The sequence below is a fragment of the Theobroma cacao genome, chromosome 1 (genome assembly GCF_053813885.1).
Source record: "Theobroma cacao isolate CCN51 chromosome 1, ASM5381388v1, whole genome shotgun sequence".
Classification (NCBI taxonomy): domain Eukaryota; kingdom Viridiplantae; phylum Streptophyta; class Magnoliopsida; order Malvales; family Malvaceae; genus Theobroma; species Theobroma cacao.
In genome coordinates this window covers 40,685,577-40,940,249 of record NC_142639.1, presented here as the reverse complement: position 1 = coordinate 40,940,249, position 254,673 = coordinate 40,685,577, and the positions used below count along the sequence as shown (strand labels likewise).

Sequence of the window (254,673 nt, the reverse complement as noted above, 5' to 3'; positions counted from 1 at the left end):
CACGTGGTCATTCACATCCATTGTTTAAGCTTTCCGAGAAGAAAATCTCCAGCCTAAGCTAGCTCTCTCATTGTTTTCAGTCCCTTCCGGTACCGTGGCCGATCTTATGTTTTGATTTTATGAATTTGGAGGCTTGAAGCAAGATCCAAACAATGACCCCAATCAAAGAACATGATTTATTTTCGGACACCCAATATATAAAATGGCTAGTTGAATTGGTGTCCAATTTTGAAAGATTTATATTTGAATTAATTTTTTATTCAATTTAGAGATTGGGTTTATTTATATGACTGTATCCTTTTACTACCAAGGAGACTTCATCTCAGTAATAAAAAAAATATTCTAAAATCTTTAAATTTCAAGTTCAAATCTCACTATACATCTATGTAACCTAATTTTATATTGGTTTCGTTTGGTTTTATTTGTTTATTAACTTTTTCTATTTCATTTATTATCCATCATAATTTATTTGCCTGTAGTTATTTGTGGGATATCAATCTAATTATTTGGTAAAGCTATAGTTATTCAGTTTTAGTGTAGTCTGCATCCCTGATAGCGAAACGAAAATGAACAGGCACCGCAGATTTGCCAATGTACATATCAACCAGCTAGGGCTTTAGCTGCCATACTTGACTGGCCTCAGCTCATAAGCTCGGACTAAAGTGCTTTGGCCTTCTGCAAAATTTCCAATGCTTGTACCATTTAGAAATTACTTGAAACTCTCTCCAACAAGTATAAGGATATCCCCTCTACCTTTGAAACGAGAACGTCTCTTCCAAATTCCACCGAGGGATCTGTGCTGCTTAGCTGCAATGTGGAAAATCCTGCAACAAAGACATATTTCCAGTATTAAAGGCACCCTTATTGCTTAGCTAGAGAACTGTAGCAAACATTTTTTTTTTTATAATCCAATCCACCATCATAACATCTTGCATACAAGAATCGAAACCTAACCTTTGTTGTTACTGCAGATGGCAAACGCAGTGCTCAGTTTGAGCACACTCTTTTGGTAACTCTGCATTCCCAGTGCTTTTTCTTTCATGATATCTATGCTATATATAGTCGTGTTTTGAAGTTTTGTCTGTTAGAGGAACTTTTTGCAAATGACCTTTTTGCTCCTGAGTTAGCGATTTGCCAGTGCACCCTTTCTTGGTTGTCTTGTAGAAGTGATCTGTTACATGACAGAGAATCATGACACGCCTAACACATGAATATTGCTAAATGAATATTACCATGCAGGTAACAGAAACTGGAGTCGAAGTTCTTACAGCTCGGCTACCTTCATTTTCCAGTGTGTTTCCTTGGCTAAATAAGTAATCAGTGTCATCTTTATACTGATGGTAAGAGATTGTGAAGTACCCCTTCCGTTGGATGAGAGCCGTGTATTTGCTAAGTAATGGGAGAGAAAATGATACAATTTTTTCATTTAGCTTGTAGTGTTCATTTAAAGAATAATCATAAATTGTTTTCTTTTTGTTCTAGAATAATTATAATGTGTTTGCACCATGATCAAGCAGCAATATCAAATTATTACCTTTTGTGAATTATAATAAATCATGCATTTTTCTTTTTTTACGTGCAAGTCAGGCCTTGGCTGATTTAGTACGCTCTGATTCGGCCCATTAGTAATTGCGCTTGACCACTGAAGCCCGTTTAAATTTGGGCCTACCTGCATTGATTTTGGGTGGACTTTTGGACACTAATTTTTTAAAAATTTGGGTAAGGCTTCGAAAACCAAGGAGTTAGACTCGGTGAGTTTTCAGGTTGGGTTTAAGCTCACATTCTCAAATTCTATTGGGCTCAACCGAAATTAGTAGTTTATTACAATTATGTTGTAAATTTTACTATATTATATAAGAAAATAATATTTTATTAAATTATATCAAATTCCAATCGTGACACTGTAAGCCTTTCTTGGTAATGTAGCTAATATGGCAAAAACTGACCTGCGCGAGAAATGACGAGGGAAATAAAAATGGAAGTTGATTTGGATATATTGTGAAAATATATATAAAAGTTAAAGTTGTAGAAAGAATTAAAATAAAAATTCTTCAAATTTTTTTACTTAATTGTAAATTCCTTATTCTATTTTAATTTCATTTGAAAAGATTTTTCTTTTATGTTGTATTGAAAAGGTTTTGCTTTTATGTATTTATTTTTCTTTTGCTAAATTAAACTTTATAGGATAAATATTGAAATTTAAAATTTATATTTATGAAATTTGAAACTTATAGTTACAAATTAAAGCACTTTAATATTGTGGAGGGGATTGAAATTTTGTAAAAATATTGTAAGGAGGGCATTGAAACATTTATAAATATCTTAAAGTGTTTAGAAGCATCCAAAAATTAGAAATATGCCATCCATGGAAGCATAGCTCATGTAAGAATTAAATGTTCTTTCCTCAATGTGTATCTTGGTGCAAAGAAGTTTCTCCTTTTGTGTTTTGCCAGAAGATGTTCACATGATATGTCATGTCAGCACTACGTGACATGTTACAATATTATAATTGATGATAATATAATATTTTAATATATCATAATTAATAATGACATGATATGTCAATGTAATCTAATGATATAATTATATAATATTTTTTATCTTTCACATTAACGTATCATTAATGTCATATATATAATGATAAGTGATATTATAATTAATAAAAATTAATCAACTATTAATTATAAGAACTTATTTTATATAAAATAAAAATACAAAGACTTAACAAACGTATTAAAAAATAAAAATTTATTTAAAATTTTTAATTAATTTAACAACTTTTTCAAACATTATGCCAAAACAAAATCATTTCTTTTCTCCATTTCACCCTTCCCCTCCATCTTCCAACTATTCTCTTCTGCACAGTAAAGATTAAATGAAATTGAGATACTTAAAAGTCATATGAACAACAAAATTGATGCAGCATAATATACTAAAAAGCACCTAAACATTTAACCATTGGTAAGCTACGCAAAATATTTACTCAAAATACCATAAAAGGGCATAATAAATCGGTTAACCTTTTAGTTTTAAATCTCATTGTTAGCTTGATTTTCTTTAATTTTTTTTATATTAACAATTTTTCTTCTCAATAATTAAATAAATAAATTGACATCATAGTGTCAACTATTTTCTTTCTATGCTAATAAATAAAAAACAATTAGAAAAAAATAAAACATTTATAATATTTATACAAAATTAATTCCACATTTATACATCTGATTAGACATCTGACTATCAGGTTAGTTTTTATACGTGCTTCTTGGTAGTAAAAGAATGAGATTCTTGAGTTATACGTCTCGTAGTGCTTCTTGTTGTAGAAAGAAATAAAGAAACAAAGAAAAACAATGGGAATTTTGAGTTATGTATTAATTAAACATCAATATTTTCCATTAACTCCATAATTATGTGGTTGAAAAATTGAAACGTTCTTTCTTAAATCTTTATGATTATTATTTTGTTTTAACAAAACATCATTGCCAGTTGCCATCGCCGCATCGCATCAATATTAATTATTGCCAGAAAATTGAGCATCATGTCTTCTTCCAGAGGACCTGGCATGCAGAAACTTCCAGCCACATGGTTAGCACATGTAAATAATTTAGCTGAATCTGACCGCAATTAATTGAATGACCTAAAATTTTATCATTGATACCAAAGTCATAGAGTACGTAGTCATGGTGGTTATGTTTCATTATGATCAATATTAGACTTGGTAATTCATATTTTCGTATCTTAAATATGTCGAAACGATTAGATACGAAATATATTAAGATTAAATATGAATGTGATATAAATATTAATCATGTCTTAAATCTGAAATATGTACACGTATATATTTAATAATCATGTAACACGACACGATACGTTTAGACACATTTGTTAAACATGTTAATATATGACATGACACGTTTAATAACACGATTAAATAAAAATATTTACAATTAAACATAATTTTATTATTTAAATTTAAAATCAATAATTATAAAAACAATTATAATAAAACAAAATGACAATAACATCAAATATAACAAAACAAAATTTAAAATTAAAATTTGGACATGACATAATTATATTATTATTATAAAATTTAAAAATATTTTCAAAATAATTATTTGAAATTGTTTAAATAAGGTTAAAACAATCTTTGACAATTAAGTTTTAACAAGTTGATAAGCATGTCATGTATACACGTTTAAATACTATAATACGATTAAACACGTTATATGTTTGAACACGATTAAACACGTTTATACGTTTGAATACGATAACACGATTAATTAAATATATTTAAATATATTTTAGATGTGTTAATCGTGTTTGACACGTTAACACATGAAAATTTTTATATTTTAAACATGTCAGACACAATTAAATATAAAATACGTTAAAATTAAATCAAAATTTATTTAATCTAGTATCTTTTCGTGTCATATTAATATATTACATCTAAAATTATTATGTCTAATCAATATATGTAGGAAAAGATGGATTCCGTCTTTCTTACTCAACTGTTAGGAACACCATCATTGACATCTAGAGGCATTTACTTTCCAAGCTCATAACTATCCAATACACGTCCATTGTCACGGTAGATTGAGATCCACTAGGTACCGGCTTCCAAGAAGAAAATCGCTGTGTCATTGTTTGAGTCCCTTCCGGCGCCGTCACCGATCTCGTGGTTGATCTTATGAATTTGGAGACTTGAAGCAAGATCCAAACAATGACCCATTATATACACCCATCGTATACAAAGAGAATATCTTGAAATTTTTAAGTTTCAAGTTTAAGTTTCCCTATACGTGTGTATTTCAGTCTAATTTTATATTCGTTTCTTTTGGTTTATTTACTTAGTAATTTTTCCCCATTTCTTATATCGTTTATCATAATTTCTTTGCCTATAGTCATTTTTGAGTTCGGTAACGCTATAATTATTCGGTTTTAGTGTTGGGCTGCATATCAGTGATAGCGAAAAGAAAATGAACAGGCGCCACAGATTTGCCAATGCACATATCAACCAGCTAGAGCTAGGCCTTTAGCTGCCATTCTTGACTGGCGTTAGCTCATAAACTCGGACTAAATTACGTAGGCCATCTGCCAAATTTCCAATTCTTGTACGATTTAAAAATGACTTGAAACTCTCTCCAACAAGTCTAACTATATGCCCTCTACCTTGGAAACGAGAACGTCTCTTCCAATTTCCACCAAGGGATCTGTGCTGCTTAGCTGCAATGTTGTGAAATCCTGCAACAAAAACATCATCTTTCCAGTATTAAAGGCGCCCTCATTGCTTAGCTAGAGAACTGTTGCAAACATTTTTTTATTTTTTTTCTGGGTCCAGCTTCAGTTGATCAGCAGCTCAACAGAAATTACATAAATTTTTTTTGACCTAACAAACAAAACTTTGATAAAGGAGGTCAAGCTTTGCAACCGAAGCAAAGTCATATCGTACACCTACGTGTTGCTAAAGCTCCTGCCCCTAGGAGCCAGCTAAAAGGTCAATCTGGAACTTGCAGGTACTGTGGTACACTCATCCGTACATATAACAACAAGAACTGATAAAGAAAATTTATGAGTTTCTTTTCTCTTCTCAAGACAGGACAACAGCAACAAGGCGGCTTTAAGATTATTAAACTCCAGGAGATCGTTGGATTGCTCCAAGAACCGGTAAGATGTAGTTTTCAAACCCTTGCCAATGCGCTTTAAATTATAGACAATGAATATTATATATCATATGAGAACAAGCCAAGGAGCTAGTGAAAGAGAGCTTTCGGTCCAGATTTGGCGTGGCAGTTGCAAATATTTTGGAAAAACCTAATGAACAAGATAAGAATGCAAACGCCACGATTGACTAAGCAATTGGTGAGTTTAAAATTCAAATGGGAACTTTAAAACCTAACTATTTTAACGGTATACGTCCTACAAGGACGAAAAAGTAAACCATTTGCCATTGAATATTTCCTTTTTTCTGATCACCTAGATTTCAAAGCTTGTATATATATATCTTCTGTACACATCCAAAGGTCCACTAGTGACTAGCCTGTATTTAAAAACGATAACAAGGTACCGTTCGATAAGCATTTCACACACAAGTTGCTATATTCAACATGTTTACTAATACTAAAAAAATTGTTCAACAATCAGTTGATTTTTTTAAAAAGAATTAATGGTAATTTCCGAGGTCGGTAACTCCGTTGAAGATTCTCCTAATGCTATTATAACCTTTAAGATATAACCAAACCTCCCTCTGACTAGAAATGATGAAAAAGGATATTAAAAAAAATAGAACCTTCTGTTAAACTGACAAAACCTTTTAGTCAAGACAATATTAATAACCGTAATGAATTTGAGCTACTCCACTTACGAATTTGATGCATACAATATTCTTAAATTATCAACAATTCTCTCCTATCTCATAAATTTTATCTTACTCGAAATTTGGATTGGATAAAGTTTCAAATTTGAATTTTTTAAAATAAAATGTATCAAACTTCGTGTAATGTTAAATGATATTATTGAATTTAACGTACGTATGTCAAAGAATAAATAAAATTTTTTCATATATATATATATATATATATATAATCATGGCATGATGTCTTTATGCCCATACGAATTTATTTTTTTGACATTAAGATAAGACCAAGAAGAACTTCAATGTCACTACATTATTTTTCATTTTCTGACACAAATTATTCAGTTACATGTTTCATGGATTAAACAACATTTTCAACAAATCAATACATCAACTCAAGATATTTGTGAGAAGTAATTTGGTCAAGCCAATCAAAAAGAGTGAGATTGAGGGGGAAAAAGTACTAAAAAATGGTAGTAAAAGAAGAATTACATAAAAAGAAAAAAGAGAAACGTCTGGCAATTGGGTTAATGTTCAAAATTAAAACAACGATTTTTAAGCCCAAAAATTTGAAAGACAGGAGTCACAAAGATTTTTGTCCCAAGAAACTTTTGTCTTTGAATTTGAGAGGACTCGTGATTAGTGACAGATGGCGATAGGCAAAGTACCAAACTCCACGAATTTGAGATTATTTTAAGCCTTTTACCCTATTTTGTTACAGCCTTGATTCACTGATTTAGAACGACGCAAGCGTTGCTTGTCGGGATTTGACCACGTGGAAAAGGGACCCACCATTTTGGAATTGTCTGTGCAAATTAGCATCAGATGGACCCACGTGTTACGACTACAAGTAGTCGTTGAATTCGTATTACGGTAAAGTACGACCTTCCTGTACGGAATCTTCAACCTTCCACCCGATATTTTTGTTTTCATCGAGCAACGGAGGAGGGCTGGTATGTTTAGAAGGTATACCAAAGGAAATGTGGACCTCATCTCTGAATCCAACACTTGTCAAGCATCCAATGGCAGAATATGCTTATATATATATATCATACTTTAGTTGTATATGACAAATTTTTTCAATTTGAAAGGTGAGAATGTTAATAAAGTTATAAAAATAAATATTTGTTGATATTGAAATCGGGATCATTAAAACAAAATTAATTTTAATTTTTTACATAATTTTCATTTATAAATTAACTAATAAATATATTTATCATTGTACACCCTTTTGTAAATTTCAATTCTTGTTTTATTAATTATCATGTCTTTGTATATAATATATACATGCAGAAAAAATGAATTAATTGTGACAAAATATTTTGATGGTGTGATAGAATAAAATAAATTGCACTTTATAATATTTTAACCTTATTAGTTTTATAGAATAAATATAATTATAATTCATATCACCGACCAAAATTGAATACATATCGAAGATTCAAAATATATATACCAAACTTGCATTAAGATATATTGGTCACACAAAAAAGAAATAAATTTTCGGTTGGATCAGTCAACCTCACCAAAAATGTAATTAGTAGCCTCAAATTCTTTCTACCAACTCCTTTTGAGGCCTTCCGCGTGCTTCCAATTTGCAATTTAATGCTACGATGCCATGACTTTCAAGGCACTCCACAATTAGCATCTCGTAGTCGCTGTGAGCTATGATGAACTTTTCATATTTTGACTAGGGATATTTGTATATATATGAAAAGGAAAATACAAAAACATTTTTATTGTTCTTCTTATAAGGATACTTAAAATCTAATTTAAAAATTAAAAAAAGTTTATAATCAAAAGTGCTAAAACTATTCAAATTTCAAAGTCTATCATTAATATAATTTTGTCGAGTCTTAAATCAATTTTCAAAACATAAGAAAATGTAGTTTTATAACGAATTAGTATTCTCGACATAATATAATTAATTTATAATAATTTTTTTCGTAATGAATAAAAATTTATTACTATACATTATGCAAATATAAGCACATGTCAATTGATTGAATAATTATTCAATCTAAACTCGTGATAAACAACCTAAGAAAAAATTTAATTCGAATTTGAAGCTTCTCTTCTCTTACGTCAAAGACTTTACCCCCTAAGTTGGGCTGCGTCACGAGGCCACGTGGACGAGGGACGATTGGGTTGCAAGAAAGTTAAATGGTGATCTGCTGCACCAAAGCTCACTGAGACCTGGTGTTTTGTCTCTTCTGTCCATTATCAAAAGTGTTCTGATCCAAGTTACGTACGTGCCCAAAACTGACGGTTTCGTCGAAACATCCTCATCATTTTTTTAGTAGTCCAGACCCAGGAAAGTGATGGCTGATAAAATTAACAAGTATTTTTATTACTAATCTAACCGCCCAATCAGATAACGGGAAAGACCAGTCCCTCGTCAACGTGGGAATCAGAAATATCAATCAAACGGTGATGACTCACTCTAGAACATTATTTATTGTTTTTTCTTTTATATTAGCCATATAATAATCTGAAGCTCAGTGAAAATCTAGCCGCAGCCACCTATGATCAGACGACCCTTCGTTGATCTGACCTACGACTTTCTCTTGCTGTCTGGCTTTCCTATTTAAATCACAATTCCGCTTCTTACTAGTTTCAAGTTTCAACACTCAATTTGCGCGTGCCGCTGCCGCCCATCAAGACAAACTCTATTTCCTCTTATTGTTGACTCCCTCAAATTTTCCCTTCTCTTTCTAGTTGCTGAGTTTTTCGTGGTTAACTTTATATTTGTAGACAGGCCCTTCATCTCCTGTGCGGCCTGCTATTGTTCTACGGCTGCCAAAGATCTTTAGTTTGGTTCTTCTGAACAGAGAAAGAAGAAGGAAAAAAGAGAAGGCTATTTAATCTAGGAAATTTTAAATCAGGTTTCGCATGAAATACTCAGTTGCAGACAGGAATAAGGATGTCAAATATACCAACATCTCTCTCTGAAGTATGCCTGACTCTCTTTCGCCTTACTATGTCCATGGCCGATCCATGGCCCTTTTCCTAAACTCCATCTCATTCTAACGAAACCTTTTCAGTCTGATTCTCGTACGCTCCAAAAAAATAAAAACAAGCACAAAGCCTTCCTCTTTCACTTCATAATCTGACACCAACAAATGAGAAAGATAAGAGGTTTCAAGATCGGGAAACGGCTTGTCCGGATTTCCAGATGGTTCATTCGCAAAGCTCGGAACCCACGTGGATACCACCACCTGACGCAAGCAGGATCGTTCTGCAAGTCAAAGACTTTCTCCAAGCTCATCGGTTGGGGTCGCCGCTTAACTAACGGAGCCAAATCTATATGCTCGGTGAAACCAGGGTCGGGATACCTTCCCATTGGTCAAGACCCTGTCGATGAAAAACCGAAGGAAGTTCCGAAAGGACACTTGGCCGTTTACGTCGGTCAAAAGGACGGCGACTTGCACAGAGTTTTTGTGCCCGTTATTTACTTTAACCACCCTTTGTTCGGCGAGCTCTTGAGAGAAGCCGAAGAGGAGTATGGGTTTACGCAGCCAGGTGGAATCACGATTCCTTGCCGGTTCTCGGAGTTCGAGAGGGTCCAGACACGGATCACCGCGGGAACCGGTGGAAGGAAATTGATATGGAAGCGCCACCATTGAGAGGCCGCTGCTGCTGGTGGTGCTGGTAAAAATTTGTTGATGATGGCGATAATTATTCTGGTCAATGAATGCGATAATGATGTTTTCCGAATTTTTGACTAGATAGAATTTATTTACCTTTACTTTTTACTTTTTTTTTACTTTTTCGGGGGTCTTTTTGAAAGACTTGGTGTAGTGAAATTTCGGGTGTACATTTATAGACAACAATTTTCTTTAAATATGCTGTTACAGTACTGATAACTTATTTTATATTTAAATTACAGTAAATAATTACTAGATATGTTGAAAATGGTACTGGTAACCGTGATTGATTTTGATCGTGATAATAAACAGAGGATTCCAAATTTGCTAGTCGACTTTTTCTTCTCTCATTTTCGGCAAACTCTGGCCCACGGTTGATTTGAGCGATAAATTGGTTGATTAAACAAGTTGCAGGATTCTTTTTTGGTTTCTGATGGCGATGATCATCTTCCGGATAACCATGATGTCGAATTTTTGTTTTTCTTTCGGTGAAGATGTTGAAATGTTGATAACTTGATATGGGTACTTTTAATTGATTCAGCTTTTTGTATTTCTGACCTTTTCAAGGAATTTTTTTTGTTTACCAGGCAATTTTAGTGATATACATTTATCTTTCTAATGAATTTAATTATGATTCTTGATGAACAAAGTGTTTTTGGTTTTAACCTTATCATGTGATATATGACATAGTTTAATGATGTGATTATGTGATAGAATCAGAATTTAAAAGCGTTGATAATGTAGTTTAGTGATGTGATTATGTGATAGAATTAGAATTTAAAAGCGTTGATTCTTGATTGATGCCAAAATCACAAAACAAAAAAAATTCATTTTTTAATTCATTTTTTTTAGGATAATTTATTTTTGAAAATGTCTTATTTTTTCTTCAAATCTAAAAAAATTGAAAATATAAAATTTTTTAGATTTGAAAAAAAAAATGAAATTTTAAAAAATTACTCCAATTTAATAAAAGATGATAAAAAGAGGAATAAAAATTAATGTTCTTTTTATGATTTCAACACCGAGTGACTTCATTTTGGATTTTGATTCTATCACGTAACTACATTAACTAATCAAGTCATTCATCAAATGAGTAAAAAAAGATAATATGTATATAATTTAAAGGAAGTTATATTTATATTAATTTAAAAAACTTATGGAACTAAAAAAAATTTAAAGACTAGTTTAATAAATGATAAGAACGTTAATTGATTAAAGCAATATAGTACAATGGAATTGAAAATTTATGTCATTTTAAAAAATAAAAAAACTTTGTTACAAAAGAAATGGTGTAGTACAACAGGACAAGTGGACAAAGTACACAATGGTTGGTATAAAAATATTAAAGGATGCAATATTCTAATGTTGTCGGGGTGTCTTCTGTATTTGTTTTGTAATTAATGACCAAATCTTCCCAACATAATTATACTACCGAAGAGAGAATCTCAGTCTAGTTGAGAGAAGATTTCTCATATCGGGAGGACAAGACCGTATTAAGTGTAGAAATTAGGTAATGTATAAGGTGCCTGAGTTTTGCAAGATTAGAAATTTCAGATTTTCTTTCATCAATTTAAATTTGAAAGATTAATTTCAGATATTGACTAAAAACTGACAATAAAAAGAACCTTTAAATTTACTCCTATATATAATTTAAAAAAAAAAGAAAAGAAAAATAGGGCCGGCACAGTGTTTGTCACCATAAATGTCCCTGTCACAGCATCTTGAAGGTGGGAGTGGCGAATCTTATAGTGGAAATCACATGAAGGAGTAATGCAGGGGAATTCCACCGCAACTTCGATGTGTATAAAAATGGATCTTTCGCTGGTCTAAAATGGCCTGTGTTAGTTGCCACATAAAGCTCCCCACGGCCCCGGCCCCCCCCCCCCCCCCCCCCCCCCCCGGCCCTGGACCATGTGGTCCATTATTAAGCACTAGTCGATCCACACCATGTGCATACGTGATTCAATTCTCATTTCGGGTGTCACGTTGCAGACAGGGGATCTACCTTTTATTTTGGTCTAAGAGTTGCAAAGTATTTGTTCTGGCGATGCCATAAAACCTTGACATGATAATTTCCAATCTAACAGTCAATTGAAACTATTGAAGCGTGGAGAAAGCCATTGATTAAGGATAATGTGGAATCGAGGATATAGGATGAGGGATTACTTTTTGATGTTTGAGTCTTGTTTAAGCCAAAACAGCTATTGGGTATCTGTCCATCACTGGCAACAACAGGAACTTGAAAATTTCAAAATCATGTGTGAACGTTGATCGGATAGACTACCAGGTCCAAGGAGAAGATTGGATGGAAATTTTCCTAGATTTGATGTTTGCGTATCAAAGTCGGGTTGCGTTGGCCCAGTTGAGGAAACTTCAGTTCCAAATTTCTTTTAATCTATTATTCTACATCAAATTTGTTAAATATATCTTAATGAAATATATGACAATTTTAATCTTTCTGGTGGAGTTTGAAAACTCTATAAGCAAAGTATTGTATAACTTTTTTTTGTTTAAATACATAATATTTTTTTCTATAATATATATTTATTTTTCATGATTTTTAGTATTAAATATTTACATACCAAAATATATCAAAATCAAAATTTTTGTTTTCAAATTATTATTCTAATACTATTCTTATTAAAAAACGATTAATTGCAGAGTTCTAATTAAATCCGGTGTATTAGTGTTAATAAAATCAAAATTTTAAGTTTAATTTTTATAAAAGTAAGAAAGATAAAAAAAAGTCAGAAATATTAGATGATTTATCTCATGCTCAGTTGGGATTTGTCTATTTCGTGAAAGATGGATGTCTTCTTCGGGGAATAAAAGCCAAAAAAGGATGTATATCTTAATAACCTGTGCTCATAAAATTAAGACGCCCTGTCGCATTGAAGTTTCCAACCAAAACTGAACAAGTTGGCCATACGAGAAAAGGAAGTAACGTAGGCACTTGGCCAATAAACCTGAACCTTTGCACTGTTCCAGCTCTTGTTCATTTTCTTGCGGGCCAGTACGCTTAGAAAAAGAAAGTGAAAATCCGACTGTGATTGATCACTAAATTATTTGTACTAGTTGGCTTTATGAATGATTAGCTTACTATAAAGTAGAGATTGAACTATGAAAGAAGTGGGTCTCGGTTTTGGGTGGCTTGATTGGTAGAGAACTGCATCAAATTCTTATCAAGAAAAAGTTAAAGAAAGCAGAAAAGGGAAACCGTCCCTAACTTCTCATTTATCATACCAATTACAAATATTCTAACAAAGAATCATTTGTGAGAAGGTATTAATTAATTATTTAACTATAATGCTTAACGTATTTATTCAAAGGTAAATGAAATGATAATATTTTATATATTATCCAAAGATAGATCTTGGCTTAAGTGTGTAGATCTATATTCTAATAATTAAGATGAGTAAAAAGATTAAAAAATTGGGTGGAGCTTAGAATTTTTTACCCGTAACCCTTGTTGGAGAGTATATGTATAAGGAAAGAATACAAATTTTCCGTTTTACTTGATGATCTTTTCATAATTTTAGGTCATATATTTAATCTTGTATTACCAACTAAAAATTTTAATTTTTAAACTCTAATAATAGAAATAAAAAATTTAATTGTAAAAGTGAAGTTAATATAAGAAATGACGTAAAATTATGGAACGGACTTAACTGAGACCAAATATTTTTGTTCCTAACAAAATACCTAGAGTGTGGTTAAGATACAATAATATTTTTCCACTAAAATTGCATTATTTCGGTGAGGCTGAGTGCTCGCTTGTGATTACTTGTTTGCCTTCAATAATTTCTATAGTTAGTGTCTTGCTTGCGGTGAAGGTATTTACTGCCATGTTCTAGGTAAGTAGTACTAATAAATAAGAATCCTCATGGAGTTGTAAATTAAAGCAAAAGGAAGGCAGAATCTAGACGTTGCTTCTTCTTTTGGTAGGAAAACGAAGGGAAAACCAGACGCTACTTGCAATCATATATGCTAAAACTTTAGATTCATAAAGAACGTTACCTGCCATCAGATATCATCGAGACGTGATGCTTTTGGTTAAACCGTGAGGATTTTACTTTTTGAAGAATATTCCTTCATACATTGCTCACCACTAACACGTTTATTCTCAATCATGGTCACATGACACAAATCTCCAACAAAGCTGGACCTAATCAATTGGAGTATATGATCCAGATGAATCCGGCCTGACTGAGGCCAGGAGCTGAGGCACAGGCTTTTACTAGTAAATGATAGCCCAACTTGACTAAGCCCAACTCTCACTCTTTTGAAACATAGTGAGCCTCTGTGTCCTAAATAAGCAACAAGAAGGCCTTATAATTGAGTGGGGTCGTTCGGGTGCAGCCTTGCATTGCGAAGACCATATGCAAGACTGGGCTGTTGTTGATCAGGCGGAACACATAAACTTAACGCATTAGGTTGCTCGTCTTTCGCCAGCACCAGATAGTGACACAACGTCAGATTGGTTTCTCAAATGTTAACCTCTAAGTCCATCCGTAATACTAGAAATTTGTCCGATTTCTTGGGCAGTCTATTGCAAAATATTCATCGAGTATTCTAACATTCACTTCTCTGGTTCTGTTTTGCTTTAGTTTAGGTCATTCAGGATTTCTTTCTCTCCTTTATTAAAAGTGAAACGGACCATAGGATCTGACCTGATTTTCTGCTGTGAGAGCAATCTGCTCCCTTGCCTACTGGCATCAAATCATAAACTGGCCTAGTTTTTACTTTTGATGGGTTGGAAGGATGCAAAAGCCGTGTTGAAAAGATCTAGCATTATTAAACGAACCAACAACCTTGGCGGGAGTTCAAATGATGCAATGGAATGGTGAGGTCTTGCCCAGAAATAAAAGTAACGGGATATGCTCGACTTTATTCAACAATTAACTGAAGATAAAGTAGAAATTTTGAGTGGACCCATGAAGACCGAATGGGCCCTTTGTTTGATAGGAAAGGTGGAACATGAGATCTCAAAGAATGACCAAAAAAGCAATCGCTAACTCACTTCTCCACCACCAAAACAGAGCACAAAACAAAAACAAAAGCAAGCAAAGCCAAATTGAAGGAAAAAACAAGGGAAAAAAATGCTGGGGAGCCTTCAACCATACTCCACTCACAAAACTATCCAAGCACCGGGTCTCTCTACACTCTGCTTTCTTTTCTTCTCTCTCAGTTACTTTGGTCATCTTGTGAAAGCTCATATCTTCATCTATGCTGGATGCTCTCAGGAAAAGTACGCACCAAACTCCCCATTCGAAGGTAACCTCAACTCTTTTCTAGCATCAGTTGTTAGCTCGTCCTCTCAAGTGTCTTATAATACGTATGCTATTGGAAATGAAAGTTCAACGCCGCCCGAAAGCACTCTATACGGCTTGTACCAGTGCAGGGGTGATTTGCAGACAGCTGACTGCTCGAGATGCATGGAAAGTGTTGTTAACCAGATAGGCTTGGTTTGTCCGTACTCTTATGGGGCTTCTTTACAACTAGAAGGCTGCTATTTAAGATATGAGCATGCTAATTTCTTGGGGACGCCTGATACGGGTCTCAGGTTCAAGAAATGCAGTAAAAGTGTTAATAACGATGTTGAGTTCTTTAGGCGTAGAGACGATGTTCTAGCTGACTTGCAGGCGGCTATTGGTTTCAAAGTCAGTTCATCAGGTTTGGTTGAAGGGTTTGCTCAGTGTTTGGGGGACTTGAGCTCGAGTGATTGCTCTTCTTGCCTTGGGGATGCTGTGGGGAAATTGAAGAGTGTATGTGGATCAGCTGCAGCAGCTGATGTCTTCTTAGGGCAGTGTTATGCTCGTTACTGGGCATCTGGCTACTATGGTGAATTCTCTCCAGGTGCAATTCATATCCTTACTCACAATACTCAATAATTTTTACTATCAGAACAACTGGAACAAATGTCATTAAGTTGTGATATCTTGCACCAACTTTTGTGTTGCCATTTCTGTATGTAATAAGGTCATTGTAAGCTTAATTGTTCCAAATTGTTAGTCCAAAAAGAAACATGGTTAAACGATATAGACTCACTTTAGTTCTCTCCAGAGAGGGAGAGGGAGGCCACTCAAATTTTTTTCAGAAACAAAGGCCATAAGGGTCAACAAGTAATCTTTTTATAAAGTAAAGCATTAAGGGGCATCAGCACTTTAGTTGCTTTCTTTTTAGGCTGCTGCATTGTTTCTGTCATGCCTCCATTCCAGATCTCATCTTTTCTCTTTTTCTATTACTAGTATCTATCTAAGTAGTAATTTTTTTATTCTGCTGTACTAATCACGCAGTTAGTTAAATTCCCATTGATGGATGGAAAAAGGTATTATTCCATTAATCTGTGCACCACAAGGTCAATTCCACATTCCGAGAAGCCATCAACTCCCACTTTCATTCGAATAAGAACCATATGAGTTGCCTTGAAAGTTGCATTATTGGCTGACAAAAAAAGCAGTGGAATATTGGGATAATCATTCTGATAAATAGTGGAAAGATTCTACTAAAATTTTCCTGTCTTCTTTCATAAAACATAATAATTTCTCTAGCTAAAGTACTTCGACATGTTGAAAATTTTAAAAAATTTGAAGGATCAGAGGAGAAATAAACAGTTTTATTAACTAGTGGCAGCCTTGCTTATCGCATTGCCATGTCAATTTATGCAAAGTTATATATGCAATTATATGACTAATTCTCATAACTTTTGCTTTTCTGTTTTGTGTAGATTCCTCCCACGAAGATGATATTGGAAAAACAGTTGCCATAATCGTCGGTGTATTAGCAGGTCTAGCCGTTCTCATTGTTCTTCTCTCATTTTGCAGAAAAGCAATGGGTAAAACCCTTTTCCTAGTTTATATACTTCCTTCCCCCACATTCCCTCTCCATCATCATAATTGTAGAAATATTAACAGTGGCCTTTTTCTTTTTCCAGAATCAAAATGACAGATTATAAGCAACCCTGCTCGAAAGTTCACATTGGGAAAGAGATGTGGTTTTCTTTTTTCATGATTTGAGAACCTAATTAGTGTTGGTTTTTTTATATTACGGTGGCAACTTTGTCACCTGCTTTTTGTCAATTTTAAAACGTTATGTTCTTTTCTACAAAAGGAGGCAATGTTATCTTCTGGTATAAAATAGAGACCTAATCTCCATCAACTTTCAATAGTGCTGCTGTCATAAAATCCATCACCTTTACTTACCATTATAAACTCTATTATAGTAAGCAAAGTTGATCATATAATAATCCTTCAAGAACCCTTCTTTTTCCAAAGAATATTGTGGTTATTATTGACTCAAAGAATAGTATTTCCGAAATGGCTTTCATATCAACGTTTTCGATTCGATAGATAGAGTAAGGATGAGGTTCTACCCATAAAAGTAGACATATATACTATCATGTCAGCATGCTTAGTGCCTAGCGTACTGCATTTTTATATTTAACTACATGCTTTTTATTTTTAAAGGATGTTTTTTCGCCATTACTGTATTTCCTGAAGAACCTTGAGAGGCCCTAGAAGTATATTAAACGAAGCCTTCTTTTGTGGTGTGGGTGGAAAAATATTTGCTTGGACCTGATTAAGAACCCGGAGTCGATGAGGCAGCAGACGGCGTAGCCAACAGACAGGGTCCTCGAATAAGTGCCCAAATTTGAAGTTTGATACTAGGACTAGGATTGAATAAGTGCCCAAATTTCCATAGACTTCTTATTCTTAAGTCCAACTAGAAAAAGATCAGGTCCTAGAAGAAATGCCTTCTCTGTTTTTCCAAAGAGGAAGAGAGTAAGGGGTTTGGTGTGAAGCGATGTGAACTACCATGTTCTTTCCTTCAGCTGAAAACGAATTATGTTGTCTTTTTCGAGGATATAGAATGAGAAATTAAATGACCAAAGAGACAGATGCGAAGGAAAGCTTAACCAGTCAGATGTTTGCTACAAAGTGTTGGATATTGACATTGTGAAAAGTACATCTTATGCTTTTTAGATTTGGTGAAGTGCTTGACAAGAAAAATATTTTGATTATTGGTGATGTTGATACCTTAACTAACTACTTAAGGCATGACTTTGACCCTTTAAATAAGTGTGAATTGGCTGTCTATTTATCAAAAAAAACCTCATGATCCAAAACAAGAGAGAAGATCAAGAACATATCCGTACAGTACGAACAGAAAAGAATGATATTCATCTTTATTACTCTTACTAAAATTACACAAACAACTTTGTGTGTACATAGAAGCATTGGTGGTACCACAGGGAGATATTAAATTACTTGAATTAATTCGAAATCATACATATACAAATGCAAGAAATTAAAGGCCAGAGGTGAAAGGCACACCAGTGGCAGGCAGCCAAGAATTTCCGGCAAGGAAATTGCTGACGGTGAACTTCGATGCCTCGCTTGCGCTAGTGAGAACATGGTAGCCGCGCCACTTGACTCTGTTAGATGTGGATGAACCAGTGCCAGTGTTCATATACTCTGCGTAATACAATGTATTGAGTGCAAAATTACCATCCCACTCCATCCAACCAGCCGGGTTAATCAAGCTATCAAGGAACGTTTTCATGAAAACCGTCCTCGAATATTGTTTCCATGGCCTCCCTAGGTATGTTTTAACCGAGCTTTGTACCGGCTTCAAGTCGGAAGCGGCTGTAACTCTAGAGTTGTGGATTATAATTCCGGTGTTTTGGTTAGGGTCAGTCCTGCTCTGGGCAGTGACGGTGTTGGTCTTGTTAGGGGGTCTGCGAGCATATATGTTACAGTTTTGCAAGACAACCGCAGCATTGCCGAATATGACATCAACGGTTCCGTAGATGTCACATTCTCTGTAAAATTGCCTCTCGGAATGGACGTAGAGAGTGTCTTGGTAGCCTTCAAAGCTGCATCTATAGAACACCGAGAGATCAGAGCCCGAACGAAGAGAAACCGCCTGATGATTCTGTGGACCTGCGGTGTTTCTGATTGTAATGTCACGAGCAATGAACCCATCTCCAACAGCAGCTGAAAAAAATTCCACATTACAAAAGGATTAAACAATCTCTTAATCAATCCATTCTTTCAGTTTCTATCTAGAACTTGACCAAAGGGCATCAGGAAGAATAAGAAGGTCAAGGAACTTAATGATCCAATCACATCAACCAAACTGATCATTCAAACTGTCCTTGACTAAGCGGCTAAATATGTAGCTTCCATGAATCCCTCTAGTCAAACCCAGGATTGGGTGCCTGTATACCCAAATCCAAGCTTTTCCCACCTCTAAAATTCAAATGATCTCATGGCAAAGATAGAACTGGTTTCCTTTTAAAAGTATTAGCAAAGGCAAATAATTGAGAGTACGTGACGTTATTAAGGACAATAAAAACCATACAACTTTTTCTAGCCTGCCGGGCAACGGTTTGGATTCGACGGGGCCATTTGGCAACCCAGCTGGGAGCCAGGGAGAGAGAGGACCATCCCAACTTCTGTAGACGTGACAGGCTTTTGAGTTTCTTGACTCTGTCTCTTTCTAAATGACGTTGTAGCAAGTAAAAATTTCACGTCATGTCTCCTTCACGGTCTTTTTTCTGACCACTAAAAGAAGGACACGACATAACATCTGTTTTAACCCAGAAAGTCAACTAGCCTAGGTCCTTGGATACTGTTTCCTTTCTTAATTCTTTTCTCCTGTTTTATTTATTGTGGTGTCCAAGGTCTAAATACTAATTAAGAAGCATCATTTAATGAATGGTAAAGGGCAGTAGCAGCTAGCAAGTTTGTTTCTTGCAATTAATTAGAGAATTACAATTGAAATTTTGTGGCTAGGATTACATCTAAAGTTTCTTCTTATTAAAAAAGAAAAATAAAAACCTCTTGTAGTCAAGGTACAACCTGGCACACTTTATATCAAAAAACCAAAATATTGAATTTGAGAATAAATGACAATTTATGGCGATGTGATTTGATTTTTTTTAGTCAATTGTTCTTCACCTTCTACGTCCAATTTATCAAGTGATATAAAAAGAATTATATACCTTCTTGCATAATCTTAAGTATAAGGTAGCTGGTAGTTTGTGTTACGCTTTGTATATTTTTGAAATGTCTTAAAATGAATATTTTTTTAAACACTTAATATGCTTAATTTTTTATATTATGAATTTATTTTTCATATTTTTTTTTCGTATTAAAAACTATTAATATCTAAATTAAAAAATTTAAATTTTGATATAAAATATATTATAATAAAAAAATTTATTTTACTTGTTATGAAAAATAATAATAAAAAATAACATTTAAAGATAGAGGAAGTTATAAATTCAAGCAAGGTGAATAGTGTCACGGCACAGGAGTTCAAGTCTAAAGTTTGGCGCGTGACAATTTGGTCCTGCCCTGTTGCTCCTGATCAGTGATCTCCTTGTAGCTATGAAGACTTTTAATTTGTGTTAATTTTGGAGTTATAAAATGGGTTAGTAGTTAGTACCATTCTATGTACTTAGCATGACCCGCTCCCTAGGCTGCTTTCTGCCAAAGTAAAACTCCTCCGCCACCTGTAAGAAATGATCTCTCTAACCTCAAGCAAAATTATGCAAAACCAAATTTCTTACCCCCCAAAATGATCTCTCTAATCTAAAGCAAAATTATGCAAAACCAAATTTCTTACTCACCAACAGTAGCTGAATTGAAAGTCGTCGACCCTTGTCCAACGCTTTTGCTCCCGGTGATAATGGTCTTCCCTATACCATCGCCCACCAGCATGATATTTTTCAGCTTGCTGCGTATCTCAACATTTTCCTTGTACGTACCTGCCTTCACGTATATCACGTACCTTCCACTCCCGGACCGCTTTGAAGCAGCGGATATCGCGTCTTTTATTGTCTTATAATTCCCTGAACCATCTTGTGCTACCACGATGTTCGCCCTAGAAGCCGGCGATGAAGACTGCAATAGCTTCCGGTCACCGGGCTTCACCCATGTTGGGAACCCATCTTTGTAGCTAGGCTCCTTGTAAGGTGCCTTGTTGAGAGCCAGAGTGTTACTGATTAAATTGGACACGTTATTTGACATCATGGGTAGAATATAATCCGGGACCCCGAGTTCGATGAACCCCGTCCGGCATGTTTCGAGGTTGGTTAAAGCCGTGCTGAGCCATGTTTGAGCATCATCCTTGTTGAGCTTGGTGCTCGAATCAACAGTTTTGTTGAGGCGGAGGATGGTTAGCTCATAGAGATTAAGGCAGTCGGCCCATGCAGCCTTTTCTCTCTTGTTTCGGCATTTTGGGCCCAACAAGTAAGTGTGACTTTGCGCACGTTCGGCACGCTCTAGAGCGAGTTGCATGGAGATTTTGAGAAAATCAGGCTCATCTTTGATTGGGGTGTTTTTTGGATCATTGCTCAAAAAATACTCGCATGGCTGTGGGTTGGGAGTCTTGCTGCACCATGACCTCACAGCATTCGTCCCATAGCCCAAAACAGCCGGAACAAGAAAAAAGGACGCTAGGAAAATTGCTATGAAAATTTGAGAAGGTGCCATTGATGGCTTACCAAAGCTTTTAGACACCAAAACGGATGATTATCAAAGCAAGTTTAAGGGTTTATTTGGGGTTTGCATTTGTGTAGTATTAGTGTTAGCTTCAGCCTCTTTATATAGATGCTAAACAAAGAGGTGTGGTTGATGTTTGGGTACTAAAGGACGAAAAATTTTCTGTTCCTAATTGTAATTACAAATGGTTTAATTGATTACTGTTTGCAAGTAATTTTTTTATATGGTGGTTTCAGTTTTGGGAAAAGAATTTGATAATTACCTTTTTTTCTAAACGTACGACGACTTGACGAAGAAAAATAAATAAAAAAATAATAACGCGTCATTGACTTGTTCATTTACATGCAATAGATTTTAGATTAACAAACTGCTAAACGAGGTGGTCGGATTAAGCTTATTTAACATAGGTCTAATCCCATGTATACCAGGAAAAGCCCTTCCCCTGTAGCGAGCTGCCATTTTGTGATGTTTGGATCATTCATAGCAATTCTTTACGTAATTGGCTGGCCCAAAAACTGTTGGTCCTTTAATGTCAATGGATTCAGAAAACAAGAGGTAAACAAGTTTCTTTTCTCCTCAATGTGGTCAAAGTATATATTTGACAGCATGTTCCTGATGTTTTGCGTGAACAATTTGAAGATCATTTTCTACTTAATAGGACACACTAATTTCCAAAAGTAGAAGTGATCAAATACTTATAACAAGAAATTTCTCAAATGTCTAAAATCCACAAATTCCTAAATAATTTGTGGGAGTTTGCTCTAAACAGAACTTTCCCTAATTTGAAAACGGCATTGTCCCTTCAGATATGTGGTTGGCGCTTGTTTTGACTGCAAAAACACCCACCACGTGTTAAAATTTAGTTACTAAAATGAAAAGACTTAGGGCATGATAGAATGCTAGCATTCTGGGAATTATGTTTTCAAAGGAAAAAAAATTTAATTACCGTATCACATTAAAAATCTAATACGATGCTTGACTGCCAAATGGAGAAATAAAACAAGGAAGAATTATTTTATGGGAAAGAATCCTCTCTACAACTAAATCTATAACACCTCCCTCTTTTAATGATAAATATGTATGTCGGTGAAGTCTATACACGGGTTAAGTTGAACTTTAAGAGGATGATGTGTGTGTGTATATATATATATATATTAATAAGTTTATGTGTTAATAAGATTAAAGATATGCCTATATCCATAGAGAATGATTATGTGATGTATGAGCACGTGAAAGCTCAAAATGATGTTGTGTATATGATTGGTAAATGAATGATATGATGCCTTGTTTGGCACCTAGATGAATGTGATGTCTAAATAAATTATGTTATTTTTGATTGATATACTATGAGACATAGTGCATAATTGAGAATTTGAGCTATATGATGACTATGTGTGTTGATCATTGGGTGAATTCTGATGAATTCAGATTAGGAGGTAAGTTGGAAGGAAATGAGAGTTTGAAATTTGAGCTAAGAAAGCTCTAAGTGCTGAAGAAATGCATTTTGGACAAGAAGTATTGATACATGGGCTCCATGATTCGGTACATTGAAGGAAGGAAGAATACACGAAGGGCACTTTGAAAAATATGTATCGATACATCACTTGATGTATTGATGGATTTGAAGAACATAAAAATAAATGTGATTTCTATCGATACATCGTTCAAATATATTGATAGATTTGATTGGAAAAGCATTTTATATTATATCTATAATTTTGGTTTAACGATTAAACATAGATATTTGTATATTATTTTTTACTTTACCCATTACTTCAATTCATTTGTTATGAAAATGTAAAATTTAGTGGATTTTGTTATATTCTCATGTTAGATTCCTATCAGATAACTTAAGAGTTTATAATTAAATATGCATATATCAAAATTTTGGGTTAGCAAATAGCAATTAAACAAATATTTCCAAAAAGTTTCTTCAAATCTAAACAAGTTTGAACAATTCATCAATCTTGTTGAAAGATAATGCAGAATCTAATTACTTAACAATTTTTAAATTTAATGTCGTGCTCCAAGCAACGAATTAATTAAGGTATATATATATATTTGTACTGGAAGCTGTGTTGTTATATAGTTATGTGCTAGATTTTGGAAAGCCGGCAGGCCAATAAAGAACTTAGTTTCGTGTCCATTCGATACAGTTTTAGTGTGATTCGTGAGGTTTCTATTCTGAAAATCGTTGAATTTCTTAATCTGGCTGTTTCATGTCTGTGGAATTTTCTTTTCCCCTTAAGGATTTCAAAAACCAGGTTCCTAGTGTTCCTGGTCAACCGGGAGTAGTTAACTGGGGAATCCTGAAGGAAGCCAAGTCATATGCCAAATGCGACTAATTAATATATAGTGCTGCACCTGCCATGATAAGAGTCCACGCCAAAATTGTCCTTTGTAAGTAATTTTCATAAGAAAAAGAATTCAATTATAGGTTAGGTTTCGCATCACGCAGAGAACTCTGATGGAATCAAATTCCCTTGTTGAAAGTTCTTAATCTTTTTCCACCGTAAATAATGCCAAATGTGGAAAACCCCACTTCATCAGGTATTGGAATACAATCAAATAGAAACCTCCAAGGGTGATTAAAATATAATGTTAAGATTGTTTATTTACTTAAAACAAAGATAATTAAATTCACATAGTATATGTATTATCAATGGGGATGCATGCTTGGCATTGAGAAGTATCGAAACTCATTACACTACTAGGACATGATTATATTATAATTCTCACCAATAATTTCATTGACTTATCCATATGGAAGGATCGATTTCAATGTCATAATTGCCCCAAGTCAATATCTGCATATACCTAAACATTTTTTTTCTTTTTATTCTTTAATTTTACTATTCATACACCTAGATTCAAATGTCATGCCATGACTAATCAATATGCCATGCCGAAAGTGATCTTGAATTTCAATGGTGGCTTTGTTTGAAACGGTATTAATGAATTTAGTCATTGATAAATCCAAAGGATTTCTGTATATATCCAAAGGGATTCTTTTCCCACCCATAAAGCTTCATAAAGTTGACGATTACCTTCAGTCTTCTTATAACTTTGCTATCAATGGGATTATAAGGTCACCACTTTCACTAAAAAAAAAATTTTTTTTCGAAAGATTTCAATAAAGTTTTGATGAATTTTTGTTGAATTTCATGAAAACTATTTCTAGTTATTTTTTTAGAATTTTTTAATCAAAATTTTGATAGTGTTTGTAGAAAATTCAGATGAGTAGTTGTTGTAAACTCAATTTTATTTATGCGTGTATATATCAAGGGCAATTAATTAACTCGGTTTGGCTAATTTTTTACTCAATATTACTTGTTTGAGTGAGATGTATGGATAATTTAATTATATATATACATATACCTATATATATGTGACAAGTGTTATAAAGACACTGTTCAGAGTTAATTACAATACTATTTTCATTAAATGTAACAATTAATATTTGTGTGATAATTTCAATTTATTAAAATAAAATATTTATTTAATATGATAATTTTAAAAGAATATATTAAGATCACTTTCGAGTAAAATTCATTATTATATACGTTGATATCTTTTTTTCTTTTTCTTTTTTATTAAGGTATGACAATGAATTATAGCGACAAGTATTACTTTATGGCAAAAAGTGTATACTCTTTTGATAGTTCCGTACTCGAGATTGACGTTTAACTACGAAGAGGGAACACTGAAATCTTTACTATAGATTGAGTTGACGTGTTACAAAACATGTCAAAATCAAAAATATTAATCCTATCCAATCACGAAAAGACAAATTAATCCCGCTTGAAACATCATTAACGCCATCCTTAGCCTCGTTAATTATGAGGAATTGATTTTGACTAGCAAGTTGCCTGCACAGTTGCACTCAATCTAAAGGAAAGAGGGTTTGGTTTTGATCATGCAAAAGACGGTAGCGTCCAAGGGACAAAACCATGGACGGTAATCATCACCCAACATTTGATTGTATGACTTTGACACTAAAAAAAGGATCGTCTGATCCTACCATGAAGTTTTTTCCTTCACGGTTCGGGAGTCTTAAATATAATTTTGTAAAGAATTTAGTTAAAATTATAATATTGTTTCCTAATTAAACTATAATTCTAATTATTATTACTTACTTAGATTGTATTATGTAATCAAAGTCATAATATGAATATGATTAATCTTGTATATATAAATATACCTCATTCACCTCTAGAATATACACAATTTTTCATAATAACGAGTTGCTTGCTTGCTTACAACAAAGTGTAACTCTGTTTCTTGGCATCGCTGAAGAATCATCCGAATCAATTTCAAGCCACCAACGTAGATCTCAAACACCGCAAGTGCTGCTCCACCACTTTATCTAATCACTGCATATTCTGCCACGTGCCTATTAAGTTACGTATCTATGGCCATGTTAGATTTTGTGATGACCCTTTTTTTTCTTATTTATCAATGTTTTTTTCTTCCTGTTGCACTTCTTCTTATTTGCTTTCTGACCTATTTGTTAAGTTATCTTCCAATGCTACTACAAATTCCGGTGAGCTTCCTCATATTTCTGTCCTTGTTGTTCGTGTCATTGATTCTGCCCCTAATGTTCATGTTGTTGTTGTCACTGACCGATCTGTTGAGTTATTTCCCAAGCTTCCTCATATACCTACCTCTGATGAGTTATTTCCCACAAACACGGATGAGGAGTTCTTTCCCACAAACACTGATGAGGTTTCTCCCAATTTTACTTCGAATACTTCCAATGAGCTTACTCATGTTCCTGCCCTTGTTATTCTTGTTCTTGTAATTAGATTATAATATCTAATTAGAGTTAGAGTTGAAGATATTTTTTTTAAAAGAGTTAGAGTTAAAGTTTGAACGTATATAATTTTTTTTTATCAAGATATTGTATCTAATTAGAATACAATATCTAATTAATTAGAGTTAGATGATGAATAGAATTAGTCTTATATATACACTTCATTTACTTTTGTACTCTATTTTTTTTTCAATGCAAGATTATATATTAAACGAAATATTTTTTTTCCCTTGGGTGATTGCTGTGGTTATATTGAATCTGTTTTGAGGAGTTCTCATTTTTCTGATGAGACTCTATTCACGAATTTATATACTCTGTTATTCAGAAAAAGAAAAAAAAATATTCTGAAGGGCACTTTAATGGAAGCTACCGCCGAATCAAGCCTTTCAAAGTACATCATCCAAGAATTTCAATCTAGCAAATTATGCTAAACAAATGATTTTTAATCATATGCTTTCATGATCTCCATTATTTGCATTTAATTATTTAAAGGATAACTTGTAAAGTAACACAAGGTTTGATTGAAGAAGTGTTTCGTTACATCTATGTATGGTTACATCTAGATTGAAAATTCGTGCTGTTTAGGTAGGGCGTTAACAATTATATGAATAATTATGAAGATTAAATTATTAATTAAATGAATTAAGAATTTAAACACGTATTACATGACACGTTTAAATAAATCAAATTAATTTTTATTTGACATGACATAATTGTTATAAGACAGACTCATTTAAACATAATTAATTTATTTGAATGAGTATTATAAACGGGTTCAACATATCATATTATATGAATTAATATGATAACATGATTCATTAAATGAATTAAATATATCATATATGGGTTAAACAAGCTTAACTCATTTAAAATACGAAACCTACGTAATTTCATATCATGGACTGAATTCAAAATTACCAAATCTAATTTGATCTTTATTAATTTTCTTCATAGAGAGCCATCAATTATAAAATTTTTTGATAAAGACATGAATCATATATACATACACTCGCACAACTGCCTTCTTATAATTGGTGTTTTTATACACAAATATTAAATCAAAGTACGCATATACTTCAAGAATATAAGATGAACAGTCGAGCTGATTAAAATGAACAAACTCGAGCAAAGCAAATAACTATGTGTAGGTTGTTTTATGGAAATTATGTTATTTTCTTTAGTCCACGACCATCTAGTTCACTAGCTAATGTATGTGTACTAATTTTAAAAATTGTTCGATAAATGCAAACAAAGCATGAATAACATGTGAAAATTATGTACTCACTAAGTTAATTTGAGATCCCATCTTTTAAGGAAAACGTCTTAAATCAGAAAATATTGGTTCGTTAGGCTATCAAAAGACCCAGATGTTTGGTACGTGTCGGGCTTCGTTGTTATATATACTAGATTATGACCTGTGCGTTGCACACGGGTCTCTTTTTATCTTTTTTTTTTTCTCTTTCTACTTCTCTTTTCTTTCATTTTTCTCTTTTTTCTTATACCCTTCACTTGGGTAAAGGAGGAAACCCTTTGGAATTTCCTTTTAAGTATGTTATAGATTTCTTAAAACAAACTTTTTGGGTTATTCCCACTTCAGTTTTGGGCCTTTTCAGTTTTGAAAGACTACTTAGACAGTAATAAGACAAAAAGGGTGTAAACATTGAACAAGACCCAAATCCCATTTTCCATCATGTTGTGTCTTAGAGACTGTGGCTATGACTTCAATTAGTACGTAAATTATTGTCCCGTTGTCTTTTTATTCTGTCATTTTATCAACCGTCGGTGGGCAAACAAAGGCACAAACGTTGAGCGTTACTTTCACCGATGTATATAGCAGCCTACACGTACACGTACCCCTGTTTTTGCCTGGCCAAATGCCGAATATCCCACACTTAAATCCTTTTTCCTAACACGTTGTTGCCAAAATTTACACTCTGCTGGGTATCGTTTTTCGTGTTTTTTGTTCTATGATTCTCCTTCTCCTTTAGTTGTAACTAATTTTTTTTTTCCGGTCAAATAAGAGTTTTATTAATATTATATAAAACATTATTAAGCCATATTTAATCTAATTAATCGGAAAGCTCTTTTTTACTTTTTTTTTTCTAGCTCTCATTGCAACAGTCAATATTGCAATGAAAAAACTATGAACCTAACTCATCAATTGATATTTATTAACTTTTTAATATATTACTATTACAATACCAATATCAAAATTTCAAATTTCTATGATATTTATGCATAATTTCTAATATTCATTTAAAAAAATTTTCCGAAAAAAGTCACTACAATATTAATCCTGTCAGAAGAGAAGTCCTTAATATCTTTTTCCACAGTTCCACACAAATGTTACTGTGGAGACAGAGCCATGAAATTTATACCAACTACCAATTAAGTCATGACTGCATGATGTTTTCCATAAGCTGCTTAAAGCCCGAATGACACCTGGGCTACAATGGTCCATGTGTTTTCTTCCTCACCGAGCTACATATATTCAAAAACGAAGTCCAGGCACCAAGTCCATGCAAGCCATTTCCCTTATTCATGTCAACAAAATGTCCGCTAGTGTCACCACCTTTCTCCTTCTCCTAGCCATGGCTACCACCTCTTGCTCTTAGGAACTTGCAGAGGTGGTTCAAATGGCCAAAACCATGGTTGTGCAATCGAGGAACTGGGCTAAGGCTTCCGAGACCCTGCATGGATTGGACCGTAGTGCCTTAAATTATCATGGCATGGGTCTACGTGACTGCGTTAAGCTGTATGATGATAGCGAGTCCAGGCTCTCGCTCTTGCTCTCTCGTCAAAGCTATACGTACCCTTGATGATGCTCGAACATGGCTGAGTGGCGTGCCGGCGAACCACAGGACTTGTCTGGAGGGGTTGGGCGAGAGGGGTGTTGTTATTCAAGATCATGCAGAAGCTCACCAAAACCTGACAACTTTGCTTAGTGAAGCTTTGGCATTGTATGGGAAGCATGTTGTCATAAAGCAAGGTAAGCTACTCCCCTAGGTGTCACTAGCTTTAGTGAGCTGAGATTGATTCAATTGTAATAAAATAAAATTTAGGAAGTTCAATTTTTATTATATATAAAAAGTCAGAACATGCAAACTTTTTGAACAGTAGTTCGTAGTTCATTTTTTCCATTATGGTGGGCTTGGCTGAAGATAGTCCGAAGAACTTTACTAGGCAATTAACCTCCCGAAAAGAAATTACCACACTCTGCTTTTTTGGGGTACTGGACAGAGCTACTGCCTAGACCAAAATTCAACCAAGGCGGGCGACTTTTAGCATCTTGAAATCCAGCAACTTCAAGGGCTGATTTTGTCGTCGCAACGGATGGCTCCGGTACTCACAAAACAATCAATGAGGCAGTGGCTGCAGTTGCTAGGATGGGTAATAGGCGCCCCCAAAGAGTAATAATCTATGTGAAATTAGGGTTGTACAGTGAGAAAGTAGACATAGACAGGAATGTGAAGAATGTAAGGTTGGTTGGTGATGGCATGGATAAAACAATTGTAACAGGCAGCCGAAATGTCCCCGATGGTGCTACCATTTTAGGCTCTGCAACATTTGGTGAGAATGAAGACCTTACTTCTTAGATGATTCCATAAAAAATTTGGATCAAATCTTTGTATCCATTTGAATAATTTGAGAGGATACATGGTCTTAATTTCATCTTGTTCAGGCGTATCAGGTGATGGGTTTTGGGCCAGGGACATGACTTTTGAGAACACAGCCGCTCCGAATAAACTTCAAGCAGTGGCATTAAGGGTAAGCTCAGACCACTCTGTGTTCTATCGCTGCAGCTTCAAGGGTTACCAGAACACCCTCTTTGTTCAGTCCCTAAGGCAGTTTTATCGCGATTGCCACATTTATCGCACAATTGATTTCATATTTAGTGATGCCCCGGTAGTCTTAAAAAACTGTGATATATTCGTAAAGAGATCGATGAATCAACAAGCTAACATGATCACTGCGCAAGGGAGAGAAGATTCTAATGAAAACACAGGGATTTCAATTCAAGGATTGCGCGTAAGGCCAGCAGCTGATTTCGATTCTGTCAAGCATTTGTTCAAGAGTTATTTAGGTAGGCCATGGAAAAGATATTCCAGGACAGTGTTTTTGAAGACAGACCTTGATGGTTTAATCGATCCAAAGGAATGGACGGAATGGAGTGGCAGTTTTGCTCTTTCAACACTATACTATGCTGAGTACATGAATACAGGTAGCGGTGCTTCGATTGCACACAGAGTGAACTGGCCTGGCTTTCATGTGCTCGACAGTGCCCAAGAGGCTGTCCCTTTTACAGTGAGCAGGCTCATACAAGGAGAGGCCTGGATTCCAGAGACTGGTGTGCCATTCTGGCCTCAAATCTAATGGGTTTATCATGCTCTTATGCTATGTGACTATGGCTAATATGTAAAACGACATAAAATGTAAAAAAGCTCTTTTAATGTGATCATTTCTCCATTTAAGTTTCTTACTTTTTATTGTATTTAAATAAGATTTTATATTTGTCATACATAATTAAGCTTTTATCTAAATCAAAAATTAATTATTGTTAAATTAATATCTACTGACATTTAATGTCACGTAACATATTTAGTAAGTTAACATTATCATGTAATAATTGATATAATTAAAACAGTTATGTTAATTGTTTATTTATCTGTTATGTAAATAAAAAATATCAATTAATATTAGATTTGATAACAATTATTTTTTTTATAAAAAATTAATATTCATTTAATTATGATAAAAGATTAAAGATTTTATTGAAAATATATCATAATTCAAGAACTTTTATACTATTTAAACCATATAAAAGCCAGTGCCCTAAAAACTCTAGCAAATTTCTCAACTCAAAACTTTTCTAGTTTCTTCTTAAAAATTCAAAGACGTTTTTGACTTTGCCTTCCGAGCAAATGACGGAGACAACAACCATGAAATCAGGTATACCATAACAAAAAAAAAAAAATAAAAAAATAACACAAATATACCTTTAGTTTATTTAATTTACATAAAAGTCCCCGCCCTTTAAAAGGTCAAAATAAAAAAATAAAGGAAAAACATTGAAAATCTACATCAGCAACACTACCTATGTGTTTTACCGCGCCCACCCCAGCCCTAGTCTGCTAAGCCCGTGCTCTCCCTCTCTTTTCTCTCAGAAAACGAGAACTCTGGTAAGGAAAGGAAAAAAAGCTCGACCGCCTTCGATTGATATTCAGTAAGGTCGGCGCTGTTATTATCTTTGATCTAAAACTCTTGTTTTTATTGTCTTGCTAAGATCTAAAATGCTTTTTTAATTTTACTCGTATATATATATATATTTTAAATTATTTTACTGGTTCTATTCTCATTTTCGGTGAATTTGACTTTACTGTTCAATTTTACATATAAAAGAAGAGAAATAGTAAATTTGAGGTTCGATGGCCGGCGGCTCAGATGTGGCGGAGGCGCTTTCCTGTGCTCAGTGCGGCAAGCCTGCTCATCTTCAGTATGTAGTTATTTTCTTGTTCTAGCTTATAGTCGGTTACTTAGTTCTTGTTTATTCTCGCATTAGAATCAAAGAAGTTTCTGAGTTAGCGTATCATGCAACCGTTAGAGATGTAAAATCGGTGTTCCACGGAAAAGGTTAGGGTAAAGAACTCATTGCGACCGAGGATTTTGATGAAACTTAGGAAATGAATATGGAAAACCTTTGAAAGAAAGACTATTAGAATTGTGAGATTAGACATTTTGAATTAGACTTTGTTTGGTCAATAATGATAACTTGAGAGTTGAGTTGAATCCCTTGTTTCTGATATAACTTGTTATCTGCAGGTGTCCAAAGTGCGTGGAGTTAAAGCTTCCTCGTGAAGGTGCTGCTTTCTGGTCTGTAATCATTTTCTTCTACGGCTTTGAAATTCTGTTATCTTGAATATGCTGGGAAATATTGTGTATAATATGATGTAGTGAGTTAATTGCCTGATTTCACCTCCATATTACTCTTCCATATATTGTATGTCAAGGCTTTATAAAATGCAAGGGATGTGGTTAATTCTATCCTTGACCTAAACCTGGTTGATGATTTTTATATTTTTGGATTAATACGTGGGGCTCAGACGTCTGGTCGTTGATTGAAATTGATTTTTCTTTGTTCTTTTCTTAGGAAAAATTTTGAAATGTCTGATTCAGCTTTTCATTTTGTATTAATGATGTTTTTCTTGACAGTACTCAGGATTGTTTCAAGGCTTCTTGGAGCTCACACAAATCAGTTCATTTGAAGGCAAAGCTGTCCGCACTTGGGCCAAGTGCTGCTGGTGAACAAGACCCGCATTTAGCTAGTGAGGGTTGGCTATATTGCTTGAGAAAAGGGCAGAGTCGAAGTCCAAAACTTCCTCATTTTGATTGGACAGGGTAGTTCTCTAGGATTTTAGTTCCTCATTTATGCTACATATCTTTCTTCCTTTTGCATCAATTTCCTACTTCCTGTGTTATTTTCAAGCTTTCGTGTTTTCTTTCCTGGATAGTTAATTCCCTTGTTATTCCTGATTCTTATTTTTATTGTTGTTATGGTGTTATCTTCTTTGTGCAGAACACTCAGACCATATCCCATATCTATCAAGCGTATTGTACCTGCTCATATTGATAAACCTGACTGGGCTGTTGTTGTGAGTCTTTCTGAATTATTTGTTTGCATATTGAATATTTATTTGCATATTGAATTTTATATATATATAAAGAGAGAGAGAGAGAGTTCAATGAATAATTAACCTCTATTTTTTTCTCCTTTCCTGCTGGGTTACTGGTTTTTGCATCCTTAAGGTATAACTGTTCTTTCCACATGTAGGGAATCCCAAAAGTTGAGCCCAATAGTGATTTGCAGCATGTTGTTGAGGTAAGTTTATAATTGTAAAATCTCTTCTTGAGCCTTAGTGAACTAAGCTACACATTTTTATATGCTCCTTATAGTTTTTTCTTTATTATTATTATTTTTCTTTTTGACTTTGGTGCATCTGTTTTGAAGATCAAAACTCCAGATCAAATTGAGAGAATGCGAGAAACTTGTCGAGTAAGTTCTCTCTCCCTCTTTCTCTTTTTTTCTATTCTGCAACTATTATGAGGGAGTTTATCATGCTATGTTATTGTCTTCTATTTTTACTCCAAAGGTTGCATTGCTCTGCTTCATGTGAAAATAAAGGCTTCCATTTCAACGAAGCTTATCATCTTAAAATGAGCTTCAAAATAGTTTGGTTTAGAGAACCCTACTGTCAACTGGAAGGATTTACCTTAACCACACTGTTGCTGCCCATATATGTTAAACTTTTCGATGGATAGTAGAATTGATGGTCAAATTGTGAAGTTCAAATTCAAGGAATAATAAGTTTCTGTACAATGGTTTTGGAATTCTGCATCTATTACAATAAAAGTTCTTTTAGTAAGATAATTTCATACTGGGCCTAAATATGGCCTCATAGATGATGACATTGGCACCATAAATGTCATGTAGTAACTACATAGAGATAAGTAGATCCAGTTTTCTCTTCTGTGATCAAACCTTAACAGTATAGTTGCTAGAAGGGAAGGAGGAAACAATGAGAAATACTTTCCAATTGCAAATAAGTGCAATTGTCCTTGGAAATCCTTTCCAATTGCAATTAAATCCAATTTCTTTTTAGTATTACTTTTTTCATTGTGTAATTTTAAAGTCTTAGTGTATATATTTTTATCCTTAGATTGCAAGAGAGGTTTTGGATGCTGCAGCTCGGATGATCCATCCTGGTGTAACAACGGATGAAATTGATCGAGTGGTTCATGAGGCGACTATTGACGCAGGTCCATTGGTTTTGAATGAGCTTTTATTCTGCACAATATATTAATAATCATTTATCTCTTCTTTGGTTTAACTTTATACATGTGTCCTCTCCTGCAGGAGGATATCCATCCCCTCTCAATTATTATTTCTTCCCAAAGTCTTGCTGCACGTGGGTACTTCTTCTGTACATATTCTTTGAATTTGCTGGGATTTATAATGTTGATTAAGCAAATGTATTTCATTTTCTTTTCCAGGTCAGTTAATGAAGTAATATGCCATGGAATTCCCGATGCAAGGTAATAGTCGTGCTTTAATTCTTCAGGACCTCAATTATTCATCCATAACGCCATTTTGACTTTCAATTTTTTAACATTCATTCATAATCCTTTTCAATTAATAGGATGGACCTAAACTCAAAATTGGTGACTAAATATGTTTTAATTGCCTCAGGAAATTGGAGGATGGTGATATTGTAAATGTTGATGTCACTGTTTACTACAAAGGAGTTCATGGTAAGAATCTACTGCAGATTTATATATAAATTCAAATCTTGCTAAAATTAATGAAACCTCCATATTTGACAAAGTGACTCATTATGCAGGTGATTTAAATGAAACATATTTTGTGGGAAATGTCGATGAAGCATCTCGTCAGCTGGTACAGTGTACATATGAGTGCTTGGATAAAGCAATATCTATTGGTACGTGTTTGATTCATATTCTATTTGCACATTGCAATTCTTCAGTATCACTTTTTCTCTGATTTTTTCTTGTTCCGCTAAGGTTTCAAAAAGTCATTGTGTTGATGGGTTTAACATATTGTAAATTGTATGGTGGCCTAGAGATCATCTTAAAGAAAGAAAGACTTTTGATGGCTGCTAGAATTAGTTCAATTACAACTTTCTGCAATCACTAAGCATGCCATGCCATGTCTATGATGTCATTGCTCTTCTAATGTGATTTGAATGGTCATGCATTAAATTTGGTGACCTTTATCATAAATGCCGGATTAGTTAAACTTAGTGTTCATAATTTGTTACTTTTAAATTTTTTTTTAAAAGATAAAATGATCAAGAAATAATGTGGTTTGAATTTCATTTTCATGGATGAGTCTTCAAACATATGTGCATCATGCGCTCTATGTTCTATGTAGAAGGCAGGTGCTAACTGCTTGATTTAGAAATCATTAATTAGATTTGAATATGGTCTGTTGATTTTTTAAGTGGATAGTTCAAGACTTAAGTTTAGGCTTGATTTCTATTAATCATTCTTTCTTCTTTTACTTTGGGCTCTAATTCAGTTAAACCTGGAGTGAGATTTCGTGAAATTGGGGAAGTGATTAATCGCCATGCTTTAATGTCGGGGTTATCAGTGGTAATGTGTAATTTGGACTATGCAGTAATACATTTTGGTTCATAGATTACACAATTACAGTTTTTGTTTATTTCTTGCTCTGTTATCTTCTGTTACTACAGGTTAAATCATATTGCGGTCATGGTATTGGAGAGCTATTCCACTGTGCCCCAAATATTCCCCATTATGGAAGTATCCTTTTAAGATCAAGTTTCTCAATCCAATTGCTTTTTATGTTAGCTATCCCTTAATGCTTCATGGAAAGTCCACAATAAAGTATAAGGAATCAATTGCTGTTGTAAACAGGGAGAACATTAAATTGATTCAACCATTCTTAATTGCGAGTAATTTCTGTTTCTGTATATGCTGCTTGCCTTAACCTAAGCAGGAAATAAAGCAGTTGGGGTGATGAAAGCTGGACAGACTTTTACAATTGAACCAATGATTAATGCAGGTAACTCTTGAAGTTGGATGATATAGGGGATAGTAGTTTAAAACCCTTTTGATTTACCGGCTATGTCTTGCTGGATTTTTCTCAATAGGGGTTTGGCGTGATCGAATGTGGCCTGATGGATGGACCGTCGTTACTGTAGATGGCAAACGCAGTGCTCAGTTTGAGCACACTCTTTTGGTAACTCTGCATTACCAGTGCTTTTTCTTTCATGATATCTCTACAGATAGTCGTGTTTTGAAGTTTTGTCTCTTAGAGAAACGTCTGGAATATGACCTTTTCGCTCCTGAGTTAACCATTTGCCAGTGCAACCTTTTTTGGTTGTCTTGCAATGATCTGTTATATTTGAGCCCATTCATGAGTATCAGTAATAAAAGATCTCGTGATATATAGTGCATGGTTGTGATCAAATTTGTGTTATATGATGGAGAATCCTGACACACCTAACACATGAATGTTTCTTGCTTGATGAATATTATCATGCAGGTTACAGAAACTGGAGTCGAAGTTCTCACAGCTCGGCTCCCTTCATCTCCCAATGTGTTTCCCTGGCTAAGTAAGTAATCACTGTCATCTTTACCTAGTAGATAATGAAATCGAAGGTAAGTTATTGAGGCGTTATACTGATGGTAAGAGATTATGAAGTACCCTTTCCGTTGGATGAGAGCAGTGTATTTGTTAAGTAATGGGTGAGAAAATGATGCAATATTTTCATTTAGCATATGGTGTGATCATGTGTAATATGGATCTTCTTCCCTTGGGTTTTTTCATTTGAAGAATAATCATAAATTGTTTCTTTTTGTTCTAGAATACTCATAATTTGTTTGTACCATGATCAAGAAGCAGTGTCATATTGTTTACGTTTGTGGACCATAATAAATTATGGGCATGATACTAAAAAAAATTTAAATAACTTTTTATTTTTTATTACGTTTAAATATATTTTTATATTTTTATTTTAAATTAAATAAATTTTTATAATTAATGATTCATTAATTATCATTAATTGTAATGGTTTTTTATATTTTCATGTGAAGGATGTAAAATACAATATAATTATATTATTATATCACAACAATATATCACGTAATATCTATTCATATTTATTATGATATGTTACATATTTATATCTATTATAATATGTTAAGTTACTACCAAGTCAAACATAAGTGTTATAAAAAAGATTAGTTTTCAAAATCTGGTAAAATTTCGAAATTTCTATTAATGTCTTTTCATAATGTTGGTTATTCCATTCAATACTTTAAATTAAAAAGTTTTTATTTTTTAAAAAAGAAAAAATTAAAAATTTCAAATTTTTAATTATAAATTATAAACAATCAATATTTAAAATTTAAAGTTTAAAAGATATTAATATTTAAATTATAAAATCATTAATATTTAAAATTAATGAAAACAAAAATAAAAATAAAAAAATACAAATAAAAAAATAAAAAATATTTTAATTTTGATAATAAATTATTAAATTATTAAAATTTTATAGTTTTAATGACTAGAGATATTAAAAGTTGAAAAAAGAGCCATTTAGTGGGACCTTTTTACACGACTCGATTGTCACGTGTTTTTATCGTTCAAAGACTGATGTAATTTAGAAAAAAAGTTCAAATAGTGGACACTGAAGCCCACTCAAATTTGGTCCTGAAAAGACGTTATCTGTATATTCTGAACCCATTAACAATTGGGCCTTTATTAGGCCAGGCCCATTTGTTTACACAATTTATTAACAATAAGCCATATTTTATATTAAGACCACTCGTCCACTCACGTTATAAGAGGCATGTCCATTTTTAAACGGGCTGAGCTTGCTAGCCTAAATGGGCCACTCGGGCCATGAAGAGCTGTAACACGCATGGCAGCGGATTGAACAGTTTCGGGCCATAAACCAAATCGTCAGTAGACGTGGAGGTCATCAGCAAAGCAGGCATATACATACTTTTCAACAAAACCCCAAATGCCTGTCATGACCTAACTGCAATACACGATGCATCTCTCTCTGCACTTCACCTGAAGAAGCTAATTGCTAAAAGGAAATAAAAATTGAAAAATGTACTACAGGAGGCTCGTATACAGTTGAAGCAGTCAAAACTCAAAACCCAGTTGACTCAACCAATGAAGAGTAGGATTCATTCTCATCTGGAGCTGCAGATTTCTTAACATCCTTGTTTGGTACTTTGTCAGTAGTTTTTAGCGGTCCAACATCCAGACCAGCGATAGCATACAATTCCAACTTCATAAGCTTTGCTGTTTCCATGTCACCATCCCAGCAAGTTTCAGAAATAATTTCAAGTGCCTTATCTGTTTTTTCCTCGGACACTAGACTTCCATTTTGGAGCAGGACAAGGTAAACTTGTTCAGCAGAAGCTTTGCGAATCTGGCAGATGAAAGATATACTATAAGCACTTCAAACAAAAAGATATAAGCATAATTCCTACTCATGTAGGGTGGTGTTGCATCGAGTAAGCTGCACACCACTTCATTCTATAAGTAAAAGAGTTTCTATAATTCAACAAATGCAATCACCACAACAAACCTTAGGGTACCGATGACTAAGGAAAGTGAGAAGACGGGGAAAGGCCCGGGAGTTGATGGGATCTGAAAGTGAAGAAATATATCCAAGTATTGCAATGCCTGCATATAACTTAGAGAAGTCCTTTGACCCTCTCATTTCAACCACCAGAGAATCCAAAACACCAGCACAGAAAATCAAAGTTTGAGCCTGCAAATTAATATTCAGAGTTGTATAATTTAGAATGCATTCTAAAGAAAGATTGATAGTTTTGAAACCTAACGAATCAATCAGTAAACCACAATTATTCCTCAATTTTCTCCACATAAAGAAAGTGATAAAGATGAAACTTCAAAAATCCACCAAAAATCTCCCACAATAAAGTGACTGTAATACAGGTTATTACAACCACCTGAGAAAGAAGACCTTCTGATGGCCATTTGCATCTAGAGGATGTGAGATACACTATTTTGATATATATATATATAAACATGGAACACAATTCACATGTTTTGGTAAATGAGCAATAAAACATTGTTGGTAATAACTGAATGGAACAATGAGAAACTAATAGCATCAACTATAGATGCTGTGGAGCAAGAGGGAGAGAGTGAAACTAACCTCCATATCCAAGAAGATCTTTTTGCTGAAAAGGATCTCGATTGTCTGCAATATAAATCACCAACCAAAATTAAAATAAAAATAAGAAAAAAAATCCCATAATTAACTCATTGCAAGACAAATTAAAGATTTCAACATAAAGGGGAATGCCTTTGTTATATCCTTTTTTCTCGGCGGAGATGTTATCAAGAGGTTCAGTTACCTTCAAAGTGGGTACAATGACCCTGTCACATCGCTTATACTCTTGGAGAATCCAAAGGATGTCCTCGGATAATTTACACCCTTTGGATTCATTATTAATGTCTTCATCCACCTGAAGATACTCCAAAAATGCAGACAGTGATGCCTTCCTCAAAGAATCTTGCAAGCCACCAATCGAAATAACTAAACCAGACAGCACTGGTCTGCTATAACAACTGAACTGAAGTAATTGCACAAAACGAGGATACGAAAAGGTAGGTACCTACAAGCAAAGCACATAATGGCATTAACGTAAGATCCAAAAGTACTTAAGAAGCAGACTGGACAAGTAACACATAATTACTTACTCCCCACTTTAATTCTGTTTCATTGGGAACAATTTCTTCTATCTTTTCCCTATAAGGGATAAAAGGGATAAATATTTCCTCGTGGTACAGAATCCTTTGGAGAACCTTAGCAGCCACTTCTCTTAATTTATCCATCTTTTCTACAGCTTGCTTAGCAATTCCTCCCACCAAATTGGTAGCAAGATTTATGTCAAAAAATGAACACATTTGGTCCTCTTCATCAAAATTGCTATTAGGTAGCTTTGAGACAGATCCAAGCACATCTGATTCCCTGGTGGAACTTGTAGAACATCCCTTAAAGAGGATATATGTACACCTTTCAAGGCCTTCCATAGCAGCCTCACGAACCCAAGAACCCACATCACCTCTGTTATCGACAGAATAGTCATCAAGAGCTTTAAACAAACTAACCATCACCTCATTCTTGATCAGATGAAACAGAGACATGTCTTCCTCTCCAGAATGGATATCAGAATTTTTTCTTGCCTGAGTTAATGTCTCACAAACTGATATAAGTCCTTTGACAGCATTAACCCGTGCTTCAGCATCTCTATCCTCAGGGTTATCCTGCACATAGAAAACATACACATACATCCAGTCAAACATCGACAGTTCTTTAGATGAGTAAATTAATCTCAGTGAGAAGTAGTAGCAAGTGCACCTCAATTGCACAAGACCTGCAAAGCTTCAAAAGCACATCTCTCCACTGATTAGCCAACAATTCATAGGGTAAAACCCCTAATGCCATTGCAGATCCTCTTCTTACAGCCACATTTGAATCACCCAGGAGTTGCAGGTACTTTGATGTTACACCAATGGAACCTTTACTATCCGTAGCAACAAGGTATGCTTGAAGAAAGTGTTTTAGGGCTTTCACAGATGTATTCTGTACATTAGATATTACTTTTGATTCTCAAATCAGAATATCAAAATCAATTAGGGGAAAAATCTGTTTTAAGAAAAAAAAATCCACAAAAGAAGTACCTGTATCTGAGAGTTACAGTGTCTCAAATTCTCGTTAAGTGTATCAAGTAAACTTCGTTTTATTTTCTCTGTCAAAGATAGGCGAGAGATTGAGATGCATTCAATGAACCGGGATACAGCTGCACGCATTATTTCTCCACCCTTCCCGCGATAAAGGCGTGCTTTCTCAATAGCAGGGACAACACTAGAAACTTGCTTCTGTTTATCTGAATATATAAACACAAGCAACTGTGGCTTAATTTATGGATTTATACGCTTGAACAAAACAGCAACTAGAATGAGAAACTGAGACAAAATACGACATAGTTAACATGACAAACGAAAGCAGCAGACAATATCTTATTTTAAGCAAATTGATTTTCTCAATCTTTATGGAATTGTGCTTCCATCAAGAAACATAAGAAGGCTCTGACTCGTGGCATCTGCCTTTAAATTTACCCCCCTTCTACCAAACACCTATAGAATACTATTCACTCAACTCAACCACCAAAGCCTACCCTACAGCAGCAACTGCCAGTGATACTTAGTAATCAAGCATTTTGAAATATAAATCTTGCTTTTAAGTTTCTAAATATTTTCAAACAACTAAGCTTTGACGGTTTCTATTTTGTTTCCAAAATGGTTCTGAAACATTGAATTGTTCAAGCAAAAATCAACATGCACTCAGAGAAATCTCAATTCAGGACACTATTCCATTCTAAAGGTAACCAGGAATGGATAAGAATAACATGATCTATGGAAGCATCCCAAAGTATAAATCTAATCAAACCTGAACACTTCTTTGGTCTATCTTATGGTAAATTTAATTGAATTTTCCACTAATTAATTATATACTTAAGGGGGCAGAAAAGTGGCGTACCGCAGGGAAGATCATAACCACACTGATGTATAGCCAAAACAAGTTCTCCAGCTGCTAAGGTTGCACCATGGCGCGTGCATAAATCAGATGACAGAGTAAAAGGAATTAACTTTTCCAGAACAAAGTTTGCAAAGTATGCAGCATCATATCTAACAAGCGCAGAAAGTGCCTCTGAAGCAAGCTCTCTCAAGCCCTTATCCTGAAGAAATTAATTAAAATTCATGAATAAGTTGTATATTCCTAAAATAAATTAAATACAATTCATGAATACATAATGACTAAAAGTTTCATTTGAAGAAAGAAACACCAAAACGTATTAGCAATAACAACCAAGAGGAAATAAAACAAGTTGTATATTCCTAAAAGAAATTAAATACAATTCATGAATATGTATGACTAAAAGTTTCATTTGAAGAAAGAAACACCAAAAAGTATCAGCAATAACAACCAAGAGGAAAAAATAACGATAATGTTGATCATGATTCCAATTATATATAAGAAAAAAGTCTTCAAAACCTTGGTTCTTGTTAGAAACACTACCAAGCATGGATCATGTGAATTATCATAGGTAAAATAAACTAAGACTTATAATGAAAAGTTCCTAGATCAATGAATGAACTCCTAACCTATATAAAATTATAAGTTGTGCTATCTTCTCAAACCCCAGTTAATTCCCCCTGTGATCTGTCAGTTAATTAATGCATGAACAAGATCCATCAAAGTGGCTCTCCTGTTATCCAACTTGTTGAATGACTTTGAACTAAATTCACCAAGATAAAAACCAGGAAGCAACATCACTTCAACAATTCATTGTTCACAAGTCCTCAAAGGCTATAGTTTTCTCAAAGGCTCATCACCAGTTGAAACATCTAAAATGTGGAAGAGAAGGCACAGCTTGCATCATAACTTAACATAAGAATGACAACACTCCTCTATCTAACCCAAATAAAGTCCACTGAGATTTTCAAAGAAATGGCAGCATATGCCCCATCCAACAGAACAGCATCCAGAAGAGTTAGAAACTCAATATAAATGTTCATTTTCAAAAAGATGAAGTTTGAAGAAGGCATCTCGTTACTTAAAGTTCAGACCATACCCAGTGACAGATCTTGTTATGCAGAAGCTCATCCACAAATGGATGAAGATACCCTTCATACTGAGCAATACTGACAGCAACATGAACATAAGAGTTCACTCGTGATGAAAGTGAAAAGTAATCTGCAGTATTCACTATGTCAATGCCATGTGGGTAATTCCCTTGCCTTCCAACATTCTCCTGAAAAGCAGCTGCAGCAGCTCTTCTACAGTTAACCTAATCAATACATCAAAATTTTTAGCATGGCGAAATAAGACTAATAAAATATTACATGCATGAGCAGAATAGATAATGTGGCACAGAACAAATACACGAAGGTCAGCACCTCACGATCGTAGCATGCCACAGTTAATAGGTGTGGGGCGAGCTGTTCCAATACATTTCTCATATCTGTATGATAATATGCACGACCAAATGCCCAACAAACATAGGCAGCAGCATCACGTACATGAGATCCAATGCTATGCGGACCTCTTCGAACATCATAATGTAATGCCTGTCAAGAAGACTTCTAATAATCAGCAAATACATTTGAGCCTTGATGCTAAACACATTTAAAGCAAAGAATTACTGCTTAAATTTAAGTCAACCAAGCTCACGCATGCAATTGTTATCAGGGAAGAAATTTTACAACCATATCAACTTTCATGGATACAGGGAAGAACTTCTAGTGTTCATTTACTTTACGAAGGTTAAAAACCACACAACCTTTACAACAACGGGTACAACTTTGGGGAGACTGGTAGGTAAGAGCAACCCTCTCCGTGCCAGTTCAGCCAATGCTAAGCAACCTCCATGCCATGAACCATCTCCCTGGAAAATCATTACATATTAGCATGACTCCTATAGTCTACAAGCTAAAGATGGTTCAAGAATAGTTTTAGAAGGAATGGAAATATTCATATTATGGAATATGATATTGCTTGTTATGCCATTAGGGGAGAATAGGATAAGTGAGAGAGAGCAACAATATCAGCATACCTCAACAGGTGAAAACAGGTCCAATACAGATGACAAGACCTCTTCTGAGAGCACAGACGTCAAACGTGAAGTTACGCGGCCTATGCCTTTTGCAGCAGACCAACGTACTACGGTATCCTACATACCAAATCGCTAATAATCAACCAGCAGTCTAAAAGAGAGAAAAAAAAATGAATGCATCGCTCATCTTAAAAAATCCATAAGTTCATGTCAAACTTTTATCTATTGCTTGGTCATACGCTTGCCCTGCAATGCTATCACGATGCTTCGACAACTGGGCCACTTTCAATTGCATGGTCATCAGGGAACTATTTTGAGAACATATATAGATATGAAATTTCATATTTACAACATTTCAATTGAGCCTACATTTTTTTTTTACCATAAACTCTTCAAAGGGCAATGGGAATTCCATTTACAATCATATTGAAGTTTCAGATGAAGGGTACCTCCAAGTACTGGTTAACATTATGGAAAGACCATGGGTACCCAGATATGATATATTGATAAAAGATAAAGTCAACAAGGTAAATAGAAGTCTAGAGATGACAACATGTCAACAACATCATCCAAAGCTTTCCTAGGAGCTAGTTTACATAAGAAAGCAATGAGCTTACACAACAGAATCTCACCCTTAAGACATACCGTGTCTCTCAATCCGGAAAGTAACACCTCAATAATCTCTTCTATGATCTCTGGAACATCCATATCTTCATCCTGTAGACAGTTGGAATTTTCTTCTGATTCGGAGTTGTGTAGAACCACACCTTGATTCAATTGATCATTCTTATTGGATGCATTCAGAGAAATATTCTCTCCAAGTGAGCTGGTTCTTCCCTACATAAAAGGCAAACAGAAAGGTGAGAGACACGGTGACAAAAAAACCCTTCACCAAAATCACATAGCTAAAGATTATAAAAATTAAATTAGAAAGTACAAGTTAACTAGCACAAGCAATGATGCAAAAGCAGACACAAATTACTTTTATGGTACACGTAACTCCGTCAAGATTTGTCAATTTTTACATGGAAACTTGGCATGCTCTATAGGATCTTTAACCAACAGATACTTCAACTTTTCAAAAAATTGGCATAACTTCATTCTTTAGACAAGTCTAACAGTTTCCATATCTCTGGAGAGAATCCCAAGTATATGTAGTTCACAACCCGAAAGTAAATCATTAAGCAATACTGACCACATAGCACCAGGATGGTGAACGATAAGGGAGGCAAGTAAGTCCAATTCTCTGAGTTAACTTCACCAAATACTTGCGAAGCAAAGGACTCCTAGCTGCAGTACCTGACTTGATCAGCACAGAGACATCATTCCAAACGGTAGGAACAACATCCAGCAACACTTTCCTGCTGCCAGCCTGACTATAATAAATAGTACAAATGAGATTGATATTGGGATTGATATACCAAGATTAAGAACGCAATAAAAAAGTAGCAGTAATTTGATAAATGCGATAAATATTAATTTTCTTAGCATAAATGAAGACCTAGAGAATACTTTCAAGTGCTTAAAAGTTCTGTATCATGACAGAACTAAAAAGATACCACTACAGCAGCCTTTTACACTTGATTTAGCTACAAGATTTTTCATATAAAAAACCTGTTAGTTATTTAACTTATATCTTTAAGTCAGTATAGGCTATAGACACAAAAGTATCAAAAACGAACCTTAAAAATGGCAGCAAGGGCTTCCACAGAACCTATCAATCGAAAATGACTTAGTACATCATCCATTGTAGAAGATAAAACTTCATGAGTCCATTCAATAAAGCTGAAAAACAAAGGTAACATGAAGTAACTGATTAGCTTACTCGAGGACCTCAATTAACCTAAATTTCAGCATAATAACCAAAGACAAAGTCTGATGCATGACAAGGAAAAATACCTGGTAAAAGCCTTAGGCATATCCGGTCGTGTTAGAAGCTTTGAGAGGACTAATCCAGCCATAGTCCGCATTGGACCAGCATTTGAAAGATAATCTTTAGAAAAGCCTAATATTCTCAACACCAAAGGAGCCAACTCATCCTCGCCAACACCACCACCACCACTACCCGCAATGCTAGTATCAACAGATGATATATCAAACGGAACCAAAACAAGAATCGAAAGCCACAAAAGCATCACGCATTTTGCCTCCATTTCTCCCGTACTTTCTTGCCGTAACGAGGTAACAGAAGATGTGTTGTGGCATTTCTCAAGCAGAGAAACAGCGAGTTCTAGATCCGAAACTTGATGCGGAAAGAATTTGATAACGGCTTTGTAACCGGAAACGGTTACGAGAGAATAAACAATGATGGATATAGGCTTGATTATTTGGAGAATCTCATCAGAATCGATGCCTAGTTCGATTGTTTTAGATCGGATGATGAACATTAAAGGAGAAACCATGCTTTCCAAGTAAGGTTCTAGCAATTGGCCTTGTTCTTGATACTTATCCATCTGGGAAAACAAATGATACGACTAATTAATGATTAAAAGTTACACATTAAGTATAAAAGGAAATAAAAGAGGGCGAGAGAGTACGATGGATCGGATCTTGTGGACGGAAGAAGGGTCGGAGACGCGGCCGTTGGAAACGATGTCGTCTAAGAGAGATTTCACCAGTTTCCACTCTTGGAGAAAGTATCTTTGCAGAACTCTTTCCTTTGAGTCGTGCTCATCGTCTTCTTCGTCGTTCGATGCAATTTCCGTTTCCTCTTTCTTCCGAGTCTGTTCTTCTCTCGCCGCCATTTTGCCCTATTTCTGTTCTAGAAAGAGCTCGATGAAGAAAGAAAGGACTTCCTAAATCCAAATTCCGCCTTGACTCCAGAGACTTGAGAGTGTCAGTGTTCAGTTACTGAAAACACTGATGACTGATCTCATACGATTTCATTACTCCACCATTTTTTATGCTCTCACATTCAAATTTCAGATCTGGCGAAAAGGGAAAATCCGTCCGAGTAGTATTATTTTCCTTTTACCGCGCTCAGAAAAAGAAAAAGTAGGACTTCCGTTGCCGGGACTTGAACCCGGGTCTTTCGGGTGAGAGCCGAATATCCTGACCAACTAGACTACAACGGAATTGTTGGAAGCGTAATCCTATAATAAATTATTTTTATACATTAAAAATAAATACTCATAATTTTAAAATATTTATTTAAAAAAATTTGACTTTAAACTTTATATGTTTATCAAATAATACTCTATAACTAAATAATAATGTATAAATAATATAAAGGGAGGATATATCAAATATAAACTCTTTTTTATTATTCGAATTTATCTAGTGGTATTGTTCATTTTATCATGTAAAAACAATTATACTTAATTTAATCAATCTAATGAACTCACACCTATGTTGATGGAAAAGAGTGACAAATAAATAGAGTAACTAATTTCTTGTCTCAATCTTTAAAATGGGGATTTTGAATCAAAGTAAAAAGAATAAAATTTCAATCAAATTAGGAGCCTATGAAATAGTTGTAATTGTAACTTTGCAATTAAAAAATTAAATTAAAACTTTGAAACGTGCATTACATAATTTGGAAGGTTAATAGGACCTAAAACGAGCAACTTGAGGATCATAATAATAATGGATATTTAATTTAATTTATTTTTAAAATATAAAAAAGATTTCCAAATTAATGTGATAATATCTTGTTTAACTAAAAAGTAAGGGGAGACTTTTGATTAAAGAGGAAGATAAGGGGAGAAGTTTTGATGAAAAAGCAAAGCGAGTCATTTTTCTTCTTTTAAACTGAGAAAAATAAGTCACCTTTTCGATTATCATGATTTAGCATTAAATCAGGAATAATCTTATTTAACAAAACTTGATATTCACACTTTGATTGAATAGAACATATCATGTATCCACATTACATTAAGACGAGAAATGAAACCCTAAGAACAGGAGACAGGCAGGCTCTCAAATCCTCGAAGGATTGGCCAGCCTTACGGCTTCGGCTTCTTGGTGGCAGGAGTACCATACCTTGCAGCATATCGGTGAAACAAGGCCAACGAGTTGCTTGTTAGTTGTTCAACGTTCATGACCTTGCCCTTAATGGTGGCCTTCATCTTACTCATCCTATGCCCCGGGAACTGATCCACGCAGCTGCTAGCATCAGTTAGGGCGGCACTAACCCAAGTCTCAACATTATTCATGTGCCAAAACACGTCATCAGTCATGACCGCAGCTTTCGAATCCAATCCGCGGAGCTCTCTGATTGATTGGCTTAGCTGGTTTACGCTGTCATCTATTTGTTGCAAGCAATCTCTCACGACTGGATACTCCCTAGCTTTCATTGCCTCGAGCTCTTTAGCCACTTTCAACATGTACGACCTTGTGTAACGGGCCTTGTACAGGCTCACCGTCAAGGCGACTTGGGCCAGTTGCTGTGCGTTTCGAATCCTGGAGTTGGCGTGGCCGGAGAGGCTTTTGATGCATAGGGCTGGATAGCGGGTGGTCTGACACGAGGACTCGATAAAGGTCCTGGCTTCGGGATGCATAGGATGTCTCGGTCTAGCCATGGATGGCTCAAATGTGCCAGCAATGCGAAAGATGAAAAGAAAGAAGAGCACAAGGGAGAGGCTGTGTTTCGCCATTGGTCAATGCTCAGCTGATAGTTGAAAACTAAGACTTGAGCGAAAGATAAGAGGTGAGCACACTAGATATAGAAGACGAGAGAGCGCTTGTCACATGCTAAGCTTGCTAGCTTTACGTGAATTAAGATTAAATAATTGTGTAACGAGATAGCGAAGGAAGCAGAATAAGATAAGAATATTTTATGAATAATTGTTTGTCAGATTATGTTAAAACTGCCGCTGAGCGCGCATTGTTTAGAGCTTCGTAGAACTACGACAATGTAATAACAAAATTTTAGTACAAAGATAATCCCAATTCGACCTTACAACGTTTGTAACATGTTATGGAACAAGAGCACGTGAAAAATGTCGTTCTAACTTTTTTGGGTTCATAAATATTTTTGACTATAAGACGAAGTAAGTCCATTTGGTTGCGTTGGGTGGTTTGATTGAGCAAAAAGGACGGATTGCGGTAGCCCTCTTGCCATAAAGGACTACTTTTTCTGGGAGCCATGGGGCTGAGGACTGAGGAGAACCGGCGATGCCCACGGCCGACTGCAACATGATCCTTCGTTTAAGGGACCCATGATTTTATAGGCAAGTGGGGACACCTCTAAAATCATGTGATTGAGTGGTTTCTCCGCAAAATCAAGCCTAATCAATCAAAGGTGTAGCTTTCCCGCAGGATGAATCTTGGAATATATTTTAAACGATATCCTCTATCATTATACCCATAGTGTTTATCCGTAATGTTTATCAGCCTTACCCACGGTCAACATGGCCTCTGATTACACGTGCTACTAATTTAAACCTGAAATGGACCGATAATCTCTGCTTTGATTTTGTGAATTGTTCTTTATTTAGGGAATGAGACTTACTTTCAAGATTCAACAAATTTCAATGCGTAAAATGGGGTTTACAAGGCAAAACTTGACTAGGCTTATTGTCCAACAAAAGGGGAAAAGAAAGTATTAGGCCTAGCATAATACAAAAAATGGCTGCTCATTGCCTAAACAACTATCTGCAATAAAAAATGGCTGCTCCTAGATATCTTATATCTATCCAGTCACATAGAACAAAAAATGGTAGTATTAAACCTGAAATGGATACACTGAAGATCACAGAAGCTTTATGATAAATCATTACCTTCAAAGTCATGACCTCTTCCTGACATTTACTATGCGGTAATCTAAGGTAACCATGTGCAAAAACAAAGAAATGGATGATTGCTCAAATCATGGACAAGATGTTGCATTCTCTTACGCAATCAAAGCCACAAGTGCGGTTATGCCATGCAAAGCAAACACTGACAGGAAATTGGTCAAAAAAAAATGAAGAGCTCCTTATATCGCGATACAATTACTACAATTACCAAAGTACAGCAATAACAATACAGCACAAAGAAAAACAGCACACCATATATATAAATACTCCATATTGGAACAAAGGTTTTCGAAGTGCTGGTAATTACTCGTTAACCTTCATTCCGGAAAGATAAACTCGGCTCTGAATGACACTGCCACCAATCCAAAAGCCAGGCATGACCATTAGCCCAACCTTAGGCTTCTGATCATTTTCATCCATTATCAAATTCTTCACTACACTTTCCATATAAACCTCTGAGAATTCACTTCCCCTTTTAACTTGAAAGACTTTCACAATAGGGTCGAATGAATAAGCTAGCCTGTGCAAAAGCCAAATAGATTTAGCCAATTTTAGAAAGGCTTGGTAAAATGGAGTCCTAGGATGGCCACCCCCCATTACATAATTCCGCTGGTCTAAATTTCCAAAGAAAGAAGCTTCCATCTTTGGATGAACAACCACTAGGTACTTGCTCCGGCAAAACTTCCCAAAGATGGAATCAGGATTCTGGCCCAACATGTCCAAAGGGTCCATCTCCCTCAAAGCCAGATATTGGTGGAAGAAGCTCTCTTTAGTGACTGTAAGATTATCTAATTTAATGGAGAAATTCTCCTGTTGAAACCCACTGAACATCCTCTGGCATATGTGGGACTCAAATGCATATTTTTTGTGAGCTCTCTTGGCATAAACAACATTGGGCTCAATTGAGTCAGCGGCAGCATCAAGGTCCCAGCCAGCAGCTTTCATCATGTTGATCAATGGTTTAGAGAAATCATGAATAGCTTTGAAAGCAGATTCAACAGCTGATGTGAAGAGCTCAGGAGTCAAATCCACAGGAAAGAATCCATTTTCTTCTCCTGAGCCTTCAGATTCCTTCATAGACAAGCCCCTGAGCTTTATATTCTTTTCCAGTTTCACTCTCTTCTGGTTTGCCTCTTCAATTAGCTGCTGCAACTGATGAATCTCAGAATCCTTATTCTGAATTTCAGACTGGAATTTCTTGACCATAACCTCATAGGTTTTCAGCAGGCTCTGCTGTTCTTGGATCTCTGCAGCTAAGCGAGAATCCTGAGGAGAAACGCACACTGGCTTGGGGTTGTTTTCTCTGTAGAAGTGCTTAAGTTCAGATAGATTCTTCAGCTCAGAAATTACAAGCTTATCAGCAGCTTGGATTTTTTCAGGGTCATAGGGAGTATGAGCAGTTTGGAGCTGAATATAAGCTGACTTGAGAGAGGAGATGTTCGTAAATAATTTAGTTATCAGAGCTTCCAAAGCTTCTGGATTCTGGTTCGTGGTGTCTTCCATAGGTTGAGGGTGGACTTTTTGGTTATTGCTGTCACGGAGTTGAGTATCTTTTGCCCCCGTCGGTAGCATAGCTGTTACCAACCCAGGGGATACTTGAAATGGAATCTTTCAGAGAAAATACTGCTACCAGAACACCTGCAAGTTTTGAGGACTTTATTAATGGCATCTGCCAGGTATTAAAAGGGAAGTAAACCTTATGCAACTTTTAAGGTATATCGCACGAAAACATTAACATGAAATTAAGTATATAAAACCACCTGGCTTTCAGCATGCTCTCTTATTCTAGCCATTATAAAAATCTGTATGAGAATTAAATCTGGATGCAATATAAAAATCTCCAACAATCTCTATACATTATAAATTCAACAAGGTTCTTAGTTTCAATTCTAACTTCTGGTCTATCCACATAATTACTTCATTGGTCTTGGAAATTATAAACAACAGAAGAATGAGTTTCCCACTTTTAAGATATATCTCAGACACAATAGAGGCTCAAAATACTGTTCAAATTGCATGGCTGGGCTGGGCCATCTGACACGCACACCAGTTATTGAAAGCCAATATTCATCATAAATAGGAGTTTCTGGTACAACTAATTGCCAAAGCTTTGCAAAAATAAGGACAAAGTTCTAAGACTAACATCTATCTTTTAAATCAAGAACAATGCCCAACAAAGAGAGGAAAAGAAGCCACTAAAATAGTTTTCAAACAGTGAGAAATAGAAGAAACAAGGCAGCAACTAAACCAGGGCTGCTCTTATATAATAGCATGTCGAGACATAGTACATCCAAAACAAACAGGATTGAACTGCTAGATTAATAGAGGAGAGGGAGATCCATGTACGATGGATGACAATGCATCGTGGTAATATATCATGATCACAAAATATGAAATATACACATTTCATAACACTTGACTATGAAGACATCTTTATACAATGTCATTGCAGGGAGAAACAATAGGAAATCAAAGAACAACACTGGATAAAAGACCAAAATACATGAAACAGCCTCACGAGAACAAGCACTACTGTGGCATGTATACAGAAATGACAGGACCTGAGGGTACCTGAAAAGATCACGAGCCCTCTTCAGGATATATCCAGCAAACATAATACCCTTCAACCTGAAACAATAGTAATAAATAAATTAAAAATCTTTTCTGTAAAATGATAGATTAAAACAATAGCAATAAATTATAAAAAAAAATTTCAGCAAAAAATAATTCCGTCCTTCGTCATTTAAGTCCATCTCATAGGCACAGACCTCAGCTTTAGAAATAAATAATAAGATTTTGAATAAATTAATCATACAGAATCAAAGGCCCACTCTGAATTCTTCAATAACTAATGCGATTCCGATGCATGATCACATACATCAAGCAACGATGCATCATTCGGGAGGGTAAATAACACGTTTTTAATCAACAAACTCTTCAGCTAAACAAGATTCAAGCAAATCAAAACGGTAACGACATAAATATTAATGTTAAATGCCCTTACTTTAAAGAGAAAAAGCAAGAAATTGAAACTTCAAACCTAAGATGGTACAGTACTATAAGACCAAAAATGACCACAGTTTACCCGGTAAAATCTTGGTTTGCTAGTGTATATACCCAGCTTTCTCGGGAAACAAACAGGCGTGGAAGAGGAAATTTACCTGACCGGAGATTTCGCCGGACGAAATGGGGAATATTTTCAGACACAATAAAGGGGACAGCGAAAGCGAAGCAACCTTCGAATAGGAAAACTTTGGTAAAGTGTTTTCTGGTCGTAGGTCCACGGTCCACCAGACAAGACAAAGCAAGCCCTATGATGGGGTAACTATTTATTTATTTTTTATTGTTTGTACTGTTTCTGTTATCCAACTTAACTGTTTAAATACCTTTTTTACCATTAATAGAAAAAAGTTCTTTAGAAATACTAGTACCTTTTGTTTTTGGAGAAACAAAAATTCAATAATCTCTCGCCTGAATGAATATTCATTTTTGACATAATATGAAAATTAAGAAAAACCCTTTGATCTATCATACATTTTTTTTCTAATATTTATGTTCTTTATTTTTTTTGGGCAAGATAATATTGATGTTTAATGATTTTTATTAAAATAATCAAATAAAATTGAATACTATTAAAAATAAAGTAAGAATTATGCATGTAAACAAATAATTTTAAAATAAAAAACAAAGATTGAACAATTATATATTGAGATCGATAGAATACAACTTTTTTTTCAAATTATTTTATAATTAAACTATTTCACTTTTACTATCAAAATACAATTTCAAAATTTTAGAATATGAAAGATATCATAAATTAATGTATTTAGTTATATAATATATAAATATGTTACAAAATTTCACATCAGATAAATAAAAAAGAAGTTACAAGTTTATAAACATAAACCCTAATTTGATACTATGCCAAGTGCTCTAATAAGTAAAGTAGGGAGGGTGACTTGACTCGCAACGAGAACGTCACGTGTTTGAGTGAGAAATAATATTACATAATCTTATGTCAAATAAATAAAAGAAAAAACTTAAGTATTTAATGGTGATTCTACTCAATAATAAATTAATTTTTTGTAATGATCTCATGACATGTATATATTTATACTATATATAAAAAGAAGTCTGTACGGGAGTCCACACTTGGCCACATGGAAGCTTTAAAAGGGGTTATGAAGCTTAAACAAGGCTTCCAATGGAGCTCCCAAAATTTGTCATGTGGATTCTAGAGGAGGAGAGTTGTGATGCTGAGAGTTATAAGTTGGGCAGGCCGTGTGCAACGCACGGGTTTATCTCTTAGTTATTTTGAAAAAACATTATGAGGATGATGTTGCACTTATTTTTGTATTGTTTTTATTTAAAAAAAAATTATAGAAATTAATGTATATATGCCCAAAAATGGTAGTAAATATATATCAATAGTATATTGGAAACTTCTTTTATAAGCGTAAAGCTATTTTGACGGATGTCACATAAATCCTCCTTTTGGAACAGGAAACAGATCTTTGGCCAAAAACAGAAAACAGCTCAAGCTTCACTGGCTTGATGTCTAGCCTCCATTTCTACCCCTTCAGCTCTCTTCTCAAAAGATACGGGATTATACCGCTTAGCGCAAGCAACAAAAAGGGCCAAGTTAAGTGCAGCCAATGCAGCTAACAAAAAGAAGTATCTATCCAAATGTCCAGCATTCAGATCCGGCGGAACCCAACCAGGCTTCCCATTCTTAGATGTAATTGCCATCACTGCTGCCAAAATTATGCTACATATGTAACTACCCATTGCTGAAGAGTACATGGACAACCCAATTCCCAAACTTTTCAATCCATCTGGTGTTTGGGATGCAAAAAATTCCATTTGGGCAACATATATCAATGCTTCAGACACTCCCACGAGCACATACTGTGGAGTCTGCCAGAAAATGCTTAAAGCACTTGTCTCTTCACCATTGTGGTTAGCATATTTTAGTCTTTGCTGCTCAACGGTGCCTGCAATTATCATGGACACCATGGCGATGGCTATACCGATCCCTATTCTTTGTAGCCCGGATGGAGGCTTAGGCTCTCTTTTTGTCAGTCTGACATATAAAGGAACCATGAGTTTGTCGTACAATAGAATGAAAGCAGATGTGCTTACGATGTCAAATGCAAACATACTGGCCGGAGGGATGTGAAAGTTCGAGATTGTTGTGTCCATGGCAGCTCCTTGCTCGACAAAGAGGGAAAGCATTTGTACGAACACCACAGAGGATAAAATGGAGCAGAGCCATATTGGAAGTAATCTTAGTATGCACTTCACTTCTTCAACTTGTGTGATGGTGCAAAGATACCATGGATTTGCTGTTTCACCCTTGTTTGTTAGCAAGAAAATGTCTTGGGGGGTGATAATGGCAGCTCGATCAAGAAATCTGCCATTCAAAACAGAATTACAGATGACATTAAGATCCTAACTGAAAAACCACACAAGATGTTCAAACAAAACCCTTACTTGAAGCCATCAGTGTGAAGAATTCTTCTGACACCATTATTTTTGTCTTCCTTTCTTTGAACTTCATAAAGCCCTTCCACATCTGAGGGTACTTGAAGGTTTATTTTCCTCATGGAAGCTACTATCACCTGACAGAACTTGGAGATGGGGTTTCCAACAGTCTTGAAGTGTCTGTACCTAAAAGTCCCACACAATAGCAACGAAAATGCCACCATTGCACAAGTGGCACATATCCAGAACCCCAGGATCCAGTTGCCAATGTTCTGTACATATACCAATACAGTCTCAGCAACCAAGGATCCCAGGTTTAAGGCCACATAAAAATAACTATAAAATGAATTTTTTGATTGCTTTTCTTCATCATCCTCCTCATCGAACTGGTCAGCTCCAAATGCAGCAAGTGCAGGTTCAGGGGCTCCATTACCTAAAGCAATCAGATAGATTGCTACATAAAATATTGCAATTTCAGCTGGAGAATGAGGTTCACATAACTGTCCTAGTTTGCCACAACCTTGAGGTTTTAGCAGAAACAATTGCGTCACCAAGGATAGTGCTACCAACCCCTGTGCAAAAACAAGGAAAAACAATTAAAAACAGTTGAATGTCTACATAATAAGGCTGTTAATATGCTCATAAACTGGCTTAGATTCAAAAATAGGTGGTTTTGTCAAAGAAAACAGAAATGGAAAAGATAAATCCGTGAAGGTTGCTTACAATAAGGTAGAGAACCTGAAATGTGACACATGTCAGGTATCTTCCCAAGTAGGAATCACTTAGAAAAGCACCCATAAAAGAGAAAAGATAAACAGTTCCCATCCATCTGCTAAATGTGTCTGCTGCCTCTGCATTAGTGTGCCTTAGAACAGACTTCGAAAACAGAACCAAATTCACCTCCACTGCAGCAAATGCAAGCGTAGCAAGTCCTTGATTCACTGTTAGGCAACAGTACATAAAACCCAATTATGTGAGCATTGTAACTCAGAAGTGGTCAAGATAAAATAACAGAATCTCCTTGGTTTTATGGTGCATATGGTCAATATTAAGTTCTAATTGTTTTTTTTTTTTTTTGAAAAGCTGTTTTATTAGCATCAAGCCTTCATGCCATCTAAAGTCTTCAGAACTTTGCTAAGGACTTTTGCTGGCATAATAAAGAGGCTTGTGCATAATTAAAGTACAAAAAAGCAGCAGCACTGCCTGACGAAAATGGGAGCAGTTTCTTCCCTAAGCTGAGCTAAAAAACAAAAGAAAGCTCTCTACCCTTATCCTAAGACCTGTGTGGTGCAGAGAAAGGTATAAGCGCAGAGAACCTTTAATACATCAAAACTACCGCTAACCCAAAAATCAGTATGGCAGTTGACAATAACCGAACAAGCAAATCACCTAAGTTCTAATTGTGAGAGTGTCTTATCAGAGATAGATTGTCAATTCTCCTGATTATCAGCTAATCACACAAAAAACATCCCAGATTCTCAGTGGTAAAGTTTCACTTCATTTCTTGATACTTATCATTTGCTGTAATACATATCTGTGGAGTGATGAGAACAATTTTGGCCAGTTGTTGACAAAACTAGCATTAACTGTGAAGTTGATATATTCAATTAAATGGATATTTATCAAATCCGAGTCTGAACTGCGGAATCCTTATTTATACTTCACAGTTTTTCATTTGCTTCTTACCTAGTATAAACATTGCACATCTCCATCCTCCAGTTCTCCCTTTCGTGGCTGGCTTGCCATGGCGATCAAGCGATCCATCCTTTGTGCACGCATTTTCATCAGGTCTCTTTCTTTCGTCATTTGACTGATCAGGCCCAACCATCATCCATGCAACCCAAGAGTAGAAGAAAGAAACAGAGAAAAGGAAAAAAAAAAAAAACCCAGAACAGGGGAAGTCGTACTCAGATCAACAAAAGCAGGAGAAAACAGCGAAACAGAAAACTGTTACCAACGTACCTCAATAACATAGCTAACTGAAGAAGCAGAGCAGGATGGTTGCCTTGTCTCCATATCCTGGTACGACATTCAAGCAGAATAAGGAAGGGGATATGAACATTCAATAGAGTTTTGAGAAGATAAATAAAGGTTGTATCCGCATTAAATGACAGCTCCTTTTTCCTGACCTTGCTGGTTTGGCATGACCATTGTTGCATGAAAACATGGCACAAGACGATGTTCATTGTTCACTCCAGATTTCCTGTCAGGATGCTCTGCATTCAAGGTTTGACAACTGGAACTGATTGGATTTGCTTTCCTTGTCACGCATTTCCTTTCAAAGTTTTGTTATAACTAAGATTTGTAGTCAGAACTTCACTTTTATTGTTCCACGCACAGTTAGCATCTCAATACATAAACTTAAATAGGCTGCTCAATTTTTGTAAATGGCTGGAAACCAAGATTTACAGATAAGAAGTCATACAAATAATAAATGTAGAAGCTAAAGTTGTAATATTCATTAAATTCAAGCATTTAAGATCAATTAATTTCGTTTTATCCTCTTGGAAATGGGTGCTACTTAAATGCTCTTTTTGTAATCCATGTATGGAAAATGAAAATCTCATTTTGTGTGAGTTCATTATATTGCATTGGAAAGGCTTGGATATGATGCAATAATTCAATTCTTACTTATTACTTGAAAAAAGAAATGTATTTGTACAAATTATAGTATGGTATTTGCCTCCCACTAATTAATTCAAAAAGAGCAATAATTATGTTTTTCTTTATTCTTCTTTTTTATTTCTTTTTGTTATTTCTAATATGTAGTATAAAGAACAAGCAGATGTCTATAAAGCTACAACGACGTCGTTTTAGGTCCAAAAACCTGGAATGCGGTGTCGTTTGATACATAACGGAGTGACAAACGATGACTTCCTCCTTGAATCGTCGTTCGTTCGTAATCTTTTCTCTAACTGGCTAACAGCTGTCTTCTCCCCTTCATCTCTCTCGGTCTGGTAACATGTCTTCAGTGTTAACACTACCTTCAACATTTTCCCGCCTAAATTTAGTCCCGAAATCTTTAATAACAATTCCCTTGGCATTTAAACCTCTCAATTTACTAAAATCCCACAAGCAACAGCAAGCAAGATCCTTGAATTCTCCTCGGCTTTCTTCACTCAATTCTTTCACAACTCATTTCTCCACTTCGAGAAGTTCCGTTTCGCCCAAACCCTTTCATGATGATTTGGTTGTTCTTGGCATCGAAACGAGTTGCGATGACACAGCAGCGGCTATCGTGAGTACCTTTTTTTTTTTCTTTACGGTTTTTTTTTTAATTTTTAATGCGTTGGGTGAATCTCAGGTGAGAGGCAATGGCGAAATTCTCAGCCAAGTTGTGTCTTCTCAGGTAAGTACTTATTCTCTGAGCTGCAAGTTTGTCATTATTTCAAAAAAGGAAAAAAGTTTATGGCTGTTACTCACTTAAACTATCGACCATATCAAGGCAGATTTGCTAGCTCGATATGGAGGCGTTGCGCCTAAAATGGCTGAAGAAGCACACTCACAAGTCATTGATCAGGTATCACATCTAAATATAAGGTTTTTTTTTTTAATTTCAATGCAAAAATAAATGGCATTTTGATTATCAAGTGCAGGTTGTGCAAGAAGCACTTGATAAATCTGGTTTGACTGGAAGGGACCTATCTGCCGTTGCTGTTACTATTGGACCTGGTTTAAGTCTTTGCCTTCGCGGTAATTGTGAATATTGTTTTGTTCTTTTTAACTGATCTATATTGTTCATTCTTCATCGGTGCTTCAATCTGCTGGCGAAGTCACCCTTCCCTTCATGGCCTATTTTGATGCAAATTTCTGTACAGTTGGTGTGCAGAAAGCTAGGAGAGTTGCTGGCAGCTTCAATCTACCAATAATCAGTGTACATCACATGGAGGCTCATGCTCTAGTAGCCAGGTATTGAAGCAATGACTATCTATAGAATAGAATGTGGACTGCACTGCTAAACGGGTAGCATCCACTTATGGCATGCTAAAAATTAGCCATACATTGTTTCACTTCAAGAAAAATGGTGTGCTTTTTTAATACCATACGTTTATTGGTACCTGACATTCTTCCTTCTTTATCTAGGCTGATAGAAAAGGAGTTGCAATTTCCTTTCATGGCACTGCTTATATCAGGTAAAAAATTCTGGTTCTGTGCCATATGTGTCTCTTACGCTCATTGCATTCATATGTTTGCTTGCAAGCTAGTTAGGGAGACAGAGGGGAAGATAGAGAGATGTGTGTAGCCTAGTCTTTACATATAATGGCTGTAACAACATCATGGGCTACAAAGTATTATTCTGCAGTATTTTGTAACTCAGGGTAATTAAAGTTTTGTCACCTAAAATTTTCCGCTTCACATTAGATATGGAATACTGAAATTTATTGGCTAATAACTCAAAAGGAAATGCCTTTTGATCTGATCAAGAAATTCTATGATTATACGTGACATGGACAAATCATAAATGTAGTTATACTACCTGCTATATTCTTGTGGCTTTGTGGGTTACAAGCATTGGTGATTGCACTTGTGTTTCTTGTAGGAGGACACAATCTTTTAGTTCTTGCTCATGATCTTGGCCAATACACTCAACTTGGGACAACTATAGATGATGCAATTGGTGAGGCCTTTGACAAGACAGCAAAATGGCTTGGCCTTGATATGAGGAAGAGTGGTGGGCCAGCTGTTGAGCAAATTGCTCAAGAGGGTGATGCAGAATCAGTTAGATTCTCAGTAGGTCTTTCCCTTGAGAACTGTATTGACCTTTACTGGAATGTATTTTTGATGGTTCAGTTTAACAAGTTTTTAAAGTATGGTTTTTATCTTTGCTTTGAGTAGTTGTGTCCTAAGTTTCACAGTATGATTTTTTTTTTCAGATTCCAATGAAACAGCATAAAGATTGCAATTTCTCATTTGCTGGTCTAAAGACCCAAGTGAGGCTAGCAATTGCATCCAAAAATATGTATGTAGACCATGCCATTACCTACCGTAATTGATGATTGACTTTTCCCCTTTGTTATCTCATGGTGAACTCTACTTGATTCCCATTTGTTGAAGTGAAGCTAAGGTTCCCATTTCATGCGCAAGTAGCCAAGACAGGAGTTCCCGAGCTGATATTGCAGCCTCTTTTCAGGTCACATATTTTTCCTTTTCCCTTTTTCTTTGTATGACAGTCTTAATTCTAGAATCAGCACATTAAGTTGATAATTCCAAACTATTTTTCTTGATTTTCTCTGAGCCCTTAAAATCCACACTGCAGCGAGTTGCAGTATTACATCTAGAAGAAAGGTGTGAACGAGCAATTGAATGGGCATTGAAGATTGAGCCTTCCATAAAGCATCTGGTGATGCAAATTACAATTTGTTAATTTATTTACTCCTGATAGTATCGAGTGCTTAATATTTAATCTGCCACTTGATGTATGATGACCTTGTTCATATCGTGCAGGTAGTATCTGGAGGTGTAGCATCAAATCAATATGTTAGGGCTCGATTGGATCGGGTTGTTAAGAAGTATAGTCTGCAGCTTGTCTGTCCCCCTCCTAAACTTTGCACTGACAATGGTTAGTCATATTCTGTAATTTTTGGTCACCCTTATAAAATTTTAAAAAACTAGGCATATGATAGTTTGTGCATTTGCCTATATGCATGTATGTTTAGATAGATAGATAGATAGACATGCTCAGATGCTCTATATAAAATCCTAACCCCAAGGTACAAACCTTGGGAACTTGCCTAGATGTGCTATATAAAAGTAGGCGACTAATGCTTTTATTTTCATGTGAAACAGGTGTGATGATTGCTTGGACTGGCATCGAGAACTTTCGTGTTGGAAGATATGATCCTCCACCACCTGCCAATGATCCAGAAGATTTCATGGTATGTGGGAAACATCTTATTGCATAAATTGTGCATGGTTATAGGCAGATATAATTTGATGTCACTCGAATTTTCATAGTATAAAAGTTTCACGTTTGTGTTGCACCAGTATGATTTGCGGCCAAGGTGGCCATTAGGGGAGGAATATGCTGAAGGCAGAAGCGAAGCTCGTTCTTTGAGAAGGGCCCGGGTTCATCCATCACTTACATCTCTCGTACAAGCCTCCCTGCAACAACAGTGATAAGGGTGTGCACTTGCAAAAGCATCTCAGAGCTTACATCTCCATCCTGTTGATCTTCATGGAGATCCTTGAATAGTCTAAATGTCATAATGATCATTCAGCTTAACTTTCTGATGGTTAATGGAGGTTGTGGCTCCAGTGCAGAATACGAAGATGGGCATCGAACATATTCATGAAAGCCTCTGGGTTAAAGGCGCAAGCAATTATAAAGGGCATGTTGCCTCAATGCTTTATGTAAAATCTCATAAGCTTCGCACGGTATCTTTGTTGCTTTCTTACGACGTACATGTAGATAACGAGTTATGGGCCATTAAATTCCTTTTTTTTTTCTATAAATTAACCTTTTTAATTTTTAACTGAAAAACAAGGAAGGTAGGATACAACACAAGAAAGATGGAAAATATAGTACATTGTAAGATCCTGAAATGATTAAAAATGTGATAATTGTATTTGGCATTATAGTTTTCAAGAGTAAAAAAGAAAACATTTTTACAGAAAATTCTTCCGACTATGTGGCTGGCTTGCCAGGCTAATCCCGCCAGGCCCACACAAGATCCGGCGGAGTTTTCCATCTTAAAAGCGTGCTCTTTTCAAGCTTTTATTGGGAGCCAAGCGAGGGAAGGTAGAGATGGAAATATGGAGGCTTCCTATCTCAGCATCGCAAAGAGGGAAGCTTATATCAGCTGGCTACACTACCCTATCTTCACTTTCTTCCATCTCTTCATCTGACCTTGCTCGAGGTTATAGATAAACTCTTTGCTTTCTTGTTTCCTTTCCTTGATACGATTTACCTATATTTAGCAATTCAAACCTACCAGCTGTTTGTTTTTAATGCCAATCCAACTTGAATTACTTGGCAAAACACCAAAGGACTCCTGCATTTGCCCCTATTTTTTCTATCGTTCCAACACTTGAACCTGAAAAGTTTCTTTGCTACGTGAATTGGTGTCCCTGCAGTGTTTTCTATTATTCCTAACATTGTCTATCTTCTTATACAGAATCAAAAGTTTCAGAAAGTGAAGCTCTGGATATTCTGAAGTTTGCATCACATTCACATAGTGGGGGATGGGAAATGTCGAGTGGAAATTGTTCAATTTTTGAGGGTATTTATCATTTCTCTGCTATATAGAGCTTTCGTGAAGCCACGCTTCTTTATATTTGGTGAAGTAGTAATGGGTTCCATTCGCAATGATGTTCATAGAAATTTGAAACTGTCCCTTTGGCATTTCTTCTTATTATTGCTCTTTCTTCGATTTCCATTGGTACAAAGGGAAAAAGAATCATTAGTTTATGCCTATATTGTTTTTCCTTCAATTCCCTTCTGTAAAAAGGAAAAACAATCATTAGTTTATGCCTATATGGTTAGTTGATCTTCTTATAGCTTCAGAGAAGTACTGTGTTGTTAACGTTGTTTCTTTTTTCTTATTTAATTCCATCTTTTGGCAGGTGCGCAGAATGCCTGGGATATGCTCCATGAGGAGGAGTCATTGGTGCACATAACTACATCCTCTGCAGATCTAGACAACATCTTGGGTGGTGGAATACATTGCAAAGAAGTTACTGAAATTGGTTGGTCTTACTCTCTCTTCTTCTTTGGACTAATTGTTAATTTTGTTTTAAAGCATATATAAATTGGTTAATGTTTTGTTAGTAAAGATGTTATCTTTTTCTGATTCTGATAGGTGGAGTCCCGGGCATTGGTAAAACACAGCTGGGGTGGGGATTGATGCGTGTTATCCAGGTTTTGCTTGCATGCTACATGAGATTTATTTTGGCATTAATTCTATCCTAATTTACAGGATTCAAATTGCCGTTAATGTTCAAATTCCTCATGGTTTTGGTGGCCTTGGTGGAAAGGCAATATATATCGGTAACTTTTATAAAACCACTGCTAGTTTCTGTACTGGTTTGCCATTCGGTTTAGGTTCCTGACATTGTGATCATATGATATTTAGATACTGAAGGCAGTTTTATGGTAGAGCGTGCTTTACAAATTGCTGAAGCTTGCATTGAAGACATGTCAGAATATAACAGATTCATAAGGAAGGATTTCCAAGCATGTGAAATCAGAATGCAACCAAAGGATATCCTTGGAAACATATTTTATTTCCGCATCTGTAGTTACACAGAGCAAATTGCCCTGATAAATTACTTAGACAAGTTCATTTCAGAACATAAAGATGTGGGTATAGTAGTAGAATGCTGGCTCCTATCCTTTTTTGTTGAGGCAATTTCTGTCTTGGGTCTTGTTTAGTTAAAAGTGCTGCTAATTACCTGCTTTAATTGATCAGTAAATTGATATAACATCATTGTTGCAGGTGAAGGTGGTTGTTGTGGATAGTGTTACCTTCCATTTCCGCCAAGATTTTGATGACATGGCCCTTCGGACTCGAGTTCTTAGTGGAATGGCTTTAAAATTGATGAAGCTGGCCAAAAAGTTCAGTTTGGCGGTAAGAACAAGTTTGTTCTCTTTGTAAAATTCATATTATTTCTTCCATAAAACCTTGTTCAATCTACTTAATCACAATGCATCTTTTTGGTATGCTGTTTTATTTTTCATTTTTTATCGTGCTTATTACTATAATATGTTGTTTCAATCTTTGGAGTGTTTCAGAAGGTACATGAATGATTCCACCTTTGGTAGTGTGTTTACTAGTTTCCAACGTACCCCCCTTTGGCAGGTTGTTTTATTGAATCAGGTGACCACGAAGCATACAGAAGGTTCCTTTCAATTAGCTCTTGCACTAGGTAATATTAACTCCCAATCATCTATGCCCCTCACTTAAACTCTTAGTTGCCTTTGCTGTTATAGTTTCTAAATGCATAGTCACAAGCATATTTGTGTATTCTTGTCCATTTCCATAGTTACAGTGCTTAACATGTGTAGTATAACCATGTTGAGTAGGTGATAGCTGGTCGCATACTTGCACAAATCGGATTGTTTTATACTGGAATGGTAATGAACGGTATGCATATATTGACAAGTCGCCTTCTCTACGATCAGCGTCCGCAGCGTATTCTGTTACACGAAGGGGAATCAGGAATTCCTCCTCAAGTTGTAAACGGATCAAAATGATGTAAGATATAGATTGGACTAGACAAGGCTATACACAGTTTTCCATTTAAGCCTTCTCTCGCTTGATAAAAAAGACAAAACTAAGGTTTCCCATGCTTCTGAATGTATAATGTCATGTCACCTGTTATTCATTTAAACATGAAAAATATGCTTCATAGTGAAAGATTTCTCCTTTTGTTAGAGAATGGGTTTGTTAGAAAGTTATTTGTGTGGAGGTAACACATTAACCAAGTGACATCATGACTATTCAAATCTTAGCAAATTAAAATGGTGAATATCATCTTCATTCTCAGCATGACATCTTGAATGATTAAAGAGCTTATGCAACCATTCCATCCACATAGTTTGAATTGAACCAACCTCATAAGGACAGAGATGGTATGACTGCTAGATGCATATAGCCATATACTCTAAACATTGGTCAAGTGTACTAAGTATATATGCACTTTAGGTGCAAATGGGATTTAGTTGAAATTTAAAAGAAATTATCAAAATTGATTTCAAGGCTTGTCTTTAATAGCCGTAATTTTTAAGAATTATTTCATTTTTGTCACTCGGTATATTAAAAAGAATTATACGAATAGTCTTAGAAATATAATAAAGTCAATGTTTAATTTTGTTTCACTTACGAAAGTAGATTATTAGACACATTCGAGTTGCAAATTGGTTGAATCTTAGAGTTTAGATTTTGTAACAAATAGATTATAAGGAATTTGAACATTTTTAGTAGATAGTGGGAATTCAAAATATTTATGATTATTTTTTGAATTTATATTTAGAATATAATATTTTTCTTACTCTTGATTTTTTTGCTTTTATCTTGTTTGTTTGATATGTCAAAATGATTGGAAGCAAGTCCTATTAGGTGTCTCTTGTTAAGGGATACAACTCTTTCATTAAGACAATTCCATGTTTTAAAGATATCATATAGTATTGTTTCATTAATTATTTTATGAATTCATATCATAAGATATAATTTATAAGTTATAATATAAAAATATAACTTTTTATATCTAAACCTTTTAAGTATAAATATTTTATAATTTTTGGATTTAAAATATTTTTTTCAAATGTCATTTTGTTAAGAATTATAACTTTTCACATGAAAAATCATCTTCAATTCAATAGTAATATTATGTCACATTATGTGATATTGATGTAATTTTTTTTATGAAAAAAAAATATAATTTTTTATCTTCAATTTTTCATATAAAAAATTGTAATTTTTTATTTTAAAAATACATCCAATCAATATGCAGATCTCATGTCTACTTACATTGCAATTAAACAGTGATTGAATGTGAACAATGAGCGTAGAATTGAAATTTGAGTGGCAGGAGCCCATCTTTTTGTAATCAAAACTTTTGCAAGATTTATGAACAAATATTCGATTCCAAGCAAGTTACATGTTCTTGACCAACTCCCACCCAACTTGGTCGAATTTTACTTCCCAACAACCTTCCACCTTTCATAAGCCATCGGTAACATTATTTCCCAGAGGCGGCTTAAGTATTAAATAATGGTGACGGGAAAATAAGTAGTATTTTTCTTAAAAGTATTATTTTGATATTTGAATTTCAAATCTTATCAGCATCCATTTAGATATGCTTTTTCTAAACTTACGGCTTTGACTTCCAATTTGGGTCTGGGTTTCCTAATCTCATCATCGGGAACTAATTCATAATGTATCAACAAAGAATTTAAATTCTAATCGGATTCAGCATTCAAAGTTAGGATTCGTAACCGATTCAAAAAATGCTTTACTATGAATGGAAAAGTCACAATTTTCAGTAATAAAAACTTTTCATGTTTAAATAATTGTACAAACAGTTAATTAGGTATTAAACTTCTTTTTTAAAAAAATCTTTAACTGAACCTAATTAATATCATTAACCCAAAAAAAATTAATCACTCAACTACTCTTTTAAAATACCCGAATTAACATCATTAATTGAAAAAATAAAACATTGCTTTACGATATAAGTGGTAAAATGAACAGTTAAGGGGACCCGAAAATGTCACTAAAATATTGAAGGAACATGATTTTTGGAGGTGAGCGACGACCTTCAAAAAGGAAATGATTTATGAAAAATTAAAAAGGAAAGTAAGAAAGAAACGAAAGGCAGAGAGAGCAATCTCAAATTCCTACCCACAGTCAACGGTGTAGATGTGGTCATCTTCGAATCTAACGGTCAGCTCAATCTATCTGTCCCTTAATGTAGACGAGAAGATCAATGGGAGTTGGTGGCTCCTACTTGCCTGACTCTGGCATCCTCTCCCTCGAATATATCAATTAAAGTTAACTCTCTCTTTTCAACATTACCAAAGGAAGAGCGGTCTGTCTCTTCACCAAACTCGCCGTCTCACTCACTCGATTAGAAAACAATGGCCTCAACTTCATCTACCACCCTATCCCAAGCCCTCTTGGCTCGCGCCATCTCTTACCATGGCTCCACCCAGTCCTCCGACCACCGCGTCTCTCTCTCCACCCTCTCTCTCCCCACCTTCTCTGGCCTCAAATCCACTACCTCACGTGCTTCGGCTTTTCGTAGACGCCCTCCCGTGCGCTCCTACCAGAACCGCCAAGTCCGTGCCGCCGCCGTGGAGACAATTGGCACTGCCGCGGAGACTTCCTTGGTGGAGAAATCGGTCAATACGATCAGATTCCTGGCCATTGATGCTGTCGAGAAGGCGAATTCGGGTCATCCTGGGTTGCCTATGGGCTGTGCTCCGATGGGCCACATTTTGTACGATGAAGTCATGAGGTATAACCCGAAGAACCCTTATTGGTTCAACCGTGACCGTTTCGTGTTGTCCGCTGGTCACGGTTGTATGTTGCAGTATGCTCTGCTTCACCTCGCTGGTTACGACAGTGTCCTGGTAAGCTTCTTTTAAATTGGATCTGAGTCTCTCTTCCTTTATTTGGTAAAGTTCTTTATTCTTTTAAATGTTTTCTTGATGATTTGTTTAATTGTTGGGCAGTAATTTTTTGAGGACGATTTATGGTAAAAAGAAAGTTGATTTTTTGCATTACATGAATAAAATTTATGATTATTGGATTATGTTTTAGGAAGAAGATTTGAAGAATTTCCGTCAGTGGGGTAGCAAAACCCCAGGACATCCTGAGAACTTTGAAACACTTGGAGTTGAAGTCACAACTGGTTAGTGATACTCCTTTGCGAAAGTGATTTTATTTGTTTTTATCAACAAAAATGTCATACTAAGCAAATTTATCTACTTATATGTGGTGCAGGTCCTCTTGGTCAAGGTGTTGCGAATGCTGTCGGATTGGCTCTTGCGGAGAAACACTTGGCTGCTAGATTCAACAAGCCAGACAATGAGATCGTTGACCACTACACGTATGATGACTCAGTAGTCACTAGTTCTCTCTTTTTTGTCGCCTTCATGTTCAATCTTGTAGTTATATTGGGCCTTTTGTATTTGTAGATATGTTATTTTGGGAGATGGGTGTCAAATGGAGGGTATTGCAAATGAAGCATGTTCACTTGCTGGACACTGGGGACTTGGGAAGCTTATAGCTTTCTATGATGACAACCACATTTCCATTGATGGTGACACTGAAATTGCCTTTACTGAGAGTGTTGATAAGCGTTTTGAGGGGCTTGGGTGGCATGTCATGTGGGTCAAGAATGGAAACACTGGCTATGATGATATTCGTGCTGCTATTAAGGAAGCAAAGGCTGTTAAAGACAAACCCACTTTGATCAAGGTCATATATTTTCAACATGTTTGCATTCCTACATTTTGTTTGGAAGTAATATGCTTGCCTTCATTCATTGATGTGAGAAAGGCCCTGCATGATATTAGAAGCATAAACAATGCCTTAATTGAAAATGGAAAAATCTTTTACCAAATAAAGAAAATTGAAATATCTTGTCCCGAATGAAGAAAATTGAAAAATCTTGTACCAAATAAAGAAAATTGAAAAATCTTGTGTCTCCCTTCATATTGCAGTCAACCTCGTTATTGATTTTATAGACAGAATTAGGCTCATGAGAACTGTGGTACAAGATGTCATTTTCATTGAAGTTGCTTATTCTTCTTATTCTTTGCAGCTGACAACCACCATTGGTTATGGATCCCCGAACAAGGCAAACTCATACAGTGTACATGGGAGTGCACTGGGTGCCAAGGAAGTGGATGCTACTAGGAAAAATCTTGGATGGCCATATGAGCCTTTCCATGTACCTGAAGATGTTAAAACGTAAGGAGAATAATCTAGGTTTTTATGTATGCATTTGATGATGTTATTTTGGTTTGGTGTACAAAACTTTTTTGCCATTTCTGCAGGCACTGGAGTCGCCATGTCCCTCAGGGTGCTGCTCTTGAAGCCGAATGGAATGCCAAGTTTGCTGAATATGAGAAGAAGTACAAAGAGGAAGCTGCAGAGCTCAAGACAATCATCACTGGTGAACTACCTGCTGGATGGGAGAAGGCACTTCCGGTGAGTAGACCTCTGATTGTCCTTAGTAAACAGAGTAACACCTAAATTCTTAGATAATGCTCCTTCATAGGATTAATGCAGTCTGTATGACATTGGAGTGTAAAACTGTTATTTGAGCCTTTTTTGTTTGCAATTTCCAGACATACACTCCAGAGAGCCCACCTGATGCTACCAGAAATCTCTCTCAACAAAATCTCAATGCCCTTGTAAAAGTACTCCCTGGTCTTCTTGGTGGAAGTGCAGACCTTGCTTCTTCCAACATGACCTTGCTCAAAATGTATGGTGATTTCCAGAAGGACACCCCTGAGGAACGCAATGTTAGGTTTGGTGTTAGGGAACATGGAATGGGAGCCATCTCAAATGGCATTGCCCTTCACAGCCCTGGTCTGATTCCATACTGTGCTACTTTCTTTGTCTTTACTGACTACATGAGAGCTGCCATCAGGATTTCTGCCTTGTGTGAAGCTGGAGTTATCTATGTTATGACCCATGATTCCATTGGTCTTGGGGAAGATGGACCAACCCACCAGCCAATTGAGCACTTGGCGAGCTTCCGTGCAATGCCTAACATTTTAATGCTCCGTCCAGCTGATGGAAATGAAACTGCTGGTGCATACAAGGTTGCTGTCCTCAACAGGAAGAGACCCTCAATTCTTGCTCTCTCTCGGCAAAAGCTGCCCCAACTTGCTGGAACTTCCATTGAGGGAGTTGAAAAGGGTGGCTACATTGTTTCAGACAATTCTTCAGGCAACAAGCCTGATGTAATTCTGATTGGAACTGGTTCTGAGCTAGAGATTGCTGCTAAAGCTGCTGAGGAACTAAGGAATGGAGGAAAGGCTGTTAGGGTTGTCTCCCTGGTTTCTTGGGAGCTCTTTGATGAGCAATCTGATGCCTACAAGGAAAGTGTTTTGCCATCTGCTGTATCAGCTAGGGTGAGTATTGAGGCTGGATCAACATTTGGATGGGAGAAGATAGTTGGATCCAAAGGAAAGTCAATAGGAATTGACCGGTTTGGCGCAAGTGCACCAGCAGGCAGAATATACAAGGAATTTGGTTTAACCCCAGAGGCTGTTGTTACAGCAGCGAAAGAACTCTGCTAGGCTTGGTTAGAAGCCTCCGGCGAAACTTGTGGTTTTTGTTTTGGGTGAAAGATTACACGAAGAGGCCATTCCAATCGTAACAGTCTCTTTTGTTTTAATAAGAAGCAGAATTAAATCTTCTTCTGTTGCTTATGATTCATCAATAGCAACATAGAGCGAAAGGGTGGGTAGAGTTTCTGTGTGCTTATGAATTTGTAACTCCTCTTGGGCTTCTCCCAGAGTTTTGCAATACTTCTTGTTGCTTTAAATTAGCTGACCCTTGTCCTCTTACATTTTCTTTTTTTCACGTTAGAACGGAAGTTATCTACTATTGTAATTTTGATTAGTGGTCGAGAACCTCAAAAATTATTATTGTTCGAACATGTTTGGCCTTAAGATGTAGGACCCAGTTTGTATAATTTCGCTTTCTACAGTAACCGGTCCCTCCAATTGCTCATTTCTATCCATTTGTTTGACATGTTGAATGGATGGATCAAGCAATAAGGCGTCGGATGTTCCTACCAAAAAAAAAAGGGATGGGTGGTTGAAATTTGTGGTTAGGTTCCAGCCAGAAGAAGCTCAACTTATGCGTAACATAACTGAATCGGATTGGGAAATGGTTTCAAGCCATTCAAAAAGGCTAGGGGTGGGAGTGGGACCAATTAACCAATTGAATGAGGCCAAGAATTGAGAAAATTTTTGTCTGGGATCCACCAGGGAAGAAGGAAAGCTATTGATCTATTGATAAGTTTGTGGTAGGTGGAGACCTGTCCTCACTCGGCCTATCCTCATTGTCTTCTACTACCTAAAGTTTCTTGACAAGCTTTGGCTACTGTAATCAATTTTCAATCTTTTCACCCAAAGAAAAAAACATCTCACTGTTTTTTGCCATGAATTGCCATGGGACCCAAATTGCCAACATGGCTTGTGGTCTTATGCTTGACTTGGACATTAAGAGACTTCAGCATATTCAACATATATATCCTGATTCCAATTTCCAGCATATTCTTTCTCCAGAAACAGGGGCTTAGCTGCCCCCGTTGGTTTGGTGGTGGAAGTTTTACCTACAAGGACAAAGTGACAGCATTAATTTTTCCATAGATTTCTTTTATTATTGTCATTTTGCAACATGCGAGGATTTTTTAAGATGGCATCAAATCTTCGACCTGCATATGCAGACAACGATAATTAAAAGAAATGGGGATTAATATCACCAACCGACCATTAAGGTTAAGTTTTTTATTTACACTGATTTTAGATCTGCCATCTTCAATCCCGATGAACAGTAATTCAAAAACTTTGCTACTCTTATTCAAAAAAAAAAATAAATCCTCTGCTACTCTGCTTAGCTGATACAGCTTCAGAACTTTGACATATATCTCAAGGTTTATTAGTGTGTGATTCGGAAGGCAAAGCTCCGTGAGGAAGGACAGCTTTTGATCCAAAAATGGACGAGGAGGAGGGTAGCTTTTAATCATTACAGCGGACAAGGTTCCAATATGATTTGACATCTTGCTATGGATTTTTGAATTCCATGAAACAGGATCAGAGAAGCAGACGAGGTCATACCTAAGCAAATTACTAAAACAATATACTTCATTACGAGAAACAGACTACAAATAGAACCCAAAAGTCCATCAAACAAAAGAAAAAACCAAAGCACACTACAGACTAGCAATGAAATGACTGTCGTGAATCGCTCAAGATGTCAGTGTTTTCCATGAAACTAGGCTGCTGCTGTGAAACTTGCACAAGTTCATTCCGAGCAATGCCATCAATGCATCCCACTCTGGCACTTTCTGGTCACCACAAAGATCAATTCTTGGTTAATCCAACCAATATATTGTGTAAAACAATTGAACTTCCTTCTATTTACCGAACACATCTCAATTTTGTGATTGAGCTCCCATTTTCCTGACTGAAAATCCTATGAATTTGAAGAAATATAATCCCCATCCTCAGAAACACTACCGAAAAACGATATCCATGCGGAAATGATAACTTGGAAAGACTTTCATCAGCCACATCGTGAGGATAATGTGACAGTCTTTTTTATTCAAATGGCTCCTGTCAACAAACTGACAAATCGAACTAAGGTTGTCATTCGCATATTTGAGACATGGAAGTGTACAATCCATTTCTCTCCATGAATCATCAATGCCGACCGTTAGTGCATACCAGACGAATCTCGAATTGTGAATCAAAACGGCAACACAACGATTTGTGTTCCCCACTATCAGGAAGACGTGCAATATCGTAATCAAGCAAAGGTCCGTCAACGCCTCGGTCGAGAGTAGGAACTTTCAACAGCTTTCATGGTGGCGGGGTTTGCAACATATGGAGGGTTGATACTTCGAAGGAAAATGCCGGGTTGTTGCAAGTGTTTCTCAACGAAAAGGGCTGCAGATTTCACGGTTCCAAGAATTTTATACGTTGAAGAATACCTCTTCGAATGGCATAGGTCTCTCTTGGCCTGCTACTTTGGCAACAAGCAACCTCCTCACGATCTATGACTGGTATGATTCAGGATGATCTAACCTCTTTCGTTTACCACTCTATGATTAACATGAGGTTGAACATGATGCGAACCCTGTATCACTCCACTGCACACTCAGTGTGAAATTCATAGCTCCCCTCTAGAACATGACATCCTCCCTTAGCTCACTCTAGAGTTTCTCATCGACATCCTCCTTTGCCTTTCCTTTAAGAGTTTCTTTTCAATGTGAGACTTAGACTCTATCTATCTATAGCATATATTTTTTTCGATATGAGATCATATGATTCTCGACATCCTTCTCACTTCACTTCAACAAAAGCTTATTATCCTCAATGATACATTGCTAATACCCCTGAATATATTTTGATGCCAACTGTCATGATATACACCAATCTTTATGAGGTATTGTTGGTATATTTTAAAACTTATTTTGCTCGTCACTCGATATGTAAAGTAGAATAATGAGAATAATCTTAAAAATATAATGAAACCAATATCTAATTTCGTCTTGCACGAGAGAAGGGTGTTAAGCATGTGTAAAGTTGTTTGGCCTTAGGGTGTTTATTTTTATTTTTTGAATTTTATTCAAAACATAACTTCTTGTTCTTAATTTTTCTATTCTTATTTTATTTGTTTTTTGTATACAATCACTTCATCAAGATATCTCTATATCTTAAAAACACCTTTACATATTATAAGATACAATCTTTGAATAAAGATATTATTTCAAAAATTATCTTTCAACTATTCATTTTATAAAACATAATCTTTAAGTTACAATATAAAAATTTAACTTTTCATATCTAAATTTTTAAATAGTGGTGTTTTTCAATTGTTTCTTATCTTTTGAATTTAAAAGTGTTTTTTTAATGTATTACTTTATTAAGATACATAACTTTTCACATGAAAAACCACTTATAATTTAATAATCACATTATATGACATAATCTTTTAATTTATGTGATTTTTAAATGATCACAACTTTTTATATAAAAAATATAATTTTTTATATATTTTAAAAATATATCAACAAAAATGATATAAAAAAATATATATATATCAACAAAAACCATTATGATCAATATTTATAGATGAGGTTCACCTGTTAATTAATCAGTCCAACACTGTTGGAGCCACGACTTAGCACAGTGATCAGCATGAATACGTCAAGCAATTAGATACGAACAACCAATTTTCGCCAAAACTAAAATTAAATCTTCACCATCACCAACTTTGCTTTTGCTTATTGCTGGATTTGAAGTACGAAACTCCTACCTCTACCTACCCATAAGCCACAAGTGGTGTCTTGAGTGTTGAATTTAAACATACCTACTACGTCTTTGGTCCCATTCGTACCCTCAAGCGGCTCACTGTCACCCCCATTCTAGTCCCCGTGAGTACCTTTCTTTCTTTATTTCCATTTAATCAAAGATGGTCTTTCTTTATTTCCATTTAATCAAAGATGGCCTATTTCTTGTTCAATTAAATTAACGGAGATCTAAGATTGAGGAAAAGCTTTGTTTGGATATCAGTGTTCAGTGCCATTCGCCATTCTCCTGATACAAGCTCAACCAACGAATATATTTTTTTTGGGCTCATCGTCGAGGGCCTAAATGCATAAAATAACCAAATCTCTGGGCCCCCAATAAATAACCCAAATCTCTGGTGGCTCGAAGGGTTACGTGGCAAATTGTCAATGGTTGCCCATGGACCCCCTTAGACAACGGGGTTGGTGAGGCCAGGGAAGGCAGAGAAACGCAAATTTTAGTTCCCACCAACCCCCCAATTCGGCGTTGTATACTTAACAAGCACAACCGGTCACAACACAAGGTACAACTACTCCAAAGCAACCCTGAATTTTTCGAATATAAGGAAAAAAAAAAAAAAGCATTGGAAATTCACCTTCATTTTCTGGTAGCCCGTGGAGTTGGTTGGTGAAGCCTTCCACTGAGTCAATTCAACAACAACCACGACGTTAAAATTTTTCTTTTCTCCTTTTAATCCCAAAAATCATTTCTCATTTTAGAGAAACAGAAGAAACAAATTCCTGTAATCTTCGCTTCAGCAAAAGTTAGAGAGAGATGGCACACGCTAGCAAAATCTACAGTGGGACGCAAAAAACATGTGTTTTACCCAATGTCTCAAAATCCCAGAAGCCTAAATGTGTACCTTCGGTTTCCTTCAGATCAAATCTCAAAGGAAGCTTTTCAAGTTCTTGGGGTTTGGTTTTCAAGAGCAACGGTAAGTTGGGAACAATTAAGGTTGGGCCTTTGCTGGTTTCTGCTTCAATGGCAACAGCAGAGAAGCCATCCAGTGCATCAGAAATCGTGCTTCAACCAATTAATGAAATTTCGGGTACGGTTAAGTTACCCGGGTCCAAATCACTGTCCAATCGAATTCTGCTTCTTGCTGCTCTATCTGAGGTATGTTAATTTCGTAGCTTATTTAAATTTGGTGTTTCTAATTCCTCAATTATTTAAGTTTTAATTCTTGTTCGATATGTAGGGAACTACTGTGGTGGACAATTTGTTGAACAGTGATGATGTTCATCACATGCTTGTTGCCTTGGGAAAACTTGGGCTACGTGTGGAACATGACAGTGAACAGAAACGAGCCATTGTGGAAGGTTGCGGTGGTCAATTTCCAGTGGGGAAAGGGGAAGGTCAAGAAATTGAGCTTTTCCTTGGGAATGCAGGAACTGCAATGCGACCACTTACTGCTGCTATTACTGCTGCCGGTGGCAATTCAAGGTCTGTTTAATTATCTGCATTTGCCAAAGATATAATGTGGAAATGTAACCATTTAATCGTTTTTCAGTGATTTGTTCCTTAAAAAGGGATTAGAAATGACATCAGCTTTTCACTGTATTCTTTAGTTGAGGAAACAAAATGTTGCATATTCATGGAACTATTTGCTTATATGCTGATGCTTTTTATATTGTGTATTATTATCTTTTTGAGCTAACGCATATATGTTACCAATCTTTTTAGCTACATACTTGATGGTGTGCCCCGAATGAGAGAGAGACCAATTGGGGACTTAGTAACTGGTCTTAAGCAGCTGGGTGCAGATGTAGATTGTACACTTGGCACAAATTGTCCCCCTGTTCTTATAAATGGAAAGGGTGGTCTTCCTGGGGGAAAGGTAGGGCTCAAATCATTTTTGTCATGTTGTGGTTTTATGTTGTTGGATAGACTGTTTTTATGAAGGTCATCTTAGAACCTCTTTAGAAATTGCTTTTCGAAGGTATATATGGGGAGCCACATAAGCTACCATTAGAAATGAGCTTCCATTCCATGTCATTGTGCATTTAAGTTAAACTGTCAATCCCATGCTTGTTAAAGCCAATGCTTTAACTTCCTTGATGTATAAATGTGAATTCGTTTGTATGCATCAGGCGAACAAGACTTATGGCAGCTGGAGAACCTTTTCTGTGGGATTTTTTTTTTTTTTTTGGATTTTCCTGTTCTGGTATTTGCTTGCCAGGTGTTACTCAAATGTCAGTTTTTGAGTATGCATGTGAATGATCAATCTTGTTAACCAATTAGCATTAATCATTAATGTCATGCATATCTTCCTTGGGCCATTTTTGGTCAAGGAACCCATAATATTAGATTCTTGAAAATGCATAAGGAGAAGGAAGTTGGTTTTCCTGTCTTTCTAACTATTCATTTCATCAGATGCATCACATTCATTAATTTAGAAGTCTGAAACTTTTGACTATTTGTGATGTCTCAGCTTCTGGTTCTTTTGCTTATTTTTACTTCTAGGCTGTGTGAAGGAAAAAGACTATATTTTGACCAAAATAAAAGGAAAAAAGGCTATATGACTTTACTTCTGGAAGTTGTTGTACATATTCATAATAAACTTCTGGCATGGCTCCTTTTGCAGGTGAAACTTTCTGGTTCAATCAGTAGTCAATACTTGACTGCTTTACTCATGGCAGCTCCTTTGGCTCTTGGGGATGTGGAAATTGAGATAATTGATAAATTGATTTCAATCCCATATGTTGAAATGACTATAAAGTTGATGGAAAGGTTTGGGGTCAGTGTGGAGCACACTGGTAGTTGGGATCGATTCTATATCCGAGGACGTCAAAAGTACAAGTAGGTTTCTTAGGTCTCACACTCACACACATAGCTGCTCAATTTTAATACTCTTTTTGGACTAAAATTCACATCTTGATAAATCTTTTAGGTCTCCTGGAAAGGCTTATGTTGAAGGTGATGCTTCAAGTGCTAGTTACTTCCTTGCTGGTGCAGCAGTCACTGGTGGGACTGTCACAGTAGAAGGATGTGGTACAAGTAGCTTACAGGTATTTTTATTGTGAAGTCCATGAATTTTATTAAGTTCCCAACCGAATTAGATGTATATCAGATATGTCCTGTGTGAGTGGATGTATTTACTTTTGATTTCTTACAACATTGCTTTCTGCCTTTCAAGAGTGTTGTTGAATTGTTTTGTCTGTATTCAAGGCTGATCTCAAATCCCTTTCAATTGATTATTCCAAATGGTTTCTCTGCTAGAGTTATCATACTGCCTTGGATGTTCTGTTGAATCTGAACATAAACTCATACTTGTTTTTTCTTGGTTTTTCTTTTGATTAAGGGTGATGTAAAATTTGCTGAGGTTCTTGAGAAGATGGGTGCCAAAGTCACCTGGACTGAGAACAGCGTCACTGTCACTGGGCCACCAAGAAATTCCTCTGGGAAGAAACACTTGCGTGCCATTGATGTCAACATGAACAAAATGCCAGATGTTGCCATGACTCTCGCTGTTGTGGCACTTTATGCTGATGGTCCCACTGCCATAAGAGATGGTATGATCTTGCTTTTTGTTTCTCTAAGGTGAACATGTGTTAGCAGGTACAAATGGCATCAAAGGAAAAAATAAAAAGGTCATAGACGGAATCTTTGTTAATGAGAAATTTGAACCCCAAAATGCATTCGGATTAAAAGTAATCTTTACCTTTTGATTGGTAGTAGTTGTGAGCAATAAGTGTTCTTATTTCTGGTGCTGAACATTGTATGCAAATATTGAAATATGCTTGTTTCCTGTTTTTCTCAACCTAAAGACTTTTGACAGCCTTTCTACTATTCGTTTATATAATAACATCTTCCCTGATTTCTATTCAGTGGCAAGTTGGAGGGTGAAAGAGACTGAAAGGATGATTGCTATATGCACTGAACTCAGGAAGGTAGATTCTAGCTAGCTTTATGCTTGTAAAACTCCTTTAGGTGGTGCTAGTTTGGCATTTTTTTTCCTTACTTCTTTGTTCGGCTTAATATTGCAGCTTGGAGCAACAGTTGAAGAAGGACCAGATTATTGTGTGATCACTCCACCAGAGAAATTAAATGTGACAGCAATAGACACTTATGATGATCACCGAATGGCCATGGCATTCTCTCTTGCTGCCTGTGCAGATGTTCCAGTTACCATCAATGATCCTGGTTGCACACGGAAAACCTTCCCTGACTACTTTGAAGTTCTCGAGAAGGTTACAAAGCATTGAGCAGCTCTTCTACTTTGTAATACTGGAGAGAAAGAAGAGGATGGGAGCAAGGTTCATGCCACCATTTCTAAAATCATAGAGTTTGATCCTTATTTTCTACCTATAGTGAAAGATGACTCGGTGTTTGATCCTTGTCATGAAGACTGTAATACTAAACAATATATAACTCAATTGAGGATTGATTCTTTTTGCAATTCCAAGTCAATTAATACTTAAAAGGGCTCACCTTTTGCCATGTTCCTTTGCCCATCTTATTCTTCTTTTGGAAATGGAAGAGCAAGTGGGGAGGGGAGGCCAATGTTTGCAAGCAGGTGAGTTTCAGTGGAACCATGATTGTGGGAACTAGAGAAGAGAAGAAAGAAGTAGGAATCTATGAAGCGGCAGTTTAGCTTGCATCTGCCAACAATGTGCTGTGGAACATTGTAACCACGGCGTATTCCACAACCAAAGGTCCAAAAGGGGAAAGAATAGTAAATGTTTCATTGATAGGGATAGCTTCCATAAAGTAATAAAATATGCACTTTATGCACAATCATATCCAACGGTCCAAGTCCAGCTTACATTAACTAGCAGGGCATGGAACATGTTGCCGCTTGCCAGCTATAAAGAAAGGATAACCAGGACGATTTTTCTCGACTTTTTGCCACCAGTCTTCACATGGGGTTGGGTGGAAGCTGCGAGCAAATTTAATTTTGGAAATTTCCCTCACAATTAATTTATTTGTTCAAGACTCCATGGTCAGAGTTAAAAAATATTTAAAAAAGAAAAATTTTTGCACCTGAAAATCAAGGTTTTTACTGTAGAATGTGGAGCATTAAGCAGCTTACTTCAAGCAAATATCTTGACACTCTGCTGACATTGAAAGAACACCCTTCTGTCAGCCAAGTTTATGAACAAAGCCGGGGTTTTAGTCATTTTAGAAGCCATGAAAATGCTTAGATGTTTTCAATTAGCTAGATCATCCTTTGCATGAAGATGATGGATGGTTGAGGGACACTGCATAGGGGGGAGTTTGTTGGGTCAGAGTTTGGTGTAATTCTTGAAGATCACTCTTCTTCATCTTGAGCTTTCAAATGAAGTAAACTGGTTTTGAGCTTTGTGATTCCTTCTACAAACTTCACCAGGTGGATTGCAATCTAAAACCCACATGATGCTTAGCTTAGCTTAACATAAATTGCAATCTAAGATATCAAAAAGACAAATTCCATCAGGAAAGTTACTTTTGCCTTCATTCCAAGTCTGTTTGCACTGCCCATGCGCTCACTAATTTTGACTCTTTTCTTCTCTCTCATTAGACCATATACCCAATGCCATAAATTTACAAAATAGGTACATACCCTAGTTTATCTAGATAAATTGGTTCACATCTTATCAGATTTCTTCCCCTTTTGATAAGCTTCACTTCCAGCCATACCTTGCATCTGAAAATTTACCATTTAATATTTTATATTAGGATTTTGCTAGAGCCAAAATCCTGGAGATTTCCAGCATAATCATAGTCAGAATACAATTAAATAATCGTCCATAACATAATTACTGTCACTACTAATTTCTAAAATATTAAAACAAAAAGACAAAGGAAGCAGGAAGCCAACCAAAAGCAGTACTAGTACATTTGCAGTGGCATCATAATGTAGTTTATAAAGTAATAATTTTGTGGTGATGGTTGAATTGATTTGTGCAGATGCCAGGGCATGACTCAGACCAGGATTAACTTTCAAAAAAAAAAACCTCAGACCAGGATTAACATTAAAAAAAAGTTTGTATTTATCAGAATAATGCAGATAAAAATACCCATTTTAAGTTACTATTAATTGCATAATCATGATTATCATGAATGACCTCAAATTATTGAGAAAGTTCAAGTTTCAGTAATCCCCACAAATCTCGGAGGTTTTTAGATTTTAATGGCAGGAAAATCATGGGGGAAGCTATTTGAGTAGTTTATAATTTAGCATAAATTATAAAGAGTTTTTTTTTTCCCGGAAAATTATCCTTAAACAAAGGGGTATGAATCTAGAGGTCCCCATTCCCAAGGCTCTCCCAGCCAATCAAACTCTTACCTCTCTGATAAAAATTAGACAAGCGGATTTTTACAAGCACTATCTTTCTTGATCACCCATTTTTTCTCAAGAAAAAAAAAAGAGAGAAAAGAATAACCAAAAAATCTTAACCCTCCCCAAATTTAACCAAGTCAATAGAATTGAATCAACCCATTTCAATAAATACAGTGGTTTGACCCTTCTTGATGTCCATCACCCAATTCCAAAATCCAACTCTCTCTCTCTCTCTCTCTCTTTGTCTCTCATATCCCAAGGTTCACTATGCTTTTTAAAGCAAAAACCAAATCTTGATCTCTCCTCCCTTCTTATTTAGAGGCATTGAAAGAGTTATAAACCCAAAAGGAGAAACCAACAACAAACAACCCATCCTTTCAAGAAACCAGAAGATTCCCATTTTGGCGCAAGAAAATGCAAAAGAGGTAGCAAAGGAGAAAACTTCAGCACCACCCTGAAAAGCCCAGAAAAAAAAAGAGAGGACGAACTTCCCTGTCCGGCACCACCACCACCACCGTCTAAAGCTGAATAAATCCCCAAATCGCGAATACCCATTTCTCCGAAACCCTAACCCTGAGAGTGAAAAAAGAAGAAGCAAAATTCTGGGCCTTCCAATAACACGTCAAAAAATGTCAAAGCAAATGTCTCATCTTGACAACATTCCATCAACGCCAGGGAAATTCAAGATGGAAAAATCACCGTACGTCCACAATAGACTGAGGTGGCATTCCTCTCTTGCAAAGCTCACATTTTGGTCCTTTATCTTCTTGGGCCTGATCTTGATCTTCTTCTTTCGATCTCCTTCCTCCAATCCCCTTCCTCAAGATCCTTCGCGTCGCTCTCTCCGCACCTACAACTGGGGTGGACCTGCTTGGGAAAAACGGGTCCGTTCCTCTGCCCGTGTCCGTTCCCGTAACGGCATCTCCGTTTTGGTTACTGGAGCTGCCGGTTTCGTCGGTACCCACGTGTCGGCTGCTTTGAAGAGGCGTGGAGATGGTGTTCTCGGACTCGATAATTTCAATGACTATTATGACCCTTCGTTGAAACGGGCTCGGCAAGCGCTTTTGGAACGAACTGGAGTTTTCATTGTGGAAGGAGATATCAATGATTCCGCTCTTTTAAGGAAACTCTTTGAGGTTGTTGCATTTACCCACGTGATGCATTTGGCTGCTCAGGCTGGTGTCAGGTATGCTATGGAAAATCCTGGTTCTTATGTGCATAGCAATATTGCTGGTCTTGTTAGTTTACTTGAAGTCTGTAAGTCTGCTAATCCGCAGCCTGCCATTGTGTGGGCTTCTTCGAGCTCCGTTTATGGGCTTAATACCAAAGTTCCATTTTCTGAGAGAGATAGGACTGATCAACCTGCTAGTTTATATGCTGCAACTAAGAAAGCTGGTGAAGAGATTGCACATACTTATAATCATATATATGGACTTTCTTTAACTGGTCTGAGGTTTTTCACAGTTTATGGCCCATGGGGAAGGCCGGATATGGCATATTTCTTTTTCACTAGGGATATTTTGAAGGGGAAGTCGATACCAATATTTGAGGCTGCTAATCACGGTACAGTGGCTAGGGATTTTACCTACATTGATGATATTGTGAAAGGATGTTTGGCAGCATTGGATACTGCCGAGAAGAGTACTGGTAGTGGAGGGAAGAAGAAGGGTCCGGCTCAATTGAGGGTATATAATTTGGGGAATACTTCACCTGTGCCAGTTTCGGATCTCGTGAGTATTTTGGAGAGGCTTTTGAAGGTTAATGCAAAGAGGAATATTATGAAGTTGCCACGAAATGGGGATGTTCAGTTTACTCATGCCAATATTAGCTTGGCTCAGAGGGAGCTTGGATATAAGCCTACAACTGATCTGCAGACTGGATTGAAGAAATTTGTCAGGTGGTATCTCAGTTACTATTCTGGTGGGAAGAAGGCTACTGGGTAATTCATTCTTTGTATGTGGTAGGATCCTCCGAATTCTTTCATTACGATTCTTATCATTGTTTTTAACATTTCTCTGTTCATTGCCCAATTATCGTTATTTCATATATCTTTAATGATGCCATATAAGGGGGATATCATGTCCTACGATGAAGAAGTTTTGTGATCAGTGGACATTGTTTGCTGGGCAGGCACTTCCTGTATCAAAAGAACATCGGAACAATCTTTTTTTAATTTTTCCTCTTTCTTTCCCATGGAATGTAATTGTTGTAGTTTTGGAATTGTAGAATTCATGACTGATAGAGCATATGCCTGATTGGTGGACGTGTATCATTGCTATGCAATTTCAATAAAATAGCACACGATAATATGTTCTTTCTTTCTTTTGTGGATAAATTGGGTCACAATTCACATTTTGAAATTTGACTTTTCTTTTAATGTTTTCTGAATAATCCACCCCCCCCCCCCCCCCCCCCCCCTCCCTATAAGAAAGAAAGAAAAAAGATGCTTACTGTATTAATAATAATTTCCATATTTATGTAAAGGTGATGTTGATGTCTTGCTATGCTCTTTTGCTTTTAAAAAAAGATGCTTACTGTATTAATAATAATTTCCATATTTATGCTAGATCTTTGCTCATTTATTGAGGTATTATGCATTTTTCCTTCTCTAGCATAGTGGTATTATTGCTTCTTTCCTTTTTTGAACTAGGTATTAATGAATATGATATCTGAGTTATGTTTATATGACTCACTGTTTAAGAATTGACAAAACATGACTATTTAGGGTTCGAATAAATTGTCTGGGATACTGAACTTTAGGAATGTTTATTCTGTCATTACCTGTTTTATGATTTTTGGAACTTCATACATCCTGAATTAGTACTATACAGTGTGGTCCATGATCCAAGAATCATTCAGGTTAACAAGTAGTGGAACACTCAGCAATCCAAGACAAGTTTTATTCCTTAATAAACTGGTCCTTGAACAACTAAAAGATCATTGTCAATAGAAAAGCATCTGCTTCAAAGCATCTGTTTGATGTATATGACTTTCACTTGTCCATTTTCATTTATATTCCTTACATGAAAATTGATGTTTTTATAAGTCTTCACGGATTGAAAACCTCATGCTGTATGATGTTAACATAAATAAGATTTATGTAGCCAAAATAAAGTTATGTGGATTGTTCACTAAAGGATTTATGAAATACTTGGTCAGGTTATCTAGGTGCTTGTACTGCATCTTGTGTGTTTGATTTCAATTTGCCATAGTCGACTTGGTCTACTTCAAGTATGATAAATGTTTTTAGAGTTCCAGTAGCACTGAGAGTTTATTGGGGGTTCTTTCATTGAACAATGAACTTGAAGGCAATAAACTAGAGGTTCATGAAATACTTACGGTGGGTGTTTTTGGGGTTATCCTTTATTATAGTCGGCAACTGGCCATTAATTAGTATTATGGATTGTTCTGCCTTCACATCCACTGGTTAACCAGATATGAGAGTTGATGTGCTCCTATGGCCCCTCTTGTGCATGGTTTTTGTTAGTTCAATTCCTAAATTACAATAATGTTTTTGCCTATAGTGCAAAGAGTTTCTCATGTGCTGAACTAAGACTTAGCTCGCTTTTGCCATGCCTTGACTTTGCATCTACGAGTTAGCTCGCTTGGCTCTTGAGCAAAATAATGATGCTCGATAAGACATCTTTGTATGTATCTTAGCAACCTAATTTGTCTTGTATCTGTTGCTATTCACTGTTGCTGTTATATCCTTTTGAGACTTGTGCAGTTGTGCTGTTTTGGGCTGGAAAGAGTTTATTCTCAAAAACCTATTCCACTTTCACTACATTTTCACTTTTTAAAATGGCAAGAATCTTAGATTGAACAAAGAACAAACAACAAAAGGATGCATGCTGTAGTACCCTTTTACCTAGTAGTCTCTAGAAGTTGTGTGGGCAAGCTTTGTCTTCTTTTTAAAACCATAATTAAATCCCAAACTAAATCTCAACAATTATTTTTTTTTCAGGAAAAACCTGTTATTTTACCTATGTTTCACGTAATTAATGCTCCCCCAACCCTATGGGCCATGGGTTGGCCGAAAACAAAGAGAACCGTATGAGACGTGGAATTAATCACTTCAGGGAATAATAATTGCAAGATGAAAAACATTGATGTTGATCAAGTAAAGTGGCAAGAAAATTGAACTTGGATATCTGATTGAACCAAAACTACAAGTTGTACTAAATTTGTTTACTCAAATGAAGTGGGAACGTTTGCAAAGTCTACAAAATAAGTCCCAAATTCCAGCCTACGTTTCCAGGTTTCAACCCCAAGAAAAGGAAACTGACGGAAGAGAGAGTAAATGAATGTTACATCAAAGGAATTGAAGCCTGTCAATATAGGCTTCTGTATAAATCTCGAGTTTCTCTGCAAGCTCTTTCCAAAATGTATTCAGGAATATCAGATTCCACCAAAAGCTGGGGAATCTACCCCACTGATTAACAATTTCAGGTGCCATTCGAGTGGGTAATCTTGCATGCCACAGAAAGAAGTTTTCCACCCCCTTCCTTTGTATGAAATTAGATGTTTCTTCAATGTCTCATAAGATACAGTAGCTATGCAGAACCAAATGAAATTGCTCAAAAGTCATACTTTGTTCTCCCACTCTTCAAGATGAGGCACAACATATCTGAAATATCAGCTGAAGAACTTAAGAAGTTCCAAGCCTCAAGCATTAGGCGTTTCCTTGATCCTTTAAAATGAACAACCTATATCCAGTAAAGTGAAAATCCAGTCAGTTCATACATTTAAACGCCTTCAGCATGAAACATACTCAAATTAATCCCTTTAAATTTCAGACTCAGCCAGCAACCAAAATTATCATGAAAGACTTAATTACCTTAACATCTAGAGGCATGCCATGAAACTGGCCAGCACCCTCTGGGGGTGTCCAATTATACATAGCACATGGTAAAAATAGCACAGATGCACCATCAATGTCTTCCGTAAAAGCCTGTGCTTTACTAAATCTTTTTGCATCAAAAGAGGGATGGGACTTTACGACCCAGGCAAGAGCTAACTGATCACCAAGCATTCGGGAAGCTTTCATGTATCTGGAACTATAGACTTCGAATACTTTTTGTAAAAAATGTATTGCCCTGAAAGCAATTTCACATTTTCAGCTTCTTCAGTGAAAATTTTGATGCTATGTTGCTTAAATATTATGAGGAAATAAATGGTAGTGTTTCTTCTGGAGCTCTCACTACAAATCATACCCTTCATTGGAAGGAGAAATTCCAAGTTAAATACCTCCCCTACCACCTTCAGCCCAGCTGGCCCATTAAGGTTTAAGTATATAAGTTATGAAAACCAGATTTTTTGAACCCAAAGAAAGACATCCATGAAAGGAGAATAAAAGAGCAGATTCTCAACCTTAAAATACCATCATGTGTACCCTGCACAGCAATAAATCCAGAATTCAGAGGCTGATCTTTGTTGTTCCTGAAGGTAAGAGCCAAGTGGAAATTTTGGTACTTGTCAAATATCTGTCCTAGGTCATCAATTACAGCAATATCTGAGTCTGTAAAGATGAAATGAGTTATACGCCCTTGCTCCTGAGATAGCTTCTCAAGCCTGGCTTCGAGAAAGGTCTACATAGAAAAATGGTAGTTTAACAGATAAATTAGGACACTGTATTTCATAAATAAACAGGGTCAGATGGTTTTGGACTTCTATGTTTGTCACGACTTTAGTTTATGTAAGATAGTGTGTCTTCTAATCTTACTGGCTGCAGTGACTTTTTTTGTGGTAAATAATATAAAGAGAAAGGCAAGTTTTGCAAGCTACGAAATCAACATCCAACAAGGGAGGAGAAAGTGTATAATAATGTTTTATAAGAATAAAAAAAAAAAAGATGGGGTGGGGGTGCAAAAATCATCTTTATTTGAAAAGAAAGAAAAAAAAGGGAAAAATTTAAAAATAAAGCAGATAAAAGAAAGTTTAGGAAATTTTTTGGTCTTAAGAAAATGAAAAAAAGAAATCCTAAAGGTATGATTAATAGAACATATTATAAAAGAACAGCAAAACTTTTCTACCTATATATAAATGCGATGTGCCCTTACAATGTAAGACCTGATTCTTTGAAGCATCAACTTGTCTCGAGAGTATTCACCCTGAATGGGATGCACAGTAACTCTGTTTCGGTGCACTGAGAGATCTGACTCTGGATCAGTCAGAATGATAACATTGCTTTGAGGCATTCGCACCTGAAAGATTTTAATTCAGAACTCCTCATTAAATAATGCTTCCAAGCAATTGACTATAAGTTTCGATTTACTGAATGTATGATACAGATTAGAACAAATCCTGTACATTAAACTATTCCATGATCCAAAAGAAGATAAGTTATAACATTGAATAACAACTCATGTATAAGAGAGTATAGTTCTGAAGCTTCAAGCAAATTAACAGAGATTTCTAATAGACATTTCCTTAAAGAAGCTAGATGAATAATACTGCGTGGTCTTAACTGAAGAGCTTACCTGAATGAAGTTAATGAAGGTGTTCAAAATGGCCATTGACCTATCCAACTTACTATATGAAGCATTCCCAACGGTAACCAAGTTTGATGATCTACTATTAACAAGACTGTCAGGTGAGTTGTTATAAATGGTAAAAACAGTCACAAAGGCAATGCCATCTCCAACACCAGAGGCATGAGAAGGGTTTGAAAAATAGGGCTTGTTGAGAGCTTTAACTCCTGGAACAAATTGAAAACATCAAAAATAAAGAATATTACAGCAACAAATTTAAGAGCTGGGAGCTAAGTTTTTGGGCCCTTTTATCAAATTAATGTACTATCAACAAGGAATTGGCAAGAACCTTGGCATTGCAAACGATTGGGTAAGCCTTCTCCAGCAGCAGGTCCAAGAACCAGATGATCAAATTTCTTGCCATTTTTCTTGGGGACATCTCCTAACACTAAATTCTGATCATCAAATTTCTTGGTATTTTTCTTGGGGGCATCTCCTACAGTCTGGTTCTGGAGCAATTCCAGAACTGAAAACATGCAAAAACAATCATTCTAAAGCATTCAATAATAAACAAGAAAGACATCACAAAGGTCAACAACTGAATAGATTAGTGCAAAAAGGAACAATCACCAGAGAACAAATGAGTAAGGATGAAAATAAGTGGCAGGCAGAAGAGGAAACGACGCCACCCAGCACATGCTTTCATGCCTAACCAATCTTTCAACGATAGGTACTTTCTTTTAATTTATTGCGGACCGCTACTGCATGATCGAAGGGGAAATATTTTCAATGGCACCATTAAATTAGACTAAAACCGGATGCTGCAACAGAAATATTATGAATTACGAATTTAAAAATATGAGAAGCTACAGCTTTGCGTAAATGAGTTATTTCCAAGCTCAATTTACAACCTAATTACCAAAAACATTCGTGAATCCAGCATTAAGACAACTCATAATAAAAGTTATTATGATATTGAAAGAAATCATATGGATTTCAGATCAGGTTCAAGTCAGTACCAGCAAAAGATTCACAACAAGTAACAATGGGAAAACCCTGAGAACCCAATTCAAAGAAGAGTCAGAGGACGTCATGCTACGTATAGGAAGTAAAAAAGGAAAATTCTGAAGCAAGAAAAACCTAACAACGAGAGGCAGTTGAAGATAAAAACAAGTAGTACAGAGAGGAAGTAGAAGAAGAAGAAGAAATTGAAGAGATTTACAAAACCTGGACTTAACCAGTTGGTTTTAAATTTTGGGTGAGTCGACAGCAAAGATCTCAATTCTCCTTCAGGAGTTCACTGTTCATCCAAAATCTGTTTTCCGGTTTTGGTCCGCCGGTTTTACGTTTCTTTCCGGCATATTCCGTTTTTCTGTGTCATTTTTCTTTTTCTTTTTTTTTTTAGGATTTTTATGTGAATGAGTTGAGCCTCAAACTTAAATGGGTCTACTCATAAAGCTAAGATAAACTGTTGCATTGCAGTTTGGGCTAGAGAAGATAATGGGTATATGTAATTGTTAAGTATTCTCGAATAATCAATCCAATTATATAAATTTATTCAATTCGTTTATATAAAATAAAAATATTTTATATTTAGATTTGAATGAAATTCGAATTATCTAATTATATAAAGCATCTTATATTTAGATTTGAGATAAATTCGAATTGAAAATTACAGAAAGTAAAAATACCTTATATTTAAATTTGAGATAAATTCGAATTAAAAATTTATACTCGATTACATAAAATAAAAATATCTTATTTTTAAATTTATATTTAAATTTGAGAGAAATTTGAATAGAAAATTTACTAAAAGTATTTGAGGCATGATTTGTTTGTTACAGGCCGACAAATTAGCTGCCTAAACACAATTTTGTGAGATCGATGTACTTACACAGCTTGAACAGTTCAGGCAAATGGATGCCAAATATATAAATCAAACTAAGTTGCCAGTTACATAATGAAAAATCTCGAGCAATAAATTTTACCCAGTTCCTGAATATGTCATCGGTTGGTAAAGGTAGGGTCGATTTAGCTATGTAATAATGTAGGCAAGCTAAAGTGTAAAGGAAGAAGATCAAATAGAAATGAATCAATGATCATCACACAGATTCAAGAGAGTACCAAAAAGGATCATTTCTAATCCAATTTACAGTGAAAATGGTACAGGTCGTCTATCTGGCCATGATTCTATCTTCTCAAAGTACTTGACAGGTACAACCCCGTCAAAACCTTCAGTCAAGATCACCTTGTTGTCTGAAATGTAAAGCTTCATTCCTTCTGCAGTCATTGATGAAAGAACATGAGAAGAAAACATAAATTTGCTAAGCGAGAAAGAATGGTAAATGTTCAGCTATGACTTCAAAGAATGGTAAATGTTCAGCTATGACTTGAAAGAAGAGTGAGAAAGGCATCATTCGTGGTTATTGCTCCAGTTAGTTTGCGCTGAAGGCAGTTTGCTGACTGCCCGAAACTTGAGAGAAGTAAGCATGGTTACCTTCCAGGGCTTTTCTGACATTAAGAAAGATCAAAACGTTAACATCTCGTCTCATACCTGAAGAGAATAAAAGTAGAGATCGTCAGAAGCCATCTACAGCACTAAGTTCACCAAGAACTGGATCAGTCTATCACAAAAACTACCAAATAATGCTCAAAATTTGCTAGTAGCTACCATCACATAGAAATCACATCACAAAATTGGAAACTTAATAATCCTTTAATAAGCTTTAGCATTAATCCTCTGGTGAAATGTAGATAATGCATAACAGTCATAATACACCCAATCAGTTTGTCATTTATACCTAGCTGAGATATTCAAAACAAAGAGTGAAAAGAAGAGTCACACGTGTAGTTGCTAAGACCATATGTCAAAGTCCAGAACAATCGCATCTGATTGGTTCAAGAAAATCAAAAAGAAAAGGAAAAAAGATGAAATGTCACTAAAATCATTGTGCAAAGAGACTTTTAATGATCTCTCACCACTAATTACTTCACCATCCGTTGGTAAGCCGCTTGAGAAATGGACATGCAATCTTTTCATGCGCTTTAAACCAGACTCCAAAATTGATTCCAAATTTCTCTTATAGGTTCCATGTACACATACTGCCACCTCAAGGAAAATAAAGAGAATCAAGCGAAATAAAAGACATAAAACAAGAATATGAACCTGAGACTGAGAGACATAATAATTGACATGGTATTCTTACCTTGCACTTCATCAGCTGAAAGGATTTGTTTTAATAAGCTTTCAGACTCAACCGTCTGTCAATAGCACATAAGAGTCTTCTTTTAGAAAGTGCAGACAAAACATTAATTAAGATGCTCAAACCAACAGCTACCCAAAAACTAAAGGGAAGGGCACAAAGGAATTGGGGTTTTAAAGGATTCATCACCGTTACTGTATGGCCCTGGTTTGCACGTATCAAAAGCTCCCCATTTTCCTCTAGAAGGCTAAATCGTTGCTTATTATCCTTGCTAACAGCCTCAAATCAAGAAATAAACAACCACAAAAAAATGAATTATCATTGGTATATCAATTTAGAAAAGTTTCTTTTTCTTTTTTTCTTTTTTGGGTGCAATATAAACATTTTCCTTCTAGTGATACTGTTTTCCACTAATATTTTGGAGACTTAGAACGTAAATTCCTGGTGGCATCTTAAAGATTTCTTTATAAAACTAAGAGTACCTAAAGAAGCTATTTTCAGCACAAAAATTTCATGCTGCAAGGACAGAAATGGGAAAGTTTCAATCACTCTCCAGCATTAACTTTCACAATATACTGAGACTTGAAGACAGAAAACAGAGAATACTCTCAACAATCAATGCAGACGAGAATTACTTCACAGAACTTACCTCCTTGATGTCATCGACTGTGTGTGACCTTAATGGAATATCGGCAAATGTTTTCAAATTCAGCTTCAGTAAATCTTGAACTTTGACATAACCATCACTCCGCATATTTAAATTTAGTTCAGTAGCCCTATGTCGCAGAATTCGTGTCCTTAAGATATTAAAATCATTTCAGTTGAATACGCACCAATGATAAGCAAAAGAAATGGTGAAAAAAAAATGAGAAACTGTTAATCTGAAATGTTGCTTACAAGAGTCTACCAAGTGCATCAATTTTGTCCTTGCCGCCGCTACCACCGCCACGGCCTCTGGATCCTCCTCGATCACATTTCATCTCTTGACCTCTTCCTCTACCTCCGCTGGCAAAGCCCAAAAAGATAAACAACATCGTTACAACACGATTAAATCGATTTTGGCTACGAACTTGCGCCCAAATGTTTAAAATACCTTCTATTGGAATGAGCAAACGAAGAGAAAGACGACGACGTAGTGTTATTAAGGTTCGTATTCTCCATGAAAGGCAGGGCGCGAAACCTGGGGAGCTGAGAGGGGACAGGTGGAAGACGACCACCGCAATAGCGCAAAATTCGAATACCGCCGTTGGTCAGGCTAGCCCACATGCGGGTGGATTGATGCTACGGGAACTTACTTTAGACGAAGATGATGACGATGGCGGCTGGTGATGATGATACGGGGCGCTCGCGGTGCAGAATGAGCAATGGTGAAAGCATGGTCTTTACCCTACACGTGGCCCTTCGCAAACTCCTTTGGTGGTGTTTGGTTATAAAGATTTCGAAATCAATGTAACAACAATTTGTCATGTTCATACTTAATTCTCATGCCTAAATACACCACTACCATATTTAGTTGACCAAAAATATAAAATTCTTAGTTGTCAAAACCTATCTAAATTAAATTATTTATGAAATTACACATTAGAATTATAATAAAACAAATTAAAAACAATGTATAATTAAAAAAGTATTTACATCACATTAATATTCAAATTTTTCACAAAAACTTTTCAAATGGGTTATTATCGATTGATTGATACCAAAAACCATTAGTGATCAATTTACAACCTCATTAACAAAAACCATTCGTGAATCCGGTCAGTTCATAATAAAAGAATTCCGTTTAAAGCTATGAGATTAAGAAGGGATATTGAGTGAGGCCCAATTTGACAAATTCTAAACCAAAAAGATGCAAGAGAAACAAAACCAAGTAACAACCACTAAAATATAAGATTCCAAACACCAAAACATTTCAAATAAAAAAATAAAATTGAAAATTATTCTGATAAACTAATTTCCCCTCTAAGTATCTCAATTTCAAATCATAAGTGAACAAGTTCTTTAAAAGCATTAATGTATGTAAGAGCAAAAGTTCCTGCATATCCAGAGGAATGTCAAGTGAAACGCGCAGGAAGCTCCTCCAAAATGTGCCTTCTCTAAGCCACAAGAGTGCTGGCGGTGGTAGACTCACTGCATAAAGAAAGTATGTATGTTATGATTTGCAAGTTACGAGTTATGACCAATCCTGAAATCAGATTAGAGGCAACAAACACCATCACATTTGCAAGTTATCAAGAACATCAAAGGGCAGCAGGGACACAAATACTCACTATTTCCACACAGGTGGCAGCTTCTTTGTCTTCTTGTAATAGCGGGCAAGGCGGTGGATCCTGCTCTCAACCAAGATCAACCTAAACTTGGAATCCTTGTCTTTCCGGTTCCTCTCAAGATGCTTTCTGATGGCAACGGCTTTCTTAATCAGGTGGTACAGATCCTCAGGAATTTCAGGAGCAAGACCTGACAAAAACAAAAGGATGAATTGAATGTTTATTTTCAAACCTGAAGAACAATACAACAAAAGACAATGTCAATGAAGATGTACCATGGGCTTTCAGTATCCGCAAAATCTTGCTGCCTGTAACACTCTTCACCTGAGCAATCCCATGAGAATCTCGGAGAATGACACCAATTTGAGATGGGGTCAAACCCTTCTTTGCAAACTTGCAAATGTTCTCCTCGACCTAAAAGATGAATTCAAGATTAATGAATATCAACAAAAAAGAGCACAAACTTTTCATACAGAGGGAATAAACTACAGAATTGGGGGTATTTCAACTCCACATTGCAGGTATGTAAAACAATAAAAAGTAGCCCTTAGAACATAAATGACAAAACATAAGAAATAGTAAGTGGAAAATTAATTAACCAGTATTAATAGTGCATCCATTGAGCACTAAAATTTCTGGCTACACTTGTAGGATAGATAAACCAGAATAATATCTTCCAGGAGAACATAATAACCGAAGACCGAAACAACTAAAAGGTTTATGTCACTAAAAAGAAAAGAGGGGTAATCCACCAAACTACCAACAAGAAAGAATCAATGGCCGTTAGAATTCAACATTCCAGAAATACATATATTGAAACATAACTAATGCACCATCAAACTTAAATATTAACCATTGAAAAATTGCTCCCACAGCAAAAGATTTCTCTCAAGCCATCTTTGGCTGTTATACTATTTAAACCACGGCAAATTTAATTTTATGATGCTACTAAGAGACCAGTTTAAAATGTTAGCTTTACAAGACATTGAAGATTAACTTTAGACTTTAAGCGGAGCATTGCCATTGTGTTGTAATCAATGTGGACAACGACTATTCCCTGTACAAAATGAAATTTCCATTGATCAAACATTTAGCTCTTCTCTGCCACTACATTATCTAATCAAATAGGTCTTTAGGATTCAATTTACATAACGGATTAAAAGAATAACTTCACTAAAAATTAATAAACATAATTTGGCTCATAAATGTAAAAAAAAAAAAAAGAAACAAATTCTCTTTCAACATAGAAAACAAAATAAAAAACCTATCATTGATTTCTAACTAAAGCAAAAAAAAAATTAAGAGCAAAACTAAAATAAGTGACTCACATCTTGTGAAGAGATCTTCAACCAACTAGGTGGAGTCCTCTTGTAGGGCAAAGCAGATGCAGAGATACCCTTACTACACAGAGAAAGTCAAATCAATCATACAGCAGTTAGAATAGATTTCACCGAGATAATCATAGAATTGTTTTCAGACGATGATGAATCGAGTGTTAAGAACAAACCCTCGGCTGTGCATACGACCCATGGTTGCAGAGTTTCTAAGCTCGGCTGCTTCTCTAAATCACTTCTGCTTCTGTCTTGCTCCGGAGCGTAAGAAACCCTAGAATCAAAATGGTGGCTCGGGCTAGGGTTTTTAATCTTCTGGTCCTTTGCTAGAGATTTATTGGGCCTCTTTCCCCGATAGAGTTAAAATGGGCGATAGCCCGTTAAGTTGTTGTCTTTTTAGCCCGAAAAGGTTTCATTGGAAAAATGGGCCAAGAATTTTATTTTCCAAAGAGTGATGGGCTATACTATGAAGAGAGAGGGCACATATTCTTTTTGGTGGTTAAAATAGGTCAAAATTTAATTAATAAGTGAATTAGATTAAGTAAAAGTTTATATTTGAAAAGATATGATTGGTAAATAGTGAAAGATACATATTTATATATCTAAGACTCATTTTATCTCTAATTAATATGGATTTATGATATTTTACCTTATCAAATTATGCAACGCTTTTGTTACATTAGTTCTTTACCCATAAAGGTGAAAAACTCTTACACTAATTCGAATTTATCTCAATCTTCATATTTCTTATGGGGTTCTACATTAATAAAAATTTGAATATATTTTTATACCATTTGTCATCGGTTTATATTTTCAACTTAAAAAACATGTTTGATAAGTCTCATGTTTATATATCTAAGACTCATCCATTCTCTTAGTGACATTGTCATTTTGCTTATATATTATTTGTTAATTATAAAATATTAATTTCAAATGCATAAAAATAAATTTATTTTTAAAAATAATTTTATTTTAAATTTATTTATTAACAAATCATAATAATTGATTTACGGATAATATATAAAATATAATATTGATAATGTTTCTAATTTAAATTCTAATTATTATATCAAACGTCCTAATTATGAACCAATAAAATAAAAAAAAATATAATGCTATTGTCTTTGTCAAAGGATTAATGTTGGAGATGAAGGAAATCCAACTTAAATAATAGAACTACAATAGACCTTTTCCATCTCCCAATAAAACAAAGAGACCTTTCCATTAGCATTGGTAAATTCGGTTTGGCCCTTTCGCTGGCAGTGTAGGTGTCCAATTGCCCTTGGACGGTGGATGTTTGTTCACATGATCGGAAGAGGGAATATAAATATAAAAAAATTAAAATGGGAAAAATAAAAAGAGAGTTGTCTTGTCTCCTAAAAGGGTTTGGGAAAGTGCAATAATGAGAGGCAAAACTCCTTTATACTGTTTTACTTAGCTTTTTCTTTTTCTAAGGCACCTTTACAATGTTACCATGACTTCCAGATCCTTCTTGTTTATATTAATGCCATGAAAGAGTTTTGCAAAGTTGACTTGGTTTCAAAAAACTTAGTTCCCATCTGTTTGAAGCTGAATAATTTGCTTAATTTAAACACGAAATGGCTTGACATCGAGAATAATCTAAACTCAAAATAAGTTGAATAAAAGATACTTAAAATGGAATTATTTGAATTAAAATGACTCTAATTTGAATTATTTTAAAATAAAATCAGTCTGAAAATGATCTGATAAAAAATTATTGGAAGTTGTTTTTATCAGTAACCCAACCCTGACTTGCTCAACTTTACCATGGAAATTCGAAACATCTTTTTTTCCAACTCACCAATTAGGATAGAGTTCAGTATAATTATGGAGAGAAAAAGGAGAAAATCTAGATTTGTGTGACCTTTCAAAGATAATGGTTTAGTAGACAAAAAGATGGTTAACGTGGGGGTTGGAAAAGCTAGAGACTTGACTTCGATTCCCTGTTGGTTCATGCCTAAACAGTGAGGATTTGGTGTGCCAAAGGCATCAAAAGAGGAGGTTGTTGGACGTGTGATTACAGATAAAGACGAGCCATGTCTTGTCTAACATTATTTGCTTCAACCTAGGTCGTTGGTGCATTATTCGAAAATTACAAGTTCTTTTAAAGTTCAGCTTGTCTCCTTCCCATGTCACGTTACTACTGCTTGTCCGAAGAGAATCAAAGCCCCTCGGACCTGAAACAGTGTTCGATTATGGCATTTTTTCGTTTCCCCTTGTTGTCCCCAGCATTTCAAAATTTGGGGAGGAAGTATAAAAGCTGAAAAGCTGGAGTACACAGGAGCAAATGAAATGAGCAGTCCAGCAAGGATTGAGACTGTTGCTGAGTTTCTTCAGACAAAAGGCTGCACAGGTCGGTATGCTCCATCATCTGATGCGTAGATTTTAAATGATGAGAATGGCAAATGGAGAATGAAAGGCTATGATTTTCGACACAGCTGACCATCCATTTCACAAATCCAATCATGATTGGCAAATCCCACATCCCTTTTTTGAGAAGGTGGAATGATGGCTGCATAAGTACACTAAAATACAAGTAACTAAAGCATAAATGAAGGAAAAACAAGACCAGGAATTTGAATTCCACCAAAAAAAAGTTTGAATTTCAACTGGTTTTAAATTTACAAAAAAAAAGGAAAAAAAAGGAGAAAGGAACGAAATTTTGGCCTTACTTAACAGTGAGGTGAGCAAGTGGTCGTGGTGGTCACCCCCGGCCCAGAGAGAACTGACACAATGTAGAGAGTGGAAGGCCCCCACAAAATCCGTCCACTTTGATTTTTGCTCAGACAGGTTTCGAATTAATGGGGTTTCACAGTTTCACTGGCTCGGACGAGGGAGACTTGGTCCTCAAGTAGTATGGGACAAGGAAGCATTAATTTTGAAAGTTCACATGAAACCCGAACAATGGGTAATTCAACACCAATCTCCCATTTACGTAGCTAAAAGAGAAAATGGAATAGGGAAACGGAAGAATGTCTTGGCTCACGGGTTTACCCTGTCATGAACTCATGATCGATTTCATTTACAGAAAAGGCAGAGTAACCTTTTGGGCTAAGCAGTGAATTAAGCCATAGGGGTACCTAGCAAGTAAGTGGGAGGTAGGGGAATTCAATCTGGTCATCTAGCTGTCATGGTATGGGCTGCCAGCTTCAGCTTTTCCAAAGAATCCCAGTCCACCGTCACTCCTTTTTTCCTCGTTGGGCATAGAAAGAAAAGCAGGATGTTGATCATTTTTCCAGACAGCAATATTCAAGGGATGGGATGAAGTTCTCTTGAAAATGACCATCTCCTAACTTAAACAAATCCTTTCCGGTAAGAAAAATTTTCACTTCTGTTAACAGCTAAGTATTATCATTTTTATTTGCTATTTAAGCTACCATTAATTGATCTCTCCGACTTTGTGGACTCTTCATGCGAAGACTAGTACTCCCTTACTCAGGCTTGCCGGTGGCCCCCAAGGGTTCCAATGCTTTACTCAAATTCATTCTCAACATCTGGAAAATTATTGTCCTTTGTTTTTGTTTTCCCCTTTGCTTAAACAAATAGTCAGCACAAAATCCTAAAACCACTGATTGCTAAATTATGAACTACAATGCATGTGGTCCTCACCTATGATATTTACAAATGTTTAGCTTGGCTCTACTCTCCAAGCTACGTGAATGTTTTAAACAAAATATGAAAGAAAAAGAAAGAATATTTTTTGAATGTTTCAAGATTAATTTTTTTAATTTTTAAATATCAAATACTCATTTATATATATTAATTATATTTTTAAATTAAAAAGTATTGAGCATTTATATTGTACAAAAAATTCAAATTTTAATATAAAATATATTAAGTCAAAGTTTTTATCTTGGTTTTTGTAAAAATAATAAAAAACAAACATTTAAAAAGGGAAAGAATAAGTGTTTTAATCTTTTTATCATTATGTACCTATGAAGGATTTATATTTGATATTTTGTCAATTTATAAATTTCATATCCTATCCAAGAATTAAATTTTGTTATTTTATTAATAAATTAATTTAAAATTTAAATATTCATAATTTTAAAAAAAATTATTTTAAAAATTTAAAAAATTTTTACTTTACATATTAATGAGATGTCATACAGAGTACAAATATTATTATATTGGGAGAACATTAATTACAAATCCATTTGAAAATTTACCAATTATTGTGCTCTATTTCTTGAGCTATTTTGCAACGAAGAACCCATGTCTATAGCAGGACAGGCCCACAGTCAGCCATGCATGATCAATTTTCAAAATGATGAAATTATTAACACTTTTTTTATATTTTATTCTTTTTTTGAGAGAAAAAAATTAAAATGAATAATAATAATAATAATAATTCACTGAATCACACTGCTAAGTGTTGTCTGACGTGGGGCCCATGGTTTTCAAATCCTTACCTAACCAAACAGCAGCCCATTAGAAATAAAATTACACCTTTACCCCAAAAAAGTAAATAAAAATACTTAAAAGCAAGTGGAACCGAAGAAAAGGAAACGACTTTATGTACTTGAGCTCCCTGCGGTTATTACTTGTTGTAGTATAGTTTTTTGTTTTGTTTATCTCCATTTCTCTGCACTGCCACCGAACTCAAACTCAAGCAACTTACCTTAAAGGATTAAGCAGATTCGAATCTCACTTGACCTTGTTTTTCTCACACTCTCCCCTCCCATTTTCCTTCTCTTTCCTTCCAACCAATCATGTTCATGCCCCTCTTCCTTCTCTTCCTGCTTTCTCTCCTCCCGTTCTCTCTCGCTTCACCAACTGAACGTGAGCTTCTCCTCCAAATCAAGGCCTCGTTGGACCCACAAAACCGGTTCTTGTCCTCGTGGACTCCTTACACCGACCCGTGTAGCAGCGGGTCATTTGATGGGGTGGCATGCAACGAGGAAGGCCACGTGGCTAACATTTCGCTGCAAGGAAAGGGTCTCTCCGGGCAGATACCGGCCGCTCTGGGTGGTCTCAAGAGCTTGACCGGCTTGTACCTGCATTTCAATGCGTTGAGTGGGGGGATACCGAAGGAGATTGCGACTCTCAGTCAACTCAGCGATTTGTATCTGAATGTGAATGACTTGTCCGGAGAGATTCCTTCCCAGATTGGCAACATGGCTAATCTTCAAGGTATCATTCTTATGTTTTGCAGGGAGAAACAGATAAAATGGTTTGATTTTGTTGACTGTTTTCTTTTCTTTATGTGTGTGTGTTTGTTTTTGAATTTTTGCCGGCGGCTTATAAATTAAGTTGGCATTTAATTGCATTGGTTTGGGTACTTATGTGTCATAAAAAAGTTTGAGTCTTGTCTGAGGCATTTAAATCTTGATTTATTTCATGTGGTTTTCTTCATTAACTTGGTTGATGTTGTTAACTTGTTTGGCCTACAAAGTTACATTTCTAAAGTAATCATCTTTGATTGATCCTTTTACTCATCTTTATGTGATTCAAAAGTAAAATAAACATCTTTAGATCTGTTTGCTTTTGCAGCAATCAGTTGTTTGTAGGTTCCATATAGAAAGAAAGGATTTTTGCAGAAAAATTTCAGGGTCTCTGTGCTTTTCTTGTCTGAGATGAAATAAATCCATTGATATAAACTAACTATGAATCACTTTGGATCTTTTGGTTGCAGTTCTTCAACTGTGTTACAATAAGTTGACTGGGAGTATTCCTACGCAGTTAGGTTCTCTAAAGAAGCTTAATGTCCTTGCTTTGCAATACAATCGACTAACCGGTGCAATCCCTGCAAGTTTGGGGGATTTAGAGATGTTAACAAGGCTGGACTTGAGCTTTAATAGCCTTTTTGGTCCTGTTCCGGTGAAGTTAGCCGATGCTCCCATGCTAAAAGTGTTAGATATCCGCAACAATACCCTGTCTGGCAATGTACCGCCAGGTGATATAGTCTCTACTCTCTCTGTTTGAAACTCATCCTTCACATTTTTGTCTTGTCTTAATGCTTTGTAATCATGATGAAAGGAATTCTAAGTTTTCTAACTTGTCTTTTCACTGTCTCTGTGGATGGAATGCAGTTCTGAAGAGACTGAACTCCGGGTTCCAGTATGAAAACAATCTTGGCCTCTGTGGTGTCGGGTTTTCTGACCTCAAAGATTGTGCAGATTCGGGCAAGATATATAGAGACAGACCTGAACCGTTCAAGCCCAGTGGTCTTAACAGAACGGATATCCCAGAGTCCGCCGATTTACAACCTGCAGATTGTAGCAAAACTAACTGTTCAAGGTCATCCAAAAGTCTAACAATAGGTGTAATCTCCGGCATGGTTGGAGTTGTTCTTGTGTTGACAGTTGCAGCACTTTTCACATTTGCATGGTACCGCCGCAGAAAACAGAAAATTGGGAGTGCTTTTGATACTTCAGATGGTCGGCTTAGCACTGACCAGGCCAAGGAGGTTTACAGGAGGAGTGCCTCGCCCCTAATTAGTTTAGAGTATTCTAATGGGTGGGACCCTTTAGACAAAGGTCGGAGCGGGAATGGGTTTTCTCAGGAGGTTTTTGAGAGCTTTATGTTCAATTTAGAAGAAGTAGAGCGTGCAACTCAGTGCTTCTCAGAAGTGAATTTGTTGGGGAAGAGCAATTTCTCAGCCATCTATAAAGGGTTCCTAAGAGATGGGTCTGTTGTTGTAGTAAAATGCATTGCCAAGACAAGCTGCAAGTCTGATGAATCTGAGTTTCTGCATGGTCTTAAGATATTGACCTCATTGAAACATGAAAACCTTGTGAGATTGAGAGGTTTTTGCTGTTCAAAGGGAAGGGGGGAGTGTTTTCTCATATATGATTTTGTCCACAATGGAAATCTGTTGCAGCATCTTGATGTAAAGCCGGGCAGCGGGAAAGTTCTTGAATGGTCCACCAGAGTTTCAATCATATATGGCATTGCCAAAGGTCAGTTATCTTCTTCCTCATTGAGATTGTACAAATATTTTTTGCTCAGACATTTTGATCTATGATACGGTATAAACATTAACCTATCATCTTTTCTTAATTATGGAAATTTTTAATGTAATTGTCGGATAACTGGAAATGGGTAAAAAATAATTCAATTAATAGAATTTATGGTTGGGATAACGTAATCTTTTCTGAGGAAGATTTGGAAATCCTATAGAGGAGTTTATTGAAACAATTACACGATTTTCGACTTGTTCCTCTCTGACAATTTTATGCATACTGGGATGTGATGTTCATAACTAGGTATCGGGTATTTACATGGAAGCAAAGGAAGCAAACCTGCTCTTGTTCATCAGAATATATCTGCAGAGAAAGTGCTTATAGACAACCGATCCAATCCCTTGCTCTCAGATTCTGGCCTGCACAAGCTCCGTACAGACGACATTGTCTTCTCCACTCTCAAAGCTAGTGCTGCGATGGGATACCTTGCTCCTGAGTACACTACTACTGGCCGTTTCACTGAAAAGAGTGATGTCTATGCATTTGGTATGATTTTGTTTCAGATATTAAGTGGAAAACGGAAAATCACTCAACTGATCCGCCTTGGTGCAGAGTCATGCAAAGTTGAAGATTTTATTGACATGAATCTTGAGGGGAAGTACTCAGATTCTGAGGCCACTAAACTTGGTAGAATTGCTCTGCTTTGCACCCACGAATCTCCTAGCCACAGGCCATCCATGGACAATGTGATACAAGAATTGAGTGGATTAATGAGCAGTTCTTGAAGTAATTCGAGTTATCGCCTCAAATTTTCAAGTGGCCTGGGGCAGGATGCGGCTATTACTAACCTCTGGTTGATGTCATAACCGAAGCACTCCTTTTACTGATCGTATCTAACTGCAGTGTCCTTTCCTTGAGGACTTGAACTATATGTGAATGTTAAGCACGTATCATTACGTTGTAATTGGATGTGAGAGAACCCAAAGTTAGGGGAACCTGCCTTCCGATTTGTATCCATTTAATTTCAAGTTATGAAGCAAGGCTGTTTCCTATGTTCGATTGTTCCAGTCCCTCTAGATGAGTAATCATAGTTTCTTCTATTATTTACTTCATTAGCTAGGTGAGAAAAGAGAAATAAAGTTACGAGATAATTAAGGGAAATGCAATGATTCCAATGAAAGATGTTGGATCTTTGAGAACCACGGAAAGCGCACAGTTTGAATCTGGGTAGCTGCATATTGACCTTTTGAACCTCTACGTACTGACACGTGGTAAGACATTTCTGTGAGGTGCTTTTTCTTTCTTTTATGAAAAGACAGTGGATACACAGTTGGTAAGGCAATGGCGAATGTCATCCTTATTCGTCCTTTCAGGACAGAATCATTTGCATCTCCGAACACGTGAAATCCTGGAAGATGACCCAGTCACCCAAAAAGAAAGTAAAAGAATTTTTGTGGGAAATGTTGCAGCACCAGAATGGCCAGCTAGCTTAGCTTATGGACAAATAATGACTGGAAAGAAAGAGAGCAAAGCAACCCCACCCCTGAAATCATAGCAATGATGTGTCTGCATTTTAACATTTTAACTTCTGTTACAGTACTAGTAGTTATATCTATGCTGGCGGACTAGAGTGATTAGCATAATCAATTACAATTATTACGAACTTCGATGGATTTATGCAAAGGGACAAAATGATTCTTACGAGGACTTGCCTTTGCTCATTTTCCTTTGGATACCTGTGAACATTTTTCGTTCTTTTCATCCTTTTACTAGTAACCCAAGAATAACTGGTGCTTATCTCTGGCTCATCCTGGAAATGTAGCTAATGCCACTATCTGGTTAAGCGAGTTCGGACAAGTCAAGGTTGTTCTTTAACTCTCCAAGCAGGGAAAAAACTCATGGGTTTTCACCAAATGTCTCAAAGAGCCTGAATATTCTCTCCAATCTTCTTCCTCTTGAAGAAAAATTAGAATTTAGACAGAAGGGAAAATGCTGATGGCAGTATAGTCAATAGGCCAGACATTAAGAGTTCGAACATTGGGGTAGACAAAAGAAGAAAAAATCACTAATATGATATTGGAAAAAAAATTAATTTCCATAATTACTTACATTTGACTTACATTAATTGAACAAAATACAGTTGGTGTCCAAAATGTTTTAAATAAGGCAGCTCGTGAAGCTGGTAAAACTAGGTGTTCTCCTTGCTACTAAACCTACACGAAGCAAGCTCCTTGTTATCCACAATTGATTTGTAGGTGTTCGGCGTTTCCAACCTAACAATGATGTCCACAAGGTGTGACCACTGAATTGGATATTGAGAAACTACCCAACAAAGAATAGATCTCCATAACTTGGGGATGGGACTTATCTTGCACAAAGAACTCATGAACAGTTCCCTCTAGTTCAATCCAACTACAACCGGGAATTTTCTTCAGGTTTCTCTCCTTCATCCTCATCCTAACATTACTAACAGCACTCCACATACCGAGACCAGCATACATATTGGATAGAAGTATATAAGAACTTGAATTACAAGAGTCCAGTGAAATTAAATGCTCAGCCACTGGTTCTCCAACATCAATGTTTTCATGATTTTTGCAAGCACTAAGCAAAGACCTCCAAATCACATCATTGGCTTCAATAGGCATTTCCTCTATAAATTTTCTTGCTTCTGCTATCTGCCCTGCCCGGCCAAGGATGTCAACGATGCATCCATAGTGTTTCAGTTTTGGTACCATTTTGTGAACTCTTCTCATGATGTCAAAACAAATCAGACCTTCCTTCACCAAGCCGGCGTGTCCACAAGCATTCAGCACCCCAATATATGTGATATCATCAGGTTCTACAGAAAGCCTTTCCATCTCTATGAGCAAACTGAAAGCCAATTCACCCAAGCCATGAATGGCTAGCCCACCAATCATAGCATTCCAATGGTCAACACTTCTATCTTCTATACTCTCAAAAACCAACATACCATTCTTTACACTGCCACATTTTGAATACATATCAATAAGAGCAACGCCAAGTCTTCCACTCAAAGAAAACTTGTTCTCCTCTAGATACTGATGTATTGCCAACCCTTTGTCGATGCGCCCTAATTGTGCAATCGCTGAAAGAACAATCAACAATGTGGCATTATCAGGTTGCAAATTATCATCCCTTTGCAAATGATAAAATATTTCTAAAGCTTCTGAACAATATCCATTTTGGACATAACCACCCATCATGGCATTACACACAACAACATCTCTTTCCGGCATTTCATCAAACAAACGCCTAGCTAGATCAATCTTACCTACTTTAGCATATCCATTGATCATATTAGCCCAGCTGACGACATCCCTTTTCGGCATCTTAACAAACAAAGCCTGTGCATCTTCCATATTCCCACACTTTACAAACGCATTAATCATCGAGTTCCACGAAATCAAGTCCCTATCAGGCATTTCCTCAAACAATTTCAAAGCCATAACCATCCCATATTCCAATTGCGCATAACCACTAATCATAGAATTCCAAGTTATCAAATTCTTATCCTCCATTGGCATAAATTCAAACAACTCTCTTGCCAGATGAATCATCCCCGTTTTAATATACCCATCAATCATCGAATTATACGAAACAGAGTCCCGCCTACACATTCTATCAAACAATTGGCGCGCATATCCAACAAATCCACAGCGTAAATACAAAGAAATCAAACAATTTTGTAAAAATAAATCAGACCCAAAATTCAGCTTTCTCAACAAGCCATGAACCTGCATTCCTTCCTTCATTAAGCCCAACCGAGAACACGCTTTAAGTACCAAAGACAACGAGAACGTATCAAAACGAACCCCGTTTTCAAGCATCAAACAGAGCACAACAAAAGCTTGTTTCGCGTCTCGCCCGTGCGAATACGATTTTATGGCTGCGTTCCAAAGAAAAGGGTCCATTTCTTGTTCAGGGGATCGGAAAGCATGGTGCGTGAAGAAGACATGGCGAGCAAAGTCGACAAGGGGACAGAACGGTGAAGGAGAGAAAGCGAGTACGATTTTGGTGGTGAGAGCGAGGCTTCTGATGAAACCGGTTGTTATTAAACGCGCGTGGATTTGGTTCACGTCGTTCCAAGTCTTGCATTTCGGGAGAAGAACGAGAGTCGGCAGCGCTGAGTTCCAAGGCTGGCTTAGATTCGCACAGCGAAGCATTAACTCTGGTTTCTGGGTTTTAGTTTCAGCTCTGGATTCTTCCAATCTCTTGTTAGATATTTCCCGTGTTTCAGATTTCGTCACTTCAACGGTTTTCAACGACCATAACCCGAACCGGTTACAGATCAAACGACGTCGTTAACAAAACGAAGTTCAGATAGGCCCAGTTAAAGCCCTTAAGAGGTAACACAAAAGCCCATAAGCCTATATAAAAGGCCACATCAACTTTTATTCTGATTTGGCCCCAAGCCTGATTTAACTATAATTTTACTAATTATTTTATTTACATTAATTTTAATTAAAAATCATTATTTAAAGCTTATTAGGTGAAGCAAAATATTTTGCTGATGCAAGCTTGAGTATTTTATAGCTAGATAAAATTTCAAATTATAAAAAAATATATTTCTCCATTCAAAGTGAGTGTACCATGATTTTGGAGTTTATGTTATTTTTGACTCATTTGATCATTCACACCATATTAGGTAAAAGTCTGATTGTGTTTGTGAGTGACAGCTTAAATTTTTATACGAATATGTTTTTTTTTTTTTTTTAGAATTGAGGGAAGGGGATTGAAACTCTTCTTTTTAAGTAAAGAAATGATATATTAATCAATGAGTCAAATACTCAAATGCTTGGTTGCAAAAGATTAAAAATCTTTTATTCTCACTTAGTGTTCCGTTTGATATTTCTTTTATAATTTTACACCATGTCTCTATTCTTATGTTATCAACCGAAAACTTTTATCTTTAAATCTCAAACCCCTTTAAAACCTAATATTAAAAGCAAATAACTTAACAGAAAAAATGATATTAATATAAAAATTCACTAGAAATTATGATAAAAAGATCAAACAAAACACTAAATAGGATATATAAATGATTTTTATTCGCAGAAAGTATAAGAAATAATATACAAATTTAATTAATGAAATATTAACAAATTAAGTTACATTTCGATTATTTGTTTATATATATATATTGTAAAAAATAATAAACAAATTTAATTAAAGACATGCAACTCTTTAAATGGTGGACACAGCTTATCTATAAGTAGTAGTTGAAACTGATAAGATCAAGCCAAAATTTTAATCAATTGCTTGGCTTATCAGGTGACATTGAAACATAAACAATAATCAACTAATTATAAATGATGAATTAACTACTCAGAAGCTGACAAGCTGTTGCATTCACCTACCTCATATGCTTGCAAGCTGAAAGAAATAAGTTGCCTGTCGCAGTATTGGACCCTTTCAACAAAACGTTGTCTCCTTTAATTTTTTTTAAATATATGAATCAATAAAATTAAGACAGCCCGAAATGTTCAAATGAAATCATTTTTTTTTTATCGATAGATAGTGAGATCTATCAAATGAAATCATTTTAAGTAATATGTCCATAATATCTTAAAGCAATAATAGAAATCATTCAAATCACCATTAAATATTAATATCATATCCTATCGACGTTAAATATTAATTTTTACAAATTCATCCACTCAATCATTAACGTCTTTAAAAATACCTCGATATTGTTAATATTAATCCCAAACTTATTAATCGATCGTTTTATAGTGCAAGTAGAGGGGGCATTGACCTAGGGAAAGTCATAATCATGATGTGTACCATTTGTATCCATCTAATACTAGCAATTTGTTCCCAATGAAGGCTTTCAATAATTAGGCGTTTTGATCAAAAGAGTAATTAACTCTAATTAAATAAGCTTGGATTCGCTTTTTAATTAATTGAAAGCTTATATCATAGTCATCAATCAAATATCTTAAACAATAAAGGGTTGAGATTGTTAGATTTTTCTTTATAATATATTGGTATTAGATCTGATAATTTTAGACACGATACGTTAACACGACACGAGAAGATACGGGTTAAATAGGTTTTGGATTTAGTTTTAATATGTTTCGTGTCTGACACGTCAAACACGTTGAAAATACATTTAAACACGTTTACTTAATCGTGTTATCGTGTTAAATGTATTATCGTATTTAAACGTATATATGTGACACGTTTATTAATCTATTTAAAATTAATAGTTAAAGATATTTTAACTTAATATAAATAATTTTAAATAATTATTTTAATAAGTTTTTTTAATTTTATAAAGGTGATAATGTAATTATTATGATTGAAAATTATGAATGATTTTTGATATTATTAGTATTTGAAGATTAAATGTTAATGATGTATTTTATCATATTGTATGATAATGAATTTTATATATTTTGTTTATATTAAATTTTATTATATTTGATGTTATTATTATTTTTATTTTATTATAATTATTTTTATAATTATAGATTTTAAATTTAAATAATAAAATTATATTTAATTGTAAATATTTTTATTTAATAGTATTAAACATATTAATCGTGTTAAACGTGTTATTAATCGTGTTGTGTTGTATATTAACACGTTTTATAAACATGTTAATCGTATTATGTCGTGTCATGTTACATGTTTATTAAACGTATACGTGTTCGTATTTTAAATTTAAAATACGAATATTAAATGTATTATATTCATATTTAATCTTAACGTGTTTTGTGTCTAATCGTATCTGATACGCTTACGACATAAAAATACGACTTATCATATCTAATTAGTACATTTCAATCTATTCAATGTATGGCTTTACAACATTAAAAGGTGTGTATATGCATTATTTTATCACTATAAGGCTGCGGGAGTACTCGAAATTCTCACTTTTGGACTTTCAGCATCATGAAATATATAACTAGAAATTTATTTTTTATAATGTTTATATTAAAAAATTGAATCTTTATATTATAATTTTTCAAAAAATTTTAATAAAATATATCAAAATAAAAAAGTTGTCTTTACTTTTATAAAAATAAAAAATAAAAATTTAAAAATGAAAAAAAAGTATGATGTTAAATAAATTTATATGCTATTAAGTCGAGTTTTCGCTAAAAGAAAATTAAAAAACATGAATGATGAAAGTTACGTGAATTTCTCAAAAGAATGGATAAGGATTAAGAGGCATATACGTTAGTTGGTTGGCTTTAAATTGGCCGAAAAATAGTTCAGTGGGTTGGTTGCATAGTCGTAGCACTACCTCATGTTTCATCATTTCATCAAAGCCCTTTTTCCAGTTCAATTATTAATCATTGACAAAGTTGAAGCTTTCCGTACACGAAGAAGGATCGCAAGAAGACTAGAAATCAGTTTTGAAGCGAGCTGTGAGCAATAATAATCCGGGTTGCAAGTCAGATGGGACAGTGCATACGCCATGAGCATCAACTTGCAGCTGGATGGTTTGCTCAGCAACCGTAATCCCCAGCTCACTTGGAGCCTTTAGACAAAAATTCTTTATCAATGTTATCTAGTACTCCAAGTTGAAAATGTTGGTTCGCTAGCCATCTTCTTCTCGATAAATATTGATTAAAATCGAACTAAAACACTTAAATACGTTCTGCCCAAGCCGACAAACAGATAAAAATGGATGGAAATGAAATTAGATTTATAATTAAATGGCTTTTATTTCCCAACTTGTCTATCAACTTGGCTGTGTTTCGCATATAAACAATCCCGACAGAAGAGTGGACCGAGCTTTGTTGCAACTTGTCTGCTAACAAAAGGCGAAGGACGAGTAGAGGAGAGACAGGATGATAATGAGAGTAATATGACAAATATCAGAGTTGACCAAATCAGATTGTACGTACGATACCAAAACTGTCAGTACAGGCCCCTGGTTTGATGAATCGAAATTCATATGTTTTTTCATAGGATGAAAAGATCGATTTCGTTTCTTTAAAAGTCTGACGTTTGTGCTATCAACTTCATAATCCTGCTGATGGAAAGTTCACTTTTTCTTTTGTTATATATAAAAAGAAATTAGAGACGAATTACTGAAATCCCAGATTCGTTTGTAAGTGATGCACAGTGCGACTTATCATGGCGAAGCAAGCCTAGCTAACCTACACGTTTTAAATTTCCAATTTGTGCAAGCAAATGTCAACGGCTTCAAAAAAAGGGCCGTCAGCAGCTTCTCTTGCTAGCAATTTAAAAGCAAACCTAACATCTAACTCTGACTACCATTCTCTCTCTTTCTCTCAACTCACCGCAGCCCAGCATCAGAAAAACCTTGTTAGAGGGACTGATCAGAGACTAGATAGAGAAAAGTGAAGTGAAACCCAGAAAGGAAGAGCGCCATGAAGCTGGTTTGGTCTGCAGATACAGCTTCAAAAGCTTATATAGACACCGTTAAATCAGTAAGCCTCCCTTCTCGTAACTTTGTTTAATTGCTATTTTGTTTTATTTTTTTCCTGATCTTCTAATAGCGATTGCGTTAACTGACTTGCAGTGTCAAAATTTCAAAGAATCAGGCCTAGCTGAGCTCCTATCAGCCATGGCCGCCGGCTGGAACTCCAAGCTGATTGTCGAGTCATGGTCATACGGTGGTCCCATAGCAACCAGCGTCGGCCTCGCCATAGCAGCCCATCACACGTGCGGCAGGCACATGTGCATAGTCCCGGACGAATGGTCAAGGTCAGGCTACGTCAAGGCCATGCACGCAGCCGGGATTGCATCGACGGTGGTGATCGTCGGAGAAGCGGAGGAAGTGATGGAGGGGCTCGCGGGTGTTGATTTCCTTGTCGTGGACTCCAAGCGGAAGGATTTTGCCAGGGTTATAAGGTTCGCCAAATTGAACCACAAGGGTGCAGTTTTGGCATGCAAGAATGCATGTCACAAGGGCTTCTCCGGGTTCAGATGGCACGAGGTGCTTCAAAGAGGGACACGTGTGGTGAGATCTGTGCTCTTGCCGGTAGGGCAGGGAGTAGATATTGCTCATATTGGGGCTCAGGGTGGGGGTGTGGGCTCTAAGAAGAGTCCTAGCCGTTGGATCAAGTACACCGATCAACAATCAGGGGAGGAGCATGTTTTCCGAGACTAAATTTTGTGTTGCTTTGCAGCTCTAGCCTCTAGGGGAGTAAACGATGGGCAAATCCTAATGTAAATAGTTATAAAAATATCACTAAATGTTTTTCCATGCACAGAAACATTTTTGTCCTCCTAAATCCGAGTTTAGTGAATTGTCCCAATCCAACCTTACTCGAATTGCTGCAGCTTTATGGTTTTTGGATTTTAATCTTTGATTCAATGTTCCGGATATAATTATTTGGACAGGCAGATTAACAGTTACCTTCTCTTTGTTGGGTTATTATTCCTTTGCTCTTCGCTTTCAACATTAGCGAGAGATTCGAAAGAAATTGATGCCCAGTGGGCCGGGCCTGGCCACGAAAGGAAAAAAAAATTAAAGCTAAAAGGTTTACTCTGGGATTGAAATCAGGTCCTCAAAGCATAAGGCCCAACACTGTAGTGTGCCCATTTGTTTCTGGATTTGGGGCGCCTTTTCTCTTTATCCCAATTTTGTCTTGATATTGTACATCTGTGATGCAAAATGTTTCCAATGAGATATCTCATGAGTAGAATGTAAAATTTTAAATTTTTTCTTTGTTTGGTGGAAAGGAAAAAAAAAAAGTGAGAGAAAAAAATAAAGGAGAAAAAAGGTTGTTTTTGTTTTTTCTGTATAAAAGATGAAAAATAGAGATAAAACTAATCAATTAAATCATTAACTTAAGTAAAAAGAGTTTGTTTTTTCTCTTAGTTTAGAAAGTTTAGATTTAAAAGAAAAACAAAGGCCTAAATCTATCCATTTTCCTTCTCTCATCTTATTTCCTTTTTGAAAAACAAAAAAAAAAGGAAATAAATATTATTTTTCGTTGACTTCCTTTTGTCCCTTTCTCTTTTCATCTTACCAAACATAATGTTAAAATTTTCAGATTTAAATTATGAGATGAGGGACATAAAATTTATGAAATGAAAAAGTTAATTAACCTTGTCTAATTACTGATATTAATTTTCTTTTTGGTGTAATCAGGTTCTGTTCTTAAATGTTTGGATTTTTGTTGGGTTGTGTATATGTCAGGTTGTTCCTAATCCGTCTAATTACTGAATCTGAGTGTATTTTAAAACTTTATGCTTTTTGGTCTCTCTTTCTTTGACCCAACTCAACATGCAGTTGATGCTGAAACTGTAGAATCTAAATCATATGTAAAACAAAAAAATAGAAAATCTAGGTGCATAATCCTTTCTAATAAAAAAGCTAAGACAAATTTATGAGCTTGGGTAATCTTATTTTCATTTGGGCTGAGAACTTAGATATCATTTGATTGAAATGACAATATAATTGTTTAGATGTCTGAAATATATTGACTTTGGCCTGGTTGTAACTAGTAATATAGATTTGTTCATAGGGGAAGAGAAATTAATTGACCTTTATCCAAAGGAAAAGATGGATAAGGGGAATTTCATATATGTACATAACATCTAACTTCTTCCAAAACATCCAGAGCCAGATGGGAGCTACATGTTCATCGATGTCTCCATTATCTACAACTTTGGTTAGGAAATTAGAACGCAAAGAAAGGACTATTTTTACCGTAATTTTACTCGATCAATTTCCTTTCTTGCTCCCAAAAAGTTCCTCAAACCAAACCTTTGGCCTCAAGCTTTGATCATCTGATCTTCCGGGCGTGGTGAAGTGATCCTAAAAACATGTTCCTCACCGGTCCATTTGTCTATTTTAACAACCCAGCGGCTTCTTTTTCTGCAGCTAACTCCATCACCAGCCTTGCTGGATGCACCTTTTCTGATCACCAGCAGGCCTTCTCCGATGGGCAGAAAGTGGGTCTCAAATTCAGTGCTCCAACATGGTCCCTTGTTAAGGGCGTTGTAGCCTACGATGAGGGCTCCTCCATGCTTTGCACCCTCTTGGGCTGCCCTTATGACTCCCTTGTGATCACTGATATTACAGTCAATGAGCACGAAATCTGCAGTTTTGTAATCATTTAGAATCCTCTTGGCATCCCCAATGACGAAGTGGATGCAATCTCCATAGCTCCCTAGAGCAGTTTTGGATGCCTGATAATCGTCAAGACTATTCAAGATGCAGACCACGCGGCCACCGGTTGGACGAGACGCCGCGACCAAGGCCAGGGCGGTGGATCCAACAACGCCAGCACATGCCATTACCATGAGCTGCGCGTTGTTGCCAGCCGCAATGGCAGATATGAACTCGGCTACGTCAGGCTCTTTGCCTCTTTTTCCCTATAAAATACATCAGAATACAAACTCAAATAAGAAAAAATACACTTACGGTACAAAAGAATTTGCAACAGAGATTGATGGGTAGCTTTTGCTTACCATTTTCAGGGCTCGGAGGTAAGCTTTGGTGGCATTCTCAGCAGACCAACAAGCCATTTTCCCTTTTCCTCGTTAAGGTTTTTGGTTCTCTTCTTTAGACTTAGAAAAAGTAGATTTGGTAACTATACCCTTTGCTTGCGAGAGAGAGAAATTGCCATTGGTTTTATACACGACGAGACACACGGTTCCGTCCTTCTTGGTATCATATTGGATTATTATATTTGCATGCAAGCATCTAAGGTAGGTTCTCATTGAAGAGATTTTGCCATTGACAACTTGCAATTGTTTTATATAACGTTTCTTGTCCTTAATTCATATAGAAACTTCACTTCACTTACATGTAAGTGAGAAATGAACTAAAATTCAAAGCTAAGAAAACGAGCCATGAAAAAGACTTGAGTTGTTAGTCCATTATTCCCTATGGCCTACAAGAAATGGGACAAGAAGAATTGTTCCGTAGCTCAGACGTTTACATCATTATATCTTTGAAGCAGGTTGCAGCCTCTTGTCCTGTCTTGTTATGGGGATAACATCTTGCCGCCTTGCTCTGGATTACAGGTAATGGGTTACAGATAAAACTTTGACATTTATGGGAGATAAAGTTGAACAGGAAATTTCCTGGAGACTGATACTACCAAACGTTAAAAAAAGAATGTATGGGGGACAGGCCTGCAGCATTAATTAGATTCCTCAGAGTGCTTTTTTTTTCTCTATTCTTTTCGTCTTTCACAATTTAACACTTCTGCAAAAGGAAAATAGCATAAGCAGTAGTTTCTTTTTATGTTCAAATCTGGTGCCTAACTTGATAAAGCACCTTTGAGCAACAAAACAGAAATGAGGAGAACAATTCCCCCTGTAGTTGTTTGAGTTGTCCGACCTACGTTTGCAATGTTAGGCCAACAAGGGGAGTGTGACAGCTAACTTTAGATCAAAAACCACACTCAGCCCATAGTCTTTGAAGCTGTTTTAACTTGAGTTTTGCTCTGAAAAAATCAAGATCCATAATTAGTTTTTTTTTTTAATGAATAAAACATGGAGCAGAGATCGAACATGTAGCCAATGAATCCCACATGTTGCCAACGAACAGTTCCCCGCACCACTCGTGAACCCAGCTCTTGTTTATGATTTTGTGACCTTCCTAGATGCAGCTCAAACCGTACAAATTTTGAATCAGATAATGCATTTGATTTGGTTTCTGCTATCGCCATTCCCAAAATATTCACATATTAGCTGTGATGTACCTCTACTCTGAGAACCGCAACAGGATTTTTTATATGAAGCACATGTAGAAGCTTTTGCAGCATAGCAATCAAGCCATGCCCACGGTCATTAAAGCAGAAAGACTTGCAATGAAGCTTTAACAATATAAACCACCTAGCTAGCTTAATACATAGTAATGCTCTTATTTGGTAACAAAGAGAGAATTTTGTACCAATTCCTTCATAAAACTTAACTGTTTCAATGGAATTTCAGAAGCAGAGTACCCAAGTTTCCAACAAGAAAAGTTCAAGACTAACCCTTCAAAGATTACTATCGTTGTCGAGTTTACCTTCGTTGCTTCCCACATAAATAAATAGTTCCACCGGCCAAAATAAATTATTAGTACTAATAAGAAAAATGGTTCCAAAATTGAAAACTTTGATGCGTGCAAGACCAATCAAGTTGACATAGAAAAACACTAGAATAAGTTACATTAATGCTTGTTTTTTCCACAACAGCCAACACCAGGATCTAAGTTAGATCACCTTGCTCTTTATGCATATGCACTGACAATCACAGCCTACCCATGATATTGTACTGTTTTGTGGTCTCACTTACATTTTGGGATTCTTGAAAGCAGGTTTTGAACTTGTCTCTGGCTCTGCCTTTTTCTGTTCATAGTTTGTTTTCTTGTCAGTTCTATTAGGAGGCTTCGACAACCTGCACGATTTTTCATTTACATTGCAATAAAGCTCCTGCCTTCTATTATTTTTGATTCTTTCATTATTAACTACTGTATTTTTGTTTTGGATGAATACCAATTTAGGTTGTTGTACCTAATATCAAGGATTTCCTCACATGACTTAAGCGTTATCCAAAAATAATGCAGTAATTAATAGATTTTATTTACAAAAAATTTGAATTTATAACTTTATAATCCACGGTTTTTTATACACATACGTGCGTGCACACACACACACAACAAATATGAACCATCAGAGGAACAAAATAACACATCCAAATAAGAACTGTAAGGATAGATTTTAGGACCACCGCAAGTCTCTCTTTTTTTTTTCTTTTTTTTTTTTTCCATTTCACTTTTTTCACCCTTGCTAGAATTAATGCAAAACAACTTTATAATGAAGAGTTTCTAATGTCTAATACTAAACACTGTCACCAGAACATGGACCAAATCCGAAACAAATATAACAGGTTAGCACCTGGTTCACCTAAAACGGAGCAAAGATCCATGTTTTGGTATTATTTCTGCAAGCGTATTAACACTGGGGCTGGGGTCCAAAAACAGGACAAAAAGCAGTACTTGGTCATCCGTGGTTCATTCTATATTAATCCTCACAATTTTCTTGGTTCTGCCCCCAGAATTGGTTCTTGCTTCACTGTCTGCTGCTCCTTGAGCTTGACCTCCCGTGTTTCGAGCGTGCTCTCTAGATGGAAGTCTCCAACTGTCCCACATTGCCTTCCCCATATGTTCATCACTGCTAGATCCTACATACACATTGGATGCAGAAGTTGAGAAGGACTTCGATAACTAAAAGGCATCTATTATTTGCAGCATGATAGATTGAAAAAAAAAATGACAGACCAATGCCAAATGGCATGATAATGAAGGTTGAACCTCAATATTTAGGTAATCCCAAGGAACGAAACCTTATAAGATTTTTTCTTTTTCTTGTTTTTGCAGAACAACATTAGTATTATACATATAAAAGGAATGTGATATTCTCAAAAATGAAGAAAAGGAAAAGAACAAATTGAAAGATCTCCACAAATAACCAACCATAAAGGTTAAGAGAAATGTTTACCAGCATTTGCATGCATGCTAAATCCATCACTCCAACCAGGCAAATGACCTTGACTATTACCTTTCCAAGCCTGTTCAAAATCCTCAAGCTCATCTAATAAAGAACCAATGCAATATGACAACATCAGTTCCATTCAAGCACAATGCTCTTGAATAGTCACAGCAAGCAACCAGGGAACAAACCTTCATTCAAGTTGTGTAATGTTTGTGTTGTGTCCACCTTACCGTCTGAATTAAGCTTCCTTGTAACAGAATGGCCCTGCATGAGCAAAGGAACATTCACAGTCCTAGCAAAGTTAGATGCCAAATTACTGCAAGTGACAGTTAAATCTTTCGTTTCCCTTTATCTTATCTACAGATTTCTCATAACAGTGATAGGCAGCAAAGGAAAAGGATCAAATAACTGAAAAACACTAGAAGCAATACTAACTCCCAGGACTTGTTGGTTAGATACTAAACTCATGGGATGAAACTCCAAACTGGCATATCTCATGCTAGAACTGACAACTAATGCATGAAAAATATATATCTGATAACTAATATAAATTTCTGAAGAAAAGCTTAAAATAAGTGTCATTAATCATGTCAATGAAGTAGATGACTGAGAATGAATTTGGTACTTTGCAATTGTACCACAGACTGTACACTAAATGGTATATTTTGAAGCTTCATGGAGGATATGCTCCTTTAAAACACATCCAAATTTGCAGTTATTTTATAAGATGATTGACATATATAACTGCATTCTTCAGCTTGGACACGTTTAATAATTGTTTCCTAGAAAGGGCTAGTAACACCACCAATGGAATAATCACCTTATCATGAATTCCTCTGGAAACCCTATGTGTTGCTTGACCTGTTGTTCTATCTGCTTCTTTTCTCTCCTCAATTACCACCTGGAACACCAACAGAGACATCAAAAACAAAGAAGAGTTTTAATTATAATTGACCACTCCTAGAAAAAGTTCCTTACTCCATCACTGCCTGTCCTCCTGCTTTTCGTAGAAGTGTAATAAGCTCCATCTACACCACCATATGTAACTTTGCAAGTCTGGACACTAAAACCGCGAGCCTGTGACTTTGTTCCTTCCACCCTGTCATAGTCATTCCTAGGATTTACATTCTGAATCTTCCCATCTGCTAGATATACCATACCACACCAATCATTACATACATGCTAAAACCAAAATCTTATATACATGCTACTCATCCAAAATCAAATTGGCTTTACCATTATCATCATCATCTGGGTGCTCAACAGATGGTTCTTTGCCTGACCCAGCATGCTCAGTGGCACCTTTATCTTTTCCTTCATCTTCCTCACCATCGGGGTTCAGTTCTTCTATAACTATACCCTTTTCTCTGTTGCTGTCCAGTGTGTCACGAAAAGTAGCACTTGAATCAAAGATGCTAGACTCAAACATACTACCAAAAGTACGAGTGAAGAATGGGTCGTCAAAAGGATCTCTGCCTCCAAATAGGCTAGGCATCATAGTTCTACGGGATCCAAGGCCACCAAACCTTCGGAAAGCATCAAATGGCTCACCCATATCAAACAGGTCATTTCTGCCTTGTCTTTCCTTCTGCATTTTGTAATGCGCTGTTCCCACTGAAAGCAGCATACTCAGTTTTAAAAAAAAAACCTTAACAAATGAACAACTTAAGTGTTAAAGAGCAAAACATGCAATTACAGAAAGATCATTGTGATTGTCTATTCGAGTTTTTTTTTTTGGAAAAGAAATAAAAGATTCATATTAAAGAGTTTCTTCAACACTAACTACTGGTACTAAAACATAAAAATACAGAAACTCAATTTTTATGCTCTATCTACTACATTACCTAAACAGGATAGTTTTAAAAAAAAGTAGAATGAGATCAATTCCATCATCTAACAATCAAAGAGAGAATTCTTCAGTAGGGGATTGCCAAATCGGCAACTTAACTGCAAAAGACTGCCAAAGACTTTGTAGGAAACTTGTTGGCTATCTAAGTATACACTAGCTAAAGACTACATAGAACTGTAAGGCTTACTTATGCTCTGTTCCAGTGCTTAAAAGCAGTGGGGAACAAAATTGGGAAAAGCAAAAACTATTCAAAATGAGAAACTTTCACCCTTTAATTGTTGAAGTGCTCCTTTCCCACAATAAAAACCGTTTCATTATTTTCCAAAACTTCTTAATTAACTCGGCAATTCAAACGATCATGGATGAAAAAGAATCGAAATTCAGCTTCAGATAATCCACAAGAAATTGCAGAAAAATTTATCACAAAAGCTACCTTTCTAAATCAAAGAATCAGTCCCTAGAAAGCAACAAATACAAATACATTACCAGGAAAATATATACTAAAAGATTCGAATTCTTTACTCAAAAATCATCAAACTGATAGCGTAACTTCTTAACGAGTATCCTTAGTAGCGAGTACAGCTGCGGAGAAGGTTGAGGAAAATGAATGAGAAAGAGATAGATCATTACCTGGTGAAACGAGCGGATTGCGAAAATTTTAGAAGAAAGATTTTCGAAGTGCGAAAGAAGGAACCAGAGCGACCTGCGAGGTTTACAGGTGGAGCAGCGAATTTACAGAGCCTGTTCTTGTAACCGGTAACTAAGTACATTTGAGAAGGCGACACGTGCCCCTCGAAGTCACTTTCTTCTGTAAGCTAGAATGTTCCGGTTTTTATTTATGACAAAAAAATTTCAAAGCATTGGATTTTCATTTCTTTTTTCTACTTTCTTAGGAAATCTAAATTCTATTTTTAAGAAAAAGCATGTATAAAATAAAGAATATTTGCAGAAATTACTTTCTGAAGAATTATTTCCGGGATAAAACATTCAAATTTATGATTTTTTTCTAAAAAATATATTGATATATTTTTAAAATTTTTTAAAATGATTAATAAAGTATTTTAAACTTGAATCTTATCCCAATTCAATTACAAAATATCATACGCTAAAGAGACTTCAGCCAGAGCCTTAGTTCATTATAAAATATATTTAATTTTATTTAATTAGATTGAATAACATAAAATGGCCGTTTACAAAATAAACGGTCATTTCAATGAAACAATATTTACCGTGAAAGGCAAAAACAAAAACCTTCTACCGTTCATCAAATCTGTCAGCTGATGCATTAGATAAGAATGAAATGAGCACATAAATTTTGGGGTATGAATGAGAAGCGTAAACAAAATAGATACTTAATCCAAATGCATTCTCTCTATATTTTTCCAATCAGTAGAACAAATCTACAAGAACTAAATTAATATCACAACGTGAAATGCTACATTCCACACCCTATGCCTATTGTTCCCAGATTTCCGAAAATACAATTAGTGCATAAAAAAAAAATTAAATTGTGCCCATCAGCCATCCTCCATTTTCGCAGCCATATGCTGCTTTCCTTGATACTCTCTCTCTCTCTCTCTCTCTCTCTCTCTCCACTGTTATTTCCAGATGAAGATGCCGGTGGCAATGAACAGTTAGAAGCCGAAAGTGGCTGCACAGTTTGATACCTGTTAGAATACTAGGGAAGAATGCATGAGGATTCCGTATCTATAATTACAAGAAAATTTTCCAAATTTCCTGGCGTGCAGGAGGTTTTTAGAACTCCTGGGAATCAAAATCAGGCTTTGATGGATATTCAAGACCCTGAAGTGCTGGCATCCGTCGTAGATCCTCATCTGAGTAAGCTGGAATGAACCAGTATCGCTTGTCTGTTCCAAACACCTACATGCAGACAAACACCAGAACTTGAGTACACCGATGACAATTAACATGCCAGAAATGCCAGCTATAAGATTGCAAACTCCATTACCCGGAAACAGAATCAAACTTCCAACTTCTAAGTAATAGTTTAGCACAAATATTCAAAAATCTAGCATCGAATGAAAAAGGTTGCAAACACAACGAGGACTAGTCGAACAAAAATTACAAGCATAACATTTAAGAAAAAGTTCTGGACACAACCGAAATGGCATATGGGACAGTCAAGGGGATTTAATTGATTTTGACTAGAACAATCATCAAATGACCTTGATAGAAATGTTTTTTTCATGCAAGAAATACATGTCAAAGTACAAGGGAAATAACAATATTGCAAAAACAGTTACCTGCTCAAAATTTTTCTTCCGACCAAGGTCATAACGCCATTTTGGTGTAGTTTTCTTCTCATATGCCTGTTCAAAAGAAAATCACAGATTTTGTCCATACATTTGAGCCCATTTATTATGATAACCATAAACACTGAAAACACCGACTATTATGAAATGGTACTAAAATTTAAGATGAATTACAATACCTCAATAGTTGTGGTATTAGCAGCCACCAACGATATGTGCATGATCAAAAACCCCAAGACACTCAATGCAAATGCCAGATTCAAAACTGTGACAAGGGAACATAGACATACATTAGTACATAGTCACAAAGTTAAATAGGTCACAAGAAAAGTCCAAGCAGCCCATACCAAAGGCAAGAAAGGTGGTTGCAAGGATGCCAGGTGTTCCAGGTATTTCTTCATCACTAAAGAAAGCTATGAAATGTGGCAATAAGGCCAAAGTCACCAGACTTGTCTCCAGGAATGTGTAAAACTGCATCAAGGTTTAAAATCATAGTCAGCGGAATGCCAAGAAAACAGGAGCTTTGCTCCATCAACATCTCATGAATTGAATTCTTAACCTATATTACTATACTCAATGCATGGAATAAATTAGTCAGAGCAAAAAGAAGCACTTCACAACTCAATTTATGCTTCCAAAAGAGAATTGAAAATAGGATCTTCTTGAAGCTAAGATGAACAAAGCAACTGGGACCTAGAAAGCATAAATGTATGAGAAACTAATTCCAAATAAAGCAGACATACCAAGAAAAGAAGGAAATACTTGTAATTTAGTGCACCAACACAATTGACAACCCACACACAGTGATGATCCATCTTCAGCACACACCGCCCACCTGAAATGAAGAAATTCATAAGGAGCTGATCATAATAACAAAATTACTATTAGCAAATCAAGAAAAAGAAATGAAGAATTTTGGTGCATGAAGAACGCACAAACAGAACAATGATGGCAGCGAGGAGGTTTCAGCTGGTTGCACTTCCGACAATACCGAATTCTTTGATTTGATGGGTCTGACTGCAAGCCGTTGAACTCTGAACCATTCAATGGGTCAACCTCCCCTCTCTCCTCATCCATAGCTGGCCTCCAGTTAGGGGGCACACTGCCCGGATCAGTCAAAACAACAGAAAAGTAACTCCACAACAGCATCACCAACTGCAGAATCACATCAAAAATTTCATATTTAGGGTCAGTTTCCACCATATATTTATCATCCATTATTTTTACATTCTTTTAGCAATATAATTACATTAATCACAATCCCAGAACCAAATTACTATTTTAGCATTGAAAGTTTGAAATTCAATATAAAAAAGGCCCAACATGGAGCCTTGCGTTTTAACAAGACTTCGGATTTGCTCTTTCTTTTTCAGGTGTATAACAAATACTAGCAAGAAATATGAAAATTCATGGATTCATAACATCTACTGTTAAAAAGGAAGAAAGTTTAAGATCCAGGAAGACCACTCTAACTAATGAGATAGCAAACACAAGCTTGAACATTTCCAGAATCATTTTAACTTACAAAATTCTTAGTTGAACATGATTTCAATGTAGATTTTTAGTGAAATTACAAAAAAAAAAATGTTAAGTTTCAAGGTTTCTAATCCAGAGGCTCAATATCTAAAAACCTAACAAAACCCCACAACAAGAAATACCAAAGAAAAACAAAAGAAAGTTAATTCTGGAGACATACCAAACAATGAAATAAGATCAAGACAACAACAGCAGTAATGGAATCAAGGCCACCATCGTACAAAGCTGGGCCATAATTATTCAAAACGACAGAGTAGTATGTGACACCCACGACCCCCAGAACCAACAGGATCATGATCGAGCCCAGACCCCTCAAAGCCGTACAAAACTTGAACACGTTCCACGCCATCGTTGCTCCAGATCTATGCATAATACCAGGTAACAGAACAATACACAGAAACGATTAAAAATCTGACCTTTGTTCTTTCTAATTTTAAATAACAGTGCTTTGGGCTGCTTCAAAACTAAGACACCTAATTAAGGTTGTCCGGACAACCGAAAAGATGAAATAATCTGAGGTGTTAATGGTCTGAAGCCTGAACAAGTCGACGGTGAGTCACGAGAAAAAAAAAAAGAAGAGAACTAAAAAAGGAACTGGGTTCTTTTTTTTTTGTTTTTCTGAAATGTTTTATAAAGGTGGGATTGTGAATTTAGGGCTTATGGGATTTGATATAGACTGGGACTTGGGATTCCAGGTAAAGTGTGGAATCCATGTTGCTAGACAGAACACCAGAGGGAGAGAAAAAAATAATTTTCTCTCTTTTCTTTTTCTACTTTCCCCTCTCCTAGACCAAAAATAAAAATGGCAAGAAGTAATTAAAGTTAAACAAAAACTAATTTTGTTTAATTAATAAACAAAATTTAACGAGACAAGTATTTTTTAACAACTATTTCAAATTAAATAAATACTACTAGTAATAAAGAAAATGTATTTGTTACTTTAGACAATAAACAGCTTGCTATATACTTGAAAGAAGACTTTCGTTTGGTCATAATTCTAGAAGCCACCACCCCACCTCCTTTGTAATTATCTTTTGCTTTCTATAGACAAACACTTCATTTGGTTTTTGGTTATTGGGGTTAAATTTGGCTCATTTTTACTATTAGTCTGTTAATAGGGAAATCTTGAAGATCATTTATATATATTCTATAATAAAAGTCAAAACACAATTTACTTTCCAAACTTTCCACTAAGCATTTGTCCTAACAAGTCATCATTGTTTGTTCCCTATAAAAGCAAATCAGCATTCGGCATTGGTGCACTTGATTGAGTATCCATGGATTTGTTGGGAATGATCTAATATAAGTGATTCTATTTTTAAAAAGAAAATTGCCAACGTAATTAGTTTAAATTCAATAAAATCGGATCAAGAACAAGTTCAAATTTTAATAAAAGCATTATTAATCGAGTTTGAATAAAATATAAATATTAAATTTTATAATCGAATCAAAATATAAATATTTTAAAGTTAAAGAATATACTTGCTCGTCATCATTCCGTGAATATAATAATTTTAAATTATAAATTCACTTATTTATAATATTCACATGCCTTTTTTATTTCTGGTGAGATTGGAAAACGCTAATAGTAATATTAATTTTTTTTCTATTTTAACTTTATAATAACAGTCCAGCACATGCAACACACTCGTAAGGTTGTCCAGGAAAAACCAACCAAACCAGTAAGGTGTATCATCATATTGGAATGAGGGGGTGATGATGAGTTATGAATAGGGGAGTTAGGCTTGTTCAACACGGTGAAGCTGTTCAAGCTGCCGTTGGATCTAATCAAGCTAAAGCCACTTGCTAAGGTAAAAACAGAGAAAGGAAATTATTCTTTGACCGGAGACTTGGACAAATTGCTTTCTCGTGAAAAATTTAAGAGTGTGGAACAAGCAAAGCAAATGGAAGGTTGGTTTTGTGAGAAACGTCAAAAATTCTCTGCATAAGTAAAGTTTGGATTAATTTCAATGTTTCAAGCAACTTCGAGGGAATTACGATAAGGGTACTGCAACATTGTCCAAAAAAGTTTGCCTGAACAAAGATAAAAAAAAATTCATTATTTATTAATCAAATTTTATTTTCTCTGCCTCTTTTTTTTTTTTTTGACTTTAGGAACATATTTTATATTATTTTTTAAAAAAATTACAACATAAAAAGTTTAATACTTTTTAATATAAAAGATAAAAAACTATTTTAAAATATTTTATTTTGAAATATTCTAATAAAATAAAAGTATAATACTTCAAAATGCTCCTAAACTATTTAAAAAAATTTAAATAAGTATTTTTTTCAAATAAATCTTTTTTTAAGGCAATTCCAATTTAAATTGGTCTTCATTATTCTATTGCATCATATCAAACCCTTATATTTTTATTTAGAAATAAATGAGCTTTTATGAGTAAAGATTGATTAATTGTCATTACTTAAAATGTTACTTGTCATTTACTATTTATATAATGCTGTAAAAATATCGTATGATTATATTATCATGATATATCAGTATATTACGTTATCACACACTATAACATGCTAGTATGTCAAGTTAATACTATATAACATAACATAATAAATGATATTTTTACTAACTTTAACAATAAATTTCAAAAAATGAGATTTTAATTCACAAATCACAGAAGTTTAATAGTGGATGCTAATGTATAATAATAGCAACTTTAATCAACTTTTTGTAAAGATACATCTACTAATTTTTCTTTTAGTAACGAAAAGATGTCAAGATCAATGGGGGCTATATTCAGAAATAGTTTATTAGTTCTCATCCACCTCATAATAATTGTTATAAAAGTAGGTTGGATGCCATTACTAAGTAAATGCCATTTTAGCTTTGATAGCTTTATTCATCTAATAATTAGTTTATGTCCCACCAATATATATAAAAAATATCATTATTGAATTAAATAATCAACACGTAACTATCATGGTACATATATGATAGCTGTAACAATCATATTTGCAATTTTTTAGTATATTTTAATTATACGATCATTAAATTTTAATTAATTAAATTCCATGATGCTTTTCAAATAAAAATAAAAATATATATATATATACATATTTACACGTAACTGTCATAGTACATATATGATAGTTTTAATAATCATATTTGCAATTTTTAGTATATTCTAATTACACGATCATTATATTTTAATTAATTAAAGTTCATTATGCTTTGCAAAAGAAAATAGTGATATATATATATATATATATATATATATATATATATATTAGAAAAAAGAAAAAAAAAACAAGAGGAAGTGAAAGAATGGGCATGGTATTTATGTTTTATATTTGAATATTTAATTTAATAATAAGTACATGTATCTTTACTTAAAATTAGACCCGACATCTCTCATTTTCTAAATAAAGAAAAAATGGTTGTACATGACAAATATATCAATTTAAAACAACGTTATTATATTTATCGGACAATATTGCTAACGATATATTGCTGTCTTGAGATATTGTATTTAAAACCTCTGCATGATCCTAAGCTAAGGAGAATTGTGGCTTATTTAAGAGCTAGATAGATGTTTGTTAACTAAAGCAAACAGAGAAAAAGAAAGGAAATCAGCAAAAAATTAGGAAGAGGAACCAAGAAAGAGAGAGATGGAAGAAGATGGAAGGATAGTTTGTGTAACAGGTGGAACAGGATATATAGCATCATGCCTGGTTATGAGGCTTCTTGAGCATGGTTACTTTGTCCGAGCTACTGTTAGATCAGACCCAGGTGAGTTAGAGAGTTTCCTACTGACTCATATAACCCAAAAAAAAAAAAAAAAAAACAGGAGAAAACATCTTTGCTATGGCTGTCACATGTGAATTTTCAATTGCAGAAAACTGATGTTCAAAGTTGAAATCAAACATCTGATACAAGTTTGATGAATCTCTTTTTCTTTTTCTTTTTCATAATTCCTAGAAATCTTAGCTAGACTTAACCAAACTTTAGCATGTCAATTTTAATAGGTTTTCATGTACCCAAAGATCGAACAAAAAGAAAAAACTTGGATTACAAGTTCAAAATCAACTCTCTCTCTATATATAATTGGTCGAGAATATGTTGTAACAAGAAACATCCATTAAAATGAAGTTTCTTATTGATGCTTGAGATAGCTTGTTGTTGTCACGAAGCTGCGCGGCCATTGTCAAAGATCACACTTTGAGTTTTGTTACCAGGCATACCTTTTTTCAATCCTTGAATGGCGTTTTTGTTTTCCCCCCCTAATCCTCCAATCATTGTCATATTAGAAAATCAACTAATGTCTTTTAGCTTCATACAGATTGCAACAGAGATATCAGGTATCTCACAGACCGGCCAGGGGCAGCAGAGAGGCTCCAAATATTCAATGCAGATCTCAATCAACCAGATAGCTTCGAAGCAGCCATTCAAGGATGCATGGGAGTCTTTCATGTTGCTCATCCCATGGACGTTCAGGGCAAAGACCCTGAAGAAATAGTGACTAAACGAGCTGTGGATGGATTACAAGGCATTTTAAAGGCATCCTTGAATTGCAAGACTGTGAAACGAGTTGTCTACACTTCTACTGCAGCAGCCATATTGTATAACACTAAAGGTTTAAGCGTAAATGATGAAAGTATATGGAGCGATCTAGATTTGTGCAGAGGCAACGAGCTTATAAGCATGTCCTATTTGGGTTCCAAGATCGTAGCAGAAATGACAGCCCTTGAATTTGCAGAAAGACATGAGTTAGAAGTTGTCACCCTCGTTCTTCCTTTGGTTGTTGGACCCTTCATTTGTTCGAACATGCCTCCATCGGTGTACATCTTGCTGACCATGATTCTGGGTATGTTTTAGTAATTAATCATGATATCTTCTTCCATTCTATAATTGGTAACTTCTTTTCCATGATTCAACCTGACCTTTCCTTGGCTAATTAATCGTGCAGGGAAGCAGGATGATTATAAATATCTCTTCGGTTCGTACAATATGGTACACATCGATGATGTGGCCAATGCCCATATCTTCCTTCTCGAGCATCCTGATGCAAACGGGAGATACATTTGTTCATCGGTCTATATATCGGTTCATGCTATGTTTGAATATCTTTCCACCAAATACCCCGAATTTGAACTGCTTGCCATCGAGTGAGTTTCTATTATTTCTTTGTGCAATTAACTGCATATGTTTCTAGCAGTACCAATTAGTTTAATCTTTTTGTTGCGGTCGCTTAAAAGATTTTAAGGGTCAGATGAGATCTAAGCTATCATCAACAAAACTCTTGAATTCCGGATTCAAGTTTAAGTACAGTATCGACCAGATCTTCTCTGGAGCCATTCAAAGCTGCAAGGATAGAGGCATTCTTTAGGTCATGTTTGCCACAAGATTTCGAAGATGTAACATGTACAAGATAATTACAAATCATGATGTAGAAGTAATCGATTTTCCTCTTTAAAGTATTACAATGAGATAAACTATCTGATCATATATTGGAGATACGATAAATTTCTTTTCAAAATTGCTCTTTATCAATTAATTGTAAATTTAATAGTATGTGTAAATAATTCTATTACTGCTTAAGGGTGCAAGTTTGACTGAGATCATGGCAAAAGACTGAGGGCAATAGAAAATTTCTCACAAAGAAGGCTATTGATTGGGTAGTATACAAATAATGTCTAAGGTATATATTAAGATAGGAAGATTCAAATATTTTTAATTAAAATTAAAAATACTTAAAATTTAACAAATAATTTATTCATATACGTCTCTATTTATTAATCCTAAAGAAAGTCAAAAAGCAAGAGAAAGAGAGAGGTGGGATCTGGAAAGTTAGTGCGGGGATGTCCCAGGGACAAGCTGGTTGCAAATTTGACTAGATTATTGAAGCACCATTTTTCCAAAAGTATACTTAATTACTCCACAAGTTACAAAAGAAAAGAAATTAGTGGGATTAACGTGAGATTTGAAATTTAAGAATTACATGACCATAAAATTATTCGGGAAGCAAGAGGCAAGTACTGTCAATAATGATAAGGATAATCAAAATAAAAATCTATCGATCAGGGTTTTGCCGTATTAATGATAATTAAATTGAAAATCCATGCATATATACTTGTCATCAACCTTATTACGTATTGCCGTATTCCATTGTCATTGTGATAAGATTTACCAAAAGAAAGCAATCCATCCCAACATAGCAACGAGTAAAAGGAAAACCAAAACAGGTAAAACCGATGGTGACTCTGATTAAGACAGGTCAAAAGCTTGGAGGAAAATGGAAGAAGAAAAATTAGCACTAAACAGTGAAGCGCACATGGAAGAATAATCAAGGATGACCAGAAAAATTATAAACTTAGGAAGATGAATATTTATATAATTCACATTTCACAACTGCCATTGAAGCAAAATAGCAATTTCTCTTAAGAGGGAAGAAATTAAGAGAGAGATTTGGAACGAGATATTTTCACTGTCTGCGTGACGGGAGGGACGGGTTACATAGCGTCATGGCTGATAAAGATGATTCTTCAGCGGGGCTACTTTGTCCATTACCACTGATAGACCTGACATAGCTAGGTCAAAATCATTTTGTAAAGGGCAGATTAATTGAGATTTAAAAATAAGTATAAATTAAGTTCATGTTGAGAAAATGTTCAGTAAATATTGAATAGGGTTAGTTTTGAATTTTTACAGGACAGCGACGGCCATCCTTGCTTTTGCTGGTTTACTTCTATTTCAGTTCTTTTTGTTTGTTAAACTTCATTTTTCCAAATGTTAAAAATTATATAAATTATTTAAATAGAGTTATTATACAATTATAGTATTTTATTAGAGTTATATTCAAATACGGTTACTTAATCAAAATTAAATTAAAATTAGGATTAATTTTATATATATTCGTACCTCTATGTAACATAGACCATACACAATTTAGCTCCTTTTTTTTTCTGTCTTTTTATTCTTCCAAATTTAGCCCCTTTTTTTCTCTCTAGCCTGACCTAATGGAGGGAATATTGTCTGCGACTGATGAGCAGAGAATGGTCTCCTCCTTTCTCGAGATCGCCGTTGGTCAAACTGCCGAAACCGCCACGCAGTTTTTGCAGGCAACAAGTTGGAAGCTGGATGAAGCTATTCAGCTGTTTTATGTGGGTAATGAAGGTGGTGTGGTTGGATCGTCTTCAGTGTCTCGACAAGCGGAAAATATGGATTCTTGGGCCTATCAAAATTCTGGTGCGTTGAACGAACATGATAATGTTGGATCCACTGGTGGAGATGCAGTACGCCCTCCTTTACCTGTAGTAAGGGAGACACTTCATGATGATGCAATGCTACATGGTGCATCAAGGTTGGGATATCCTCCCCAAGAATTCCGTAATTTTGATGAGGAAACGATACGCCCAGGGGTTTGGCAATCAGATGAAGGTGCTTCTTCCACAGTAGATGCTCCTCGAGATAATCTTGCCTCTTTATATCGTCCTCCTTTCCATTTGATGTTTCAAGGACCATTTAGAAACGCAAAAGCTGCTGCATCTCTTGAGGACAAGTGGCTCGTTGTGAACTTGCAATCTACGAAGGAGTTCAGCTCTCATATGCTTAATCGAGATACCTGGGGAAATGAAACAGTTTCTCAAACCATTAAAACCAACTTCATTTTCTGGCAGGCGTATGATGATGCAAGTGAGGGCAGGAAAGTTTGCACCTATTACAAACTAGATTCGATTCCTGTAGTGCTCGTTATTGACCCAATCACCGGAGAGAAAATGCGCTCCCGGTGTGGAATGGTTGAACCTGAGAGTTTGCTGGAGGACCTGGTTCGATTCATGGATGGTGGCCCAAGGGATTATCATGCAACTCTGTCTCTTAAACGTCCAAGAGGAAGCTCAGTTACTCCACAACAAAGAGTTAAAATGTCAACAGATGAAACCATGGAAGATGAGGAAATGTTAAGAGCAGTAGCAGCTTCTTTGGAGAACGTGAAAGACAAGGAGGAACCATGCTCAACTAAGAAGCCTACATATCCACCTCTGCCTGAAGAACCTAAGGGTGATAGGAGCCTCCTATGTAGGGTTGGAGTCCGTCTTCCTGGTGGACGTAGGGTGCAGAGAAATTTTCTCCGTACTGATTCAATACAGCTACTGTGGTCATTCTGCTATGCTCAACTTGGTGAAGCTGAATCAAAGCCATTCCGCTTGACCCAGCCGATACCAGGAGCTTCAAAATCTCTGGATTATGATAGTAAATTAACTTTTGAGGAATCGGGGCTCGCCAATTCCATGATCTCGGTTGCATGGGAATGAATATTGCGAAGCCGACACTATATATATCCCTGTTTGTTGATTTGTGTTGCTCTTCAAGGAGTTTAATTATGATGATTGGGGGTTAAGGAACCATTAACGTTATTATGTAAATACTATTGCAGTTTGTTTGTTTATTTAAATCAGTACTCTTATGTCTTCAATACTAACGCGCGTAGTTTATTTATTTATTTAAATCAGCACTCTTATTTCTTCAAATTGCAATTTGTTTATTTATTTAAAAAATATACCGTTATCGTAACTAGATAATAATACTGAATTAAAATCTTCTGGTTTTATATTTAACAATAAACTTCCTTTTTTTCTCAGCATTCTTAGAAACAAGTTTAGCTCCCTCCCATTTCAATGAAACATAATGTAACCCAAAAAACCTTACATTGCTATATAAAACATGACAGACAACTATCAAAAAGAAAACATGTAATCATAGGAGAACCAAAAAGACAGAATACAAGCAAGCGAAGAAAAAATCAAAAGACCGGAGAAGCAAAAAGACAGACAACTATCAAAAAGAAAACATGACAATCATAGGCAAAAACACATCATGATCAATCAGATCAAGAGAAGACAGAAAAATCTGGTATTGAGTTGGGAGAAATTGTCTAACGGAAACGTTAAGTTAATTATGCAACGTGACAAAATTTGGTAGGCGGGACAGAGAGGGCACAAACTCGGGCAGAAGATGTCCATTCAATAGTATTTAGAGTTATAATAACTCTAAGTAAATAGATTGTGTAATTATCATAACACCAAGAATGAGACCACGAAGAGCTCAGTCAAAATCTACTAAGACATGGTGCATAATGTGAACAGAAGACAAAATTAGAGACATTAGCTTCCTCACCAGGCTACAGGTAGCAGGTAAGAAGCTTAAAATCTTCAGAGCAGATCTTAGTGATACGGACAGTTTCGATGCAGCCGTGGAGGGATGTAAAGGGGTCCTCCATGTTGCCACATCCGTTGATTTCCAAGACGAAGAACCCGAGACAGTATTGACCTTGAAGGCATGCTTAGAGAGTTAGAGTCAAAAACAGTCAAGAGGGTTGTCTACACTTCTAGCACTGCCGCAGTCCTGCGCAACAACCAGGATGTAGACATGATGGGTGAGAGATTTTGGACTGATGTCGATTTGGTTAGAAAAAAAAGGGCACTAGGAAGTTCTTATGTGATTTCCAAGACTTCGACAGAAAGGGCAGCTATTGAATTTGCAGCAGAACATCGATTAGATCTGGTGACAGTTGTTCCTTCCTTGGTTGTAGGTCCTTTCATCTGTCCAAAGTTTCCTGGTTCTAGCACTCATCATGGGCTCCAATCCTAGGTATATAAGTTGTCTTTCTTACATTCAAGACTTCAAATTAATGGTTAAATTTTTTAGTTAAAAGTACCATGTCAACAAATTTTTAAATCATAACTCAATATCTTAGTGACCAGGATGCGTTGATGAGTAGTCTCAATGTATCAATGTTGACATTGATGATTTGTCAAGGGCACATATTTAATTGCTTGAGCATCCCAATTGCAAAAGGGAGGTATAACTGTTCATCAGACACAATAACTCTTGAAAAGATAGCTCAAATTCTTTCCACTAATTATACAGAAATCTCAATTCCAGCAGCAGAGTGAGTAAATTTTCAATATGTGCAATCCTAAATTTTCATCTTCAATCTATAGAGAAGGATGGCTTGGGTTAAGGGAGATCCAGTGCAAACCCGGAACATAGTGTGATAAACAAGGCTTCAGCCAACAAAACGCCCAAATTTTAAGACCCACTCATCAGTTTTCATCTAAACTAGGGCTGTCCTCTAAGAGGACTCTAATTCTAAATTTTCACTAGAAGCCCAATTGGATTTGCAAACCGAATTTGAACATTCAAGGATGCATTGCAAACCGAATTTCTCAGTCGACCTGACAGCTTAAAAGCAAAAGCCATTCAAGGATGCATTGCATGGGAGTCTTTCTTTCTTTCATATTGCACATTCCCGTGGACAATATTGGCTGTCGGGCCCTTCATTTGTCCAAACATGCCTTCATTAAAGTACACGTTGATGATGTCTAACAAGACAAAGACTCTTCATGAACAATCAAATGCAAAAAGGAGAATGGCACACATCGAATATCCCGAATTAGAAATGCTTAACATCAAGTGATCGTTTTTCTAAAAACCAACTGTACAGAAATAAATTAATTTCATAAAATCCTTTCACTTAAAGGATTCAAGTACTTTTACGTAATCAAAGTATTCACCAAATCTTTGATAGAGCCATTCAATGCTGTAAAAGTGTAAAGAGAGAGAGAGAGAGAGAGAGAGAGGGATTGTTTAGGTCCTATTTGTCACAAAAATTTCTAGATGTAACGTGTACAAAAATTTCAATGTCGCTTAAGTCATATATTTTTCTGATTTTAAAAATTGTTCCAAGTTGGGTTATTTTTCTAAAAATCCACAATCAAATTTGGCAACTCCAAAACTTTGGACCCTTCTTAGTTTCTAGTATTATTCTAGAAATCGTACTAATTTGTCTAGAAATAAGTAACAATATTCCTCAGAAAAAAGGGTTCTTAATTTTGAATAATTAGATGCCATGAGATTGGGAATTTGGCGTGGTCAATTTCAGCGCTTACCCACCTAGCTAGGATCCTAAAAAGAATTTCCTAGGGTTGTTCATGTAGAATTAATACGACATTTGAACTTCTAGAATTACATGTCCAAAAAAGGAGTTGTCTTTTTTTTCTTACTAGACAAGTGTTAGTCATGAATTATTGAAATTAATAATAATGAAAGACTTATACCTTACAAAAAAAAAATTAACATTAAATTCTTAAGTGAAAATCCACTATTAATGGTCCATTAAGAAAAAAAAGATAGTTATGTTCTGAAATAAAATACGAATGCCGTAATATATTGATTACTTGTGTCGTCAATCGTCATTGTATACGCCTTCACACTTCAACCAGTCGAAAGAACACCTATCCAGGTCAAGAAAAGCATGGCTGTGACTCCCAAAAGCAGGCTGGAAAAGGGAGAAAAACTCAACTCCAAACGTGCACGTGGGACTGGAAGTTTCTACTCACCACAATATATATATTAAGATGCTAAAAGGAAACTTACATCTCAAAACAAACAATACTGAGTCTGATAGAGTTCGAAGGAAGAGATATGGAGATTATAAGATAGTAGGAGATAAAGGAACTGTCTGCGTCACAGTAGGGACGGGCTACATCGGCTCCTGGCTGATCAAGGTACTTCTTGAGCAGGGTTACGCTGTTCATACCACTATTAGACCTGACCCAGGTAAGACTAGTTTTTGCAAGTTTAATCGAAATTGAAAACAATGCTTTTTTTTTTTGGTGTTCAAATTTATGGAGAGAGTAATTGAGAATATAAATTAAGACTTCAGGTTGAGAAAATGTTGACAAGGTGAGGAGAGTTAGTTTGGTATTTGGATTGATTGAAATTATTACACTGAGATATTGTTGGACATATATTAATATTTCATAATATTTCAATATTTCACATTATCAAGATTAAAAAAAATGAGTGCTTTAAATAAACAAACTCATTATGAACTTTACAAAACATGATTGGCGCTTCAATATATCAGGAAACAAGAGGGACGTTAGCTTCCTCACCAGCCTCTCGGGAGCAGATGAAAGGCTTAAAATCTTCAGGGCAGATCTTAGTGATCCGGAGACTTTCGGTGCAGCCATCGAGGGATGCAAAGGAGTTCTCCATGTTGCCTCTCCCATGGATTTCCAAGACAATGAACCCGAGGCAGTAGTGACCAAAAGAGCAATCGATGGAGCACTAGGCATCCTGAAGACATGCTTAAGATCAAAAACAGTGAAGAGGGTTGTCTTCACTTCTAGTATTGCCTCAGTGTATTTCAACAACAAGGATGTAGACATGATGGATGAGAGTGTTTGGACTGATGTGGATTAAGTTAGAGAACTTAAGTCATACGTAAGCTCGTATGCGATTACCAAGACTTTGACAGAAAAAGCAGTTCTTGAATTTGCAGCAGAACATGGATTGGATCTGTTGACGGTCATTCCTCCTTTGGTTGTCGGTCCCTTCGTCTGTCCGAAGTTAACTGGTTCAGTGCGCGCAGCATTGGCTCCGATTCTAGGTATAACTTAAAATTTTGTTTATTTATTTATTTAATATTTACTGAAATATTATGAACTTTTTGTGTCAACTATACTAAAACGGTAAGATTGATATCTGTTCAGGGAATAAGGATGATTACAGTCTTCTTCTCAATACAGCCATCGTTCGTGTTGATGATTTGTCAAGGGCATTCATCTTCCTGCTCGAGCATCCTGAGGCAAAAGGGAGGTACAATTGTTCCTCGGACACAGTAACTATTCAAAAGATAGTTGAAATTCTTTCTGCTAATGACCCAGAATTCCCACTTCCTATAGCAGAGTGAGTAAAGTGCTTTTTCCTCGGGCATTTTCTCAATAATTTAAACTCTTGTTATCTTAATCTTGAGATTAAAAAGAAAAAAATTTGAACTTATTTTTTATTCCTGGCAGTTCCCTAGAAGAAATTGAAGGTACAAAAATGCCTGGTTTGTCATCAAAGAAACTATTGGATTTAGGTTTCAAATTTAAGTATGGGATTGAGGATATGTACGATGGAGGTATCAAGTGTTGCAAGGAAAAAGGCTTTCTCTAGTAAGCATAACAACCGCTCTCGAGCATTCTTAGTTTCACGTCATGCGTGGTATGAAATCTATAGCAACGACAAAAATAACTAATTGTTTCAATTTGTTACATTGCCAGGACAAAAAGCTTGAGGATATATGTGATTCAATCTGTCGAGGAATGAAGATGCACCTCCTGTGAAGATTTTGGGATTCTAAAGAAAGAAGTATTAGTATCGAGGTTCACGAAGCTCATTATTTTGGTCTAATAACCAGGAAATTATTGTATTTTCCGCTGTAGTTCATGCTTCGATGCTCGTGTCCTCGTGAAGTGTGGACTGCCTTTTTTTTTTTTTATAATTGTTTGTATAGCATATTTCTTTGCATGGGACAGAATATAGAATAAATAAATAAGAACGAAGTTCGGTTAATGCTTATCTTTCCATAAATTTGTGCAATACTACCCATAAGAGAATTCATAATGCCACTTTTAATTGGGTTTCAAGTCCTAATAGAATATATTTTATCATACATTAGGAAAGAATTTTTTTTTACCCAAAAAACCCGAACAAGATGAAATTTCATCCACAGTGGAGAAGCATGCTCCTGGCTTGGGTTAAGCAAGGTCTACCCGAACACGGAACATCGTGTGATAAACATGGCTTCAGCCTACAAAACGCCCAAATTCTAGACTCACTCTTACTGTACGTTTGGTTCGCGGAATAGGTAGGAATAGAATAGAATTGCTATTCTGTGGGAATAGAATAAAGTGGGAATAGAATAGAATAGTTATTATTTTGTTTGGTATTGTGAATGGAATAGAACAGGAATTGCTATTATGACTTATCACAGTGTTTGGTTGGTAGAAATAAGATTGGAATAAGAAAGGAATATGTGATAAAAAGACAAAAATACCCTTGACCATATTAACAATTATTTTCATAAAAAAATAAAATTATCCCTATTATCATTTAAATACACATTTATCCCAAAAGATAATTATCCATCATAATTATATTTTTTCCTAATTACTAAAAATAATTATAATTTAATCACATATTTTTATAAATAGATAATTATTTAAAAATATAATTTAATTATATTATATTTTATCTATCATAATCAATTAAATTTGTGTATAGATTTTTTTTAAGCCAATTCTTCATATATTATGAATCATTTTCATATATTATGAATCATTTTTTTCTAAAAAAAATTGTAAATTATGTCTTTTGATAGATTAAATGTAAATTCATAAACCCTTTTAAAAAAAGAAGAAAATTATTTTTTTGGACCCAACATTTGGTAAGGGCATTTTAGTCATTACATGTTTGATAGCTATTCCATGAGACATGGAATAGATATTACGGGGGGTGGGGGAGGGAATAGATAAAGCTGGCTAAAAGCCAGCTTTATGGAATTTTTATTCCTGCGGCACCCGTATTCCGTGTTCCAATTTGTAACCAAACGAAGGTGTAGAAAATGACCAGGAATAGAAGGGGAATAGCATAGCTATTCCCCATACCAAACGTGCTATTAGAATGTTATCATCTAAACTCGGGCTGTGCCCTAAGAGGACTCTAATTCTAATTTTCACCGCAAGCCCAATTGGATTTACAAACTGGACCGGCAGATATCGAGAGAGACATGGGGTGCCTTGCAGACCGGCCAAGGGCAGCACAGACAGGCTCCAAATATTGAATGAGGTTCTTAATCAACCTGTTAGCTTCGAAAAAGGCCGTTCGAGGGTGGGTTGGGAGCCTTTCTTTCGTATTACTTATCTATAAATAAAACTTTATAAAAAGTAAATTTATTAAATAATTTTAATTTAATTTTAAAAATTATTATTTTTTATAAGTGTTTTATAATAACTTTTAAGTTAAAAAAAATCATGCCAAACATACTCAAAGAGCCAAAGAAAATTTTCATGAAACCAAGAGAAAATGATATTATTCACCTCCATTTCATCATACAAAAAATCATCGAGCAGTACTGAAAGGATTACTAAGATAAGTGGGAGAGGCATACAGATTCAAGAAAAAATAAAAGTCTATTTAATATCATACATGATGAAATTAAGTACAAGGAGTGATATTTATTTGAGCAAGAAGCAGGGATGAAAACATGTACATTATAATAGGATATCTTACATTAATTGATCCGATGGATTAAATAAGTTTAGAGTATCTTATAATTAGATTTGGATAAAGTTTGAATAATAAAACTATTACTTGTTATGAATTTAAATAATAATTATAAGATAATACCTTGATCTAATCATAAATAATAATTTTTAATACTAAAATTTTATTTTGTATACTATTTAACTTAATTTTCATTAATAATATATAAATTAATTTTAAATATATTTCGATTTCAAGTTTGAATTCAAGTTCAATTTTTTTTATGAGTATTAACAATAAGATTCTTATATTAAGTATTAATTTTTAATCGAGTTCAAATTTGAAAATTTCAAAATCTACGAATATCCTATCCACTATCATCCTTATGCGAAAGCAGCAAGTTTGTATACAATAAGCACGCCAAATTCATGGTACAAAAAGACAGCTAGCCTTAAGAATTTGCCAAAAGACATGGATTAGAAATGTCATGCGCATTGGTTATTCATAATTCTTCCTTCGGCTGTTGGACCCTTCATTTGTCCGAGCATGCCTCCATCGTGCCGTGCGTCCTGCTGACTTTTGCCAAATTTGAAGTGAAAAAAGAATGAACATAAAATAGTACTTTAATGACGGAAAAGTATACAAATATTTCAATGTCCCTTAATTCTTGTAAGAACTAAAAAGTATTCAAGTTGGGTTTATTTTTCTACTTTTGACAACTCCACAATTATGGAACTTAATAAGTTTCTACATTAATCTAGAAACCATGCTAGTTTATAATTGACTTATAGGTTTTTTTTTTTTTTTTAATTAGGGAGGGGAGATTCGAACTCGACTCTTTTAGTAGAGAGATTATGCACTAACCAATGAAATAAATGTTTGTGTGTAAATTATTTGTACAAGTGCACCAACCAACCCATTTGTTTTTGGAAGTGTAGAAATTTTTGGACGGAGTAATTGAGAATATTAATTAGGACTTCAGGTTGAGAAAATGTTGAACAAGTGAGCAGAGTTAGGTTTGGTATTTGGACGGATTGAAATTATCACCGGACGGAGATGCGTAGCAATCCTTGCTCTTGCTGGTTTAGTAGTTTGTGACTAGCTATTTCAGTTCCTTTAGTGTCAGTTGTTGCATTTCAATCTATTTATAAGAACCAGCAGATCAAAAACAAGGGGTGGATAGGATTTCTCAATTTCTTAAATATGAGACCACAGAGTTAAGTCAAACTTTACCACTCATGAAGTCATGATTGCTACTGAAATATGACCAGAAAACAAGAGAGACGTTAGCTACCTCACCAGCCTCCCAGGAGCAGATGAAAGGCTTTAAATCTTCAGAGCCGATCTTAGTTGTCTGGAGAGTTTCGGTGCAGCCATTGAGGGATGCAAAGGAGTTCTCCATGTTGCCTCTCCCATGGATTTCCAAGACAATGAACCTGAGGCAGTAGTGACCCAAAGGGCAGTCGGCGGAGCACTAGGCATCCTGAAGACATGCTTAAGATCAAAAACAGTGAAGAGGGTTGTCTTCACTTCTAGTATTGCCTCAGTGTATTTCAACAACAAGAACGTAGACATGATGGATGAGAGTTTTTGGACTGATGTGGATTACGTTAGAGAACTTGAGTCATACGTAAGCTCTTATGCGATTACCAAGACTATGACAGAAAAGGCAGTTCTTGAATTTGCAGCAGAACATGGAATGGATCTGGTGACGGTCGTTCCTCCTTTAGTTGTCGGTCCCTTCATCTGTCCAAAGTTAACTGGATCAGTGCGCGCAGCATTGGCTCCGATTCTAGGTACAACTTAAAATTTTGTTTTGATATTGATTCAACAGAGTTTTTTCTGAAATAGTATGAACTTTTTGTGTCAACTACTAAAACGGTAAGATTGATATCTGTTCAGGGAATAAGGATGATTACAGTCTTCTTCTGAATGTAGCGATGGTGCATGTTGATGATTTGGCGAGGGCATTTATCTTCCTGCTCGAGCATCCTGAGGCAAAAGGGAGGTACAATTGTTGCTCGGACACAGTAACTGCTCAGAAGATAGTTGAAATTCTTTCTGCTAATTACCCAGAATACACACTTCCAATAGTAGAGTGAGTAAAGTTTTATTTTTGTTGGGCATTTTCTCAATAATTTGAGCTCTTCTTATCTTAATCTTGGGACTAAAAAGAAAAAAATTTTAAACTTTTTTCTTTTAATTCTTGGCAGATGCCTAGAAGAAATCGAAGGTCCTAGAATGCCTGGTTTGTCATCAAAGAAACTCTTGGATTCGGGTTTCAAATTTAAGTATGGGGTTAAGGATATGTACGATGGAGCTATCAAGTGCTGCAAGGAAAAAGGGTTTCTCTAGTAAGCATAATTACCGCTCTCTAGCATGCCTAGTTTGACATCATGGTGCTAAAAGGGAACGATGTTAACTGATTGTTTCAATTTGTTACATTGCCAGGAACAAGGACTTGAGGATATACATGATTCAATCTGCCGAGTGATGAAGATGCACTTCCTTTGAAGATTTTTGAATTCTAAAGAAAGAAGTATTAGCATAGAGGTTCATGAAGCTCTTAAATTTTGGTGTAATAACCAGAGAATTAATGTATTTTCTGTCGTATTTCATGCTTCGCTGCTTGTGCTGTCATGAAGTATGACCTGAGTTTTCTGGGATTATTGTTTGTACTTTTCAACTCATGTAGCATATTTCTTTGCTTGAGACAGAATAGGATAAATAAGAATGAAGCTCTTTTAATTGTTATTTTAAAATAAAAGAACGAAGTACACTGTCATGGATATCCCCAGAAGTAGAAGGTATACTTTCAAAGATGAAGTCGAAACCGTTTGGAATTAAAATAATAATCCAGAATCATTAAAAGATATAATAATAGAGAAAAGAATCCTTGATCATGACAGGACAGAGGTGTGGTGGTTGGAGGGGCAGGTAGTGTTATTGTTAACTACCACTAACAAAGAAAATAATTGCAGTATGTATCCGCAAGGGAGAGAGAATTATTTTTTAGCAAAATTAATAGAGGAATATATTCTCTTGATTGAACTAAATATCCAAGAATATTTTGAATTTAGCCAATTAATATCTGATGCAAATCTGCATTTAGAGAGAGCTAAGAAGGAATTGAAGTATAGAAAGATGGAAGAAGGAAAAGGAGCCATATGCGTGACGGGAGGTACCGGATACATAGCTTCATGGCTGATCAAGAAGCTCCTTGAGGAGGGTTACTCTGTCCATACCACCATTAGAGTTGACCCAGGTAAGGGTAAAAAACACATCCTTTTATTGTTATCTGCAACTCTGTTTTTCTTTGTGGCCTAAAACAGAGTTTTTACCATTTTCTCTTTTTGAATCTGTGATATCTGACCAGAAAACAAAAAAGATATTAGCTTCCTCACCAGCCTGCCAAGAGCAACCGAAAGGCTCAAAATCTTTGCAGCTGATCTTTGTGATCTGGACAGTTTCGATGCAGCCATTGAAGGATGCAAGGGAGTCCTCCACCTCGCCACTCCTGTCGATTTCGAAAACAAAGAGTCTGAGGAAGTGTTAACCAAACGGTCGATCAATGGAGCACTTGGCATCATGAAGGCATGCTTAAAATCAAAAACAGTGAAGAGACTTGTTTACACTTCTAGCTTATCCGCCGTTGTGTTTAACGACAAAGGTGTGGAGATGATGGATGAGAGTTTTTGGACTGATGCGGCTTTCGCTAGAGATAAATTAGATCCGTCCCTAAGTTCCTATGTAATTTCTAAGACTTTGACAGAAAGGGCAGCTCTGGAATTTGGAACAGAGCATGGATTGGATGTGGTGACAGTGATTCCTTCTTTTGTTGTTGGTCCTTTCATCTGTCCCAAGTTCCCTGGTGCAGTGCGCTTATCATTGGCTCCGGTCTTAGGTACAAGTCTATCAATGTTTTCCTTCATATTTTTAATTGCTTCAGGAAATATTCTTACTTACAGAGACAAAAATTCAACAGATCACAGAAATCCTTACAAAATTAGTGTTAACTTTTCGGGTCACCTACTAAAACAGTGAGATTGGTGTCTGTTCAGGGAATAGGGATGAGTATAGTCTTCTTCTCAATGTAGAGATGGTGCATGTTGATGATTTATCAAGGGCATTCATCTTCCTGCTCGAGCATCCTGAGGCAAAAGGGAGATACAATTGTTCCTCAGACAGAGTAACTATTCAAAAAATAGTTGAAATTCTTTCTGCTAATTACCCAGAATTCACACTTCCAACAGCAGAGTGAGAAAAAGCATTTTTTCTTTTTGACTCCAGCCGTTTCTCTATAATTTAGAACTCATGTTATCTTAACCTTGGGACGATTTTTTTTTAAAAAACTTTTTTAATTCTTGGCAGTTCCCTAGCAGAAATTGAAGGTACTAAAATGCCTAGTTTGTCATCAAAGAAACTCCGGGATTCGGGTTTCAAATTTAACTATGGGGTTGTGGATATGTTTGATGGAGCTATCAAGTGCTGCAAGGAAAAAGGCTTTCTCTAGTAAGCATAATTACAGCACTCTTTCATGGCTAGTTTGACATCATAGGTACGAAATCTTCAGCAACGATTTTAACTGATTAATTGTTTCCAATTTGTTAGATTGCGAGGACCAAGTGCTTCAGGATATGTATGATTCAATCAGTTGAGGGATGAAGATGCACTTCATGTGAAGATTTTAGGATTCTAAAGAAGGAAGCATTAGTGGCAAGGTTCATAAAGCTCATTATTTTGGTCAAATAACTGTAAAATTAATGTATTTCCTGCCGTGTTTCATGTCTTGACGATTGTGAACAACTGTATGCAGCTAAGTTTTTCTTATCAACGTTCAGAACAAAACTAAAAAGAATAAGAAAAAGAAGTTGTTTCTTACTCAATGAGAAATAAAGAAAGCTATGAACTTTTCTCAGTGATTTGCACTTGTGTCATCTTAATCTTGAGATCAAAAGCAAAACTGTTTATGCTGTTTTATTCTTGGCAGTTAGAAGAAGAAAGTAAAGATAGAAAAACAGCCTGGTTTGTCATCAAAGAAACTCTTGGATGCGGACTTTGAGCAAATGTTTAATGAATGGTGCTGCAAAGGAAAAAGGCTTTCTCTAGTAAGCAGAATTACCATCTCCAGTATTGTAGATAGTTTGGCATCAGGTTACAAAATCAATAGGAATTCACGATATTGCTGAATTTGTTCCTCGGTGAGATCTAAATCTGGGAATTGAAGCAATTGTTGGGCAATATGAAGGCCTGATTGATATTGGAATCAATCATACTTCCAGTATTTGACATAATTTCTTGTTTTTATTATACTAATTCTTGAAATGTGAAGAACTCTGCTCATGGGCTTGAGGAATATTTTAATCAAATCAAGTTTAGGTTCGTGGCTAGCATTCCCAGAAAAGCAAATAAAATGTCAACAAGCATCATCTAAATCCAGATATGGTTGGCTCTAATTTTCTTGTTCTTAACCGTAAAAGGATAGTAGCGTCATTACAGACGCATTGACAAATCAGGGTCAAATTGTACATTTCTCCGAAGTTGCAGACTTGCTGTTAGCGACAAGATATCACCAGCCAGTAAAGAGGGGAATCGTAATTCTTCTTTTTGAGCAAACACCACCCAGCAAAGTGCACGTGGACAATGAAGGACCACCTGAACCACGTGAGGAGGAAGGATGATGTGAATTTCACCTAATGTTGCCATTTCACAATTAATATATGGCCTAAATCTTTCGAGAGAGTGCTTTGAAAGAAGAGAAGTAAAGGGTAATGGAAGGAGATAAAGGAACCGTGTGTGTGACTGGAGGTACTGGATTTATAGCTTCATGGGTGATCAAGAGGCTTCTTGAAGAGGGTTACTCTGTGCACGCCACTGTTAGAGCTGATCCAGGTAAAGAGTAAAGTTAATAAGATTAGAACACCATTTAATTTTTTAATAACAAAGAGGAACTATTTTCTCTTGAGGCCTACAAATTATAGGACAGATTAATTTATATATCAAATTCAGGGTGAGAGAATTAGTATTGAACAAAGAAACAAGATTTATGTTGGATTAATGAAGCTTTTCTGCAGAGAATTATTTAGTTGTGTTATCTTTCCATTTTTTTTCTTAAAATTCCTGAAGGGTGGTGGTGTTCCTAGGTGTATCAAGCTGTTTTCACAAACCACATAGTTGAATCTTTTTTTTTTTTTTATTTGAAAGATTGTAGTTTCATTGCAAAGAAGGATGGAAAAATCCCCTTCAAAAGACATCAGTAAAGAATCAGTGATTTGTGGGCTATACCTGGGCACAAAAAGCAGGTGTATTCTCCAAATCTTACTCCCAGTTACCCACAAGAACCTGCTATACAAAAATCGGATAACTATGCACTTCGCATGACTGATACATGCACAATCTTGCCTATACAAAACACATCAAGTCATGGCAGCAGAACAAAATAGAACCAGACCCTTCCTACCCTTAAAAATCTACAAAAACTTTAACCGACAATCAAGTAGCACAAAAATCATCAATTCAAGAGCAGAACACCAGCCATCCGGTCACAGATCGCAAGACGTCGGATACTTCACTAGCTAGAATTTTCCTCACCAGTTCCATATATCCGCAGAAGATCCTGCTGCCTATTGACCCCTTCTTTAGCCAACTTATCATGAACTTGATTGCCCTCTTCGTATGTGAATAGTTTCCCATCTGCTAACCTCTTTCTTTAGTTTCTCTATCCGCAACACCCATCTTCTCAATTTCCATAGAGTCGTTTGAGGCTAGTTTGTCCAGCTTACCGCATTCACTGAGTCACTTTCAATCGCCAAGGATATATGATTCTTCCACTCAGTGGCTGCAAATATCAGGAACGCTTCTCTAATGGCAAGAAATTTTGCTGTATTTGCATCATTGACCTCCGGTGACCTTCTGACAGCCCCATCAACATTGAACTTCATTCATCACTGTTCTGGTTTCTTCCATTCAATAGAGACCCTTAGTTTCCTTCCATCCTTCTTGGTAAGCGGCACCTTGGGTTGACAGAATAAGCTCAGCACACTAGGATGTTCATCAGGCCATTTAGCAGCAGCCCTGCTTACATAGTTGAATCTTTTAATATGTGACTTATGACCAGAAAACAGAAGAGACACCAGTTTCCTCACCAGTCTGCCAGGAGCAGCCGAAAAGCTCAAAATCTTCAGTGCAGATCTTAATGATCCGGACAGTTTCGATGCAGCCATTGAAGGATGCAAGGGAGTCCTCCATGTTGCCACTCCTGTCGATTTCGAGAACAAAGAACCTGAGGAAGTAGTAATCGAAAGGGCAATCAGTGGAGCGCTAGGCATCGTGAAGGCATGCTTAAAATCAAAAACTGTAAAGAGAGTTGTTTATACTTCTAGTGCATCCGCAGTTCTGTTCAACAACAAGGATTTGGACATGATGGATGAGAGTTTTTGGACGGATGTGGATTTGGTTAGAGAAAAATTGGACCCGCACGTACGTTCTTACATGATTTCCAAGACTTTGACAGAAAGGGCAGCTCTTGAATTTGCAGCAGACCATCGACTGGATCTCGTGACAGTGATTCCTACTTTTGTTGTTGGTCCTTTCATCTGCCCCAAGTTCCCTGGCTCAGTGCGCACGACATTGGCTCTGGTTTTAGGTACAAGCTAATTTTCCCATGAATAATTCCCATTTTAATTGCTTCAGGCAAAACTCTTTTCTTCAATTGGTTAGGTTTTCGATTAAGTTATGTGGACAAGTTTTATTGCTCTGTTCAACCTAAATAGGCATCCAATTGGGCTTTAGAAAACTGTTTCTGCTGAATTTCAGTAGGGAATATTCACCAAGTTCAGTGAAACTAAATATTTATACAGGGAACCAGCATGAATATGCTACTCTTCTGAATACATCAATGGTGCATGTTGATGATGTGGCAAGGGCACATATTTTCCTGCTTGAGTACCCTGATGCAAAAGGGAGATACAATTGTTCTTCGGACACAATCAGTCTTCAGAAGTTGGCTGAAATTCTTTCTGCCAAGTACCCAGAGTTCCCAATTCCAACAGCAGAGTGAGTGAAGTATTTCTCAAATAATTCAAAGTTATGTTAGAATAATCTTGGACTACCAGCAGAGTTTCCTCAATTCCCTCTTTTCTGGGCAGTTCCTTAGCAGAAGTCCAAGGTATGAAAGTACCTGGTTTGTCATCAAAGAAACTCATGGATACAGGATTCAAATTTCAATATGGGGTTGAAGAAATGCTTGATGGAGCTATTAAGTGCTGCAAGGAAAAAGGCTATCTCTAGTAAGTATAATCTACCATCACTAACAGTATATTTTGGTGAAAATGTCTGGAAACAATGTCAACCAATCGGTTTCAATTCATGCTGCAAAATGCAGGGAGCAAGGGCCTGAAGATGTAGTTGAATCCAGAGAGTCAAAGTGAAGAGGCTCAAGGAAGCTTGTGATAATGTATATCTAAATAAGCTTGAAAAGCCACAAAACCGATGTAGTTTGTGTTTTCTATGTTCCCAAAGTTGTTCTTGTGAAGTGTGAACTGCATTCATAGTTTAATTTATATGGCCATTTTATCTTATATTTAGAATGACTGCGGTCCATTTTATTGATTAAGATGAATTCAAAATTTTAAGCACAATACTTAAAGAATTTCTTAAATTATTTAAAAATATTTAAATAATTTTTTTATTTTATTATGTTTAACTAATTTTTTTATTTTTATAACAAATAAGTTAAAATGTAATTTCTCCTTAAATAGGTTTTATAAACATAAATATTAACTTTAGATTTGCATTCTCCTTCTCTATATTTTCTTTGAGTGAGTAAATGGTCTATGAAGTTAATTTGAATAAAAAGTTTTAATAATTGAATATTACTTAAAAATTAATCGAATTGATAAAATTCAATAATGAGCCGATGAATTGATTAACAGAATTATGTTGATTTATTTAATCGGTGAATAAATTACAAAATTTTTGGAGTTACGAGTCTTGATTCATTCAAGACTAATTTTTTAATTTTATTTTTCTATGATAATTAAAAAATAAATAAAATTAAATCATGAAATCTTAATAATATTATAAGTTTAATAATATTAAAATGCTCTAATAAACATGGTTAAAAACATTAAAACAGAAGAAATGACTCAAATATGAACTATACTTACTTATATGCTTATAAATCTAAATTGATTAATTTGGTTAATGAAAAAAAAATTCACAATAAAAATCGATTGAATTAATCGATTTAACTACGTTTACTTTCAAATTAATTGCATAATTAAAATAATCCAATCGTTTTAACTACATTTATTTTATTAATTTAATAAATTCAGATTGAATTGAAAAATTTCCAAACTTTAGGGTTTGATTTGTAATATTGCATAAGCTTACAAACGAATGACCGTTAGGAGCCTGCGTGCAGCTCAAGCTACCTTCAAGTTTACTGCTTAAGAGTCACAAATCGACGTCGTTTGGACGTATTGTTTCCCTTTCATGGAGCGAAATCCGCGATTTGTTGTAACGCCAACCCCACGCAATATAATGGCCATTCTCGAACTGCGCCATCTTTCTCTCATCTTATTACAAGCACAAACGCATGCACTCTTTTTTCTCTTCACAAAAATTTTCTCTCCCTTTTTAGCTCAAAAAATTCTTAATCAACTTTTTTTTTCTGGTTCGTGAAAATCATCTTGTTTTGTTCGCAAAATCGATGCATTTGTAATTAGCAATGTCGTTTTCGGATTCTGAGTCGTCTTCTCATGGTGGTGAAAGAGAATACAAGGTCTTTCGACAGTTCAGCCGCGATCGTATGTCCTTTCTACTTGAACTCATTGTTTTTAGATTTTTTTTCTGTTTGTTTTCAAGATCTTGAAAATGTCAAGTTAGAATTAGCCCTCCGCTCAGAGAAAGTGCTATTCCCTGAGGTTTACGTGTCGACTACTTGGAGAGCTTGTTGAGTCTCTGGCTGTTTGGCTTACGATATTGATGACTTTCTTTTCAGGGCTATTGTATGAAATGCTTGGATCTTCGACATCTGGAGGTTCAAAATCTGCTTGGAAGGTTCGATCTTATAATTCTTGTTTTCTTGCATTTCATTATTTGATTTCCATTTTCTTTTACTTGTTAATTTTTTTTCCCATTTCTTAGCGTTTTTCTTTCTCAGCGCTAGATAGTTTATACTGATCTTAAGTTTTTACAGTCATTTAATCTGTTCGAGTATGCTTAGTCCTCAATAGAATGAGACTACTTAGTTTCTCCAAAGGGTTGTTTTAGTCAATTTTGATGGAGTTTTGGCAGGTACTCATAATGGATAAAGTGACCGTCAAAGTCATGTCTCATTCGTGTAAAATGGCAGACATCACAGATCAAGGAGTTTCCTGTAAGCTTATAGAAATTGATTTTAGAAATTCTTGATATATATTACTTTTGACAACATGAAGCAATATGTTGTAAAATAGTTGTTGATATTGCTGGTTGCAACTTACCTGAGATTCTTGTCTATTGCAGTGGTGGAAGACCTTTTCAGGAGAAGGCAGCCATTACCATCCATGGAAGCTATATATTTTATCCAGCCATCAAAAGAAAAGTATGTTGTTTATTTCTTTTAAATTTCATTTCACTTTCACTACATATTCCTTCGTTGCTTTCGACCTTTGCTTGTCTTTATACTAAGATCTTTCTCTATGAATTCTATATCAATGTTTCAAAACTCTGAGCCCATTTTGACCCCATCTTTTGCTAGCATGCAGTATTATCATGTTCTTATCTGACATGTCGGGAAGGGAGCCTTTATACAAGAAGTATGTGAACGATTTTCTCCAGAAACTTTGATTTTATGTGATCTGATAATGTTCTCCTGTCTCCGCTCCCCCTTATCCTGATTTTCTTTCCCAGGGCATTTGTATTTTTTAGTTCACCTGTTCCAAAGGAATTCGTTAATCACATCAAAAGCGACACAAGTGTGATACCTCGCATAGGTGCATTGAGAGAGGTATGAATTTTCTATTTATATTAGTTCTTGCAACATTTACTGGGTTTTTTTTTGGCGTTTTACTTAGATTCTTTTGGTTTGATTTATGGTTTTTGTTGCTTGTTAATTTGCAGATGAATTTGGAATACTTTCCTATAGATAGTCAGGTTAGACAACAGCATTTGTTCCTTTATTTTCGTTTGAATGCCTTTTAACGAATTCATGAAGGAATCTTAATGATCCATCTAATTTTGGACTCAGTTGTATTTGCATTATTATGATCTTTAAAAATTTATCTTTTCTAAATGACGGAGATTTCACCTTCAATGCAAATTTCTTTATTGTTTATCTGTCATAAGTAATTACCCTTAAAGTTAGAGTTCTCATGAACCAGATGATTGATTATTGAAGGTATAACCAGTTTGTGCTAGGACTAGATTGCTTATGTTTTTGTGCCCAATAAGGTACCAGGGTCTAGGAGAGTTATTGTTACATAAATTGTGACCTCACTTGTTTTGGTTAGGGCCCAAGATGCGAGTTGATTGCCAGATGATTATTAGGAAGAATATTTAAAATATGTTATCCACCAAGACCTTTTGATGCAGGGTTTTATCACTGATCATGAAACAGCCTTGGAAGAACTCTTTAGTGAAGATGCTGAGAAGTCTCGCAAATTTGAAGTTTGTTTGAATACAATGGCAACTCGAATTGCCACAGTTTTTGCCTCACTGAAGGTATGAATTTATAAGAAATTGGTAAAGAACTATGATACTACGAAGTGAAAATATGGGCAAACTTGTAAAGTACAAATGTCACATGTAGTCTCTGCAGTTTATTCCGTATACGACTTCAAGGCTTAACATTTGCATTATTTATGGCAATCTTCCTTTTGAAATCAAATAGAATCTTATTGTTAGATAATTAACTGCGATTGGACTTCTCAGGAGCTTCCATTTGTGCGATATCGTGCTGTCAAGTCACAAGATGCATCTACAGCGACAACCCGTGACTTAATTCCTTCTAAGCTTGCTGAAGCTGTTTGGAACTCTCTTTTGAAGTACAAATCTATTCCCAACTTTCCACAGACTGAAACATGCGAGCTGCTCATCTTGGATAGATCTGTTGACCAGGTTAACTATAATTTCTGTATTCATGATGTGCTTTTTTTGAGCAATGTGAGGTTGATTTTGTTGAAAGTGATGGCACTTTGCACGTTTAGATTGCTCCTGTGATACATGAATGGACATATGATGCTATGTGCCATGATTTACTTGATATGGATGGAAACAAATATGTGCTTGAGGTAAGTTTTTCTTGTTAAATTGCTTCCAGGAGTTCATTTTCTTTCTTCTTTCCTTTTTTTTTTCCTTAAATTTTATTTTATTCCCATATAAGAATAACTTGTGTTTTCTTAGGTTCCTAGCAAATCAGGTGGCCCACCTGAGAAAAAGGAGGTCCTTTTAGAAGATCACGATCCAGTTTGGTTAGAGCTTCGTCATGCACACATAGCCGATGTATGTCTCATGTACTTATATTCTCTGTTATCTGGAAAGAGTAAAACCATAATGCTCTTTTCCACCGTTAACATGTTAGGCAAGTGAGCGCTTGCATGATAAGATGACCAACTTTAAATCAAGGAACAAAGCCGCACAGGTTCAGAGCTCAAGGTTAGTGGCTTCACTGCTGAACTTGTGAAATAGTAAGAAATTATGTATCTGATGAAGTTTTGCCATTAGCAGATTACTTGAAGATGATGATTGTATAGTCTAATCTTAAGCTTAGTAATGAATTGGTAGGAAGGTTGTTTGTAATGGGAGAGGTTACATCATTTTTAAGTTTTATATAGATTCATGAGTAGTATGGCCTTGAATTAGAGGAGGACACATAGTATTTTGTGAAATATAATGCCGATTATCATATAACTAGACAAGTAGACACATTTAGGAATTTGTTTTTGGTACTTTTTAAATGGAATATTTAGATGCTTCCTTTAAGGACTATTTGCATATGAAAGTTAAAAATGTTTCTACTTTACATCACAATCTCTCTGAATTATGAACTGAATTAACTTAAATATGCTTGCAACTACTCCATAGACCCTTTCTGTTGAAGTTTGGTTCATTGCAGAGATGGAAGTGAATTATCTACTCGAGACTTGCAGAAAATTGTGCAAGCTTTGCCACAATATAATGAAATAGTTGAAAAGCTCTCTCTGCATGTGGAGGTTTGTTTATTGTTGAATGCCTGACTTTTTAATTGTCACTTTCTTATTGAATTAAGCTCTATCTCTTTTTTAATTGTCATTTTCTTGTCAAATGCCATAGATATTCATTTGCTTCAGGGATGTATGTGGTCATTCAGCCAAATGTTTACAAAGCTAATAAATATGACTAAGTTGTAACTACTAAAAATCTTACTATAGGAACCAACAAAAGATCTGAGCACTCTTACCTTAAGTGTTCACACTCACCTATCTGCTTAACTTTTTAGGTTGAGTGATTACAACATGCATGGTTTTGATATCAACATCTATAATGTTAACAAAGGAAATAAACATAACTAAGTTTTAACTACTAAAACTCTTGCTGAAGGAAGAAAGAAAAGTTCTGAGCTCTATTAAGTGTTCACACTCTTGCTTTTTGGAGTTCACTGGAATTTATGTGATACATGTTAGGGATTAAGACCCACTCTTGGACTCTCACCTTATTGCTTAAACTTATAGGTTGAGTAATCCTCGACAGCATGCATGGTTTTGATATCAAGAACAACTTCATCCTGAGATACATTCTCAAATATTTGAGATAGCAATAGCAGTAATTCAATGCAGTTTTAGGTTGCTAGTAGCTCTTGAATGCAAAGTGGAGCTTTCTGTTTGTCCTAGTCATCATCTGCAAGGTGGAGACTTCAATACATTTTTAAGTTGCTTGTATTACACTCTTGAAATGCAAAGTGGAGCATCCTGTTTGTCCTAGTACAAGCATCATTTGTAAGGTTGTGGAGGCTTGTAAGGAGATGGTTAAACTGCACTTTCTGCTGATTGTTTTGACTATTATATCAACAGATTGCTGGAACAATCAACAAACATATCAGGGAAATGGGGCTTCGTGAGCTTGGACAACTAGAACAGGATCTTGTTTTTGGAGATGCTGGAGCAAAGGACGTCATCAGCTTTCTGAGGACAAAGCAGGTGATGCCATGGTTGATGCTTAGATAACATTAAATATTGTAGGATTGGAATTTTTTAACTTTCCTTTTAAAATCTCATGACATTCAAAGTTGCAATCCATGCAGGATGCATCTCCAGAAAATAAATTGCGTTTGCTAATGATTTACGCATCAGTCTATCCAGAGAAATTTGAGGGTGATAAAGCTTCAAAGCTTATGCAGGTAGCTATTGTATACCCTATCTAAGTAAATAATAGCAACTTGTTCTTCTCGTAATTGCATAATTTGAGAATATTTTCTTTCCCTTTTGCTACCGGTCAACGCTTCCTGAACTAAAATAGAAGACTGGTGAATGTCATGTGTACCAACAAAACTCAAGTAAGCCACATCGTACTTCCCTCATTAGGATTAAGGATAGGTAGAACCAATCAGAAGTGCAAATTGCTCTGGCAAAGCAAGCACTTTCAACTCACAGACTTGTATCCTGCTCCTCCTGCTTGGCCAAGAAGTGTTAAACATAATAGAATACTAGGACTAATGGCTTGTTGCTTAACTTTATGTTCCCTATTTCAACTTCTTTGATCAAGCTTTTGAAACATGGTGGATTGGACAGATAACTGTTATAACAAGCAAGCTTTTCTTTGCTTGTTTTCAACCTAGTTGTTCTTCCAGACTTGTTTGTCATTTGCTCTACAGTTTGAAGAGTTTCAAGTTTTAATTCCCTATATTTCGTAACAGACTGATAGATGATTTGTGTAGCTTTTTGTAGACAATTAATGATCAATTGGGTTGATTGGTAATTCAACCTACTTGTTCTTCTTAACTTTATTCTGATTTGCACTGCAGTTTAGAAGACCTCTGTGTACAATTTACTTATCAAAGCAAATCAATGATTTTAACTGAATTAGTCAAGTGAACTGTAATTTGTTTTTTCTTTTCACTATTTGTTCATCAGTTGGCTAAATTATCACCAGAAGATATGAAAGTCATTAACAATATGCAATTACTTGGAGGATCATCACAAAGTAAAAAAGCAACCAGTGGTTTCTCGCTCAAGTTTGATGGCCAAAAGGTAAGCCAAGTAGCTTTGAGACAATAAACGAAGATCAGTTAGGATCCTGCCTTTATCAAAAACATAGTGGTTTGAGTTATAGAATACTAATCAATGAACATTCGTTTGATGTCAGACAAAACAAGCAACAAGAAAAGACCGAACTGGAGAGGAAGAAACTTGGCAACTATTTCGGTTTTATCCCATGATAGAGGTATGATCTATCTTTTATCTTCTTGTCTCAATATGTGTGATTTATATCAATGTATCTCTGAATATTTTGTCTTGGAAAACTTCTGTGATTAATTTATATCTCAGTGACCAATCTCCCATTCTCCTCTCCTCTGTGGTTGCTTTTATAGAATATGTGTGTCAGATTTATCACGTGCTATATATGGTTGTTAAATACCTTTATTCCTCCAGTTATGCATATTACACCTTGCTGATTTTTTATGAAATCAGTCTTCATAGAACTACACCTTGTTTACAAAAGACAACTTCTAAAAAGAACACAAGCACACACTAACAGACACTGCAAAATAAGAAATGATTTCATGTACAAGAGAAAGATGTTTCATTTTATCTACTAGTTCCTTGTTAATGCCTTATGCATATAATTAAATGGTATTGGTTGACATTTTTCACGTGACAGGAGCTTATTGAAAATCTTAGCAAAGGTGAGCTGCCAAAGAACGACTATTCATGTATGAATGAACCAAGTGCAGTTGTCCAGGACAGACCCCAAAATGGATCGATGCGGACAAGACCAACTCCAGCTGCGCCTACGGAGAAAAGGCCTGCTCATTCAATGAGATCAAGACGAACAGCAACGTGGGCACGGCCTCACTCTTCTGATGATGGATATTCCAGGTAGCCTTTCAGCTCAAAATCTCATCTTTTTATACGGGGCCCCTTTCTGAACAGTAGTTGTTCTACTGGCTGGATAGATCATAGACATACTCTTTACTCTTCAATGATTATTGTCCCATCTATTTCTCCGTACATCAAACTCTGTAATGCAACACCTAACTCTCTTCTGTGCCTTTTGCAGTGATTCAGTTCTGAAAAATGCAACTGCTGATTTCAAGAGAATGGGACAGCGTATTTTTATATTTATCATTGGTGGGGCAACTCGATCTGAGGTAAAATAGCCGCTGCATTTCTCTTATTGGCTTTGAGTTAATATTTGAATCTCACTGATGTTTTAAATTGATGCCCTTTTATTGTTGTGATTGTTAACCTGATAGATTCTATTGCTATTGGCAGCTACGAGCATGTCACAAACTCACAGCAAAACTGAATAGGGAAGTTGTCCTGGGTTCTTCTAGTTTGGATGATCCTCCACAATATATTACGGTAAATAGATTTTGTTCCTATCGTTTTCACAGTAAGAGTACAAAACCTGGCACAAGAGGATATGTCTATGGTATATTTTTTGCACATTTCTTCACAGTAAGATCAAGTCCATTTGTAATGTGGCAAGTATCTAAATACATGCATACATACACCCCATCTGGGATCTCTTTTTACTTCCTAAATATTTTCATGCATCAAAAAGAAGTTCCACAACCACAAGAGAACTTCGTTTTCTCATCTCTCAATCCTGTTTCCTTGAGAGCAGTCTGTCCAAATTTCAGAAGCATTTTTCTGAGCTATAAATGGAGCTAAAGGGTGCAGCAAACTGCAGAACAAGAGAAGCAATTGTTTTCTTTTTTAGTTTTTGCTTCTAACGATTTTATCTCAATGTTGCAGACACTGAAGCTGCTGTCAGAAAAGGATCTATCCATGGGTGCCCCACAACCCAACTTTTGGTGAGATCGAACTCTGGCTCATATGCTTTTTGCCCATTGCCAGCCGGTTGAATACCTCATTTGGGAGTTGATAATAACCCTGCAAAGTAGGACTCTACAATTTGAATGATGAGCAGTTTTACTCTGCGTAATTAGAAAAGTGGATCGAAAAAGATTGAAAACAAGGCCCTTATCCTGTCTGTACAGTCATTGCCTCTTGAAAATATAATTCGAGTCTCGGACCTGCTTCTCTTCAACCCGGAGTGGAGCGAGTCTTCTTGTTGTTTATCGTTAACCAAAATTTACGCATACTTTTTAGGGACGTTTGGATGCCCCAGGGAATTCGAATAGCCCATAATGTATTATATCCATTGTTTTATTAAAGTATTCAAATTTTTTCATTCATGGTGTTAAGCGGTAATATCTTCAGTTCCCATTCAAAGTATTCACTGGGCAGAGGAGAAGAATGTTGCCTTGGCGAAAGTGGCTGGGCAACACGGACTGACTTTGCCTTTTTACGGTGCAGAACGCATCCCTGCATGCGTCTCACCACCAGGAAAAATGAGGGATGGGCTAGACAACATTGGGCTTTTAAGGGATCGGTTTCCCTTTGTTTATTTTGGTAAATAACGGATGGGCTTTTTACAAGTTATCTGACTACCTCCCATTCTACCTTTTCTGGAAAAGAGTTTCTTTTTTCATAAAAAAATATTAAAATTAAAATTCATACAAAGGAAAACAGTTTTTTTATTTTTTTTTCTCTTAATTTTAAATTTTAAATTTCAAAATCCCCAACTTAAAACTAATTGTAGAATATATAACTAAATAAAATGATTTATCTACTATTCTTAAGGGCTTTGTTTGATTTTTTTGGCACATTTCATTTGCCACGGATCCATCCATATCGATATTCCCACGCCGAAACGAGTCGCCTAAAGTTGACGCCTCGCCCCTCCATTTCCACTTCCCCAAGCTTCGATTACTCCTACTGTAATTCCTCTCTTTGATCACAGGCAAAGAATTGTTACTTCTTCCCTTTGCTAATGGATCCGATTCTTTCAGTTGTGGCGCTTTCAGTTGTTCTGGGAGCTGTGATCGTTTTCGTTTTCTTCAAAAGCTACTTTCTCAAACAAAGATCTGAAGTTCAGACCATTGCGAAACCTGAGCTCCATTCAGATCCCAAAAAGCCCTCGAAGCCTCCTCAGCCTATCTTTAGAAAGTCTCACGCTAAACATCACTCTCATGCCTCTGGCAAGGTAATCCCCTTCTCATTCCTTTGTTTGATTGCTTAACAAAATTACAAAGGAATCGGAACAGAACTTGAACTTTCATTTCTTGATTTTCCTTTCCTTGATTTCTGTATAAATATAAACCGAAAAAATAAGCTGAATTATTCAAGTGGTTAGCGCCTCAACTAAGACTCGACTAATTCCAGAGTTAGATTTGCTTTTTAATTTCGTTGTAATTTATTGATTTCTCCTACTCTTTACTCCATTCACTTTGGAATTTTGGGGATTTTTTCTGGTAATCTAATATTGCCAGGGTTTAGTCAGGTGATTTTACTACTTATTTCTACTAGAGAAAAGAAATTGACTTGAAAATACTTTTATCTGTTTGTATGTAATGTAGGATCAAAACAAGCGTCATCATCCATTGGATTTGAACACTCTTAAAGGTCATGCGGATTCAGTCGCAGGGCTGTGCTTCTCCTCTGATGGTCGTAATTTGGCAACTGGTAATTATGTCTTCATTTTTGTTGGATGTTTCTCCCTTGATAGTTTTATTTAAATACTAATAATTTTATTTATTTACGGTGTGATTGGTGCATAGGATGATGGATAGGATAGGATAAAATAAGATAAGTGTTTAGATAATATCATCTTCTCCTCTGTTTGGTGTGTGCAAAAATTGAAAGTAAGATAGGATGATTTTTATGTTATACCATGTTTGGTGTGTGTAAGAATAAGAATTGGATCGGATGATTTTTCTCAATGATCCAAAATACCCTTAAGTGTATTTTTTTTTTCTAAATAACACTTGTCATCTTACCATTAACTTAAGTGAATTTTTAGATGTAAGTTTTAGGGTTAAAATGGGAAATGTAAAGCATTTATCGTCCAATCCCTTGGGAGTAAGTTGATACTATACTAGGGGGATGACTAATCCTCTTTGCAATCCAATTATCCCTTTTCTAAGTGCAGACCAAACACAGGATAGGATAAGAATCATCCTATGCACCAAACGCACCCTTAGATTCAAGAGATGTTTCACACTTAAATTTGTTTCTCATTTTTCTGCACAGCTTGCGCTGATGGAGTGGTTAGGGTATTTAAGTTGGAGGATGCTTCAAGTAAAAGTTTCAAGTACGAATCAGCAGTGCATTTTATATAGCGATGACCTTAGGAAAGACTGTGTGTGAATATTTTATTCCCTTGCCTCTTAATCTTATTTGGTATCATTATTGTGCAGGTTTTTAAGAATTACTGTGCCTGCTGGAGGTCATCCAATGGCTGTTGTATTTTCTGAGGATGCATCTTCTATAGTTGTGGCTTCTCAGACTCTGACTGGTTGTTCCTTGTATATGTATGGAGAAGAAAAACAAAAAGCTACTAATGATTCCAAGCAACAGACAAAGCTTCCTCTCCCAGAAATTAAGTGGGAACATCACAAAATCCATGAAAAAAGAGCAATTTTGACCTTAACCGGAGCTACTGCAAGTTATGGCACTGCAGATGGGAGTACGATTATTGCCTCTTGTTCAGAAGGTATGCAGTGACAATCTTATCAACATCAGATAATGTATACTTTGGATATCATAAAAAATTTATGAGAAACTGTATTAAGTAACTCTGTTACTTCACAGGTACGGATATCGTACTTTGGCATGGGAAAACTGGGAAAGTTTTAGGGCATGTTGATACTAATCAGTTGAAAAACACCATGGCTACTATTTCACCAAATGGCCGTTTTCTTGCTGCTGCAGCCTTTACAGCAGATGTAAAGGTGAGAAACCGTAAATACCCTTGTCTTTGTGACAAATGTCAGGATTATGATCAATATGTGGAGATTTCAAAGTTTTTGCATTTTAATACTCAAAATTGTTTATCGCCATCAATTTACACTGTACAGATAGTCAGGGCATGAATGTGCTGCTTATATAATAAAATCATATAGAACTGATAGTTCACATACTGCAGGAATCAATTATGTATTTGTAGATATATTACTGATTTCATGTGACTGCTAACTGAGATTTCCTCGATCTATATTTAGTTGAAATATTTTGGTTGGTATATGTTGTTGATATATGTTAGAAGCACTGAAATGTAATATGTTACTAGGTGCCATAAAGCATTAATTTATTTTGTGTATCATCTCACAGGTTTGTGATTGTGCTAAGTAGTATTTTCTTTGTCAGGTTTGGGAGATTGTATATTCAAAGGATGGTTCTGTCAAGGAGGTTTTAAACGTTATGCAGCTTAAAGGGCACAAGGCATGTGATTTGTTATCATCTTTTTTTTTTTTTTAATCAAATGCTTTACCCTGTTTCTCTTTCAAGGTATTGATATTGTTTAATTACATCTTTTCTATCATGTCACAAGTTGCAATGTTCTCTGGGAGAGGTTTTCAGAAAATTTATGGCAATTTATAGTTGAGAATGAGTGCCACAACGGTTGCCTTTAGTAGGTCTTCTGTTTATGGTTCTTAGCATTGAAAAAATTCCTGCCCTTGTTGGAATTATTATTCATTTTGTCAAACACGTTAGAATTATTTTATCCAAATAGAGAGAATTTTACCTCGTATGGACTTTCATTGACTAATGCATCCCTTGTCTGTTTTTTTTTCCTGGCATATTTTCAAGTAATAGTGCTATGATCTTCCTTCTAACTGTTGTTTGTTTCTACCCTCTTCTTTCATTTTTGTTTCTTTTTTATAAATGTCCAGAGTGCGGTTACTTGGTTATGCTTTTCTCCAAGCTCAGAGCAAATTATTACAGCATCCAAGGATGGTTCAATAAGAATTTGGAACATCAATGGTTTGTCTGCACTCCTTTATCTTCTTTCTCCCCTTCTTAATGCACACACATGCACATATTGGCTTCCATACTCAAGAAGAAATCAATTGTACGAAGGATGTTTTATTTTCCACATCCAACCTCTTTACCTTCCAAGTGTAACAGAAAAAAAGGGAGGCAGGGGTGGGAGGTGGAAGAGGAATAACTCCATAAATTTTAAAGACCTGACTGATGTTTAGAAGATTTCACGGATGAAGCTCACAGTTGATGTTATTATCATGCTGGTCCTGTGGTTGGGAAATTCTTTGCTTTCAATGAAGTTAATATACAAATTGTATGCCTAAGCTGAGCTAGTTTGCTAGCTATTTCTGTTTCTTGTATTGATGCATTATTGCTTTGTGCCTGCTGACTGTTTTACATGCTTTGTTGAAGTTCGATACCATCTTGATGAGGATCCAAAAACTCTGAAGGTGTTTCCAATACCACTTTGTGATTCAAGTGGATCGACTTTGCTGTATGATCATCTTTGTTTATCCCCTGATGGAAAGATACTGGCGACAACACATGGTTCAACATTGCAGTGGCTATGCATGGATACAGGAAAGGTTTTGGATACAGCTGAGAAGGCCCATGATGGTACATCCTGAGCAGTAAATTTTTATTTTATTTTATTGTTTTGCCTATATCCATATTTTATTCGTACATGTAAATCTATAGATATGATGTTACATCCAAGTATTAAGGTTTTTGCCCTCTAATTGTTAAGCGCGGTACATATTTTAACAACACAGTGTTGAAGATTTTCTTAGTGCTGTGGTGATGCTCTATGGTGATTATCACCTGGCTTGAAATTGTTGATCCTTACAATCTTTTCACCACTATTTTGCATGGTTGACTGATATTGATTATGAAATGCTATTTTGTGATTCTGGCATTGACCTCGGCCTTATGCTGCAGGTGATATCACATGGATGTCATGGTCACCTAAGCCAATACCTCTAGGTAAAACTTATTTTCCACTTGTGTGAGTTATCTCCCGTTGCTTATATTTCTTACAATCACACCTTGTTTTATAGGAAATGAACAAGTGGTGGTTCTGGCCACGGCAAGTGTTGACAAGAAAGTAAAGTTGTGGGCGGCACCATCAGTAAATTATTCATAAGCAAATCTTAAATCTTCTCGTTCACTGTCAAGGATTTTCATGGAGCCCGGGACATTGTTGTGGATGCACTTTAGATCTGCTTACCCGTCCTAACGTCAATAGTTTTAAGAACTTGAAGAGAGAAAACAGAGGTTGCTAGCTCTTCCAGAAAGGTAGAATGCTTGTAGGCAGGATTGGAGCAGAAAGAAAGAATCTTTTCTTACATTGTTTTCATAGTATGATCTTACTGAAATTTTGCTTACTTTGAAACATTTATACGACATGGGGATGTGTTTGGTTCTCTTACTTTTACGTTTTGAGGTTTCTTTTCTTTTTCCGACGCACCAGTAATATGAAAAAAATTTCAAATTTTCTTGTAAAGAAAAATGATCAAAACTACAATATGACTCTTGATGGTATCATGGTCTGGGCCATCCCAATGTTCAAAGGTGAGTTTAGCAGCTGTCGCGGGATGCGGCTATTACAAAAGAACGCCCACCGTGGGGCTCGAACCCACGACCACAAGGTTAAGAGCCTTGCGCTCTACCGACTGAGCTAGACGGGCTGTCATTTTTTAGAATTTATAATTTTCCTCCCATGAGCCCCAAAGACTAATTGCCCAACCCATGAATGGATTAAGCCCCAATCACTTGTGTTTAATCACGAATGCAATGGTAAATTTGTGGTAGGTTGACAAAGGAGAGCTAAATGTTAGTTTAAATTTAATAGTCTTCTGAGATCAGTACCTTCGAAAATGGATACAAATTTAGTAGGAATCCATTCAAGGGAAGCCATACCCACAAATTACTAATGATTTACGATGTCAACTTCTTTGGGATAGCCACTATCAGAGAAGAATGGGTAGTAAGTCAAGAATAGTACTACAATTGTTGCCAAAGCTACCCTAATGGCACGTTTGGTTCGCGGAATAGATAGGAATGGAATAGAATAGTTATTACGTGGGAATAGAATGAGGTGGGAATAGAATAGAATAAGTATTATATAGTTTGGTATGATGAATGGAATCGAGTAGGAATAATTATTATGACTTATTACAGTGTTTAGTTGGTAACAATAGCTTTAGAATAGGAAAGGAATAGAAAATAAAAAGACAAAAATACCCTTTATTATATTTAATTATTTTTATTTTATTTTTTAAATATTAATAATTTATAATTAATTAAAATATTAATAATTAATAATTTAAATATAAATATTTTAATATAATTTAATTACTAATATTTTAATTAATAATATTTTATTTATAATTTAATATTATTATTATTAAAAATATTAATAATTTTTATTTTTATATTCATTAAAAATTTAATATATTAATAATTTAATAAATAAAACATTAATAGTTTAAATATTAATATTTAATATTTTAATCATATTAATATTAATAATGTTTAAATTATATACAAAATATTAATATTTTAAATTTTATAAATAATTTATTCTTTTATTTTATTTTTTTCCTTTTTTTTTTTTTTCATGAGCCGGTCGCCGGAAAGGCGACCGGTGTAACAAAACGCCGATCTGGCGCACCTTGTGGCCAGATCTGGCCACTACGGCGCCAGATCGGCGCTTCCCCGCGGCTAGATCTGGCTGTGGAGTGCCAGATCCAACCGTGGGATCTGGTCGGGAAGCACCAGATCCGGTGCTTCCCGCTGCCAGATCTGGCCGTTGAGTGCCAGATCTGGCCAAATCTCCGGCGTAACCTGGTCCGACCATATTCGGTCATAAAATCGCCGTCACAGCCGCTTCCGTCGCAGTCGCCGTCGCTTTCGCTGCCGTCGCCGCCGCCGCTAACATCATCTCCGGCGTTGATGCCACTTAGAGAGAGAATAAGAGAGGAAAGAATGGGGGAAGAGAGAGAAAGAAAATGAGAAAATGAGAAAAAAAATATATATATAGGTCTAGGGTTGTAATATTTATAAACAGTAAGGGGCATTTTAGTCATATTATAATTCAAAGCTATTCCCATGGTCACGGAATAGTAAAAACCATGGGGAGCCTCGGGTTTAACTAAGCCTGAGTTTTACCTTTTTTGAGAGAATAGCTATTACTAAGTAATAGCTATTCTTTGTGGTATTACCATACCAAACGGAGGTAAGCTATTCCTTTGGGAATAGACAGGGAATAGCTTAGCTATTCCCTGTACCAAACGTGCACTAAAGGTTATGAAATATGAACACTCTCTATCCCTTGAAATCACCTCAACAACCTTAATTGGTGCGACGATTGCTCATTTATCCCTACGAAAGAAGGTCCTGTAATTGCCTACTGTGCTTGCCACACAAAAAATCGCTTGTATCTAGTTGGAAAGAAACTCTGAATTCCTCTATTCTCTAACTCAAATTTCTGTGAGATACTTAATTGACAAAAATCAGAGTCTAACCTTCAGCAATAGAAGGAAAGGGCAAAAGTTCTATTGCTACGTTTTTTTTTTTTTTTCCCTGATGATGCTTACAAGTTATTGCTTAAATTTGATGTAAATCTTCACCTTTGAGACAAAATCAAGACTTTTGAACACATTTGAAATGGTTAACCATGTTGTATGCATATCTTCTATATATTAAACAAAATGATAATGATATCAAAAGAATCCCAAAAGATTTGTAATCATGTATCCATGAAGAAAATAGATTTTCCACTTTATTAAATTTGCTTAGCTTAGCTGGGTCACCAATCATATACCAAGCTCAACCACCCATTATTTCCACATTATTAAATTTGCTTAGCTGGGTCACCAATCTTATAAATCTTAATGACAGTTTGATGAAACGCCCACGAGCCCCCACCAGCCTTGCACTCTAGCATGTCATTTGTAGCGCAAAGTCATTATTTGGCAATTTTTTTTAATAATGTTTGCAAATAATAACCCGTAAATCAAAACAAGGGGTATATACATATTGAGATATAGAAATGTCCGAGGAAAAATAATCTTTTTTTTTTTCAAAAAAAAAAAAAAAGGAGCAAGTCTATGATCTGACTATAATTTAGGTGAGAGAGTCCCTATTTACTCAATGAATCTGACTTGAAGCCTTTCAATGAAGAGATATCCTTAGTATTTCCGCTATGTTCACTGCCACTTCCTCACTTGCCCTTCAACTACACACAGTAAATTAGATACTACAAGTATATATAGCATCATCAAATCGAAAATTGACAACTTTAGTTTAATCTAAACGATAATGATACTAAGCTAACACCACATTATTATCTTCTAGTTATATTGAATTTGATTATTCTGCAATGTTAACTTACACATTTTCCTCATAGGTAGCTAGCTATTTCACTTTTAGATATCATGAATATCTGTAAATTACCATACTGTTAAAATTATTATAATTGAAAATTCTTTAAAATTAATCTTGTTTTCTTTGTACTAGTATACATGCCTTTACAGGTTTATAGCTAATACATATCAATTTACTCTAATTAATTTAAATTTAAATCTTATTTAATCTTCTATGTATAAAATAATTATTTTATGCAACTGAGCATTTGGTTTATTGGTAGGTGTATTATCCCCCTACCTAGAGAGTAGGGTTCATATCCCCCTCTCTCAATTATAAAAAAAATAATTATTTTATCAAATTACTAGTAAAGCCAAACCAAGTCAGTCAAGATAAGCATATTACTCAAACCTTTTAGGATTAATTTATCAACATAAATATGCAATCCCAAATCTTTCATTAACAAGATAAGCATATTGTGGTTATGGAGTACCTTTTCAAGGGCTTGCTTGCGATGGCGATATCCCTGAATTGAATTCATGCATTAATTAGTGACAAGAAGTCAGATAATTTATCATACACAATTAAGTAAATGTTAATTATAATTTGTATATATACAGACGGACCTTATTAGTTCCATAGATAAAATCGCAGTAGGTAAAAACCGAAGCAAAATTGCTCTGACTTTGTCCTCCAACGTAGTGATGATAATCATGGTACTCCGCACCAACGTAAAATGGTATGAATTTGGTCGGACTCCAAGGAAACTCAAACCTTGTATCATTATGGTTAATATATATGCACAATACAAAAAGGAAAGGAAGGAAAACAGCATCATATACTATAACATATTACATTAGCATATCGTCACATCGTCACATCGTCAACCACGTTATCATATTGTCAAACTATATTAATATATCACGTTATCATTTATTATAATATATTAATACGTCATATCAGCACCATATAATTTAAAATGACAAATGACGTTTTAATTTTAACTAATAACAGTTAGTCAACTATAAGTAATAAAGACCTATTTGATTTGATATATAAAGAGTTAATTGAAGATAATAAAAGAATAAAATTTATTTGAATTTTTTGTTAAATAATTGAGACACTTTTTTAAATATTATGTTAAAACTTTTTATAATGTAATCATTGGAAACCTTTTAATATGAAAAATTAAAAAAATCATGAAAAATATGTTTATTATATTAAAAGAGTAAAAATAGTGTCTTAAGAAAAGGAAAAAAATCAATTCGAAACATTCTAAAAAGAAAATGAACAAAGAAAAAAAAAGAAATAATATATTGTTAAAATTTATTTAATGACACAATAGTTTAAAATAATTAAAGTCATAGTTCAAAATATTTTATAAAGAAGTCAAATTAATAAAATATGTATCAAAAGGAGACGGTATAAGCTAAGTATAAGCGGGTTAGCTAGTCTCCACTCAATTAAAATTTTTTCAATTACTTATATGAAAATGTACAATCAATGATTAAATCACGTGTGTATATATAAAAGGGTGATGATGAATCTAACAAAAAGTAATAAACAAAAAAAGAAAACTTAGTAGAAAAAATTTCAGCTCGTATGTATGTATGTATTATTATTATTATTGTTATTATAAATATTTACCCGTTGTGTGCCTCGATGGCCTCGACAAGGCGCAAACTGGTCCATAGGCAGAGTGTGATCATGTGGCATGGAACCATGGCCGGTCCAAGAAATGTTGGAATACCAAATACCAGAATTTCTGCCCAGTGTGTATAAAGAGCTGTAAATCCAAACGAAGCTCGGTATTCATGGTGCACGTAGTGGATTTTATGGTAGCCCCATTTGCTATGGAGCAGCAGCCGATGAAACCAGTAGCTGGCGTAGTCCTCGATAAGGAAGTAAACCAATAATTGACTTAAAACCTCCCACAACGATGGCAATGGCAAGCTTGTATGAATCCCAAGCCACTGCATAAACACCCAGAAACGTAAATGAACAACAAAAAGAAAGAACAACAACAACGACAAAGATTCTGTGTTGGTACGAGAGAAAACGTTGACTGTCCCATGTCGCTTCAACCTACAGTTAGTCATACCTTAATGGCAGGGAAGGAAACGAATTGAAGAGGACCCAACACGAAAGCCAACATCTTCATAACATATTTATAACAATTAAACATGTCGGAGAATGTTCTTTTGACGTTGGGTTGAATCTTGAACTTGTCCATTCTCTTTGACTGACTCAGCTCCATGAACGCACTGGGGAGAGGGACCAAGGAGAACACCAAGATCATGAAAAGAGCATTGTGACTGTAAAGGAGGAAGTCCGATTTCTGAGCTGAATAGTTGTACCATAGTCTCTCCGCCAGGGTTAGGTTTCTTCCTAGAGCCAACGTTGCCTCTTCAAGGGTCTGATATGGCAGCATTTTTCTTCTTAATTTTCGACTTTCTTAACCTTGGCAATACAACAGTATATGTAAGATTATTGTAGCAAGAAATTTTATATATAGTGAGAGGAAGAAAGAGAGATTGAAGGAAACGGATGGGGTGCTTTGAAGTTAGACAAAATCTATGCTTAAGAAGTCAAAGACGGCAAGCGCTTGAGGGAGTGCTCCATCCCAGAAGGTACCACGAGAACTAGCACACAGGTTTTTTGGTATGACGAAAAAGACTTGTTGGATTTTATATTTTTCATTCTGGATCGAATAAAAATTGACATTTACGATAACATATCAAATAAAACATACTATAATAACATCAAATGAAATAAAGAAATTACAATCTTCTTCTTTTGATAATTTTTTTCTTTTTTGAAATGATGCTATATATGATATGTTTTGAAATTTCGATATCCCATTGTATAGATTTTTAGTTTAAAAATTAGGACGGTTCGATTGTAATAAAGGCATGATTCTATTAAAAGATTACTTCAGTTATTTTATATTTTATATGGGATTTAAAGATTAGGATATTTTGGCTGCAAAATTGCATGCTTTCAAGCATTTTTTGAGGAAAAAAATTTAATTCTATTTACTATTTCATTTTACACTCGAGTACACAGTTAATGTAGTATTGAAATTCATTGCTTTTCGACCAACAAGGGATACAAGGACACTTTTGACATCCTCCCTTCTCCAACAAAACTTATTGTTACAACTGTCACGGTCCACATCAACTATCGATTGGTCTACACCAATTAGCAAAATATTGTCTCTTTTGTCTCGCTAGCTCCACAATTGTCTCACAAAAAACATCTCACATGTTGAAGATGATATAAATCCTTAAATGTCCACTCTCACTTACTACATGGTTAGTGTAAGATTCATAACTCCTCACTAGCACCATGACATCTACCGTTGATGTGTCACAAGTCTATAATTTCAATCCAAAAAATTAAACATGTTTGTTAAGTACAAGAAAATCCTTATTTATAAATAAAAAATTTAATTAATTTTTTATTGATTGAGATCCGTGACACATGTATCATGCATTTTTTATTTTTTTTCATTTTTTTCTTTTTTTCAATTTCAATAAAATTTTTATACATTCTTCAATTAGAAGTAAAATCCGAATGGATCGATGGAATAAATCAACAGCACATGCTTGAATCAGATGAAGATTTGGGTTGATTATTTGATATGTAACTAGATAAAGACATTGGCGGAATATAGTTATATATTCCACTTACTATTTATGATCGATTGAAATATTTATACTCTTCCCCTTGGTTTACTACCATAAAAGGACAAGAGCAACAAACTGAATGCATACTCTACATTTTATTTCATTTATTTTCTAATTGAAGTTTGAAACAAAGCTTAAATTAACTTGCACGCCGCAACAATGCCAATTTTCTCCTTTGACCATATTTAGAAATTAAATGATGAGTGATGTTTCTAATTAACTTGAAACATTCAAACCAACGAACGAGAGCCGCCCGCAGGATTGTTTAATTGAATTTATTTTTTTTTTATTTTCTTGCTTTTTTTTAATTGCAAGACCTTTGACTGATTAATGATTTGATTGCTTAATTTTTTTTTTATTCAGTCAAAATAAGTATTCATTTATATAAATCTCTAAATTACAGTAAGTGGAAGTCATAAGACTGTCCAATACAAAGACTGCTTAACTTAAAATAGTTGCACAAGTCATACCACAATAAGCATATAAAAATATCTATTTGATTGCTTAATATTGCTTCATGATAAAATGTCTATTTACTTATTGGTCACGATGTGACGATGTGTATGTGCATATCATATATATGCATATAAAACACTCAAACACTTAATTGGCCCAAAAAGCATTTTTTTTTCAAAAGCATGATGTTTGTATTGACTAATCAATTAGGATTTATTTATAAATAATTATATCGAGTCTCTAACCTTTGAACTAATACAGAAGACTGAATGCAACCGAACTAATCAATATGGATAATTTACAAATTTATTGAGTTATTTGCAGGGAACAGAAGATATACAATGTGACATGAAGATTTTATTCGTAAATTTAAATCAGGAGTCTTAATTAATTAAGTTAGCTTTCAGCCATGAACAACAAGTTAATCACAAAAGAGAAAATAGAATACTTTATTATTTTGCAATTAGAAAACAAAGATACAGATATTTCACATTAGTGCAGACAATTGATACGAAAAACTAATAATAATAATTCACATAGTTCTTCCAATTTGTTCGTCTTCTTCACATGCCCTTCAGCTGCACCAATATAAAATTAGAAAATGTATTAACAGATTGTATAAAAAAATTTAATATGCTATAAGTGATTTGCAGTATTAATTAGTCAAAACCTCAACTTAATTAAACTTTTGATTTCAATTCTTTTAATTAAATTAATTTTTCTTGGAAGTAAGAACAATGCAAATTGTGCTTATGATCATGCAAATACCTTGTTAAGGGCTTGCTTGTGATGACGGTAACCCTGCTTAGTTAAGATAAATAACTAATTAGTCGAAAGAACTCGAATTAATCATAAACAGACGAAAAAGTAAAAGTAAAAGCGAATTAATTTGTACACTAACCCGATCAGTTCCATAAATACGATCGCAATAGGTAAAAACTGAAGCAAAATTGCTCTGACTTTGCCCTCCAACGTAGTGGTGATAATCATGGTACTCTGCTCCTACGTAGAATGGTATGAATCTGGTTGGACTCCAAGGAAACTCATACCTGCATGCATTAATTATGATTCAATTGCACAAAAATATAGCTACAAAATTTTGAAGAAAAAGAGAATTTGAGCCTTGCAAATTATGATTTTCAAGTGCAGTTGTGGGAATTCTTTTGGGTTGATTTAAGTGTTGAAATCTTGGCTCAAGAAAAGTTGGGCAGGAAAGGAAAAGATTAAGCATATTCATATTTACCCGCTGTGTGTCTGAATGGCTTCAACATGGCGCAAAATGGTCCAGAGGCAGAGAGTGATAATGTGGCATGGAATCATGAGTGGACCAAGAAAAGTGGGAATACCCAGAATAAGAATTTCTGCCCAATGGGCGTAAGGAGCTGCAAATCCGAAGGGGGCACTGTATTCATGGTGCATGTAGTGAATCTTTTCGTAGCCCCATTTACTGTGGAGCAGCCGGTGAAGCCAGTAATTCGTGTAGTCCTCTATGAGAAAGTAAACTACCAATTGACTCGAAATCTCCCAGAATGATGGCAATGGCAAGCTTGTATGGATTCCAACCCACTGCGATTCAACATCCAAAAAATTTATTTGAAATGAATTGGTTATCTTATGATCCGCCTACTGATCAAGTGCAGTGCAGATTTCATTGTTTACCATTGAAAGTTTCCATTCATACCTTAACGGTAGGGAAGGAAATGATTTGAAGAGGACCCACCACGACGATAAACTTCTTCATCACAGCTTTGTAACATTTAAACATGCCGGAGAATGATATGTTGATCTTTGTTTGAACCTTGAACTTGGCCATGTACTCGAACTTACTGAGCTCGATGAACGCGTAGGGGAGAGGAGCCAGGGAGAACACCAAGCACAAGAAGAAAATATTGTGACCGTACAGAAGGAAGTCTGATTTATCAGCTGAATAATTGTACCATAGTTTCTCTGCCAAGGTTAGGTTTCTTCCCAGAACCAATGCTGCTTCTTCCAGGGTTTGATATGGCAGCATTTTCTCTGGTTTTTGACGTCTTAAAACCTCTATGTATAGATTATAGAGAGGGAGATAATATGTAGATGTATATATAGCGTGAGAAAGGAAGAATAATATTATGAAGAAAATAGTATTTAATATTCTATTTGGAGCTTGAAAATAATGCATATTTTATTACTACTTGGAAAGACAGAAGAATGATTCACGGAACAGGTAGCTAGTAAGTACTACGAGCATGACCGCCAGCCAGCCACGTCTGTCGGCCCAAAACTTGCACGGTGCAACAAAAGGAGCTTTCTTCTCAGAATGGAGCACTGCTACTAGACAAAAAAATTGTGCAATTAAGAGATCATGATTATCCTTTATTATTATTATTTAATCTTCACATTTATTGCGCTCATTGCTTGTTGATTTCACTAAAATGTCATTGTTACGGCCTACTTCAAGATTATTTTACAAGGTGAATTAACAGAAGAAATACATGCAGGAGAGCAATCTTTTGATGCATATATGCAGCTTACATATGTAAATGAACTTTCCAATCTGCTGACACTACCACCACCAGAAATATTTAGACAATAAAGACACAATCATCTTTGATATCCAAGGGGTTTTTTGTCTCCTGAAAAATCCTCAGATCGGATTTGAAAACCAATGACTAACTTAATACAAATAGCAGACACAGTAAAATCTTACAAAGTTTAAAGCAAATTGCTTTCAATGTGGCGCTACTACTCGGCAATAAGCTGTGGTTGTAACTAGTCAAGTGGAACACCATAATCAATGGACAGCATCAGGTTGTCTTTCAGGTGAGGCAGCTAAGAATTCAGGTAATGCCCTCTGGGACTCGTATATCCTACTTAAAGTAGGGAACTTGGACTGCATAAACAAACATTAACGTTTATTTTACGTGTATGCAAAGAAATTAAACTGAACATACATTAAGCAGCAATAGTTCTCTGCGATGCCTCGCATAATCTTAAGTTGGGACCACCATATCAGTGTTCAGTACAGGTTTCTCCAAGCTGGAGTTAACTATGTTAGGTAGCTATCAGTGACTAAAATCTGGTCAAAAGGGGGTGGGATCAGAAAAGAAAAGAAGGATGAATTATATGTGCACAAACCTGGACATTTTCATGTTTGTGTAACTAACCATGCCATAGAATTTTAAACAGAACAACTTTTGAGTACTAATTGGGTATAAAAGTGGCATTTAAATGTGATAAATCATGGCCTAAGAAAAAAATACAGGTTAGGATTAGAGAGAAAGACTACTTTACCATGTCAATCTTAAACCGTTCTGTAGCCACAGCAATCTGAGGTGCCATAAATACATCAGCCTGCAAATGACAAAACCCTGAATTGTTGATAAAGAAATAAAATCAAAGAGAAGAATAACAGTCTAAGATAAAGCATCAAAACTAAAGCCAAATGGCCATGCATTCACAGAGTATTAAGGGACAATATCACTACATTGGATAAAGGATATACGTGAGAGAAATAAATAAAAGAACTGTTGGAAAGAGTTACTTCCAAGAACCAAGCAGAAACAACTTCAAGTAACATAAAACCAGCATTCCTAGCTTGTAAAAGTTCATCATGGACTAAGCCAAGATAAATATTGTCTTGATGAACTAATTTTCATGGAGGTTTAATGTATAATCAGGAGATTAAATTTCTATATAACCCATTTTTGTAGAATGGTAATGCATCCTCTAGTTGAGGCACTAATCTAAGTAAATTAAGTTCCCACCAGAAATGTACAACAATTTGCACAGTCAGAAAATGAAGAGGACAGAGGACTCTAAAGTATACCATGTATACTTCTTCTCCTGTGGCATATTTGCCAACAAAGTCTTTCAGCAACTTCTCAAGAGCTGCAAAACAGGGGTAGAATAATTCATGCAAATACCACCAAGTGAGCTGTATTAAGTCAATATTATGCAAACACAAAAACATTCAATTATCAAGCAGATGTTTTGCACATATATAATATGAAACTACGGCCCCAAAAGCCCCATTCTCCATCCACAATCACACATACATGAATGAAAGTTAAATTGTTTAGATACTACATGACAGTATTAAAAATTAGACAGATAAAAACATTGAGAACAACAGGAGAAATAGAAAAGATAAAATGGAGCAATTGATCTCATGAACAAAAACACTTACCAAGGAAACCTTTTTCAATATTAGTTTGAACAAATAGAAGTCGCTCTTCTAGGCCAACCTTTTCCTCAAGATATTTCTAAGAAAAATGAAGGGGGGTAAGACATAGGATTAAAGCATAAATACATCAGAAGCACTGATCCATATATAACAGAATATACCAGAATTGACAGCATTAGAAGAGGCTGTATGCTAGAGCTAATAATGCTGGCAACCTGTGGCATGATAAACTACTCAGTGAAGTAGTGCAAGAAAGTCATCAAAATCTCAACAGACTTCCAAATGAGAGAGTAGCCAATTACCAAGACACTTACCTGAAGATTCAGGGCTTTTTGCTGGGGATCAGCTGGTAAGAGAGTTCTTTGAGGATACTTTTCCTCCAAATACTAACCAAGAATAACAACAATAACTTCAGACTTCAGCTCAAATGAAGAACAATGGAGACCTAAGTAAAACCATCTCTCCTTTCCAAAAAGTAAAATCATCTCAAACAATAAACTCAAAGCAAGTCCTTAATAGAAAGCAAGATAACATGAAGATAATAGCAAATTGAACCCTTTGATGGAACACAAATTCCCTTTAGTCAAAATAGTACATGGGCCTGTGGTTCCTAAGCTTAGAGTGAAACCAAGGAAGCAATATTCCATACAAGAATACTAACCATCAAGATTGCATACGAATCAGAGACTACAACATCACCATCAACTAGAACCGGAACAAAATGCAGAGGGTTCAACTTCTCAAACTCTGCAATAAAGACATAATTTTATTAGATTATCGCTCTACATATTAAAATATAATAGGACTCATCTCTCTCTGCTCTTTGAGTTCACCTGGAGTAAACTGCTCTCCTTTCGCAAGGTTCACCGCTTTGTACTCATATGAAAGCCCTACAGATCCATAAGAAAACCCATACCCTTTTGATCAAAACCACTCATGAAACCCAGTAAATTATTATTTCTAATCAAAACCGCGCAGAATTCAGAAATTACTTGAAACCTAGTTGAATTTAGAGTGAACATTTGTGGAACCCAGACCATAAAATCAGGGCAAAATTGTATTAGAACATTGCATCATTCAAGTAGATAAGGTGACAGAATTTGCAACTGATAAACCTTTGAGGTTCAAAGCGAAGCGAACACGCCAAGAACAGGAGCTCTGCCAGTATGAATACAAAACGAGCTTGGAAGACGCCTCGCCACCATCTTTCTGCCAAAAGAAAAAATTATTCAATACTAAATAAGGAAGCTTTGCTTTTTAGGAAAAATTGAAAGCCAAATTCTTGGAATTCTGGAATCAATAAAGAAAAAATATGTCCTTAAATCATACCGGTGCCATTGGCTTTGAGCTGAAGCTTCAGACTTGGTTTAGAACATGGTGACGCTTGAATTAAACAGTCCAGCTTCAGCGACATGTCCTAAAGCCGTTGACTTGTCGTTGTCACGAGTCAAATTTTTAGGTACAGTTAAATATTTTGGTTAAGCCATGTCAGCAAATTTTTTTTTTTTCCTATAAGCTTTTAACAGGGCTACGAGCCGAAGAGAGTTTCGTTTGCTTTCTCGTCTCAGACAGATTTGCCCCCGTTTTGTTAGAAGAAAATTTTATATATATATTTTATTTATTTTAACTTTTACATATATATATACACACACGGTGTTTTTTCTCATTTTCCCCCAAATGTTTTGTTGGAAGTTCTCGCAAACCAAACAAAAAATAAGGACTCAGGCGCTTCTTGAGCTTGGTTAACAAAAATGGACAAAATAAATTCAATATATACATACTTTATAACAAAAAAAAAGTTTAATGTTTACTGCACGTGAACTGAGAACCAACCATAGGAAACCGAAATATATAAGAGACAATTCTAGTCCTTGGGTTTTGGCTCTGTTTTAACGAAAAAGCGTCTGGCCTCATTGTCTGTAACATCACTGCTCAGGAAAACAAAATATGGAAACGTAAAATTAGATGGCTTATAAAAGTAAACGAGAGCGATAAGCATTCAGAGAACGCAGGGGAATGGAACCTGTCTGCAGCTTCTGACTTGGAGACCAAAGTGAGTTTCCTGGAGGCAAGAAGTTGCCAGAAATTACTCATTCCTTTCTGCTGGCAATACAGGTTAAGATAGCGCAAAAAATTGTTGTATGGTTCTGGCTCCTGCAAGAGGATAAAGGTTCAAGAATTTCAGTGTAGCGAAAATACAAAATGTTAACTTAGGACCAATAAGATAACAGATTACCACGATGCCCCATGTAGTGAACCAAAAACAGCTCGCAATACATGTTGTCCTGTTTAAAGTCTTATGTAACTAATGAAATAAAATGCTGACTTCTCATCTCTATTATTAACTGATTGGAGACTGCCATGTTTTCTCCATGCTAACCTTCAGGCATAATTCCTTAAAAACTAAGAAGATTAAGTTGACACAAGTATTATATGTTCAAGCAAATGGCACCAGACGCATTATAAATTTAGGAAAAAGCAATGACAGGCCATTTTGCAGTGGCAAATGCAGAGACAGTTGCACAGAAACAAAGGGAGGGAGAAGGAGATACTTGCTCAAGGATGCAACCCTTGCGAAGGGCAGCTATACATTCCACTGCTATGAGATGATTATCTCCTTCATGGGAATCTGACAGTAGGCCAAGTATCTTATCTCTCATTTCCTTAATTGCTTTCCCAACCCATTCTGGGCTATCTCTTCGAGACAAGATGACCTCAAAATCTTGAACAGGAGTTAAATCTCCAATTTTCTCTATCTTAACTACAAGCGCCTTTTCAATGGAATTGACAGCTTGAGCATCAGATACATCTGCATCACCATCTTCGTCATTTGAGCCAGATGGTTTCTCTCGCAATAATCGCCTAGCCGATTTCTTCAGCTGCAAACAGATTATAGTTAATACCTCAATACACAAGTAGAAAAGAAATAAATTCCTTCACTTTACATGATGCAGAATTGACCTTTGGATTTTCCTTGAGTTCAAAGTGTTTACGTAATGCATCAATAACAGACTTGTTTTCAAAAAAAAGCTCCGGGTCAGGTTCTGTAATCCTCTTTAGAGTTCCATCAAGTGGAGGTACAGCTGCATCTGGTTGCTTAGATTTCAACTCTAGATGACGATAAAAACGCTGGCAATGCATAACACTCACCGTTAATTCCATTAGAAAAAATCATGGTACTTTTAAAAGGAAGAAACACCTTTATCGATCATCATCCCAAAGGCCTTTCGAATAATACTACTTATTCCTCAATGCTAATAACTTCACAACCCTGCCACCTTTCACAGGCCTACATCCAGCTACTATGCTATCTAGTCAGACAATAACTCAAATGTAGCACTAAGTCCTGGGGGCTGACTGGGTTGGGAGACCATGGCACCTGTGGAAAGACTCCTGACTATAGTGGCTCTCTTATCACTCTCTTTCTCTGAACAACATAAACCAAACATTTTGTACTTCTAGGCCAACCAGGTAACTATTTGCACTAATCAGTGCATCACATGGAACTATTCAGTTTGTTGTATTGCAGAAACTAAGCAGAAGAATGACTATAAAAGAATCCAGCAAGCATAGGAGACAATCAGAAACATGAAAAGGAATAAATCAGAGTGGCATATTAAGAATAAATACAGAATAAATGCATATATTTAACAACCTCCAGAACAGGATTTGGCGTGTAATCGGGTAACAATGCTTCCTCTTTGCCTGATGGAGCAAGGTTAAGCATTTGCACCAATTCATCTGCTGCCTTTTGCTGCTGTTCATTTGGTTGCCATGAAACTGGAAAACTGTTGAAAGAGGGGAACTGATATTCACGAACATCTTCAATAAAAGGAAGTACATTGAAGTAAAAGGAATCAGGCTGCACAGAAAAATCAGAGAGCATCATGAGTTTCGCTAATGAAATTATACAAGCATGGATGTGTAAAGCAACAATTCAAGTGAAAGCTGCAGTGAAGAAGAGATCAAAACCTACAATTTTATCATTTTGTGAAATGTTTGGTGTCAAGACCCCCAGAACAACATTTTGTTGTCCCTGTCTCCAAACACATCGCAAGATTGCAACCTTATTCATTTCCTTCATTGCTCTAGCTATGGCAGAAACTGAGAGAATGGCTCTTGTATTGCCCGGTTCAGCAATAAAAAGATAGACATCTTTCATGTAGTAGTGTCTTTGATTAATACACCAGGCAGGAAAGGAAAAAACATGATTGAATAAATATTCATTTGAATTAAATTTAACCTGAATATAATATATTTATCCCAGATAAAGTAACTTCAAGTTTACCGCATTATGTTTGAAGCATCAGTGAATCCCAGAAGCTTCACACCCTTTTCTGGTTTGAACTTGACAGCATCCCATTCAGCAGCTGATATAGGAACTACTTGAGGTCCATAACGGTAGCCTTTAATCCTTTGCTCTGGTGGTACAACTTTACTGGCACCATCAACAGTTTTGTACTCATAATCAACCTTGACTTGATGTGTTGCAAACTTATTAGTTTGAGGTGCTTTTTCAGAGTATTTCTTCAGAGTGGGAAACTTCTCCTCTTGTGTTCTTTTATAAACCCAAACCTATGTATCATTAATATTTAAATCAGCATTCTTTTTAACAAAAGCTAATTAGAAATTTAGAACCTAACATGAAAAAAATTCATAAGAGCTTTATATCGTATGTAAATTTAGTGTCTCAACAACACTATGGAACCATGATGGATAAAAGGCAATGTGATGCAGCCTGTTAGCTGGACTCAGGGAACTTAAGCATAGGAGGATGAAATAGCATTGCAAGTCTCAAAACAACGGGTTTGACCGTCTCACAAAGGCATGACTACCTTTGAGGCCATTGATGCAAATAAGATGACACTATCCACTCTTAAGAAACATGCATCAACCATGCATGTCCAAGCACATGTGCACCATCAAGTACAATGCTTCACAAAAAGCCTAAATGCTGGGTAGTCATGGTTTTATTTCCTTAAACATGACCTATTTATTCTTAAGCAGAAAGTACCATCTCCCCATGTCCATGCATGTCAGCATCACATGAGGAAAAATACTTGAGAACATGATATATGCCATGAAACAAAATTGTCAGAAATATATGTTCAAAAGAATTACAATATGGTCCAATGATAGTAGACGATAACAAATAGTGGAGTAGCAACTTCAAAGAAAAAGGTTTATTTAAACAGAGCTAAGCACTACTTTTTCTCTGACATTGACATTTAAAACAAAAAAACAAAGAGGCCAAGGGGAGAGAGAGAAACAGAAAGAGATCAGGCAAAAAAAACTGTAATTAATTAGTTCAAGAGTATATGCTTGACAGCTTCTGCAACAGGCCAATGGTCTCACCTTAATCTTCATATCGGGACTGAGCTCAAGATCACCTCTGAACACTGTTACTGGAGTTATTCTTCGGGTTTTGAGTGCTCCTAGCAATGAAGTTGGACTATCAACATACACAGTCCGTGTAAGGGTTTGCTTTGAAAATATACTCAAGAGACGATCATTCTCATCCATTATTCTCTTATTTGCATCCTGACTTAACCTTCCCCTCACAACAACACTTTCCATTTTCATGCCTTGTGCAGTCATCTGTGCAGCAATGGTCTCAACCTGATCTTCTTTGGTTCCTTCCAAAGAATCCTTAATAGGATGAACTGCATTCGTAATAAGGCACAGGCGTTTCTTTCCTTTGTGTATATCTTTATATTTCTTTATCAACATATCCATCCCAACAACAATTGCATCAAGAACTACGAAAGTTAAGGAACCAACAATGCAGCAATGAGTAGAACAATAGCCTGCTTAAATAGTATTTATCTAAAAAAAACTGTATTACAAAATTACATTTAGCTGTATATATCAACAGCTGTTAACTAAAAAGCACAAAACTCTATCAAAATAATAACAAAGTGGACTTGAAAATTTTGATTTTCATAAAGAAAAAGGCTATCACTTTTATACAATAACAATAATACTTCTATCCAAAAATATGGCCCAAAAGATTGCATTAGTAAATAATATTCTATAAGAAAAGACAAGTCACTTAGAAATAATCTAAACGATAATAAAGAAAACTACTGCAGTAGTATTTCTTTGCTTGCTTCAGATTAGATAATCTAGCAGAACATGAAATCAAGAAAAGTAGCGGATACAATCACCATCCACAGTTCCACGAGGCAGCTTTTGTAGAGTGTCAATAAGATCTCCATCAACAACTTTGATATCTTCTAACACCACGATGTGATCATATCCACCCACTTCCTTCGTGAGATCATTGTTAGTTTCTGTAGATTCCACAAAAACAATCATCAAAATAAACGCTAGTTGACATTGGATTAAAAAAAAAAGATTCTCAGAAAAAAACTAAAAAAAAAAAAAAAACAACGATACAAACACAACCATAAAAAAGGTAAGAGGTACCTTCGGTTCCAAATACCACCACTCCCACTTCATCATTTTTTCTGAAAATAAGCTGTGTACATAAAAGGCGATCAGAAATGATTGTGCTCAAATTTCCCGTTAAATTTTGCAATGAAAGTAGAAAATCTCAAAATATTTTGCAAAAAAGAGTGTGAGTAAAATAATTAAAAATTGAAAGCAATAGGCCAATACCTTCTTCTCCACTAACATGGAGCACACTTTTTCAACTTCTGGAAGAACACTGTGCATCGATGGACCGACATCAAGCAACAATACTAATTTCTCCTGTTCCAACATAATTACGAATTCAATTACTGAGAAAAAGAATAACAAAACCCTAAAACCTGAACGGAATAACATTGTATAAAATAAACCAAAAATGCGAAAATCGAAACGGGTAGCGAAGAAATGTTAGGATGCGGTGTCTTGAATTTTGAAGAAAGATGAATAAATAGAAAAAAAAAAAGAAAGAAAAGAGTGAAAATAAGAAATGTTTGTAAAAGATTTCGAGAAGCAGCGTTCACCTTGTTTCGAGCCATTGAAGAGCGAGTGAACTCAGCCCCCAGCAGGCAGAGAGAGAGCAAAGCTTGTGGCGTAAGCTGGAACTTGAAAGAAGAGGAAAGGGGAGACACCGAGAAGTGGGGGAGGGATTTTATAGTGTTTGAAAATTGTTGACCATTTCCCGGCTTCTCTTTCTTCTTCCCGCCCCAGGTCAGCAAGTTTTGCCAAATTACATAATGATCCCTTAGGAATCTGGACAATCTATAAAGCATCTCCTAGTTTTTTCCCACTCACAATCTAGTTCATTTCTTATGAGCTCCTTTTTTTTCTTTTTTGTTAATTTTAACTGCAAAATAGAAATGTAGATCAATGATGCCACTTCTAACAATTGCTATAAAAAATATTTATATTTGATACATTGTTTGTATATATTTTATACACTATAAATTAGTCAAATATTATCATTTCGTAATTAAATAAATTTTAAATTTTTACAAAATAAATATTCATAATTTTAAAATACTTCACTAGTCTTAGGATCATATTATATCTCATATTTATCGTAAAGTAAAGATTTGATGGCTACTCAAGATGAGAATCTCTTTTGGGTTACACATCTTTGATTCTTCACCATCTAATATTAGTACACTTTTATTTACAAACAGTATGAACGTTTCTTGACCCTAAATTATATAATAAATTTATACTTTTTTTCTTATTTTATATAAAAAAAACTTTTAATTTTTTACCGTTACACATTTTTCAACCGACTATGTATTTGACTCTCACCAAAGTCGAAAACTCTCACTCAAATTAGACATTTGTTCTTGATTTGCACCACAGTCCACGCAAGGAGCTTTTAATTCAAACCATCTTCTACTTATAAGATCCTACAATAGCACATATATTTAAGGTTAGCGATCATAATGATCGTAAATCAAATTAAGTGATAATGTATAAGTATTATACATTAACATTCTATTAAATATAAACAAAAAAAAATTTGGTGTCATATCTTATTGTTCTCAACATTTATTTATCAAGGATTAATTCAGTTAATTCATAACTCAAAGGAATTGTAGTGCTTAAAATAATCAACATAACAATGATTAAATCCTAATAGTAAACTACCCAACAACCAACCGAGGATGCCATATGGGATTAATTATAGTAATTCTTCATTGCATCTAAATACATCAGTAAAGATTGTAAATTTGAAACATAAATCTCTCTCTTTTACTACTATATATATATATGTATGTATACATATGTAATATTACATAAATATATACACACACAATTCATTTAATGTAGCTTAGATTGTGTTTATAATTGAAAATTTTATTATTTTCTCCTAAAGGTGTCTATAGGCCAAGCTTAGCTTTTTTTCTCCTAAAGGCTATGCTTGACATATGAAAAACATAGAGTAAATTCTAATAATGAGCACATTAGTATATAGGACCATTAAAATAATTATTTAGTTGGGCCAGAGCAAAGTAAAACCTCAAAATCCAAGCTCTAGCCAAAACCCAAAATTTCAATAAAGTTCAATACCTTTTGTTCAATCTTGCCCAATGTATCAAGAAATGTACTAAAATCCATCTAATAATTGATTAAACTTTCCACCCGAACCCGTAAACACTAATGTCTCCACCCAATTTGATCATAAAAAAATAATATTTTAATTTTATTAAATGATATTATAAAAATTTCATTATTACATGTTATTTTGATATAAATATATTATCTTTATTTTCTTAAAAAAAAAAAACAGATTAGTAGAATATTGTGGCATTTCATAAATTTATATATTACTAGATTAGACAAAATGTTTAAACTTTAAATTGAAGCAACAAGGCTATTCTATTATTCCATGGAGACATTTGTCCTAGAATTAATGCCTTGTAGAATTGAAAATAGCATGCTGACAGAATTGAAATATAGAAGGGTTGGGTTAGAGGGCAATAAAAACTCTTTAAAATATAAGAAAAAAGAGGGAAAGGTCGGTGAGCGCAACTAGTCAACTAAGGAAGCAAGCTACAATTAAACGGCGCCGTCGGAAGCAACATGGCCGGTGGTATTCTGGCTTTTTAGCTCGATAAAATGCTAAACTAGCCGCGCAGCTAGGAGCCTAGGAGGCGAGTGAGCGAGACAGAGATAACAAGATGGCATCAATGGCAGCAACACCAAGCATTTACTCTCACTACAACAACAAATACAAAAACAAAGCCTTCAACCAGAAAATCTCAACCGTTTCACGAATCGTCCTTTCTCAATCCCAGCAGTCCGACAACCAATCCGACAACCAAATTCCTCGAAGGTGAGTTCCCCTCTCGGTATAAATAGTTAAACATATTCATCAGAATTCGTGCCTGCTTTGAAGCTGTACTTTTGCTGTAATTTTGAAGGGAAATAATATTAAGGAGCAGCGAATTAGCTGTCATCGGCGCCATTTTTAGCTTCAGGTATTTGTGTCCACACCCTCTTTTGTCCTCATCCGCGTTTCTAATTTTTGGGTTCTGAAAATGGCTAACGAGTACCAAGCTGTGATGCAGTGGGAAGAAGCCAGATTATCTCGGGGTGCAGAAGAATCCCCCAGCTCTGGCGCTTTGTCCTGCTACCAAGAATTGCGTATCGACCTCTGAGAATGTCAGCGACCTCACCCACTACACTCCTCCATGGTAACAGCTCTCTCACTTGCCTTGAAGAAAAAAAGTAGTGTGAACAACGTGCGCCGACCATTTTCATACCTTAGTCAAAAACAATGTGATGCACGGTGATTTTTTTTTTCTTAAACAGGAACTACAACGGAGGGCGTAATAGGAAAAAGCCTGTGACTCGAGAAGTGGCAATGGAAGAGCTTCTTCAAGTGGTAAAATTTTCGAACAGATTGCAGGAATTACTTCAACTCCATGGTAGTCAGAGAAAAATGGGTAAAACCTGAAAATGTTTATACCGTATCTTGCAGATAAAATCAACAAAACCAGACAAATTTACTCCCAAAATCGTGGAGAAGAAGGACGATTACGTGCGTGTGGAATACGAAAGCCTTATATTAGGGGTAATAAGTTTTAACTTCTTCTATTACCACACATAATGAACACGACATGCAGGTTGGCTTAACTGATTTACCTTTTTGGTTCACCAGTTTGTTGATGATGTCGAGTTCTGGTTCCCACCGGGGAAGAATTCTATCGTGGAGTACCGATCAGCATCGCGAATTGGAAGCTTTGATTTCGATGTCAACAGAAAGAGAATCAAGGTAATGTTCTCGTACATCTCTTGATCTTTAGAGAGTTTGGTCACAAATAACTTTGCACTACCATGTTTTACTTAACAGGCATTGCGGCAAGAGTTAGAGAAGAAAGGATGGGCTTCTGAAGAAACCTTTTGAAGGGCCTGCATGCTCGTTTAGTTGATCAGAGGAGAAAACAGCATTGTACTCTTGAGTTTCGTTTTACAGAAACGGAATACTGATCCTGGAATTGACCTGTGGCCTAGCAGAGTCTCAAGCTTTTGCATTAAATCATGGATACAAGATTTTCTTTTTTGTTTCCTAGCTGTTATCAGCAGAGCAATGGCATTATCATACTCTCACATTCCAACAGGATTAGGTTTTGGACATCAATTCATCGTCCAATTTGTCAAACAAAACCCAAAGTGGAATGACATATCTGTTATTTTGAACACCAAGAGGTGGTCATGCCATCCATAAAACCATTATCCAAGTCTATTTTTGCCTAACAGTAGAGAAATCAGATAAAATCAACTGCATAATTTAAGTATCAATGTCTCATCATGGTCTGAATACAAGAAAATAGTTCAAAACAAGCATTGACCGCATTAACATGAGAACAACGGTAAAATGCAACAACCATTCCATCAATTCCAGTATTCCACTTCTGTAAGAGAGCTCCTAACCCCGCTTTGGAGTAGTAATTCATCAATCTTTCCTAAGATCCATGTATTCACGGTGGATACCATCAGCATTTATGACAACAATTTCAAGTTTGTCTCCCTGTTAAACATCCATGACAAAAAAAAAAAAAAAAAAAGAGTTAGAGATGGACTTGACATTATTAGCATTTAGCAAGATCCAACCAAGACCAATAACGTAAAGTACTCCAAGCCCGATTAGGGAGGGGAAATTTATTTTGGGTGGGTAACTTGAAGGTTGGACATATGTGATTGATTTTTCCATGCTCTAGACCTTGAGATCATGAGAAAGCCCATATGGTAACAAGGGAGCTCATATCATCTGAGGCACTTGGGATCAGCACCTTGTGCAGATACGAATAAAGTCTTTCAAATTCTCTATAAATTAAACATGCCTCAAGCCCACGGCATTCTGACCAAAATAAGCTCAAAGTTGATGCACCTTTAATAGAAATCCAAACAGAATTCCCAAGAGAGATCTAATTCAAAATGTTCTAAGCATAAGAAAGTAAGCAATAAAAGAAGACACAAGGGAACTGGAGACACGAGAGACGTCAGCAACAGCCATTAAAACGGCCTTGTGTCTAAGCAAGTTAGAAGTCATTTGAAAAGAACAGATAAATCAAAAGCAGATGGTTTGAGACATGGCGGTATGGTTCCAGAATTATAAAACAGCCTTGCTAAGTTTCCAAATTATAGAAACTAAATAATTAGAACTTACGGTGTATATATCCCTCTCAGATGCTGAGGCAAAAACAGTTTTTACCAAATCAACAGCTTCCGCTTCCACAAGTGGAGTAACAGCATCCTGCAACAAGCCATGGGTTTGAGATGAAGACATGTGTAGGGTAAAATTAATCAATACATAAGATACAAAAATTAGGAGCATACCTGGGCAGGCAATAGGAGAGGGCTAGGAGATTTCAGTTGGTTATCCAAGAAAGGCATGATGAGCGTCGAACCAGAACCTAGGGAGCTGTATCCAACTTTCTCATAGGAACCGACAGCATCATATGTGAAGACGCAACCCTTTCCTAATGGTTAAGCATAAACACATTAGTTCTTAATCTAAAGAAAGGCTGAAAACTAGCAATTTCAAAGCAGATTACCTTCATTATCAAGACCACCCAAAACATTAAAGGAATAATAAGGAAAGAAGCGCTTGTAGTAAAGGGTGTTGGACAGCAGTTGAGCCATTGCAGGGCAGCTCATTTGCTTGTTGTGCTGATGCTGATAAATCTGCATTTTGAGAAGCGCCATTAAAATTATATTTACCTTATTAGCTGCAGTACATGATTACAAGTATTACTAATCATAATTTTGTTTAAGTTTCTAAGCTACATCAAACTTAATTGCCTTTGGCTCTTGAAATTATTGTAATACAGTTTTAATGCAAAAGTCAATTGAAGCCTACATCCATGTTAAAAAAAACTGTTTCATCATATCTTTGAAAGTTGAAACCTTACCAAGTGCCTCGCTGCCAGATGCTTTTGCAAAGCCTTCACATCAGCTTGAAATCCTGAGGATGCCATAACACATTTATCTGCTCTGCAATGTTGAAGTAAGAAACACTAATGAGAAACCCAGACGAAGAAGAAAGAAAGAAGCTGAAAAAAAGTCAAGTCCAGCATTAGATAACTATTATTCCACCTCTTTCCATCTCCATTAACACTTATTTAAAACAATAAGATGGACCAAGTAAAGTGATATTCTCTAAGCATTAACCATTGTCTTCCAAATATTCATACCACAGATATTGGTCTAATGGGAGAAAGAATAAGCTACGCCATAATCTTTCCCTTTACCTTAACTATTTGGCTCTGAAACATGTAGGTTGCTCTCCTCTAGAGTTACATAACATTAACATCACTCAAACAGCTACCAAACATATGATGATAGCTTGTTGGAAAACTTGTCCAGTTCTATACCCTTATTTTAACCGAAAATGGAATCAGCTATCGGATCCTTTCAACCACTGGAGGCATAACTACCTTAAACATTCCATGACCAACAATCTTCTTTAGTAAATTTCACAAAATTTCTTAATTTCTCTATAAGTGTCCAATTCCTTTTATTCAATATAGCTAACTAGTTTGAAAAGACTAAAACTTGGTAACTCTATTAATTAGGACAAAAACAGATACTATATGCCACCAAAAAAAAGGGGCCTTTTGTGCTTTTTCTGTAACTAAACAATTGAAAGACTATTACATTCAGAAGAAAGTATTAGGTATTTCCTACCCCAAAGTTCTATTACTTTCAATCAATTTCTCGTTAACCTTTCGATACTAAAAACAAAAGTATTGGATGAAAAAAGAACATACAGTTTACAGAGTTTGGAGTAATCGCGGGTGAGAATATTGTAACCGGTAGACATTCGAGTATCAGCTGCGACAACACAGTAATCGGCTCCAGCGATCGCAACGCAAGATCTACAAATTTACCAAACAAGCATAACATCAATAAACAGCGACATCGAACGACAACAAAAAAAAAATAAAAAAGAAAACATGTTTTTAAGGTTAACATACCCTCCATTGTTGTCGTAAGGACTCCAGTTAGCTTGCTGCTTGGTCATGGTGAAGGGAGCAGAGAACGACTTAGGTCGACAAAGAAGCAAAAAAAAAATTGAGAAAATAACTGTAATTTGGAGAACTTTTATTTCCTCAGATTTAAGTTTAGCTTTGCCAACAAGAAAAATAAAGGTCGGAGCTTTTTATATGGGGTTGGGTCGGGTTTAGGCCCATTCAGACCCAAACCCAATCCGAGTGGAATTAAATTAAAATAAAACTAAATAAAAACAGAGATTGAGGTTTGCAAGAGAGAGAGAGAGAGAGAGAGAGAGGAAGAGAGGGGAAGAAGGGCCATGGCGAATCTGTTCGGATGGCTCATGACCTTCTTCTTCCTCGTATCTCTTCTCTCCATTATCGGTTATCAGGTCAACCCTTTTTTTTTTGGTTTCTCCTTTCATTTTAATCATAATTTAATTAATCTTAAATCCTCATTTCCAAACTTTAATCGTTAATTTTGGGATGATTGGCATTTTGCATTGCAGCTGATTTGTTTCGCTGATCTGGAATTCGATTACATTAACCCTTATGACTCGGCGGCACGGATAAACATGGCCGTCATGCCGGAGTTTGTAATACAAGCCGTTTTCTGTTTGGTCTGTCTAACGACAGGACATTCTTTTATGTTCTTCATGTCTCTCCCAAACTTATACTATAATTTCAGATTGTAAGTTTTTTTATATATATAATTTCTTTTTTTCTCTTAATCACATTACCCTCAAAAACAAAGCAAAGGGGTTACATTTCTCCGAATTCTTTAGCAAATTGCGTCGTGTTTTTGGCAAATTATTGTAAAATCTGATATGAACTGTAATTCAATGAACAGGTACGTGAGGAGAGAGCACTTGGTTGATGTAACCGAGATCTTCAATCAGCTGAACTGGGAAAAGAAGCAACGACTTATCAAACTCGGCTATCTCGTAACCCTTTTAGTTGTTTCCCTAGTTTGGTAACGTGAAGATATAGAGTTTTTGTTATAGTTGAATTACATTTTGGCTATTTTCAAGCTACGTATAGGTACATGCTAACCATGCAACTCCGTTCTTCGTAATCCGTTTCAGGTTGATTTTGGCCGTAGGAAATGATAATTACTGAACCGGCTTTGATGGCCCTGCTCCGTAAGTTTTCATTTATTATTGATTGATTTTATATTTAAACATTATCTGAAATTGATCATAATATTATTTTTTCATTATTTTTGTTTCTATGATAAATTATCATATGGGAAACTCGTTAATATTAAAATAGTAAAAAAAATTTTGTATAGATTAAGATGAAAATGTTTTACATACACAAGTATAACAAAAATCTCACTAACTATTATCAATTGATTTTAAGCTAAATATTTAATAGAGAATGGGATCTTAAGCTAATTTCAATTTTCATTTTTGGTTCACGGAATTATTAATTGTTCAGCAAAGTTTAAAATGTCAAAAGGCTGGCTCGGCCTCGGACTAGACCCTAGAGGTTGCATTGCCCGAGAGGCTGGCTGGAGGGCCGAGAGATTGAGTTCGGAGAAGCTCCGAGCTGGATCTGATGGTGCCCAAATGGTCCATAAATGGTGTCAAACTTGGGCTTAGGTGGGCTGAACTGGCCCTGGATCATCATTTAGAATCCGCGACAGAGCTGATGGCATTGGATATTAACCGACTGAAATATTATATATTTATTTAGCCTACTGGATTGGGGTTGCTATTGTCAGATAGCCGATGGGTACAATTCCACAACCTTTGAGTAACATGCAAGTAATGAACGAAGCCCTAAGCTAGCTTGGCATGGTGGCCACCATCTGTAAATAGCAGTCTACCTAACTCAAAAATCAAATCCAAACTTTTTAACAACTTAGTAACCAAAGATTAAGACAAGAATGAAACTTACGATTTACCAACTTTTTACATCCTTTTGGAGAATCCGTATGTTTAGAGGTTAAAAGATTCCAAACCTTGGGTGGCAACTTGGCTTGCCGCCTTTGCTGTCAAGAAATTGATTTGAAAAAACAATGTGTCACCCCCTAACTTTTTAGCAGAAACAAGGCTAAAATCAGCTGCTGATGAAGTTACAAGGCAATGTGAAACTTGGGGTGATTAGGCCTCACTTTACCACCTGTTCACTTGGATTCATTGATCTTTTGTTTGAATATGCAGAATTTTGTGGATAAAGATGGGAGATTTATCCGCTCTGGAAGCCATGACGCTGGGAAGTTGGTTAGGACATTAAGGTAAAGACAAGTGGAAAAAATGGGGAAGTCAAAAGAGGATCATGCTTCATGGCACATGCAGTCCAAGCAAATATTCTAGAGAACTGTTTTAGGTGAACGGTAAATTGAAAAGAAACATGAAAATTTCTTTTGAATAGTCAAAAAGTGAAAAGAGGAAACAAAATAGTTCTATAAATTAATCATAAAGCTACTGATACAATTGATTAATCTATGTCTAAGTATATACTTTGCTGCAGTAAACTTCAGACTATATCAAACAAGCAGCCTAAACCTACCAAAAACTGGCATGATCGATATAGTTATTTACAGTCGTACAAAGATTGGCTGATAGGATTGAATTTTAGTTATTTTCATACTTGGATACACCCACATTAGCTTAAGCAAGTTGTATATCTGTCAGGGCTGGGGATCACCTGACCTAACCCCGAGCTGACCCGCCCTGTAATAAAGAAATAGCAAGTTAATTCACTGAATTATTTCCATGTTCCTCTTTCAATTTTTTCAACTGAAGATGACTTCTCATTTGATTGTAAATCTATATCGGAATATAGGGCTCCCTTTACTCTCTTATTTTTGATGACTTTTTCACCTTCATCACACAGACTTTTTGGAGTAAGATTCTTTTTGACTGCTTTTAAAGTGTTGAATTTTTGGAATTTCCTTTGGGAATTTAATTTTGTGGCTTATGTACCTTTGTGAACAGACCATGCATGAAATTAATTAGGTTCTAAACAAGTTTCTGCTTAGCACGAAAGAAAAGGGTTACTTGGAAAAGTCTGAGTGCTGAATTTTGGAAGATTTTTGCACCATACTTATCTTTTTTTTTTTTTTTTGAGATCTAAAATATATGCTATAAAAAGAAAATTAAAGGGTTTTTTTTTTTTTATAGAAATTGGAAAAGGACTGAACATAAAATTTTCCATATTTCCTATCATGAAAGATGGAAAAAGAAAACAACAAGACACTCAACAAAGTCATTCACATCAAATTAAAATAAAAAGAGAAGTAAGTAATTTCAAAACAAAATGTCCCTTTAAACGACTTATAAAAAAACAAAGAATTACGAACTATTTCAATAAATTACAGTTGCATAAAAAATATTTAAAATTCAGTTCTGAAAAGATAAATAAGTTAAAGATCGACCATAGCTAGTGTTTTATGTACATCATTCACTATGGTACAAGTATAATATACATGCTACATTTCTAAATACACATATTTTGGACAATTTGTTGATCACAATATTAATTTACAAAAACCAGCTTCATTTTCTGATGTATTTTTATTATATGAACATGGGGGGAAGCTAGCTTTGAGAGTTGAGACTAATTAACTTGCTGTTATGCAGAGAAGGCTCTCGGTAAGTAACTCCTCTCTCCATTTCCTATTGACCTTGGCTATGAATTCCTCTATTCTTCTTTCCAAATCATTATCTTCCTCGTCTTCTTCACTATCCTCATCTTCTGTATCAAGATCATCATCATTGTCTTCGTCATAACCGTCATAACCATGATACCCGTCGAGATCCTCGATGTCACTGCCGTCACTGCCATGGTAGTTATCATCTTTTGTATCTGTTTCATATTCCAAAGCTGGAGGAGAAGTGAGCTGATGACGACCAGCGTCTTGATGATGATCAGATGGCTTAGGGCATCCAATAAAGACAGTGATGATGATAACGTTGAACATGACAAACACAGCTACTCTACTCATAGATTTTGGCACGTCGATGAAGTCGTGGGTGGAGAAAAGATGTTCATGGTGCTTAGGGACTGATGAGAGTAACAAAGTGAAGAAGATCATGAAAGGGATACTTAGAAACCAAAAGGCAGGAAACCTAGCTCCCTTCATGCCCGAAGAGGATATTTTCACTCTCTTTCCAAGCGGAAGGAGATCTTTCTTTCATGGCCTTTATAAACAGTTGTAATTTGTGATGTTAATGAGAGACTTCAATCACTAAACAGTGGAAAAGGTTTGCTAACCAGAGTTGAGAAAGGATAAGTTATTTATGGTTGCCGAGGAAATTTCTCAGCAATCACATTCAGTCGAAACTTCCATGTTGGTGGTTATGATCAATTCTACAATGTACTTATGTCAGTTTCGGTCAAATAATCTGCATTTTAAAACCAAAAGGATCAGTTGTTAAGGATATTTCTCAGCATTCACATTGTGATAGGAACAGGAAACCAAACGGATTGGTTACAGTACTCGACAATTTTAAGAAGAAAGTGACTTGATATGGGTTGGAAATCTGAATCTTGTGGAAAGCTGCAAAATATTTAAAGAAAAGGTTACTTAAGACTTATAATATGTGGGAAACTAGCAGCTGGAGTTAGTCAATTTGTCTTCTGTTTACTTATGTGGCAGTAGACTTATCCAAAACCCATGAAGTCTCTCGCTTTCTCATTAATTTACTGTAGACATGGGTCAGATGTCCGGTGACAACATATGGATTCATCTTAGCCTCATTTAATTTCCGGAGTTAATCGTTTGCTGTCCAACCTGGTCTGGTCTCATTTAATATTTGGAGCAGAAGATAATAACATATAGAAACATGTACACACACAAACATATCAATTAACAACAAAATTAGGAAATTAATACTTTGAAAAGTCTTGCTAGTGGATCATTTTGGCAGTTGTTTTTATTGATGGTCATTCTATTCTTTAATCTCCAGCCTCTCTTGATTCATGGAGGAAGATCGTCACTCATCTTGCATCATTGTACGGCAAAGGTGCTGAGCTGCATACTGTACAAAACTTTTAGTGGGTTGCTCAACCATAACCCAAATGTAGGTAGAAATAGTTGTCAGTCACTACTGGTGGAGATCATTTTCATATCATTGCATGCGCCATTGCCAAAATTCCATTAATATATTGAAACAAATAAGGATGTTAAAAATCATTTTAATCATGGGTTTTATCAATGAAATCAGATTAAGAAAAGATGACTAAAAATTCACTACTCCTTAATTGTCATCAATAAATTCATCAATCAGAAAAAAGGATGTCTCCTTGCCTGGAATAATAAACCTAGCTGGATATCAGGGATGCTAATCCTATTTTATCCTACAGTAATATTCAAGAACACATACACTCCACCGGTTGTAAAGAAACATCAGGGAATCGATCTAGTCAGACTCTTGAGATGAATTGACTCTGATTTTATCAAATTAACCTGCGGGTAAAGAAATGTTGATATCAGTTGGTGAATTTCTTGGCTCCTGCATGGTGGCCCAATTTTCTCTTCGGAAGGCCGGGTTCGTAAGGTTCGGTTTCAGGGCACTTGTATTTTGTTGTGAAAGTCCACTTATGCCATCCTCTTTTTCTGCATTTGAAGCAGGTTCAGCAACTATAGTTGAGTTAGGTGCGATGGTAGCTGGTACGGACTCATTTTTCGGCTTCTTGGGCTTTTGCTCATGCTGGTTGCTCGGTAAAAAGCTGCCTACCACAACCTGATAACTCAACAAAACATTAAGCAAAGTGTTCAAGACCAGCATTCATTTCAACATAACTCAAAGACTCTCCTTAAATTGTTCAGGAAACCACATAAATGTCTGGAAATGTTAGAATGAGCAAAGACCGATTCCACTTTTCTACAACTTTGACGCAAGTCTCATGCATGTTTGTTGACTCATGCAAATTCTTGTTCTCGTAGGCAAGGATGCATCTACTCAGATGCTCAGCATGCTGCTCAGACTAGTACCAGTATGAGAGCCAATAGACAATCAATCAGACATCACTTGCAGCAGGAGAAGCCCCCATATTAAGCATATTATTGCTTCTAAAATATTAAGGGCAAATTTAACACCCAAACCACTTACCTGTACAGGACTGGCAGCTACCAGAAGCCCAGCAACTCCTCCCCCTACAACACGGCCATCAGGGCTTGCCAAAGACACGCTCATCCCACCAGAGCGGCTTCTAGCTCCTTGAGTTTCTGTTGGCATGAAGGATCCAGACAAGGAAAGTATTTCAAAGCGACCCTACAAGAAAATAGAAGGATGAGGGATTTTCTTTTTTTAAAGAATTTGAAAATCAAAACACCATAAGAAGTTCATTAACAAACAAATCCTCTTTCTCTCTCTTTCTTCCTCCCATATAGATGAGCCACTGGTTACTAAGATTAATCCTAAAATCCCTCATCATAACTGCAAGTTATGCCCCTTCCTGTCCCTTCAAACAGTTTGTCTTAGATATTTTAATTCATGAGTATTCAGCAACAGTTTGATTTTTATGTGACATTTTTATCTTTGTGGCATGACTATTTCACACACCAAAGTAGCATTTGTCTTGGAGAATGATATGAATCATCTGCTTATGATCAGTTCCTCAGTCAAAGGCACTGATAATTTGAATCTGGTCATGACAAAATGCTTGCTAGGTAGAACTTCAAGTTACACCAGAGAATTAAAAGTAAATTCTCAACAGCATACATCGTTTTCAATGTACCAGCTCATTCTGAACATTCGTAGACATAAATAAACCTCTAAAATTAATAAGAGTACCAGTTCAAAGAATTATCTCTTCAGAAATCATATCTTCTTCAATAGCTTGACAAATTTATACACATAAAAACACTCCTGCAAACATTAAAATCATACATGTTTTACAATTTAAAATATCTGTATCGTTTCAAACCTTGTTTGAAGCACATCATGCAACAAGCCTTGATTCATATCCCAGAATCAAACACAAGCATTGACGTACTACACTTTTTTTAATAAATAACAAACTTTGCATACATTAGTGAGATACTAAACTTTGCATACAAACTATAAATATTATTGAAACTCCACGTAATTTGGAATGTGATGGTAATATCTAATTTGTCTAACCTCATATGTCAGAGTACCCCCAGAAGAATCAGGCTGACGGAGTGTAACATTTGAAATTACTCCATTAGCAGATAGAATGCAAATAGCTCTTGGTCCTTGTTGAGAAAATGATATCACCTTCATCGTTACATCCTTAAAGACCACAGAATATCAAAGATGAAGTTAAGATAAAGGTAGATTTAGTGATGAAGAATACCCTCCTGAACATCGAGGAAAGAAAAGAATAGATAAAAATCCCACCATTAAAATTATCTTTAATGCGAATCTCATAGTTCAAGAAGAAAAACTACGATAACAAACACCTTAGAGATCAACAAATTCTCCCCAAACACACAACAAAATTAAACTTCATGTATTCTCTGAGTATCCATTTTAGTATTTTACTAATTCTTGTAATAGTTCAGCCGGTTGGAAATAGACTTCAAGATTTGTCAGTAGCCATGTGTCAAGGACTAAGGTTTAGATCTATGAACAAAGAAAAGATCCACCACAATCTGAAAGATCACTAACAGCCACAAAAAGAATGGACCCAGAATATGGCTTTGACAATGATAGAAATGAATGATAAAAATGTTTCCCTCAAAACTTAACAAAGCTATTCTCCTATCAGTTTCCCCTATGTAACATACCTCACCAGCATTGACAGTGATGACATGTGGCGTAAAATTTGTTCCAACGGAAGTAGCAGCCCACTCGCCTACAAAACAATTAATAAACATCTGTAAATATGGAATTTTACTGTTGAGGTAAAAAAGTTATATGCTAATATACACTTTAGCCCTGTTTGTCAAGCTACCGATATAGATCTAGTACATGGTTGAGATTTGGCATGAATTCAACAAAGGATTTCAACTCAGAACAAGCAATGTATTTATGCAACAAAGCCCGTTAATACTTCAGGAAACCAGATTCCAGAAGTTCAGGAATAGAAATATATTTTCTGTCTCCTCATCTTTGGTAAGTAAAAGACATTACCAATCAAGCAATCTTGCTGCTTTAACAGGTTTCATTCTGTTTCTATCATTGGAAGCATCTTGAAAAATCCGTGATGGAAAGGCAAGCAGAAACAAATCTTAGCCAAAAGAAGAATATTCCTCAACCTCACACGGTCACAACAACCCCACAAAAAGGCCACTTTTTCATTCACAGAACCAGCATTATACTTCCAAATCTGAAAAGAGCATCTCTTGATAAGGTCCCACAAAAAGTTTAACAAGTATTATTAGGGAGTGACTTCTTATATGGAATCTTTCAAAGAGGCATTCAGAAAATTCCAAATAAATCAGGTGATCTGTTTCAAAACCCTAGTGCAGAACTAATTGGACTTAGTTTGAAGCATACTCCAAGAAACAAAAACGAAACCAGGAACATTACTATTCATACAAAATTTATAACATGAAATTTGTACGATCCTCAGCAAATCCACATAGCAAAACTCAAACTAAAACACCATGCTAAAATTTGAATTAAGTAAGAAATAACTTTCTTCGAAAGGGCTTATTACCTAAATTCTCCATTTCCGTTCCCTTCTGATGCTTAATCTGGTAACCACTGCCTCGCCCTCTTCCCCGCTTTCCTCCACTAGAGAACTCAGCTCCTCCGGGCGGGACAGATGTGGAAATAGGCATTGGCGACAATGCCCTGGCAATTGTCCCATCTGGTCCATATTTCCTAGGCCTACCTCTCTTCTTCTTTTCCGTACTTCCAGTCAATCCTACACTAACTGGCGAGGCGTCCACTGTCGTTGAGCCACCACCAATCTGGTTAGCATTCTCTGTCCTTGGTGCCATGTGATAAGCTGATGGAGCTTCTGCTCCTATCACTGTAACTCCTGAATTTGACTCCATGCATATATTGCACAAAGAAACTATTCACAATAACTACAGCTAACTTACAGAGTCACAGCCAACCACCTACAGAACAGAAATCCATCAATCAAAATCAGAAAACTGACAATGAACACAATGTTCTCAAAGTAAACCCAAGACTACTGATTAACAGAAGAAAAAGAATAGTTATTTGGGATTAATTCAGTGTTCTCTTTGACCTGCTGCTGAAACAAAGATTACTCTAACTTTGAAATTCATTAACAATTCAGAAACAAGAAAAGATGTAAAACAGTGTCAGAAGATAAAATTTTCCTGAAAGTTTTACACTTCTACACAAAAAAAAAAAAAACTTTAAAAAAGAATGCTCCACCATCTTCTGACCCAAGTTGCAATTTTAAGAGATTAGGAAGGCTGAAAACTTCTAAACACAAAGATCCTCAGGAAAAACATTACAGAATAAAATTTAATGAACAGTCACAAGTGAAACTACTTTACTCAAACCTTTGCTTTCTGTCTCGTTCACAAGATCAAAGTCTCTTAACACAAATTAAAGAATATTTACATAATCAAACTAGAAACACTGCCGATAGTTAAACATGAAAACTTTCCAAAAACTACCCAGATTAACTTTAACTTAAATTTTTTCTAAGACTGTAAAAAAAATCAAACTGTAACTCAAACCAAAAATAAAAACTTCAATTTTCATCTTAAAGAAATGATAAAAGAGAAAATCATAAAGGGAAGGAATTTTTTTTTTTTACAACAAACAAACTTTGAAGTGAAAAGATGTTAAAATGTAGAGATCATGACCTGTAACTTATAAGTACAGCCCAGAAAACTCTTCACTGACACTGTTCCTCTCAACTGCTTCACATTATTCCAGTACTGAAATCAAAGTACTTTCAAACGCTTTTTTCTAGCCAACCAAACAGAATTTTTTTTTCCAAAAAAAATATAAATCTAAACTACAATAATAAAGAATAAAAATAGAAACTGTTTGTTTGCTGAGAAAAAAAAAAACTGTTTTCGATTATAAAAAAACACAAACACTGGTTTCAGAAAAACCGCTGGCCGGGTTTTTTTTTTTTTTTTTGTGTCTTCCCTTGTCTGGACAGAGACTTACTTTGAACGAACACAGGGAAAAATAAAAAGTGAAAAATACAAAATATGAATAAATAAAATATTATAATAAGGTGGTTAAAATAATAATTAGTAGGTAAAATTGATAACCCCGATATATAAAATTTGGTTAAGAGGGAATTTCACGTCCGTGAGGGGAAAATTGAATTTTGAAAAATTGAATTAAAAAGGGGTAAAATAGTAAATTTAGTCAAAAAAGATAGGGGAATTAAAGAGGAGAAAAAGTAAAGCAAATAGCGTTCCTAAAATAATATTATTTGCGTCTTCTATTTTAAGCTGCAAAGTTGGCGTTGGAGGCCGACCCTTTTTTTTGCCGCTGACCTGCTTTTTGTCTTTTTAGGCAAATAAAGTATGAGCATCTTACATTTTGCCCTTTGGTTTTTTTCTTATTCACGTTTATGCCACCGTACAGTGTAGACTTTCTTTTTTTTTTTTGGAATTTCTTCTCATTTTCCTTCTGGTAATAATTAGGTTGGTGATTGAGTGGTGATTGCGTCACCTGAGGGTGAAAAGCAGATCTCTGATGGTAGAATATGATTGGATACTCTGGCACGCGACTCTGATGCCTTATGTAAGGTTATCTTTACCTTTTATGGACAGTCAAGAATTTCTAAAAAAAATATTGAAAATCTTGGATCAAATTTACATTAAATATATATTTTATTATTTATTAAATTGAATCCCCATTTGCTGGGTTCCTCAATTATATCACATTAAATGAATTTGGATCCAACTCGTTTACTCTTTACCTAATAATTACCCCAATTTAAGATTTCTGAGTGTGTAGTTAGAATTTGGCAAAATTGTTTGCCTTTTCAATATTCAAACTCCGAAAAAAAGGCCTGCAGTCAAAATTTCCACCTCAGTTTGACTAAGGGGCTTAAAATTCGCTAACCCTTCAGGTTCCAGGCAAAAGAAGTTGTGTTGATGTGAAGACAGCATCCTTCTCATTAAATTAAATTAAAATGCCTAGCCAAACTAGCCGCGGCTGATGGCAAGCTGTAGAACACGACTCGAATTAAAAACTCATGGAAAAATTCTTGTCACAGATGCAAGAATCTGATTGCTGGTGATTTTCAGCAGAGGCCCCCGTCATGTGCGAGCCAGTCAAATGAAAATCCTGAACTAAGTTTGGTGGACTAGTTATGTTACACTTGTCCGAGGTATGCCTGTCCGAGAGACAGCCACGTTGATACGGAGTGCGACATGCCTATCAAGACAGGGGGGCCCTACTATTTGAAACTTTTTCAAAGATTACTTGAGATAAGCTGTACCCAACTTACACTGACCAGCATTTGGAAATTTTGGATATGGTCTGCGCGCTAAATAAATTGTCTCCACCGAAAAGGATGGAGGGCCGTCCTTCCTGACAAGTGCCCGATAGCCACTGATGAAACATTTAATACATTTGTAAACCATCAATTCATCAAACCTTTGTTTATTGTCCAAAGCATGATCCGAATTCAACACTCAGTCAAATGGGTTGACACTAAAAACGCCGATCAAATTGACTTTGTAACCACGCATGTAGAAAGGAGGAAGTCCTTGCTATTTTATTTTTCTTTTTTTCTGTAAATATGAAAACTCAAAAGGGGAAAGTTAGGAAGGAATAAGGTTGACTAGGAGTTCTTTCCCACTTGACGCACGTCATATTGGGGTTTTGCTGGGGCTTTAGGATAGAAAAAACCCAGCCCTTAACTCTTCAAACGAGTATTCAACTTGTTGGACTCGTTCCAACACATTTTCAACTTTGTAAGCACCCAAAGTTGCTGGAGTAGCAGGCGTCATTGCCATAAGCATGGGAGCTGACACTGTTGATGGAGTTGTTGGCATTGGAATCGGCATTGCTTTCGGGGTTCTGTTTTCATCGTCACCAATCAAGGTTGGCTTGGCAGGTACTGCCGTTGGTGTCTGGCAACCAGGATTTAGTCTTTGTCCGTTCTTCACTTTCTTCTGATCTTCCGTGAAATTCACAATGTTGGCTTTGGAGTTCACTGCAAAAGAAACGGGAGAAAGAGGCTTTCGAACTGCTGGTGACTCATTTTCACGCACCTTTGCTGCACTTAAGGGTTGCTTTTTTATTACACGACCAGGAACCTCAGAGTTTCTCTTAACTACAAAAGGAAAGGCAGAGAATATGTTTCCAATGTTATATGTCTAAAATTCGATGGCTAAAACGAAATCAATCGCCTAAACAAGGAAAACAGTATTGTTCATCTTCTAACCAGAGTTTGCTGCGAAACCACTGGATCGTTGGTGATTTAGGAAGCTGTTTTGATTCAAATAATCAGCCTTCTTATTAGGATGGAGACGAGTAGCAGGTTTTTCAGGCTTTACTTGCTGCAGCATTGCTCCACCGAGAGAGAGTTTTCTATCACTGGCACCGACTGTTGGCATTCTAGGAGCCTTCTTTCCGCTTATTGATGGGCTGGGTTTTGAGCCATAAAGTGCTTCCTGCTCTGCTATCAGCTGTCCGTGAAATTTCTTGTGGTCCTGAAACACAAAAATTCAAGCACAAGTTAAGATGAGAAACTTGTTATCATCAAACCAAGGCCTAAAAGATTAATCGAATCACAGCACATACTCTCTGCCTCTGCCTCTCTAGTTCTTTCTCTTGCCTTAGGCTGCTGTAGTCCTCGAGTACAGAAAGAAGTCGTCTCTAAATACAATTAAAAATATCATCATACGATTACTTAGAAGAAAGCAATTACTAGAAAAACAGAGCAATGGCAATTGGCTATAACAAGTATTTAAAGAAAAAACAACGCCATGGCATCTTAACTTTGAGCAAATCAAGTATTAAGCCAAAGTGCACAACTTATATAAGATTTGAACAAATCAATTTTTGATTTGATGCATAGTCTTGTCCCAAAATTTAATAGTACGTAGGAAAAGTGCTTACTCCATCATACAAAAACTCAGTCTCTCTCTCTCTCTCCCAAGCTGTGGTTTTTAAAGTTAAAGCCTCCACCATTGCTGCACCAAAGCCAACCAAAACAAAAATAAATAAATAAATAGTAACATAGATCAGTTATAAAGATGTGAACACATTACCAGGCCAGTATTTAAACCCAACACAAAACCTTTGGACAATCAATAATTTCTTTTAGATCCTTCACTGCTATATAGCTGGTTTGCTGCATACACTTGTGGCAGAGAAAACGAGTTTGGTGGAGAAATTTACCAGGAATTTTGTTAACAACTGCTCGAGCTTTCTCAGCACGTTTCAGACTGAGGTGTGCGCCTCTTCCGGCATTATAACGGTTGTCATCCTAAAGTTTGGACAATATGAAAGTCCTCAACCTAGGTGTAAAAACCAAGACTGTATATTATTCACAAAAGCAAGGTAAGTTTGATTCCAACCCTATTGTACTCTTCCAGCCAGCTTTCTTCTTCACATGCCGCCAACCACTTTTCCACCTTCTCGAGTACTTCTTTGCGACTGAAAGCTTCCTCTCTAACCTTTGAAATCTGAAGGTCAATTTGTTCCAACAGGTACAGAGGATCAATGGCACCTGCAAAACAATTCAGACAAATAACCAAGAGAGTATTCGTGAATCATGGCCCTTTCATGCAAAGTTCATTTTAGAATTAAATCAAAAGACATTCCTCAAAAATTGGAAATCCAAGTATAACAAAAAATGCATCCTCTTGCACATCTATTATTCAGAATCTCCAGTAACCCATTAATCATGCTTTTGAAAACTCACGAGTCAGGGTAACAGAAGTAAATTTCTTCACATTATACAAATGATAGAACAAGCAATGGTTTGTGCTCAGGTATTTACCAGACTCCATAGCTTCAATCGAATAATCTGTTGAAATAAGTGCTTCCAATACCATGTGAGTCCTCCTGCACATATCCTCTAATTCGACCTTCTTTTTCAGAACAATTTCCTTCATTTTACTTGTTTTGAGCTGCTCCAGCCTAGAAACTTCCTCCTCAACCTACACAAAATCGCTCGTACAATTCATTCCCCATATAATTAGCGGTAAAAGTCAACAAGTACAATTGAGAAGGACTAAAAAATCATGAGTCTAAAATGGTGTTCTAACATTTTTAATACAGTCAATGGAGAGCATATTGGGCTCCGTAATTTCTGGTTCAGAAGCTGCAATTTTACTGGTAACATTCAGAAACATGTGTTGTTCCTCTGCCGGTGTGTCCATCAAATGCCAAAGCTCCAACAAGGTGGATGCAAGCTCTTGAATCTGGTAAAGTCGCTCAAAGGATCAGAAATACCAAGCAGAAACAAATGTTCAATGCATTAAAACATGAAAATGAAAAGGTAACTATATTATACTAGTACTAACCTTCTGCATTCTCTTTATCTTTAGCTCTTGCAGACTTTGAATTTGAGCAGCCAACCTTGCAATTGTATTGTTGCTTACATCTTTTGCTCCATTAGAATCATCCAAGGTAGGGTGGATCCTACAAATTGTTTGTATGAAATCCATACCAAGAACTGTGCACAGTGAGTTTATAGTATTTAGGTGGCCTTGCACCTGGTTTAAACGATTGATCTGCATGTGACATTGAGTGAAATTAGTAAAAGATCGCATAATTTTGATAGTACTACTCATGTAAATGCAAAAAATCCTACATTACATGTGACTAGTCAGCGATCTTGATGCATTAATGCTAAGCTCTCAATTATCAAGACTCCTACTAGTATTGTCATCATAAAGGGATAAATGATCATAATGGAGACCTACCTTCTCATTTTGAAGTTCATGCAACTCCCTGTGTAATTCTTCTAGTCTTCTTAGAGACAGGTTGGTCTCGTCAACAAGCAACTTATTTCCATCTTGTTCTTTAAACCCCAAAATCTCGTTAGATATTTTCTGTATTTGATCTATAACTCCAATAAACTGGTTAATTCTTTCCACTTTCTTCCTACGCATATCCTCCAACAGCGGACCGATGGTTTCAAGCTCTTCCTTCAAGTTACCCCCAGGCTTCAAGTCAGGCTGAATACATATACCCAATAACACAAAATTACTCACTAAATTCAAATTAACTAATACAAATATGTTGACTGCTGAGCATCTATAGGCTCATCTATTGATTGCAATACTAACTAACCGCACTTACATGCACTGGGTTCTCCCCGATGGAAGCACAGATATCTGAAATTTCTGCCTTGGCAATTGCAATATCTCTATGCAATTTAGTTCTGCATTCCTTTGCCTCGTCTACTTTTCTCGTGTAGACCTTGAGGCATTCTTGTTCGAGATCTAAAAGCGTTGTATCCCGTTCGTCATCAGCCTCCCCAACTTCATCCCATATTTTCTGTTATAAATAAAGCGAAGATAACATTCAAAATATGTTATGTCAAACGAAGAGGCAACAGTAAATATGCTTTGACAGATCTCTAGGAGAACCTGTAATTCACACAGCAACGACCCGCACGTTGTTTCAATGCGCGCCAACTGCTCACTTTTATGATTTAACATGGAGTCGGCAATATTCTGCAACAAGAAGCAGCCTTTTTAGTTTGACAAAGAAGAGCAAAAAACGAAGTACGAAGCGATATAGCGAAAATTTCCGACAATTCGAAATGGAAAAAAAAAAACCTAATTAAATTGCTTACATACATTTCTTTCTCTATTCTATATTCTGCAGATTTATCGTTTCTTTCCCAAAAAAAAGACTAAAAAAAATGAAATTCTTGATCTTTCTACTCAATTATCAATCGAGTAATCAAATGCATCACTTTAAAACAATCGTTCTTCACTTTTTCTTTCATTTTCTAGTCAACCAAACTGACGCCGTGATAATTAAGCTAAAATTGAACAGAGAAACAAGTAAATTTAGATTCGACGCAAAAGCAAACCTGAAAATTACCGTGAACTTTCGATATTGCAAGTGTTCTTGCTCAGTACCCCGCGAAGGTGATCGACGATCGGAGATCCTATCGCAGATGATGATTGGGTTTGATTATATCCAGAATTTCGGGTGAGCGGTGACTCTAAAAGAGAATGTAACGCTTGAATTTTGAGTGAGAGACTATGAGAGGGCAAAGAGGGGCACGGAAAGGGAGCCGTTATGTTGGGGGTTAGGAACAAAACTAATCAAAACTTGATGCTGACACGTCATCGGATTAGGTGGGGCCGACCTAGGCGTTGGCGAAATCAGGGGGCGCGAACAATTCTTTTATGAAACCTTTTGCTTTTTCGACGGTGGGGATCGGACTGGTGGGTCCAACGAACCGTAAAGATGTTTTTGAATTTCGAAATGCGGGATAGGTGTAATTTGCAAATCGAAATCTTCTTCCCACGTAAAGCAAATTGCTGAGAAAAAGGGAGTGTCCATAAAAGAATTAAAGAATAGACAAAGAAAGTCCAGCGCCTTTCAAACTAGAAAGAGCGGCGTAATATTAATAACCATCATGTAGGCGGCAGTCCGACCCAGGCTCATACCCGTGCTCACATTTGGGCGGAGTTACCGTAAGGACCATAACCTTCCCGTTCCAATACGTTGGACCTGGCTTGAAACAATTACTAGGCTTGGTAATTTTCCAAAATAACTTTTAATTATTTATAATTAAGTACAACAACTTTTCCAAAAAAAAGATAATAAAAATATCAAAAAAATAAAACTTAAATTAGCATATAAATCCAGTGGCTTGGTTTCACAATTGAGAAATATTCAACTTAATTTGTATTTAGAAAATCTAAAGTAAAAAAATAAATAAACAAATTTACCTTTCAAATTAATTAATGGAAATTTGAATCACGCATTTAAATTAATTTTACGATTTCATTATTCAAAATTTTCCTCAACCCTCTTTCTTCCCGTCACCTTTGTCAGTCTCTCTCACCGATATTCTCTTACTTTGTAAATTGGTGCAATTAGGCAAATATGATTTAATTGGTGAGCAATGCATATGTTCCAAGGAGCATTATTCAATTTACCTGTTTTTGTTTAAATAATTGGTAAGCAATAAGAGGGAAAATAGTATGTGATCTTTTTTTCTATCTTGACATACAATACATTTTTCAATTTGTATTATTAATGCACGCTTCTCCTTAGGAGTTATTATGCCATTATTACCTAAGAAAAAAAATAAAACATGTCTAACAAATTACAATAATACGTGACATTAGTGAAGTTAGTTTAATTGAACCAAACTTTTATCACTTTGGAAAAGTTTAATGGCATTAAGTTATAGCCCTGGTTATTGTATGTGAAACCCCAACCTTTAACTAAGGGTTAAAAACATAATTTAGTTTGGTGTGCATGTAAATTTGTGATTTTCAATGATATTTTCGAACATTTACAACCTAGAAAAGGTATGTTTTGATAGCAAAAGAAGTTTATTTGAAAAATGGGATTTAGAAAGGGTTTAAAGACTTTGATTTAAACTTAAAATTACATTCTGGATCAAAAATATTGATACATGTTCATAAGATATTGATATTTGCAACCCATAAATACATCGGATGAATAACGTATCGATACTCGATGAACACGTATCTATACATGTAAATCTAGAACAAAAGTATCGATATTTACCTCAAAAGCATCAATGCCTTAGTTGTAGATTTTAGAAAAAAAATAAAGGCAATATAGACTTTTCATTAATATTTTAAAATTGTAAAACCTTACAAATTTCTCAAACTGGTAAAAACATTTTCTTTCTCTAGTCTCGGCCTCTCTTTTTCTCTCTTCCCTCTTAACGCTTTGTCATCACTTACAAGTATTTTTAAACATTTGAAAATCATATCCAAGTGCAAATTTTGATTCTAAAGGCTTCTCAAGGTAAGGTTTCATCATTCTAGACATCTAAACTTGTGGTTTTGATTTTCAAAACTTATGGGTTCTAAGAAATTCATTTTACTCTTTAAAATTTAGGTTTTTTTAGTAAATTTGGTACTATTATGCTCACCAAGGTAAAATTACTCAAATTCCTAACTAATTGTAGTATAACACATAATTAGGTTAGATTTTTAGTTGTTGATTTTCACATTAGAGGCCAAGTAATGAAGTTAGTGAAAGGATTAATGGTTATGGGTGAAGGTTATGCTTAAAAGACAAGGTATTAATAGTAGATTTATCACGAATAGGCGCTATTGAAGAAGTTGGTGTTGTGGAAAGGTCAAGTCTTTGTCAAAAGGTGCTAAAGGATAAAGCACGTTTAGAATTAGGGGTGTGCAAACGGTTAGTTCAGTTTTGAATATCAAATAACCGAACTAACCGAACTCCTTTTTAAAAACAACCGAAACCAACCGAACTAATCAAAATCGAACTAATTCGGTTAGTGCAGTTCAATTTTCAAAAATCAAACTTAACATATTTTTTATTTTTTTGGTTTGTATATATTTATTTATATTATATTTTTAAAAATAAATCAATATTACGAAAATATTAAAAATGATCCTAACAAAATATAATAAATAAAATGAATACTCATATAATTTATATGATATAAACAACAATAAATAATTTAGGTTTAGGATTTTTTCATATAAAATCTCCATAATATCCTTATTTAAGTTCAGTTAATTCAGTTAGTTCAGTTAGAAATTTTTCGAACCGAAACCGAATCGAAATAATTTTATTAACCGAACTATTCTAACCAAACTAACCGAAAAATCGAACTAACCAAATAAAAAAAATTGAACTCATTTCTGTTCGGTTGTTCAGTTCGGTTTATATTTGCTCACCCCTACTTAGAATAGATGAGTGATTACAGTGTTTTCAAAGTATTTTGATATATAAATACAAAAGAATGTTTGGAATAGCATTAGGAATCTTTTTGATGAAATCATGAGATGTTGGAATGAATGATGATTGCTACCATGTTTCAAATATGGTTTCAAAAATGTATATGATATATAAGTGTACCTATACATGTATAAAAATGGCTTTGTAGGGAACAAACCTTTCAATGTTTTTGCTATTCAAAATGTGAATCGAGTTTGGGATAGTGAATGATGCTTGAGTTACATGCCTTTGCATGTTTTGAGAACTTGATAATTGAATTACATTCCTTTAACATGTTTTGAAATTTTGATTATTTGACTTGTGAGCTAAAATATGAATTATATGAATTATAATTGGAATCACATGCTTTTAATATGTTTTGAATGGTAATCTTGTGGCTTATGTGTTTTAGCATATCATGAGTGCATCATCATTACGACTCACATGTTCATAACATATTTTGAATATCAGCATCTTACATGTCCCTGACATATTTGGATGAGCCACACGCTCTTGATGTGTTTCGAATATTGTTATGGGTTACATGTTTCTAACCTGTTCTGTTACATACCTCGCCACATTTTATACATGCCATCACATGTTTGGATCATGTGTTACAACATGTTTCAAAAGCATCATTAAATGAGCATATCATATAAAGCATAAACCATAAAGCATGAATTGTGATTGGTTCAATCTTATTGTATAACATGTTATGTTCGGTTGATGATACATGTGTGGTGTAAATGGTTCAAGGACCTAAAATTGAGCACATGTTTTGGTTAAATGATGTTTGGAATTGGATTAGTGAGTCAATGGTTGGATATAAGGGAGAATGTATCAATATCTGTTAAGAAAGTTTCAATTCTTGTTCTACAAAATGCTTAAGCAAAGCATTATGGACTGAAAGCATCAATATCCTTACCCTAGGTAACAACACCTTAAAGAGAGAAAACATTCTATCGAAGAAGCATCGATGCCTTTGCCAAAGGTATCGATACCTTAGCTGCAAATTTGACATTTTCACCCAAAGGGGTTTAGAGTTTGTACATAATTGGTTTATATCTCCTAACACTCGAGAGGTTTTGTTGAACTATGATAGTGTCCCAAGGTATAAGAATGCTGTGGTTGATTGAGTATTAGTTTGAGGAAGTGTGCATATTTGATTAAAATTGTGTTTGCAAATACTTCTTAATTTAGTTTGTTCCTTTTTCCCATTTTTGCTCATTGAGATTTTATATTTCACCACACGCAAATTCTATTTCGTTTTAGATCAATATATCCTTGGTTGACATTTTTAGAGACATTTAAGCTCTTAATTGGTTATGACTTCCTTCTCATGTTATCCCATTGGTCGAGTCGTCAGTTGTGTGGTTTTATACTTTGAAACAATGTTTAATGTTTGACTAATGTATGGCTTGAGATTTTGTTTATATTACATCCTACAATTTTAATTGATAATTACATACAATGAAAATGGATTGTTTTGAAATATTGAATGTCACTCATAAGATGTATTTGGGTTAATTACTTATATGTTGAAATATGTCTTCCATATTTTGATAAAATTTATGAAATAAATGAATTATTTAAAAGGTTGTAAGTTCTTATGTTGATCATGTCTCTCAAATTGAGACGTGACATTTATATATATATATATATATATATATATATATTAAAAAACCCATAGTTAATCTTATATGATAGTCTATTCGCATGTAAATTTTTTTCTTTTTTTGATTTTCACACATATTAAGAAATTTGATTTTTGTATAATTCATTTTATGAGTTCAAAATTTTTTTATAATATTGATGTACAATATTTTTGATTGTCAGCAAATAAAAAAATGAAAATTCAATTTGAATATAGAAAAAAATAAAAATATTAGGTGTTTAAAAATAAAAAAGATATATTTAAAACTTTTTTTAAGAAAAAAAAAGACAACTAACATAGCAATAGGGATGTATCCTATTATTTGTTGTGATAAAGAGATTTAATAATATAGAAGAAAATATAAATTTAGGCTATTATTTTTTCCATAAATTTCAAGAACTTATTTGTACAATCACGTGAGGAGTACTTTAATTTATTCCCTTTGATAGAGAACACAAAAATTAGACTTAAAGAAAATTGAAGTCGTAATTTTGATAATTTAGGTCATTATCTTCTCCTTCCTAATCTTTAGAATCAAAACTCATGATTAAGGTTTTTATATGAGTTTTGACATATTTCAATGAAATTACCTTAATCATGAGTAATTACAATCATAATTAAATAATTTTTCATATATATAAAATAACTAAAATAAACAAATCAATCTAATCAATAGAAGGTTGTTCAAATCTATACACCAAAAAATCTAAATACAAAGATTTAAAGCATTTTAAAATTTTTTTTATCACTTGAAACACGATAATGATATATGATTACTACTTTTACTATCCATAATAAAAATGAGGATTTTGATAATCAACGTAACCTTATTTAAACTTTTTTTTTTCTTCGCTTTTCCTCAACTGATCATGGATTCGTCATACTATTAAATGAAAGAAAAAACAGACATGGAAATTTTATATTATTTGTATTTTTACACGCATGCATAAGTGAATAAAAATCAACATTACGTGAGTATGGAATTTAATTAATTGGGAGGCGGAGGGCGTTAATAATCCGACGTGGCATCAACCCTTGTGATTCTAACTTCTAACTACCAACATTGTCGAAAGTGCATCCAATCAAAATCCGGTCATTCCAATTAAAAAAAAAAAAAAAGAATTGTAGAAAACAAAGAACGAAGCAGGCTACAGAAACAAAACAAGGACCAAGACAAAATAAATAAATAAAATAAAATAAAAAATTCGGAAATTTTAAATTGGAGCAGAAAGAGAGTAAAGGCAAAGGCTAGACTTTTTAAAAAAGCTTTTAGAGAGAGAGAGAGAGAGACAGTAGAAACCCTTGAGTTCCAAAAATGTCAGAGAGAAACTGAACACAAAAGCATACGAAGACACTGGGAAACTCCCTCCCCCCTTTCTCTGTCTTTCGTTGTTCATCGTCATCTTCCCCAACGGCCATTCTTCTCCATGAATCCACACAAAACCGAAGAGGGTCTCTTCCATCACCACCATGATCTGGGCCCACCTCACCAGATGATCCAAACGCAATCACAGCCGTCCATTTCCCCACACGATGACGCACCGGACCCCTCCTTCTCCCTCCCCGAAATCGTCCTCTTCCGCTCCTCGTCCTCCGCGGACTCGCCCAGTCGTTCCTCTTCCGAAAACGACGACGCCGCGACTACTCACCCCGCTCCTTCCTGCACCGCGACAACAACCGACCTAACAAACGCCACCCATAAAATTACCGATCAGTCCCTGGGCTACATTAGCCCCGACCCTCACATTTCCTCTCAGTTCTACACCTTCAACGCCGAGTCCCATTCCCTCATGATCCGCTGCATCCGCGAACAGCGTCTAGCGACTCCAGCCGAGATCCGAACCGCCACGCCTCGCTCCGTTCTGAAATCGTGGCGCGCCGTGTGGAAGGACCGCAACGAGGACACCGCTTACCTTACCGCGTGGAAGCGAATCCAAGACAAGCTCACCGCGCACGAGGACACCAGTTCGGGTAACGAATTCCTTTGCTTTAAAAATAATGCTAATCAATTCGTTTCCCATATTAATCAATGGCAAGATATCGTCATGAGTTTTCACGGCGACGCCGATTTAAAGCACTTGGGGCTTAAAGAGACAATAGAGAGAATCAAGCAAGTGTGGACCGTCGGTGCCAAGTTCTATGGAATCCCCGAGAGTTACATTAGGGTTTGTGTTGCGGCGTGCCCTGTATGCAACGGGTCTTCGGGGTCTGCTTCAAGGAGTAAACGTCGTCGTTTTGAGTACACAGAGTCTTTTGATGTGCCTGCGAAGGAGGTGCCTCATAGGTTGCAGCAATTGGCCGCAAAGCACAAAGTCGTGCTCTGTATTAGGCAGAAATATATTAGGTATAAACCTTTTATGGCTGAAGTGAAGGATTATGCTTGTCATCGAGCAGGAGAGCCTGCAGCAAAGAAGTCTAGGATTTTGAAGAGGGAACCTTATGCATCGAAGAGGTGTGGTTGTGGATTTAGAATTAGGGCAATAGTGCCAATTGCAAATTATAATGAGAAGGATAAGACATTTGTATACCAAGAGGAAGGGATGGCAGTATTTAAGTTATATGCGGTGCATTCAGGGCATGAGCCAGGGCCATCGGATGGGAATGCGAGGATTATGCATCGCGTTGTTGGGCACAAGGGAGGGTTTTTGATGGATCAGGATATGGTTTATGGGGTAAGTGAGGATTTGGATAGTGAGGGGTTTGGGTTGATGGGGAAGGACCAAGGAGATTTGCAGCTTGCTATTTTGCAGCAGGTGCAGGAGTTAAGAGCTGAAATTGGGTTGTTAGAGGGGAGGATTGGCAAGATTCCTCGTCAGTTGTTGGGTTCAGTATCTAGGGAGCTGTTTGATATTTTGAGTAAAGTTAGACGTTTAGGGGAAGAGGGTCCAAAGTCAATGGGATTGCTTTCTGACAAGCCTCATTCAGATGACATGTTGGTTGGGGAGAATGATTTGGCACACTGGAGTGATCACCACCATGATCGAATATATGGGGATGGCAAGGATGCTGAATTGATTGAAGACGATGAAGACAGTTTTGGAAGAACGCTTGGGGATGTTGTTCCTTGGGACCAAATGAGGACGGATTGTAGGAGCCAGAAGGATCTGATAAGCGAGCCTTGTAAGACGGATAAGTGGTTGAAATGCAGTGATTTTGATGAGAAGAGCATTCTTGACTGTGAAGATACTAAACTAACCAAGCCCATGAGACATGATGATGGTATAGTGACAGATGTAGGTCTTGTTGGCATTCAGGTTGATAGTTTCTACCAAGAAAATCCTAAGTGGTATGATTCTCCTTGTGGATTAGATTCCAGCACAGATTGTGGTGATAGTGGATTTAGACATGGGGAGATTGTGTAGAATTCTGAAGAGCCAGGTTAACCCACGCTAACATAATCTTGAATTTATATTGCCCCCTTCATCCCTTCTCACAGCTGGCACTGGATTGTACATTTATGTATACTGAAGATTGGAACTTACATGCTTTTAGGTGTCTTTGTTGTGTGTGGTTTCTGTAAAGTATAGCCAATTGGGCTCATCTGCACATACCTTATTATAACTATTTGTTAACATGTTGTGGACATTCACGATTTTTAGCTGGATTCCTCTTACAATGGGCACCAGTGACTCTTTCATCACCTTTCTTTTAGATTCTTGTATGTATAATGTATTGTATGTCCAATCTTTCTGGTCTGGCCGTGGTTATAACATTTATGTTCCGTTATGTTCTCTTTCATATTCATTTGTATCTTCTCTTGTTTGAAAACTCATTAGTACATTACAAGGTTCACGTCTCTTTACTAATTTCAAAGAGTTTGGTTAATCTACTAGTTGGTTTGATGATACTGGTGGTTTTAATCATTCGCCTGAATTATGGGTCAAATTGTGTGGATGATATCTAGGGGCTTCTAATTTGTATGTTTCTTCATCCTTCCTTCCTTTGCTTTTTGTTTTGTTATTATTTTATAAATGTGTATTATGAATTTTAGAAGGGATGATCTGTGATTGCTTTAGGTGCATCATGCATTCGATGGCTCTTTTTTGCTGTGTAAAGGTGAATTTAGGTTGTTGCAGTTGTGGAAGTGGGAAGGGAATAGATGGTGGTAGATTTTTTGGGTTAGAAGATGAACATCCAAGTAGAGAAAGAAGGGTATCCTTTAGCATGGAGGATGGCCGTAAAGAGCGCGAGTCATACTTTGGAACCAGGAGAGGTGTCTGTGGCCAGTCTTGATGATGAAGACTACACCAGTGATAGAGAATACGAAGATGGACAAGATTGGTTACAGGAGGGAGCCGGAGATAATATGCCGGCATCTAGATCATGTTAGTATGTTGGGACTCAATAAAAGCCTTCTTAGATTACGGTATTTGATTAATTGGCTTGTAACCTCATTACTGCAGCTTAAATTACCTAGTTTAGATGGAGAGAGTGAATCTTGTTCACATTTAGGACCGAAAGATAAAAAATGAAGGGGGTGCAGCCGTGGCTTTCAATGTGAGGGATAAAACAGGGGCCTCAATAATTCAGAGAATGCACGGAAGTTGGGTGAAATCTCTGGTATCTCTCTCGGTATCGGTTTCCTCAGTCACATAGGTATATTAGATAGCCCATGATAGCAACGAGGGGCTTTGAATCTCGAAGATACTACCCTGTGCAGACGGATGGAAAATGGGCGAAGGGGTTCATAAGATCTGAGGTCGTTACAGCTTCTTTGGGCCTTCTGATTAATTTTGAGGATGTGAATCATGTGATGTCTATAATAAGTTGTGCGCTTTTGTGGCAAAGTTCCTTGACCCAACCTTCGTCACAGACATTTATAACATATTTAAAAGGAACCTCACGTGGAGGGCAGAGAGAGTAAAAAAGAAAAGATGTTGAAGCAAAGAGAGAGAAAGAGAGTGGTGCAAAGAGATCAGAGTTTACCACGTGGAGAACAGATGTTGAAGAAAAGAGAGGTATTGCAAAGAGGCCCGTGCATTGCACAAGGATCATACTCTAGTAATTTTTGAAAAGGAACACTTCAAAATCATTTGCTGTATAATCCAAGAGTCTGAATGGAAAATTCCCTTGGAGAGAATTCGGCGGTACCAGTATATGCATGGCTTGCTCTTGGACGCAGGCGGGTGAATTTGTTAATTCATGTTTGTTGTTGCTTGAAATTTTTTCTTTCCCTTTTTTGGTTCTAAAGCCAAGGCCTAACTTTCATGTGAAAAAGGAAAAAAATGCATGATTTTTTTTTTTTTTTTTTTTAAGAATAAGGAGCGGCGCAGTTGATAAAAAGTAAAAATCCATTCATAACAGCATATCAAGTGTGCAAATCCTAATCCAAATTCCCATGCAGTATTTAATTAGGATTCATAATTCCTGATACATATAATGCCAAAAAGAGAACAAGTCTCTGGTTCGGCTCGATGGGATGGTGATTGGGCCATCTTTGGAGCAAAGGCTGGGGTATGAATGATCCAGTACTCTGACCATTTACCTTTGGGCCAGATAGAGTCTCTGACTTCTTAACAAACTATGATATGGACCTTGTTTGCCTTGCCCATCAGGTTGTTGAAGATGGACAAGACTGCTTTCCTGACACATCACAGCCAGTTACAATATTGTCCGCTCCCAACTATTGTGGCGAATTTGATAATGCCGGTCAGCTAGGAAGGCTTGATTGCTGGACTCACAATATATTTTCATGTGAAGGGCAGCGGGGGTATATATACTGTGAAGTGGTTGTATGAAATACCACGGCTGGGGGAATATTATTGTTATTTGTACAGGAAATGAGTTTGGTTGCCGTGTGATAAAACTTGATATTTGATCCAATAGGCAACCACTTTGGAATGATCTTTTATGTCCAGAGAAGTAGTGCCGTACTACCAAATACAGGGTATTTTTGTAAAAGGATCAATGAAATGAAAATCCAATCATGCTTTCGAAGAAAATAAAAAAAAATACACAACCCTTTTATTGCAATAGCTCAGCAATGCATTGTTCAAAAATTAACATCACTGCAACTCAACACAGAATGAACAAAAACAGCAGATATAGTGAAGACCACTTAAACATTTATAGATGGCAGAGATGTTGTCTGGCCAGATCAATGCTTGGAGTATTGAATCAAAAAGAGATACTTTAGTGAGAGAAAAAAAATGAGAAAAATGAAAAAAATGGTAAAACAAAAGGAAAAATAAAAGAATGATTTGAGTATATGATCTTAGCATTGATTCTGTTGAATACACATTTCTTGAAGTGCTCTGTTTTTTGGTTGGAGGACATAATGTAGCAGGCGTTGAGAATGCTTTGGGGCTGAAATGAGTTCTGTATTCATCTTCATTTGTTCCTCTTCAAAGAAAAAAACCAAAACGAAGACATGAAAAGGTAAAGAAAATAGAATTCTCCAGAACGCCTGTTTTATCCTTATCTTTTGTGTGATAAGATCCCATTGAAATAGTCAAAGCTCTTCTTGCACAAGGTGCAAAGATAATTTTCTTTCTCTTCAATCTTTAGTTCTTGCTTCTTTTCCCCACTGCTAAAATTAAAAAAGATTTATTAAATTGCAAAAAAAGAAAGTCTAAGAAAGCCAAAAAAATGTATAATAGCTAACCTGGTTGATGGGTGAAGAGAGTAATCAACTTGAATTAGGAAGAAAAGAAAAGGGAAGAAAAAAGAGGAGAGGAGAAAAAAAAAGTTTGGTTAGTTTAATTTTTATACGTAAAAGTTATTACGGAGTTTTTGTAAAAAATAATAAATTTTAAATTAAGTTAAAACTGTTTGGATGAAGAGAGTAATCAACTTGAATTAAGAAGAAAAGAAAAATGAAGAAAAAAGAGTAAAGAAAAAAAAAAAGTAAAAATTTGGTTAGTTTAAATTTTTTAGCTTAAAAATTATTACGAAGCTTTTGTAAAAAATAATAATTTTTAAAATTAACTTAAAACTGTTTGGTAAGTTGGTTAACAAAATAAATTATATAAACTTAAATTTTGATATTTATATCATTTTTAATCATCTAATAAATCAAAATGAAATAAGTCTGTTTGAAATTTATATACAATTTCAAATATTAAAGTAAAAAAATTCATAAAAAAACGAAACAATTCTCAAACTTGCGTAGTAATAATATTATATTTTTGTTGATCTAACAAGTAATCAGATTATGATGTATCGATTTTTCAAGAAAGAAGAAACAAGAAAAGGAAACAATGTATTTGACATTAAAATCCTTTTTGATGAAGAAAAGAGAAATCATTTAAATAGTATTTAAATGCAATTTTGAAATTTAGGATTTTCTTCTTAATTTTGTAAGAAAAAAAAAATTAGATTTTACTATTTTGTTGTTGAGTCTTCTATTTTTATTTTCTAATAGTCTTTGTAGAGAAAAGTAAAAGAAGGGAGACAATAATTTGCATTAGAGAAGTGTGATTTGCAAAAGAAATGAGAGGAGGGGAAAAAATGATTGAGAGATATATATTTCTGAAAAACTGACATGTTTTTAAAAAGAGAAGGGAAAGTTTTTTTCTAGAACTTTTCTTTAAGCTTTTTTTTATTTTATTTTTTAAAAAATTATTTTTTTAGAGTTTCATACAAACCATGTTTGGTCTAATTGAAAAAACAATCAAGTAAAAAAAATGTAAAAAAATGAAAATCACTTGCCTCCATTTCCTGTCCCAACTTAGTGCATTTTTTTTCACCAATACAAGATTGCCACGTGGTATAATAAATCATGTAAAAAAAATTTCACTTTTACATTTCTTTCTCCAATTTTTATGTTGAGAACTTTTATGAAACAATTAATCTCTCTTTATTAACATGCTTCTCTATTGAAAAACTAGAACCTCTAAAGCAACAACTTTCATTTTCCTTCCAGTCATAGAAGTTTGTGTTGAGCCTTTTGGGGCATTAACCACCAAGGAACAAAGTGATCTCTCTTTTCTTTTAGTTGGCACTGTAATTGGAATCACTTTTCTTGTTTTAAGAGGGAAGATTTTGGTCCTCACATCTTGCAAATTATGGTCTGGCCTCATTATCAAAAGCAAAGCACACCAATTTTCCCAAAGTTTTGATTAACCAACATGTAATGCATGCGTGTGGATGCTCAAACAGGAAACATACAAAAGGATTATTCAGGAAAGCCAAAAACAGAGTGCAATAACATGAATCCACCCAGTAGAAGGTCATATTTTCCCAATCCAACATATTTGACCTTGATTTTGGCACAATCCCAACAAAGCAATGAGTTGTTACGTTTGCATAACACTACCAGATTCTGCCTAGATATTTCACTTGAAATTGACTAAGTTATAAACATTGACCAAATCACTAAAAAAAAAAAGGAAACCAAGAAACCTCAGCAGAGGGAAAAAAGTTTAAGCAATGTCATTCTCAAATAATTCACAGTGAGATTCATAGTGGTTAACAAACTTAGACGAGCTTGGTTGATGGTTGTCCATCTTTTAATTGTGAGATTCATAGTGGTTTAAGAATTGATTGGAGTGGCTATTTGTTCTCATCATTCTTCTTGATTTTTTGTTTCTGCAGGTGATCTTAGTGTAAATAATTCAAACGATTATCTGCTAAGCCTTTAAAGTTATAATACAATGGAAGAAGAAGAAGAAGAAAGAAAAGAAGTTTGATGAAGCTTCTGTAAGGGGTTCAGATACTCCTGAAGTAGCTCCTACTATGGAGGATAGGATAGGAAAATCTTATCAGGAGAATGTTAATGTTATTGATGGTGTGGAAGCTATATTAAGAAATGATAATGCGGTTTCACAAGGGGCTCATTCTGCATCTCTAGTTGGGGATGAGGACCAATTTGAGCCTGTATCTTTAGAAAGTCAAGATAAAGCTATAGGAGAGTCTCATTGTTAGGATAGTCTTGAATTGTGATTTAATTATAATTATTTAATTCTAATTAAATTAGTATATCTTATTAAATTAGTCTTTAAATCTAGTTAGACTAGAATAACAATTCCTAATTATATTAGGAATAATCATCACATATATTTAGAGAGAGTTATTTAGGTGTACATCAGATAAGGGTGGTGAGTTTGAGACTGTTCTTGTAATCTCTTGATTTTTCTCTTAGTGGATTTTTTCTCTGTTGTTGTCCCCGTGGATGTAGGTTATCAAAAGATTGAACCACGTAAATTCTTGTGTTCTTGTAGGTGTGCTTGATTTCTTTCTTTCTTTATTCTATTAATTGGGTTAGATCTTGGGCAATTCTTTAGAGACAATTTCGTAATTTCTCAACAAACTGGTATCAGAGCTTCAAGGTCTTAAGTCAATCTGAATCTCGCTATGACAACTTCGTCGACCAAGTATGAGATTGAAAAGTTTAATGAGAGAAACAATTTCAGCCTATGGCGTGTTAAATTGCGCGTATTGCTAATGCAACAAGGGCTGTTGAAGGCACTGAATAGAAAAGAGCATCTTCTCTCGAATTTATCTGATGATGAAAAAGATGACCTTATGAAAAAAGCACATAGTGCTATTCTTTTAGCTTTGTCTGATGAGGTGCTAAGAGAAGTCACGGATGAAGAATCTGCTGTTACAGTGTGGCTTAAACTCGAAAGTATTTATATGATCAAATCCCTAACGAATCGGGTTTATATGAAGCAACGATTGTATACTCTCAAGATGAGTGAAGCTACGTCCGTTAATACCCACATTGATGAATTTAATAGAGTTATTCTTGATTTAAAGAATATCGATGTTAAAATTGAGGATGAAGACCTAGCCCTAATTCTTTTATGTTTTTTGCCTCCATCGTATGAAAACTTCGTGGATACCATGTTATATGATCGAGACACTCTCACTTTCGAGGATGTAAGGGTATTTGTAAACTCCAAGGAATTGAAGAAAAAAGTTGGTGGTATTCAGAATGAGAATCAAGCAAAAGGTTTGGTTGTGAATAAAGGAAAAGATAGAGAAAAAGGTATAGACAACAAAGGCAAATCTAGATCAAAAGGGAAAGCTTGCTGGAATTGTGGTCAGAAAGGGCACTTTCGTCAGGACTGTACCAAATTTAAGGATGATGAAAAGATCAACAAATCTGTGAATACTGCAAATATGGTTAGAGATGACTTTGATACTTTTGAAGAAACTGATAATATTCTTGCAATTACCAACTGTAACCTAATGGATACATGGATCTTGGATTCGGCTTGTTACTTTCATATATGTCTTAGGCGTGATTGGTTTACAACTTATCAATCTGTTGATATAGGCACTGTACAACTAAGAGATGATTTATCTCTTTCAGTTGTTGAGATTGGCACAATTCAAATCAGGATGTTTGATGGTATGGTAAGAACACTTGAGGTAAAACATGTCCCTGACATGAAAAAGAATTTGATATCCTTGAGTTTGTTAGATAAGAAGGGCTACAAATATAGTAGCCAAGGTGGTGTCTTGAATGTATCTAAAGAAGCCTTAACTATCATGAAGGACCATTTATCTGATGACCTTTATTGTCTAGTGGGAAGCACAGTCATTGAAACTGTTTCTGTGATCTCATCTAATGATCCTGAAGATGATGCAACACATTTATGGCATATGAGATTAGGTCCTATGAGCGAGAGAAGGATTAGAAAACTATGTAAGCGTAGTTTTCTATGTGGTCAAAAGATTGAAAAGCTAGATTTTTATGAGCAACATATAGTAAAATTTAGCACTACAACTCATCGAACTAAGAGTGTAGTAAACTACATCCATTCAGATTTTTGGGGTCCTTCTTCGATGGCATCAAAAGGTGGATTATTATACATGTGGACCTTTATTGATTATTTTGCAAGAAAGGTGTGGACGTATCTTCTGAAGGCTATGAGTGAAGTGTTAACCACCTTTTTGCATTGGAAGGTATTGATCGAAAAGCAAACTAAAAAAATGATCGAGAGCTTTCGAACAAACAAAGGTTTGGAATTTTGCAAAGGTGAGTTTGATCTATTCTACAAGAATGAGGAAATCATTAGACATCGCATTATCGTCAAAACACCACATCAAAACGGTATTGTAGAATGGGTGAAGAAAACACTTCTAGAAAGAGCAAAATACGCGTTCTTTAATGTTGGCCTAACCAAAGTATTTTGGACAAAAGTTATCAACAAGGCTTACTACTTGGTAAATCGGTCTCCATCAACTACAATTGAATTAAAGACTCCCAAGGAAGTTTGGTCTGGTAAGCCCGTTGATTACTCTATATTAAGAGTATTTAGTTGTCTTGTTCATGCTCATGTGAGTGATGGTAAACTTGAGTTGAGGGCGATGGAGTGCATATTCCTAGGCTATGCATATGGGGTGAAGGGTTATCGGTTGTGGTGTATTGATTGTAAGTTCCCCAAATTTATAGTGAGTCGGGATGTTACCTTTGACAAGTCTGCATTACTTTATGGGATAAAGTCTAGAATTACAAACACATCAGACCAATAAGTTGGCAAGCAGGTGGAGCTTGAAATTAATGCTCTTGTGACAATGCGGGATGATAGTGAAATCCAGAATGAATTGCAAGAGGTACAAGAATTGGTATCTCAACGAAGCATTACTTGTATTGATGGTGATTCTGATTCTTATGTTTTATTTGTGAAAGTAAAGATTGATGAGCCTTACTTTTATTATGAGGAAATTACATATGTCGAGTCTTCCAAGAAGATTGAGTCTCTACACTAGGATCAAACATGGGAGCTTATGAAAACACCTAAAGGTACTATTGAAGTTGGCTTAGTGTGTGAAGAAGGTGCAAACATTAGTCGTAATGTGGTTGGCTTCTCCAAATCAGATTTTATTAGTGATCTAGATAGTAAAAGATCTCGAATGGGGTATGTGTTCACTCTCTCAAGGTCTGCAATCAATTGGAAAGCAATTCTTCAATCAACTGTTGCTTTGTCTACAACTGAAGCTGAATATATGGTTGTGACCGAGGCAGTGAAGGAGGCTTTGTGGCTTAAAGGCTTGGTTAGTGATATTGGTTTTGGACAAGCACATACAGTTGTGTTTTGTGATAGTCAAAGTGCTATACATTTGACTAAAAATCAGATGTTTCATGAGAGAACCAAACACATCCAAGTCAAGTGTAACTTTGTTCGAGAGATTATTTCAAAAGGTGACATTATAGTAAAGAAAATAGCTACAGAAGAAAATCCGGCAAATATGCTAACTAAGTCAATTTCTGGGATAAAGTTCAAGCATTGCTTGGACTTGATTGGTGTTCGTAGTACTTGAGGCCCTTTGGGGCAGTGGCGGTGTCGACAGAGATTGGTTCATAAGGTGGAGCTTGGTTAATTCAAGCCTAAGATGGAGATTTGTTAAGATAGTCTTGAATTGTGATTTAATTAAGATTGTTTAATTCTAATTAAATTAGTCTTTAAATCTAGTTAGACTAGAATAACAATTCCTAATTATATTAGGATAAGGTTATTGTATTTGGTAGTATAAAAGGACCCTATGGGGTTAAAGAATAATCATCACTTAGATTTAGAGAGAGTGATTTAGGTGTACGTAGGATAAGGGTGGTGAATTTGAGGCTGTTTTTGTAATCTCTTGATTTTTCTCTTAGTAGATTTTTTCTCTGTTGCTGTGTCCGTAGACGTAGGTCATCAAAAGACCGAACCACGTTAATTCTTGTGTTCTTGTAAGTGTGCTTGATTTTTTTCTTTTTTTATTCTATTGATTGGGTTAGATATTGGACAATTCTTTAGAGATAATTTCGTAATTTCTCAACACTCATGGTGGTCAGGTGGATTTGAATCGATCCTCAAATTCAGACTATGAGAGACGCTCATCTGGCGGGTTTGAGGAATACTCCCAGCATCTAACAAGGACATATTGGATGCAGTATGATTCTTCCTCAATGCCTGAGCCGCGGCCTGATCGTTCTACTTTAAGCACTGGACCTGAAAGACAAACAGATTATACCATTAAGCAGTCAAGCTCGGTAACTAGTCTTGATTCTGCCTTTTATGCAGATTCTGGATACTTTCCCCTTGGTTCACCAATAAAGCCTAAGCCAAAAGCTGCTATGCCGAATGCGTCTCCTGAGTTATTGCAATTAGTGTATTCTGCCATTATGAGGATGCCTGAAAGCTTGGACAAGCTGAAGAATATTGTAAGTGGGGCTGAGACTTTTGGAAGTGGGGAGGATATGGAGAGCATTCCTTTCTTGGCTTTTGATTCACTTATTGCCACAATGGGTGGAGTTGAAAGTTTTGAAGAGGACGAGGACAACAATCCTCTCAGTGTGATGCTAAACTCTCAGGCTGCAATCGTGGCAGGCAAGCTTATTCATTAGCGTCCCTGGGAATGAGATAGTGACATTCTCATGTCCGCCAGGACACAGGTGGTTAGAGGCATGCTTGTTATATCAGGAGCCTGTATGAGAATCAGGGCAATGTGCGCTATGGCTGGTTTATCAGGAGTTTTTTCCAGGTCAGCTGAGAATATTTTTGCGCAGGATGTTGGCTCAATGGAGCAGATTAAATGAGATGGAACTCCCTTATGCTGTTGCATCCAACATTTGGCAGGGCATTCACTTAGTGTCATTGATTTACATAATTGGTTTCAGGTCATTGATTTCCAACAAGAATAGTTACTACCGTTTGGGCGCATCGCTTAATTAAATTATTCTCAGTCTGGGATAAAAATGGCACGACTTGAATAACTTGTTAAAATATACATAAATCCGAAGCCCAGCAACACTTAAACAAGCCCCGAAAACACGAACCAGTATCACTGACGTTGGATGGAACCATATACTTCTATAGAAAAAAAAAAAACCTACTATTCCATGATTAGATTCCAGAATGAATGGTAGTTATCAGGACAAAGTTTATGCAAAGTTAACAACAATCAGAAGTTTTAACTGGAAGTCGAAGGCCGGAATCGAACGCCAGGGAGATATCTCGAGACAAACTCCCCGGCCAAAGCTTGAAGTTCCTCATTCTCCAGTTCTTGATCGAAACGATTTGGAAAACTTGTTAGTTCAATTGAAACCTGTTGTGGTTGCGGCGGATCAAAGCTCAGGGGCATGTTAGAAGAAGACAGCAAGTCAGATCCTACTTCTGATGAGCAATGAGGGCTCGTTGGGGAAGGGCATCGGGCTTGAGATGGCGGCAGTAGAGGGAGACGCTGCAAACAGCAGCTAATTGCAGACAATTAAGTTTTCTTCTTTGTTTTGTAAAAGCTCCAATCCAACCCCACCAAGCAGGGATACTAAATCAAATCCTTCCGTATGCCGGAACCAAAAAAGTTTTTAGTTTGGTTTATTAGACTGTTTTTCCTCTGGAAGCAAAGAGTACAAGGGGCCTAATAACCACAAATAGAATCTCTACAAAATTAGAACTCTTATAGATCCCAAAGCAGCCCCCAGAAAGAACAATCAGAGGAGGCAGAAGGAGCCAAACTACTGTTGGAACAATTTCATTCAATACAACAAACATAGAAACATGCTTAGATAACATGAAAATTCCAAGTCTGAAATCTAAATACACAAGTGCATAAATGGCAAGAACAACACGGATTAGGCTTCGATTCTTGAATGCAAGAAGTTATGCTCCTTGTAAACTCACAACTATTTTTTTTTTTTTGAAAAAAAAAAATCAAAGTGTAAAATTTTTCCTAAATCACTAGTTTAGTCATGTTGATCACAAAATTGAGAAATTTGATAAATAAAACATCATAAAAAAATCTCTTATAATTTATAAATGTGTTGTTAATGAGAGCATAATTTGATCCAAAGCGGCGAGGAGAACGTAGAATGCAAATCTGGCACTTTATCATCATCGATATAGTTCACATCCTTTTTATTATCACAATTATAGATGCTTACGTTAGAGGCGCGAGCTTAGGATAATCATGTAAATTGTCATCAGTAAAATAAATGCAATTAGACCTGCAACTCAGCAATTTTTAAGAAACAATGAGCGATCATCCAATGATAATATTTTTTCCTAATTTTTTGTGTGCATGTCAAGTTTGAAAATCTCAAACTTGTCCATTATGTCAGTTTTTTCAACTCTTCCACTTTCATAATTGATTTCGTATCGACCAACACCGTGAGTAATTGTACAAAGATCGTCACCTAAATCAACAATATATTTCTTATGACCAAGATGAACATTGGATGGTGGTACAACAAATTCAACGATTTTTTGAAATGATCCATTTAAGTACTTACATATAAGAAGTTTCCTGTAATAAGAACTGCAAAGAAATTACCATTGAAACAAGTTACGTCATCCATTGAAAAGATAAAAAAAATTTGAGTCCACAAATTACCATAATAATCCAATCAGAGGAAGTTGGACTTGAGGATAATAACATTTTCTTTATAAAATATAAATGTAAATTTTTTGGAGATAATCAATATCATTATCGAAAATTATCGAAGGAGCGCAGTAAAAGAAGGAAAGGCTGGCTGTCGATAAAAAATTAAATAATCGAATTTTGAAATCAAGGCCGAAAGTGACCAACTAACCAAAAAGAGTGGTACAACATCTCCTTCCTCAGATCTCCGGCGAATCAAGCTCAACAATGATTTCTTCTCTATTAATGTTAAAACAACTTTGTCACTACTCTCTTTCTCTATAGACTATAAGCATTAAACAAATAGTGAAATTGATTTTTTTTATCTTTGAGCGAATCTAGCCATGATCAACAAACTACGCCCATTTGAACACAATCTGTGAAACTTGTCAGCAATGCATCTTAAAAGATCACCTGCAATATTACCCCAACCAACCTCAAGTCTTCTTGCATGGGAGACATGATGAAGCAGACGAAGAGCAAGGTTTTCTTTCTTTCTTTGTACAAGAGTTAATTAATGATTTTGGCTATGACTTTTCTAATCCTGGTAGAACTCGAAGTCACTAACTGTATTTGTACTCAAGAATTATGAATTTAATTGCATTGGTGATGTAAAAGTAAGTCGTTAAAATATACATAAATCCGAAGCACAGCAACAATTAAACAAGCCCGAAAACACGAACCATTATCGCTGACGTTGGACGGAATCATATTCTTTTATAGAAAAATAAAAACCTACGGTTTCATGATTAGATTCCAGAATGAATAGTAGTTATCCAGGACAAAGGTTATGCAAAGTTAACAACAATCAGAAGTTTTAACTGGAAGTCGAAGGCCGGAATCGAACGCCGGGGAGATATCTCGAGACAAACTCCCTGGCCAAAGCTTGAAGTTCCTCATTCTCCGGTTCTTGATCAAAAGGATTCGGAAAACTTGTCAATTCGACAGAAGCCAGTTGTGGTTGCGGCCGATCAAAGCTCATGGACATGTTAGAAGAAGACACCAAGTCAGATCCTACTTCTGATGAGGAATGAAGGCTCGTTGGCGAAGTGTATTGGGCTTGAGATGGCGGCAGTAGAGGGAGACGCTGCAACGTCGAAAGACGGCCCTGAATGTAGGCTAACTCCGCCTGTAAATTCACTACCTACAATCATAACATAAATCCAAATTCAACTCTTATCTCTGTTTTCTAGTATAACATAAACTATGATTTTAAGTTCACAAATCGAAAGAGCAAGAGGCAGCCGACAGTGGAACGGAGAAACCGGGTAGAACAGATAGCAGACAGAACAAAGTCAAAATGAACCTCAACGTCTGTTAAATATCAATATATAACATATATTAAAACATGCATTATGTTCAATTATAATGTAATCTTTTCCTAACCCGAAGAAATTAATTTTATGTCTTATCTCTCTGAAAGAAGAGTTTAAAGTAGTCAAAAGTAAGAAGATAATGGTATCCTACCTAATTAAAGCTCATACCATATCTCTATTTTGTGTTCATCTGCCCAACAAATGGACGTGGTGGGCAGAAAAGAAGGAAGGGTGTCCTAATTCTTGAAACAGTATGGTTAAATCCGTATTCAAAATGGTTTACATAAGTAGACCGACCACCTTCCTCCCATCAAAGTAGAAAGTAGACCATCTTCCACTAAAAAAAGAAAAGAAAAGAAAAGAAGAGCATTTATGCTCACTTTGGCTGTGAATTTTTTGCGCCTACCCTTCCTTTCTTGAACGCATAGAAAGCAAGGAGGACCATAATTCATGAAGAGGTGAAAGAAAATAGTTATCCATATGGCATGATTGAGTTTCCCGAAAGGCAATTGATGAAGGAGAAAATCCTTACAAGTAAATCGAGAGACTGACTTTGGTGAAGGAAGTTCACCATGATCGAACCTACACATGGTAGGACCCACGAGGGTCTATGCAAGAAGAAACACCCATCAATCCTCAGTATTGTAACAATTCATATATCTTTTAGGTATATGATTACTACATTTTCTTAATCTCTTATCATAAAGAAGAAAAAAAATATATTGCTAAAACTAACAAAGTCAAAGCCAAAACTATTTGAATATTTCTCGAGTTGCTAAGTTTGCTTGTTGGCTCCGGCAAGTAACCAGACCCACTTAGCCATATTCACCTCTCCACTGACAGCCGCCAGCTCTCCCTCCCTCTCTCTCTCTGAAACGGAATTTAGCATGAATTTTGTTCAATTTCAACTTAAAAATTTCCAAAACGAGTTACCCAAACCAAAACACACCACCTTTCCAAGTACAAAACTTTAGACTGAGTTTCACCATCTGTTATTTTACCCCCAAAAGAGAAACTATAGTGAACAATATTACCTTGGGTAATAAAAAAAAAATTTGTTCAAATTTAAGTAGGCTTAAAACCTACGTGATCAGCCGCAGTTTTAACGTTTAATAATCACAGAAGCCAAGAGAACCGTACCCAGGGCGCTCCTCGGCATGGCTGTGTCGCTAGGAAAGTGCAATGTCATTAGCGGTTGATCACAAACTTTCTTTTTTTTTTTTTTTGGTGTTAATGAAATAAACAGGGTAGACAAATGTGAAAACCTTGACTATTTAGATTGCTTTTGCTAAAAAATATGATTCGGTTGTCAAACTTTTACCGAACGGCTACAGCCTCCAAGACACACGTTTGCATGAACACTGAACTTTCAAGTTTTAGGCCTAGAAATTATCTACCTCATGTCTCGTTTATTTTATTCCGAGCTTTACTAGGCCAATGCTGTGAAAACAGCTGGTTTCCTATGCCAAATCTGGGTATAAGATTTTACTCTAAGTTAGCTAGGACTGGGCTATAAACTATAAACTCTAGATTACTTCCACCGCTCTATTTGAGAAAACTTGTAGCCCGCTGGTGCATGCAATTACTAGTTGTACCTAAATGTACCAACAACAAAGTTACTAGTTTACCTACAATCTACATGTAGTAGTAACAAGTACCACTATTTATTAAGGGAATCCTTCCTAATAATTAGCAGAAGAAGAAGCTTAACAGAAAAGACATAAAATGATAGAAGAAAATATACAGAAAGGGAAAATCTAAGATTAAGTTTAGCAATTCAATATCTTCAATGGAAGAAATTTTTGAAGAAAATTTACAAACTCTAAAATGGTTAGGTGCGTGCATGCCAGCATGTTTGCCAAGGCTTCAAAGAAATATTGAAGCCCACGAGAGAGAAGGAAGGAAAGCAAAACCCTAAGACTTGAGACTGAAAATAAAAAATCTCTAATTGAGGAAAAATTTTCTATCATATTTAATGAATTTAGGGATTCTCTGTTTCCCCATCTGAAAATAGTGACATGCTCATTAATCAGCGAAGAATGACATGAAAGAAAGAAAATAAAGAAAAGAAAAGTTTGAGAACAGGAGCTGACCTGTTGTTGGAGGGTAAAGATGTGGCCAACACAGCCATAAACAGGGTCCCTAACCCTAGCCAAAGCCTCGTAACAGAGTGTAACAACAGCATCGACGCGCCTGTGAGCCGGTATCCGCAGCAGCATCTTGGAAGCATTGCTCGCACCAAAAACCTTGTGCACCGCAGCAAAGTGAGCCGTGCCTTGGTCCGAGTCAAAATATGGTGCAAAAATGCACCCTTTAATGCACTTCCTCCGCAGGAATTTGCAAGCACCGCAAGGCCCACCTCCGTTGTTTGCACTCATCTCTCTTCCTATCTATCTCTGTCTCTGATGGTTTTCTCTATGATCTCTCTCTCTCTCTCTCTCTCTCTCTCTCTCTCTACAGAGATTATCTCTGCTTTTGATCAGAACCAGACAAGTATAGAGCTAATATGCGGCGTCTAAAGAAAGAAAGAAGAGAAGAGAAAAACAAAGAGGAGGATTTGTGGGTATTTAGAGAGCAAACAGAGAGGGTTTTGTTTGTTTCCTGGTCTTAGACAAGAAACATGTTGAAAGCCCTGCTCTCTCTGGTGGTGGGTCATTGCGCAAAAAATAGACTGGTAGTTCCATCCTTTTTAAATCTATATATTTCCATTGTGATCAAATACAAATCATATTCTCTTTTTCTAAAACCAGGGAACCTTAAACTTAGTTTATATTGCTAATATTCTTAACCACTATATAACTCACCATTATTATATTCTATGAAAAATAGCTCACCCATCTTTTTCTTTAACATTTTAATTAAGGTAAACTTCACTTTACTTGATTGTGTCTTTTTCCTAATTAATCCTTTGTGGATAAATTTTGTTCTTACAAAAGGTTACACAGTAAATTTCACTTTACATTTGAAAATATTTAAATAATTTGACTAAAAAATTTAGCAGTGTAACCTCTACTTAATCATAAAAGACTAATAAAATAAAATAAAATATAAGATGTTACGTGAGAAAAATTAAAATTCCCGATATGTTAAATAGAATTTACTCATTCATAGTAATTAATAAGTATACTTTGTCATATATCAAATATAAATTTAAGATGACTTTACATTTGCAATGTAATATACATGTATGATAAATTATATTAATATGAGAATTTTGTAAGATAAACAGGTCATTTGAAGATGTTTATATAGAATCCCTTGATTTAATATTCATGTATATGTCATGCTTAAAATAGATTATTCTTATTAAATACTTGATTAATGTTGAGATTCAATTTACACATACTTAAAATTAATTAGAAATATGAGTATACATTAAACGAGAGAGAGAGAGAGAGAGAGAGGGTGTATTGGTTTTGTTTCAAGCTTTAAAGCCACGGCAAAGCAGCAGTGGTAGTAGTGGGAGCAGCTTGCGTGAAGCAAACACACACATGCGGGTGAGTGGCGGTCTCAAGTCCTCAACTCCCAACCGCCGCAGTTGAGGCCACGTGCGAACCCCACGTGGGACAAACATCCCATCCAATCATCTCTGCCTCTTGTCACCTCCAACTTCAGCTTTTCTCAGCCTTCCCCCATCAGCGAAAAAACTCACTGAAAATAGACCACAGCTCCATTTTCACCCTTGCCCTCCCCTTGGGTTTTCTTTTCACCTTTTGTCTATGTTACCTGCTGCTAGCAGCTATTCACTCACCCCTTCACAAGGCAAGAGTACAATTACGTCAAGCCAAACTGATCTAACTGCAGATAAAGTATTTCAATTTCATATTTATAAATAAGAACGTTACACATTCTTTCATATTAATTTATCAAAGACATCGTATGGAGTTTTTTTTTTTTTGGTACATGAAATTGAAGTAATTTTCATAGAACAAAAATGAGTTAGAATTTGGGGAATGATCAAGGTCCCAAGGGTAACATGGAGGAGGGTGAGTTTTTACTTGTTTATTATAGCTTTGAGCTGATGGTCACTCTGGCCAGCAATTTCAATGAGAGATATCGTGTTCATATGTCCAAACCAAACGTGTCTCTCTCCGTCTCTCACTTCACGTACTTTTCACTTTTTTTTCTTCCTTTTTTGGCAATGATTTGTCCAGCTTTACGGTTTGATGTCACTTGCCCTCTAATTCATGTGGCGACATGGTGGCATGCCACTCATCAGAAAATGACATACGCACATCATTTCCGCATTCGGAATTCAATTATTCCTGTCACTAGTATTATTATTATTAGGACTTGTTCAAAGGCTTACTCTGCAAACTTCAAAGTCCAGTACATTAATTCTGTAAATTCAAGGAACAAAAATTCATGCATGGATAGCAATAAATAGTCACAAAATTATCAAGGGAAAGTACCAAAGTCAATGTTATTTTATCTTAGTAGCCAATGTTAGAACTTAATTACTATATATGCTACAATAAAGAGATGGAGTACTACCTTTTAAGATGCTATGACGATTTATTTATAGAAGGATTTTCATTTGCGAAATTAAAATAAAAAAGTACGGTCAACACCTCAACATGAACGAGATCAATAGTCAAGGAAGGCCAAGCTAAGCAGTCAAGCCCACACTGACTCGCACGAAAATCCATGCGCTTCACTTAAATTACCATAACTTCAAAGGCATTCTGAAACAGTGTTCCCTCTGCCGTCTCTCTTAAGGAAGACTATGGTCAGCAAAACTCAGTCAAACAGTTCACTTCCTGACGTCAAACAGCCTTTCACCTTTACCCCTCTTTCCTCCCACCCTTTTTTTAGGTTGTGTTTGAAGAAAAGTTAAGGGAATTTCCTTTTGATAAATAAAGTACTCACAACTCGGTAGGAGAAAGGGAGTAAATTTTCTACTACAATATATTGTTGGATTTTTCAGAATTTGATGAAAGAATAGGTATATATGATTGAAAGATTATTTAACTTTTGACATTGATCATCGACCTCCAATTCCAAAACCTAACCATCACTATCAATCAAAATAATTTATTCTTCATTTCCTTTGTATAATTATATATAAATTTTATGCTATCGTACTTAGATAAAATATTAATATTAATATTATATAAATAAATAGAACATAACCTTTTTAAATAAATGAGTTTAAAATTTAAATATATACATAAATACATTTATTATAATTGATATATAGTGTAACACAATTAACATGTTTATTTTACATGACATTACACGATTATGACATGATAAATCTTTTTAAACATGATTAACATATTTAAATTAATATAATAAATAAGCTAAATAAGTCATATTATACAAATTTACATTATCACATAATTAATTAAATAGATTAAACATGTCATATGCGAGGTAAACTTAAATGTGTTGACACATTTAAGACACATAGTATGAATACTCTAAACCCAAATTTATATAATATTAATCATTCTCATATTGTATTAAGAGAGGTTGTGTCTAATTATATGGTAATCGGTAGTTGATTACAAAAAGGCACATAGGTAACGTAATTAAAAAGGAGAAATAAATACAAGAGGCCAAGAGAAAGTGTAGTGTTTGAAAAATTGGCAAAGTAGAGCCGCGCCGTTCGCCGCTTGTCTGGTGCGTGCATGAGACGCTGAAGTAAGTAGGGAAGAAAAACTGGCCTTCTCCTTAGTATATAATTTACTCGCTCTGTCCATCTACAATTCTTGGTACGCCTACTATGTATTTTTCCAATTCACCTTAACCTTACCAAAGCATAAATTTTACCCAAGTTGTATTTTAATTAGGTATGTTCACTTCTTATATATTTTTTCAATTTTGCTTTTTGAGCTGTTTTTCTTCTGCTACAAGTGTTCATCGAATCTTGTAACCAAAGTGGTGTAATGCATGTATCATGTTATTGTTATGTTACGTTTACCAGTTTTCAGCATGCCTCTCTTCGATTAGAGTTTTTGGCTACGTGGACAAAATTTATACCAAGAAGTTATTAATTAAAGTTATTCAATTAATTAATTAACTAGGAGAAATTTTGGAGTATATATTGACCTTAGTTAGCTTATTATAATATTCAGTAGTTTACATACAAATATATCTCTAGATTTTGATCATAAATTACAAAACATTTCAGATGCATGAATTAAACCCAAATCTGAAACATTAATATGCAGAAAGGTTTATTATCATCAAATGTATGGATATATATAGACAGTAAAGTGGAAGATTAAAGGACGAATGATAATAATAGGAATAATAATAAAAAAGACAACGATAGCAGCTGGGCCAGTAATCTAGCCCAATAACATTCTAATGGTAACCTGTTTGATTTGAATGTGCTTTCCTTCGTGTCAATGAGGATGCTCCCAGGGAAAGACTGTTTAATTTGAGAGGAACACTCTTATTGTCAAATCAGATTCATAAGTTGCTATGGCTTGGGTGTATAATTGAGAAATCTAAGTGAAATTCACGATTTGAAAAAAAGTATTGGTGATGTAATACCCAAAAAGGATTTGAAATCTGTCTTTTAAATGAAAAAATTATGTACTAATTAATAAATTAAATGTTCAAATACAAACACAGTAATATATTATTATAGTTTGAAATTTGAGCTTTTCAATTTTTTTGATGACTGATTATTTCAGTTTATTTTTTTGTATTTCATAGTATGATTTTTAACTTATATGAGTGTTTGATATCAAAAAAACTTTACTTGTTTGAGATTGTTGCAGTAAGTCGTAATTAACATGTGAAATTCTTTATTTATGGTCATCATAATTGAATATATTTGTACTTTGCTAAAATAGTTTAAGAAGTACTAAGGCTGAAACGATCTATAGCAGAAGCTGCCATTGAAGGGTATTGATCAGCAGCAGCAGGGACAAATAAATTCTATTAATATTCAACCTTTTTGAGTGCATTGGAAGGCTTTGTCTATGATTACAAAATTAAGAAGCGGTCTTGGGTATTTGTAAAGATAATGAATTCATATCCTTATCGCAGAATGAAGGTTATCTTCTAAATGAATGGATTTACATTGACCAATATCTAATTAAAAAAGGACATAAGATAATTCAAAAAGAATAAAAAAAAAGTTGCTTAGTCACCCAATTGAGACTAGCAAGAGGATGCTAAATTAATCAAAGATCAAGTTTTTTTAGAAAAAAAAAAATTGATTACAATCTCAAGCATGTGATAATCAGCCAATTGGGAAAGAGAATATATGATGGAGGTAGCTAGGATCATTTGATTCATTTCATTTATTAATATATTGTCTTTTCTTGATTTGGATTGGTGAAAATACTATTAAATGAAAATTTTAATTAATCTTAACAGTAACTATAAACACCCATTAATCGGATTTATACATACTTACTTATTAATTATATATGATAGATTAATTAAGTGACATAAATCCTTGTCTTCCTCGACCAAAGTTGCACTGGAATTTGCAGCTTGATAATGATTAATTTCCGTCGGAACAAGCTCGTGGAGTAGTAGATGTGTGCATGAGAGTGACTGCTGTGGCAAGTAGTCTGGAAATTGGTGCAAAATGATAGAATGATTGCTGCTTTTCCAGCTGCAGGAATGACATGTTATCAAGGCATCATTGCCCCGAAAATTCATGTTCACTGTAAACTGATCGGCTTCGTGATGGGAAATGAACCGGCACATACAGGAATCCGATGTACTTTTTCATGTTAGGGATCCAACACGAAAATATATCTTTTAACCTGCAGGGCTCAAGCTTTCTTCCCAGGGAAATAATTTGAGTTATAATATATATATTTTTAATAATTCTTCAAAAACTTTAAAATATTTTATTTATTATATATTTTTAATATCTTTAAAATAAAATTTATTTAATAATTAATATAAATAATAAAATAATCTTCAAATTCTAATCAATTTGACCTTAATTCTTAAATTTATTCATGCTTCTCTCCTTTTATTTTTTTTCTCTTTCTCTTTTTTTTATTGAAATTAAGAAAGATATTCAAACTCTATTATTTAAATGAAGAGATCATGTACCAATCACTGAGTCAAATGTTCGAGTATATTTATATTTTATATGTTATATTTTATGAGTCTAAAAAATATTATCGAGTACAATTTTTTTATTTATATGTTATACAAAATTATTATCTATTATAAAATTTTTTATGATTGTTTAAATATAACATATTTATTTTAAAAAATTTTAATTTGAATTTTTCTTTATCTTTAACTCTCTCAATAAAAATCAGTTAACTCTGCTCCAAAATAAGATGAACCAATTAATCCTTAATCTTTTACTTTTGTATTTGCAAGAACTGCTCAAGAACGAGTTGATTATCGAGATTTGAGACCTAGTGATCTGTCAAAATTTTCCATTTACTTAAAAGGAGAGAAGATGGAAAATCTTCAAATCTCTCTGGAAATCGGGAGGCTGAAGGGGCCACCCCCTCGTTGTCATGCAAATTCTTTATGGTTACAGTACAAGTACAGTTGGCATGGTTCTACATGTTTGTAGCAAGAAATTAGAACACTGATATTTTTGGAATCATAAAATAAAATAATTTCCACCTCATAATTTTTTCTAAAACTTAGGATTGACAGCATAAACTCGTCTAACCCAAATTAATTTAATAAAAATTAGATAATTAACTCAAAGTTAATCTAAAAGTTTTTCGAATTTAGTTTTTTATTTTACTTAATTACTAATTTTAGATAATTTAACTAGGGTTAAATTGAGTTACCAAGGATCGATTTACGGGATATACTTAAGCTGGTTGTGATGGTATGAATTTGCTTTAGTGCTTCTTAGGGTCTTTGTTTGATTGTGCAGAGAGTAGGGATTGCTGATATTTTGATTAGTTTGATCTCGGTGACAATCAGAATAGACAATTTTATGTTTCTTTTGCGTAGATAAGTGCAAGAGGAGGCTTGGCCCCCTGTGTGCTATTCTGCATACTACTGTTCTATGGTAGATTTTGTAAGTAATTTATGTAATGAAATCAATTCTTATATATATATTTTTTAAGAATGAGAATCAATTTGATATGAGTAAGCATATGTTATCATGTAACGAAATTATAAAAAATAATGAAGTAACCTTTTTTATAATGAATGCCAAAAAACCCACTTTTAAAAAATTATAATAAATTTATTCTCAATATAAAAATCAGCTTGCATGGTTTCATTAATTAGTTTGACCAGCCTGACTTCTAAAGATCAAAAGCAAAAGTACTCCTTAGATTTCATGATTAGCCTGGTCCAAACACTTTTTTCTTTTCCTTTTTTAAGTTTTAATCCAAACATTTTTTCTCATTTAATAATGTGAAATTTTGATCCTATAATAAAGTCTAAAACTAATATATTAAACTTGACAGCGGCTTTGCCGTATCTTAAGGTGACATCCTGTAATTAATAATGCATTTCCATGATCATAAAATTCGTAAAAGCAAATCATAATTAAATCAGATAAATCCTACCCCCACTAGGTGTTTGACCGCACGAGTGGGAAAACCTGTGGGGTCTCAATTAGAATAATATAAATTAACATTATTGAGCTTTGATGAGACTGTTTCTGTTAGTTAAAGTTTAGGCAGAGCCTAATTACAAGACAACTCCTGATTATTAACACTTTTGACAGACAATTTATTAAAGAAATTTAACGTTAATGTGTGTTTGATTACTTGGACAGGGGAGGGCTTTCCCAAAATTTGTGGGAACTTTGTTACTTGAACTTCCTACATGTTAAATCATAATCATAAACCACTTGTTTATTATAACATGTTGATTATCATTTGTTTTCGTTGAAATATGTGTGCTTGAATAGTTTATTTTTTAAAAAATATTGATTTGTTAGTCAAAATATTTAAAACAAAACATAAATATTGATTTCATTACTTGATTTAATTATCGAAAACTACCACACAGAGGGGCAAGGCAACTCTTTCCTACGTATATGAACATAAATTTACTTATTCTAATTGTAATTGAGATGAAACTAATTAATGTATTTACTTTTCTGTACTCGTTGTATGATAAAAAAAGTTTGAAAAAACAGTAAATGAGAATCATCCCATCACAATACAATACCCAATCCATTTACAACAACAAAAAAAAAAAAAACAGGCCATTAACTTGCACTATTGCTATTTGCAGAAGCAAAATGATGTCACAGGGAAGACATAAGGTTCGAATCCAAATCTACCACTATTAAAAGGAACAGATTAACTATTGAGTTATGATTCCATTTGAATCTATTAAGAATCTTTTAAATTGCTCGTGAAAAACCTTGAATGAAGGGGGGAATATAAAAGGACAATTTGGTAGTAGACATGAGACAACACGAGCTATACTCCTAGGATTGAATGCTGTAGATGTCGTTCTTCTGAACAGCGGGGAGTGCCCATCGTAGGAGGTGCAGGAGATGTATCATGTGGAACTGTTTGAACGTCATTCGTCGGTCATCAATGTCGTACCGTCACGACAAGTGTCTTTGTTTTACTGGTTGGAAGAGGATTTCTGTCAATGCTTCCTCTTCACAACACACAGATTGGACAAGAGCCGGACGGCGCGGTGACACGCCGTTACGGACTGTTAGTTGATATTTACTGTGTTACTTCTTTCCTTTTCAATCTTAATTTTTTCCTATATTTTTTGAATTTGCAGTCACTTGAAATACTTTCAAAGGTGTAAAAAAAAAAAATGAAAAACTGTTTATTTTTAAATTAGAATTTGAGACATAGGGGAAGAAAGACGAACGTTACTTTACATTCAAGTGAACGGCGGATGGGTCCCACTTGAAAAAAAATGAGGTCATACTTTTACCAAGCCGTTACGTTCTTTGTCACGGACTCACACGTGGCGGTCACACATTCGAATGGCTCATGCAGCTGCTTTGAACGCCGAAATTGAGTTTTGACCTTTTCATTGGCTTTTTGGCTCCCATCCCTTACATCAACCAGGATGACAATAACCATAAATTTTCATTTTTCTTTTTTATCCTGTTTATAAAGCAAAAGTTATCAAAGGTTTAATATCACCCAAAGACCATATAATTTACTGCTACATATGTACCTTTTTAAAAAGAAAAATAAGTTCTTGAGTCAAACATACCAAGAATGAAAAAAAAGTTACTACAACTTTTTATTTGAAAGGTAAAATATTTATTTATTTTACATAATTCTACATTATCTATCCAATCTTTTGAAAAGAGTTAAATAGTATATAATTAAACACGTAATATTAAATTATATACTAAAAATCAAATTGAATACCAATGACGTTAGATGATTTACACATTATTGATATATTATATATAATTTAAATTACAAGATGAGATCGGTTATTGATCAGTTATATTTTGATTTTAAAAAATTATATATACAAGTAACAACGAATTATTTAAGAGTTACGTATAAATATTATCTACAAAAGTGTCTACCGAGCTTAATTGGTAAAGTTTAGAAAAGAAAGAAAGTAATACGTGATTTAAAAACTTTAAACTTGCATCTTCCATTTTAAGTAAATAATGCTAATGAAATTTAATTAAACAAAAAATAGGAGGCTTTTCCTTTTCCATTTTCTTTGGTTCCTTTTAGCCGTATAATATAAAGGGTGTCACGCAAGAACAAAATGAAAAAAAGAGAATGATGATGGCCAACACCACAAAATCACTGTTGTTGTTGTTGTTTGTCATCATCAAACTCATTTCGCTCTCATCAACACTTCCATTTCGAGGTTTTCCTGATGCGAGCTTACCTGACATCGAAAGCCAAAGATACTGAAATCTATGCCGTAAGAAATTTGCTAGCTTGAGATGGGTGATCATGTCTTTCCCTTTGTAAAAGTAACCTTAACACAAGCCTATTCAGAATTGACAGGGATATAATGGATTAGACAAATCCAGTTCCCCAAGTTTAATCACTTTATTGGTAATTTTCCTCATCCATTAAAGAAAAAGTTCTATATTCTTTTTGAGTTGGAAAAAACACCCCTCCCATCATTTATTAGGAACTGCTATAAATAGTTAAGACGAAATTAAATGAAAAATAAACCTGTGGGTCATTCTCAAAAATCCAATGGATTTATTTTGGCTTATTATATGGAAAAGGAAAGCAATGGCTGAGTCATTTTCAACGTAGAGAGAGAGAGAGAGAAGGGGGGGGGGCGAGAGAGTTGGCGTCTTTTTCCCTCTACGCAGCTTAAAACACGCAGTGGCAAAAATAGACAGACTCCAATGACACGTTTCGACATCTAAAATCTATTCTCTTTTGATTGCAAGACAGATTCAGATGTAGGCGAAAGCAAAGTTGTACAAAAAATATAATAGTTTATATATATATATATAGACACATTGAAATGAAACTAGAGAGAGAGAGGGAGGGAGCTTTTAAAAGAGAAGAGGAAGAAGAGCATGTGTTTTGTTAGAAAATTCACGAGATAAAGGAAGATATATGGAGAAAAAAAGATAAAAATAAAAAAGGGCAGTTGAGAATATAGCTAGGCTAATCGCATGTTTGCTTCACGCAAGCAGCTAAATGGGGGGAGGGTTTGCTCTCTCGCGTGGCTTTAAAGACTTCTTCTAGCGTTTTAAATCCCCCATTAAAATACCCATCACCACCCCCAAATGCCAAAAAGACCAACACCCACCAAACCAAACCCTAAAAAAAACATCTCCTCTCCTTATTCTTCTTCTTCACCTATTTCGACTTCTAGAAGAACCCCACAAACCCTAATGATGGGACCTATACTACTTTAAAAGGGAAAGGAAGAACAAATTAAAAGAGTTCCTAATCATGAGTGCAAACCCTAGCAGCAGCGGTGGTAGTGTAGGCGGTGGTGCTGGCAGTTGCAGTAGTGGTGGTGGTGGACCTTGTGGCGCGTGCAAGTTTTTGAGAAGGAAATGTGTGCCTGGTTGTATCTTTGCCCCTTATTTTGACTCGGAGCAAGGTGCAGCCCATTTTGCAGCGGTTCATAAGGTTTTTGGGGCGAGCAATGTGTCGAAGCTGCTTCTTCATATCCCTGTTCACAAACGGCTTGATGCGGTGGTTACCATATGTTACGAGGCTCAGGCTCGGCTTAGAGATCCTGTTTATGGCTGTGTTGCTCACATCTTTGCCCTTCAACAACAGGTAAATACCAGTCTTGTTTTCCTTTTTTAATCTTTTGATAAGGATTGTCATCTTTGGCACCTTTAGCAGGGCAGTTTAGTTTTGTTTGTTTCTCTTATTTGTCTTCTGTCTAATTTTACCCTCTGCTTTTTCAAGTAAATCCCGGAACCTTTTCTTCTTTTGAGAACTTCCATTTTCAGTTAAAACTTTGTCTTTGTAGTGAAATGGGCATTGAGGGCATTGACTCTCTTCGTTTTGATTAGAATCAATCTAGTTTAAGCCTCTTCTTGTACTGTATCTTCCCAAAGGATGATCAGGTTGACTCAGTTTATACATAGCTTTAGCAGAGCATTGGCTTTGATCTGACCTAAACCAGGAAGCAGTACCCGATATAGACCATCGTAAGGGAGTCTCGAAACACCCTTATCCTTTTCACACCAGCTCAGAAGGACTTGATGGGATAAGAAATGGTACTTACGGTAAAGAAGAAAAAATGTATGGGGTGCATGCTGCGTCGGATGCAGGTTTTTTGCACACTTTGCTGAAATCTAGATACGTTTCCTTATTAACAAATCATTTGGTCGGCGGTTACCTCAAAGGAATATAGCCAGTCATATATTTTTTTTTCTTTTGTTTTTGTGCAAATTCTGGATTTTGCAGGTATTAAGGAAATGGTCGGTTTTCTTTTCCTTTTCCTTTTTATTTTGTTTGGGGTTCATTTCATAGCTACAGTTCTTGTTCTAGCAAGCTTGTGTTTATGTCAAGGGCCAAAAAGTTGTTTCCTCTTCCCCATTAAAGAATTTGTTATCTTCCCAATTCCAGTACAGTAAATAGATCAATTAATGCAAATATAAACCCTCTGGCTTCCCCGAAAAGATGGAGTTGCTTCTTTCTTCAACAGCGATCGATGACCAAAAAAAATGGGATGACTCGGATGCTGTAGCTTAATTGTTTAATTAATTGATATATAGATGAAACTGTTCATAAAAACTTCTATTATATTTTGTCACGTACGAAGCATATTGTTTCCAAATCTAATTTAATATCTTAATTGGACCGATAAAATATTAAGTGTAATTAATGGTGGATTAGCAATGACTAATCATCATCTTGCTGCCTAGCTCGGCAATTATGCCATTGAAATTCAGTGCAGTCAGCATTCTTGTTCCTTTGCCATGAGAAAGCTTTGTTTGTTCGCAACCCCATGTTCTCGTGCACATAACCCGAGCGTCCTTTTAGTGTAAACAAAGACTCCAAGCCTTGATTTAATTTATCTCAAAATTATTGTTTAATTCCCATTGTTTCCTTTCTTTTTTTTTGGGGGTGACTGTTTTGGCAGGTGGTGAATTTGCAAGCAGAGCTATCGTACTTACAAGCCCATTTAGCTACGCTAGAGCTTCCATCACCGCCGCCGCCGCCTCCGCCGTCAACAACGCTGATGGCACCACCTCCTCTCTCCATATCGGACCTCCCATCAGCCTCGTCCGTGCCAGCCACGTACGACTTATCGTCACTTTTTGATCCCGTGGTGCAACATTCATGGGGCATGCAGCAGAGGCAAATCGATCCACGCCAATTTGGAGGGAGCGGCTCATCATCATTAACCGGTAGCGGCGATCTTCAAGCGTTGGCTCGTGAGCTCCTCCACAGACAAGGGTCTCCACAGCATGGTTGTTTGCCATGCACCGATGCTTCACCATCACAATCTCTCTCAAAGTGAAGACTGACCCTTTTCCTTAGTGTCTACTTGCCTTGAAAAATCTCTCTTGACCCAAAACTGGCTAGCAAGGGAGCTTTTATTTTCCTGTTATATTTCACTGGGCAAGTAACCTTAATAACTAATCTGGTTATATTTTTTTTTCCTCCTTTTCTTCCTTTTTTGAGATATCAGTGAAATTCAAAATTTAGTCTTATTTATGGAGGCCTAAATTATATCCATTACGAAAACATTTCAACAGCAATTCTTTTAATTATAGTGTGATAATCATATAATGACAACAAAAAAAGTTAAAATTCACATTTCTAAGTATAAACTTCGGTATTGTGATTGAATAATGTAATAATTATAAGTGATATATTTTCGATCTTAGGTTTAACGCTTTAAACACAGATATATGGGCCCAAATCAGACCGAACCCATTTCAGCTCTCCAGCAGTCGATCTGAGTAGAAAGAGACGTTCGAACCCTTGAAGAGTTTTTAGCCGGACCCAAATGTCCAGAACCATGGACCAAAAATGCTATGTAGATTAGGCCCAAGTTCTTAACAGTGATCACAACTGGTCCAGATGTTTCGGACCGAGACATTAACCAAGTTCGTAATAGTCATATGCACATGGACAAATCTCTTTAGCAAAAATCAGGCAATAAACCATCACCGTTAAAAGATGCCAAGGGTCAGGAAAATTTCAGGGTGTATCCAGTTCTTAGAACTTGGCAACAAGATAATTAGGAGGCAGGAACTTTGCTATTGGTTTCTTTAGCAGCAAATTCTCTCAAGACAAGTTCAACCTGTTCGACTACCCCAAGCTTTTTAAACCATTGAGCGAGTATACCTGAAGCTTCTTTCCCAACCACAATTCCATCTCTCTCCAATTCCATCAGGAAGTCCAAGGCCTTATTAAGCTTGCTCTGCTTTTCATAAGCAGCTACCACCAGAGCTACACATTTATCACTAGGCTCAAGACCAGCTCTCCTCATATTTTCAAAAGCAATATGTGCCTTGTCACTTTGACCCGCCAATTGATAGGCATTTATTAGGAGTCCACACATCCTAGCATCAGGAGAAATACCAGCAAGCTGAATGGTGTCAAACACTCTTTGTGCACCATTGGCATCACCAAGCATGGAGTATGCTCTCAGTAGTGCCTTGTAAACCTCACTTCCAGCATAAATTTCTTGAGAATCCATTTCCCTAAGCAAAGCTTCTCCTTGTTCAGGCGTTCCAGATCTGATGTAAGCCATGATCATTGAGCCATATGATCTTTTATCCAGTTGTTGGCCAAGCAGCTTAATCTCTTCAAAGGTTTCTTCAGCCAACTTAAGATTTCCAGCCTTGCTGTACATGTGAACCATGGTTGTTAGAGTTACCTGATCACAGATGAAACCTCTTCTCTTCATGGCAACAAGAATGTTTTCAGCTTCTTGCAGCCGTTTTTGCTTCCCATAACCATGGATTATCTTAGTGAAATCCCGAATGTTGGCTTCAAAAGATTCTTCAAGTAGGGCAAGCTCTGCCACCTAGACAAAGAACGATGAGACATGGATTAAGCATAGGCTTCACAAACATCATTTCCTTCTTCTAACTGGCATGTGCACATAAGGATCTTTGAATTCAGAACCAAACAAAGTAACAAACCAGTAACGGGATACAAGTAGCTTTTATTTCTCATAAACATGCCATTGAGATTCAATTTGAATTTATAATCTCTAATTAAGTTCACCGGCAGAAGTTATACTACCATCATTCTAGAGAGGTCAATGAACCAGTAAAGACCAATAACCAGTCCTAGTACTGTATATACAAGGGATTATTCCAGTCCACTAACCATACATGCATAGAAACATTACACCTGCAATGCTCACGCAATGCCCCCTTCTCCACTTCCCTCAATTAAGGATTGAGCAGAGCAACAAGCAAGTAAGGCGAAGGGGACCACCATTTCATTTCAGCATTATGTAATGAATAGAGTTGGGACTGACAATTTCGATGGAAAGTACAGTTTTCTAACATTATACTTCCTATTACTTCAAGGAAGCTGATAAATCAGTACAACACAACTAATTCACATAAATCTCAAGCAATTGTTCTCACTAATATCATACTAAAAGAGAATGAACTGATTAATAGATGTAACCCATACCTCAAAATAAAGAGGATGTTCCATTATCTTCAATTCTTTAAGAACCACAAGCCAGTCAGCTCTCCTGGGCTTCATAATCTTAACCCAAGCAGCCAACAAATCCGCCAAGCTCCCCTTTTCAGGACAAAAACAAATAATCTGTTTCATCAAAGCCTTACATCGCTTGGTCATCTTAAATGGAAGTTCGGTAATTGCTTGTTTCTGTTCTTCTGCAATGTCGGGACCAATCTCAACCCACTTATACCTTCTCTTTTCTTCGTTTGTTTCTGGTTTTCCCTTTTCTTCTACATTGCTGGAGGCGATTTCCGGCTGGTTGTTGACTTTACAAGAACTGAATTTTGCCCCTTTTTTTTGGAATAATAATGGGTTTCTGTTTCCCCAAGATTGCGGGTGAATTTGCTTCTTGGTTTTGTTGATAAATGGGTATGTTGAGTAAGAACAATAAGGTATATTACAAGCAGAGGTGACCATCAGTACAACCAAAACCAAAGAAAATTCAAAAGCAAATACCAAATAGAAAGCTTCACAGTTTCCTGAAAAAAAAACAAGTAATTGGGATGAACGGATGTTATATGAGTTCTGGGATTTTCAGGGGAAGAACGACACTTTGGGCTAAAGCCCAGAGTAAAACCCAAAGGCTCCATCAACATTGAGCATTGGATTTTCAATGGATTGGACAAGGTGGTAATTAAAGATATCGCTATCCATTTTGTTTTCATTCCACAGGGAAAAGAAAGAAAAAACGAAACTCATGGTAAAACAACAGGTCGAAAGATGGAAACCCCTTCCCAATTTCATAAAAATGTCGTCATATTCATAAGGCATATGCTTATCCAATATGTTGAAGCAAAGCATATATATTGCAATGAAAAGAAAGTGCAAAGTGACATGACAATATACTATTCCTAGGATAAACCCTCGAGTCATAGACAAAATTATTATTGTAACCTTTGAACCTTTGAAGGAAAAGACTTTTCCCAAAGCCATGAATTCAACAAAAGGGTGTCTTTGTTATTTTCAGCAATTATCTTTTTTTTTTAAATTAAGAGAAAAAAATTCAAATTCGTCTCTTTTAAACAAGTATATTATACATCAATTAATGAACCAAATTCTCATGTACATTTTCATCAATTACCTCGTATCATACATTAGTCATATATATGTATATTTCTAATACCCTTTTAGTTATTATTATTGTAAGTTTTCCTTATTAAAAAGGTTCAAGATTGATGTTTTACTAAAATTGTAAATTGATAAGATTGTGGATCGGTTATTAGTTATATGAATTTGAAAAGTAGTTTGATAAAAAACAATTTAAAAGGACATGAATTCAACAAAAGAGAGTCTTGTTTCATAATTTTGTAAACAATATATTTCATCAATTATCTTGTATCACACATTATTAATGTATCTATGTAATGTATCATTTGGATATTTTCTATGTGTTCATGGTTGGCATTTATGTAGGATTGTGGATAGGTTATATGAGTCTGAGAAGTGGTTTGATTAAAAATAATTTGTTAAGTTGAAATAATATTTAAATGTAATGATTATTAGAAGTTTTATAAGGTTTGAGCTATATAATATAATAACAAACTTAATACATGAAAGAGTGAATAACTAATAACAAAAATTAACTAACTACAAGAAGAATAATTTATTATTTAACATATATATTAATGTAAAAATAGTAAAAATAATTAAAATGATACTAAAAAAACAAACATATTTTAACATTAAAGGAAACAATATTTTTAAATAATTGTAATAAGTTTTTTAATGTTACTTTCATATAAATACATTGAATTACAATACAATTAATGTTACATTTTAATTAATTATTCATTACTTTAATTGCTATTATTTATATTGTTTTATGAGTTTAATTGACATTTGTTCATAGGAAGTAGCCGGGAAGCTAGTCCAAGAGTCCCCAGCCGATCACCAGAAAGATTATGATGTACTCAATCTTTAATACCCGAATTACCCTCCTTCATGTCGTAATATCACCGTTCACCATTGAACATGTTTGTTTAACTCCACTTATCGCAGCTCACGCCCGTTGCCAAGAAAGGGCGTTTAAGTCTTTTGGCTTTCAAACTTGGACTTTGATAAAAAAAAAAAAAAAAACCAAACTAAAACTCGATCTGAATCTCGAGCCCTTTGCCTCTGTGTATCAAAACAGTTCACTCTTCTCCTCCTTGCACCCTTTACTCTTTTTTTCCATTTCTTATGCAATTCGAACCACAGCAACCGTGTAGACTCACCGAGTCGACTCGACTCCATTTCTTACTCAGATAATTCACTCAGCTCCCAAGTAAAGAGAGATAAAACGAACCCTAGCATTTGGTTGTCCATTTCCTAGATCTGAGTTGGTGAGTGAGGTGTTATATCCGACTCGGGAATGGCTTCTTCGGAAGCCGATTCCCGCATGAGCCAAGTGGTAGCCCCAGCCCTAGAGAAGATCATCAAGAACGCTTCGTGGCGGAAGCACTCGAAACTCGCTCACCAATGCAAATCTCTTCTCGAGAGACTCACTTCTCCGACGAAGTCGCCTGTGTCTCCGTCAGATTCGGAGCCCGACAGCTCGATCCCTGGACCGCTCCACGACGGCGGCCCAGTAGAATATTCCCTCGCTGAATCAGAGACCATCCTCAGCACTCTGATTAACGCTTGCGCCACTGCCTTCAATAAGATCGTCGATCCAGCCGTTGATTGCATCCAGAAGTTAATCGCCTATGGCTACCTACGTGGCGAAGCGGACCCCACCGGAGGCCCTGAGGCTCAGCTCTTATCCAAATTGATTGAATCCGTCTGTAAATGCCACGATTTAGGCGACGATGCCGTTGAATTATTGGTTTTGAAAACGCTTTTGTCCGCGGTAACTTCCATCTCACTGCGAATTCACGGTGACTGTTTGTTGCAAATTGTGAGGACTTGCTATGATATTTACTTAGGGAGTAAAAATGTGGTAAATCAAACAACGGCAAAAGCCTCTTTGATTCAAATGTTAGTGATTGTTTTTAGGAGAATGGAGGCTGATTCATCAACAGTCCCAATTCAGCCTATTGTAGTGGCTGAATTGATGGAGCCGGTTGAGAAATCAGATGCTGATGGATCAATGACTCAGTTTGTTCAAGGGTTTATAACTAAGATTATGCAGGACATTGATGGAGTGTTGAATCCAGTGGCGCCAAGTAAGGTTTCTTTAGGTGGCCATGATGGTGCATTTGAAACAACCACTGTTGAAACCACGAATCCGGCTGATTTGCTGGATTCGACTGATAAGGATATGTTGGATGCGAAATATTGGGAGATTAGCATGTATAAGACAGCACTGGAAGGGAGGAAAGGAGAGTTGGCAGATGGGGAAGTAGAGAGAGATGATGATTTGGAGGTTCAGATTGGGAATAAGTTGAGAAGGGATGCGTTTTTGGTGTTTAGAGCACTTTGCAAGTTGTCAATGAAGACACCGCCTAAAGAGGCTTTGGCAGATCCCCAGTTGATGAGAGGGAAGATTGTGGCACTTGAGTTGTTGAAGATTTTGTTGGAGAATGCTGGAGCCGTTTTCAGAACAAGTGAAAGGTATCTTAGTGTTTCCTTTTTGCACATATTTCTCTGATTTTATTTGATTATTCTAATTTGCATTTTGAAAAGTTCCTTCAGGTTAGGGCTTTAATTGTTCATTTGCTTTACTTTGTGTTCATGGAAAATGTGATATGTAACTTTTGATATGCCCTCTTAATATTAGTTTGCTACATATGTAGGCATTTAGTATGCACTAGAGGATAAATATGTGCTGGCTATAGGTTACATCCTGAAACAATAGTAAGTTGTAGGCACTTAGGTAGTGATCTTGGAGGATTGGCAAAAACATAATAGCATTTTAAAACATCTGAGGTGGCTTCTACTGAGAAGGTGACATTGAAGTAAATCTCAGTGGTGTAGAATTTCACTGGATATTTTAAACCCTCTTGTGAGGTAATCTTTGTGGGCATGGACCCTTGAACATTTGGCAAATTGCTCTGGGTGTTTTATTGATGTGTCTTTTTATTCACCAACTTAGTTCCCTCACCTCTGTTTACTTTGAAAAGTTGTGGTGTATTTGCCTGTTGGCAGTTTTTCAGTTACATTTTTGTTTGCATTTGTATTGCAGCAGCACCTTTAGTTCTTGATTCCTGTGGAAGATTTACTTTTATTTTTATACTGAGATTGCTTTTATTTATTTTTATTTTTATTTTTATTTTTGAATGATAAATTCCATGCCTTAACATGTGGGGAGAGTACATATAATGTTTTTAATTTCCTAGATTGAAAATGACATAATATTTTATTGCTTTTTACACATTTCAGTTTTTTGTTTGCTCAGCACCTGTCCTGATATTGAAATTTTCTTCTTGTGGATATGCTTGTGGTGGTACAGGTTTTTAGGTGCCATAAAGCAATACTTGTGTCTGTCACTATTGAAAAACAGTGCTTCTACTCTTATGATTGTTTTCCAGCTTTCTTGCTCCATTTTTATTAGTCTGGTGTCAAGGTTTCGAGCTGGACTGAAAGCAGAGATTGGAGTATTTTTTCCTATGATTGTTCTCCGGGTCTTGGAAAATGTTGCTCAACCTAATTTTCAGCAAAAGATGATAGTTCTTCGTTTTCTCGACAAGCTTTGTGTTGATTCACAGATCTTGGTAGATATCTTTATCAACTATGATTGTGATGTCAATTCGTCAAACATATTTGAGAGGTAATGTTCTGTACTCTTATTATGTTATCAACAATAACACCATATTTTTTTGGTAGAAGTTAATAACTTTTGCATATTTCTCATTTTGTCATTATGGTTCTTTCCAGAATGGTCAATGGACTTCTGAAAACAGCTCAAGGTGTTCCTCCTGGCACAGCTACAACACTGTTGCCACCCCAGGAAGCAACCATGAAACTTGAAGCTATGAAGTGTTTAGTGGCTATTTTAAAATCAATGGGAGACTGGATGAACAAACAGTTGCGCATTCCAGATTCTCATTCTACCAAGAGATTTGAAGTAGTTGAGAACAGTCCTGATCCTGGAAATGTCCCCATGGCGAATGGGAATGGGGATGAGCCTGTTGAAGGATCAGATTCTCATTCTGAAGCCTCTAGTGAAGCGTCTGATGTTTTGACAATTGAGCAACGTCGAGCTTACAAGCTTGAACTTCAGGTATGTTACATAGATGATGTATGGTAAACTGGTCTAACTTTGTCATCATTTAGCTGATCATCATTCATGACATCCAATTTAAAATTTGTGGCAGGAAGGTATATCTCTTTTTAATAGGAAACCTAAGAAAGGGATTGAATTTCTAATTAAAGCAAATAAGGTTGGTGACTCCCCAGAGGAGATTGCTGCTTTTCTAAAAAATGCTTCTGGTCTGAACAAAACATTGATTGGTGATTATCTTGGAGAAAGGGAGGATTTATCACTTAAAGTGATGCATGCCTATGTTGACTCCTTTGACTTTCAAGGCATGGAGTTTGATGAGGCAATCCGAGCCTTTTTGCAAGGTTTTAGATTGCCTGGTGAGGCACAAAAGATTGATCGAATCATGGAAAAGTTTGCTGAACGGTACTGCAAATGTAACCCGAAGGCTTTCATCAGTGCTGATACAGCTTATGTTCTTGCTTACTCTGTCATAATGCTCAATACCGATGCTCATAACCCTATGGTCAAGAACAAGGTGCATATATATTCTCTATCTGATTCTATTGACATTTAGTGCAAGAATATTGATGAAGTTCCCCCTTTTCCTAAATTGAAATATGCAGATGTCAGCTGATGATTTCATAAGAAACAATCGTGGCATAGATGATGGAAAAGATTTGCCAGAAGAGTACTTGAGATCATTATTTGAACGGATATCAAGAAATGAGATCAAAATGAAAGAAGATGATTTGTCTGTGCAACAGAAGCAGTCAGTGAACTCCAAAATATTAGGTTTGGACAGTATCTTGAATATTGTAATACGTAAGCGTGATGAAGACCAGCATATGGAGACCAGTGATGATCTTATCAGGCACATGCAAGAACAATTTAAAGAGAAAGCTCGCAAATCTGAGTAAGATCAACTGGTTTTTAAGCTTTTATATTGATGCTCTACTAACCCATCCTATCTATGTCTCTAGAATTGGCTGAAATTTTGATGGTATTTTCTTTCAATATTTTAATGGTTTAAGCTTCATTAATGTGTTGAGATGTTACAAATATTATATTCTATTCTAATTTAGATATTTTTCACTTTAACCTTGTGGTACTTTAATGGGATTTCTCTCTTCTCCCCCCCCCCCCTCCCCACTTAGCAACACATTTCCTGAAATGTGGCATTTCCTGTTTGAAGAAGAAACTTTGTTTTTGATAACCCCTTGATTTCCATTCTATTGGCAATATGTAGGTCAGTTTATTATGCAGCCACAGATGTGGTGATTCTCAGATTCATGGTTGAGGTATGTTGGGCTCCTATGTTGGCTGCCTTCAGTGTGCCTCTTGACCAAAGTGATGATGAAGTAGTGATAGCATTGTGTCTTGAAGGCTTCCGTTATGCAATCCATGTGACTGCTGTGATGTCCATGAAGACTCATAGAGATGCTTTTGTGACTTCATTAGCAAAGTTTACTTCGCTGCACTCTCCTGCAGATATCAAGCAGAAAAATATAGATGCAATCAAGGTTGGTATTTTGCTCATCTGCCCTGAATATGTTGTTAGTAATCTTTTTTTATTCGTATTCTAAAAAAGTCTATATTGTTTTAATTTGTGTGATTTTTTCTTTTTTATTATACCCCTTTCTAATGCTTGTAATCTGGCAAACTATGTGACGCAGTATATTCACATCAGTAAGAACACTTTATTTTGTTTTAGCCATTGCTGATATTCATTGTAACCTTTGGTATAGAGATGAAAATGAATGGTTGGCTTGCCCAAACTGAATGCGATTATTCTTCATGTATTAAATGAAGTTATTCTTTGAATAGAGAATTTAAGAAGTGGCCTTAATGCACTCGTTAACGAGATCCATTTACTTTAAAATTTCTGAACAGTTTATTTTTGAACTCTAAGCAAACTTCCATTTGCTTGTGGATCTAACATGGACTTTGCTATTTACATTGTTAATAGGCAATAGTTACAATTGCAGATGAAGATGGAAATTATTTACAAGAAGCTTGGGAGCATATTTTGACATGTGTGTCCCGGTTTGAGCATTTACATCTCTTGGGAGAGGGTGCTCCTCCAGATGCCACTTTCTTTGCTTTTCCTCAGAATGAGTCAGAAAAATCTAAGCAAGCTAAGTCAGCTGTCCTTCCTGTTTTAAAGAAGAAGGGACCAGGAAGAATTCAGTATGCTGCTGCTGCTGTGATGAGGGGCTCATATGATAGTGCTGGTATTGGAGGCAATACTGCTGGGGCAGTCACATCTGAACAGATGAACAATTTAGTCTCTAATCTCAACATGTTAGAGCAAGTTGGAAGCTCTGAAATGAATCGTATATTCACACGTAGTCAAAAATTGAATAGTGAGGCTATCATAGATTTTGTTAAGGCTTTATGCAAGGTGTCCATGGAGGAGTTGCGATCTACATCTGATCCTCGGGTTTTTAGCCTTACAAAGATTGTTGAGATTGCGTAAGAATCATTCCACTTCTCTTTCTTTGGTGTACTTAGTGCAGTATATTTGTGTATTGTTTCTAACTGTAAATTTTGTGATCAATTGACAGGCACTATAACATGAACCGGATCAGGCTTGTATGGTCAAGCATCTGGCTTGTACTCTCTGATTTCTTTGTGACCATTGGCTGTTCTGAAAACCTGTCAATTGCAATTTTTGCTATGGACTCTTTACGGCAGCTATCGATGAAATTTTTGGAGCGAGAAGAGTTGGCTAATTACAATTTTCAGAATGAATTTATGAAGCCTTTTGTCATTGTTATGCGTAAGAGTAGTGCTGTTGAAATCCGAGAATTAATCATCAGATGTGTCTCACAGATGGTATTATCTCGTGTCAATCATGTCAAATCAGGGTGGAAGAGCATGTTCATGGTATTGAATTTTTAATAACTATCATATTGATCCTAGCTTTTGACACCTTAATCTTTGATCAATTTATTACTGAACTGATAAATCTTTTTCAGGTTTTCACTACTGCAGCTTATGACGATCACAAAAACATTGTACTGTTAGCCTTTGAAATAATGGAGAAGATTATTCGAGACTATTTCCCATACATTACTGAAACTGAAACAACCACATTCACAGATTGTGTGAACTGCTTAATTGCATTCACCAATAGTAGATTCAACAAAGACATCAGTCTCAATGCAATTGCTTTTCTACGTTTCTGTGCCACGAAACTTGCAGAAGGGGATCTTGGCTCTTCATCAAAGAGTAAGGATAAGGAATCTGGGAAGATTTCTCCGTCTTCACCCCACAAGGGAAAAGATGGAAGACAAGATAATGGAGAGCTAATGGATAAGGATGGTCATCTCTATTTCTGGTTTCCTTTGTTGGCTGGTAAGGAAAAATGAACTAGTTGTTTTAATGTTACAAGGCATTTGAATTTGCTTGAGTTTTTTATCTTCAAACTTTAGAAATGCATTTTGTTCTTAACCTACATCACATTTTGCTGTGCAGGTTTATCAGAACTTAGCTTTGACCCTAGGCCAGAAATTAGGAAGAGTGCTTTGCAAGTGCTGTTTGAAACTTTGCGCAACCATGGTCACCTCTTCTCACTGCCTTTGTGGGAAAGGGTGTTCGAATCTGTCCTTTTTCCAATATTTGACTATGTGCGTCATGCTATTGATCCATCAGGTGGTGACTCACCTGAGCAGGGAATTGTTAATGATGTGGGTGAACTCGATCAAGATGCATGGCTCTATGAGACATGTACATTGGCACTCCAATTAGTTGTAGATCTTTTTGTGAATTTTTATAATACTGTCAATCCACTTTTGAGAAAGGTTCTCTCTTTACTTGTAAGTTTCATCAAGCGTCCCCACCAAAGCCTAGCTGGTATTGGTATTGCTGCATTTGTCCGTTTGATGAGCAATGCGGGTGATCTTTTTTCTGAGGAAAAGTGGCTGGAAGTAGTTTCTTCTTTAAAAGAAGCAGCTAATGCAACACTTCCTGATTTTTCCTACATTGTTAGTGGAGATAGCATGGTTGGAAGCAATGAACATGCTTTGAACGGCGAAAGTAATGAGGTGGCTGCTGGTTCTGACACACCTCATGATGATTCAGAGAGCCTGAGAACACAGCGTCTTTATGCTTCTTTATCTGATGCTAAGTGCCGAGCTGCTGTTCAGCTTTTATTGATACAGGTAGACTTTTCATCTTAATTTTGAATAATGATTAGAAAACCTTTTCTCATATCATAAACTAGTGAAGAAATAGAATGGAAATACAGTCTTTCAGTTCTTTGTTTCTTTAATTAATTTAATATCATTTTGGAGTTGAGGGAGGGTTCAGACTTGCAAAAGGTATTGCTAATGCTTAATGGCATTTGTGATATAAACAATAAGCCTTTGGGCACTTGTCTCTTCTAGTGCTTTTTGACACCTTCTGGACTTAGACGAGTTTTTTCAGGGTCAGTAAAAATGGATGTGCTGGGAATAGTATTTGTCTTTCTTTCTTTGAAATTTTTAAAATTAGAGTGCTAAGTTATTGTGTAAAGATATTTGAAACTGTCTGAATTTAAATCTTTTTAGTCCTTTTAAGACAATTTGCTGTTGGAATTAATTTATGGGTGTATCCTATGCTGATGGAAAGTGAAGTAGTGCAACTATGGATTGCTTTCCATATCTTAGACTATGGCTTTGGATCTAGTATGATTTGTCCGATTTAACTTCCTGGAGTTAAGTCCCCTCCTCCCAAGCGTTTGGACTTTATAAAGGTTTAATGAAATTGTCAGAGTTATAGAACGTAGGCTGATTTTTCTGAAGATTGTATTTAAAATTGCAAATTTTCAAAATTAGCAAGTATTAATTGACCCTACATTTTTTCATTTCCTTTATATTTGCCCGAATATCTAACTAAAAAATATGTTTATTTTGAGTTTGAAATGGTCTAATTCGACTCTTGGGTGTGATTTTGCTGTTCTTATTTTCTTGACAGGCGGTGATGGAAATTTATAACATGTATCGAACTCACCTTTCAGCTAAGAACACCTTAGTCCTCTTTGATGCTATGCATGATGTTGCATCCCATGCTCACAGGATCAACAACAATACTACGCTACGTTCCAAGCTTCAAGAGTTTGGTCCCATGACCCAAATGCAGGATCCTCCGTTATTACGTCTGGAGAATGAGTCGTATCAATTTTGCCTAACTTTCTTGCAGAATCTGATATTGGATAGGCCTCCTAGGTATGAGGAGGATGAAGTTGAGTCACATCTTGTTGATCTTTGCCGGGAGGTGTTACTGTTTTATTTGGAAACTGCTCGCTCTGGACAGACTTCTGAAACATCTGTCAATGGGCAAACCCAATGGTTGGTTCCTTTAGGTTCTGGAAAACGAAGGGAATTGGCTGCCCGTGCACCTCTTATTGTGGCTACTCTCCAGGCCATTTGTAGCTTGGGAGACACTTTGTTCGAGAAGAACTTACCTCTGTTCTTCCCACTTCTTTCAAGCTTGATAAGTTGTGAGCATGGTTCGAATGAGGTCCAGGTAGCTCTCAGTGATATGCTGAGCTCCTCTGTGGGTCCCGTTTTGCTTCGATCATGTTGATCTTGGCGAAATATGGACTCTGTTTTGGATGTATGATATATATGTTTCTCTTTTCCTCTTATCTAACTCCATAGTTTTCCATTTTCTTCTTTAGTTTATAATAATTGTTTACCGGAAGTATAGTTTTCAGTGTATGAAGAGTTAGAGTTGGTTTTGAATTGGCTAGTGCTTCTGAACATGCTGTAGTTTATGTGAGAGAACAGCCACTCTCTTCAGAATTTTATAGATATCATCATCGGGGGAATTTTGTGTTGTATGGTAGTCAAAAAATAATTTTTTTTCCTGTCAAATGAGTTTCAGAACATGAATTTTTCTGTAAGAAAATTATCTTATTAAATACGTGAGATTGAAGACCTCCTCTTGTTGTATAGAAACTTCAATTCAATTTTGAGGTTGGTAGCCCCGAAAGTTCAGAAAGCAATTGGACAGTTTCTGCCTTTCCAGGCAACTCCTATCTTGAATGTGGGAGACAGGTAAAAAAGATGATTTCTGTTTAACTTAAACTTTCTAGATTTTATCTTTGGACAGATAGAGACTAGGAAAAGGACATGTACTTTTAGAAATGTTGTCGTCCGTTGTTGGTACTAGGTAACAGAATTAGGAGTTCTGTTTCGGAACCAATGATCCCAGCTTCTTTACAAATCGAACAAACAAAATTTCTCCAAGATTGATTGCCTACTGTTGTGTAGAAACTAGGGGTAATCTGAGCTTTGTCTTTGCTTTATTTGGGATTAGTGAAATCCCAAATCATCAAGAAAAGAGAGAAACAGCGGTTACCATTATTCCTCCTCACCAAATGGATTTGACTTTTGGGACACAAACGGTAACTCATAACAGCCTGCCTTCCAAAAAAGAACTGGAGCCAATCGCTCCCCTTGCTGCGGAGGCCTCGACGTGTAAAAACAAACACAAGGGTAGTTGAAAACGAAATATGCCGGCCCCTTTCGGTTGTGCTATATTATGAATTCAGCTGGCATCCACCAGACAAGACTTGATCAACTCAACGTTAAAAGGAGACTGTCATAATCCTTGATCCTCCATCCATGCCCTTGCTCTCTATCGAATTTTCAAGATAAAAGGCAAAGAGATTATCCTTTCCAGAAGGGGATCATTTGGTCTTTGTGCATGGTATTGTACCCCATAAAATGATTGCTATGTGACAAATTACTAAGCTTCTTGAAAACAGCCATAACTTTCAGCTCCAACATAACTTGCCTTTCATTTTTTACCAGTTATTTTCTTTGTTTCTCTCTTTGGATTATGCTAAGTTCTTGCAAAGCCTGTTGGATCTCTCTGTACAAGAGAGCGAAACTGTTTCTTCATGTCAAACGATGCAAGAGAAGAAACCTTCGCAGGTTGTCGTCAAGTTTTGATTTGACAACATCGTCATTTGGGGCCATGGAACTGTCTGGTCAGTTTAGACAAGTATTCAAAGTCATCGACGCAAATGGGGATGGGAAGATATCTTCCTTAGAGCTCCGTGAAGTGCTTTTGTGCCTTGGACATGAAAAGTCTACAGCCTTCAAAGCAGCTGAAGGAATGATCAGAGAAATGGATTTCAATGGAGATGGTTTCATCGACCTGGATGAGTTTATGCATGCAGTTAACACGGAAGGAGCAATCTGTAGCAATAGCGAGGAAGCTTACCTCATGGATGCTTTTCACATCTTTGATACTGACAAGAACGGGTTAATCTCTGCCAAAGAGTTGAGTAAGGTTCTGATTAGCCTTGGATTCAGAAAGTGTAGCCTTCAAGAGTGCAAACGCATGATCAGAGGTGTTGATAAGGATGGAGATGGGTTTGTGGACTTCAAAGAATTTCGATCAATGATGGCCGCAGGTACAACTTGAAGCTGGAGAAAAGTCAATAAAGCTTAATCATGAATATTCTCCAGGTACCCATAATTCTTTTTCTTTAATGTTCTGTCTAGAACTACAACCTTATCATTCGAAGCTTGGTCTAAATGTAATGAGTTAAAGTACAGCTCTGTAATTTAGCTTTAGTCCCTGATAGAGCTTTCTATAACACCATAGCCATATGATTAAAGCAGAATTGAAGCAGATTGTGTGAGCAATGGGGCAGAATTTAAACTGAAGTAGATCCTTAAGTTCCAAGTTTGTAAGAAGTTTTTTTGGATTGTTCCTTCTACCGGTATCAATGCTGGTCCCTGTCTTCCTTCCTTTCTGTCATCCTCACATCCACATCGACGCCCACACTGCTCACAAGAAGCCTAAGACAAGTTTTTGGGTATGGGTCCTCCATCCTTTGTCTCGTCCATACATAGCCTCTTCGGAAGTTTTGTCATTGGGTTAATTTTCAAAGCTACATTGCACAGTAGCAATGCCACCAGAAACAGCAGCTTTTGTGACAACCCCAAGAATTCTTGACACTATCATTGGCAAAAATACAAAGACATGAGTTTGAAATGTTCACGTTTTCTATCTCCATTTGTTAATATATGATTGGTTTTCTCATCACCCCACTTTCGCTTTCCTTGCTAAGCTCATAAACAGTTGGAAATTGGAACCTTCTTCTATTAACCAAATTCAGCATCTTATCCATTCCAATTCAAAAATGCCGACTAGATATTTTTGCATGAATGTTGCTTGTGGATGAAACCTCTGAATTTGGAGCTCATCGCTTGATCTATATATCCCATGCTGTAGGCCTGACTCGAAACACCTTTTCTAGCTCTTGAGCAAGGGTCAGATGCCATTAACCCAATCCAATTGAGCCAAGCGCCAGACTCCATAAGCCCAAAAGGGTATTAAGACAGAGATAGGACTCAGCTACACTTCTAAATCTGAGCTCGATTGATTTGGTTACAAAATAAAATTTTGTAAGAAGTGCTTTTTTGACATAGGTTTTGCAATTACAGAGCCAAAAAGTTTATTCCTAGTTGTAGCTCATAACCAACTAGGCCTAGCCTTAAAGCCTAAAATGAACATTTGGGCTAAACCGGCCTAGCCTTGAGTAATTATACATTTCAATGCTTAACTAATTAAGTATTTCTGCTAAAAACCATAAGATCCCTTGCAGACTTTGCTGCCAATTAATTTTGCTCTCCCCCCTGAAGTCTCGTTCAAACCCAAGGTACATACTTGAGACGTTGGGCATTGTTTTGAGAACATTAGGCAAAAGCCCTCTTTTTGGGTAGATTTGCTACCTTAAAATTGCCCATCATTGCAGTGTCCTCCAAGCTGGTTTCAACCCATATTTTAATGAGTTGTCGAAAGCCATGGCACGAAAACTGTACTTTTTCTCTACTGTTTTAGCAATAGCCATGTTGAAAGCAATCATGCTGTTTCTCTTTTGTTTAAATATTCAGTTTCCTTGTCAAACAGCGATAGAATGCAAAAGAAATGCTCTCTCTATAGCCTTTTAAGAATGCAAAAGACAGCAGAAAAAAAAAAAAAAGGTGACTTCTCTCAAAGTTATCATTATACTTTGTCGTTGGAGAGACAATTTTTCTCTTAGCGTGAGCATCACACATCAATGTGCATGTTATAACCATCTTTTTCTTAATATTAAAACTACATTTTTCCAAGTGCCCATCTACCAAAATTGTTCCAATCGAAATCAAAATATTACTTGCAGAAGGTTCCTAACAATAATCAGCACTCCCCTATATGTTGGAACCAAATTTTATATAAGAATCCCGACCCCCCTCTCAGTTGTACTTCGTTGCCTTATAAAAGAGTTGATTTTCTAGGTATGGATAATGTTTTTATTACCATTTTAGTGATTTAAAAAGGCTCACTTGCAAACCTATTGTCCTGTAAATTAATCAAAAGGAACTTCAGATACCTTGTCCTAGCACAAATTATTAAGACCAAAAAGGTTTCTAGGATGCTAAAATCATAATTAATTGATTGCCCTACCCATTTTTTATGGGTTCCGAAGGTAGCTAGATCGTCGAAAACTATGTTAAAAAGGTTTGAAAAACTCAAGATTTAAGATGGAGAAATGGAAAGACAATGAATTCTGAAAAAGGGTCACTTCCAGCCTTGAACAAAAATTTCATTTGAAAATGATTGCTCAAAGAGAAGCAATAGGTTGAAATGAAAAAACCCTGGATTTGGCAATCAATGTGGAAATGAAGCCGTTGACATTATGCTATACCATATGCACTTAGTTATTTGAATTGAAAGAGATCATACAAGCAGGTGAAGAGATGACAACAATGATTCCAAAACAATCGCCATCAAAATCACATGGCGACCTCAGTTTTGGTCGGCAGATTAGCCCCTAAAAAATTCCCAGTGCTCGATGTGGTTCGATTAATTAACTAAAGAATGAAAGCTTTCAATTGGCCGTCCCATGGAGGACAAAGAAAATGGGTGCAACAATCTCAAGCCACTTTGGCTATAAAGCGGCTTCTTAGAGAGAGAGAACATGCAAACACAAATGCTAGATTCGAAGCAATAGGTGCCCCTCACATGGAAGTGAAAGCCCCCATTTTTTTTTCTCCCGTTGAGGTGGTCCACTCTCTTGATGGATTAGCTTTACTTAAACAATTGTTAATTTTGGACAAGATAATGGGTTTTGATTTGTTTAATAAAAAGGGGTTTGATTAAAATAGTATTAGAGTTGCATTTAGACCAAAGCTCCATCAGTTTTTCTAAGTTCTTTCATTCGTTTCATCTTCTTTCTAAAGGGAAGACTATGTCTCAATTTTTTGAAGACTTAAACTTCTTCTTCTCTTCACAAGATTCAACTGGTTGGTTCATTTTTTTAAATGAAATTGCCTCCGTAAGCTCCGTGAACTCTACGCTGTTTTAGATTTGATAAAATTGACGGTAAAACGATTTCAAATAAATTAATCATAAAACCATTGACATAAAATTACGAATCAATCAAATGTTACCGACAATTTAAAACATAAATCAATCAATTAAAATCGTCAAAGATTGCATCGATTAAATATGCGTCAATGTAATTTTAATATTACATACACACATGTGAAAGTACAATATGAAATGAACTATATATGATTGAAAAATTGATGGAATGAAGAGGTGGTAAAAAGGCTCAGATATCACAAAGAAAAGCTGTTGTTGTTGAACAAAACCTGGGTTTCCTTACCTAGGTGAAGGAGATGATCAAAGGGCACGATGACCGCTTAAGAAAACGATGGTTCGTTTTACTACAACCGTGCAAATTTTCTAGTTTTATATATACAATGATATCTCTTAGTTTGCTGGCTTATATTGATTAATGGGGGTGACAATGAACCTCATGTTTTTAATATTAAGGTAGTTTTCATTTGTTGGGTTGTTTGTAAGAGAGAGAGAGAGAAGGGTTTGGCTAAACTCGATGAGAGGGACGAAAGTAACGTGAAGACGAGGATAAGGCGGACCGGTCATTCCGGAAAGGACCCATTCCCATTTAGATTCTCCTTCATCCAATCACCAAACCTTTTAATTTTGTTCCTATAAATTAATTATTTTGTATATAAAATAGCTTAATTTAAATCCTCACGAACATGATAAGCTAAAGGGATTAATTAGAGTGAGTTTTGACTTCTTTCCTTGCACCCAATGAATTAATTTACTAGCTATAGCTATAAATATATGTGCGGCAATATCAAAATTTCAAATGAGTACGGGTATAGCTTGAAGATTCAATTCCCGGCCTGTCAAATCATAGTAAAAGCTATTTAAAACAATGTATATATAAAATTATGAATATTTATTTGTTAACATTTTGAATATTTAAATTTTTTTATAGCGAGATGATAACATTTGTTTATTAATAATGTATTGAATTTATATATATACACAAGTAGGGAGAGTTGTTTTTGTACTTTGTAATGTTATATATATTCATATCCAAAATCTCATTGGATTCTTTCTTGCTACTTATCCTCTTTGTTCCTTTTACCTCCAAATTCAATACTTGGTCTTGAGATCAAGACTTGTTCTATAATGAAGAGTTCAAGACTCGTTTAATCTCTCTGAATCTCCCAATCCAATACTTATTTTAAATAAGCAAAATTAAAGAAATAATTTATTAATATGTGAGCAAAATTCCAGCTTATGATATGTCAATAAAAGACCTTTTAGCAGTAGATACCAACTAATAGTAGTATAGCACATGTGATTTATTCCAATATCCAAGTGCGGCTTGGATAAGATTAGACATAACTAAGCTTTTATTAAATCAGAATTATTCAAGGATACTTCTAATCTATTACTGCGACGATAATGGAAACCTTTTCCTAATTTATGATCCAAGTGACCATAACTAAATGTGTCAAGGACTCCGTTCCACGGAAAAAGTAAGACAAGCATGTAAAGTAGAGTGACATTAACCATGGTTTTAGATTATCCAGTTAGTCTTGGAACCAGACAGGTTCTGTTGGAACGAAACATGGCAAAAGAGAAATTGGAAAACCCGACAGAAGAGCATCAAATGGGTTCATGGGATTTAGGGTGTGGGCTATGTAGGATGTAAGTGAGTAGAGTCTTAGAATACGGGTGTGGCGTAGGGACAAAGAAACACCTAATATCTCTTCACATTAGCCATAAATACAGACACCTGCTTCTTATTGGACCCGAGTAGAGCGAATGGAAGGACCGCCTGTGCAGCTAGCTATTTTTTTATTTTTTTGGTTTTGGTTTTGGGGTGATTCATTTGCAATTCTCTTTTCTGAGGGTGTGAGTTGTGGGAGTCAGTCTTTGTTGGTGGCATCTGGGCATTGTCAGCGCCTCCCACGCTAGCTATCTCTCCTCTTTCATCTCATTCACGCCCACACGCCCACACGCCCTAGTTTCTGATTCAACATACAGCACCATTGACGATGCAGTCAAATCCCATTGTCGGTTTCAAATGCTTGATTTGTTTCCACTCCTAAACACCCTCCCTAGCTACCCTTGTCGATTTCTTTACCTAGAGCTACCCTCTTCTTTGCAAGTTTCATTCTACTTTCTTACCTGCCACCACAACTGATATTAGGATTTACATTTATTTTTACATTATTATGATTAAAAAAGTGATTTAAACAGCCCCTTATTTCATTCTTACTATAATTTTCACTGATTAAACAGAAAATATGAATGCCTTTTTTGTTGAAAAAAAAACAGCACATATGAAATTTGTAATTAAATAGTAACATTCATAATAATAATACTCCTCAAGAGAGTATTTTTTTTTAACTAAATAGATATATTGAAATGAATAACAATACAAAATTTGATCAACAATTAAACTGCTCATACTTCTGAAGCCCTGACATCAAATTACCGTATAAGTATTCACCGGTTGGTACACAATAGTAGCTGAAGTACCTAAAAACATGTAAATTATAGAATACGTATAATACTAAGTTTGACTTCAATTTATCAGTAAATAATTTCAAAAATCAACACACTCAATCAGCACTAGGTCACGAACATTTCAATTCTAATCATCCCGTTGTCCTATTAGTGAAGGGTAGTCCATTATTGATTCCCTGGGTGTTTAAACGGTCCAAAAATAAGAGATTAAGCACCTTATTCTTTGCTAATTACATAATGAAAATTCATTCTATTCTCATCACCATTAGGTTTTATTTGTTATTTAACTATAGCTTCACCAATTGAATCAACATGGAATCAATTTAGTTGATGAGGCATCGTCATCAGTAAAATTACACTATATATATATATATATATATATAAGGACGAAAATTTTGTAACAAGTGACAATATTTTCAGTGAAGTGATGTAGGAAAGGACCACTTACCAAGTGATCATCATCTTCTTATTCTAAATGAAATTAAACAGTGGAATATTAGAATAAAATATCATGCCAATTTCGTGCTTGACTTAATTTTCCATGGCTAATTCCACTACTTGTTGGCAATATGGCAGGATAAGTCAAAATGAGTACGTCAAGATCTAAAAAGGTTTGAAAGAACCCTTTGTGTGACAAATATGTTCCAAC

At 35.6% G+C, this 254,673-nt stretch overlaps 44 protein-coding genes, 2 non-coding genes and 3 pseudogenes across 68 annotated transcripts; 26 read left to right on the top strand and 23 right to left on the bottom strand.

The window, feature by feature from the left end:
* The first annotated feature begins 8,910 nt into the window (after positions 1–8,910).
* LOC18614332 (auxin-responsive protein SAUR36-like) lies at positions 8,911–10,199 on the top strand. Its single transcript, XM_018122230.2, has one exon. It carries the CDS (start codon positions 9,478–9,480, stop codon positions 9,979–9,981), a length of 504 nt encoding a protein of 167 aa, XP_017977719.2. The 5' UTR covers positions 8,911–9,477; the 3' UTR covers positions 9,982–10,199.
* Positions 10,200–15,092: 4,893 nt separating this feature from the next.
* PDLP8 (plasmodesmata-located protein 8) lies at positions 15,093–17,167 on the top strand. The gene is made up of 4 exons (XM_088809963.1): positions 15,093–15,276; positions 15,359–15,858; positions 16,730–16,837; positions 16,937–17,167. The coding sequence occupies exons 1-4, from the start codon at positions 15,236–15,238 to the stop codon at positions 16,945–16,947; spliced, it is 660 nt and encodes a 219-aa protein (XP_088666089.1). The 5' UTR covers positions 15,093–15,235; the 3' UTR covers positions 16,948–17,167.
* A 1,000-nt stretch (positions 17,168–18,167) lies between these two features.
* On the bottom strand, positions 18,168–21,584 carry LOC18614330 (Plant invertase/pectin methylesterase inhibitor superfamily). Its single transcript, XM_007052044.3, has 2 exons — positions 20,639–21,584; positions 18,168–18,998 (listed from the first exon to the last, which is right to left on the bottom strand). Exons 1-2 carry the CDS (start codon positions 21,501–21,503, stop codon positions 18,310–18,312), a joined length of 1,554 nt encoding a protein of 517 aa, XP_007052106.2. The 5' UTR covers positions 21,504–21,584; the 3' UTR covers positions 18,168–18,309.
* Positions 21,585–25,970: 4,386 nt separating this feature from the next.
* On the top strand, positions 25,971–30,781 carry LOC18614329 (Plant invertase/pectin methylesterase inhibitor superfamily). Its single transcript, XM_018118429.2, is given in 5 exon segments — positions 25,971–26,309; positions 28,941–29,141; positions 29,143–29,314; positions 29,566–29,895; positions 30,008–30,781. Coding segments are annotated over 5 exon segments (1,734 nt in total). The 3' UTR covers positions 30,700–30,781.
* A 614-nt stretch (positions 30,782–31,395) lies between these two features.
* MAP1A (methionine aminopeptidase 1A) lies at positions 31,396–36,783 on the top strand. 2 transcript variants are annotated; one of them, XM_007052041.3, is made up of 17 exons: positions 31,396–31,554; positions 31,726–31,819; positions 32,146–32,196; positions 32,536–32,721; positions 32,900–32,975; positions 33,155–33,202; positions 33,332–33,376; positions 34,041–34,140; positions 34,238–34,289; positions 34,375–34,416; positions 34,571–34,632; positions 34,722–34,820; positions 35,420–35,493; positions 35,595–35,664; positions 35,861–35,926; positions 36,015–36,103; positions 36,410–36,783. In XM_007052041.3, the coding sequence occupies exons 2-17, from the start codon at positions 31,752–31,754 to the stop codon at positions 36,485–36,487; spliced, it is 1,206 nt and encodes a 401-aa protein (XP_007052103.2). In that variant the 5' UTR covers positions 31,396–31,554; positions 31,726–31,751; the 3' UTR covers positions 36,488–36,783. The 2 variants fall into 2 exon arrangements, with proteins under 2 accessions (XP_007052103.2, XP_017980827.2); XM_018125338.2 differs by having other exon boundaries at positions 31,404–31,554; positions 31,729–31,819.
* Positions 36,784–37,798: 1,015 nt separating this feature from the next.
* TTN1 (ARM repeat superfamily protein) lies at positions 37,799–46,591 on the bottom strand. Its single transcript, XM_007052040.3, has 17 exons — positions 46,074–46,591; positions 45,436–45,989; positions 45,219–45,321; positions 44,732–44,908; positions 44,182–44,373; positions 43,537–43,653; positions 43,264–43,368; positions 42,881–43,051; positions 42,556–42,771; positions 41,460–41,658; positions 40,601–40,806; positions 40,278–40,502; positions 39,617–40,183; positions 39,271–39,531; positions 39,069–39,113; positions 38,472–38,657; positions 37,799–38,312 (listed from the first exon to the last, which is right to left on the bottom strand). The coding sequence occupies exons 1-17, from the start codon at positions 46,278–46,280 to the stop codon at positions 38,028–38,030; spliced, it is 3,816 nt and encodes a 1,271-aa protein (XP_007052102.3). The 5' UTR covers positions 46,281–46,591; the 3' UTR covers positions 37,799–38,027.
* On the bottom strand, positions 46,538–46,610 carry TRNAE-CUC (transfer RNA glutamic acid (anticodon CUC)). Its single transcript has one exon. It is a non-coding gene; the product is annotated as a tRNA-Glu (tRNA).
* A 634-nt stretch (positions 46,611–47,244) lies between these two features.
* On the bottom strand, positions 47,245–48,174 carry LOC18614326 (pectinesterase inhibitor 9). Its single transcript, XM_007052039.3, has one exon. It carries the CDS (start codon positions 48,129–48,131, stop codon positions 47,481–47,483), a length of 651 nt encoding a protein of 216 aa, XP_007052101.3. The 5' UTR covers positions 48,132–48,174; the 3' UTR covers positions 47,245–47,480.
* Positions 48,175–49,336: 1,162 nt separating this feature from the next.
* Positions 49,337–52,573, bottom strand: LOC18614325 (myosin-4 protein (DUF641)). Of its 2 annotated transcripts, none has more exons than XM_007052035.3 (3): positions 52,436–52,573; positions 51,846–51,902; positions 49,337–50,912 (listed from the first exon to the last, which is right to left on the bottom strand). In XM_007052035.3, the coding sequence occupies exon 3, from the start codon at positions 50,844–50,846 to the stop codon at positions 49,578–49,580; it is 1,269 nt and encodes a 422-aa protein (XP_007052097.3). In that variant the 5' UTR covers positions 50,847–50,912; positions 51,846–51,902; positions 52,436–52,573; the 3' UTR covers positions 49,337–49,577. The 2 variants fall into 2 exon arrangements, with proteins under 2 accessions (XP_007052097.3, XP_007052098.3); XM_007052036.3 differs by having other exon boundaries at positions 52,360–52,560.
* Positions 52,574–53,799: 1,226 nt separating this feature from the next.
* Positions 53,800–56,622, bottom strand: LOC18614324 (protein NRT1/ PTR FAMILY 7.3-like). The gene is made up of 4 exons (XM_018116467.2): positions 56,445–56,622; positions 55,482–55,699; positions 54,768–55,330; positions 53,800–54,687 (listed from the first exon to the last, which is right to left on the bottom strand). Exons 1-4 carry the CDS (start codon positions 56,587–56,589, stop codon positions 53,811–53,813), a joined length of 1,803 nt encoding a protein of 600 aa, XP_017971956.2. The 5' UTR covers positions 56,590–56,622; the 3' UTR covers positions 53,800–53,810.
* Positions 56,623–57,634: 1,012 nt separating this feature from the next.
* GCP1 (glycoprotease 1) lies at positions 57,635–61,190 on the top strand. Its single transcript, XM_007052033.3, has 13 exons — positions 57,635–57,996; positions 58,063–58,107; positions 58,204–58,278; positions 58,355–58,451; positions 58,577–58,667; positions 58,842–58,891; positions 59,299–59,489; positions 59,633–59,718; positions 59,814–59,889; positions 60,016–60,099; positions 60,204–60,318; positions 60,546–60,634; positions 60,744–61,190. Exons 1-13 carry the CDS (start codon positions 57,721–57,723, stop codon positions 60,873–60,875), a joined length of 1,407 nt encoding a protein of 468 aa, XP_007052095.3. The 5' UTR covers positions 57,635–57,720; the 3' UTR covers positions 60,876–61,190.
* Positions 61,191–61,337: 147 nt separating this feature from the next.
* RAD51C (RAS associated with diabetes protein 51C) lies at positions 61,338–64,243 on the top strand. Its single transcript, XM_007052029.3, has 9 exons — positions 61,338–61,615; positions 61,874–61,978; positions 62,322–62,444; positions 62,558–62,591; positions 62,675–62,745; positions 62,831–63,057; positions 63,194–63,325; positions 63,557–63,623; positions 63,781–64,243. Exons 1-9 carry the CDS (start codon positions 61,504–61,506, stop codon positions 63,954–63,956), a joined length of 1,047 nt encoding a protein of 348 aa, XP_007052091.3. The 5' UTR covers positions 61,338–61,503; the 3' UTR covers positions 63,957–64,243.
* A 1,958-nt stretch (positions 64,244–66,201) lies between these two features.
* On the top strand, positions 66,202–69,878 carry LOC18614321 (Transketolase). The gene is made up of 7 exons (XM_007052028.3): positions 66,202–66,831; positions 67,022–67,112; positions 67,205–67,310; positions 67,399–67,681; positions 68,028–68,176; positions 68,263–68,416; positions 68,557–69,878. The coding sequence occupies exons 1-7, from the start codon at positions 66,337–66,339 to the stop codon at positions 69,514–69,516; spliced, it is 2,238 nt and encodes a 745-aa protein (XP_007052090.3). The 5' UTR covers positions 66,202–66,336; the 3' UTR covers positions 69,517–69,878.
* A 4,060-nt stretch (positions 69,879–73,938) lies between these two features.
* On the top strand, positions 73,939–77,698 carry LOC18614319 (RNA 3'-terminal phosphate cyclase/enolpyruvate transferase, alpha/beta). The gene is made up of 8 exons (XM_007052025.3): positions 73,939–74,415; positions 74,498–74,742; positions 74,983–75,136; positions 75,884–76,098; positions 76,190–76,307; positions 76,601–76,811; positions 77,128–77,189; positions 77,286–77,698. Exons 1-8 carry the CDS (start codon positions 74,074–74,076, stop codon positions 77,502–77,504), a joined length of 1,566 nt encoding a protein of 521 aa, XP_007052087.3. The 5' UTR covers positions 73,939–74,073; the 3' UTR covers positions 77,505–77,698.
* Positions 77,699–79,653: 1,955 nt separating this feature from the next.
* GAE4 (UDP-D-glucuronate 4-epimerase 4) lies at positions 79,654–81,896 on the top strand. The gene has a single exon (XM_018126672.2). The coding sequence runs from the start codon at positions 80,191–80,193 to the stop codon at positions 81,502–81,504; it is 1,314 nt and encodes a 437-aa protein (XP_017982161.1). The 5' UTR covers positions 79,654–80,190; the 3' UTR covers positions 81,505–81,896.
* A 1,820-nt stretch (positions 81,897–83,716) lies between these two features.
* Positions 83,717–87,526, bottom strand: LOC18614317 (polyphosphatidylinositol phosphatase). Of its 4 annotated transcripts, none has more exons than XM_007052021.3 (9): positions 87,259–87,526; positions 87,051–87,087; positions 86,662–86,852; positions 86,381–86,557; positions 86,041–86,258; positions 85,621–85,764; positions 84,932–85,149; positions 84,399–84,657; positions 83,717–84,267 (listed from the first exon to the last, which is right to left on the bottom strand). In XM_007052021.3, exons 3-9 carry the CDS (start codon positions 86,735–86,737, stop codon positions 84,139–84,141), a joined length of 1,221 nt encoding a protein of 406 aa, XP_007052083.3. In that variant the 5' UTR covers positions 86,738–86,852; positions 87,051–87,087; positions 87,259–87,526; the 3' UTR covers positions 83,717–84,138. The 4 variants fall into 4 exon arrangements, with proteins under 4 accessions (XP_007052083.3, XP_007052082.3, XP_017969847.2 ...); XM_007052020.3 differs by having other exon boundaries at positions 86,662–86,792; XM_018114358.2 differs by lacking the exon at positions 87,051–87,087.
* Positions 87,527–88,088: 562 nt separating this feature from the next.
* Positions 88,089–90,671, bottom strand: EMB1067 (RNA 2'-phosphotransferase, Tpt1 / KptA family). 5 transcript variants are annotated; one of them, XR_016027633.1, is made up of 9 exons: positions 90,328–90,671; positions 90,132–90,239; positions 89,884–90,031; positions 89,424–89,513; positions 89,238–89,292; positions 89,011–89,133; positions 88,833–88,920; positions 88,529–88,542; positions 88,089–88,311 (listed from the first exon to the last, which is right to left on the bottom strand). XR_016027633.1 is itself a non-coding variant. In XM_018113895.2 (8 exons), the coding sequence occupies exons 1-8, from the start codon at positions 90,498–90,500 to the stop codon at positions 88,303–88,305; spliced, it is 720 nt and encodes a 239-aa protein (XP_017969384.2). In that variant the 5' UTR covers positions 90,501–90,671; the 3' UTR covers positions 88,089–88,302. The 5 variants fall into 5 exon arrangements, 3 of the variants coding, with proteins under 3 accessions (XP_017969384.2, XP_007052074.3, XP_007052076.3); XR_016027632.1 differs by having other exon boundaries at positions 88,229–88,311; positions 88,529–88,585; XM_018113895.2 differs by lacking the exon at positions 88,833–88,920.
* A 413-nt stretch (positions 90,672–91,084) lies between these two features.
* LOC18614315 (small ribosomal subunit protein uS15) lies at positions 91,085–93,166 on the bottom strand. Its single transcript, XM_007052011.3, has 5 exons — positions 93,009–93,166; positions 92,830–92,902; positions 91,777–91,915; positions 91,505–91,691; positions 91,085–91,364 (listed from the first exon to the last, which is right to left on the bottom strand). Exons 1-5 carry the CDS (start codon positions 93,029–93,031, stop codon positions 91,331–91,333), a joined length of 456 nt encoding a protein of 151 aa, XP_007052073.1. The 5' UTR covers positions 93,032–93,166; the 3' UTR covers positions 91,085–91,330.
* Positions 93,167–97,400: 4,234 nt separating this feature from the next.
* Positions 97,401–100,865, top strand: LOC18614314 (Leucine-rich repeat protein kinase family protein). Its single transcript, XM_007052010.3, has 4 exons — positions 97,401–97,986; positions 98,489–98,749; positions 98,886–99,755; positions 100,062–100,865. The coding sequence occupies exons 1-4, from the start codon at positions 97,566–97,568 to the stop codon at positions 100,541–100,543; spliced, it is 2,034 nt and encodes a 677-aa protein (XP_007052072.3). The 5' UTR covers positions 97,401–97,565; the 3' UTR covers positions 100,544–100,865.
* A 936-nt stretch (positions 100,866–101,801) lies between these two features.
* CRR4 (Pentatricopeptide repeat (PPR) superfamily protein) lies at positions 101,802–104,025 on the bottom strand. Its single transcript, XM_007052009.3, has one exon. It carries the CDS (start codon positions 103,943–103,945, stop codon positions 102,032–102,034), a length of 1,914 nt encoding a protein of 637 aa, XP_007052071.2. The 5' UTR covers positions 103,946–104,025; the 3' UTR covers positions 101,802–102,031.
* A 3,734-nt stretch (positions 104,026–107,759) lies between these two features.
* On the top strand, positions 107,760–109,395 carry LOC18614312 (ankyrin repeat/KH domain protein (DUF1442)). The gene is made up of 2 exons (XM_007052008.3): positions 107,760–108,190; positions 108,283–109,395. Exons 1-2 carry the CDS (start codon positions 108,131–108,133, stop codon positions 108,871–108,873), a joined length of 651 nt encoding a protein of 216 aa, XP_007052070.2. The 5' UTR covers positions 107,760–108,130; the 3' UTR covers positions 108,874–109,395.
* An 852-nt stretch (positions 109,396–110,247) lies between these two features.
* LOC18614311 (uncharacterized) lies at positions 110,248–111,354 on the bottom strand. The gene is made up of 2 exons (XM_007052007.3): positions 111,186–111,354; positions 110,248–111,089 (listed from the first exon to the last, which is right to left on the bottom strand). The coding sequence occupies exons 1-2, from the start codon at positions 111,240–111,242 to the stop codon at positions 110,487–110,489; spliced, it is 660 nt and encodes a 219-aa protein (XP_007052069.3). The 5' UTR covers positions 111,243–111,354; the 3' UTR covers positions 110,248–110,486.
* Positions 111,355–113,498: 2,144 nt separating this feature from the next.
* On the bottom strand, positions 113,499–116,840 carry LOC18614310 (myeloid leukemia factor). Of its 2 annotated transcripts, none has more exons than XM_007052006.3 (7): positions 116,682–116,840; positions 115,439–115,816; positions 115,181–115,347; positions 115,023–115,103; positions 114,391–114,466; positions 114,209–114,301; positions 113,499–113,891 (listed from the first exon to the last, which is right to left on the bottom strand). In XM_007052006.3, exons 2-7 carry the CDS (start codon positions 115,794–115,796, stop codon positions 113,722–113,724), a joined length of 945 nt encoding a protein of 314 aa, XP_007052068.3. In that variant the 5' UTR covers positions 115,797–115,816; positions 116,682–116,840; the 3' UTR covers positions 113,499–113,721. The 2 variants fall into 2 exon arrangements, with proteins under 2 accessions (XP_007052068.3, XP_017981095.2); XM_018125606.2 differs by having other exon boundaries at positions 115,181–115,344.
* Positions 116,841–117,403: 563 nt separating this feature from the next.
* On the bottom strand, positions 117,404–120,462 carry LOC18614309 (putative protein S-acyltransferase 14). The gene is made up of 7 exons (XM_018121994.2): positions 120,021–120,462; positions 119,260–119,479; positions 119,068–119,159; positions 118,672–118,795; positions 118,504–118,589; positions 118,316–118,381; positions 117,404–117,932 (listed from the first exon to the last, which is right to left on the bottom strand). Exons 1-7 carry the CDS (start codon positions 120,228–120,230, stop codon positions 117,807–117,809), a joined length of 924 nt encoding a protein of 307 aa, XP_017977483.1. The 5' UTR covers positions 120,231–120,462; the 3' UTR covers positions 117,404–117,806.
* A 2,913-nt stretch (positions 120,463–123,375) lies between these two features.
* Positions 123,376–125,331, top strand: LOC18614308 (protein BRI1-5 ENHANCED 1). The gene is made up of 4 exons (XM_088802712.1): positions 123,376–123,608; positions 124,159–124,683; positions 124,786–124,981; positions 125,061–125,331. Exons 1-4 carry the CDS (start codon positions 123,488–123,490, stop codon positions 125,203–125,205), a joined length of 987 nt encoding a protein of 328 aa, XP_088658838.1. The 5' UTR covers positions 123,376–123,487; the 3' UTR covers positions 125,206–125,331.
* Positions 125,332–126,070: 739 nt separating this feature from the next.
* Positions 126,071–129,772, top strand: LOC108661435 (vestitone reductase-like; annotated as a pseudogene).
* LOC18614307 (plant UBX domain-containing protein 7 pseudogene) lies at positions 126,836–128,292 on the top strand (annotated as a pseudogene).
* A 1,464-nt stretch (positions 129,773–131,236) lies between the features above and the next one.
* On the top strand, positions 131,237–132,824 carry LOC18614306 (vestitone reductase-like; annotated as a pseudogene).
* Positions 132,825–136,202: 3,378 nt separating this feature from the next.
* Positions 136,203–137,649, top strand: LOC108662311 (vestitone reductase-like). Of its 2 annotated transcripts, XM_088805233.1 has the most exons (4): positions 136,203–136,711; positions 136,818–137,013; positions 137,129–137,269; positions 137,367–137,649. In XM_088805233.1, coding segments are annotated over exons 1-4 (720 nt in total). In that variant the 5' UTR covers positions 136,203–136,329; the 3' UTR covers positions 137,368–137,649. The 2 variants fall into 2 exon arrangements, with proteins under 2 accessions (XP_088661359.1, XP_088661362.1); XM_088805236.1 differs by lacking the exon at positions 137,367–137,649 and having other exon boundaries at positions 137,129–137,270.
* Positions 137,650–137,886: 237 nt separating this feature from the next.
* On the top strand, positions 137,887–139,837 carry LOC18614305 (vestitone reductase-like). Of its 2 annotated transcripts, XM_018121988.2 has the most exons (5): positions 137,889–138,180; positions 138,292–138,819; positions 138,977–139,172; positions 139,287–139,427; positions 139,527–139,837. In XM_018121988.2, coding segments are annotated over exons 1-5 (1,149 nt in total). In that variant the 5' UTR covers positions 137,889–137,897; the 3' UTR covers positions 139,528–139,837. The 2 variants fall into 2 exon arrangements, with proteins under 2 accessions (XP_088661354.1, XP_017977477.2); XM_088805228.1 differs by lacking the exon at positions 139,527–139,837 and having other exon boundaries at positions 137,887–138,180; positions 139,287–139,428.
* Positions 139,838–140,619: 782 nt separating this feature from the next.
* Positions 140,620–143,494, top strand: LOC18614304 (vestitone reductase-like). 2 transcript variants are annotated; one of them, XM_007051998.3, is made up of 5 exons: positions 140,622–140,807; positions 142,033–142,560; positions 142,775–142,970; positions 143,063–143,203; positions 143,299–143,494. In XM_007051998.3, coding segments are annotated over exons 1-5 (987 nt in total). In that variant the 5' UTR covers positions 140,622–140,686; the 3' UTR covers positions 143,300–143,494. The 2 variants fall into 2 exon arrangements, with proteins under 2 accessions (XP_088661358.1, XP_007052060.3); XM_088805232.1 differs by lacking the exon at positions 143,299–143,494 and having other exon boundaries at positions 140,620–140,807; positions 143,063–143,204.
* Positions 143,495–144,575: 1,081 nt separating this feature from the next.
* On the top strand, positions 144,576–152,294 carry LOC18614303 (protein transport Sec1a-like). The gene is made up of 21 exons (XM_018121956.2): positions 144,576–144,724; positions 144,919–144,977; positions 145,215–145,296; positions 145,425–145,503; positions 145,667–145,717; positions 145,812–145,908; positions 146,022–146,054; positions 146,493–146,621; positions 146,832–147,017; positions 147,107–147,190; positions 147,303–147,401; positions 147,481–147,554; positions 148,015–148,111; positions 148,949–149,074; positions 149,179–149,274; positions 150,008–150,124; positions 150,240–150,317; positions 150,756–150,973; positions 151,155–151,245; positions 151,370–151,459; positions 151,856–152,294. Exons 1-21 carry the CDS (start codon positions 144,646–144,648, stop codon positions 151,916–151,918), a joined length of 2,028 nt encoding a protein of 675 aa, XP_017977445.2. The 5' UTR covers positions 144,576–144,645; the 3' UTR covers positions 151,919–152,294.
* A 447-nt stretch (positions 152,295–152,741) lies between these two features.
* Positions 152,742–157,361, top strand: LOC18614302 (Transducin/WD40 repeat-like superfamily protein). The gene is made up of 10 exons (XM_007051996.3): positions 152,742–153,149; positions 153,523–153,628; positions 154,196–154,256; positions 154,363–154,658; positions 154,757–154,896; positions 155,312–155,386; positions 155,839–155,929; positions 156,341–156,544; positions 156,866–156,910; positions 156,985–157,361. The coding sequence occupies exons 1-10, from the start codon at positions 152,937–152,939 to the stop codon at positions 157,068–157,070; spliced, it is 1,317 nt and encodes a 438-aa protein (XP_007052058.2). The 5' UTR covers positions 152,742–152,936; the 3' UTR covers positions 157,071–157,361.
* A 180-nt stretch (positions 157,362–157,541) lies between these two features.
* TRNAK-CUU (transfer RNA lysine (anticodon CUU)) lies at positions 157,542–157,614 on the bottom strand. Its single transcript has one exon. It is a non-coding gene; the product is annotated as a tRNA-Lys (tRNA).
* A 2,242-nt stretch (positions 157,615–159,856) lies between these two features.
* Positions 159,857–162,754, bottom strand: LOC18614301 (methylsterol monooxygenase 1-1-like). Of its 2 annotated transcripts, none has more exons than XM_088802882.1 (5): positions 162,396–162,754; positions 161,942–162,267; positions 160,921–161,068; positions 160,788–160,820; positions 159,857–160,166 (listed from the first exon to the last, which is right to left on the bottom strand). In XM_088802882.1, the coding sequence occupies exons 1-5, from the start codon at positions 162,723–162,725 to the stop codon at positions 160,152–160,154; spliced, it is 852 nt and encodes a 283-aa protein (XP_088659008.1). In that variant the 5' UTR covers positions 162,726–162,754; the 3' UTR covers positions 159,857–160,151. The 2 variants fall into 2 exon arrangements, with proteins under 2 accessions (XP_088659008.1, XP_088659009.1); XM_088802883.1 differs by having other exon boundaries at positions 159,857–160,160.
* A 2,106-nt stretch (positions 162,755–164,860) lies between these two features.
* On the bottom strand, positions 164,861–166,542 carry LOC18614300 (methylsterol monooxygenase 1-1-like). The gene is made up of 5 exons (XM_007051994.3): positions 166,121–166,542; positions 165,683–166,005; positions 165,341–165,488; positions 165,208–165,240; positions 164,861–165,017 (listed from the first exon to the last, which is right to left on the bottom strand). Exons 1-5 carry the CDS (start codon positions 166,448–166,450, stop codon positions 165,003–165,005), a joined length of 849 nt encoding a protein of 282 aa, XP_007052056.3. The 5' UTR covers positions 166,451–166,542; the 3' UTR covers positions 164,861–165,002.
* A 372-nt stretch (positions 166,543–166,914) lies between these two features.
* On the bottom strand, positions 166,915–170,176 carry LOC18614299 (glutathione S-transferase zeta class-like). Of its 6 annotated transcripts, none has more exons than XM_018122024.2 (10): positions 169,934–170,176; positions 169,720–169,813; positions 169,438–169,494; positions 169,266–169,351; positions 168,919–168,990; positions 168,766–168,834; positions 168,608–168,683; positions 168,248–168,309; positions 167,713–167,789; positions 166,915–167,311 (listed from the first exon to the last, which is right to left on the bottom strand). In XM_018122024.2, exons 1-10 carry the CDS (start codon positions 169,940–169,942, stop codon positions 167,293–167,295), a joined length of 621 nt encoding a protein of 206 aa, XP_017977513.2. In that variant the 5' UTR covers positions 169,943–170,176; the 3' UTR covers positions 166,915–167,292. The 6 variants fall into 6 exon arrangements, with proteins under 6 accessions (XP_017977513.2, XP_017977503.2, XP_007052053.3 ...); XM_018122014.2 differs by having other exon boundaries at positions 167,713–167,772; positions 169,934–170,088; XM_007051991.3 differs by having other exon boundaries at positions 167,713–167,772; positions 168,766–168,819; positions 169,934–170,086.
* Positions 170,177–170,356: 180 nt separating this feature from the next.
* KU80 (Ku80 family protein) lies at positions 170,357–175,709 on the bottom strand. Of its 2 annotated transcripts, none has more exons than XR_016024281.1 (12): positions 175,558–175,709; positions 175,226–175,318; positions 175,034–175,085; positions 174,766–174,897; positions 173,960–174,363; positions 172,893–173,179; positions 172,581–172,776; positions 172,260–172,466; positions 171,566–171,733; positions 171,161–171,483; positions 170,628–170,758; positions 170,357–170,532 (listed from the first exon to the last, which is right to left on the bottom strand). XR_016024281.1 is itself a non-coding variant. In XM_018121950.2 (12 exons), exons 1-12 carry the CDS (start codon positions 175,570–175,572, stop codon positions 170,469–170,471), a joined length of 2,076 nt encoding a protein of 691 aa, XP_017977439.2. In that variant the 5' UTR covers positions 175,573–175,709; the 3' UTR covers positions 170,357–170,468. The 2 variants fall into 2 exon arrangements, 1 of the variants encoding a protein (XP_017977439.2); XM_018121950.2 differs by having other exon boundaries at positions 171,157–171,483.
* Positions 175,710–177,541: 1,832 nt separating this feature from the next.
* LOC18614297 (DUF1499 family protein) lies at positions 177,542–179,088 on the top strand. Its single transcript, XM_007051985.3, has 7 exons — positions 177,542–177,854; positions 177,943–177,999; positions 178,090–178,215; positions 178,334–178,406; positions 178,503–178,595; positions 178,683–178,796; positions 178,875–179,088. Exons 1-7 carry the CDS (start codon positions 177,700–177,702, stop codon positions 178,926–178,928), a joined length of 672 nt encoding a protein of 223 aa, XP_007052047.3. The 5' UTR covers positions 177,542–177,699; the 3' UTR covers positions 178,929–179,088.
* Positions 179,089–179,289: 201 nt separating this feature from the next.
* On the bottom strand, positions 179,290–182,156 carry PBF1 (N-terminal nucleophile aminohydrolases (Ntn hydrolases) superfamily protein). Its single transcript, XM_007051984.3, has 7 exons — positions 182,002–182,156; positions 181,795–181,902; positions 180,937–181,018; positions 180,580–180,709; positions 180,362–180,504; positions 180,192–180,278; positions 179,290–179,552 (listed from the first exon to the last, which is right to left on the bottom strand). Exons 1-7 carry the CDS (start codon positions 182,046–182,048, stop codon positions 179,478–179,480), a joined length of 672 nt encoding a protein of 223 aa, XP_007052046.3. The 5' UTR covers positions 182,049–182,156; the 3' UTR covers positions 179,290–179,477.
* A 180-nt stretch (positions 182,157–182,336) lies between these two features.
* On the top strand, positions 182,337–183,135 carry LOC18614295 (protein cornichon homolog 4-like). The gene is made up of 4 exons (XM_018116202.2): positions 182,337–182,408; positions 182,526–182,707; positions 182,867–182,989; positions 183,102–183,135. Exons 1-4 carry the CDS (start codon positions 182,337–182,339, stop codon positions 183,133–183,135), a joined length of 411 nt encoding a protein of 136 aa, XP_017971691.2.
* Positions 183,136–187,194: 4,059 nt separating this feature from the next.
* LOC18614293 (AT-hook motif nuclear-localized protein 1-like) lies at positions 187,195–192,195 on the bottom strand. Of its 2 annotated transcripts, none has more exons than XM_007051981.3 (6): positions 191,735–192,195; positions 190,600–191,008; positions 189,725–189,792; positions 189,096–189,227; positions 188,082–188,243; positions 187,195–187,712 (listed from the first exon to the last, which is right to left on the bottom strand). In XM_007051981.3, exons 2-6 carry the CDS (start codon positions 190,940–190,942, stop codon positions 187,431–187,433), a joined length of 987 nt encoding a protein of 328 aa, XP_007052043.3. In that variant the 5' UTR covers positions 190,943–191,008; positions 191,735–192,195; the 3' UTR covers positions 187,195–187,430. The 2 variants fall into 2 exon arrangements, with proteins under 2 accessions (XP_007052043.3, XP_088659150.1); XM_088803024.1 differs by lacking the exon at positions 191,735–192,195 and adding an exon at positions 191,426–191,567.
* Positions 192,196–193,452: 1,257 nt separating this feature from the next.
* Positions 193,453–198,283, bottom strand: MAP65-4 (microtubule-associated protein 65-4). 2 transcript variants are annotated; one of them, XM_007051979.3, is made up of 13 exons: positions 197,902–198,283; positions 197,450–197,536; positions 197,160–197,357; positions 196,781–197,035; positions 196,379–196,588; positions 196,121–196,276; positions 195,853–196,012; positions 195,428–195,579; positions 195,249–195,336; positions 194,967–195,040; positions 194,649–194,723; positions 194,290–194,557; positions 193,453–194,178 (listed from the first exon to the last, which is right to left on the bottom strand). In XM_007051979.3, the coding sequence occupies exons 2-13, from the start codon at positions 197,519–197,521 to the stop codon at positions 193,736–193,738; spliced, it is 2,151 nt and encodes a 716-aa protein (XP_007052041.3). In that variant the 5' UTR covers positions 197,522–197,536; positions 197,902–198,283; the 3' UTR covers positions 193,453–193,735. The 2 variants fall into 2 exon arrangements, with proteins under 2 accessions (XP_007052041.3, XP_017969854.2); XM_018114365.2 differs by having other exon boundaries at positions 197,913–198,282.
* Positions 198,284–203,683: 5,400 nt separating this feature from the next.
* LOC18614291 (uncharacterized) lies at positions 203,684–206,154 on the top strand. The gene has a single exon (XM_007051977.3). It carries the CDS (start codon positions 203,856–203,858, stop codon positions 205,788–205,790), a length of 1,935 nt encoding a protein of 644 aa, XP_007052039.3. The 5' UTR covers positions 203,684–203,855; the 3' UTR covers positions 205,791–206,154.
* A 12,159-nt stretch (positions 206,155–218,313) lies between these two features.
* On the bottom strand, positions 218,314–221,669 carry LOC18614289 (LOB domain-containing protein 31-like). Its single transcript, XM_007051975.3, has 2 exons — positions 221,129–221,669; positions 218,314–218,863 (listed from the first exon to the last, which is right to left on the bottom strand). Exons 1-2 carry the CDS (start codon positions 221,411–221,413, stop codon positions 218,537–218,539), a joined length of 612 nt encoding a protein of 203 aa, XP_007052037.3. The 5' UTR covers positions 221,414–221,669; the 3' UTR covers positions 218,314–218,536.
* Positions 221,670–231,420: 9,751 nt separating this feature from the next.
* On the top strand, positions 231,421–234,054 carry LOC18614288 (LOB domain-containing protein 30). Its single transcript, XM_018114356.2, has 2 exons — positions 231,421–232,162; positions 233,481–234,054. Exons 1-2 carry the CDS (start codon positions 231,827–231,829, stop codon positions 233,859–233,861), a joined length of 717 nt encoding a protein of 238 aa, XP_017969845.2. The 5' UTR covers positions 231,421–231,826; the 3' UTR covers positions 233,862–234,054.
* Positions 234,055–234,160: 106 nt separating this feature from the next.
* LOC18614287 (Tetratricopeptide repeat (TPR)-like superfamily protein) lies at positions 234,161–236,686 on the bottom strand. Its single transcript, XM_007051973.3, has 2 exons — positions 236,003–236,686; positions 234,161–235,379 (listed from the first exon to the last, which is right to left on the bottom strand). Exons 1-2 carry the CDS (start codon positions 236,471–236,473, stop codon positions 234,588–234,590), a joined length of 1,263 nt encoding a protein of 420 aa, XP_007052035.3. The 5' UTR covers positions 236,474–236,686; the 3' UTR covers positions 234,161–234,587.
* Positions 236,687–238,139: 1,453 nt separating this feature from the next.
* Positions 238,140–246,990, top strand: LOC18614286 (brefeldin A-inhibited guanine nucleotide-exchange protein 2-like). The gene is made up of 11 exons (XM_007051972.3): positions 238,140–239,587; positions 240,426–240,743; positions 240,851–241,196; positions 241,291–241,713; positions 241,802–242,091; positions 242,425–242,698; positions 243,145–243,650; positions 243,743–244,064; positions 244,157–244,535; positions 244,656–245,341; positions 246,135–246,990. Exons 1-11 carry the CDS (start codon positions 238,407–238,409, stop codon positions 246,744–246,746), a joined length of 5,337 nt encoding a protein of 1,778 aa, XP_007052034.2. The 5' UTR covers positions 238,140–238,406; the 3' UTR covers positions 246,747–246,990.
* A 591-nt stretch (positions 246,991–247,581) lies between these two features.
* LOC18614285 (putative calcium-binding protein CML18) lies at positions 247,582–249,224 on the top strand. The gene has a single exon (XM_007051971.3). It carries the CDS (start codon positions 248,007–248,009, stop codon positions 248,595–248,597), a length of 591 nt encoding a protein of 196 aa, XP_007052033.3. The 5' UTR covers positions 247,582–248,006; the 3' UTR covers positions 248,598–249,224.
* The last annotated feature ends 5,449 nt before the right edge of the window (positions 249,225–254,673 follow it).

Coding starts and splice junctions, on each gene's coding strand:
- LOC18614332 (XM_018122230.2), top strand. CDS start 9,478: ATGAGAAAGATAAGAGGTTTCAAGATCGGGAAACGGCTTGTCCGGATT.
- PDLP8 (XM_088809963.1), top strand. CDS start 15,236: ATGCTCTCAGGAAAAGTACGCACCAAACTCCCCATTCGAAG. Junction 15,277..15,358: donor ACCAAACTCCCCATTCGAAG/GTAACCTCAACT, acceptor TGGAAATGAAAG/TTCAACGCCGCCCGAAAGCA. Junction 15,859..16,729: donor CTATGGTGAATTCTCTCCAG/GTGCAATTCATA, acceptor TGTTTTGTGTAG/ATTCCTCCCACGAAGATGAT.
- LOC18614330 (XM_007052044.3), bottom strand. CDS start 21,503: ATGGCACCTTCTCAAATTTTCATAGCAATTTTCCTAGCGTCCTTTTTT. Junction 18,999..20,638: donor TTTCAATTCAGCTACTGTTG/GTGAGTAAGAAA, acceptor AATTTTTTTCAG/CTGCTGTTGGAGATGGGTTC.
- MAP1A (XM_007052041.3), top strand. CDS start 31,752: ATGGCCGGCGGCTCAGATGTGGCGGAGGCGCTTTCCTGTGCTCAGTGC. Junction 33,203..33,331: donor ATTTGCAGCATGTTGTTGAG/GTAAGTTTATAA, acceptor TCTGTTTTGAAG/ATCAAAACTCCAGATCAAAT. Junction 34,290..34,374: donor TTCCCAAAGTCTTGCTGCAC/GTGGGTACTTCT, acceptor TTTCTTTTCCAG/GTCAGTTAATGAAGTAATAT.
- TTN1 (XM_007052040.3), bottom strand. CDS start 46,280: ATGGCGGCGAGAGAAGAACAGACTCGGAAGAAAGAGGAAACGGAAATT. Junction 44,909..45,218: donor CCCTTGCTGCCATTTTTAAG/GTTCGTTTTTGA, acceptor TATTATAGTCAG/GCTGGCAGCAGGAAAGTGTT. Junction 40,503..40,600: donor ACTGTAACTCTCAGATACAG/GTACTTCTTTTG, acceptor TCTAATGTACAG/AATACATCTGTGAAAGCCCT.
- LOC18614326 (XM_007052039.3), bottom strand. CDS start 48,131: ATGGCGAAACACAGCCTCTCCCTTGTGCTCTTCTTTCTTTTCATCTTT.
- LOC18614325 (XM_007052035.3), bottom strand. CDS start 50,846: ATGCTACCGACGGGGGCAAAAGATACTCAACTCCGTGACAGCAATAAC.
- LOC18614324 (XM_018116467.2), bottom strand. CDS start 56,589: ATGATGGTTGGGCCTGATCAGTCAAATGACGAAAGAAAGAGACCTGAT. Junction 55,331..55,481: donor TTCAGGTTCTCTACCTTATT/GTAAGCAACCTT, acceptor GTTTTTGCACAG/GGGTTGGTAGCACTATCCTT. Junction 54,688..54,767: donor CTTCACACTGATGGCTTCAA/GTAAGGGTTTTG, acceptor TTTGAATGGCAG/ATTTCTTGATCGAGCTGCCA.
- GCP1 (XM_007052033.3), top strand. CDS start 57,721: ATGTCTTCAGTGTTAACACTACCTTCAACATTTTCCCGCCTAAATTTA. Junction 58,108..58,203: donor GCCAAGTTGTGTCTTCTCAG/GTAAGTACTTAT, acceptor GACCATATCAAG/GCAGATTTGCTAGCTCGATA. Junction 58,279..58,354: donor ACTCACAAGTCATTGATCAG/GTATCACATCTA, acceptor TATCAAGTGCAG/GTTGTGCAAGAAGCACTTGA.
- RAD51C (XM_007052029.3), top strand. CDS start 61,504: ATGGAAATATGGAGGCTTCCTATCTCAGCATCGCAAAGAGGGAAGCTT. Junction 62,445..62,557: donor CAAAGAAGTTACTGAAATTG/GTTGGTCTTACT, acceptor TGATTCTGATAG/GTGGAGTCCCGGGCATTGGT. Junction 63,624..63,780: donor TCAATTAGCTCTTGCACTAG/GTAATATTAACT, acceptor CATGTTGAGTAG/GTGATAGCTGGTCGCATACT.
- LOC18614321 (XM_007052028.3), top strand. CDS start 66,337: ATGGCCTCAACTTCATCTACCACCCTATCCCAAGCCCTCTTGGCTCGC. Junction 68,177..68,262: donor GTACCTGAAGATGTTAAAAC/GTAAGGAGAATA, acceptor CCATTTCTGCAG/GCACTGGAGTCGCCATGTCC. Junction 68,417..68,556: donor GATGGGAGAAGGCACTTCCG/GTGAGTAGACCT, acceptor TGCAATTTCCAG/ACATACACTCCAGAGAGCCC.
- LOC18614319 (XM_007052025.3), top strand. CDS start 74,074: ATGGCACACGCTAGCAAAATCTACAGTGGGACGCAAAAAACATGTGTT. Junction 74,743..74,982: donor GCTGCCGGTGGCAATTCAAG/GTCTGTTTAATT, acceptor CAATCTTTTTAG/CTACATACTTGATGGTGTGC. Junction 76,099..76,189: donor CGAGGACGTCAAAAGTACAA/GTAGGTTTCTTA, acceptor TAAATCTTTTAG/GTCTCCTGGAAAGGCTTATG.
- GAE4 (XM_018126672.2), top strand. CDS start 80,191: ATGTCAAAGCAAATGTCTCATCTTGACAACATTCCATCAACGCCAGGG.
- LOC18614317 (XM_007052021.3), bottom strand. CDS start 86,737: ATGAAAGCATGTGCTGGGTGGCGTCGTTTCCTCTTCTGCCTGCCACTT. Junction 84,658..84,931: donor ACACATGATGGTATTTTAAG/GTTGAGAATCTG, acceptor AATTGCTTTCAG/GGCAATACATTTTTTACAAA. Junction 84,268..84,398: donor GCATGCCTCTAGATGTTAAG/GTAATTAAGTCT, acceptor TACTGGATATAG/GTTGTTCATTTTAAAGGATC.
- EMB1067 (XM_007052012.3), bottom strand. CDS start 90,500: ATGTGGGCTAGCCTGACCAACGGCGGTATTCGAATTTTGCGCTATTGC. Junction 89,293..89,423: donor ACCAGGGCCATACAGTAACG/GTGATGAATCCT, acceptor TGCTATTGACAG/ACGGTTGAGTCTGAAAGCTT. Junction 88,586..89,010: donor GGATGGTGAAGTAATTAGTG/GTGAGAGATCAT, acceptor TATTCTCTTCAG/GTATGAGACGAGATGTTAAC.
- LOC18614315 (XM_007052011.3), bottom strand. CDS start 93,031: ATGGGTCGTATGCACAGCCGAGG. Junction 91,916..92,829: donor TGAAGATCTCTTCACAAGAT/GTGAGTCACTTA, acceptor TTCATCTTTTAG/GTCGAGGAGAACATTTGCAA. Junction 91,692..91,776: donor GCGGATACTGAAAGCCCATG/GTACATCTTCAT, acceptor TGTTTTTGTCAG/GTCTTGCTCCTGAAATTCCT.
- LOC18614314 (XM_007052010.3), top strand. CDS start 97,566: ATGTTCATGCCCCTCTTCCTTCTCTTCCTGCTTTCTCTCCTCCCGTTC. Junction 97,987..98,488: donor CAACATGGCTAATCTTCAAG/GTATCATTCTTA, acceptor TTTTGGTTGCAG/TTCTTCAACTGTGTTACAAT. Junction 98,750..98,885: donor GTCTGGCAATGTACCGCCAG/GTGATATAGTCT, acceptor GATGGAATGCAG/TTCTGAAGAGACTGAACTCC.
- CRR4 (XM_007052009.3), bottom strand. CDS start 103,945: ATGCTTCGCTGTGCGAATCTAAGCCAGCCTTGGAACTCAGCGCTGCCG.
- LOC18614312 (XM_007052008.3), top strand. CDS start 108,131: ATGAAGCTGGTTTGGTCTGCAGATACAGCTTCAAAAGCTTATATAGAC. Junction 108,191..108,282: donor ATATAGACACCGTTAAATCA/GTAAGCCTCCCT, acceptor ACTGACTTGCAG/TGTCAAAATTTCAAAGAATC.
- LOC18614311 (XM_007052007.3), bottom strand. CDS start 111,242: ATGGCTTGTTGGTCTGCTGAGAATGCCACCAAAGCTTACCTCCGAGCC. Junction 111,090..111,185: donor ACCTCCGAGCCCTGAAAATG/GTAAGCAAAAGC, acceptor TGTATTTTATAG/GGAAAAAGAGGCAAAGAGCC.
- LOC18614310 (XM_007052006.3), bottom strand. CDS start 115,796: ATGCAGAAGGAAAGACAAGGCAGAAATGACCTGTTTGATATGGGTGAG. Junction 115,348..115,438: donor CCCAGATGATGATGATAATG/GTAAAGCCAATT, acceptor TGGTATATCTAG/CAGATGGGAAGATTCAGAAT. Junction 115,104..115,180: donor GGAGGACAGGCAGTGATGGA/GTAAGGAACTTT, acceptor TTGGTGTTCCAG/GTGGTAATTGAGGAGAGAAA.
- LOC18614309 (XM_018121994.2), bottom strand. CDS start 120,230: ATGCATAGATCTGGAGCAACGATGGCGTGGAACGTGTTCAAGTTTTGT. Junction 119,480..120,020: donor TGATCTTATTTCATTGTTTG/GTATGTCTCCAG, acceptor GTGATTCTGCAG/TTGGTGATGCTGTTGTGGAG. Junction 118,590..118,671: donor AACCACCTTTCTTGCCTTTG/GTATGGGCTGCT, acceptor CCCTTGTCACAG/TTTTGAATCTGGCATTTGCA.
- LOC18614308 (XM_088802712.1), top strand. CDS start 123,488: ATGGAAGAAGATGGAAGGATAGTTTGTGTAACAGGTGGAACAGGATAT. Junction 123,609..124,158: donor TACTGTTAGATCAGACCCAG/GTGAGTTAGAGA, acceptor AGCTTCATACAG/ATTGCAACAGAGATATCAGG. Junction 124,684..124,785: donor CTTGCTGACCATGATTCTGG/GTATGTTTTAGT, acceptor TTAATCGTGCAG/GGAAGCAGGATGATTATAAA.
- LOC108662311 (XM_088805233.1), top strand. CDS start 136,330: ATGGATTTCCAAGACAATGAACCTGAGGCAGTAGTGACCCAAAGGGCA. Junction 136,712..136,817: donor AGCATTGGCTCCGATTCTAG/GTACAACTTAAA, acceptor ATATCTGTTCAG/GGAATAAGGATGATTACAGT. Junction 137,014..137,128: donor TACACACTTCCAATAGTAGA/GTGAGTAAAGTT, acceptor AATTCTTGGCAG/ATGCCTAGAAGAAATCGAAG.
- LOC18614305 (XM_018121988.2), top strand. CDS start 137,898: ATGTATCCGCAAGGGAGAGAGAATTATTTTTTAGCAAAATTAATAGAG. Junction 138,820..138,976: donor ATCATTGGCTCCGGTCTTAG/GTACAAGTCTAT, acceptor GTGTCTGTTCAG/GGAATAGGGATGAGTATAGT. Junction 139,173..139,286: donor TTCACACTTCCAACAGCAGA/GTGAGAAAAAGC, acceptor AATTCTTGGCAG/TTCCCTAGCAGAAATTGAAG.
- LOC18614304 (XM_007051998.3), top strand. CDS start 140,687: ATGGAAGGAGATAAAGGAACCGTGTGTGTGACTGGAGGTACTGGATTT. Junction 142,561..142,774: donor GACATTGGCTCTGGTTTTAG/GTACAAGCTAAT, acceptor ATATTTATACAG/GGAACCAGCATGAATATGCT. Junction 142,971..143,062: donor TTCCCAATTCCAACAGCAGA/GTGAGTGAAGTA, acceptor TTTTCTGGGCAG/TTCCTTAGCAGAAGTCCAAG.
- LOC18614303 (XM_018121956.2), top strand. CDS start 144,646: ATGTCGTTTTCGGATTCTGAGTCGTCTTCTCATGGTGGTGAAAGAGAA. Junction 145,297..145,424: donor CACAGATCAAGGAGTTTCCT/GTAAGCTTATAG, acceptor TGTCTATTGCAG/TGGTGGAAGACCTTTTCAGG. Junction 147,555..148,014: donor GCACAGGTTCAGAGCTCAAG/GTTAGTGGCTTC, acceptor GGTTCATTGCAG/AGATGGAAGTGAATTATCTA.
- LOC18614302 (XM_007051996.3), top strand. CDS start 152,937: ATGGATCCGATTCTTTCAGTTGTGGCGCTTTCAGTTGTTCTGGGAGCT. Junction 153,629..154,195: donor TGGTCGTAATTTGGCAACTG/GTAATTATGTCT, acceptor TTTTCTGCACAG/CTTGCGCTGATGGAGTGGTT. Junction 155,387..155,838: donor TGCAGCTTAAAGGGCACAAG/GCATGTGATTTG, acceptor ATAAATGTCCAG/AGTGCGGTTACTTGGTTATG.
- LOC18614301 (XM_088802882.1), bottom strand. CDS start 162,725: ATGCTGCCATATCAGACCCTTGAAGAGGCAACGTTGGCTCTAGGAAGA. Junction 162,268..162,395: donor TTTCCTTCCCTGCCATTAAG/GTATGACTAACT, acceptor GTGTTTATGCAG/TGGCTTGGGATTCATACAAG. Junction 160,821..160,920: donor TTATCTATGGAACTAATAAG/GTCCGTCTGTAT, acceptor AATTCAATTCAG/GGATATCGCCATCGCAAGCA.
- LOC18614300 (XM_007051994.3), bottom strand. CDS start 166,450: ATGCTGCCATATCAAACCCTGGAAGAAGCAGCATTGGTTCTGGGAAGA. Junction 166,006..166,120: donor TTTCCTTCCCTACCGTTAAG/GTATGAATGGAA, acceptor GTTGAATCGCAG/TGGGTTGGAATCCATACAAG. Junction 165,489..165,682: donor GCCATTCAGACACACAGCGG/GTAAATATGAAT, acceptor TAATGCATGCAG/GTATGAGTTTCCTTGGAGTC.
- LOC18614299 (XM_018122014.2), bottom strand. Junction 167,773..168,247: donor CAGGAGAAGAAGTATACATG/GTATACTTTAGA, acceptor TGTCATTTGCAG/GCTGATGTATTTATGGCACC. Junction 167,312..167,712: donor AACGGTTTAAGATTGACATG/GTAAAGTAGTCT, acceptor TTGTTTATGCAG/TCCAAGTTCCCTACTTTAAG.
- KU80 (XM_018121950.2), bottom strand. Junction 173,180..173,959: donor GTCCCGATATGAAGATTAAG/GTGAGACCATTG, acceptor AATGATACATAG/GTTTGGGTTTATAAAAGAAC. Junction 172,777..172,892: donor GATGCTTCAAACATAATGCG/GTAAACTTGAAG, acceptor TATTAATCAAAG/ACACTACTACATGAAAGATG.
- LOC18614297 (XM_007051985.3), top strand. CDS start 177,700: ATGGCATCAATGGCAGCAACACCAAGCATTTACTCTCACTACAACAAC. Junction 177,855..177,942: donor GACAACCAAATTCCTCGAAG/GTGAGTTCCCCT, acceptor GTAATTTTGAAG/GGAAATAATATTAAGGAGCA. Junction 178,407..178,502: donor TGGAAGAGCTTCTTCAAGTG/GTAAAATTTTCG, acceptor CGTATCTTGCAG/ATAAAATCAACAAAACCAGA.
- PBF1 (XM_007051984.3), bottom strand. CDS start 182,048: ATGACCAAGCAGCAAGCTAACTGGAGTCCTTACGACAACAATGGAGG. Junction 180,710..180,936: donor ATCTGGCAGCGAGGCACTTG/GTAAGGTTTCAA, acceptor CTCAAAATGCAG/ATTTATCAGCATCAGCACAA. Junction 180,505..180,579: donor GGGTGGTCTTGATAATGAAG/GTAATCTGCTTT, acceptor CTTAACCATTAG/GAAAGGGTTGCGTCTTCACA.
- LOC18614295 (XM_018116202.2), top strand. CDS start 182,337: ATGGCGAATCTGTTCGGATGGCTCATGACCTTCTTCTTCCTCGTATCT. Junction 182,409..182,525: donor TCTCCATTATCGGTTATCAG/GTCAACCCTTTT, acceptor TTTGCATTGCAG/CTGATTTGTTTCGCTGATCT. Junction 182,990..183,101: donor TTAGTTGTTTCCCTAGTTTG/GTAACGTGAAGA, acceptor AATCCGTTTCAG/GTTGATTTTGGCCGTAGGAA.
- LOC18614293 (XM_007051981.3), bottom strand. CDS start 190,942: ATGGAGTCAAATTCAGGAGTTACAGTGATAGGAGCAGAAGCTCCATCA. Junction 189,228..189,724: donor TCACTGTCAATGCTGGTGAG/GTATGTTACATA, acceptor GTGGTCTTTAAG/GATGTAACGATGAAGGTGAT. Junction 187,713..188,081: donor TAGCTGCCAGTCCTGTACAG/GTAAGTGGTTTG, acceptor TTGAGTTATCAG/GTTGTGGTAGGCAGCTTTTT.
- MAP65-4 (XM_007051979.3), bottom strand. CDS start 197,521: ATGTTAAATCATAAAAGTGAGCAGTTGGCGCGCATTGAAACAACGTGC. Junction 197,036..197,159: donor TCGGGGAGAACCCAGTGCAT/GTAAGTGCGGTT, acceptor ATATGTATTCAG/CCTGACTTGAAGCCTGGGGG. Junction 195,580..195,852: donor GATTGAAGCTATGGAGTCTG/GTAAATACCTGA, acceptor ATTGTTTTGCAG/GTGCCATTGATCCTCTGTAC.
- LOC18614291 (XM_007051977.3), top strand. CDS start 203,856: ATGAATCCACACAAAACCGAAGAGGGTCTCTTCCATCACCACCATGAT.
- LOC18614289 (XM_007051975.3), bottom strand. CDS start 221,413: ATGAGTGCAAACAACGGAGGTGGGCCTTGCGGTGCTTGCAAATTCCTG. Junction 218,864..221,128: donor TCTTTACCCTCCAACAACAG/GTCAGCTCCTGT, acceptor TTATGATTGTAG/GTAGTGAATTTACAGGCGGA.
- LOC18614288 (XM_018114356.2), top strand. CDS start 231,827: ATGAGTGCAAACCCTAGCAGCAGCGGTGGTAGTGTAGGCGGTGGTGCT. Junction 232,163..233,480: donor TCTTTGCCCTTCAACAACAG/GTAAATACCAGT, acceptor CTGTTTTGGCAG/GTGGTGAATTTGCAAGCAGA.
- LOC18614287 (XM_007051973.3), bottom strand. CDS start 236,473: ATGGTCACCTCTGCTTGTAATATACCTTATTGTTCTTACTCAACATAC. Junction 235,380..236,002: donor AACATCCTCTTTATTTTGAG/GTATGGGTTACA, acceptor TTCTTTGTCTAG/GTGGCAGAGCTTGCCCTACT.
- LOC18614286 (XM_007051972.3), top strand. CDS start 238,407: ATGGCTTCTTCGGAAGCCGATTCCCGCATGAGCCAAGTGGTAGCCCCA. Junction 242,699..243,144: donor AAAATATAGATGCAATCAAG/GTTGGTATTTTG, acceptor CATTGTTAATAG/GCAATAGTTACAATTGCAGA. Junction 244,065..244,156: donor GGTGGAAGAGCATGTTCATG/GTATTGAATTTT, acceptor AATCTTTTTCAG/GTTTTCACTACTGCAGCTTA.
- LOC18614285 (XM_007051971.3), top strand. CDS start 248,007: ATGCTAAGTTCTTGCAAAGCCTGTTGGATCTCTCTGTACAAGAGAGCG.